Source organism: Euprymna scolopes, chromosome 23, assembly GCF_053919585.1.
Source record: "Euprymna scolopes isolate OS-2025 chromosome 23, ASM5391958v1, whole genome shotgun sequence".
Classification (NCBI taxonomy): Eukaryota; Metazoa; Mollusca; class Cephalopoda; order Sepiida; family Sepiolidae; genus Euprymna; species Euprymna scolopes.
The window spans coordinates 56238405-56526762 of NC_136504.1; the positions used below are offsets into that span (position 1 = coordinate 56238405).

At 33.5% G+C, this 288358-nt stretch overlaps 1 protein-coding gene and 1 long non-coding RNA gene across 2 annotated transcripts; both read left to right on the forward strand.

The window, feature by feature from the left end:
* The first annotated feature begins 18739 nt into the window (after positions 1 to 18739).
* Positions 18740 to 144292, forward strand: LOC145245616 (uncharacterized). The gene is made up of 18 exons (XM_080107184.1): positions 18740 to 18881; positions 23606 to 23713; positions 29783 to 29890; positions 40529 to 40648; positions 44798 to 44905; positions 47205 to 47297; positions 50828 to 50857; positions 60222 to 60329; positions 75262 to 75798; positions 91369 to 91497; positions 95591 to 95704; positions 102984 to 103028; positions 105034 to 105084; positions 123902 to 123958; positions 125858 to 125893; positions 135053 to 135100; positions 140494 to 140546; positions 144263 to 144292. The coding sequence occupies exons 1-18, from the start codon at positions 18740 to 18742 to the stop codon at positions 144290 to 144292; spliced, it is 1917 nt and encodes a 638-aa protein (XP_079963310.1).
* A 1191-nt stretch (positions 144293 to 145483) lies between these two features.
* Positions 145484 to 151060, forward strand: LOC145245702 (uncharacterized). Its single transcript, XR_013863015.1, has 3 exons — positions 145484 to 145546; positions 147193 to 147256; positions 150439 to 151060. It is a non-coding gene; the product is annotated as an uncharacterized LOC145245702 (long non-coding RNA).
* Positions 151061 to 288358: the final 137298 nt, after the last annotated feature.

A 288358-nucleotide genomic window follows, 5' to 3' on the forward strand; every position in this document is an offset into this window, starting at 1 on the left:
GTGGGGGCACAAGTGATTGCAGTTCGTCAGAGCATTCACCACTAAAATACTTGTAGAAAAGGCAGAGGGATGCAACATTTCGTCGATGGGACAGAGGCTGAAGCTTAGATGCCAGTTCAGGGCCTATCAGGTTTGCGACTCTCTTTTGAACCTTGTCAAGGAGCGAGAGACTAGTAGCAGATGCACCAGCCCAGATGTGGCAGCAATACTTCATACATGGGCGAATGGTGGCCTTATAGAGGTACAGGATACTTTCGGGTGTTAGTAGTTGTCTACACGGTAGAGAGAGCCCACCTTTCTTGCAGCGGCCCTGGCAATGCCTTCAATGTAATTGTTCCAACTCATGTTTCCTGTGAACGTTAGGCCAAGGAGTTTGAAAGATGGACTCTCAGATAAAGAGTCGTTGGCTATTGCTATGGGTGGTAGAGAGGGTTTATTGTAATTATTGAATGAAACTAGTTTAGTCTTGGCAGCATTGAACGCGACCAACCACTTTTGTCCCCATTCCACTACAGATTGGAGGTCTTCCTCTAGTGTTTCTGCCATTTCTTTAGAAATGTGTTCATTCGTCTTCCTGTCGTGCCTGCCATAGAGTGTAGTGTCATCAGCATATATACCCATCTCAGAGGCAATGTTGTCGGGGAGGTCATTTATGAATATCAGGAACAATAGAGGTCCAAGGATAGAACCCTGGGGCACCCCCGCATTTATATCATATTGTTTAGATGTACGACCGTCGAGGACAACCTGGATTTTTCTCTTATCTAAGAAGGATTTAATTATGTTAAGTATTTTACCAGTGATATCGTATGATCTGATTTTACTGAGGAGACCCTCATGCCATACCCTGTCAAAAGCCTTAGATATATCTAGAGCGGTAGCTCTGCCCTACACCGCTTTGTCCAGTGAATGGTATATACGTTCAGAGATTACAGTTAGGATGTCTGCTGTGGAACCGGCTTGTCTAAATCCATATTGTCAGTCAGTAGTTTAGCATCTGTAAGATGATGGACTAGAGCATGGTTAATTATGGTCTCAAATATTTTGGCAAAAAGTGGGAGGAGGCTAATGGGGCGATAATTTGATGGGTCTGTCCTTTCGCCAGAATTCTTGAATACTGGTACAACAGAAGCAGTTTTCCAACAGCCCGGAAAACAAGCTTCATTAAGGCCTTTGTTGTAGAGTTTGGAGAGAACTGGAGCTACTTCGGCTGAGCACTTTTTTAATAGCACAGCTGGGATAAGATCGGGTCCACATGCTTTTGAGGTGTCAAGGTTTTTTATGATAGCATGCACCTGAGCAGCGGTGATTTTCAGATCGTCTAGTGTGGCGTCTGTCCGCATAGGAAAGTCAGGTAGGGGGTGGTTGGAAGGGTCCAGTGGGGAGTTTGAGGCAAACTGACTGGCAAGTATGTTAGCCTTGTCGGTTGTTAAGGAGACAACCTCGTGATTGTTGGTTAGTGGGGGAATTGATTATTGCCCATTATTTACTACACTGTTGTAGATTTTCCAGAAGTCTCGAGTTCCTAGTTTTTGTGCTTCGATGCGCTTTTTAGTGGTTTCCGTAAATTCTCTCTTAGCTGTCGCTATTTCTTTCTTAACGTTATTTCTAGCTTCTATATACTTCAGTCTGTTTGAACTGGACTGATGTCGGTTAAACCTACGGTATGCATGTTGCTTTTGAGCAATGGCAGTTGCACAAGTTGACGTAAACCATTGGGGAGAGTGGGGCTTACTATAAAATTTCCGCATGGGAACATGCGCTTCGATTGCAGTTTTGAACCAGTCAGTGGTCTCGTTTGCACATTGTTCAGCAGGAAGAGAGAAAATATTTTTCCATGGAGCATCTCTAATTAGTTCCGTGATGGCTTCCCAGTCAGCCTTATTATAATATCTCGTTGTTTTGAGCACTGGCTCTTCAGTTTTGGGTCTAGAGTTTAGGGCGATTTCAACCATTATCACTGCATGATCAGCGTTCCCGAGTGGGCTGTGGGCCTTCGTTATGCAGTCATCGGGAACTGTGGTCAAAAACAGATCTAGAAGTGATGCGTGTTGTTCTTCCTGGTCAGGGAAACGGGTTGGAAACGTAACAATTTGTGATAGGGAGTGAGATATAGCGAAGCTATGGGTTGTGCTGCCCGCTGCATCTGTGTGAGTAGAGAATCCAAGCCAGTTTTTGTGGTGGACATTAAAGTCACCAAATACATGTATTTGTGCGCTAGTGTCGAGGGGCAGTGCCGTGTCTATGCTGTCAGATACTTTGTTTATTATGGAGCAGTCCTGAGTCGAGGGAGAGCGGTAGAGAAAATAATAGTAGCTAATATAGAAAAACATATTTATTGTCTATAGGAAAACATGTTTATTGGTTATAGAAAGACATTTTTATTGTTCATAGGAAAACATGTTTATTGTTTAAAGGAAAACACATTGTCTGCAGGAAAATATGTTTATTGTTTATAGGCAAAATGTTTATTGTCTGTGGGAAAACATATTTATTGTTTACAGGAAAACATGTTTATTTTCTATAGGAAAACATTTTTATTGTTTATAGGAAGACATATTTATTGACTATAGGAAAACATGTTTATTGTTTATAGGAGAATATATGCATTGTCTATAGAACAACATGTTACTTGTTTATAGGAAAACAGATTCATTGTCTATAGGAAAACATGTTTATTATTTATGGGAAAACATTTTATTGTCTGAAGGAATATGTTTATTGTTTCGAGGACAAAATTTTATTGTCTATAGGAAAACATGTTTATTGTTTATAAGAAAACATGTTTATTGTTTCTAGGAAAACATGTTTTATTGTCTATAGGAAAACATATTATTTATAGGAAAGCATATTTATTGCTAATTGGAAAACATGTTTATTGTTTATAGGAAAACATTTTATTGTTTATAGGAAAACATTTTATTGCTTATAGGAAAACATGTTTATTGTATATAGAAGCACATTTTTTATATTTCATAAGAAAACATGTTTATTATTTATAGGAAAACATGTTCATTTGCTATAGGAAAATACGTTTATTGTTAAGCGGAAAACATATTGTCTATATAGAAAACAGTTTATTGTTTATAATAAAATATTATGTCTATAGGAAAACACAGTTTATTATTTAAAGGAAAAAATTATTTTCTATAGGAAAACATGGTTATTGTTTATAGAAAAATATTTTATTTTTCTATAGATAAACCTATTTATTGTTCATAGAAAAACGTATTTATTGTCTATAAGAGAATGTTTATTCTTTATAGGAAAACATATTTATTTTTTATAGAAAAATATTGTATTGTCTTTAGGAAAATATGTTTATTGTCTTTAGGAAAAATTTTTATTGTTTAAAAGGAAACATGTTTATTGTTTAAAGAAATACATTTTTATTGAGAAACATGTTTATTGTTTATGAGAATTTGTTTATTGTTTAAAGGGAAAATTTTTATTGAGTACAGGAAAACATATTTATAGGAAAACATGTTTATATGAAAACATGTTCATAGTTTATTGGAATCCATTTTATTGTCTATAGGAAAATATATTTATAGTTTTTAGGAAAACATTTTATTGTCTGATGGAAAACATGTTTCTTGTTTATAGGAACGCATGTTTATTGTTTATAGGAAAACATGTTTATTGTCCGTAGGAAAATATGTTCATTTTTTATGAGTCAATATTTAATGTCTTTAGAAAAACATGTTTATTGTTTAAAGAAAAACATTTTATTTTCCATAGGTAAACATTTTTATTGTTTATAGATAAATATTTTATTGTCTTTATGAAAACCCTGTTTATAGTTTATAGGAAATATATTTATTGTCTATAGGAAAACATTTTTAATTTTTTTAGGAAACCATGTTTATTGGTTAAAGGAAGCCATTTAAAAAAAAAACAACATTTTAATGTCTATAGAAAAACATGTTTGTTGTTTATAGGAAAACATTTTATTGTCTATAGGAAAACATATTTATTGAATATAGGGAAACCTGTTTATTGTGTATAGGAGAACATGTTTATCTATTGTCTATGGGAAAACATATATTATCTATAGGAAAACATTCTCATTGTTTATAGATAAACATGTTCATTGTTTATAGGAAAATATATTTATTGTTTATAGGAAAACACGTTTATTGTTCACAGGAAAACATGTTTATTGTTTATAGGATAACATGGTTATTGTTTATTAGAAATATATTTATTGTCTATAAGAAAACATGGTTATTGTTTATAGAAAAACATGTTTTTAAAGGAAAACATGTTTATTGTCTATACTAAAATACGTTTATTGTTCATAGGAAAACATGTTTATTATTTATAGGAAAACATGGTTTTTATTCAGAGAAAAACATGTTTATTGTTTATAGGATAACATGTTTTTTTTTCCTAGGAAAACATGTTTACTGTATATAGGATAACATGTTTATTGTTTATAGGAAAATATGTTTATATTTCATAGGAAAACATGTTTATATTTCATAGGAAACGTATTTATTCATTATAGGAAAACATGTTTATTGTTTATAGGAAAGCATTTTATTGTCTATAGGAAAACAAACACTTGAACTTATAAATGTGTAAATAACTTCATGAAAATCATTGAAAACTGATAAATTCGCCATTTTTGCGAATAGTTTCTCCAGGGTAACATCGGGTTTATTTGTTTAATACATTTAAGAAAACGTGCTTATTATCCGTGTTCATTTTTTAAAAAGTAATCCACATCTGTGCTTATTTCAAATGTCAAATGTTTGAATTAAAATTTTTAACCTTTTCCACCAATAATTAAAAAAAAAAATTCTGCTCTTTCTAACTTTGCGAAAGGGTCACGCATCTAATAATTAAAACGATGTATACAGAATCGTGTGAAAAGAATATCCACTGGCGAGTTGAGCGACTATGAAATTGTTACCAATCCACTGAATTATGCAAAGAATGTATGAGTTTGATCTTTGAAGAACTTTCAATTGAAAAAAGCATAAAAAATAATTATTCTGCTAACGCACAAATCAATCCGAGGATCAGTGTAAACGATCTCTTAAAAATAGATCAAAGCATCAACACGAAATGTCAAAATGATCAGCAATTGCTATATAAATGAACGCACATTGTAGACGAATCTGTGTAAGGGTCTCCTCTTTCAAGCAACAAAGATGAAGATCATATGGCCTGTTGTGTTGCTCCTGTGCGCATTTTCTACATCAGCAAATCATCGTAAGTAAATTCCAAATCCTTAAACCGACTTACCAGAAGCACGAAAAGAATGGTGTTCTTATTTCTAAACGAGACATTTTTATTGAATGTTCAAATAGAATCTAAGTGCATTGTTATGACATAACTATGCTTTTTTTCCATTTGTTGTGTCACTTCTTTATTTTATTTATCAGTTTTTAATCTTTTTTTTCTAGTTGGGGATTAGGCATCCTATCGAATGCCAGATATTCACTCGCTATCTCATACATGTCAACCGAGAAGCCTAAAAAAAAAAAGAAAAAAAAAAGACTATAACCGTCTCTTTTAGTACAATTGTTTGTATCTGTCTTACTTTGGTTCTACCGGATATATTTGCCTGGTAGTTTATGTAACTTCTTGCAGTTGCTCCTATAATCTACTGAAATGAAAGAAATCTTAATAAGATTCCAGTTTTTTTCCATGTAATACATAAGACCCAGACATTTCGTTTTTTTTTTGTTTTTTTTTTACATCTCAGCTCTGTTTAAGCCAGCATCATCATTTCCACTATATAATTATATTTGACATTTAGATGCAAAATTCATCGAAAATGAAACTTACGAATCACAAAAACGGACCAAATAGTGTGCGTGTTATTGGACCAGACGTGGGTGATCTTTTCACGTTATATTTATACCGAAAGTTACCCCTCACACTAAAAAGTTGCTCTTCTTCAACTTTCTCTTACTGTTGTCTACATGTAAGCTTCTAAAAAAGTAAAATATAATTTCTTTTTTTTTTTGGCCATTAACAATGTTGTACACAAATATTTATACTTTTCCAAAAATATATATAATAGAGAAATTAAACGGAGCAAAAAAAATCGTTCGGAAAATCAAATACAGTTACTTTTGTACCAGTTTCACGAATACCTCAGTGATTTCTTTGAGAATTGAAAGAGAAATAACGATCCTTCGTTATAGTCGGTTAACCTGGTACGTCGGCAGGTCACGTGACTTTTAGTGACACAACCTACTATTACGAAGTTAATGCTCTATTTCAATAAAAAATATGTAAAAGTATCATCTATCAGTCGTAAAATAATCTCTTTTGACATACAATTTTAGTGAGACAATCTACTATTACGTTTAATTGGGAGCATTGTTTGCAACCTATTTTCCTCTTGTTATCAAGATTGTTGTGTCGTGTGGGGGAGCAAATAAACACCATCAAGATTGTTGTGTCGTGGCACAATAATAAAAAGAAGAAAATCAGGTCGAGGTTGGTTTAAGGAACAAGTGTATTCAACCTCGCAGGTACAAAGGTAGGAAACGGGTATAACTGGCTTGCACACAGCTAGTCAGTGGTAGTACTATCGCTTCTTACATCTGTATAGGTATTACTGGCACTATATATAATGAGAACCGGTGTAATTCCCCCTGTGTTAGAATGGCCGGTGTAACAAAGATATAAGCATATGAGACCAAATGTCTAGTAAGCTTATCCCAATTTTGCATCAAAATACATTACACGATTTTGGTTCTATAAGATTTTTAATAATTTAAAGCTTAAGATTAAGGAGACCTAGGAAAAAAAACCCGAAATTCATAAAATATTGTTAATCGTTATCTAATAATTATGGATCAAATTCGATACAGAAATGATATTTATGAATTTTCAAATAGGAGCTTGTGTTCATATTTTAACTTATTTAAAATAAATTAAAAAATTCAAAGAAATTGAACTTGCAGGAATATTTATTAATTGATCTTTAATACTTATTCTTAAAAATTCACATAAAGGTCTAAAAAACCTCAGAATATTTTAATTTTCATGAACTGCTTCCAACTTTTCCCCTTTCCACGAAACCAAATTAACCCATATTTGAAATCTTATTCTCAGCAGCTCTGTCCAAAATTCATAATGATCGATTAATTAGTTTATGAGTTAATCTTATATATATATATATATATAGAGAGAGAGAGAGACAGACAGAGGGAGAGAGAGAGGCCTAACATTATATGAGGAGAGATTTTTTACAACTGATAAGTGTCACTTTTACTTTTCTTTTTATTGCAATAGTAATTTTTTTCTTTTAAATCTATTAAATTCACCGAAAAACTTTCTATAAAATAAAATAAAAGTAGGATGTGTCAGTAGAAGTCACGTGTGTGATTGGTTATATAGTTATTATTATTAGTATTAGACGATACCACTTCTGCGCGTATGTTACGTGAGTTCTTATTAGTAAAGATATGAGTCTTAGTGAGAGTTCTTGTCTTATTACATATGATGTTGTATCTTAGAGAGAGAGATGTGTATATAATGACATTTTATAACACAGACATATAATAACAATACAATTTACCTTTTTGTAGAAATCACAAACACAAAGATGAGCTTTATCCAAAACACATGATGAATTTATTTAATACGACCGGTCGGGATTTCCTCATTAAGAACTCAAAGTTTCACATCTTAGTTTCTGAAGTGACGTCTCGCTTCAGACGTCCGCCTGTCTCTGTCTCCCCTGACTGTCTCTCTGACTGTCTCTCTGACTCTCTCTGACTCTCTCTATGACTGTCTCTCTGACCAACTAACTCCCACCTCCTAAATTGAGAAATCCATGCATCCTGGCCACGTGAGCAAAATTCACGTGTTTCAACATGCGCGACTTTGCACGTTTTCGACATTGATTTCCCAATAACCTATTTTTCTTGTGTTGTTTCCACAAAGGAATTTAACCTACATATCTAATTTATTTAACTCATATTTTGTTATCCACATTCTTTTAACAATTGAATAGTTTATTTATTATTTATTTCATCCGAATTAACAATTTACTGGACATTCCATTTAAACCTATTGTTCTTTAAAACTTATGTCCAGGGTTCGATTTCTGCTTTATCTTATTTTCATTTTAACTAATCTCTCTATTTTTATACTTACATCAACAGGGGACAGCCCTTATCATGTAACACGTGATCTGCCGACGTCACAGGTTTAGTTTCACGATCACTGAACACTGAACACACAACTGATTATTACGAATGGTCGTTATTTTTGTTTTCAATTCTCAAAAAAAATTACTGAGAGATTCATGGAACTGATCTAAAGGTGACTGTATTTTATTTTCAGAAGGATAAAACAGTCTACATTTGAACTGGTGCAACTAAAAGGGAAAATACTGTGAAGTTTTATATTTGTTGAAACTGTATTTAATTACTCATTCACACACGGCTTTATCTTCTCTTCTTCTATATAAATAAAATGAACTCATTTTTCCCGTATGATTTTGACATTAATAGGATTAAAAATCAAGATATTTCATGCAAATATAATATGCACAAACGGCAGAACAATATCTGAGGTGTGTTATAGGCTTATTATTTCTCAAATTCCTCGATAATCTTAGATTTCTATACTTTTTCTGCTGAGAAGTCACGGCCAAAATCGGTTAAGATCAATGGAAGTGTTAAAATATTTTCTCTCTAATAAATTCCTCCTCCCCCTGCCACCACTTAACACCGTTTGGGGATCGTTCACAAGGAACAGTTGAGAAGAGAACACCGGTTTGGCTTCGTAGTTCTTTCATGTGAAGTTATTTAAAATCACTAAACTAAGCTGCAGTGCTCTGTGGCGTAGTGGTTAGCGTGCTGGACAATTCACATTATATTTTCACGTTCGCGCCGACCTACCGTAGTCGTTTTTTTTGTCTTTTTTTCCTAAATTTTTTTTTTCCTAAACAACTGGCATGGACTTTTCTTAGTGGCTGAACTGTTAACGTTGCAGATGTTTTTTTTATTTTTTATTTTTTCACACTTTATTTTCCTACTAACGGGTTTGATCCTTCCTACTTACCTACCATAACATTTTTTAAAACTCCCCCCCCCGTCCCGGAAACAAACACTCGGGCAACGCCGGGTACCCCCGCTAGTTTTAAGATAAAATGCACCAGTTTTCAAATAATTTTTAACTGGTCAGAAAGTTGAAAATTATTGTTTCGTAAGCTTTTAAATCTGTTAAACAAATAATCTTGCAGGATATGTTTTTGCAATTTGTTTTTTGAATGATCACACAGTGTTATTCATATATTTTAGAGAGATTATTAGTTTTCGATATCGGGAGTCAAACGTTTAGTCTCGATCGTAAGTGCTTTAACATAGTCATTTTTTTCTTTTTAATCTATTAAATTCACCGAAAAACTTTCTATAAAATAATGTTTAAAGTTTATCATTTCTACGAGGAAATTTTTTTTGTATAATGATCTCTACAATTACATAAATGCAATATTGCCTGTGTGAGTTCCTTCCTTATAGACTCCGAAACGGCTGAACAGATTTTCTTTAAAATTTACAGAACTTTAGTGTATAAGTCTGGGAGTAATCTTAGTTAAGTTTGGTCTCAGAATACCCCCGATAATTACCGATAATCGATAATCGAAACCGTTATTTTAATTAATCTATCATCGGTAAAGCCATTTTTAAATGTTGTTGCTTAGCAACAATAACAGAACAACAGACCGTGAAAATTCTACTGCGAGTAAGTTGATAGCATTTTTTTTTTTTTTGCATGACGTGGTCTGTAGGTTCAAACCCCGCACGTGAATTTCTTAATGTTTTTTCTCATTAACTGGAAAAAAAATTATATAAAATAATTTTATAAAAAAACAAAAAAAAACAGTAGGTTCTCTAGAATGCAATGTAGAATAACGTATATTTTGGACTAAGTTACTGCATGGAGGCATGTGAAGTTTCCTCCCGGAAGATTTCACAGATTTCGATGACAATAAAAATATAGGAGTATTTGTTGATCATCATTCAATGCTGAGCAACGTCGGATCTCCCTGCTAGTAGTTTGAAAAAGTAATGTTCATTCCCGTTCAAAGATATAAGTCAAACAAACATTTTCAAAAAAACAAAAACAAAAAAAAACATGTAAACGAAAACTGTTTATATATTTATTCCCAAAGGGTTTAAAATTTTGGGCATCGACAAGTTTTATAACAGTTTTAATTAAGAATTTTACTTCATTTAAAAAAAAAAAAGCAAAAATACAGAAAAATCTTTAAGATTGATGCACTCGTCGCAGAATGAAGATGTCATATTCCCAAAATCACGTAAATTGACTAAGTAGTTTTTTAACTTAAAAAAATCACAATTTACGATTTTTAGCTAAACAAAATGCTGTAATTATTTCGAATACAAACAAGGTCTCGGTAGTCGAATTGACTTGCCACATTAACTTCGTAATAAGCATATTTACGACAGTCACGTTATGCATAATGTTATTTTGTTCACTGCATTTCGTTAGTGAAGATTTTTCTTCCCATCTCAGTCTGAAACTAATTTTAATGATTCTAAGAGGCGAATCATTCTTATGTTAACTATATTGGAAAATTATGGAACCAAAATGTAAAAATCTATCAGTATATATCTACAATTTAAAGGAATGAAATAAACTCATTTAAAGCATTATTTTTTTTAACTCAACATATTTTCATCGGTAAAAAAAACTTGATCGACGTTAATTGTACGTTATATGTAAAGAAATTGCTGACATCAGATACCGGTGTCTTGACATACTGACTTCTCGACTCCAACTGCGCCAAACATCAATCTTCTTTCAAGCTAAATATACGAGTAACTCGAGATATTCTTTCGTTAAAAACACTCGATCTAAACACTATAAATAACTATTTGTGGATATAAATAAATTCAAATCAAACCTTTTTTTCTAACATTTATTAACTACAAAGATAGAAATATATATACAGGGTGGTCGCTAGAAAAGCGGGAAATTTGTCAAATAATGATTTATTTTTACAAAGAATAATTTTTACAAAGTTTTTCAAAGACAAATGTTATATTATACTCATAGATACTCGAAATGTCGTCCGAGCACTTCACATAACGTCCGAACGTCAAATAACGATTTATTCTTACAACACTCACACGGCACCAATAAAAAATAGCAATCATGCATTTTATTCCTGATCTAAGCTGATCTTCAAATTTCCGGCTTTTCCAGCGACCACCCTGTATTAGTATATATCTTTGCATTCTTATTGCTGACGTAAGTACACGCATTTCCGTTGTTGCTTCACAAGAATTGTTTTACCTCCTATTAAGCATATGCAAATTACAATAGAAAAATGCGAACATGAAAATTAATATGGTTAAGCGTAAACATGGAAAAGTAAAGGACTAGTTGTTAAAACTGGAAAAGAAAAAGAAAAGATATTTTAGTAAAACGTATAATAAAATTATAACTTAAAATATTGCAGCATTAAGAATCTGTATATATAAATTCGTATTCCTGTCTGCTTGCTTTGTTCACAGTTTGATTGATATATACAAAACGTGTCTTATTTTAATCTTTCATTTATTTCTATATATAGTATTATACTTGCAAAAATATACAATTAAGAGATCACCTTATTTGCATATGACATTAAGACAAATCGAGTTTACTAAATAGCGATATCTTAGTTAATGTTTTTAGCGAGAGAATTATTTTAAGTATTCTATTTAAAATTGTTATTTAATAAATTTTAAACAACAATTATATTGATAATATATTTAATTTAATTTATTTTGGAATTAATATTTCCAACATAGCGACCTTTTTTTAAAACTAATTTTAGAGTTATTTGCCTCTAGATGCTATCCATAAAAACAAACGTTCACCAAATATCATCTGGTAATTTCATTAAGTTTCTATCTGGAAAAATAATTCCGTGTAAATAGAAAATGTTTGGCTTTTATTGTTTTGTTTTTTAAATATAAACAAAAACACTTACGAAAGAAACTTAAAAGATTTCAGTTGTTTGTTTCATTTTTTTCCTTAAACGGAGCGTCGTTTAATACCTAAAAAAAAATGAAGATCTACTGCCCCCCCCCTGTAAATTCCACAATTTACATTTTTTTCTTTTTTCGCGTTAATTTCATCAATTACAAACTTAATTTTCTAATTAAAAAGGTAACTTTATACGACGTGACCCAGAGGCGTTTAACCCCTAAAAAAATGGAGATCTACTTTTTTTCAGCCTAATACATTTAAACAGCCTTTATAAATATGATGAGAAGAAATTTTGAAAAAAAAATAACATGTTAGAGTAAGGGATCACTTTTCTACATAAATTTAACGTAAGATGAGCACCCACTTTTTGGCCATCAAGCGCTCAACGAGACATGTTACCTCCAGCATTTTTTCAAGTTTGGTGATTGAGAGGGAGGACAAAATATGACAAATACAATTTGTTTTTTTCAAGTAGGGGGGCTGGAATTATATTGGAATTATAAAGTAACGATAAATTTAATTATTTTTATGAGACCAGTCTCTACTTTCACCTAACAATTTAATAAACAAAACACCCCCAAAATATGACAAATTCAATTTTTTTGGGGGGGGGTACATTAGAAACATAAAACGACAAATAAAAAGCAAATCGAAAAGCCCTCCCTAAAAATGTAAATCGAAAATTTCCTTTATTTACAAAAAAAAAGCCAGTAAAAAAAAGTGACCTTATAAAAATTAAGGTAAAGTGTAGTTTATCAGCGTAAATTGTTTGACAGACAAAAAAATTATAAAAACTATTTATTTTTATATAAAACATTATTAGACCCAAAGGATGAAATAAAAAAAATCATTTTTATATTTTTATCATTTTTTATTAGACTTAATGTGCACGTCTTACACGTTTAAATGTGACCCCTTTTAGGTTTGAAAGATTGTCTTTTTTAAGGCTAAATTTGGCCTTTTTTACGCTCTTTCATTACAAAAAAATATGGCGGCAAAAAATATAGTTCATGAAAGACCTTAAAAAGGCCAATCTGACAAACCTTAGAAAGGCCAAATTTTAAAAGCGATATAGCGGCCTCGAATAATAAATATAAATGATAAAAAAATAATAAAAATGATTTTTTTATGGTTTTATTTTAGCCTTTGGGTTTAACAATGTGTTTTGTATAAAAAAATAAATAGTTTTTATTTTTTTTTCTCGCAAATAATTTACGCCGCTAAACTACACATTTACCAAAATAAAAAATAAACATACGCATTAATGTTTATAAACGTTATGTTTTTAGGTTAAAAAAATCGTGATATTTCTTAGGACAGTGATCCCTTCTACCGAAATAGCTGGTGAAGAGGGTATCAGATACTTCTTTTGGAGGGCGATTACATTGACATGTTTTTATCCGTTCTTTTATTTTTGAAATTGTTGTGGGGGTATCCGCGTTACCCATGATGAAAATGATTAGTATAACAGACGCGTTTCAAACGGAACCTCATATCAACCCAGGCAACGCCGGGTACCCATGCTAGTTGATCATATAATGTTAAATTGAATTTAAAAACAAAATTCTTAATGCTGCAATATTTTAAGTTACAAATGACTGTAAAAATGATCGAGTACTCATATCATGCAGTAACTCCAGCTGCATTGCTCGGATACTGATACAAGTAAATAATAAGATATACATTTTGGTTTCTTCTCCATTAAGCTTTTTTATCCAATAATGACCAGTAAAATCTACCCCACACTTACAAGAAGGGCCGAACAAAATAAAGTGTGTGCAGGCCACCGAGAGCCTTTTGGCGCTTCAAAAGGTAAAGAATTTATCATTTTACATGCAGGATAATGTTGGATTGCAGTTTTTCCTTAATGGGGTGGTGAACCCCATTAACCTTAATTTGACTAATGTTGAGTTCGTTCCTATGTGGCAACAGTTCAGATGTGCTTCATTAATTATTAATTTCGTCAGGTGATGACGTTTTCCCAATAGAGAATGATAAAGATGGATGTCCGAACTCCGAATAGGACCCGAAGATCGAATCAAACCTTCGTTATTCAAAAACAAGCCGAGACTAGCTACTACTTAGCGACACAGATTTTGCAGAATTTTTATTTAAATGTTGAAGCTCCTCTGAGAACCCTTCTATTTGTATATTTGCCAATAGAACAATTTCGCTCTTTTGGAGGTGTTCGATTATCGGCGCTTTAATTTGTCCATGAATTCCAAAACTTTTTTTTAACACATTAAGCACCTTAGTTAATGACGAAAACTTAGAAATCTGTAAAGTCAGGACTATTTCAGTAGAGGTATCATCTGTATTCAAGCATGAGATACTTTTCTTATTAGTGTCGTTAAGAGACGGAAGGGGAAAAGTAGGCCATTTAATATCGGCCTGCCTTACCAATCAGGGCCATGGACCGTGGCCTTCGTTATAAAGATGGCCGGCCAGCTGAAAAAATGACGTCATCGCCGAGGTCCCAACAAGCAAGATGTGTGGAACTCTTAGACTGTCAATAATGAACAGTAATTTTTACAGACAGCGTTACAAAACTTCAAAATTGGATTGAAATAAAGAAAGAAGACGATGATTTATACTGAAACTCATCTAATATTAATAATAATAAAAAAAAAAATAAAACACAAGTTGTTTGTTTAATTATTATAAGCAATTGAATATTTCGTTGTATTATAGATTTTAAAGATTAGAATGCGTTCTTTAATTACTGATAAATTACATTTTAAAAAGTGAAGGAACACGATTTGATTTGTAGTAAACTTGAAGTTTATTTAATATAATTAAATGAAAATTATGCATGTAAGATTATGAATATTTGAAGCAGAACACAAGCAAAACATTTGAAATATTAAAATTAAACTATTTTTTTAATCAAATGAACAATATTTTTTAAATCAAAATGAACAATATTTTTTAAATCAAAATGAATTTTTTAAAATCAAAATGAATTTTTTTTAAATCAAAATGAATATTTTTTAATCAAAATGAACAATATTTTTTTAAATCAAAATGAATATTTTTTAATCAAAATGAACAATATTTTTTTAAAAATCAAAATGAATATTTTTTAATCAAAATGAACCACAGTATTTTTAAATGCAAATGAACCACAATATTTTTTCAAAATCAAAAACAATATTTTTAATAAATTCATGAAATATTGCACAGTAAAAAAATAATTAACCTAAAGAAAAAATCATGTTTCTTATTTAAGATTATTTCACCACGTAACAAAAATAACATCCAAAATCATTTTTTTATATCCATATTTTCAGTTTGTTAAAATACGTGGGTTTGTATTACTGTACACTTCGAAAAAGTTGTCAAAAAACAAATATATAACAAATAAATGTTATCAAAGGCAAGATAAGTTACTTTTCTACCAAACTGGATATATTTTTCGTATTTTTATTCAATGTAACATGTTTATTCAGCTCGAAAACCATATAGTGTTTACCGATGTATTGGAAAATTCAAGATGGCGTCTGAATCCCTCTTTAACACGGTAAGTTTGGGAAAAGGTGTTATAAATAAAAAACTGGTTAAAATACTGTTAAAAACTCGCTCATTATATGTTACCGCGACATAGCTTGACATATATTCGGCGGGTTTTTAATAGTATTTTTTCTAGTTTTTTTTTTATTTATAACACCTTGTTTTTCGAGCTGAATAAATATGTTACATTGAATAAAAACACGAAAAATATATCCAGTTTGGTAGAAAAGTAACTTATCTTGCCTTTGATAACATTTATTTGTCATATATTTGTTTTTTGACAACTTTTTCGAATCTATGTGTACAGTAATACAAACCCGAAATGAATAGTAAGACCACGAGTGAACGCGCGTTCTTTTTTTTTAGTTTAGTTTCATATATATATATATATATATATATATATATATATATATATATATATATATATATATATATATATATATATATATATATATATATATATATATATATATATATATATATATATATATATATATATATATATATATATATATATATATATATATATATATATAAAAATAAGTATTTTTAAATTTTATCTTTCTAGCTTTAACAAAAAGTTTTAAAATTTTATCAGCCGGCATAATTTATTTTTAAATATTGAAAAATGTCAGGAAAATAAATTTTTGCTAGATTTTTAAAACATGTGTGTCAACAGCTTAAAAAAATCATCTCTTCAAAAGAACGTGTTTTAAAGAGTCGATGTTGTGTCGCATTTTCATTAGTTTTGTATGCTGAAAATTTTAAATTAGCCATTTATTTGAAGCTTCTTCTTTTGAATGGTAAAAAACTTAGGATGATAATATTGAATTAAATTATAGTTACATCGTGTTTAATACAGGGAGGAGCACGTTAAAACTTACTTTGCTGAATGGAGATATCCACGAGTGACTACCAGTGATTACCGGTGTCAAGCAACTAATGGACTATCCGTGATGACGTCAGCAGATTAAATTATTTTTGCCCACCGGCCATCTTGTCTTTTAAGACGGTCTTGCATGGACCCATAAATCATGAGGCTGGCAGAACCTAGAAGAGGATACATCTAAAGTAAATAGGTCTGCAGGATTCTCCGATGTATGAACATATTTGTAAAGGATTGGCGTGTTGAATTCATTCTTCAACTCCTCAACCATTTTTCTAAAGTCCTTAATGCGGCTTTTCGAAAAATAAATTGTCCTTAAATGATTTTCTGTTTACGGCCAAAGATAAAATAACCGGTATCAGTAATTAGATGAGTGACTAAATAACGATTGAACTCATAGATTTCAAATTATTGGAAAGTATCTTACAGGCCAAGAATATAGCTAAAATTCCAGAGTTATTAAGGATTTTGTCTTGAGAGAAACCCCCTTAATCTTCGCAAACATCAATAGACATTCATTTCCTTCTTTCACATTCAAAGAAAAGCCAAAGGCTCCTGTCGAGAGATCGCAGAAGCACAAGAACTGAGAAGGGATACTTTCCCTTTAGCATTTTCTATGGAACTTCACTTCTTTTTTCGAAAGCCGCATTAAGAACTTCACTTCGTTAAATCGACTTAACTCTCCAGCAAATGACCTCCAATCATGATGGAGTTCCCCAGGAACTTTCCAGTCCCAAGATAATTTCATTTTCTAGATATTATTGATTAGAATTTTCCCCGAATAGTCCGGGGGAGACACAAGGACAATAGTCATAGAATTTGGAAAACTGCGGTAAAATATTGCCCAGTAATATTGTCAGCATCAGGATCAATCATTGTGGGTACAAGATCAACCGAATCTTGCTGAGGAAAATACACATATTCGAGCACCTTTTTGGAAGCACTCACGTCCTTAATAGGTTCTTCCTGCAAACTCTCAGTATTGGAGTTACAAGACTGCAATTTAAATCCAGCTTCTTTCAGTCGGTCACAAACAGAACTATAATAAAACCTGAGCAAATCAAAATCACCATTAGGCTTGACCAGGTTATCAACATAAAAATTGCTGGAAAGAACAGCAAACGAGTCATCACAAAGGAACTGTTCCGCATGATGCTTGAGTATAAAACTCCAAATGAATGGACTGATATTAAAGCCAAAGAAAATAGATTTGTACCTTATGGCACTCAGACGATGACCATCCTTTAGAAAAACGCAAAATACATTTTTCTCCTATTCAGCACTTAACCGAATTTGTAAAAAGGCTCTCTCAGGTGCACATAATCGTTTTTCCTAAATGCTACTAACAGGTTCAATAGTCTGGCTGTATAATTGACATATGCAGCATCATTCGGAGAAACAACCTCACAATATTTTAAGCGAACAATTAGAAAATTGGGCGAATTATTGTGGTGACTTCTGCACCTTGCTTAATGACAGGACGATGGGAGACCCAACAATAATTTTCACAGTTTTCCCGGGATACAAGTATGGGTTCAATAATATACATCTTTTCATGCTCCCTGAAGACATCGACCCTGTCGGTGGGGCATTAGAATACGCCGACTACCCCCCTGCAGTAAAAGTCCCTCAATGGGGGTCCTGGATATGACCTTAAACTATATCCAGTGGTGAGGCCCCGACTTGTGGGCTTTGGGGAGTGTAGAGCCACCCTTTAATTACCATTGCTCCCAGGTCCACTCTGACCCGGAGTGGTAGTACCTGTTAGGGTCCCAACTATGGGTTAAATAGAAATCGACGTGAAAACAACAAATATATTCTATTAAAACAATTTTTTCTTCAAAATCTTTGGATTCGGCATTAAATAACCCGAAAAGGGTTGATATGCCGTAAAACAAAAACAACCAACCAAGCCTGAAGACATATATATCGTCTTAATAACGTCATTTTTTTCTAGAAAGTCCGCTACTCTCTCCATAATCCTCAAGGAAGTAACATAATTCGATTCTACCTGATTCTACGTCATATGGTCGTTTTTTCCGACATTTTCTAAGATACCTGTTTTATTCGGCAGAGATGAATGAGTTATATTCTTATTTACAATAGGAAAATGGACTTATCAGAGGTGAAAGAGCGATAGGGAAGGGGCGAGTGAAAAAGTGAGAATGATAGAAAGTCGATCTGAAAGAGAGAAATTTTAATATAACGATGTTACACGCACTTTTCACCCTCTCGTATTTTTGTTTTTTATCGTGCCGGGCAACGCTGGTTAGCATTTCTACCTATAAATATAAAATAGAGATTAATGCGTAAAATAATAATGAAAACAATGGTGTGGTAAGTGTTGACTTACTATATCTACAAATGACCGAACCCGTGCGCGGTGACATCACAGCGGAGAAAGAGAAAGAAAAGAAAAGCAGTGGAAAAGGGGCACACGTGGACAGCAAGCGACGGCAATTACACATGGACGACAAGCGCGTGGACGGCGGAAAACCAGCAAGGCGTGAAGGGGTAAGATAGACATGTGGCCATGTGGTGGCGTGAGACACCTTTAAAGCACGTGTTCGACACGCTAAAGTTTGATTAAGCACATGTCGGGGCAAGAGGAACTGTAAAAAACAATATGTAGGCGTTGTTTGAAAGTAATAGTAATAAATGCCTTTTGTTATACCTGGAAGAAAGACAAACAAAAAGCCGAGTCGAATCCTTTTGTTTGTTTCCTTGCGACTGTCTCAGACACAACGTGTTGGGTCCGAGTGTTAAAATGTAACAAAACCGTTGACGAAGAATAATGACCACGTTACTCTACTACCTGCATAACGCGATTCGTATACACTTTACCGTGGAAAGAAAAGCGTGGCGCCAACAAAGGTGAATGTTTCTTGAAGAAATGGCCAATAGGCGAGACCGCGTAAATTTAAAGGTGAATAAAAATGGTCGATTAGCGGATCAATTATATGTGACGTCAGCTAACGTCACAAATAGTCAACGAGGTCTTTAGTCGATTTAGACATCTTCAAAAGACCGTAGCGCTTTCCCCGTTCGTTCCAAGATTGAAACATTTTCTTATTTTCTTATTCGTTGAAATATTGATTAAGGGATCTTTTAATAATATTACAGCAACACTTGTGTTTATTTATTTTATTCATATTGCCAATATGAATGTGTAAATGGCGGAATTTGTGGAAGAATTGGAAACGGATACGCATGCCGTTGTCCGTGGGCTTACACCGGAACATATTGCGAAAGTAAGTATTGTTTCAAAGATATGAACTCTTAATTAAGCGTTCGTAGTGTTAAAACTCTTGTCTTTTTTTTTTACAAGGTAGTTACCACTTATCAAGGCCCGAAAGCCACTCGGGGATAAGGGTTATTGCGTGTACAGAACGTTAGTATTGAAGAGTTGATAAATTGTCTTACTTAAGGGGGCGGTTCACCAGGAATTTGTTTATGTTGGATTTGAAGACATCCAGGTTGTAGTCAGCTGGGAATCAGACAAACGGAACAGAGTTCCACAGGCGTGCACTTCTAAGAAAGAAGCAGTATTTCACTAATATCTATTTAATCCATTGGAAAGTTGAATGATACAAATATACATTGTTTTATTGTCTAATGTTGCATTGTAATATTGGGTGCTTGTGCTGAATTTGAACCATACGTAATTCACCGTCTGCTCAGCTTTGCTCGGAACATGGCGTCATGAAGGTTTCCTCGTCACGGTCCCAAATAGGAATGCTGAAACCCTCTTTCCTATTTTGCCGGGGACCACGGTTGTGTCAGACTGCTGGAAATCTTATAGCAGAGTGAGAGAAGAAGGGTTTCACCATTTAACGGTGAACCACAGTTTTTACTCCGTCGACTCTGACACCAAGGTGATCACAAATCATGTGGAGCAGATGTGGAAGGAAGCTAAACAAGGGATTAAAAAAGAATGCAGGACTAGCTGGGAGCTTTTCGACAATTATCTTTTCGAGTTTATGTGAAGACATAAATTTGTTAATGATCCGTTTGTATCCATCTTAAACCATTTATCGAAAAGTTACTCGGTTGATGAAGTTTCTTCCGCATCCGCTGTCTCTTCTTACCCCACTTTGATATCGTCTGATGCGACCGTAGAGAAGCCTATCTAAGCCTAAGGAGATATGCCGGCAAAAAAAAAAAAAAAAAAAAAAAATAGGTTTCCCAGTTCCACTCTACATGAAAAAACTTGTTCATTAAAAGAAAAAGATGTTTACTTTACATAAATATAAAAAAGAACAAAGAAAATAATGGAAAAGAAATAACACATGAAAAACACACAAAAAGTACTTATTTTATAACTTTCGTTGAAAAACATGGAAAACAAAAGAAAATTGCTTATCTTTTTTTACTTTGTTATATTTTGTTGGGACAGAAAATGTTTTAAAAAATACAACCTACTTGTTTGTTTTTATTGTTGTTGTTTTTGTGTTTTTTACTTAAAAAAATTCTTACAATAATAAAACGGTAGGTCGTTGTTTCTTTTTTTATTTTCATGATTTTTTTCTGGTGATTTTGTTATATTCAAAGGTTTTTAGTATTTTCCTTGAATAGCGTTTATTACGCTTTGATAATCGACGATGCTTGGCAAAAGCCAGTAATTGACGCCATGTTCCGAGCAAAGTCAATTCTGCACAAGTACCTAATATTGTTTTATTATAAAATTATTCTATTGTAGTAGCGTTTTATTGTAGTGTTGGTTTATTATAATAGTGTTTTATTGTAGTGTTGGTTTATTATAATAGTGTTTTATTGCTGCACTGTGTAATTATAGTACTAGAAAGACCCGTGCAAATTCCAGGGGATTAGAAATGTATTTAATCAACAAATATAGTTTGATAAAACTGATATTTTTCGGGGTAGCGCAAAGAATAGGTTTTAGATAGATAAACCAATAACACCCAGAAAATATGAGTTAATTAACATTTTATGAAAATAGTGTCCATCGTATTTCAAATATAGAACTGACCCCAAATGAGATAAATTGATAAGTGTTAATGAATACTCAGAAAGTAATATTGTGCTACATAGTTCAATACACAATAAAATCACACTGTAAGAAATAATATTTTATTCCTTCAGTTCAGCAGGTATAACGTTATTTTTCGAATGTTCCCTTCTATCAAGAAACAGAAAACCTAACATTGATCTAATTGTTTGTGTCTTTCTTTTTACAAAACTCAGTCATGTTCTGTAAAGTAAAAAAAACAAACAAACAAAACAAACAAAACAGAACAAACAGTTTTCTTCTACCGAGTAACCAAACCAATCTCCATGGATAAATATTTGACAAAAAACGTGAAGTATAAATTTTCTTACCAAAAATTACTAACTAAACTCTGGTGCTACCAGATCAGGCTGTCTGAAGATATTGCATTCTTGAGACGAAATGCGCACAACATTGACACTTCTTGTTTTTCTACTTCCTTTTGCAAAACTTAATTATGTTCTGCACCTAACCCCCCCCAACAACAACAACAACAACAACAACAACAACAACAACAACCCACCTTTCCCTCCTTTTTTCTTCTTTCCATTTCCTCTTTCTCTTTTTATTCCCCCACCTCACTTCCTGACTGGTTTCCCAACTTAAAATGCACCAAACATTATTACTGTAACCCTTTTCTCTCTCCCATTGCAAAATTCCTTCATGCTCTGGAGGGCATGGAAAAAAAACCTTCTACAAAATAATCAGATGCAACATGAATGCTATTCCCAGAATAACAAGGTTCGGCATTAAAAAACCTAAGAAGGGTTGTTATGCCGTAAAGCAAAACAACCAAACCAAACATTATAAGAAAATATTTGAATATATAAATAACTTTAAACCTTTATAAAAATTAATAGATTCGGTATTAAATAAGCAGAAAACGATTGATATGCCGTAAACCAAAATAACTAACAACCAAATCCCTACCGATTCTTATGCAATTTGGAGCGAAGCATTTTTTTTTTTTTTTATATAGTTAAAAAAATAGAGTATTTCCTTTTATATAGTTAAAAAAATAGAGTATTTCCTAAATAAATATCCAGTCGTTGGTACCGCGAAAAATCAAACATAAGATTAAAAGTGGCGTTTAATGCCTTATTAATAGATTATATATGTGATTTTGCTGACGTTACCTATAATAAATAAAGTGTTTTGCAAGTCTAAACGGCATCCCATGAATGCCGGTCTTTTTTCCACCCATGTTCGTATCAATATTTAGATATCATGTGTACATTAAATAATGTATTAAATAATGTACTAAATAATGTATTAAATAATGTATTAAATAATGTATTAAATAATGTATTAAATAATGTACTAAATAATGTATTAAATAATGTATTAAATAATGCATTAAATAATGCATTAAATAATGTATTAAATAATGTATTTAATAATATATTAAATAATGTATTTAATAATGCATTAAATAATGGATTAAATAATGGATTAAATAATGGATTAAATAATATGCTAAATAACGTATGATTAATGAATTAAATAATGTATTAAATAAGGTATAAAATAATGTATAAAATAATGTATTAAATAATGTACTAAATAATGTATTAATAATGTATTAATAATGTATTTAATAATGTATTAAAATGTATTAAATAATGTACTAAATAATGTACTAAATAATGTATTAAATAATGTATTAAATAATGTACTTAATAATGTACTAAATAATTTATCAAAAAATGTATTAAATAATATATTAAATAATGTATTACATAATGTGTTAAATAATGTACTAAATAATGTACTAAATAATGTATTAAATAATGTATTAACTTATTTACAAAATAATGTATTAAATAATGTATTAAATAATATATAAAATAATGTGTTAAATAATGTGCTAAATAATGTATTAAATAATGTATTAAATAATGTATTAAATAATATAATAAATAATGTATTAAATAATGTACTAAATAATATATTAAATAATGTACTAAATAATGTACTAAATAATGTATTAAATAATGCATTAAATAATGTACTAAATAATGTATTTAATAATGTATTAAATAATGTACTGAATAATGTATTAAATAATGTATTAAATAATGCAATGAATAATGTATTAAATAATGTATTAAATAATGTATTAGATACTGTACTAAATCATGTATTAAATAATGTATTAAATAATGTATGAAATAACCTTTTTTTTCGATATTAATGTAACGCTTTTGTTTATTTTTCTTCAGTAAGCTCTTGCTGGATTGGCGCCTGTTTCAATGGCGGCATTTGTATAACGAATGGACCTACATTCACATGCGAGTGTAGAGAAGGTTACTTTGGACAAAGATGTCAACGTAAGTTTTGTTTAAACTTCAACTCTATAATTTTCATAACATTTATTATAACTAGGGGTCCTGGATATGACCTTAAACTATATCCGATGGTGAAGCGCCAGCTTGCGGAATTTGGAGAGCGTGGAGCCACCTTTTAATTGCCATTGCTCCCAGGTCCACTTTGACCCAGTATGGTAGTACCTGTTTGAGTCCCAACTATGGGTTAAATAGAAATCAACTTTAAAAAAAAAACATGTTCTATAAAAGAAATTTTCTTCAAAATCACTGAACTCGGCATTAAATAACCTGAAAAGGGTTGATATGCCGTAAAACAATCAACCAACCTTCTAACTAGGACTATGACACAGCATATTCTTTTCATTGTTTTGACTCTCGAGTATATAACCGACACAGTTAGACACAGTTTATCAGCTGAGAATCACATCACTCTTTATAAAAGCATATAAGATATTAACGGATAATACACACTCGAGAGTCAAAACAATGAAAATAATATACTGTTGTCCTAGCCCTAATTATAGCACATTTAACTGTTTAATTACAAAATATAAACGTAGGTTTTGTTTACACCACAACTGTATTGATGATAATGATGACAACCTTCTGTCTTAGGAGACAATGGCATTCAGCATCTGATGCACTACAGCATCTGCTATGGATATACATTGGAAGCTAGAGTTGCCTCGCCAGATACAGGTCTAAGCGGGTGATAAGGAGACCTGGGTTAACCCAGATACCAGACTCCCACCGTCTTTCTGTAGGCGTAGCAGAAAAATCCGACGAAAGGGCAAGCCATTGCGGTCGGAGCCAGCACAGCTGCAGGAGTTGCCGGAAAAGTATTGTAGTGGTTCGTAATCCGCCTGTCGAGATTCCAAACCGGATTTTTGTCAGGGTTTATTCCCGTACCAAGCTATTTGAAGCTATTTTTCCATAGCTGGGATATATATATATATATATATATATATATATATATATATATATATATATATATATATAGTGTATACGATCCTATAATTTCATCAGACTTACAGAAATAAATATTTATGATCGGCTAAAATAAATATTTATTTCTGTGAAATCTGATGAAATTATAGGATCGTTAACAAGACTCGGTAATCGAAACATGTGTAACCAACCAGATTAAACAAGGGAATAAAAGCATATTTTGCTCTACAGCAGTATTGAGCACTTTCTCCATCTTTTTACCATTTGCCACTTACTCATTATCGATCCATATATATATATATATACATATATATGTGTGTATGTATATATATATGTGTGTGTGTGTGTGTATATATATATATATATATGTGTGTGTGTGTGTGTGTGTGTGTGTGTGTGTGTGATTATATATATGTGATTATCCGATCAGTTTATTCCATTAGGTCCTCTTAATATTTTATTTTGAAAACTGATAAGATACTACATAATAGTACTGCTAACTGGATAATTATTCTGACGAAAAGATAAAATTTCTCTATATTTATCAACTTCTCTCCAAGAGTTGTTAGAACCCTCTTAAAAATTATTGTGAAATTTGCTGAAATTCTATTTGTTTGATGATGTATGAACTTATGTAAATATAAATGAGACTTGCAATAGAGCTTATTTACAATAGAATCACTAACTTATCGCCGGAAGTGCATTATAACTTTTTGTCTGAACTGTTTTGCTTTTTACCATAATGTGTAAATTTTATCTTGAATGTATTGATGTTTCTTTCCTTTTTTATTCGTTTGTTCCTTAACTGTGGTGCCAGACAGCGTTTGGGTCGAGACGTTTGAATTGTAACGATACATTAACAGTAACGGCCACGTTGCATATAAATTTATCTAAGCCTTTCAATAGTAAGCCATTAACTTACTGCCAAGAGTGTAATTGTGTGCATTGAATTTGTTCCTTACCATTATGCGCAAATTTTATCTTGAATGCGCAGCCTCTTGATTTCTGATTCTTTGTTTATTCGTATTCACCCAAAACAAGGAATATTGCCATTTGGACGTAAGGGGCTACTGCTGGGACTAAATTTACAACTATGTAGGAAGTTGCACAGCGAGATGTCCGTCCATAGTAAATTTAAATTTCTGCAGCCATGGAAGCAGGATACCGGAAGTAATTCAAATGTTTAGCAGCTCGTGGAAAGAAACTATTAAAATAGAATCTCTAGGTATCTCTATATTGAAGGGGCAAGGTTTTGTTTCTTGTTGGGTTAGCCGGGGGTATTTACGCCGAGGCAGCGCAAGTGCTACGAGTTCGTCAGAGCACATTCGATTAAAGTACTTAGACAACTAGCACAGGGATGCAGTATTGAGTACTTTGCTAACACGGCAGAAAGAAACAGAATCGACCTCTTTTGCATTTGTATTTTTTGAAATTGATGTTGCCTGTGAATTTTAAGCTGAGGAGTTTGAACGAAGAGATTCCATGTAGGGCACTATTATCTAAAATATATCATACTAAAGGGAGACCCGACGTTGCCCTGGAATGAATGAAGATCAACGAATATTACAACCTACTATATTTTATTTTCCTCGAAATAGGTAAAATCCCAAAATTTTCAATCCTTCCCGTAGTTCACAATGCACTGAAGTCTACATTGCACAGTAGAGAACCTACTGTTGATTTTATTAAATTCTTTTTATACAATGGCTTGAAATAAAGTTTAAAATGTAAATATCAGGTCCCAGGGTTCAATTGTGCTCTAAATAGAAACATTCATTTCGAACGCGCCCCTGTCATAACAAAGAGTCTAGTGTTGATTTTATATGCTTTCTGCTTATGCGGTAATAAAACTTTTCATATGCACTTGTGATGTTAGGCTGTATGAGGCGTTAACTTTAGTCCAAATCGCCTTTTTTCGATTATCGATTTTCAAAGACATTCCGATACAAAACCTATCTAAAAAACATTGCACATGAAGTACATTTGTGTGAAATTTCGCAAAAAAATCGGCCCAGCTTTTTAGGAATCCTTAGGAAAAGAACTCAGAGAGAGAGAGAGAGAGAGAGAGAGAGAGAGAGAGAGAGAGAGAGAGAGAGAGAGAGAGAGAGGGGGGGGACATATATAATAGTTAACATCTAACCAAGGTCATATTTATTGTAAAGTCAATATTTAGCTTTTATAAATAAAATAAATAACTTTGTTCTGTTCAGTTGCGTATTCATCAGACAACGTTTAAACTCAACAGTAAACAATTAGATAATTTTAGATTTAATAGTTTAATTACTAATTTAGTTTATATTAGTGTAAACATTAGACGCAGTTCTACCATGAGATAAATATCTAAAAAAAATAACTGTAATCTCTTCACTAAATCCGACAAATGGCCAATTACAATGTATAATTTTCATTAAACTAAAGAAGTATTTATACATAATAGACATTATTGTACATCATATAAAGTTTATTTAATAAACAGTTTATTACATTTTATTTTTGTTCAACAATATAATAAATCTTTTTTAACGAACAAAAATCGAAAAAATAAATTGAAACAATGTTAGGGTTTTTTTTTTTTTACAATCCACAAAGGTACGAAAAAAGTGGTAAAAAATTAAAATATGTAACAAGTAAATATTAGAAAAGGCAAGATAAGTTATATGTTACAGTGACACTTTTTGGATTTCTAACACAATTTTGTATAATTGTTTTATTTTATGCCATTATCAAACCTTCACATATTTAGGTGTCAGTTTCGCGGCCATTTTTCTTGTTTGCACCTATCGCTCGACACACATTTTTTCGAACGAATTAAACGCTTTAAAATGAGGATAACCACTAAAAAATTCCAGACAGGTAGAAGCATAACTTATCTTGCTTTTGCTAACATTTATTTGCTATATATTTGAAATTTTGACCACTGTTTCGTACTTCTGTGGATTGTAAAACAAACCCCAATGTTAATAAAAATAATATTGATAACCTTTTACAACGAAATAATGCCGATTAACAAATAACTTAAAAAAAACAAACATTAACAACAGAAAGATTATTAATTAACGAACAAAAAACAAAAATAAAATGACGTTGTGTTTCTGAAGTTTTGAGATGAGGATTAATTATTCATTATTATTTGGATTCGTTGAACTACTATTCTCATCTCCAGTGTTATTTGCACAGCATTTGTACGATGTAACTCTCGTAATTTTTTCAGGTGCATGCTTTCGAACTCGGGGATCTTTTTTGTCAGACTAGGAAATCTGCACAAAATCTCAAACAAGACCCTTTATTTTCCACAGGGGTAGTAGAGACATGCAGGGCAGGTGCTAGAGGTGCCCAAGCACCTGTCCATTTTATTCCTATTTTAAAAGTGCCCTTTTCAGAGGAATGTCTTATGGGTTTGTGCCCCACTAAGGCACCGTTTTTTTTTCACTTGAGCACTTGCCCCTAAAAAGTTCTCTGCACGTCACGGATTAGCATGCTTTGCTTCCGTCGGCGGCCGATACTGAGAATACAATACGGATTACATAAGACTCTTACACGGTTATGGCCGAGGGAGCGAGAAAACGCTACTCTCGTGGGTTAAATAAAGACTTCCATTCGAAATTCTGTACATATTCCCCAGTACACCTGAGAACGAGGGTGGATGGCCTTAACGCATGATGCGGTTAACACCACTGAAGCCGGTTCAACGCACCCCGATTGAATGCCATACAAGTAAGTACAGTCATTCATATTTCATTAAACCCTTAGGAAGGATTCTGTTTTACCGATCTGGGGTATCATGCATTCGTACTCGAAACATTATGATGAGAAGAAGTTCGAATAATACGTAAACCTACACTGTTCTCTGGTAGACATTATCCGAGCGAATACTTGTCCCTTTTGTCTCCGCCCCAACATGAAAGCGATTAAATGGTGAGACATCCTAAACAACGTTTCACAGTAGAACGAAGAAGGTTAATCATTTTTTCGGACAAAGCCAGCACACATATTCAACAAAAGCACCCAATCGTTTCAACACTACACCTGTAGCCAATGAACTTGTGTCAACCTATGCAATTAGTTCGTGTCCGGATACATGCCACTCGCCCTGAATAGAGTCGTTCCTACATACTCTAGTCAACGTTTCGGTCATCATTTGCTGGAGAAAATCGCCATCCAGTATGTCGTCCTATCCTTTTGTAGCAACATGCATTTTAGTAGTCCTGTTCGTTACCACGTACTCCTATTGTTAGTACTCCTAACATACTCCTGTTGTTAGTACTCCTGTTTGTTACCACAATCATTTTTGGTGCTCCTGTTGTCCCATCCTTTTGTAACCACAGTCACTAGTCATTTTAGTACTCCTGTTGCCTATCGGAGCCATCCACAGGCAAATATCCTACCAATTTACCGCAAATAGAAAACGTGATTCGTCTCGTGAACACACAAGGTAACTCTGGCATTGGAGTCCCTCGCTTCCACCCAAAAGTAAACTTACACTGTTCTCTGGCAAATATTATTATCCATGCCAGTACTTTCCTTTTTCCTTAGCCCCCACATAAAAGCGATTAAATAGTGACACATCCCAAACAAAGTTTCACAGTAGATCGGGAAAAGTTAATAAATCGTAAATTTAAAAGCAATCCTCACTTTCAAACTTTTTTAGCAACAAATTATATTAAAAATGAAAACTCGTTCTATAAAAATAACAAGCAAACTTGTTTATTAGGAAGGATTCTAAAGAAAATATTAATAGAAATTCATCCAATCATGCAGAAAATGTACTTTTCTACCAGCATTTTGTTTAATTTTCGATTTTTAGCGATTATCGAGGGTACAAGTGACTATACCGGAAGCATCAGTTTTTTCCCGCGTTCTAACTCCACAGACTTGGCGCTGTTTTAATTTTAAAATAAATAATCACTTTAAAATAAGTTAAAACTAAAAAAAGCAAATTATCCAGGTAGGTAGAAGAGTAACTTATTTTGCTTTTGGTGACATTTATTTGTTGGATATTTATTTTTACACCTCTCATTTGTTTTCTTGTCTATGGAAAATCCTCATATTGTCTTTATTCATTGAAATACTGATTAAATGAATTTCTTTAAAATATCGAATGCATGATTCATTCTTTTTGTTCAGATTCTAATTGCGAGGTGTTCCCCTGTCTGAACAATGGCGTGTGTAAAGGATTTCCCGACATGTACCTATGCATTTGTCCACTTGGTTACAATGGACCAAGATGTCAATGTGAGTATTGCTTCAAGCAAATATGTTACATTTTCATCCATGAGAATCAATAAACTAGATTTAAGTCGTTATTTCTCTTCAGTTTTGCTGCGTTTTTTTTTTGTTTAACCGTGATCGTCTTGTCTAACAGTTCTTCGTCATCTGTTTAACTTAAACGAATAAAACGTCTCATGCAGGAAAGTCTCAGGGAAGACGTTCGTTGAGTTTATTCAAGGTTATATTGGAGAGAATCTACTCATATAGAGAGAAAGAGAGAGAGAGAGAGAGAGAGAGAGAGAGAGAGAGAACGACTAATAACTATAAAAATCATTTACTCCTTAAACTTACTAACTAACTAATGTAAGAAATGAGTGACGCACCCGGCAACGCTATTTGATTAACATTCGCTGAGATTACCAGTTTCTACATCATTTGGCCTTGTCTCGTTCACATATTCCCAGAGACAACTGATCTGAACATTAGTTTTTTCTTGTTCAAAAACATGACGTCATTCATCTTATCCTCATCGTTCGACTGTTTTATCTTGGATGTTTGACACGAATCTGATTTATCACCCATCACCGACGCTGGAATCGTGAATGGCTAGTTCATGCCGTTGACTCTGCTCCCTACCGATCGACGAGGATGAATGGCCTTAACGCACGATGCCGTTAATACCATTGAAGCTGGCTCAACCCACTCCGGGTGAATGCCACTACAAGTAAGTACAGTCACCTGTCTTTCATTCAACCTTAGGAAGGATTCTGTTTTACCGATCTGGGTTATCATGCATTCAATGTGAACTTTGGCTATGTATTATGCATATGGCTTTCCGAAAAAGACTGATTTTAACAGTCTTTTTCCTCTTGCTTGAAAAGATAATGTCAAGTCATGTCCTCATATTCTCTTGACTGTTTTGTCTACAGTATGATCTGTTGCGCCCGCTTCAACTCATGTCACCAGTGTCTGGGTGCAATTCTATTTGCAGCTAAGTTGTACTAAGTAAAACTAGCTAAAACGTACTAACGAGTTTAATCGTTGGTAGTAACGTAGGATTCCCAATCAATAATATAACGACCTGAAAAAGAAACGAACAATAAATGGCCTTAATCATTGACCAAACAACTTTATTGTCTACATGTTTTTATCACAGTCATTTCTGTTAATTACACCATGCACAATTTGACTCGAGGATTGGAGGTAATTCTACTCATTTAGTTCATAATATAGCTGGAAAACCAATCTCCTTCGAATCAAATCTGCGCCAGTTTAGGATAAAAAAAAAGAATAGTACTTTTTTCAATTTTAGATATCATTCATCCGCGACACATCGATCAATAAGATACCAACGCTGTAGGTATTTATTTTGTCGTTTTTTACATTTGTACGAACATATATACATACATATACGTAGACCCTTAATACAATAAATTAATTTTTTAATCAGTGATAATATTAAAAAATTCAGTATTTTAAAGTATATTTTGCTACATGGTAAAGCCGCCATGCTACTATTCAACAACGTAGGTTATAACGTCTCAGCTTATTGCCATTAAATGAATAATAATAATAATAATAATAATAATAATAATAACAACGACAACAACAACAACAACATAATAATAATAATAGTAATAATAACAACAACAACAATAATAATAATAATAATAATAATAATAATAATAATAATAATAATAATAATAATAATAATGATAATAATCTGATACCAAAATGCGCTATGGTTATACTAACAATTTCTTGGGTAAATTCGACACACTGCTGTCAAAAGTTTCAACTTCCAAACTTGACACTCTTTCAAGTTAACTTGCATAAAACTACGTACGGTATCAGACCTTCTAACTCATCCCTTGTTCGCTTCACGCCCGTTTTTATTCACCTGTCTTATTTGCATATAACGGCGAGAAACAGCGTCGCTCATGTGATTTTCAACCATGTAACCAATTGGGTGGCGCGATTTTAGCCTTTCATTCTTTCTTCCCCATTTTTTTTATTACACGATCGACCCTTTGAAGCAGATTATGTTTGCAGGACAAATTCTTGTCGAAAATGATGAGTGTTAATAAATACGTATTATCGGAGGACACTGCATTGTTAATTTAGTGTGAATATATGTGCTTACAATGGTGTCATCGCTTATCAAGGTCCAGAAGCCACTCAAGGATAACAGATAATGAGTTGTTTTGGTGTATCCACCCTACAAATAAAACTGGAGTCTTCTATTTACTATAAAGACCGAATGAGATGTCTCTTAGCACATGTATAATTCACGAATCTTGCACGTGTGGCAGTCGTAGTGACGTATACCCACACTCTGTATTTGTTGTATTTAGTTTTCTGTTCAATATATTTGTTTCAACAAAATACCGAATTGTGTCTTTTTCTTCCGGATGCTTACAGGGTCACAGCATGAGTGAACACGGTGATAGACGGTATTATTGTAAATTAAGTAGAAATTGATTGTTACCAAGAATTTGTTTACGTTGGATTTGAAAACTATCATGTTACAGTCAGTTGATAAGCAGCCTGGTTTTATTGTGTTCCACGTATTATGCATTCGCTGCAGCCGATTGTTCAAAATATATAATTGTTAACATCAGCTTGTGTCACTGCTCCAAAATATATACACACTGACAGCAAATAAAACACAACACAGCTGATCTATAAAAAAGTATATTGTTTTTATTGCACATCTAAAATCAGCTTTCGATTATAAGTTATTACTGGTGTTTTGCCATTTCTGAAAGCGCGTAAGGTGATGTTAGCGATGAAGAAATTTGACATTTTCGCTTCTCTCTGACCGACTGCCCACTTTCTTTGGCGTCCATTTATTTATATAAACATTTCTTTCCTATTGGAATGTTTTATATTTCCCATTGTCTATTGTTTCAATCCTTTGACCGATATTCTCTGAAATACCTCTTGGTCAAATTATGCATTCCATTAGACAATGTTGGAAAGTCTCGCATTTCTCAAATGGAATCCATCTGTGTGTGTGTGTGTGTGTGTGTGCAAGCCATCAAATTTTTCTCTTTCCAGTGTCACCTGATAATATCCAACACATAGACGCGTAGCTCTAGGAAGAAGCTCTGCTCATGCAATGTTTGTTTCATTTTAGGGTAAAGATTAAGAGTGAGATAAATTGTTAGCAATGGTTATAGCTAAACGAGTGTTTGCTATGAATATTTTACAGGGGGATTGACACAGATTTAAATCTCAGCCGAGCACATGGCATGAAAAAAAACATAACAGCAGAGAAAGACTCTCTATGTTTGCTTGTGTGAGGAAGATATCGCAAGGAGGAAAAAAGGAGACCTTCCACCAGATTTTGAAACCGGTTTTGTACTCTGTAAAGGCAGGAAGGATTGCTTTGAGCAGCTCCTATCCAGATGTAGCAATAGTACTCCACATTAAGGCGTATTTAGCTCTTATACAGGTAAAGTATTGAGTCAGGAGTTAGATACTTTCTGGAGCGGGAGAATGATCCAAACTTATTTTCAGCTACCTTCTAAACGGATTTGCTGTAAGTCTTTTATTTCAGATCTGGAGTGCAAGTCAGACCCAGAAGTTTGCTATGATTTATAAGTCATGTAATTAATTAGAATATTAAGTTTTGTTTATATATTTACCAGTAAAAATAGATAAATACTTAGTTCGCAACATTTTCTTAGCTATGTAATGGTTCGCACGCTTTCTTGTTCACTTGTGGGGTTGCTGGCAGTAAGCGATCAAGAAACGAATCAAATAATAAAAGTCATTTTTACATACGTGCGCGGTCGCTGGTCTTCTCTTTTTCTCATTACTCTTTTATGTGTGGTCGTTAATCCCCGAGTGTTTATGATCTACTAATTCACAGCGAATCCACTCATGCATGAAAACAAAGGAGATTTGTGAGCGTTAGAAGGTTTTATTCAAAAAGATGTTTCTTTGGGGGGAGAGACCAGGTAAATTACGTTTCACAGTCTTCTTACTAATCCTTAAAATGGTCGACGAATGGATAGAGGAAAGTTTCACTTAGATCTCTACATTGTCGGCCACGTCTTGTCTGCCCACTTTCCTGACTCGAACTATTTCGAAACTCTGTTCCACCCACCCCGAACACGTGATTATTTCTTATGTAATATCATCGACACCTGCATTTCTGGCGAGTTTTGTCTAAGGAAATAACACTTGACTTTCCCCATTGCCCCACTCACACTATGTATGAGTCTATATCCATTTACTTCAAACAAGCATGTACTTGTTCACTTGTGAGGCTATTTTGAAATATACTCTATAACTCACGCCGAAATTCATACTAGTTGACATAATCTCTAATTACTGACGTAGGGTCCCAATATATAACACAATAAATGTTAATGTTTCTTGTATGAGTAGAACATTTGTAACATTTTTCAATAAATGGATGTTTTTATACATGTGCGCCTTTAATTGTCCTCGTCTTCTTTGCCGCCATTCCCCTTTTTCGTTGCAGTTCGTCTAATGCTTGTTTTAGTTTCCTCGTCTACTCTGCTATACTCTGGCCGTGATCCCTCATCAATGGCGCTAGACATATAAAACTTCTTTTCATGCAGAAAAGAATACAGAGACGTTTGCTGAAAGTTTCTCACGTTTTATTTCTAAAGAGAATTGACTCACACTAACAAGAGAGAGAGAGAAAGAGAGAGAGAGAGAGAGAGAGAGAGAGAGTAAAGGTTTCTCGACAATTATTTTAGTTAAGATAGGTGACATGCTAAAAGAAATCTTTGCGAAGTTATTTCGTTCTTTGCAATATGCAGTGTTTCATTGCTACAGTATCGTGTTACCTGGCAGACTCGCATTATTCAGTTCCTTAGTTTTAAACTTTCGTTCCTTTTCCAGCTTTTTTTTTACATAGGCGTCACCACTTATCAAGGCCGATAGGCCACTCAAGGATAAGGGTTAAAGAGTGTACAGTAGTCAAAAGGACAATATAGTAATCGATAGTAATGGAAGTTCGGTAAATTTGTTAACTTAAGTGGAACGGCTCATCAGAAACTTGTTCACGTTGGACTTGAAGACAACCATATTATAGACAGCTGGAAAGCAGGAAAACGGAAGACAATTCCACAGGCGTGCAGTTCTAAGAAAGAAGCTTTGATCATGGAATCTATGTTTAGGTTTAGGCACTGATAAAGAGTGGGGAAAATTATTGATAATGTTTTCAGCTAGTCGAGTGTTTCTTGTGAAAGCTATTCTGCTGACATCATCTCTCGACTCATAGCTCATATATTTCGTCTACCACACTTAGCATGTTGCTTTCTGTTTTAATCTTAGATGTCATCTATATTTGATTCACCTCTGGGTATGATTCTGTTTTGCGGATTTGGATCATTTAGATATGCACTAAATGCGCCTATGTCAAACTTTATATTAGCTAGCCCATTCGCTCTTGATATAAAGTACCTAATATATAATACTAAAAAAACAATAATCTTACGGTACTAAGCGCTATTTGACAAAAAAGTCAGAAACCGACGTCAAAGTTTCGCCAAATTGTAATCCGCGTATCTCAAGAACTAATAGAGATATCTAATTCGGGTTTATTTGAAAATCAATTGTAACCCATCACATCATGCCACGTTTATTTCCACAATGATGATAATTGTGATTATTATTGTGAGAACGGTGACAACGAAATGTGTTATTATTACCTGTGAACATAGTGATAAAGTTTAATAAAGCTAAATCATTAGGACAAACAAAGTTTTACTGCACTTACCTTGTTCCTTTATAATTATGTATCGATGTTGGTATCAACGTAATCCATCAATGCATTTATTTAGTTTAGCTAGTTTGGGATGTAGAGACAAAAGTCGCCTTTATAAACATTGGATTTTGACCATTTTGTCAGATGTATTCTGTACCTCAGAACCCCCGACGTTCGATATATTTTCTATATAATATTCTATATGTGCTCTGTTCTATATATGTTCTATACAGTGTTCTCTCCCCCATAATCTCTCTCTCTCTCTTTATATACTAGCAGTTCAGCCGGGCTTTGCTCGGGCCCTATGTATTGTTCATAACTTTATGTGCATATGTAAACATTAAAAAGTGTGACTATGTACGATAATGCCTTTTTATATAATAGGCTTCCTTTACTACTATAGAGAAAAGTTGGTAGAGACCGCAGACGTAAAATTTTTTAAAACTTTGACTCCAATTTTGACCCCTTAAAATTTATTGTTTTTGGTTTAAATTATATTAAAACGTTTGATCCATGTCCAAGTAACCTACATCTATAATTTCAAGTATTTAGACCCAAAATCGGCGGAGGAGTTTGCTAGAGTCTGTAAAGGTCAATTTTGACCTCTTGGCACCCAAATTTTAGCACCAAAACTGATTAAAAAGCTTGCTGCATGTCTGAATGCCTTTTATTTAAAATTTGAAATGTTTAGAGCCAAAATTGGCTTAATAGTTTGCTAGAGATCGCAAAGGTCAAATCTTTTGAACTTTGACACCTTGGCAGCCAAATTTTCAGCAAAAAATAAAATAAAAAAACGATTAAAAAGTTTGCCCTATGTCTGAATACACTTTATGTAAAATTTCAAATGTTTAAACCAAAAATTGGCTGAGTAATTTGGTAGAGACCACAGAGGTAAATTTTCAAAACTTTGACCCCAATTATGACCACTTAATATTTATTGTTTTGGGCTCAAATCAAATTATAAAATAGCTCCATGTCCAAGGAACCTATATTTAAAATTTCAAGTGTTTAGACCCAAAATTTGCGGATAAGTTTGGTATGGTTCTTAAAGGTCAAATCATTGAACTTTGACCCCTTAACAGCCAAATTTCTGACCGAAAACCGATTAAAAGATTTTTCCAAATTCCAATACCCCTTATGTCAAATCTCGAGTCTCTAGACTGAAAATTGACAGAGTATTTGGTAGGGAAATGTACACACACAGACAGACACACACACACACACACAGGCATTTTCACTTTTATAGATATACTAGCATTTCAGTCCGGCGTTGCCCGGGTGTTTAGATGTGTGTGTTGAGCAAAAAAAAAAGTGATAGTAGAAAGGCAGGCTCGAACCCGTACCGCGAAGGACGAAAAGAACGGGGCGGGAATACCTGACGTCTTTGTCGTTACGACCACCGTCAAACCGGAAGTAACGTACGTTTTAATTAAGGCTAGACAATAGAAAGGAGAGGATGACTTTCAAAAATATCGGCGAAAAAACGACAAGTGCCCAGTTGAAGGTGAAGATATTAATGTTTTTAGCCAATTTTTCGATATTTGTCATCTGAAAGGTTCAAAACGATACTGATCTTTCTGTCGAAAGTTTTAGGCAGACATGCAAACATACATACATAAATTTATATATTTGTAACTAAAAATTTTCGACCCAAACCGATAAAAAGCTTGCCCTCTGAATACACGTTATGTAAAATTTCAAATGTTTAGACCAGAAAGTGTCTGAGTAATTTGGTAGAAACCGCAGAGGTAAATTTTTTAAAACTTTGACCCATATTATTACCCTTAACATTTATTGTTTGGGGCTCAAATCAAGTTAAGTTAGATCCATGTCCAAGGAAGCTATATGTAAAATTTCAAGTGTTTAGACCCAAAATTGTCGGAGGAGCTTGGTAGAGTTTTAAAATGTTAAATCGTTGAACTTTGACCCCTTACTAGCCAAATCTCTGTCCGAAAACGAATTACACAGATTATCCCAAATCTCAGTACCCTGTATATCAAATTTCGAGTCTGTAGACTGAAAATTGACAAAGTTATTGCGTAGGGAAATGTACACACACAGACGCACACACAGACATACGCAGACACGTTCACTTTTATAGATAGATAGATAGATAGATAGATAGATAGATAGATAGATAGATAGATAGATTAAACAAAATATATACGTATACATAAATATATATGGAAACAATTTTGTGTTTACTATAATGTTTTTACGCAAATATTATGCAAGTATAAATCATGTAGAATATCTGCATGAATATAATTACACGTAATAGTTAACTAAAGATTATCATCCCATAAGAAAACCGAAAAAACTAATAGGGAATGAATGTTTAAAAGAATATGCAAATTAGCTAGATCTTTTGCTAGTTAATGCAATCCCACAACCCATATATAAGAAAATTGTATTTTCTTTTTAAATAAATAGAAAAGAGGGTTTTTAATATAAATATCAATACACACAAAAGAAAAACGATTTCGTAGGAGTATGGATAGATATATATTCTGTACTATATATTTCATTTTATAAAGTCCTACACGTGTTCTGTTCTATATAAGTTCTATATAAGGTTCTATATACGTTCTATATATGTTCTATATAGATTCCGTTCTATATAATGTGCTATATAATGTTATATATAAAGTTAATAAAGTTATGTTCTATATAAATCTATATAATTATAAAACTCAAATGACCTTGTAACGGGTGTTGTAACCACATATCTGGTTTACAACTTCCGGTTGCGTATGCGTACATATTACATACAATTTATAATACATTCTGCTTTTTTTTACATCGTTTATTTCCGTATTACGTTTAAGTTATTACAACACAATTTTCTTACAAATGAATTTACTTTAACCTGTTGAAAACTATAAGCGCATTCTACAACGGCGATTTACTCACCGCGTTCCTTTTGTTACATTTTCTTCTCTGTTCCTTTTATGCACTTAGAACTTTTTTTTTTACACTCTTAACATAAATAAATCCGAAAACATTTTTTAAAAGAAAAAGTTACATTTTATTTTCTATTCAACAGGCCATTCTTAACATGGGGAGAGTATTTTTAACTATTCTGTACTTTCAACTAACAATTTCATTTAAAAAAGATATATCAAAATTTGAATTTAACTTTAAGTATTATGGTATCTGTTCAGTGCACATTTACCTATAAGTATGGCAAACCATTTATAATTCAATGGCAGTGGTCCTATGTAACGCAATAATTAAGATCGCCTTAAATCAGACACGAATAAACATTATCATTCATTGACAGATGTATAAAAGTTTTGTCTTGTTCGCATAATTTCTCGGAGACAACTGATCTGAACTTTAGTTGTTTTTTTTTTCTTGCTCAAAAACGTGACATCATTCATCATATCCTCATATCGTTCGACTCTTCTGTCTTTGACGTTTGACACGGGTCTGCCTTTTCACCCATCACTGACGCTGGAATCGCGAATGGCTAGTTCATGCCGTTGACTCTGCTTTTGACCGATCGACAAGGGTGGATGGCCTTAACGCACGATTTTTACATAGGCATCACCACTTATTAAGGCCAATAGACCACTCGAGGATAAGGGTTAAAGAGTGTACAGTAGAAATTGGACAATATAGTAATCGTTAGTAATGGAAATTCGGTAAATTTGTTAACAAGTGGGATGGCTCATCAAGAACGTGTTTACGTTAGACTTGAAGACAACCAGTCAGCTAGAAAGCAGGAAAACGAAAGACAATTCTACTGGCGTGCAGTTCTAAAAAAGAAGCTTTGTTCATGGAATCTACATTTAGGTTTAGGCACAGATAACGAGTGGGGGAATTATTGATAGTGTTTTCAGCTAGAGGAGTGTTTCTTGTAAAAGTTTAGCGAGGGAGGACCATAGATTGAAGCTCAGTCGAATACTTTCCATGAAAATAACGATAAAGCAGAGACAAACTCGCAACATCTCTTCTGTGAGATAGAGGTTGCAGGGAAGAGAAAAATATATCTCCTACGAGGCTACAAAGTCTATTTTGAACTCTATCACGGCAGGACAAGTCCTTTCTAGCAGTTCCTGTCCAGATGTGGCGACAGTATTCCATCCTCGAACGTACCTGGCTTTTATATAGATAGAGAATTGCATCAGCAGTGAGATATCTACCGGATCGATAGAAGGATCCCACCATTTTTCCAGCCGCCTTGATTTGATGTACCTGTTCCATTTAAGTTCAGGGGTAAAGGTCAAGCCCAGAAGCTTGTCAAAACTTGAGACCTCCTCAAGACGAGAGCCATTCATTTCAACTGATGCCAGTTTTCTTAATATCAAGCTTTTTCATACATCTCTCGCACGTGACGTCAGAAAACGTTAATATTCAAGCTGGCCTTTCGTAAATTTAGATGGCATCTTAAAAATACTTGTTGTAAATTCCCAGTTCATTTCAGTATGATTATGCTTACGTAGATTGGTGATCTTTTAACCCAATGCATTTCAGGTGAAAATACTATTACTTACAAATTATTATTAAGTCGAAATTAGTATAACTTTAAAAAATTACGAAAAATTATGTTGTAGAAATATAATTACAAACAAAAGTAGGATTGATCGAATTATCGATTTTTATCGTATGTTTTAATCTGGAAGAGTTGCGCGATCAATTCAATATGACAAACTGGTTTATCTCCCCTGACTCAAATTATCTTCTACTTTTAAACATGAAATCTCAGAACGTAATTGTAATTTTTTTATTGTTTAAAATATATCTAGCACACCTACTGGAACATTTTTCGCAATTTTGGGAATTCATACTAATTTCGATATGAGACGTAAGTACGTAATAATGTTTTCAGCTGTTGGTTAAAATATTTTTAAAAAATGAATCGATTTTACATATTAAAGCAACACGTGTGTTTATTTCGTTTTATACAGATAGTGATCAGCTTGGTGTTTGTAAGGAAAACGTCTGTCGAAATGCTGGCATATGTATACCTAAAGGTTCCGTAGCCGAGTGCAGCTGTCAAGAAGGTTACGCTGGGGAAACATGCCAATGTGAGTATTGTTTAAACATGAACACAATTATTTAATCAATTAATCTGAATCGATTGGACATTTAAGTAATACAAGGGTTGTTGCAAAAGTAAAGCGTCTTATTTTTTAACTACAAACTATAAGGTTCGTGCAAAAATAATGTCGTTTTTGACGTTCAACTTATATAAAAACGACATTATTTTTGCACCAACCTTATATGAAGAATCGAATATTGCCATTAAAACGAGCGACCTTTTGTGCCCCAGATATCACTTAGTCATTACCACACTCAATGAACTTTTGCCAGGAAACCAATGATGTATCTCTGCTTCTGACGCACGCCCATGACAGGAGTTGCCTTCTTAAAGTTTTACACAGTTAATATCTGCTACAGAGATATAAAGCTTTCACGTAGTTGATTCTTTAGTTCAGTCATCATAACAATGCAATTTGATTTCCCCTTTGATCCAATAATAATAAAATAATAATAAAAATAGAAGGCATCAATTTTGGAACGTACCTCGTGCAACGAAAAGTTGCTGTTTTATTATAATGTGCTTTCGTTAATCCAAATTCCAAGACACAGAGACACTCTATTTCCAAACGTAATTGAACATGTGTCGATAACAGGAGTCTCAAAACTACAGCCAGTTAGTCAGATACGGCCCGCCAAATTCTTATGGGAAATATCAAAATAATCAGGATTTATTTTTATAGAAATGTGTAAAAATAGTGTGGTCGTTTTTATTTTGATGTAGAAAATGATTAAAATAATTACATTTGGGGAACCAGTTTTACTAAAAAGCAAAGTTAATTATCAAAAAAGTATAAACACGTTCAGCTCCTTTTTTGTCTTATTTTTTTGGGGGAAAGGGGGGTGCGAAGACTAAAAAATTCAGGAGGAGAACGCGTGTAATTTTGTCCGATCCTATTGAAAAGCAAGACAGTGTGATAACAAGGATAATCTATTGTGATTATTTCATTTAGGATACAACATGGCAAATATCATATTCACTGCTAAACACGTAGAGACGGTAAATCATGCTGTTTTATCCGGTTTAAAACTAAACATTTTAAAATCTTGTAAATATCGTAATTCAAAAATATTACAAAGCTACAAGTTTCATTAATATTAAGCTTGGTTATTTTTTTAAACTATGCTAAAATAATGTGAGGTCAACCCAACAAACATTAAAGTATCTTCGTAAACATTAGTTCTAACAGTAGAGAATATCGCTTTTACAATTGATTTTTCCAAGTACTCTAACCACTGCGGCACGCATCCAAGCAAGAAGATCGGATGTTATAATGGTTATCTAGAAGGAAAAATCCAGCCAGATCGATTTCGTCGTTCCAGCAGACCAATCAGGAAAATCGCAAGGAAACGGAGAAGCGAGGCTAACACACGGAACTGGCCAGAGATCCGAAAGGGATATAGAAGATGAAGAAAGTAAGTGCAATAATAGTAGGAGCCTTAGGAACGATCTCGAAAAAATCTTGAAAATAGAATGTGAGAAATTGGAACAAGAGGAATGCCTGAGAAGATACAACGGATAACAATTGTTGCAATATTTTTTATATTTAATGGGGTATGCTCTTTCACTGTTGGGAGATTCTATTTATAAACGCTGCTGATAGTTGTTCTCAAAGAGAAATCTTTGATGATGACTTGTGTGTCCACTTCTACTGAATAAAATAATAATAATAATAATAATAATAATAAGCTAAAGAAATTAATATACTATAGAAATGCCAAGACGCATATAAGTTGATTAATACAGATGAAAAAAATGAACCATCTAATGTATATGGACGACCCGAAATTTTTCGCAAGAAACAAAAAACAAAAAGGATCTAGAGATGCTAATAAAAACCGGAATGGTCAACCAGGTTATCCAAATGGAATTCGGCATGAAAAAGTGCGCATTGCTAGTTAAAAGAAATGGAACACTGGTGACAACAGATGGCAGGAAACTACTCAAAGAAGCGAAGATAAGGAAATAAGTCAAACATTGCACCTAAAAAGCATTTGTGAATTTTGGAAGTAGATACCACCAAAACTACAAGGATGAAGGAGTAAATTAGAAAATAATACTTGACATCAATAAAAAAAAACTCCTAGAAACTAAACTATACAGTAGGAACCTAATAAAAACGATAAACATAGGCAGTATCACTAGTAAGATTCCCTGGACTTCAAGGGTAAATAATAATAATAATAATAATAATAATAATAATAATAATAATAATAATAATAATAATTATAACAACAATAATAATAATAATAATGTAGGCTCCAAAAACTGAACTGGGACCTTGGGGAGACTTATTGCCACTCACATTTCAGTGAGGACCAATGGCAGTGAGGACAAGGAGAAATCAATGGTAAACAGTTGTTTTGGTAACACAAATTAATTTTCAAATGGTGTCGAAAAGAGGGGGAGAGTACTAGAAATCTGGTAAGACTTGTTATCACTCAGACTCCAGGGAACACCACAAGTTGTTCTCAAAGAGTATTCTTTGATGATAGCCTATGTGAAAACTCCTAGTGAGTGAATAATAATAATAATAATAATAATAATAATAATAATAATAATAATAATAATATGCAATTAGTAAAAAAAAAAAATGTCAGTTTTAATCACGCTACATTTTACTCTTATCATTTTCACATTTTATAATTTTATTTTTATTTTTTATTTATTTCATTTCCAGCAACTAGCAGCAATATATATATATATATATATATATATATATATATATATATATAGTAATTTATAAAATATATATGGCGATTAAGCTACACTGAATATTCTGCGTTTCATCCAACTATAGGATTCGTCAGGCTTATGTTGGATGAAACGCAGAATATTCAGTGTAGCTTAATCGCCATATATATTTTATAAATTACTAACTAGCTCTACCTACGTATTGAGCACTTTTGAAGTAAATACTTAAAGTTTACGCATAAATCTATACTTTCGTATATTAAATTTATGCGAATAAATGAAGTAGTTATATATATATATATATATATATATATATATATATATATATATATATTGTCATAACTTGGATCGGTAGAGAGCATAAGTTTACAGCGGCGCATCGCCGATCTCACTCGTTAAACATTGTGTCACTTTCAGACATGATAGAAGGCTCCTATCACTGTTGGGATTTGTACACAACTATTCATTAAGTAATGATGAACCCTTCGTGGACTAGTGAGTTGCATGGTATTGAATATCGTTTGCTATTTATCTAGCAAAATACCCACATTCACTGAGTTTTATGGACATTCACAAGTATAATTAATTTCAATGAAATCTCTTTATCTCATTTCTATTTTGTTTTGGTTCAATTCTAAAATGTTATATTTTTTCCAAAGAGTGCTCATCGAATTTCATTGACGTGTAAGTTTGTTTGTATCCAAGAGTGTGGTTAAATACGCAAGAGTTAACTATTCTATACTTTCCAAATAACAATTTCCGGAGTTAAAATTGAAACGCTTCTGTGAAAACTCACTACTCTAAATATGTCACACTGCTGTCAAACCTTGCTACTCGAAAACTCGACACTCTGTTGTCACAACTCCTTACTCCAAAACTCGTCACACCAGCATCCAAATCCAAATTATCCCAGTCTCTGAAAAATCAGTCTTTTTATTCAAAACCGGAAGCATTTCATGTGCATGTCAGGTTACAAGAGCGTAAACATATGAAGAGATAGAGCAGCCATTCTTTTCTTTTCCTTTCTTTTTGCCAACGAACACTACAGACTGTATGAGACAGGTTTATACTAATCTTCTTTTAAAGCGTTTAATCACTAAGAGAAACAAAATCAATAACATGCATGTTTTTTTTTTAAATATTTAGTTGTGTTTAATTGAGTAACAATGTAATTTTTTTTTCAAATAAACGCGCTTTAGAATATTTGTTTTATTTCTTACGCAAATATAAGAAAAAAATTTACAACATATACAAAAACAGTATAGGTTTCGTCGTAAAGGCCTGAAACATGCGCATATTAAATTTGACAATTCTGTATTGTGTATTCATTTGAATTGTATGAACAACATTTGTTTTCTATATATTTTTGAACACCCAGTTCCACAAACAGTTAAAGAATCGATTTTACATATAATATATATCTTTTGTTCTTTTTCTTCAGATATTGATTGCGTTCATCGCCGCTGTCAAAATGGTGGCAGCTGTATAAAGGGCGAATATGGATCGGTATGCCGTTGTCCTCCGGCTTATACAGGACCGGCATGCACAAGTGAGTATTGATTAAACATTGCCTACATTATTTAATTCATATTTATTCTAATATATTAGAAAGTTTATAATACACATGCATATCGTTGGATTGCTTCTTGTGTTGTAGTATCGTTTTATCGATTGTACTATCGTTTTACTGTTGTTTAGTCCCATACGTTTGAAATAAATCCTTCTTAGATAAGAGAAAAATCCAGGTTGTCCTCGACGGTCGCACATCTAAACAATATGATATAAATGCGGGAGTGCCCCAGGGTTCTATTCTTGGACCTCTATTGTTCCTGATATTCATAAATGACCTCCCCGACAACATTGCCTCTGAGATGGGTATATATGCTGATGACACTACACTCTATGGCAGACACGACAGGAAGACGAATGAACACATTTCTAAAGAAATGGCAGAAACACTAGAGGAAGACCTCCAATCTGTAGTGGAATGGGGACAAAAGTGGTTGGTCGCGTTCAATGCTGCCAAGACTAAACTAGTTTCATTCAATAATTACAAGAAACCCTCTCTACCACCCATAGCAATGGCCAACGACTCTTTATCTGAGAGTCCATCTTTCAAACTCCTTGGCCTAACGTTCACAGGAAACATGAGTTGGAACAATTACATTGAAGGCATTGCCAGGGCCGCTGCAAGAAAGGTAGGCTCTCTCTACCGTGTTAGAAAACTACTAACACCCGAAAGTATCCTGTACCTCTATAAGGCCACCATTCGCCCATGTATGGAGTATTGCTGCCACATCTGGGCTGGTGCATCTGCTACTAGTCTCTCGCTCCTTGACAAGGTTCAAAAGAGAGTCGCAAACCTGATAGGCCCTGAACTGGCATCTAAGCTTCAGCCTCTGTCCCATCGACGAAATGTTGCATCCCTCTGCCTGTTCTACAAGTATTTTAGTGGTGAATGCTCTGACGAACTGCAATCACTTATGCCCCCACGACGCGAGCACCCTCGACAAACCCGACAGGCTGCTAGATCCCACCCCCACACTGTAGAGGTCCCTAGATGTAAAAGATCTTTTTACTCCAATAGTTTCTTCCCCAGAACCGCAAGACTCTGGAATTCCATTCCAGGTCCCTGCTTCCCCAACAGTACTGACGTGCAGAAGTTCAAGTGTAACGTGAACCGACACCTTGCTTCCCAAATCCCTACATAGTACCCCAGTAGTTGTTGCCCCTGATAGTAGCCCCCTACACCAAAGTGGCAATTTGCCTTGTTTGGGGTGAAAATGTAATTAAAAAAAAAAAAAAAAAATGTCATTAAAATGTTTTGTATTTTTTTTCTTTTCTCATTGAAGAAAATAAAACAAAAATAAAGACAAACGAAAAATTATATTATTAAGGTTGCTTTCGGACTGATCTCATCTTCAGTGTTATTTGTCCAACGTTAAATTTGATATAACCTCCAACCTTGTTCAGGTGTATCTTGTCCAATTCTGGAATCGACACGAAATTTCGAGCTTTACTTTATTAATGGAAGTAGCATGCGCTCGTTTCCTTAGCCGTGGCATATTGGATAAAGTTCTTGGTAAAATCTTGTTGTAAGGTTACACTGTTCTGGAAGTTGAAATTTCAATGTTTAATGCGGACGACACTCAAAAATACAACTACGAATTGATTAAGACCGCTATCTAGTCACAGCTGTTGGGACAAGAACATACTAACCTCCGTGGATTAAATAAAGTGCTATGTTCGAAATTCCGTGTAGATTCCTGATTTTGACAAAATAGAGCTGAATAAGGTCAGAGGTTACATCAAGTGAAAATAATATTCAAAACAAACATAATCGATCCTGTTCTCAAAAATTCAGAAACGTACTTTTTTATGATTTGAAGAATATCCATTCTATACAAATGTTACAGAATAAATATACATTGATAATATGAATATTTTATTAGTTTTAGTTATATTTTAAATAGATAATCTCCGATATGAAAAATATACAGTTTTCCACCGCTTGAGGGATAATAATAAAAATAATAGAAAATGAACGCTTGCCTCATAAATTTAGACCAAGCATTGACCCTTTTTTGGCAAAAATTAACGTTACCGATTTAATGCATTTTAATATTTAATCCTGGTCATTATTTTTTCCGTTTTAAACAAATTTTAATTTTACGTGAGAAAACGTTAAGTGTAATCCATCAGGTTTTTAATAAATATAGATGGCATATTAATAATATATTTTCTTTTTCAGTTAAGTATTTAAACTTTTCTTATTCAATAAAACATTGATCAAAGAGTTTGTTTTGATATTAAAGCTACACTTTCATTCCGTTTTTTTTTTTATTCAGTAAAGCGTTGCCACTGTCTAAATGGTGGATTATGTTCACAAAACAATTACGAATGCCAATGTCCGAAAGGTTATATTGGACGTCGTTGCGAACGTGAGTATTATCTAACCCTCTAATACCTTATTTAAAATATCTGCATTCGAATTTAGAATAATAAACATTCTTGTTTTGGTTCTTTTATTGTTTTAGTTTTATGGGCTTTGTTTATATATATTTAAAGAGCAGTTGCTTGTATTTAGAACTAAAATAAGAAAAATATGAAACGAACCCCCACAAAGTTGAGATTGTCTTAACCGGCGATGCCTTGAAGGTATATCCGAAATTTAGAAAAAGATATCTATTCTTTGAGGTTCAACTGAGCAAGTTTTTGTTAGGATGAGGGGGAGCTAAGTTTTTTTTTCTGAAATTTTAATATTATTATGTAATAATTTAAAAAAAAACTAAGTTTTGTTATGTGAGAAAACTGCAGAGTATTCCTTGAAATTATTCTAATTATGACAATTTCCCATCAAATTACAGTGTGGTGGACAGGGAAAGAAACACGGTAATGATAGAAGTGCTCTGGAGGTCTCTTGGATTTTACTTAAGTGTTTCCACTTGTCTTGGTATAGTAGCATCCTTCAGTCTTGACAGACTATGGATACCCACTGTAAGGGTGCAATGCGGATGGATTTTTTATGTGGTAAGAGTTTCGCAATCTCCAACCACACCGCACTCGAATCTGCGTTGTTAAATACCAATGGCAAGTAAAGGTTCAGGACGACTGAAATCATTGCGGAGATAAGCGGAGAGCACGTACAGCGTCAAGAATTCTCATATGGTCACCCATTTGGTACTAGCCATGCTCAACATAGCTTAACTTCGGTAATCTGACGAGAACCGGTGTGTCAACGTGATTATGCCGTATAAGTCTTGATATAAAATGAAAAAGACGAGATTCTTTTGTAGCATAAACGAACATCTACATCGATAACTTAATGTATGGTTCAAGGGCGAGTCATACAATATTTACTGATAAAACATAGTGAATAGCAATTCTTTATATCAGTTGAAAAATTACCATTTTAAAAACCGTTCACATCGTGCTTCATGAAATTTCTATACTATATTTCTCTTTTTCTGTCCGTCTGTCTCAGTCTTTTATCATATTTTTCTCCGAAACTACTAACCCGGTTTGGCTGAGCTGCTGTATGGAGCTTTGCTACGATACGAGGAGGGTTCAATAAGTTTTCAGACTTTTTCGTACAGGTATTTAAAATTGTCGCAGGTTCTTGAAAATTCAGTATGTTATTTCTAAAAATATTATGATAAGACTGACTAAATTTTATGATTTAGCGTTCAAATAAACAGCTACAACAGGAATTGGAATACCCCCTTCTAAATCCTGATTGTCACAGATGGTGAATTTCAAAAATGCAATCTGGACGTGAGGACACTTTAGAAGAACGATATGCAATAAATTTCTGTTTTAAACTTGGAAAAATGTCATAGAAAAGTATTGAATGATTCAAATAGATTTTGGACCATCTTGCCTGAATCAAGCATAAGTTTTTGAGTGGCATAAGAGATTAAAGGAAGACAGGGAATCTGTGAGGGATGATGAGAGGTGTCGGAGGAGTAAGGAAGTCAGAATACCAGAGTTGATTGGCGAAATAAAGAAATTCATTGATAAGAACCGTGATGTGTCTCTAGAGACAATAAGTGCACAGTTTGATGTCAGTGCGGGAACTGTACACACAATTATTCGCGATCAACTGAAGATGTGGAAGATTTGCACGAATGCACCAGTCCACAACTCCATATTTGTCACAGATTTTTGTAATAAGATAAAATTCAAGACAGTTCTTCGCCCTATTGTTCTCCTATATAAGCTCCAATGATACTTGTTGAGCTTTATATTGTCCCGATAAGTCTCCTCTTATAGAATTGATCTCACACTTTAAGTGAAAGTGTCTTCTGTCTGTATATCTGTGTATCTGTGTGTCTGTGTGTGTACATTTCCCTACGAAATAACTCTGTCAATTTTTAGTCTGCAGACTCCAAGTTTGATATACATGGTACTCAGACGTGGGAAAATCTATGTGATTGGTTTTTGGCCAGAAATTTGGCTGTTAAGGGGTCAAAGTTAAACGATTTGACCTTTGAGAACTCTACCAAATTCCTCCGACAATTTTGGGTCTAAACACTTGAAATTTTAGATGTAAGTTACTTGGACATGGATCTAACTTAATAACTTGATTTGAGCCCAAATCAATGAATTTTAAGAGGTCATAATAGGAGTCAAAGTTAAAAAAATTGACCGCTTTTTTTTTTTTTTGCTCAACATACACCTCCAAATACTCGGGAAACGCCGGGTACCCATGCTAGTATATCTATAAAAGTGAACGTGTCTGTGTGTCTGTCTGATTTTCTCTCTGTGTGTCCGTGTATATTTCCCTACGCGATAACTTTAGTCCGCAGACTCGAAATTTGATATACAGGGTACTGAGATTTGGAAAAATCTATGTGATCCGTTTTCGGCTAGAAATTTGACTGTTAAGGGGTCAAAGTTCAAGGATTTGACTTTTGAGAACTCTACCAAACTCCTCCGACAATTTGGGGTCCAAACACTTGGAATTTTACATATAGGTTCCTTGGATAGGGATCTAACTTAATAACATGATTTGAGTCCAAAACAATAAATATTAAGGGTCATAATAGGGTCAAATTAAAAAAATTACCTTTTTTTGTTCAGCAAAAGGTACACTTCCAGATACCCGGGCAACACCGGAAACCCATGCTAGTATTTATATATACGTATATATTTTTGTTGCATCTATAAAAGTGAAAGTGTCTGTTTGTCTGTGTACATTTCCCTACGTATAAAATCTGTCTTAATAAGAGATGACACCTTTGTAAAAAAAAAAATCCTGTTAATGTATGAAGTAAATTGTTCGTCATCAATCGAGCATATTTTGTTTTATTTAAAATTTAACTTTTTATTATGAGACTTTATTAATGAGACATCGCGCCGTTATTTTACTGTGGATGTATTCTGTGATTTATGAGTTACAAAATCAGTTCGGAGCTTACGTTTTGAATGAATTGCCTGTCCTTTTAAAATAAATAGTTAATTTGCTATGAATTTGCTTGGATAATATCACCTTTTGATTTCCGGCTTCTCGTAATCATAATAACCTTGACACCGGTTCTCGTCATATCACCGAATTTAAGCGACGTTGAGCCAGGTCAGTAGGAAGAGTTACAAAAACCTAACACCGTCATCTGTGGTTGATATACTGTTATCGCTTGTGAATTTCATACACCCATATAACTTCTTACAGCTTAGAACGAAGCATTTTTTTTTTAAATTGACATGTTTGCAAGAAACGTTTAAATGTTTTTGGATAATTATCAACAGGTCATATCAGAGGTGACTAAAAATGGCGATTGGTTGATCTATTTTACGTGACGCCAACAAATGTTACGAACAGTCGACCAGGCATTTAGTAAAATATAGACGGCATCTGAAGAATACGCTTTCTTGTTGCCTGTTCGTTCTAGTATTTGATTTTTATTTTACTTATTAAAATATTGATTAGAGAATTTCCTTTAAATACGATGTATATGCTTATTTTTTTCAGGTAAGATCTGCGTTGGATCAAGCTGCCCAAGTAAGTATTGTTTAAATAATAGTCACCTTAATTAAATCATATTTTGGTACTTACACAGTATAAGTACCTTTATGGGAAACGCCAGAATGTGTGAAACAAATGTTTCGTTTCTTGTTTTTTTTTTTTTTTTTTTTAGGGGGGGGGGGGTTCGCACAAACACTGACCATTTTTTTTTTTCAAATGTAAAAAAATATTATTCCTGTTAGTATGAAGCTAATTCAATGAAAAATTACTTGAAAAATGAAAACAATATCCTCGAATAATTATTGGACAAACTTTACAGAACCTTTTTTAAAAAATCGAATTCAAATCTAGAACATAAAAACATTCATTGTAAGGTAAATTTCATGAATAAATATTAATTTTGTAAATAAAAAACAACAAAAGTGAACAAATACTTTTTATATGATTTTTTTTCTTCTTTTCATGCGTTTTTATGATTTATTTTTTTCAAATCAAAATAAATATTAAGATTTATTGAAAACTAGCGGCTGCGCCGCGTCGGCATACAACACCGAGTCAAACACAAAACATCAAGTACACTCAACATCAAGTACACTCAACATCGTCTTACCATCAACGCTTAACCTGTGAACTTAGAGTATGGGAAATTTCCATATGCACAAAACAAAATCGCTGCCTGCATGCTGAAAGATTTTACCGCGACTGTATACAGACAGTGCTAAATTCCGTTGACATGGGCAGGTAACTTTTTCAACAAAAACGAAACGGCCCCAAAACCCTTATTTCAGGTTTTTTGTGTGACTCGGTGTTGTTCGTTACGAACCATGTATTGGTAAGGACAATCTAGGGACTCACACCTTTCAGGAAAAAAAAGAAGAATTTTTCAATTCGGTGCAACCGTTCGAAAGTGTTATTGGTATATATACACACATAAATAAATAAACATTTAGAATTTTATTAATAGATAATTAACTAACGATAGCAAACATTTTAGGGTTAAAGCGCTCAGCATTTCGACACATTCCAGCGTTTTGCATAAACTGTCTGAACCATAGCACGATCCTCACACTGCATAAGTACCAATATATCTGTTAATTCCATGACTTTCTATTAGGTTGGCGCAAAAATAATGTAATTTTTTGACGGTCGACTTTAAGTAAAAAAAAAACATTATTTTTGCACTAACCTAATATTTAAGAAAGTTTTCCAAAATGATAAACTGTATTTAAATACGTGATTAAAATGTTCCAAGAAATTAAGGTAATGTAGTCCCAATGGAATTCTTCGTATATCACATGACTACACGGTTATATAATTGTTGCCAGCTCTAAAACCTCACACTCTTTTTAAAACCCCACTTACGTAATTAATTACTCATATGTATTCTAGTTCAGTTTAACGTTGAATGATACAAACGTGCCTCTTGGTCTGGCCTCTTATTTTACTGTAGTATTAGTTTATTGTTGTTTTTTTTTTCAGATATATTTGAAAGAGCCAATACACAGTATTTGATTGCAGTGATTAAAATGTTTTAGATGTTTTTAGTTTTGTACTTTTATTATTAAAAGAAACTAGTGTAAAAAATGGAAAACACGCTTCGGTCCTTTTTATTTATGATCCAACGGCGAAACATGCCATATTTATCGATAAAATCTTAGAAAAATTAAGTATTGCCATGTACTATTATTAAAAATGTAACATTAAAATTAAAAGCAGGTCTGACGTTCGGAAAAAAAATTTATGTTTATGTTTAATTTAAAAAACTTGATTTGGGAATCTTTAGTAGGACGATCCCTGAAGTGAATATATAGAGTGGAAAGATAAAGTTGTCGCCCTAAAAGAAAACAACAATACAGCTTTATTTTAAAACTTTTATTGAAAAAATCAATTCAGGTAACTTGATTATGTAGTAGAGTTTACATCTATTCAATGTAGCCGCCTTCAGCTTCAATCCCTGCCTCGATACATTAAGGAACTCGGAACATGCCTTTTCCACAAGTGCCGGCGGGAGCTCGGCGAATACTTGGCGGATAGCAGCGATAAGGCTGACTTTGGTGTTGTGGGATATCATGTTTGTGATGTTCTCGACGTATTACCAAACGAAGTATTCCAGCGGGTTTTAGTCGGGAGAGGAGGGGGACAGTGAAAAAAGGGGTAAAAGTCGTAGCACTCCTTCTGAAGCCAAGCCTAGATCTATTTGAACTTGTGTGCCGGCGCCGAGTCCTGCTGCCACGCCAAGGGTCTGTCAGCAGCCACCTAGTTGCACCAGGGGATCACCACACTCTTCAACACATCTAGTGTTGACTTTGGTGTTGACTTTTAAGCCGACTTCGAAGATGTGAGGTGGCATGATGTGGCCCTCACTTTAAACTACACCAAACACAATAACCGTGACCGAGCACTTGGATTTCATCACTCTGGTCACGTTCCTGTTATTCGTAGCAATGCCGCGATGCATTTAAGGGTGCTGGCAATGGTCCTGTTGTCATAACTTTGATCGGTAGAGAGCATGAGTTGTACAGCCGCGCATATCGATGTCGCTCGTTGAACATTTTGTCACTTTCAGACATGATAGAAGACTTTTATCACTCTTGGGATTGGTACACAACTGGCCAACTAGTAGATGGTTCATAATAAAAAAAAGAAAACCAGATTTTCATCAAACGGAAATTGAACCATGACGTCTTTTCTAGGGCGACAATTTTATCGTTCAAAGTTGTATTACCATGTACTATTATTGAAAACTTAACATTAAAATACACGTAGAAAAAGTACATCTTGCCTTCGGATCAATTTATTTATGTTCATATTTAATGAAGAAAATGATTAAGAAATCATGAATAGGACGATTACTGGAGTTGATGTAGTATTATGGTGATTGAAGTATGCTAGGAAAATGATAGACATATACAAGGTACAATTACAAGGATGACTATAGACCCTCTCCTCAACACTTTGGAATGGCATAGTGCAATGTTTTCATAACAAGTTAGCATAATCGTTGTATATGACTAAGTCCCCGCCCGGACAACGTCGGGTATAGAAAGCTAGCATACCTATAAAGTTGATTTTTTCTCGCTCTGACATTGATATTAAAAGCCTACCTTTTGACAGAGAAGTTTGGTAGGCAAATCTTTTTTATACAAATATATATATACACATACATAAATATATTTAGAAAAAGGTTTGTGTTTACTATAAGCTTTTTACGCAAATATTACGCAAGTATAAATCATGTAGGATATTTGCATGAATATAATTACACGTAATCGTTAGCTAAAGATAATCATCCCATAAGAAAAGCGAAAAAACTATTAGGGAATTAATTAAAATGAATGTTTAAAAGAATATGCAAATTAGATGGATCTTTTGCAGATGAATGCAATTCCACGGCCATATATAACAGAGTTGGCATTCCTTTTTAATGAATAAAAAATGGTTTTAATATGAATGTCAATACATAAAACAAAAACAAATTTATAAGAGTATAAAAGATACATATATTAGGTACAATATAGGTTGTTTGTTTTTTGTTTTTCGGCATCTCAACTCTTTTCGGGTTATTTAATGCCGAATTCAGTTATTTTGAAGAAAAAGTTTTTAATAGAATATATATTTTTTTCAAGTCGGTTTCTATTTAACCCATAGTTGAGACCCTAACAGGTACTACCACTTCGGGTCAGAGTGGACTTGGAAGCAATGGCAATTAAAGGGTGGATCCACACTTCCCAAAGCCCGCAAGCTGTGACCTCACCATCGGATATAGTTTAAGGTCATATCCAGGACCGGGTACAATTTAATATTCAATAAAGAATTCGGTCTGTAATAATAAATACGGAATTTGCATGAATTAAAATATATTTAACTGTATTTTACGACCCGACTAGGCCCCGAGAGTAATAGAATTAATTTATGATTATGGCGATAGTATTTTCTGTACGTTAACAAAGTAAGACATCGTTCTACTTTACGTTTTTCCTTTTCATTTTACTTTGACTTTATCTTACAACAATATTAAATTTAAAAAAGGAAATAGCTTGCTATATTTGCTTGTACTATATTCTCTTTCGATTGTCTGGCAAAGCTCCTCATATTTAAAAGTCTTCCACCCGTATGTCCTTGTCCTCTTGGGCGGGAGGAAACACGTAAAATCAAGTCGGATTTGTTTTCGTTTAAAAATGTCAGCGCACATAAACAGGCCATTTTGTCCATGCAATCGAGATTGACGAATGGAAAGGCCAGACGAATGCAGCTGACATCGCTTTGCTAAATAGATTTAAATTCGGAACAATCTATTTGATGTAGAGCCAAGGTTGGGAGCACGGAAGGAAAACACGGAACACGGATCAGGTGTAAGGAGTGATATATTAACCAAATGCTTACAAGGATAGGATAAAGGGTAAGCGGTGGTGTCCGATATGGGTAGTTGTACGCGCTGCGTATTACTAGTACTCCAGTTTATTCTAAAGTATTGCTATATTGTCCCCTGATAATAGCACAACGGCAATTGGTTCAAAACGGCAATTGAGGCACATGTTCCCACGCGCAAATTTTATAGCAAGTCCCACTCTCCCCAATGGTTTACTTCTACTTGTGCAGCTGCCATAGCGTAAAGGCAGCATGCGTACCGCAGATTTAACCTACATAAGTCCAGTTTAAAAAGACAGAAGTACATAGAAGCCAGAAGGAACTGTAAGAAAGAAATAGCGATAGCTAAGAGAGAATTTACTGAAACCACCACAAAACGCATCGAAGCACAGAAAGTAGGAACCCGTGACTTCTGGAAAATCTACAACATTGTAGTAAATAAGGGACACTCAACAATTCCCCCACTATCCAATAGTCATAAGGTTGTTTGCTCTGCAACTGAGAAGGCTAACATGCTTGCCAGTCGGTTTGCCTCCAACTCCACACTGGGACCTGCAAACCACCCCCTCCCTGACTTTTCTTTGCGGACAGACGCCACACTAGACGACCTGAAAATCTCACATCGTAATATAGTACTGGAAGCGTCCATGATGCAGGTAGGTTTCGGTCTTACAGCAATATTAAAATTTAATGAGCAAAATATATATTCATGCCTCGCGCTCTCTTTCTTTCTCTCTCTCTCTCTCTCTCTCTCTCTCTCTCTCTCATTTCTTTTTGTCACAAAAAATTGGATAATCAGTTGGAAGTTGGATTCCATTCGCGTAGGGGACAGGGGTCGATTTTCAACTCAGCCAATTCTTTCTTGAATGTTGAAATACATTTCTATTTTTATGCAAATAATGTTTGTTGTATGCTTAGTGTGCACTTCTAAGTTGTAAACTCTGCCAGTAATGACGCCGACGACTCGAAGCGAAAACCCGACAAAACCAGATGTAACCGACGTTATATCAACCCCTTGATAAAAAGGGGATATGTCCATCGTTTTATCGTGATTACCACCCGGAGAGCGTGTATCCGTGCCTAAGACGTAACAACCGTTCAGGAGACGTCTGTAAGGCGCAGACAAACGAAGACACTTTCCCCGGTAAACGACCGGTTCATAGTAGTAATATTAATTTCTCCAATGATTTTCGTTTTTCGGATAGGAAGATACTTTCATCCATTCTTAAAATTGTCTGTACGTGCAAAAAAAAAAAAAATAGCGATTTGTTGATTGATTATACTTGCCATCAACAAACATCGCCATTTTATCGCCATTTTAAGATGGCTCGGTTTTGTACGTTCTCCATTGCAGCATTCAAACTTTTATTATTCACATGAATATTGATTTAAGGAATCGTTTTTTCGATATTAAAGCAACGTTTATGTTTAATTCGTTTCATCTAGGTTATGTTTGCAAGTATAACCGATGTAAGCTTGGCTGAAGATGTTTCGCATATGGGTACTCGTACAAATGTATTACATTTATGCTAATCAATTGCAAGATCTAATAATGCAAACATGCCTTGTTTTCCGTGTTGTTGAAAAACCAGTACAAATAACTTCACATGCCATTACCCGTTGCATTATGTTTAACCTGTACGTCAGCTTCAGTTGGTTGGTTGTTTTTGTTTTACGGCAAATCAACCCTTTTCGGCTTATTTAATGCTGAATCCAGTGATTTTGAAGAAAAAAGTTTTAAATAGAATATTTTTTTTCAAGTCAGTTTCTATTTAACCCATAGTTGGCCCCTAACAGGCACTACCACTCCGGGTCAGAGTGAACCTGGGAGTAATGGTAATAAAAGTGTGGATCCACACTCTCCAAAGCCCGCAAGCTGTGACCTCACCATCGGATATAGTTTTAGGTCATATCCAGGACCTGTCAACGTCGGTGTTTTAAAACTTCATCATATTATCAAATACATATTTATTTTAACCCTTTGTAAAGTACGATAATATAAAACAGAGCGTTGATTTGTGGCTTGTTTTAGTATAGTAATTTATTATTTCATAATTTTTTGTAATGTACAAAATTTCTCTCTCTCTCTCTCTCTCTCTCTCTCTCTCTCTCTCTCTCTCGGTTCAAAATGTTGACATCCAGCAACAAGCAAGAGTAAGATAGCCAGAAACAAGTCAAACTGCAGACCAGCTTAATGCGGGTACTGGTCTCCCGCTTTGTGGTTTTTATAAATCAGAGATTTGCTTCTCATAGAGGGGTTGCCTTCACCACGCCTTACAGGATCCCTCTCCACCCCACACACACATGGAAATAAACACATGCATACATACAGATGTATGCCAACATACATATGCATGTGCACACACAAGCAAACATACACACATAGTAGCACACAAATACGCATATACGTACACATGCATATACATACGTACACATAATGCACATGAAGGAACATTCAAAAAGTTTTAAATACTCAATGATCAGGACAATGATGATGATGGTGATGGACACGAGTAAAGGAGATTGACAAAAAAAAAAAGGCACGGATTTACATTTTGTTTTTATTTTTACAAAAATGTTTCGCTATAAGACTATCACATTTGAAGTAGAAAATGATGATGATGTGGACAATTTCACACATTATTTCACAAATAAAATCGACGACGAATCAAACATAAACACAATCCAACCGTCATGTATTAAAGACGCTTTCACTTTTTTTACATACATACATACATACATACATACATACGTACGTACGTACGTACGTACATACATGCATGCATACATTTTAACCAGCAGGTGAGATTTATATTATGGATGATAAAATTTCTTAAAGCCTAATCACGTTCACATTTTTCTTAAGTCATGAATATCAATACATGATTCTCCCTCATAATTGCAATACATAATTTATTATTGTTTTAATTTTGACGAAACCGCATATTAACTTTTCGGGGCAATTTCTTGGTTTTCACGCTAATATTACACGTCATAAGAAGTGAACGGAGTCAATTAAGTTGGCCACCTCACCAGATTATGTTTCACGCGCTTTTGAATGTTTCATTTTATTTTTGCACAATTTTCGACAAAAAAAATGTTGTTTTTAAATATAATTCAATAAGGATATTCTTCGGAAATTGATTTCTTTTCGAGCAGTGTTTTATATAATAAAATACGATTAAGTGAAGAACACGTAATATTAGCGAAGTTATCGGATAGAGAATGCTGATTAAGTTGGTTAAGTAAATGACACGTGATTTCAACAGGGTTTTCGGATTGTGTAAGATAATAATAAACGATCAAGCAATGTACACGTAATATAAGCGTTCCTTTGTTATTTAGTATAATACGCACAAAAGGTTAAACAAATGGCACGTATCCCCTAATAAGAATAAAAGTATACTACGATCATGTAATTTGCGACCCAACGGACAAAATGTAAAACATTAATTGCTTAAACAGAGTAAAAGATATCACTGTATGCTTCATCGTTATTTTATTAAGAGTATATGTTGCGAACTTAAGAAATTAATTCAGTAATGAAATTTTAGTTAATTACCTACTCTTAAAAAATACTTGCCGTATCATATTTGTATTCTAAACTAATTAATTCCGCGCTAATAATATCCAAACCCCGTCTCATCGCCTCAATGCTATTACGTTTAAATTGCATGGTTCCAGTTTTTCAAGTATATGCGTCATTAAAATTTGAAATTAATATTTAAATTCATACATTATTCAATACGTCATTAAAATTTGAAACAAGTATTAACTTCATACACTATTGAATGGGTTATTAAAATTTGAAACAAATATTGAAATTCCTACATTATTGAATGAGTCATTAAAATTTGATATAGATATTAAATGGAGACATTCTTGAATGCGTCATTAACATTCAAAATAACTATTTAAATAAATATATTATTGTATGCGTCATTGAAATCTGAAATGAATATTTAAATTAATACATTATTAAATACTTCATTAAAATTTCAAATAAATATTTAATTCATACATTATTGAATGCATCATTACGATTTGAAATAAATATTTAAATTCATACAATATTAAATGCGATGACAAAATTTGAAGTAAATATGTAATTTTCAAGTAATCTGTAATTTTCGGAACATAAAATGAATGGGTTTTTTAAATCAATTCTAATAAATGTCTTTTCAAATTGAAAGGAGCATTTTACGTTAAAAAAACATATATTAGTTTTAAACACAGATTCCATGAACAAAGCTTCTTTCCCAGAACTTCCCGCATTTGGAACACTTCCGCTTGCCTGCTTCCCGGTTTAATACCACATGCTAGCCTACAAATTCATTGTAAACAATTTCTTGTACAGCCGTCCCCATAAATAATCAAATTATACCCAACCTACATCATTAAGGATTATCACACTAGCATAATACAACCATTAACCTTTATGCTTGAGTGGTCTTCGGGCCTTGGTAAGTGATGACACTTAAGTAAAGAAAACGATGTTCAGGAGGGTCTCTAAATTCTGTTCAAATAAGATATAAAAAACAAAATGGCGACGAGTGAATCTGTTGTGCATGAGATCAATAAGCTTCATGCATAGTCGACCAGTCTTTCATTAATCTAAGCGCTATTTTATAAATACCGTTTTTGTATCTTGTTAATTCCAGTATTTAGAGTTTTATTGCTCTCATCCACGCCAGACGAGGTACAGTGCAACTCGAACGTAATGAGATACTATTTCAGGCCTTTTCTAGAGGGACACTATGTACAGGAGTTGAGAAGCGAGATGTTTGTTCACATTACACTTTGATGTCTGTATGTCATTACCACCAGGGAAGCAGGAGACCCGGGGAAGGAAATTCCAATGTCTAGCAATTCAAAAAAAGGAACTATACAAGTAGAAGGCTTTCTGGTATCTAGGAATATCTGCTGTAAAACAGTGCGATTTTACCTTTTCTTAAGTATTTTTAACTAAAATATTAATTAAAGATAACAGTTTAAATATTAAAGAAACATTTGTTTTGTTCGTTTTATTCAGATCATAGTTGCTGGCCAAATCCCTGTCAAAATGGCGGCATTTGTACAACAGAAAATAGAACATTCCTATGCACATGCCCAGCTGGTTACACTGGAAAACTATGCGAACGTGAGTGTTATTCAAACAGTAACTCCATTATCAAACATTTATTTATTCTGATCCATAGGAACGTTTACTAATTCGAATATACTTTGGTCTTAGAGTATTATACCGTTATAGTATAAATTTATTGATTAACTATTTTATATTCATTATAACGGAGAAATGGATACAAATTATTTGACCTCGTCATTCATAATTTTCAATAAATATTCACATTCATACATTATTAAATGCGTAATTAAAATTTGAAATAAATATTAATATTCATAAATTATTGACTGTGTCATTAAAATTAAAAATAATTATTTAAATTAATACATTATTTAATGCGTCATTAATATTTGAAATAAAAATTTAAATTCATACATTATTGAATGCGTCATAAAATTGGGAAATAAATATTAAAATTCTTACGTCGTTGAATGCGCATTAAAATTTGAAACAAATATTAAAACTCATACATTATTGAATGCGTCATTAAAAGCAGCAATAAATATTTAAATTCATACATTATTGAATGCGTCATAAAAATTTGAAATAAATGTTTAAATTCATACATTATTAAACACGTCATTAAAATTTGAAATAAATATTTAAATTCATACATTATTGAATGTGTAACTAACTTTCGAAAAAATATTGAAATTAATACATTATTAAATGCGTCATTAAAATTTGAAATAAATATTTAAATTAATACATAATTCGATTCGTCATGACCATTCAAAACATCTATGTAAATTCATAAATAATTAAATGGGTAATTAAAATTTGAAATAAATATTTAATTCATACATAATTTAAGTACGTCATTAAAAATTGAAATAAATATTTAAAGTAATACATTATTGAATACGTCATCAACATTCAAAATAAATATTAAAATTAATATAGTATTGATTACGTCATCCACATTCAAAATAAATATTTAAATAAATACATTATTGAATACGTCATAAATATTCAAAATAAATATTTAACTTAATACATTATTGAATACGTCATCAATATTCAAAAATATTAAATGCGATGATAAAATTTGAAGTAAATATGTAATTTATACATTATAATGTGTCATTCAAATTTTATATAAATAGCTAATTTCATACATTATCGAATGCGTCATCAAAATTTGATATAGATATTTAATTTTTACATTGTTGAATGCGTCATTAAAATTTGAAATGAATATTTTAGTCATACATTGTTGAATCCGTCATTAACATGCAAAATAAATATTTAAATTAATAAATTATTAGATGCGTCATTAAAATTTGAAATAAATATTTAAATTAATACATTATTGAATACGTCATCAACATTCAAAATAAATATTTAATTAATAATTATTGAAATCGTGCAAATAACTCGTGTAGGAATCCTATTGAGTTGTTTATTGTTGGATTCCTGCAACGCATTACCGCAGGCCATTTTGTATAACTATCTACTACAATCAAGTAGTAATTTTCTCCTACTGGACCAGCGAAGTCCATGTGGATTCTCGACCAAGGTTTATGTACTATAGGCGGGGATTTTGCCGCTAACTGGCATCCTTTACATCTATTTATTGTTGTAGCTATGTCGATGTCTATGTTACGCCAGTATACGTAGCTTCTCATTAGAGGCTTCATCCGATTTATTCCCGGATGCCGTGCGTGGAAGTCTCTCAAAATCCTCTTCTGCAACGTTTTAGGTATTACTACTCTCTCACTGTATAATAACACATCGTTACATATGGAAAAAAATTCCTGAACCTTTTTGTCATTCATAATTTTTTCTTTTATATCATTTATGTATTCATCTTTATCGGCTTCTCTTTTAATGTCCGACATTGTTACCGGTAGTTCTTTAATGATGTTTGCTACCATATTTTTCACTTCAACATTTGTTCGAATTGCTGCAGTCACTGATTCTTCCAAATTATGTTTCTGTGGTATCAGTCTTGAAAGTCCATCCGCATGGCAAACCTCCTTTTTTTGATCCGTAGATTGTGACTAATGGTTTATGGTCAGTTTCAAGTATAAAACGTCTACCATATAAATATCGGTGGAACTTAGGCACTGTAAAGATTATACTCAACGCTTCTTTTTCAATCTGTGAATACGCCTTCTCTGCTGGAAGCAGCGTTCTCGAAGCGTGAGCTATCGGCTTTCTAGATCCATTAGGCATGATATGTTGAATGCATGCTCCTATACCGTATGGACTAGCGTTACTAACGACGACTATATTTAATTTTGTGTCATAGTGAGTTAGAAATAATTCAGATGTTAGTGCGCTCTTTATTTTGTGAAAAGCAGTTTGACATTCTTGCGTCCAGTTCCAAGGTGTGTCCTTTTTTAGCAGCTCATTTAAGGGAGCTCGCAAATTATGCATCCCTTCAATAATAGATTGGTAATAATTTCCGAGTCCTAAGAAACTCTGCAAGGTTGTTACGTTATTAGGTGCTGGCATGTTTTTTATTGCCGCAGATCTTTCTGGGTCTGGACGTCGCCCATGTTTATTCATTATATGTCCAAGATACTTAATTTCGCTCATACAAAAGTCGCATTTATTTTGCTTTACTTTAAACCCGAATTCTTGTATTCGAGTGAATACTTGTTTTAAATGCTCCTTATGTTCTTCTAGGGATTTGCTCCTGATAACAATGTCGTCCAGGTATGCACATGCGCACTCAATACCACTTAGCATGGTGTCCATCGCTTGCTGAAAGATGGCAGGCGCTACTTTGGAGAAGATATTACAACCATTCAACTTTGTGAATATTTCCTCTGGGCTTGGTAGAGGGTAATGGTAATCTTGTAATATGGAGTTTAAACCTGTCGAAAAGTCTGCGCACACTCTGATTTCATCATTCTTTTTCTTTACATATACGGTGGGGGCTGCCCAGTTGCTGTGTTCTATTTTTGATAGTATGCCTGTCTGCTCCAATCTGTCTAATTCTTTATTAATCTTTTCCAACCCAGCGAACGGAACGTTTCGCTTTTTTCTAAAAATTGGGCTGGTGTTTTCTTTAAGTTCAAACGAGACCTTAAATTTATTGCAACGACCTAATTTAGTCATGAATACGTCAGGGAATAATTTTTTTAAGTCCTCTTTTATATTTCCTGTTTTTGGAGTAGTATATTCTATATTTTTACAGAATGTATCGATTGGCTGATCCCACAGTCCAAATTTCTCAATCAAATTTTTTTTACATGGGGGTCACCACTTATCAAGGCCTGAAGGCCACTCAGGGATAAGGGTTATTGGTAATCAATGAGATAGTATTGTAGTAATCATTAGTATTGGGGGTTTTGATAGAGTGTCTTACTTAAGGGGGTGGTTTGTCAGGAGTTTGTTTATGTTGGACTGGAAAACAGGCAAGCGGCAGAGAGTTCCACTGGCGTGCAGTTCTAAGAAAGAAACTTTGCTCATGAAATCTACGTTTGGATTTAGGCACAAATAAAGAGTGGGAAAATTATTAACAGTAGTTTCAGCCAGACGGGTGTTTCTCGTGAAAGATTGGCGAGAGGGGGACAATGGATTGGAGCTCAGACGAGCACCTACCATGGAAATAACGATAAAACAAAGACAGACTCGCAACGTCTCTTCTGTGGGAAAGAGGTTACAGGGACGAGAAAAGGGCATCCCCCACTAAGACAAGAAGTCTATTTTGTACTCTGTCAAGGCAGGATAGGCTGTTTTTAGCAGCTGCTGCCCAGATGTAGCAACAGTACGCATTCCCTTGGACGTACTTGGCTTTTATAAAGATAGAGAATTGCATCAGTAGTGAGATATCTTCTGGAGCGATAGAAGGATTCCACCATTTTCGCAGCGTCTCTGGTAACAGATTTGATGTACGTGTTCCATTTCAGATCAGGAGTAAAGGTCAAACCCAGAAGCTTGTCAAAACATGGAGCCTCCCCAAGACGAGCGCCATCCATTTCAGTTGATGCCAGATGGGGATCAGAGCGTTGATGATGTAAGGATAGGAGTTTGGTTTTAGATGCATTAAAAGTGACCAGTCACTTCTTCCCTCAATTCTACCACGCACTCAAGATCAGAGGAGAGAGAATTAGAGAGAGAACTTGGTCATTTACGACCTTTGATGTGTTTCCATAGATGGTCGTGTCATCAGCATAAATGTCAACGAATGATTTAAGTATGTGTTTTGGGAGATCATTGATATAGATCAGGAAGAGAGTTGGGCCCAAGATGGACCCCTGGTGGACTCCAGCATTAATACTCTGGGCCTCTGATTTTTGTCCATCAACCACTACTCTTATGAACCTATCAGAGAGAAATGATTTAATGATTGAGAAAACATTTCCAGTAATACCGTAGCTGGAAATCTTGTGAAGCAGGCCCTTATGTCATACATTATCGAAGGCCTTCGATATGTCAAGAGCAATTGACCTGGAAAGGAAACTTTGTCAAGAGATTCACTAACCCTATGTGATATAATAATTAGCACATCTGCTGTAGACCTTGCAGAGCGGAAACTATATTGCATGTCAGTAAGAAAGTTGTTTCTGTTGAGGTGGTTGACTACTTCTTTATTTAATATGGATTCCAATAACTTACTCATGACACACAGGAGACTTATTGATCTGTACTGAGAGGGAGATGACTTTTCACCTGAATTCTTAAATATAAGGCATACTGATGAGGTTTTCCAGGGTGTTGGAAAGCACTTCTCCTTAAGGCAACGCTTAAAAAGTTTTGTAAGTATGGGGGCAAGTTCTGGTTGGTGCTTTTTCAGCACTATAACTGGAATGCCATCAGGGCCAGTTGCTTTGCTGGAATCAAGGTTCTTGATTAGCTTGATGACATCATGCACAGATATTTGTATGTTGCATAGCGTGTTGTCTGTTATAGGGTAGAATTAGCTGCAAAGTTCTTGGCAAATAATCTGGCCTTGTCTGATACTGACGAGATGACCTCAAGTCCATTGATCATAGTTGGAATAGACCACACGCTTCTGTTCAAGATCGTGTTTGCTATTTGCCAAAACTGGTGGGAACCAAGCCGCTGCTCAGCTATTTTGGATTTAACAGACTGAGCATATAGCTCTCTTGCATGTTTTATTACTCTTTTACAGTGGTTGCTGGCAGTCCTGAAAGCAGCTTTAGTCTCAGTACATCTATTACGTTGGTAGCTATGGAAAAAGTGATTTCTGTGCGCGATGGCGGCAGCACATTCAGGGGAGAACCATGGCTGGCTGTTGGGTTTTTATTGGAATTTTTTGGATGGTATGAATCGGTCTATGCCTACTATTAACCATTCGGTCAGGTCTGATACTATAGAGGACACATCCTTTTTAAACATGGAATGCAGAGGTAGGTCAGATATGAATGTACGGAAGCTATCCCAGTCAGCCATAGAGTATTGATATACAGTACGGTGGAGAGGTGCATCTGAAGATTTATTACATTTCATTTTTATCTTAACTGCTACAACAGAGTGGTCAGAGGATTCCAGAAGAGATAGAACGGAACATGAACACAGCTCAGAGGAAGTTATGAGGAAAAGGTCTAGAAGGTCTATTCCAAACAGATTTTCGCTATTTTTCAATACGAACATTTTTAATTTCTTCGTAATCCCTTTTAATTTGATCGAAAGGATAACTTCTTCAAATTTTATCAGTTACCGTCCGAGCTGATTTACTTGTTTTCATCATGGTTGGTTTACCCAACTTTTTCCATGTATTCAAGTTTATTATAGAAATATCGGATCCTGAATCCAGTTGTAATTTTATTGGCGTTTTAAATATTTCCACTTTTATGTATTTTCGCCGATTTTTGTCTAATTTTTCATTTGATTTTGTTTGTTGTACTATCTTTCTGGTCAAATCTTTATATCTGCAACAATCGCTTTTGTGTCCGACTTTCTTGCAAATGTAGCATTTTTTCTTCTGATGAGGGCAATCTGATTCCCAATGTCTTTCTGCGCATCTCTTACAGTTATATCTAGGAAGAGACTTGTTATATTATTTACTATAATTATAAATATTATATTTGGAATATCTCGTTTCAATTTGATGCTTTTATTTGTATAGTTCTTGGTTGGTGTGTATAGTTTTCTAACCTTTCTTACATATGCCACTCCGGATTCTTCTTTCTTTTTTTAATCCTTTTTTAGTGTAATGGCCCTTCACAATCCTTTGCTAATTTCTGAAGTGTTAAATCTTGCTCAGATTCCAGCTTAGACAACACTCGTCTGCGTATTTCTGCATTTTTCGTGGAGACTAACCCTTGTGCGAAGATTAGGCATTTGAAATCTTCTACTGTTAGTTCTGCTAGTTTAAAATTATCACAGTTTTTATTGACAACTGACGCGTATGTCAAATAATCTTGGTTGTCCATCTTCCTTAGATTCATACACAACCATCTCTTATGAAAAAGAGATATATTCGGATTAAATAATTCTTTTAGTAATTTTACAGCTTCCATGAAATTTAATTCCGTAGTTTTTTTTTAGGTAATATGTAATCTACGAATTTACTGTGTTCTGCTACAACCAACTTTCTGAGTAAGAGGCCCACTTTCTGGCTATTTGGTCAACTTTTGCAGTCCAGTTGAAAGGCATCCTCGTATCTTGTATAGTATGCTTCAAAATTCTTCTCTTCCTCCGGCACGTAATTAAATGTACCAATACTATTAAAAATAGTTGTATGGGAAAAATCAGCACTGTCGACATTTTCTCGATTATTCTTTAGTAGTTCCAGTGTTTTAGGAAACCGTTCATTTTTCCTTTCTTCATGTTCCAGTTGCCATTTCAATAATTTCTCATCTCTTCGTTCATCTTGCTCGGCTTCTGCCTGTTGTTGTGTATGCAAAAATTGCATTAACATTCTAGATAAACCTTTCATTTTTTTAGTGTATTCTAAATATATAAAATGGCTTGTGTTACAACAAAAATTGTTCAGAGTTCCTGTTTTCAATAAATAATAATATCGCTGCTCGAATAATATTTTCTCGCTTCGCTAGCGAGTCAAGCTCATCCAACCACAAAATAAAAAAAAAACTGAGGCTTTTACTGAAACCACCAATACGATTGACTTTTCCATTTTAGGCACTTCCTAATAAGTAACAGCAGAACTTTTCAACTCTTTCCACAAAAAAAAAAATTCAACTCGAGTCACAATTGAAAAAAATAAAATGTATGGACTACATTTAATTCTTTTTGTTGTTGTTTTTTTCCTCTTACGTGATGTTTTACTGTCTTATATCCGTTATCCAGGGACAACTTCAGTTTAAAAAATTCTTTCCTTGATTTTAGTTTAACTGTGATATTTTTTTAATACCGCAGAGAAAAAAAATTGTTTTACTAAAAAGTCTTTAGCTGATGTTTTGCTAACGGAGAACAGCAATTAGGAAATCCACTTTTTTTTCGTATGTTACTTTCTTGTACGTTTGCTCTTCGTAATTTAGTAATACGAATCTGTTTGTCGTTTTACAGTTTGTTGTTTTTTTTTCAAAATGGATTCCAAGAGAAACGGCGTAAATTGCCGCTTTTGCCACGTTCGAGTTTTTTTTTTTTTTTGAGACTGCAATTAGAGGTTTTGGTTTGTCTTTTTTCTTTTCGACTAGTATTTTAGTAAATAAAATACTACTAATCGAGGTTACTTTTTTTTAACCTGAATGCAGGTTTTGTTCTTGGAACTTGGGAAACAACTGTTTCTTTCTTTTAGTGTTGTACTTCCGCGAGGAAAATATTTTACCGCTTTCCAATGTTTGCTGAATTACTAATTTTTTCCGCTTGAGTCGACTTCTCTTTAGCGTGAAATTCGTTTTATGACTATTTCGTTCATCAAAACTTGTATTCCTTAGAAAGGTCAACCGTTGCGTTGAACTCTTTTTTTTTCAGTGAAGTCTTTCCATTTCTTCGTCAAACTGCTATATCTGACGTTCATCCTCGTCGCCAACTGTTATGTTTGACGTTCATCTTCATCGCCAACTGTTATGTTTGAAGGTTGAACCAAATAACGTAAAGGCAATACAAATGAAAACTCAACAAACAAAGGTAGATCAATAAGAAGTGTATTAGGAAAAGTATATTTACAGTATATTTACATAATGGTTGTCAAGTAAGAGAGTCTTGGCTGGAGAACATATCTGCTCTCGGCTCGGCCTTCGGTGGCTTCTGGTTAACACACACTCAGACTAACCGAGTCTTGCTATTTATGTGTAATATTATCCACATATGTAAATGAGTGGGTGCCACCACAACAGAAATAAAGATTTAAATTCATATATTATTAAATTCGTCATTTTTATTTGAAATAAATATTTTAATTAATATATTATTGAATGCGTCATTAACATTTTGAAAGAAATATTTAAATTAATACATTATTTAATGCGTCATAAAACTTTTTAATAAATACTTAAATAAATACATTATTGAATGCGTCAATAAATTTTTTAATCAATATTTAAATTCATACATTACTGAATGCATCATTAAATTTGAAAATAAATATTGAAATTAATACATTATTGAATGCTGCATTAGCATTCAAAATAAACATTGAATGCGTAATGAAGATTTTAAATAAATATTTAATTCATATATTTTATTAACGTGATTAACATTCAAAATATATATTTAAATTAATAAATTATTGAATGCGCAGTAAAATTTAAAACATTAAGTTGAATCCATACATTATTAAATACTTCAATAATATTTGAAATAAATATTAAAATTCATACATAATTGAATGCGTCATTAGCATTTAAAATGCATATTAAAATTAATACAATATGGAATGCGTCATTAAAATTTTTAAGAAATATTTACAGTCATACATTATTGAATGCGTCATTAATATTAAAACATAATTAAATTTATACATTATTGAATACGTCATTAACATTAAAAATATTTTTTTAAATTAATACACTATTGAATGCGCAGTAAAATTTAAAACAAATATTACAATTCATACATTATTGAATACTTCAATTAAATTAGAAATAAATATCTAAATCTATACGTTAATAAGTGCGTCCTTAAAATGTGAATAAATATTTAAATTCATATATTATTGAATGCGTCATTAAAATTTGAAAAAATATTTAAATTTATACATTATCGAATGCGTCAGTAAAATTTAAAAAATCTGACATTTATTTATTCTGACCCATCGGAACGTTTACTCATACAAACATACTTTGTTCTAAGTGTCTTATACTATTATAGTATTAATTTATTTATTCACCATTTTATATTCATTATAACAGGATGAATGACATACAAACTATTTGAGAACGTCATTCATAATTGTCATTAAATATTTAAATTCATACATTATTAATTGCGTCGTTAAAATTTAGAACAAATATTAAAATTCATACATTATTGAAATCGTCATTAAAATTTGAAATAAAGATTAAAATTCATATATTATTGCATGCGTCATTAAAATTTGAAATTAATATTTAAATTCATACATTATTGAATACGTCATTAAAATTTGAAACAAATATTGAAATTCCAACATTATTGAATGCGTCATTAAAATTCGATATAGATATTAAATGGATACATTGTTGAATTTGTCATTAACATTCAAAATAACTATTTAAATAAATATATTATTGAATGCGTCATTGAAATCTGAAATAAATATTTGAATTAATACATTATTAAATACTTCATTAAAATTTGAAATAAATATTTAAATTAATGAATTATTAAATGCGTCATTAAAATGTGAAATATATATTTAATTTATACATTATTGAATGCGTCATTACAATTTAAAAAAATTTAAAATCATACATTATTGAATGCGTTAATAAAATTTGAAATAAATATTTAATTCATACATTATTAAATGCGTCATTACAATTTGAAATAAATATTTAAATTCATACAATATTGAATGCGGTAATAAAATTTGAAGTAGATATGTAATTTATACATTATGTAATGTGTCATTAAAATTTTACATAAATAGCTAATTTCATACATTATTGAATGCGTCATTAAAATTTAAATAAATTTTTAATTCAGGCATTATTGAATGCGTCATTAAAATTTGATATAGATATTTAATTTATACATTGTTGAATGCGTCATTAAAATTTGAAATGAATATTTTAGTCATACATTGTTGAATCTGTCATTAACATGCAAAATAAATATTTAAATTAATACATTATTGAATGCGTAATTAAAATCTTAAATAAATATTTACATAAACTCATTGAATGCGCCATTAATATCCGAAATACATATTGTATACATACAGTGTTTAATGCGTCATTAACATTCAAAATAATTATTTAAACTTGTACATTATTGAATGCGTTATTATTATTTGAAATAAATATTTAAATCCATACATTTTTAATACGTCAATAGAATTTGCAATAAATATTTAATTTATACATTATTGAAAGCGTCATTAAAATGTAAAATAAATATTTAATTCATACATTATTGAATTGATCATTAAAATTTAAAAACACTATTAAAATTTATACATTATTATATACGTAATTAAAATTAAAAAAAAAATTATTTATAAATATTTTATTAATACATTATTGAATGCTTCAATAAATTTTGAACAACATTTTAATTCATACATTAACAAATGAGTCATTAACATTCGAAATAATGCGACATTTTAATTTGTAATAAATATTTAAATTACTACATTATTGAATGCGTCATTTAAATTCGAAATAAATATTTAAATTCATACATTAGTTAATGCGTCATAAATATTTGAAATAAAAAATTAATTCATACATTATTGAATCCCTGATTAAAATTTGAAATAAATATTTTATTCATACATTGTTGAATTCGTCATTTACATATAAAATAAATATTTTAATTAATACATTATTTAATGCGTCATTGCATTTGAAATAAATACTTAAATTAATACATTTTTGAATGCGTAATTAAAGTCTGAAATACATATATAACTTCATACATTATTGACTTCGTCATTATTATTAAAAATAAATATTTAAATTTATAGATCATTCAATATGTCAATACAATTTTAAATAAACAGTTACATTAACACATTATTGAATGCGTCATTAAAATTTGAGATAAACATTTAATGCACACGCAATCGAATGCGTCATTAAATTTGAAATAAATATTTTATTCATACATTATCGAATGCGTCAATAAAATTTGAAGTATATATTTAAATTAATACATTTTTGAATGCGTCATTAACATCCAAAAAATATTTAAATTCACGCATTATAAAATGCGTCATTGAAATCTTAAATAAATATTTTATTAATACATTATTGAATGGGTCATAAAAATTTGAAATTAATATTAAAAATTCATACACTGTTGAATGCGTCAATAAAAATGTGAAATTAATGTATTAATTAATAAATTATTGAATGCTTTAATAAAATTTGAACAACTATTTATTTCATACATTATTGAATGCGTCATTAACATTCGAAATAAATATTTAAATTAATACATTATTGAATGCGTCATTCAAATTTGGAATGAATATTTAATTCAGATTTATTGAATGCGGATATAAAGTGTGTAATAAATATTTAATTAAGACATTATTCAATACGTCATTAAATTTGAAATTCATACATTATTGAATGCGTCAATGAAATTTGAAATAAATATTTAAATTCATAAATTATTGAATGTGTCATTCAAATTTGAAATAAATTGTTAAATTCATACATTATTCATGCATCATTAAAATTTGAAATTATATTCAACTCATACATTGTTGAATGCGTTATTAAAATTTGAAAAAAATATTTAAATTCATATATTATTGAATTCGTCATTAAAATTTTAAACAAATATTTGTTTGATACATTATTAAATGCGTCATTATAATTTTAAATATTTAATTCATGCATTACTGAATGCGTCATTTATATTTGTAGAAAAAAAACTATTTAATTCATACATTATTAAATGCGTCATTAAAATTGGAATAAATATATAATTCATACATTATTGAATCCCTCATTCAAATGTAAACAAATGTTTAATTCATACATTATTGAATGAGTCATTATAATTTAAACAAATATTTAATTTCATACATTATTGAATGTGTCATTCAAATTTGAAATAAATAGTAAAGTTCATACATTATTTAATACATCATGAAAATTTGTAATAAATATTTAAATTCATACATTATTGGATGTGTCACTAAAATTGGAAATAAATATTTAATTCATAATTCGTGAATGCGTCATTAAAATTAAAATAAATATATTAAAATTCATACATTATTGAATGCGTTAATAAATTTGGAAATCAATATTTAATTAATACATTATTGAATGCGTCATTGAAAGTACTACATTATGGAATTAATTAAAATTTGAAATCAATATTTTAATTAATACATTATATAATGCCTCAATAAAATGTGAAAGAAACATTTAAATTCATACATTATTGAATGCGTCATTAAAATTTGGAATAAAAAAATTTCAAATAATTATTTAAATTCATACATTATTGAATGTGTCAATAAAATTTTAAATAAATATTTAAATTAATATATTATTGAATACCTCATTTAAATTTGAAATAAATGTTTAATTCATACATTATTGAATGCGTCATTGAAAGTACTACATTATGGAATTAATTAAAATTTGAAATCAATATTTTAATTAATACATTATATAATGCCTCAATAAAATGTGAAAGAAACATTTAAATTCATACATTATTGGATGCGTCAATAAAATTTGAAAAAAAAATCTGAACTAATACATTGTTGAACGCTTAATTCAAATGCAAATAAATATTTAAATTCATACATAATTGAATGCGTCATTAACATTCGAAATAAATATTTAAATTCATACGTTATTGAATGCGTCATTCAAATTTGAAATAAATAATAAAATTCATATATTAATAAATGCGTCAATAAAATTTGAAATAAAATATTTAAATTCATACATGATTTAATGTGTCATTCAATTTTTATACAACTAGTAAACTTCATACATTATTGAATGTGTCATTAAAATTTGAAATAAATATTCAACCCATACATTGTTGAATGCGTCATTAAAATTTGAAATAAATATTTGATTCATACATTGTTGAAAGCGTCATCAAAAATATTTAAATTCATACATTATTAGATGCGTCATTAAAATTTTAAATAAATATTTAATTGATACATTGTTGAATTCGTCATTAACATTCAAAATAATTATTTAAATTTACACATTATTAAATGCGTCATTCACATTCAAAATAAATATTTAACTTCATACATTATTGAATGCGTTATTATTATTTGAAATAAATATTTAAATCCATACATTTTTAATACGTCAATAGAATTTGCAATAAATATTTAATTCATACATTATTGTAAGCATCATTAAAATTTGAAATAGATATGTAATTTATACATTATTGAATGCGTCACTTAAGTTCGAAAGAAATATTTAAATTCATACATTATTAAATGCGTCATAAACAAATAAAATAAATATTAAATTCAGACATTATCGAATGCGTCATTTAAATATTAAATAATTACTTTAAGTCATATATTATTGAATGCGTCTTTACAATTAGAAATAAATATATGAATTCATACATTCTTGAAAACGTCATGAAAATTTATAATAAATATTTAGTTCATACATAATTTAATGCGCCATACAAAATTTGGAAAAATATGTAAATTCATACATTATTGAATACGTCATTAAAAGTTGAAGTAAATAATTAAATTCATACATTATTGAATGCGTCATTAAAATTTGGAATAAAAAAATTTCAAATAATTATTTAAATTCATACATTATTGAATGTGTCAATAAAATTTTAAATAAATATTTAAATTAATATATTATTGAATACCTCATTTAAATTTGAAATAAATATTTAATTCATATATTATTGAATTCGTCAATAAAATTTTAAATAAATATTTAAATTAATATATTATTGAATACCTCATTTAAATTTGAAATAAATCTTTAATTAATGCATTATTGAATGCGTCAATGAAATGTTAAATAAATACTTAAATTAATATATTATTGAATACTTCATTTAAATTGAAATAAATCTTTAATTCATACATTATTGAATGCGTCAATAAAATTCTAAATAAATATATAATTCATACATTGTTGAGTTCATCATTTACATTCAAAATAATTATTTAAATTTATACATTATTGAATGCGTCATCAAAATTTGATATAGATGGTTTAATTGATACATTGTTGAATGCGTCATTAACATTCAACATAATTATTCATATTAATACATTATTGAATGGGTCATTAAAATTTGAAATAAATATATAATTACTACATTGTTGAATGCGTCATTAAATAGTGAAATAAATATTTAAATTGTACATAATTTAATGCGTCATTACGAGGAGTGTGCAATAATAATGCCCCTGGCCCACTTACTATAGCAGTAGAGCAACGAAACTTGGCACAGTTATTTGTCTTTCTCTACATGGGAAGCACCAAGAGTTGTGCATTTCTCCCATAGTTTGATGCAGCTCTGGAGACCGTTCTTTAAATGTAATTCGATAACCCGCAATAGGCATATTAGGAGATCTTGTATAGAGTATATACAATGGAGGGGGAGAGAGAGTTATCTAGATGGATTAACTAGGGAATTATTAAATAATTATGGTATTTTATATATGTTAGAAGGGGACTTTAGTACTATTGGGCGATAGCGGATATAAAACTCTTTAGGGAGTAGTTCTATATGCGTATTGTGTTCAGCGTTAAGTACCTTGACGCATCTAGCTTAAATTGTTTTTTTTTTTAGAAATGTGTCTGAAGATTTAACTCATTATCTTTATGTTCATTAAGGGTGACTCTAGGAAGAAACGCTTTAATCCATTGAGACATTCACCCATTTAAATATCTTGAATGCTAATTTCTGTTAATTATTTTTTTTTCTATTTCAGTGCGCGTACTTTACCTCATATTCCTGGTAGATGAATCGTCAGCGGTCGGCTCTAAATACTTTATTTCCCTACTATTGTTCATCACAAAGATCATCTGTAGATTAAACCTCTCGAGCGGCAGCATCAGTATAGGAGTGTACACGTACAGTAACATCATAAATCATCAAATTTCATTTAAGATATACAAAAGCAAACGGGAATTGTTATTACTAATTTGGGCACTACTCAAAAACTACACAGGAGGCCAAACTAATACCGCAGCCGGCTTATCGTACGTACACCAAAGATTGAGAGAGATTAAATATAAGGCGACGGTAATTCTGGTGACAGGTGGGGAATCTATTAATTGTCATGCAACAGCATTTCAAGCATCACAAGTGAAGCGTATAGCAAAGAAAGTGATCGTCGTTGGTGTTGGTCCAGGTGTCAATAGAGCGGAACTGATACTGATCGCCAGTTCAATATCTTACGTATACCAAACGATATACACTAATCTAATGAATATTGCAACCATCTTGGCCTTTCAGCTATGCAACGGTACGTATATACATATATCCATATCGAAACCGGAAAATCGTGACCCGTCGAGTCAGTCTCTGAACTTGGGGTGAATCTTTTTAATCAGTTAAATACGAATGAATAGAAAGATAAAATCGTAAATTAGTTTCTTTCTGTTCGATATATCCCCACTTTATTCGTTCTCTTTTTTGCCTTTCTTTCTTTTCCCTGTTTACGCTCCAGATACGGGTAAAATAGAATTTCTACTTGTGCTGTTCTAATAAAACTAATAAAGATAGGATAAAATAATTGAGAAGAAACTCAATCATTTTATCCTAGCTTTATTAGCTTTCATTTTTTATAAAGATAAAAGAGAGAGAGAGAGAGAGGGAGAGGGATAGAGAGAGAGAGAAAGAGAGAGAGAAAGAGAAAGAGAAAGAGAGAGATACAAAGACGTAGGATGGAAGAAAAAGTGATAAATAATGTCTATTTAATAAATCTCAAACGTCTGTGTTTGTGTTCGTATGTCTGCTAAAATCTTTCCTCGTTCGCATTGTACAGGCACCAAAGCGGCATCGATAGAAAGAGCGGTCTCTCGAAAAAAATATCGAAAAGTTGGAAAAATCATCTTTCATTTCGTGTAGAATGTCGTTTTTTTAAAGGGGTCAGATAAAAGCTTTCCTTTCGATGCGCATTGCAAACCGCGTATGCGCTAACCATCGTTACGTTCTTTCGTTTTAAATAGCTAACTTTGTCACGTTATGACATCTGTGGATCCATTGATAAAAGGGTTGGTTTACTAACTAAAGTCATGCCAGTTTTCGCCCGGCACGTGTCATCTTTTATTTTTCTCTTACGACCAGGCAACGCCCCCCCACCGTTCTTAATGTAATAACTTTTTTTATGACCGGGCAACGTCGGTCCCAATCGCTAATAAAAGTGAGGAAGTCAAAGAAAATACAATGAGAGGTGAGCGTGATGCGCAGAAACTTAGTAACAAAGAAATAATTTGGTGATATGATTGCTAATTACGGTTAATTACAACAATTAAAATTGATTTTCAACAAAAAATTTTACGAACCTCTCATGATTGTAGAGGGAGACCATATATTTTCTGCAACTATATTACTGAACGTACTTAGATGATATGGTACATATGGAAAAGCGGTAAAAAATGATTATGGCCCCTTCGCTTGCGCTTAAAATCCATATATTTAATTTATAACTAAGTTGATTACAACAACAGCTTGTTTTCGACATAACACAATAAAAAACTGAATATATAAGCAAGTATTTTGTTTTATTAAAATACATAGAGAAAATTCTTTATAGAAGAACCGTTTAGCAAGATTATATATATATATATATATATATATATATATATATATATATATATATATATATATATATATATATAAATAAAATGAACTCATTTTTCCCCTCCGACTTTGACGTTTATAGGACTGCACCTGTATACATTTGGTGAAGCCGTATCATTCACAAACTGAATCACGACATCTGCCGTATGTTATAGGGTTATTGCATATCCAGTACTCGCTGATCAGAGTTTCCTATATTCTGTCTGGTGAGAGTCCACTGTAAAAATCTGTTACATTTAATGGAAGTAGTAAAGTAAACTCTCTCTAACAAATTCATCCTACCACCGCCACTCACTTACACCGTTCCAGACCGTTCACAGGAGACATTTAAAACCGACCACCGGTTAGAATTTATCTAAAAACTGGACTGGACTTACGCTGAAACGAACCACGCTTACTTTGCCATTGGTTAGCATAAAACATAAACACAATTTCTAAAGCATTTATTATAATAAAATTAGATTCAAACAGAACACAATCCGTTACCTGGAATTGAATTCAGGAGACATTTAAAACCGACCACCGGTTAGAATTTATCTAAAAACTGGACTGGACTTACGCTGAAACGAACCACGCTTACTTTGCCATTTGTTAGGATAAAACATAAACACAATTTATAAAGCATTTATTATAATAAAATTAGATTCAAACAGAACACAATCCGTTACCTGGAATTGAATTCACAATTACATTACTTCGATTTCGTTATAACCCGCGTGGTTAGAGTTTAATGAAAACCTGAATTGACATTTACGTGAAACGCACCAAACTTACTTACTTACACAAACACAACTTCCGTTTCGCTCTTTCCTTACGTGCTTTTTTTCTTCCTTTCTTTCTTTCTTTCTTACCTTTCGTTGTCTTTTTGTAAAGCTATTTCTTACAAAACTTCCTTCATAATCTTTCCTTTCGGTCTTTCCTTCTTTCTTTCTTTTCTCTCCATTTTCTGCTCTTTCCATTGTTAAAACGAAACGAAACAACCTGATATTCCAGGTTTTACTTACACTCTATCACTAGACGACTATTACTTGTGTATCCCACTCTATTTGTGCCACGTTCCTTTACTTTTTCACCGTACCACTTACCAGACGACATTCACGTACATGGACTTCCCTTTTTGTTCTTTTTCTTGGGGGCCGGTTTAAGTTACTACACGTTACCCATGGATCGGGCGATCGCTGTCAGACGTCACGATAATACGACTTCTTTTTTTTTATTTTTTACTTTTATTAAAAAAGAATAAAAACCGATTGAAAATACTTTCAAACATAAAGTAAACTGATTCATGTAATTAAAAAAAAGTAGCATTTATTGCCTTTGGTAATAATTATTTATTGCTTATTTGTTTTGTTTTTCACCTTTTTTTCGACTAACCATTCTTAAATCTCACTATAAAATCGATTTTAGTACATTTGAGGTGCGGAGGGGGCCATTCCAACCTCCGAAGGGGGTTTGTATTACTGTACACATACATTCGAAAAAGTTGTCAAAAAACAAAAACAAATATATAACAAATAAATGTTATCAAAGGCAAGATAAGTTACTTTTCTGCCAAACTGGATATATATTTTTTTCGTGTTTTTATTCGATGTAACATATTTATTCAGCTCGAAAACCATACAGTGTTTACCGATGTATTCGAAAATTCAAGATGGCGTCTGACACCCTCTTTAACACCGTAAGTATAGAAAAAGGTGTTATAAATAAAAAACTATACAAAATACTATTAAAAACACGCCGAATATATGTCAACTTGTGTCACATTAACATGTATTGAGCGAGTTTTTAACAGTATTTTATTAGGTTTTTTTATTTATAACATCTTTTCCCAAACTTACCGTGTTAAAGAGAGAATCAGACTAGATCTTGAATGTTCCAATACATCGGTAAACACTATATAGTTTTCGAGCTGAATAAACATGTTACATTGAATAAAAACACGAAAAATATATCAAGTTAGGTAGAAGAGTAACTTATCTTGCCTTTGTTGTTTTTTGACAACTTTTTCGAATCTATGTGTACAGTAATACAACGGAGTTTTTCTGGGGGGAGAATTAGCGATTTTGGAAAATTTCAGACGATTACTTACAAATCTAGCGATTATTTCCCTTTCGTTATAAACTTTTTTTTCTTTAATTTCTTTGTTTAATAAATATTTTGTGGGGTTTGTATTACTCTACACATAGATTCGAAAAAGTTGTCCAAAAAGAAATATATAACAAATAAATGTTATCAAAGGCAAGATAAGTTACTTTTCTACTAAACTGGATATATGTTTCGTGTTTTTATTCAATGTAACATGTTTATTCAGCTCGAAAACCATACAGTGTTTACCGATGTATTGGAACATTCAAGATGGCGTCTGATTCTCTCTTTAATACGGTAAGTGTGGGAAAAGATGTTATAAATTTTGTCTAGTTTTTTATTTATAACACCTTTTTCCATACTTACGGTGTTAAAGAGGGTGTCAGACGCCATCTTGAATTTTCGAATACATCGGATAACACTGTATGGTTTTCGAGCTGAATAAATATGTTACATTGAATAACATTTATTTGTTATATATTTGTTTTTTTTGACAACTTTTTCGAATGTATGTGTACAGTAATACAAACACCCATTTTGTGTTTTATATACATAAAGTACAATTGTTGAATATTACTGTTTTGATTATATTCGTTGGGGGGGGGACAATTTAAAAATTAAGAAAGATTAAAATGAAGCGAAATTTAAGTTTCCGTTCCATTTTTACAACAACCGTAAAACAGTGCATACTCAGCAAGTTTTATCGTAATTTATAAGCATATTGAAACACTAAATCAACATTTTATTTATTTTTTTGCATAATTAATGATGGAAGTATTTTTCTGTTTATTTTCTTAACATCTGTTAAAAAAAATAAATAATTTGTACATTCTCTTGAAAAAAAGAATCAAACTTTTCTCTACTTTCACATGTGTTCCATTTTAACAAACTGAGCCACAGCAACGCGTGGCCGGGTACAGCTAGTATATATATATATATATATATATATATATATATATATATATATATATATATATATATATATATATATATATATATACTAGCATGGGTGCCCGGTGTTGCCGGGGTATTGGAGGTGTGTGCTGAGCAAAAAAAAAAAAAAAAAAGCCGTCAATTTTTTTAACTTTGACCCCTATTATAACCCCTTAACATCTATTGTTTTGGGCTCAAATCGAGTTATTAAGTTAGATCCATGTCCAAGGACCCTATGTTTCAAATTTTAAGTGTTTAAGACCCCATAATGTCGGAGGAGTTTGGTAGAGTTCTCAAAGGTCAAATCCTTGAATTTGACCCCTTAATCGGGCCGAAACTCTATCACGTCGATTTTCCCAAATCTCAGTACTCTGTATATCAAACTTCAAGTCTGTAGACTTAAAATTGACAGAGTTATTGCGTATGGAAATGTACACACACAGACACACAGACAGATACACAGACGCGTCAAATTTAATATATATACTAGCAAGAGTGTCCGGCGTTGCCGTTCGTCAATGAGAAAAACTGTCTTTAATTCACTGAAGATGGTCGGTTTTCGACTGAAATAATGATTTATATTTCATTTATTTAACAAATTCTTTGCGCACTGAAATTGGTTTTATAATTTTTCCTATTGTTTTCAAATCTCAGGTATTTTTAAGTGTAGAAATAGCGATATATATATATATATATATATATATATATATATATATGTATATATATTAAACAGTGTCTCATGGTAAACAACTGATGATCCTTGAAAACTTAAGAGTAATGTTATTAGTTTCACAAAAGCAAGTTTCTTCAGTGAACAAAAGATTAAATGACTTACGACATAATTTGTAACGAAGGATTAAAAATAATTTTTATATTTAAAAATATGTTTATAGTTTTTAAGGTTAAAAAGCTTTCAAGATTATATATATATATATATATATATATATATATATATATATATATATATATATATATATATATATATATATATATAGTAGCAGATACAACCAACGTTGCCCGGGGTTGAATAAGACTCAACAAATGTTTCATTCTCCCATACTTTTATTCTCATTAAAATTCGCCCGTTGTTCAATCAAATCGATTGATTGCCTGCTGTAGTTGAAAACCCATCGCGGTATACAAGGAGAAAGATTCACATGCCTCCCTGTACTGACTTAGTCCACAATACATTGAAGTCTACATTGCACTGTAGAAAATTCGCATGGTTCAATTGTGCTCTAAAAAGAAACATTTCGAACGCGATTTTTTTAAAAAGAATCTACTGTTGATTATATACGTTGGGCTTTTCTGCTTCTGAAGCGATACAATTTCTCGAATGCAATTGCAATCTTAGCTCGTATTATATGTTAACTTTGATCTTAATTGGACTTCATTTTGTCAGATTTTTGTTGATCGATTTTCGATACATCGAATAAATTCCGATACAAAACCTATCTAAGAACACTTTCACACACATAAAGTACATTAGTATGAAATTTAAAACAATTAGGCACAACCGTTTTGTAGTGTGAGGGAACGACCTCGCACATACACTCGTGCACAATGTTCCTTATATATATATATATATATATATATATATATATATATATATATATATATATATATATATATATATACTAGCATTTCAGCCCGGCGTTGCCAGGGTGTCTAGAGGTGTATGCTGAGCAAAAAAAAAAATAAATAAAAATAATAATAAATAAACAAATAAAAAACGGTCAATTTTTAAAAACTTTTACCCCTATTATGACCCCTTAACATTTATTGTTTTCGGTTCAAATCGAGTTATTAAGTTAGATCAATGTCCAAGGAACCTATATCTAAAATGTCAAGTGTTTAGACCCAAAATTGTAGGAGGAGTTTGGTAGAGTTCTCAAATGTCAATTTATTTTTAATTTTGACCTCTTAACAGCCAAATTTCTGACCGAAAACCGATCACATAGATGTTCCCAAATCTCAGTACCATATATATCAAATTTCGAGTCTGTAGACTAAAATTGGCAGTTATTGCGTACGGAAATGTACACAGATACACAGACAAACAGACAGACAGACACACAGACACGTTCACTTTTATAGATATACCAGCATTTTATCCCGACGTTGGCCGGGTGTTTGGATGTGTATGCTGAGCAAAAAAAAAAAAAATAATAATAAATAAACAAATAAAAAACAGACAATTTTAAAAAATTTTACCCTTATTATGACCCCTTAACATTTATTGTTTTCGGTTCAAATTGAGTTATTATGTTAGATCCATGCCCATGGAACCTATATCTAAAATTCCAAGTGTTTAGACCCAAAATAGTCGGAGGAGTTTGGTAGAGTTCTCAAAGGTCAAACCGTTGAATTTTGACCCACTTAACAGTCAAATTTCTGGCCGAACACGGATCACATAGATTTTCCCAAATCTTACTAACCTATATATCAAATTTCGAGTCTGTAGACTGAAAATTGACAGAGTTATTGCGAAGGAAAATGTACACAGACACACAGACAGACACATTCACTTTTATAGACATACTAGCATGGGTGCCCGGCATTGCCCGGGTATTTGGAGATGTACGTTGAGCAAAAAAAAAAAAAAAGCGGTCAATGTTTTTTAACTTTGACCCCTATTATGACCCCTTAAAATTTATTGTTTTGGGCTCAAATCAAGTTAAGTTATATCCATGCCCAATGAACCTATATCTAAAATTTAATGTGTGTAGACTCAAAATTATCGGAGGAGTTTGGTAGAGTTCTCAAAGGTCAAATCGTTGAACTTTAACCCCTTAAAAGCAAAATTTCTGGTTGCAACCAATCATACAGATTTTCCCAAATCTCAGCGCCATGTATATCAAATTTCGAGTCTGTAGACTAAAAATTGACAGAGTTATTGCGTAGGGAAATGTACAGACACACACAGACGCACACACACACACAAACACACATACAAACACGTTCACTTTTATAGATATAAAGATAGACTAGCAATTGGTGGCCGACGTTGTCCGGGTATTTGGAGGTGTATGCTGAGCAAAATTAAAAAAAAAAACCGGAATTTTTTAAAACTTTCACCCCTATTATGACCTCTTAAAATTTATTGTTTTTGGGCTCAAACAAAGTTATTAATTTAGATCCATGCCCAAAGAACCAATATCTAAAATGTAAAGTGTCGGAGGAGTTTGGTAGAGTTCTCAAAGGTCAAATCCTTGAACTTTGACCCCCTAACAGCTAAATTTCTGGCCGAAACTCGATCACATCGATTTTGTCTAATCTCAGTACCCTGTATATCAAATTTCGAGTCTGTTGACTAAAAATTGACAGAGTTATTGCGTAGGGAAACGTACACACACAGACAGACACTTTCACTTTTATAGATATATAGATATATGTATGTACTAGCATGGCTTCCCAGTATATGCTGAGCAAAAAAAAAAAAAAAAAAAAACGGTCAATTTTTTTAAACTTTGATCCCTATTATGACCCTTTAACATCTATTGTTTTGTGCTCAAATCAAGTTATTAAGTTAGATCCATGTCCAAGGAACCTATATCTAAGATTTCAAGTGTTTAGACCCAAAATTGTTGGAGGAGTTTCAAAGGTCAAATCGTTGAACTTTGACCCCTTAATCGCCAAGTTTCTGGCCAAAAACCGATCACATAGATTTTCCCAAATCTCAGTACCCTGTATATCACATTTCGAGTCTGTAGACTAAAAATTGACAGAGTTATTGCGTAGGGAAATGTACACAGAAACACACACACACACACATAGACACGTTCAATTTTATAGATATACTAGCATTTCAGCCCGGCGTTGCCCGGGTGTTTGGATGTGTATGTTTAACAAAAAAAAAAGTGGAAGTAGAAAGGCAGGCTCGAACCCGTACCGCAAAGGAGGAAAAGAACGGGGTAAAACCCAACGTTTATTCTGTTACGACCACCGCAAAACCAGAAGAGACATTTTTTTAAATTAAGCTGGACAATCTAAAGGAGAGGATAACTTAAAAAAATATCGGCGAAAAAAGTGACGCCCCCTGTAGAAAAGTGCGTAGCTGAAGGGGAAGATATTAAAGCTTGCCCTATCTCTGAATTCCCTTTTATGTAAAATTTCAAATATTTAGACAAGAAATTGTCTGAGTAATTTGGAAGAGACCGCAGAGGTCATTTTTTTAAAACTTTGACACCTATTATGACCCCTTAAAATGTATTGTTTTGGGCTCAAATCAAGTAAGATCCATATCCAAGGAACCTATATCTAAAATTTCAAGTGCATAGACCCAAAATTGTCTGAGTAGTTTGGTAGAGTTCTCAAAGGTCAAATCGTTGAATTTTGACCCCTGAATCGCCAAATTTCTGGCCAAAAACCGATCCCATTGATGTTCCCAAATCTTAGAACCCTGTATATCAAATTTCGAGTCTGTAGACTAAAAATTGACAGAGTTAATGCGTAGGGAAATGCACACAGACACACGCACAGAGACACGTTCACTTATATATATATATATGCATACATACATACGTATATATATATATATATATATATGTATATATATATATATATATATATATATATATGAAGAATAAAACATATAAATACATTTGAAGCCAAAGCAGCAACGCGAAATTTTTTATAAAATACTTTTAACAAATAAACACCCGTTTATTTTATAAAAAAGTTCGCGCTGCAGTTTTGGCTTCAAATGTATTTATACATGGTTTATTCTTCAAATTTCACCCAACGCTTCTAACGGATATACACAAAAAAACTACCAAGATTATATATATATATATATATATATATATATATATATATATATATATATATATATATATATATATATATATATATATATATATATATACAAGGTGCGTCTGGTGTTTGAGAAAGTAATCAAAAAGACAAACAAAAACATCGGTATTACAAAAAGTCACTTTACTGTACATAAACTAAAATATTATTTTTTAACTTTATTCCAAAAAAAAAAATCGCCCTCAGCATCAATTACAGCTTCTATTCGAGACCTAAACCGTTGGCAGGCATGTTTAAGATGGTCCTCATCGATGTCCTGCATTACTCTGACTATTGATGCTTTCAAAGAAGCTTTAGTGTTATGAGGATGTTTATTAACATCTGTCTCAACAACATAATAATCCAACGGATTTGGGTCTGGAGAGCTTGGAGGCCACAAATTGGGGGTAATGTGATCATGGAAATTCTCTGCTAACCATTCTTGTGTCTTCTGAGCCTTATGTGCCGGTGCAGAGTCTTGTTAAAAGATGTAGGGCCTTCCGTTTCTTACTCTATCAATCCAAGGCTTCACACCAGTACTCAGGACTTCAATGTAAGCAGCAGAATTGATTTTTAGTCCTTGTGGAAAGAAATGTGGTGGCATCACATTTCCCTCATTGCTAACCACCCCCAAAACCATAACAGTTGCTGCAAATTTTGTGTGCATGACGTTTGGAACTTCAGAAGGGTCAGCACATAGCCATCTGTCATTTCTTCGGTTATCTTTTCGTCTTGGTCAAAATTTCTTTCATCTGAAAAAAAAAAAAAAAAGAATGTGTTGCTCAGCAGGATGTTTCAGTTTGCTTAAAAGCCTTTTGGATCTTACCAACTGATTTTCTTTGGTGGTCTCAGAGAAAAACTGGCCTCTCTTCATCACATTGAACTTGTATGGAAGATTTGGATGACAATTCCTACGAATTGTGGCTTCTGAGACATTAAGGTCTTTTGCAATTGACCTCATTGACTTTGAAGGCTCTCATCAATGATGTTTTGAACTCTCTGAACAAATTCAGGTGTTCTTATGCTGTCAGAGCGTTGTTGATGCTTCTTGTGTTTAGCAACTGGAGAAATTGGGCCATTTTTGTCCTCTAATTCTTTGCGAACTTTAAAGACAAACGATTTGGCAACTTTTAGAAATTGTGCAATTTGCAAATCACTGTGTTCTGCCATTATTGCAACTATTACAGCCTGTCTTTTCATTTCCTGAGTTATATTAATATCCGCCATAATTAATTTTCTGAAAGAAACAAATTAAAAGATTAAATAATAGATAAAAGAGATGAAATAAGTGATGTTCTCAAATACCAGACGCATATATATATATATATATATATATATATATATATATATATATATATATATATATATATATGTATATATATATATATGTATATATATATATATATATATATATATATATATATATATATATATATATATATATATGAGGTTAGAAAGAACGACCGCGTGCATATCTGTATTTTTTTTTAAATAAACAAAATTTATTTATTTAAAGTTTCAAATTTTCGGCTTATAAAGCATTCATCAGGAATTTTCTTTTTAAACAATACAATATATTTTTATCTTTTTTTCTTACGTGCCATGATGTCGTTCGGCAGAGTTTGTTGGTTGAAGGTAGAGATTGTTTATTGTCTTTCTAACCTCATATTTTGAATTCCGTTTTCTCCGTGCTTCTAAAAAATAGATTACTACTAAATTACCCATTTGCGCATGGACAGCACTTTCCACTGGACTGACAATACACACAATACACAATATCTACCTTCAACCAACAAACTCTGCCGAACGACATCATGGCACGTAAGAAAAAATATATATTGTATTGTTTAAAAAGAAAATTCCTGATGAAGGCTTTGTAAGCCGAAAATATGAAACTTTAAATAAATAAATTTTGTGTATTTTAAAAAAATACAGATACGCACGTGGTCGTTTTTCTAGCCTCATATTTTAAATTCAGTTTTCTCCGTGCTTCTTAAAATTGGATTACTACTATATATATATATATATATATATATATATATATATATATATATATATATAATAAAATAAAACAACCAGCGATGGTTGACGTAATGTTGTTTTGAAAAAAGAAAAACCGAATGAATTTATGAAATGATCAACGTTTCGTCCCTATTGCAGAGGACATCTTCAGGATATTAAAAGGAAAAATGCAAAAAACGAAAACGATCATAGACCATACGAAAATGAAAATGAAAATGAAACAGTGTTAGAATTCTACCCATATCGGGAAGGAAACTATGTGTGTGTATGGGAAGGTTGAGTTGTTCAATATCTATATATATACACTTTTAAAGATACGTTGAATAAATATGTACACTTTTTTCTCTCTAAATTTATTCATTTCGTTTAAATTATTTAAGGATTAAGGAAAAACGGTTAAACAGGATCTGTTTTTATACCTTGTTCTTTGATTATTATTTCCCCTATACTAGGGGCTAAATGATAGAAGCCCTTCCTTTGCGTAATAGTATTAGTGTTTAATATTAGTGTTGACTCTAAAAGTCTTCTTTTAGATCTATCTATCACGTATTGGAAAATTTTCGCATGATCTAAATTAAATGAATGATCGTGTTCCGCACAGTGGCAAAAGAGTGCATTTAGGGCGTTACCATTCTTTATATCTCTTCTGTGTTCGTAAAGTCTTAGTTTACATTTACGCTGTGTCTCACCTATGTATGCTTGTTGACAATTGTTACATGGGATGGAATATATACCAGCGTCGGCTATGAGGGTTTTGGTAGTTTTTAATGTTAAAATTAGCACGAGCTATTACCCAGATTTTAACTCCATTAATGTGCACTATCAGCACTTCGCATCTTAAAAACTCCGGCGACCTATTAAATAAAATACAAAAATATGGATATACGAAATAAAACCATGCGTAGTTTAGACATAATTTCCCTATACACCAATATTCCTACCAAAAAATGGCTTAATCTACTCCACAAGCACCTAAACAAAATTAAAGCCGATCTACCTTTTTCCTCGGATACATTAATACAAATAATAAAACGTATCACCGATATAACTTATTTTCAGTTCAATAATTCTTACTACAGACAAAAATTTAGACGCTCTATGGGTAACCTTAGTGGTGTACTAGCTTGTTTATTTCTAGAATTCCTAGAGACCAACTCTTTCAAATTTAGTCAATTTAAAAGAGATTACTAAATAATAACGCGTGTACGTTTACGTTTGCCGCCCACGATATTTTTTAACTTTAAAATTATAGATATTAAAATAAGACTCAAAATGTTAATTAGACGTTCATGAAAGAAAATACATAGGTATGTATTTATGAATGAATATTTATGAATAAATATTTAAATAATTATGAATTACTAATCGTGTATGTATTTATGAACGAAATGAACATTTATACATGGATTAATACGCATGTATGTATTTATGAACGAAATGAATACTTATGTATTTGAAAATTAATGTATTCATGAATGAAATTAATGCATATATGTATTTATGAATTAATGCACATATATATTGTATTTATAAGCGAAAGGAATATTTATGTGTTTATGAATTAATATAAATGTACGTATCTATGATTAAAGGAACATTTTTGCATTTGAATTAATAATTGCGTATGATTTATAAATGAAATTGTATATTTATATAGTATACAATTGATGCATATGCACATATTTATATATGAAATAGAATATTTATATATTTATGTATTAATTCATATGTATATATTTATGAATGAAATCGAATATTTATGTATTATGTATTAATTCATATGTATATATTTATGAATGATATTGAATATTTACGTATTATGTATTAATTCATAAGTATATATATTTTGAATGAAATTGAATATTTATGCATTATGTATTAATTCATATGCATATATTTATGAATGAAATGAAATATTTATGTATTATGCATTAATTCATATGTATATATTTATGAATGAAATTGAATATTTATGCATTATGTATTAATTCATATGTATATATTTATGAATGAAATTGAATATTTATGTATTAATTAATATGGTTATATTTATGAATGAAATTGAATATTTATGTATTAATTCATATGCACATATTTATGAATAAAATTGAATATTTATGTATTAATTCATATACACATATTTATGAATGAAATTGAATATTTATGTATCAATTCATATGGTTATATTTATAAATGAAATTGAATATTTATGTATTTATTTATGAATTGGTGCATATGTATTTATTAACTTCTAGTCGCTCGGCGTTGTCCGGTCGTACATTACGCTTAAACGTTATATTTTAATTCATGCGCATGTATTATTATACAACCAATCCTCTATTGAATATATGCTACAAGAAATAATGTTCGCGGTTGACTAATTTGAAAAAAAAAAAGAATATCGTTCATCACATTTTGCCTGTGTTTATTTGCAGTATCACGTCAACTAATATTTGAATGATTGCCCTGGAAAAGTCATTCCTGATTAATGTTTAGTTTTAAAATATGCAAACGAATAAATGATTTACGGCGATTTTAAATGGTAGTCCTCTTTTATCGTAAATTTAACAAATTAATAAAAAAATTGCAACAAAATGAAGTACACCTGCCCTTGGACAGGAAATCATTAGATCGATAGTCGAATGCTCCATCATTGAGCTATATCTTTGGATTACAATAAATCTGTTTCTTAAAAAGAAATTATTTGTTGAGATTTTATTATTTTCCTTGGCTGATGTAACGTAAAATATTCCCCTGTAAAGATGCTTCTTTTTTTTTTATCTATAAGAGAGAAACCGCTAATTCGAAACAAAAAATGAAAAAAAAAAAACACTATATTTTAACTTCTTACCCAACATAAAATATTATTAATATACAAAATATTCCGTGTTTTTTTTTTTCGCTATATAATTTTGAAATTATATTGACGCGGTTGGGTTCGCAGAAGACGTTTAAATTTTATCAGCTAGTTTTATTATGATATATTACAAATCAAACACCACAATAATGGCGTACCTTAATATTTAATATTGGCGAATAAATTCTCCTCAAGTATCAGAAAAAAATATTTGCAACATAATTAAAAACGAAATCCGCAAAACGCAGGCACCACATTTATACGTGAATTAATGGCTAGATTTTAGAACCATTCTGAAGGGGAGATGAGAGAAACTAGGGAAATGTGGCATAAATGTATGAATGGAAAAATAGCACAAAATAAAGATCTTTGAGAATATATATAAAGGGAAAACATTAAGTTTGTCAATTTAAAAATAAAATTATATCTATATTTAAAAGCAGATAGAGTCCCTTAACTATCCCCTTCAAAACATGAGATTCCGCTTTTCAGGCGACTACGTGTGAATATTCGAAAAATTATTTTAAAAATTTAAAGTAGGGGATCATTTTTAATATAAATATTTATGCAATGATTGTTAATATAAATATTAATACAATGATCCCTTATTTTTAGGACTTTCTAACGTTTTAGGACAGATAACTTATCTTATCTGTACAGACCGGGATTCTAAATCTAACCTAATATTACGTACCTATCTCAACGTAAAGACCAGGACCCTAAATTTAACCCAATCGTACGTACCTGCCTCAACATAGAGACCTGAACCCTAAATTTAAGCTAACCTTGCGCATCTATCTCAACAAAGAAACCTGGACCCTAAATTAAACAAAACTAACGCATCTTTCCCAATGTACATACCTGGGCCCTAAATCTAACCTTATCTTGCACATCTATCTCAACGTAGACACCTGGACCCTAAATCTAACCTTATCTTGCACATTTATCTCAACGTAAACACCTGGACTCTCAATTTAGCTGAACCTTACGCATTTATTTAAAAGTAGATACGTGTATCCTAAATTTAATTTAATCATACGTATGTCATACGTCAAGACCTAGGCTCTAAATTTAACCTAGCCATACGCATCTATCTCAATGTAGAGACCTGGACCCTAAATCTAGCTTAATCTCGATCCCTCACCTAACCTAACGATCTCAACGTTGAAACCTGGACCCATACGTTTTAGCTCATCCTACGTATATAAAGGCAGGCATTACAAATTTACAAACTCAGTATTTGTGCGTACAGTGTGGAGAGCTTAACCCTAAAACCTTTTTTTATATTTTTTAACAGTGTTTCGCTAGGTTCATTTTTTTCAATTTTTTCTACAAAAGACGTGAAATGTTTATTTATATAAAATTAGTTAGTTGTTTGTGAACGCCGTTGTTAGACACGTCCTCACACCTGTAAAGAGGCTCTTTCTCTCGGTCGATTACGTATCAGTGTTAAATAAAATTATCATCGTTAAATGTCCATATTGAATGGAAGCAACTTTTTTCAATATTAAACGATGTTTCTTTTTTCTTTTGATTAAGTTTATTTACACTCTTCTTGCTACCCTGGTACATGTCTAAATGGCGGTACGTGCAAGCCGTATGGAAGCTTATTCATATGCGTTTGCCCGTGGGGTTACACTGGACCAAGATGCGAACGGTATATTATACGTGAGTATTGTTGTTTCAAGTCCAATTATATTATTAAACTCAAATTTTTCTAATCTCTTGTAATGTTGAATAATACAAACATGCCTCGTTATATTTGGGTTCTCATGTACTTTTTGTCTTCCTGTTTCTATTCTCGATTTTTCTCACTCACCCGCTCCTATACTGAATTTGTTATAGTGAGCCGACATCAGCCGCCATTTTATCTACTAAAACGGTCATTCACAATATGTCTTTTACTGTTTAAAATATTTCAAATTGATATAAATTATTGCACTGTAAAATTAAATAAGTTAAAAGAAAAATAATTTTTTTATTTCGAATTATTTAATCAAACATAAATTCCATTTTTTTTTACTATTCTAGCAAATTACCTAACAATTTATTAGGTTGGTGTATCTACATAAAAACGCGATATATTCTGTAGTCGAGCGAGATGGTCCCGTGGCAGAGGTTTAGGCTTCTTATCATGGGGTCCTGATTTCGAATCTCGCTACATTCAGCCACTCTGATGAGTCGTAGACGACGAAACACGCGTCAGTGGATAATTATATTTTAAATATATATATATATATATATAGTTGAACGTAAAAAAACGGCATTATTTCTGCACCAACTTAATACTAAACAAAAATATCGTAAAAACTGAATTTAACTTGAAAATACCATGAAAAATTTAGTAATCAAGTCAAAAATGGAATTCTTACTTTATTAAACTAAATTAATTTAACTAAATATAACGAGGATTCTAATGAAATATTGTATTTTATTAATCTCGCAAAATGTTTATGAAATTAAAAAAAATTATTTTTCAAGCGAACTGCTTGAAAAATAATTTTAAAACGAATAAACATTTCAGTTGTTTAAAAAAAAAAATCTGGCATAATTCGAACGAAAAGTGATGTCTATATTATTTTATTGGATTAATAAATTATCTGAACATTTAGATTGTGAAGTCCTTTCTTTCGCGTAGACAATATCTCGTGAAAAAAATTAGACAGATTCTGTTTTAGGTTAGACATTTCTAATCTATGAAACCCACGTGCTATCCCACCCAATGAAGAACGCCGACCGCCAACGTTGTTTGCCATGGATTTCTTTTCTTTCATTCTCTCTTCTCACGTCCGTGTCGTCGTCTCTCACTTGGCGACTGTCGAAGGGGTGTGCACTGGCTCACAAGTATAAAAGAAAAATACTACAACAATAAAAATAAATATTAGTTGCACTCTGGGCGCTTGTGTAGCACCATCGTAGGAACTTATCCTCTAAATTCTAAATGCTAACGTCCATATCTTAGTTTTTCCTGTCAGGTCGTTAGTTTATTGGTCAGGCTCGTTAGTTGATGTCAAAACCCCAAGCTACGATTTGCTGTACACTTTGTCTAACTGGAAAATGTCGTCAAGTGTGTCTTACTAGTAGTGGGTCAATTAATCGGAATCGAGAACTGAAAAAAATCGAAACTTTTCGGAGTATCGGAATCTGGAAAAATCCGATACAAAAAACGATTCTTTTAATTGTGTTTTTTTTTTTTTTGATTTTGTTTAAAAAAAATCTTCCGCTGTTGATAGTAATGATAAAATAATAAATATTTATTGATTTTTTTTTAAACTACGAGAAAAAATAAAAGCTATAAATAATTCCTTCCCCCACAAGTGGAGTTTGACGTTTAGGAAAATATCTGAGATTTAACATGTGTTTTATAGGATTCAAGAAAAATAACAACTCTATAGTAAACTATTTATAAAGAATCGGAACCAGAATCGGTAATTCTATTGGAATTGTGAATTTATTACGAACTCGGTAATCATATCGGAATCGGAAAAATATTGGAATCGTTCCATCATCCACCACCACATGCCACACTTCTCAACCGTCGTCAATCGTCGCAAAACCTATTGATTTGTCGTCGGCAGTCGCAAAATCTATTGACTTGTCGTAAGCAGTGGCAAAACCTATTGATTTGTCGTCAGCAGTCGCAAAACATATTGGCTTGTCGTCAGCAGTCGCAAAACCTATTGACTTGTCGTCAGCAGTCGCAAAACCTATTGACTTGTCGTCAGCAGTCGCAAAACCTATTGATTTGTCGTCAGCAGTCGCAAAACCTATTGATTTGTCGTCAGCAGTCGCAAAACCTATTGACTTGTCGTCAGCAGCCGCAAAACCTATTGACTTGTCCTCAGCAGTCGCAAAACCTATTGATTTGTCGTCAGCAGTTGCAAAACCTATTGATTTGTCGTCAGCAGTCGCAAAACCTGTTGACTTGTCGTCAGCAGTCGCAAAACCTATTGATTTGTCGTCAGCAGTCGCAAAATCTATTGACTTGTCGTCAGCAGTTGCAAAACCTATTGATTTGTCGTCAGCAGTCGCAAAACCTATTGATTTGTCGTCAGCAGTCGCAAAACCTATTGATTTGTCGTCAGCAGTCGCAGAACCTATTGATTTGTCGTCAGCAGTCGCAAAACCTATTGACTTGTCGTCAGCAGTTGCAGAACCTATGGATTTGTCGTCAGCAGTCGCAAAACCTATTGACTTGTCGTCAGCAGTCGCAAAACCTATTGACTTGTCGTCAGCAGTCGCAAAACCTATTGATTTGTCGTCAGCAGTCGCAAAACCTATTGACTTGTCGTCAGCAGTCGCAGAACCTATTGATTTGTCGTCAGCAGTCGCAAAACCTATTGACTTGTCGTCAGCAGTCGCAAAACCTATTGACTTGTCGTCAGCTGTCGCAGAACCTATTGATTTGTCGTCAGCAGTCGCAAAACCTATTGACTTGTCGTCAGCAGTCGCAAAACCTATTGACTTGTCGTCAGCAGTCGCAGAACCTATTGATTTGTCGTCAGCAGTCGCAAAACCTATTGACTTGTCGTCAGCAGTCGCAAAACCTATTGACTTGTCGTCAGCAGTCGCAGAACCTATTGATTTGTCGTCAGCAGTCGCAAAACCTATTGACTTGTCGTCAGCAGTCGCAAAACCTATTGATTTGTCGTCAGCAGTCGCAAAACCTATTGACTTGTCGTCAGCAGTTGCAAAACCTATTGATTTGTCGTCAGCAGTCGCAAAACCTATTGATTTGTCGTCAGCAGTCGCAAAACCTATTGACTTGTCGTCAGCAGTCGCAGAACCTATTGATTTGTCGTCAGCAGTCGCAAAACCTATTGATTTGTCGTCAGCAGTCGCAAAACCTATTGATTTGTCGTCAGCAGTCGCAGAACCTATTGACTTGTCGTCAGCAGTCGCAGAACCTATTGATTTGTCGTCAGCAGTCGCAAAACCTATTGACTTGTCGTCAGCAGTCGCAAAACCTATTGACTTGTCGTCAGCAGTCGCAAAACCTATTGATTTGTCGTCAGCAGTCGCAAAACCTATTGACTTGTCGTCAGCAGTCGCAAAACCTATTGATTTGTCGTCAGCAGTCGCAGAACCTATTGACTGTCTGAAAATCCTTTCCAAACGTCATAAAGCTGGTGTAAAATTCATGACCAATCTTAAAACTAAGTCTAAAAATATATCCACTTTTTTGTTCTTCTTATCTGCCACACGTTGATTACAACCCCATCTTAGTGTTACTTGAAAGGGTTGTCCCTTTCTCATGTAAGTAAGAAGGCTTACTAGATAAGTGAAAATGATATAAGGAAAAGGCTAGAATCGAACCCTGTAGGCAAGTGTTAAAAATAATGGAAATTGGAATGTTAGAAATTACGTCCATTGTTAATTTTATTAGAAATAGCTAAATATTATTCATGTCGGGAAAAGAGTCGATTGTCTATTATTTTAGTAATCTGGATATTAAATATGTCAGTTAAATGAACGCAAATGCGAGTTAAAATATATTGTTTAAAAATAGATTAGAATTAGAATTGAGGATTCTTTTGTTGCCAAAAGTGTGTTTGAACAAACATATGTAAAGCCACGTGAAAATTAGTCACGTTTGAAAACCACACTTGTGACGTCATAAAACAAGGTGATTTTCATACATAGGAATCTAAGGGTTCAAAGTTAGAAGTTCGTTGAAAATCAAGAGTGTACGAACAATTTTAATATATGTAGACTAACTATAAAATAAAATACAAGTAACCCATCAATATTTTTCTTGCAGCTGCATACTGTACTCCAAACTTCTGCAAAAACGGAGGTATATGCCTGATTTTATCAAATGGCGACAAAATCTGCAGGTGTCGGCCAGGGTTCTACGGAACTTATTGTAAATATGGTGAGTTCTTTCTGCTTTTTCATTAAACTTTTAGCTTAAATACGTGTCTGCGTCAGATTTCTCAGAACGTCTTTTTCTTCTACACGTTATCTCGATTGGACTTAATATGCTTCTGCAATAAAAATAATCAATATAAATTTTGTTAGATTAAAAGAAAATTATATATTACATTTAAAAAAGATATCTTTCTCTCTGCATTGTATTTTATTTATTATCAACACACCCACTAGATCTGGTTATTTTTTTTTTATTTACCTATCTCAATACATGTAAAGTTACGTATGCGTATGCGTTTATATTTTGGCATAAACAAGGTTCACTCCGAACTAATAAAGCGGTCATTGTGAATTTTCGAACTCAAAATCTAAACGAACTACACAACCACACAAAAACGAAACACATACACTCATACATACGAGTAAAATAGTTGCAAACATAAATACGTACGTACACATGCGGTAACGCCCACATATTTGTGAGGTATGAAATAGAAAGCCGACAGAGACATTGTTCCTTTAAAGTTGCCCCAAACTAATATTTGTTGTAGTCGGTCGGTCAAATGAGCTCTCCGTTTGTGTTTTATGTTAATTTTTTTTAATATTTTACGCAAAAATAAATATGAATGGGTTTTCAGCGTGTTTTGCGATCACAATATTCACATTATAAAGGGTGGATTATAGAACGAAAACAGCAGCACTTTCGTTGAATTCAAAAGCCTCGTCGCTCATGTTAAAAATAGAGTAATTGGTAATCAAACTCACGGGTAAATCAAAATGCCTTCGCGGGCCAGATACGGCCCGCGGGCGATAGGTCGCCGACCGTTGATCTACGTCATATAATTGATGTTGCTGTAGATTGGCATGGGGTTTCTATACATAAAATTAAGTAGCAGTATATATATATATATATATATATATATATATATATATATATATATTTATATATATATATATATATATGTGTGTGCTTGTTTTAATTTTAATTATATATATATATATATATATATATATATATATATATATATATATATATATATATATATATATATGCATGCTTATTTTAATTTTTGTAGTGGAAATTAATTTTACTTTGCCTGGTACAGATATTATTTTATTTCCACTTTTGGTGAGGAATTTACAATTAATAATAAATGTATAAATGTAAAAACGAAAAATTAATTCATTTTTAAAAAACAATGCGAACAAATGTTTTTTTCAGCATATAACTTAAATGTTTCCGAGACCATAAGCTCAGTTTTAAATTAATAATCGATCAATGCACTTATATATTGTTGAGCTCATCTAAATTTTGTAGTTTCAGTACTATAAAAAAACTCTGTTTCTTTTACACTCGCATTTTATTTTACTATTGATTTGCTTTTAATTAATCCACGTGCTCTTCAGTTTACCCTTTCTTTTTTTTAATATATATTAGCATGGGTGCCCGGCGTTGCCATGGTGTTTGGAGGTGTATGTTGAGCAAAAAAAAAGTCGTTGTAGGAAGGCAGGCTCGAACCTGTACCGCGAAGGAGGAAAAGAGCGGGGAAAAAGTGATGTCTTTGCTGTTACGACGACTGCACAACCGAAAGTGACTTAAGTTTAAATTAAGGCTAGACAATCGAAAAGAGGCAATGACTTTCGAAAATATCGGCGGAAAAGCGACAAAAGTGCCCAGTTGAGGGTGAAGAAGTTAATGTTTTTAGCCAATTTTTCGGTATTTGTCGTCTAAAGTGTCGAGCTTCAAAACGATACTGATCTTGTGAAAATCCGTCCCTCTGTCGAAAGATAGGCAGGCATGTCAACATACATACATACATTTATATATTGGTAGTTAAATTTTAGACCCAACCCGATTAAAATGCTTGCCCTATCTCTGAATACCCTTTATGTAAAATTTCAAATATTTAGACGAGAAATTGTCTGAGTAATTTGGTAGATGCTGCAGAGGTCAATTTTTTTAAAAACTTTTACCCCTACTTAGACCCCTTTAAAAAAAATTGACCTCTGCGGTTATCGCAAAGATTTTCCCAAATCTCAGTACTCTGTATATCAAATTTCGAGTCTGTAGACTTAAAATTGACAGAGTTATTGCGTAGGGAACTGTACACACACACACACACAGATATACATGTTAAGGAACAGTCGCCTGTAAGATAAGTAAGTGAGAGAGGATAGCCGAGAATTCGAACCTGGGAAGCTAGGTTTGGAATTGAGAATTCCGATCATAAGTTAAAATAAATAATACAGATATGTTATTGGAAAAGAATGCGTTGTAAGTAATGTTATTGAAAAAGGAATTGTGTTAATGAAATGAAATTAAAATTGAGGTTATCTAGATCCGAACAATAGAAAATGTTAAACATATTTGTAAAGTGGGTTAAGTGAAAATTAGGTTAAACATGTGAGGAACAATGCATGCTTAGACACGTGAGGCATATCAGGCCACGGGATTGTTGGCCATGCAATGACGTCATGAGTTCTCAATATAGTTAAGCTTGGCAGAGAGAAAAGAGTCAGTCAGGGGAGAGAGACAAGTCAGAGGTCGGACAGGGTTGGACAAACAGAGCTGACATCCGCCTTGGAAGCGAAGGTAGAAGTTGATATAATGTAGAAACTTTGAATTCCTTGATGCGAAGCCATTGACCAGCAACTGTCTTGTGTTATGTCAATCAACAACAAAGGTATTGTGAATTTGTATTATAAGACTTGTGTTCCACTCATCTGTATTTATAAGAACTTGTGTATAAACTCATCTAAGAATGTGTCTCTATCATCTTAGGAATGTGCCTCCCTCTCAGTATCAAGAAATAATGTATGTTCCTTCATGATGATAAAAGACGTAAAATCCTCATCTAAAAAAATATAGGTGTTAAAAAAAGATAATGTTCATACAAACACTCCCAGAACTGTCATACTGTATAAATGTCTATCCCTCAATCTATATATCTATCCCTCTCCCCTCTCTCCTTGTGTATTACATGTACTCGTCTCTTCTTTATATATACCCTGTCTATGTCTCCAATATGAACACACAAACAATGATATATCTGCCGCTCACTAACAGGAACACGCTACAACGAATATATATATAATTCATCCCTTCTAATATAACCCCTATACAACACACAGATACGTTCCCTTTTATATCTTGGTAAAAATCCGTCGCCTCTGTCGAACGTTTTAGGCAGACATGCAAACATACATACACACATACTTAAATTTATATATTGGTAACTAAAAATTTTCGACCGAAACCGATTAAAACGCTTGTCCTATCTCTGAATACCCTTTATGTAAACTTTAAAATGTTTAGACCAGAAATTGTCTAAGTAATTCGGTAGAGACCGCAGAGGTCAAATTTCTTTTAACTTTGACCCCTATTATGACCCCTTAAAATTTATTGTTTTGGGCTCAAATCAAGTTATTAAGTTAGATGCATGTCCAAGGAACTTATACCTAAAATTTCAAGTGTTTAGACCCCAAATTGTCTGAGGAGTGTGGTAGAGTTCTCAAAGGTCAAATCGTTGAACTTCGACCCCTTAATCGCTAAATTTCTGGCCAAAAACCGATCACATTGATTTTCCCAAATCTCAGTAACCCGTATATCAAATTTCGATTATGTAGACTAAAAATTGACAGAGTTATTGCGTAGGGAAATGTACACCGACAGAAAGATACACAGATACACAGACACGTTCATTTTATAGATATACTAGCATTTCAGCGCGGCGTAGCCCGGGAGTTTGGATGTGTATGTTGAGCAAAAAAAAAAAGTGGTAGTAGGAAAGCAGTCTCGAACCCGTACCGCAAAGGAGGAAAAGAACGGGGTAAAACCTAACGTTTATGCTGTTACGACGACCGCCAAACCGAAAGCGACAATTTCAAAATTAAGGCTAGACAATCTAAAGGAGAGGATAACTTTCAAAAATATCGGCGAAAAAAGTGACCCTCCCCCTGTAGAAAAGTGCTTAGCTGAAGGGGAAGATATTAATGTTTTTAGCAAATTTTTCGATATTTGTCGTATGAAAGATCAAACTTTAAAACGATACTGATCTTGGTAAAATCCGTCGCCTCTATAGAAAATTTAAGGCAGACATACAAACATACATGCATACATTTATATATTGGTAACTAAAAATTTTCGACACAAACTGATGAAAAAGCTTGCCAAATCTCTGAATACCCTTTATGTAAAATTTCAAATATTTAGACCAGAAATTGTCTGAGTAATTTGGAAGAGACTGCAGAGGTCAATTTTTTTTAACTTTTACACCTATTATGACCCCTTAAAATTCATTGTTTTGGGCTCAAATCAAGTTATTAAGTTAGATCCATGCCCAAGGAATCTATATCTAAAATTTCAAGTGCGTAGACCCAAAATTGTCGGAGGAGTGTGGTAGAGTTCTCAAAGGTCAAATCGTTGAACTTTGACCACTTAATCGCCAAATCACAGGCCAAAAGCCGATCACATCGATTTTCCCAAATCTCAGTACCCTGTATATCAAATTTCGAGTCTGTAGACTAAACATTGGCAGAGTTATTGCGCAGGGAAATGTACACAGACACACAGATACACAGATACGTTCACTTATATATATATATATATATATATATATATATATATATATATATATATATATATATATGTTGTAATATTTTTTATATAAAACGAGGGTATGATCACTAACTAAAAGTTGGAAGGTTCTACTTATAGACACTGGAAAGAAGAACTGGCCAAGCGAATGGAGCCACGTTCTGCTAGCAACCAAACAGAAACCAGAATTGCCACGTAACAATATTGAATCTTTTCGCATTCAGCACATAGTTTATTTTGTGAAAGTTTGGCAAGGGGGAGGCGTAGATTGAAGCTCAGGCAAGCACTTGCCATGAAAAATAACGATACAGTAGAGACCGGCTAGCAACAACGCCTCTTCTGTGATAAAGAGATGGCAGCGAAGATAAAAAACATCCCATACTAGGCTGCGAAGTCGGTTTTGAACCGTCATGATAGGGTGCTCCGAGCAGCTCCTGTGGCAACACTACTCCAGCGTAGGACGTACTCGGTTCTTATACAGATAGAGAATTGCAGTGAGATATCTACTGGATCAGTAGAACAATCCAAACATTATTCCAGCAACTCTCGCAACAGATTTGCTGTACGTGTTCCATTTCAGATCAGGAGTAAAGGTCAAGCCCAGAATCTTGTCAAACCATGGAACCTTACTAAAATCAGAGCCATTCATTTCAGTTGATGGCGGACGGAGATCAGAGCGTTGATGATGGAAAGATACAAGCTTAGTTTTAGATGAATTAAGATTAACTAGCCACCCTTTCCCCATTGCATGACGTGCTCAAGATCAGAAGAGAGAGAATTAGAGAGTTCTTGGTCATTTACGGCTTTGAAGGGTTGCCTTAGATAGTAGTGTTGTCAGTATAAATGTCTACGAATGATCTAAGAATGTGATTTGGGAAATCATTGATGAAGATCAGGAAGAGAGTTGGGTCCAGAATTGATCCGTGAAGGAAGCCGGCGTTAATACTGTGAGATTCAGATTTCTGTTCATCATCCACTACTCTAATAAACTTATCTTATAAACCTTTTTTCTTGAATACTGGTTGCGTAATATCTGACTTACATTATTGTGTCTTTTCCCAGACTGCCTAAAAAAGCTTGAGAAAAACTTTCTTTTAATTCTGACTTGACACTTTCTATATCTGTTGTGAAAGTTTCCTACTATTTGACAAAGCCACACGAATTCCACAAATGGACTTATTACATCTAATAAAAAAATTGATTGCCTGTATTTCTTGATGCGAACACTTCATTTCTTTGTCGTAACATTAGTGATTAATTCAGCTTCAAAATTTATTTTCGATGCAGTCACTGTTCTGGTTGTTTTGCTTGGTGGGTTAATTTAATTTACTATATGTTAATCTCTTGCAATCACTGCATTAGTCTGCTACTTAGAATTCACATCTGTCCTAATATTGTTTTAAGGATCATCAGTTGTTTACCATGAAACACTGTTTTGAGGATTAAAAACAATACATATATACATTTATATAATGATATTTAAGATAAAATAAATAAATAAACTTATTTTCGATGAAGTCATTTTTCTGGTCGTTTTGCATAGTTGGTTTATTATATTTACTCTATATATGTAAATTTATGATCGATAGTCTGATCCTGAATCTCTAGGTTCAAACCTCGCACGTAAATTTCGTAATGTTTTTATTTTCGGTAGCTGGAAAGAAGTTTATATAAAATGATTCTATAAAAAAAAAAACAGTAGGTTCTCTCTTTTTTAAAAAAAATTCTTCATCTTTTTCTTCTAGGGGATGGGACATCCAACTAGATGTCTAACATTTACCCCTATTTTAGTGAGTCCAACCAAGAGATCTTTTTAGGATTCTAGCTGTCCCTTTCAGTGCAACTGTTTGTTGCACTTGCACTTGGTTTACCGGGTATACTTGCTAAGTACTTTTTAAAGTAATTTTTCATAAGCCCAGTTGCTCCTATGATGATTGGTATAATTGAAACCTCTGTTAATTTCCAATTTCGTTTCATATCATACATAAGTCCTTGATGCTTTTTTTTATATTTTCCTTCTCAGCTCTGTTAAGCATTGTATCATTGGGAACACTGACGTCTGTGATGGTCGCTTTTTTTATTCGCTCTGTAGTGCAATGTAGAATGACAGGTATTTTGTACTAAGTTACTGCATGGAGGCATGTGAAGCTTCCTCCCGGGCGATTTCACGGATTTGGATGACAATAAAAATATAAGTGTGTGAAATATTCGTTGATCATCATTCAATCCCGGGCAACGTCGGGTCTCCCTGTTAGTGTAAAATAAATATGACTTACATAGATACAGTGAACTATTCTGGTAAGAATTCTGTTACTGGAATTCTGAAAGGTTAGCTGTCTCGAGTCAACTCTCCAAAATGATGACAAGGCTTATTTTTTTCGAATAACATGTATGCGTATAACATGGCGTTTTTATTGCATTAATGAATTTTTCATGTTCTCACTGTTTAGTATAACTACGAGTAGAATACTTGAATATGGTGTAAATGGAAATTACTCGGTAATTTCCCAACCGACAAGATTATGGTTTTCTTTTAATTAAATATCAACAAACATAGAAGAGTAAAAAAAAAACATCAAAACCAGTACATTTTTGTATGTTAAGGCACTATGAAGTAAAAATATGAGGGAGGACGAATATACTAAGTTTTTTTTACCTTTGTAATGAGTAATATTTTCCATTTCAGGAAAACCAAAGTATGATAGATGTACTAATGATTGGGATTGTCCAGGTTAGTAAAACTTTGGCATTGTATATGTTTTTTTTTAAATAAAGATTAGAAATGGATATTAGCTCAAGTTTAAATTTACGTCAACTTTCTTGGATGGGCTAGAATGGGGGAATCCGAAGTCGACTGCACACATAATTAATGTTAGGCATGAACAACTTTTAAACTGCCATGACAGCTCCGATTGCCTTGGCGTCCAAGTGAGGAAAGCGATGTATCTCGTTCTCGATTTTCTGCCTAAGGTGGAAACAATCTTTTCTATTTCCAGACAATAAAGTGCGTCCTCCGTTTGCTAGTAAAGTTTAAGAGCAGATTACTTGAGTAGAACCTTACGGCATTCAATCCTAATAATTATGAGTCAATACATCTATTTCATTTGCTGAAATAAATGGATCTCATTCCGCGTTCAAATACCGGCCAGATCTCGCATTGAAGAGTGCTCTTAGTGCAACGTTAAAAATGTAACAAAAATCTGAAAATTGTTAAAGACAAAAGCAGTTCTAAAAAATATCAATTATGTAAGTAGAAAAAATAACAGTCCAAAAATGTCAATTATGTAATTAACAATAATAACAGTTTAAAAATGTCAATTATGCAAGAAGCAATAACAGTTCAAAAAATGGCATTCATACAATTAAGATTTAATAACAGTTAAAAAATGTCAATTATGTAAGTAGCAATAGTGACAGTTCAAAAAATGTCAATTATGCAAGTAGCAATAATAACGGTTCAAAATTGTAAATCATAGAAGTAGCAATATTAGCGGTTCAAAACATGTCTATTATGTAAATAGCAACAACGACAGTTAATAAATGTGAATTATGTTAGCAGAGATGATTAGTTTTAAAAAATGTCAATTATGTAAGTAGCAATAATAACACTACAAAAATGTCAATTATGTAAGTAGTAACAATTACAATCTAAAAAAATGTCAATATGTAAATAGCAATAATAACAGTTCAAAAATGTCAATTATGTAAGTAGCAACAATTACAATCTAAAAAATGTCAATATGTAAATAGCAATAATAACAGTTCAAAAATGTCAATTATGTAAGTAGCAATAATTACAATGTAAAAAGATTCAATTATGTAAATAGCAATAATAACAGTTCAAAAATGTCAATTATGTAAATAGCAACAATTACAATCTAAAACATGTCAATATGTAAATAGCAATAATAACAGTTCAAAAATGTCAATTATGTAAGTAGCAATAATTACAATGTAAAAAGATTCAATTATGTAAATAGCAATAATAACAGTTCAAAAATGTCAATTATGTACGTAGCAACAATTACAATCTAAAACATGTCAATATGTAAATAGCAATAATAACAGTTCAAAAATGTCAATCATGTAAATACGACAATTACAAGCCAAAAAAATTCAATTATGTAAATAAATAACAACAATAGCAGTTCGAAAATGTCAATTATGTAAAAATTCAAAATATATCAAACATATTTTAAACATTTCAAGAAATGTCAATTATGTAAATAACAACAATAACAAGTTTCAAACTAACCAATTATTTTCGAACTGTTGTTGCTGCATATTATATGCAGCAACAACATTTCGAAAACTATTAATTATATAAATTGAAATAACACTAGTCAAAAACATCCATTATATAAATAACTACAACGGGTAAAACATGTAAAATATATTAATAACATCAACACCAGTCTGAAACACGTGAATAATATACATCGCAGCTACAACAGTCCGAAACATTCCAATATTGTAAATAGAGAAAGCAGAAGTCTGAAATCCAAGAGTCAAATAAAAACAGAACTTAATAAATAGACACCCGAATTAATTTGCAATTGAGATAATGTATATATTTTTTTAAGCCAATCATGTCTCTCTCCTCCTGATCTCATTTTAAAAAAATGTGAAAAAATCTACAAAAGCAGGTTTCCTCTTTTACACATTTTTCCGCCTGTCTGAACAGACACAATTTGATACGTCATCGACTCATGCTAAATATTTTTCCTTTCAATTAGACGGAATGCATTGCTGTAAAAGACGCTGTAAAAATTCAGTTACCATATTATGTAAGGTATGTATCGAACGTTTGACCGCTCTATAGCAATATGTCTTGTGATAGAAGGTAAGAAGCGAGGCAAGAGAGATTGGTTGGTTGATCAAGATCACTTGTTAGGAGAGATCATATATTGCAAATATTTCGAGTTTAAATCTTTAATAATTACTTGTTTGGTCTACAGCATTTCAACATGATTATGTGATGCTGAATTCAGTCATTTCAACAAAAGGTTTTATACTATAAATTGTTATTAATAATGTTGGAATTAATTAATCATTCCTGATATACGTATAATAATGGATGTAGTTTAATGTCATAGCTATAACTCACTCTAGTTATCCCAAAGATGGGACCCTAACAGGTACTACACTCTGATCAAGATGGACATTAGAGTAATGGCAGCTAAGAGGTTACATCACGCTCCCTAAATTTTCTAAGCTCTGGTCTTACTATCGAATGCAAAAAAGTAGGAACCCTATACCCTACCAGAAAATTATTCATACCAGGAAGCATACATATCTTTAGAAAAACATATTCCTCCCAGGCATGAAGTATAGTTGCCATCTACTACTTGTATTTCAGTCTTAGACAGGGTCCAAAAATAATGGCAAATCTAATAAGTCTTGCACTAACCACCAAGATCCAAGCTCTGTCCTATTACCGAAATGTTGCATTCCTATGTATGTTTTGCAAGTACTTTAAGAAGAACTCGTTGCACTTATTCCCCCTCGGCGTAAATACGCCCGACTAACCCGACAAACAGAAAAAATCTATCCCTTGCCTGATAAGGTCTCTAGATGCTGAAAAACCTTCTACTCTAATAGTTACTTCTCTCGGAATGCTTTGGAATTTTCCCTGTTAGCTGCTCTCGTGGTTGTACTAAACTGCAAAAGATTAAATACTATGCGAAGAGACATCTCACTTCTCAACTCTCTACAGTCCCCTGTGAGACACGATCTGAAACAGTAGCCCCTTACATTTCAAGCGGCAATATGCCTTGTTTGGGATGAAAAGAATTTTTAAAAGTTTCATAACATACTCAGAAATTATCCCATTTTCACCGTAGATGAAACCATGATATGTGTCAGGTTGTTGCAAAAGTTTTTGCCAGTTTGTATAAGTGATATTTTAAACCATCGTAATTTCACCTATGCATATTGTTATTACGTTACCATATCACTGTTATTAATTTCATCTTTTTCTTTCAGATTATTATTGTATCGTTCATATTGTTTTACAATATTCTCAACTATATTGGATTTTCTTTAGTAAACAGAAAGGGAGTCATCTTCCATCATGATAATGCTCATCATCACACAGCACTATTGACCGAAGATCTAATAGGAGCATTTGGTTGAGTAGTCTTGCTCCATTCTGCATATACCCCTGAACTAGATCCCTCGGCATAATCACGTTGACACACCGGTTCCCGCTGGATTACCAAAGTTAAGCAACGTGTAACCTGGTCAGAACTAAATGGGTGACTATTTAGAACTTCCAGGTGCTGTATGTGCTCTCCGCTTATCTCGGCATTGTTTCCTGTCGTTCTGGACTTTTTCTTGCCATTGGACTCAGACAGAGCCGATTCAGGAGAGGTGTGGTTGTGATTGCGCAACCCTTGCCTCACAATTACACATGCATCTGCCCCTACAAGGGGTATCCTGTGTCTTTCGAGACTGAACGGAGGCATCGATAGATCCCTCAGAGGATCGCTTATTTTGTGTCAAATGTTGAACAAAGATGGCGGTAGTAAATCAAATCTGCAAAGAATCAATGCATTCACGATCTCAAGTGTTAAGTAATTCTTTAGAAAAAAAGATGGTGGCATTAGATCTACGAAGGATCAATGCAGTCACGATCAGCAGTGGTTCAATCGTTCGAGATGGAGGTTGACAACGAACTGACTTGAATCCAAAATTCGATATTTTTATAATGAGGTCAGAGGCTTCTCATTGGTTGATTATCATAACCATAGTTATAAATAAGATCGTCCATAGCATTGGGGCTATACTCTCATTAGTAGTCAAAAACATTTTAACATTTTGAGGATTACAAAACCATTTAGATGGCTTTAGGTGAAAATCACGAGACAGAGAATGAACGAATTAGATTAATATTTCGCATCATTTTACAAGTAAGACATTTATAAGCTCGTTGACAGATGGAATGGAGTTATAGAGAGCAAAGGTCGTTATTTTTATGGCAAGGATTTTCAAAAACTCAGTTTTTAATTTTACAAAATTAATTTTTCAATCGGCAAAAATCTTTTGCACCAAGCTGTTATACATCACAGCATATGCTAACAATAAAATAAACAACGTTGCTAGATTTTTGCTAATTTATTTTAAAAAAAACATTAAAAATTCCATTAGTAAATAAAACGAAATTAGTTGTGAATTGCGTAATATTGAAAGAGCTGCATTAAAAACATAAAGTTTTTGTTTTAAATATTTTTCGCTTTTTATTAGTCTATAAAATTATAGTGAAAATGAAAAACGAAAATGTCTGATTTAAAAATAACACTAGACTTTTTTCCTTTGTTTTCGTCCAGAAAAAATATATGAGAATATTTTTCATCATTACAAAATGACAATCATTTTCTTCTACTGCGAAAACATGAATCTCTTCCTGTACAAAAGTCAAATAAGTCCTAAGATTCGGTTTCTTTTGTTTTTATCTCTGCTCTGTTGTTACTTTTATGTTAGGTACTCGACTGAGCTCCAATCTATGGTCCCTTCCTATAAAACGTTCGTAACAAATATTCGCCTAACTGTAACAAACGCCAAATACTTCCCCCATTTCTCTATATGCGTCTAAAACTAAACGAAAATTCCATAAACACAGTTTCTTTCCTAGAACTGTCCGTCTTTGGAACGCAATACCGTATGTCTGCTTCCCGACTAACTATACCATAGTCGTTTTAAAATCTAATTTGAATAAATTCCTACGGAGTCGCCATCTTAGATACTCTAGCCCTAGCCAAGATCCACCATAACTTATTTTGTTGCTTCACCATCTACCTAACACTTTATCCTTATCCTTGAGTAGCCTCGTTGCGTTGATAAGTGTTGACCGGCCAAAACAAAATAAAAAAAAATACATAAAACAGCGACTGATTTATTATGTCAAAATTATTTAATTTAATACGTAGTTGTGATGGACATTAGAATTTACTTAAACCTCTCAAGTTAGTAACACAAAAAATGTACAAGTAATCCAAAATAAACAATCATAGCGACGAACCGAGCGGCTCCTGCACAAGTTTTATCAAGTCTTACGATTTTTATAATATTCTCAGGATTTTCTACTGCAGTTTAATTATGTACTCAGGAGTTAATCAGCAGTTAGTGGTGAGCGGTGCTGTCTTCTATCTAGATAACCAAACCAAGAAAATACAGGTTATTTGGTAATTTATTAGATGCTCCTAATCTATAACCTGGGAAAATTGAAATATTGCCATTGTAAATCTTTGGCGTGTTTATAGTTACCATTACACTCCAAATAATCTACCAAATAAGAAGAATTACGATTCTGATTTTTTTTATATGAAAGTTGATTATTCGTATTTTTTGGATTCACAGGAGTGCTGTTCTAATCTTCAGTGTTATTTGCACAATATTTCTGTCAATGTAACCTTCGGCCTTCTATATTGGTTTCTTGTGGAACTCAGGAATCTTTAAATTGGACACGGGTATCTTTCTATTGAACTCAGGAATCTGTCTATTGAACACGGGGATCTTTCTATTGAACACGGGGATCTTTCTATTGAACACGGGGATCTTTCTATTGAACTCAGGAATCTTTCTATTGAACACGGGGATCTTTCTATTGAACACGGGGATCTTTCTATTGAACCCAGGAATCTTTCTATTGAACCCAGGAATCTTTCTATTGAACACGGGGATCTTTCTATTGAACACGGGGATCTTTCTATTGAACACGGGGATCTTTCTATTGAACCCAGGAATCTTTCTATTGAACCCAGGAATCTTTCTATTGAACACGGGGATCTTTCTATTGAACACGGGGATCTTTCTATTGAACACGGGGATCTTTCTATTGAACCCAGGAATCTTTCTATTGAACCCAGGAATCTTTCTATTGAACACGGGGATCTTTCTATTGAACACGGGGATCTTTCTATTGAACACGGGGATCTTTCTATTGAACCCAGGAATCTTTCTATTGAACCCAGGAATCTTTCTATTGAACACGGGGATCTTTCTATTGAACACGGGGATCTTTCTATTGAACACGGGGATCTTTCTATTGAACCCAGGAATCTTTCTATTGAACACAGGGATCTTTCTATTGAACACGGGGATCTTTCTATTGAACACGGGGATCTTTCTATTGAACACGGGGATCTTTCTATTGAACCCAGGAATCTTTCTATTGAACACGGGGATCTTTCTATTGAACTCAGGAATCTTTCTATTGAACACGGGGATCTTTCTATTGGAGACGGGGATCTTTCTATTGAACCCAGGAATCTTTCTATTGAACCCAGGAATCTTTCTATTGAACACGGGGATCTTTCTATTGAACACGGGAATCTTTCTATTGAACACGGGGATCTTTCTATTGAACCCAGGAATCTTTCTATTGAACCCAGGAATCTTTCTATTGAACACGGAGATCTTTCTATTGAACACGGGGATCTTTCTATTGAACACGGGGATCTTTCTATTGAACCCAGGAATCTTTCTATTGAACCCAGGAATCTTTCTATTGAACACGGGGATCTTTCTATTGAACACGAGGATCTTTCTATTGTACACGGGGATCTTTCTATTGAACACGGGGATCTTTCTATTGAACACGGGGATCTTTCTATTGAACCCAGGAATCTTCCTATTGAACACGGGGATCTTTCTATTGAACACGGGGATCTTTCTATTGAACTCGGGAATCTTTCTATTGAACCCAGGAATCTTTCTATTGAACACGGGGATCTTTCTATTGAACACGGGGATCTTTCTATTGAACACGGGGATCTTTCTATTTAACTCAGGAATCTTTCCATTGAACACGGGGATCTTTCTATTGAACACGGAGATCTTTCTATTTAACTCAGGAATCTTTCTATTGAACTCAGGAATCCTTCTATTGAACATGGGGATCTTTCTATTGAACCCAGGAATCTTTCTATTGAACACGGGGATCTTTCTATTGAACACGGAGATCTTTATATTTAACTCAGGAATTTTTCTATTGAACTCAGGAATCTTTCTATTGAACACGGGGATCTTTCTATTGAACACGGGGATCTTTCTATTGAACACGGGGATCTTTCTATTGAACTCAGGAATCTTTCTATTGAACACGGGGATCTTTCTATTTAACTCAGGAATATTTCTATTGAACACGGGGATCTTTCTATTGAACACGGGGATCTTTCTATTGAACACGGGGATCTTTCTATTGAACTCAGAAATCTTTCTATTGAACACGGGGATCTTTCTATTGAACACGGGGATCTTTCTATTGAACTCAGAAATCTTTCTATTGAACACGGGGATCTTTCTATTGAACTCAGGAATATTTCTATTGAACACGGGGATCTTTCTATTGAACTCAGGAATCTTTCTATTGAACACGGGGATCTTTCTATTGAACTCGGGAATCTTTCTATTGAACACGGAAATATTTCTATTGAACACGGGGATCTTTCTATTGAACACGGGGATCTTTCTATTGAACACGGGGATCTTTCTATTGAACACGGGGATCTTTCTATTGAACTCAGGAATCTTTCTATTGAACACGGGGATCTTTCTATTGAACTCACGAATCTGTCTATTGAACACGGGGATCTTTCTATTGAACACGAGTATCTTTCTATTGAACACGGGGATCTTTCTATTTAACTCAGGAATCTTTCTATTGAACACGGGGATCTTTCTATTGAACACGGGGATCTTTCTATTGAACTCAGGAATCTTTCTATTGAACATGGGGATCTTTCTATTGAACTCGGGAATCTTTCTATTGAACACGGAGATCTTTATATTTAACTCAGGAATCTTTCTATTGAACTCAGGAATCTTTCTATTGAACACGGGGATCTTTCTATTGAACACGGGGATCTTTCTATTGAACACGGGGATCTTTCTATTGAACTCAGGAATCTTTCTATTGAACACGGGGATCTTTCTATTTAACTCAGGAATCTTTCTATTGAACACGGGGATCTTTCTATTGAACACGGGGATCTTTCTATTGAACACGGGGATCTTTCTATTGAACTCAGGAATCTTTCTATTGAACACGGGGATCTTTCTATTTAACTCAGGAATATTTCTATTGAACACGGGGATCTTTCTATTGAACACGGGGATCTTTCTATTGAACTCAGAAATCTTTCTATTGAACACGGGGATCTTTCTATTGAACACGGGGATCTTTCTATTGAACCCAGGAATCTTTCTATTGAACCCAGGAATCCTTCTATTGAACACGGGGATCTTTCTATTGAACACGGGGATCTTTCTATTGAACACGGGGATCTTTCTATTGAACCCAGGAATCTTTCTATTGAACCCAGGAATCTTTCTATTGAACACGGGGATCTTTCTATTGAACACGGGGATCTTTCTATTGAACACGGGGATCTTTCTATTGAACCCAGGAATCTTTCTATTGAACCCAGGAATCTTTCTATTGAACACGGGGATCTTTCTATTGAACACGGGGATCTTTCTATTGAACACGGGGATCTTTCTATTGAACTCAGGAATCTTTCTATTGAACACGGGGATCTTTCTATTGAACACGGGGATCTTTCTATTGAACACGGGGATCTTTCTATTGAACACGGGGATCTTTCTATTTAACTCAGGAATCTTTCTATTGAACACGGGGATCTTTCTATTGAACACGGGGATCTTTCTATTTAACTCAGGAATCTTTCTATTTAACTCAGAAATCTTTCTATTGAACACGGGGATCTTTCTATTGAACACGGCGATCTTTCTATTGAACTCAGGAATCTTTCTATTGAACATGGGGATCTTTCTATTGAACTCGGGAATCTTTCTATTGAACCCAGGAATCTTTCTACTTTACTCAGGAATCTTTCTATTGAACACAGGGATCTTTCTATTGAACACGGGGATCTTTCTATTGAACTCAGGAATCTGTCTATTGAACACGGGAATCTTTCTATTGAACACGGGGATCTTTCTAATGAACACGGGGATCTTTCTATTGAACACGGGGATCTTTCTATTGAACTCAGGAATCTTTCTATTGAACACGGTAATCTTTCTATTGAACTCAGGAATCTTTCTATTGAACACGGGGATCTTTCTATTGAACTCAGGAATCTTTCTATTGAACACGGGGATCTTTCTATTGAACTCAGAAATCTTTCTATTGAACACGGGGATCTTTCTCTTGAACACAGGAATCTTTCTATTGAACACGGGAATCTTTCTATTTAACTCAGGAATCTTTCTATTGAACACGGAGATCTTTCTATTGAACTTAGGAATCTTTCTATTGAACACGGGGATCTTTCTATTGAACTCAGTAATCTTTCTATTGAACACGGGGATCTTTCTATTGAACACAGGGATCTTTCTATTGAACACGGGGATCTTTCTTTTTAACTCAGGAATCTTTCTATTGAACACGGGGATCTTTCTATTGAACTCAGGAATCTTTCTATTGAACACGGGGATCTTTCTATTTAACTCAGGAATCTTTCTATTGAACACGGGGATCTTTCTATTTAACTCAGGAATCTTTCTATTGAACACGGGGATCTTTCTATTGAACACGGGGATCTTTCTATTGAACACGGGGATCTTTCTATTGAACTCAGGAATCTTTCTATTGAACACGGGGATCTTTCTATTGAACTCAGGAATCTTTCTATTGAACCCAGGAATCTTTCTATTGAACCCAGGAATCTTTCTATTGAACACGGGGATCTTTCTATTGAACACGGGGATCTTTCTATTGAACACGGGGATCTTTCTATTGAACCCAGGAATCTTTCTATTGAACACGGGGATCTTTCTATTGAACACGGGGATCTTTCTATTGAACACGGGGATCTTTCTATTGAACACGGGGATCTTTCTATTGAACCCAGGAATCTTTCTATTGAACACGGGGATCTTTCTATTGAACACGGGGATCTTTCTATTGAACACGGGGATCTTTCTATTGAACCCAGGAATCTTTCTATTGAACACGGGGATCTTTCTATTGAACACGGGGATCTTTCTATTGAACACGGGGATCTTTCTATTGAACACGGGGATCTTTCTATTGAACCCAGGAATCTTTCTATTGAACACGGGGATCTTTCTATTGAACACGGGGATCTTTCTATTGAACACGGGGATCTTTCTATTGAACGCAGGAATCTTTCTATTGAACCCAGGAATCTGTCTATTGAACACGGGGATCTTTCTATTGAACCCAGGAATCTTTCTATTGAACCCAGGAATCTTTCTATTGAACACGGGGATCTTTCTATTGAACACGGGGATCTTTCTATTGAACACGGGGATCTTTCTATTGAACCCAGGAATCTTTCTATTGAACACGGGGATCTTTCTATTGAACACGGGGATCTTTCTATTGAACACGGGGATCTTTCTATTGAACACGGGGATCTTTCTATTGAACCCAGGAATCTTTCTATTGAACACGGGGATCTTTCTATTGAACTCAGGAATCTTTCTATTGAACACGGGGATCTTTCTATTGGAGACGGGGATCTTTCTATTGAACCCAGGAATCTTTCTATTGAACCCAGGAATCTTTCTATTGAACACGGGGATCTTTCTATTGAACACGGGAATCTTTCTATTGAACACGGGGATCTTTCTATTGAACCCAGGAATCTTTCTATTGAACCCAGGAATCTTTCTATTGAACACGGAGATCTTTCTATTGAACACGGGGATCTTTCTATTGAACCCAGGAATCTTTCTATTGAACACGGAGATCTTTCTATTGAACACGGGGATCTTTCTATTGAACCCAGGAATCTTTCTATTGAACCCAGGAATCTTTCTATTGAACACGGAGATCTTTCTATTGAACCCAGGAATCTTTCTATTGAACCCAGGAATCTTTCTATTGAACACGGGGATCTTTCTATTGAACACGGGGATCTTTCTATTGAACCCAGGAATCTTTCTATTGAACCCAGGAATCTTTCTATTGAACACGGGGATCTTTCTATTGAACACGGGGATCTTTCTATTGAACACGGGGATCTTTCTATTGAACGCAGGAATCTTTCTATTGAACACGGGGATCTTTCTATTGAACACGGGGATCTTTCTATTGAACACGGGGATCTTTCTATTGAACACGGGGATCTTTCTATTGAACCCAGGAATCTTTCTATTGAACACGGGGATCTTTCTATTGAACACGGGGATCTTTCTATTGAACACGGGGATCTTTCTATTGAACACGGGGATCTTTCTATTGAACCCAGGAATCTTTCTATTGAACACGGGGATCTTTCTATTGAACTCAGGAATCTTTCTATTGAACACGGGGATCTTTCTATTGGAGACGGGGATCTTTCTATTGAACCCAGGAATCTTTCTATTGAACCCAGGAATCTTTCTATTGAACACGGGGATCTTTCTATTGAACACGGGAATCTTTCTATTGAACACGGGGATCTTTCTATTGAACCCAGGAATCTTTCTATTGAACCCAGGAATCTTTCTATTGAACACGGAGATCTTTCTATTGAACACGGGGATCTTTCTATTGAACCCAGGAATCTTTCTATTGAACACGGAGATCTTTCTATTGAACACGGGGATCTTTCTATTGAACCCAGGAATCTTTCTATTGAACCCAGGAATCTTTCTATTGAACACGGAGATCTTTCTATTGAACCCAGGAATCTTTCTATTGAACCCAGGAATCTTTCTATTGAACACGGGGATCTTTCTATTGAACACGGGGATCTTTCTATTGAACCCAGGAATCTTTCTATTGAACCCAGGAATCTTTCTATTGAACACGGGGATCTTTCTATTGAACACGGGGATCTTTCTATTGAACACGGGGATCTTTCTATTGAACGCAGGAATCTTTCTATTGAACCCAGGAATCTTTCTATTGAACACGGGGATCTTTCTATTGAACACGGGGATCTTTCTATTGAACACGGGGATCTTTCTATTGAACCCAGGAATCTTTCTATTGAACCCAGCAATCTTTCTATTGAACACGAGGATCTTTCTATTGAACACGGGGATCTTTCTATTGAACACGGGGATCTTTCTATTGAACACGGGGATCTTTCTATTGAACCCAGGAATCTTTCTATTGAACACGGGGATCTTTCTATTGAACACGGGGATCTTTCTATTGAACACGGGGATCTTTCTATTGAACTCGGGAATCTTTCTATTGAACCCAGGAATCTTTCTATTGAACACGGGGATCTTTCTATTGAACACGGGGATCTTTCTATTGAACACGGGGATCTTTCTATTTAACTCAGGAATCTTTCCATTGAACACGGGGATCTTTCTATTGAACACGGAGATCTTTCTATTGAACTCAGGAATCTTTCTATTGAACACGGGAATCTTTCTATTGAACTCAGGAATCTTTCTATTGAACACGGGGATCTTTCTATTGAACTCAGGAATCTGTCTATTGAACACGGGGATCTTTCTATTGAACACGGGGATCTTTCTATTGAACACGGGGATCTTTCTATTGAACTCAGGAATCTTTCTTTTGAACACGGGGATCTTTCTATTGAACACGGGGATATTTCTATTGAACTCAGGAATCTTTCTATTGAACACGGGAATCTTTCTATTGAACTCAGGAATCTTTCTATTGAACACGGGGATCTTTCTATTGAACACGGGAATCTTTCTATTTAACACGGGGATCTTTCTATTGAACACGGGGATCTTTCTATTGAACTCAGGAATCTTTCTATTGAACACAGGAATCTTTCTATTGAACTCAGGAATCTTTCTATTGAACACGGGGATCTTTCTATTGAACACGGTAATCTTTCTATTGAACTCAGGAATCTTTCTTTTGAACACGAAGATCTTTCTATTGAACACGGGGATCTTTCTATTGAACTCAGGAATCTTTCTATTGAACACGGGAATCTTTCTATTGAACTCAGGAATCTTTCTATTGAACACGGGGATCTTTCTATTGTACTCAGGTATCTTTCTATTGAACACGGGGATCTTTCTATTGAACTCAGGAATCTTTCTATTGAACACGGGGATCTGTCTATTGAACTCAGGAATCTGTCTATTGAACACGGGGATCTTTCTATGTAACTCAGGAATCTTTCTATTGAACACGGGGATCTTTCTATTGAACTCAGGAATCTTTCTATTGAACACGGGAATTTTTCTATTGAACTCAGGAATCTTTCTATTGAACACGGGGATCTTTCTATTGAACTCAGGAATCTTTCTATTGAACACGGGGATCTTTCTATTGAACGCAGGAATCTTTCTGTTGAACACGGGGATCTTTCTATTGAACTCAGGAATCTTTCTATTGAACACGGGGATCTTTCTATTGAACACGGGAATCTTTCTATTGAACTCAGGAATCTTTCTATTGAACACGGGGATCTTTCTATTGAACTCAGGACTCTTTCTATTGAACACGGGAATCTTTCTATTGAACTCAGGAATCTGTCTATTGAACCCGGGGATCTTTCTATTGAACTCAGGAATCTTTCTATTGAACACGGGGATCTTTCTATTGAACTCAGGAATCTGTCTATTGAACACGGGGATCTTTCTATTGAACACGGGTATCTTTCTATTGAACACGGGGATCTTTCTATTGAACTCAGGAATCTTTCTATTGAACACGGGGATCTTTCTATTGAGCCCAGGAATCTTTCTATTGAACACGGGGATCTTTCTATTGAACACGGGGATCTTTCTATTGAACACGGGGATCTTTCTATTGAACCCAGGAATCTTTCTATTGAACACGGGGATCTTTCTATTGAACACGGGGATCTTTCTATTGAACACGGGGATCTTTCTATTGAACTCGGGAATCTTTCTATTGAACCCAGGAATCTTTCTATTGAACACGGGGATCTTTCTATTGAACACGGGGATCTTTCTATTGAACACGGGGATCTTTCTATTTAACTCAGGAATCTTTCCATTGAACACGGGGATCTTTCTATTGAACACGGAGATCTTTCTATTGAACTCAGGAATCTTTCTACTGAACACGGGAATCTTTCTATTGAACTCAGGAATCTTTCTATTGAACACGGGGATCTTTCTATTGAACTCAGGAATCTGTCTATTGAACACGGGGATCTTTCTATTGAACACGGGGATCTTTCTATTGAACACGGGGATCTTTCTATTGAACTCAGGAATCTTTCTTTTGAACACGGGGATCTTTCTATTGAACACGGGGATATTTCTATTGAACTCAGGAATCTTTCTATTGAACACGGGAATCTTTCTATTGAACTCAGGAATCTTTCTATTGAACACGGGGATCTTTCTATTGAACACGGGAATCTTTCTATTTAACACGGGGATCTTTCTATTGAACACGGGGATCTTTCTATTGAACTCAGGAATCTTTCTATTGAACACAGGAATCTTTCTATTGAACTCAGGAATCTTTCTATTGAACACGGGGATCTTTCTATTGAACACGGTAATCTTTCTATTGAACTCAGGAATCTTTCTTTTGAACACGGGGATCTTTCTATTGAACACGGGGATCTTTCTATTGAACTCAGGAATCTTTCTATTGAACACGGGAATCTTTCTATTGAACTCAGGAATCTTTCTATTGAACACGGGGATCTTTCTATTGTACTCAGGTATCTTTCTATTGAACACGGGGATCTTTCTATTGAACTCAGGAATCTTTCTATTGAACACGGGGATCTGTCTATTGAACTCAGGAATCTGTCTATTGAACACGGGGATCTTTCTATGTAACTCAGGAATCTTTCTATTGAACACGGGGATCTTTCTATTGAACTCAGGAATCTTTCTATTGAACACGGGAATTTTTCTATTGAACTCAGGAATCTTTCTATTGAACACGGGGATCTTTCTATTGAACTCAGGAATCTTTCTGTTGAACACGGGGATCTTTCTATTGAACTCAGGAATCTTTCTATTGAACACGGGGATCTTTCTATTGAACACGGGAATCTTTCTATTGAACTCAGGAATCTTTCTATTGAACACGGGGATCTTTCTATTGAACTCAGGACTCTTTCTATTGAACACGGGAATCTTTCTATTGAACTCAGGAATCTGTCTATTGAACCCGGGGATCTTTCTATTGAACTCAGGAATCTTTCTATTGAACACGGGGATCTTTCTATTGAACTCAGGAATCTGTCTATTGAACACGGGGATCTTTCTATTGAACACGGGTATCTTTCTATTGAACACGGGGATCTTTCTATTGAACTCAGGAATCTTTCTATTGAACACGGGGATCTTTCTATTGAGCCCAGGAATCTTTCTATTGAACATGGGGATCTTTCTATTGAACTCGGGAATCTTTCTATTGAACACGGAGATCTGTCTATTTAACTCAGGAATCTTTCTATTGAACTCAGGAATCTTTCTATTGAACTCGGGGGTCTTTGTATTGAACTCAGGAATCTTTCTATTGAACACGGGGATCTTTCTATTTAACTCAGGAATCTTTCTATTGAACACGGGGATCTGCACGGATTTTCGAACGGAACCCTTTATTTAGTAACACGCTGGCACTTCGCCAGCCATGACTGGATAGAAGTCCTAAGTAATTATAATTTGGTATTATACTGCGAGCGACGCCCAAAATATAATTGCGAATTACATAGGATTTCTACAGACTCATGGGTAACGGGACGTAAAACATATTGCATTAAATAAAGGGTCTCATTTAGATTCCCGTGCAGATTCTCGAGTTCGACAAGATACATTTGAAGAAAATCGGAAGTTACATCGACCGAAACGTTGTACCAATAATACCTAAGATGAGAATAGTAGTCCGAAGAATTCAAATAATACGAATAGAAAAAATTAATTGCAAGATAGTTGTGTAGGTAAGATCATCAAAGTATGATTCGCAGATTCAACTATCACAAAATACAAAGGAACCAAATCTGATTTGTTAGTATTAATCACGTGCCATTGAAGGAATTCGAAGTTAGATTTCAGTTCCGGTTTAAAAGTCTCGCTAGCCCCTGATTTTCAAAAACATGCTAGGAATAAAATTCAAGCTAACCGTGCAAGCAAGATCGACAAAATATGATCGACATGTTCTACTATAACTCGATATGAAGGGGACAGATATGATTAGCTATTTTTAATCACGTGACATTGAGGAGATTCGAAATTAGATTTTAGTCCCGGTTTAGAATTTCCGCTATATAGAGGTCCGATAACAATACAATCTAGATGTTCATAAATTATCATCTGACACTTATTGAAGTAAATGCCTACCCTTTAAGAGTTGATACTAAACTAATATATAGTCTATAGATGCATCTCACGCTTATTTCCACGCCAGGCATAGGTTCCATCAATAATCGTGCTAAATAGAAGATTTTAAAAGTGAAAATACTGTTGTCTTTTCTTTTATTTTTACAAGTGAGTTACCGCTTATTAAGGTCGGAAGGCCACTCGAGGATAAGGGTTAATAGGTGTCAGGTGATCGATGAGAAAACATTGAAAAGGTCGGTATTGGTGGAAGTGGGGGAGTATTTGATTATTTAAGAGGGCGGCTCAACAAGAATGTATTTACATTAGACTTGGAAACGATCATGTTCTAATTAGATGGAAAGACGCTCCGCCGTATATAATTTAATAGCAGATCTAGGAAGGAAACTTTTTTCGTGGAATTTGCGTTTAGTTTAAGACGCATATAGTAGAGAAAATTGTTGACAGCTATTGTAGCTAGACCAGTATTTGTTTTGCAGGTGGGCATAGATTGAAGCTCAGTCGAGTATTTGCCGTGAAAATAACGATAAAGAAGAAACAGACTTGCAGCTTCTCTTCTACAAGGCCACCATTCGCCCATGCATGGAGTATTGTTGCCACACCTGGGCTAGTGCATCTATCACTAGGGTCGGAAAAAGAGTTTGCAATCTAATAGGTCCCACTTTGTAAACTAAGCCCCAACCCTGTCCCATCGCCGCAATGTTGTATATCTGTGCTTGTTTTACAATGCTCTGATAAACTCGTTTCACTTGTGCCCCCTCGACATATATATTCCCGACAAATCCGCTTAGCAATAAAATCTTACCCCTTCACTGTTGAGTTCCCTACATACCAGAAAGCTTTCTACTCTAATAGTTTCTTCCCTCGAACAGATAGACTTTGGAATTCCCTTCCTGCTACCTGCTTCCTTGACTGTACTAATATGCAGAATGTAAACCAACATCTTGCTAATCGTTTCTAAGCATGGTCCCGAATAGGAGCCCCTTACGTCCAATTGCCGATATGCTTTGTTAGGTGTGAACGCGAGTTAAAAAAAAAGAGAAAAGGACATCGTCTGCTAGATTTCGAAGCCAGTTTGGAACCTTGTCCCGAAAAAAACGGGTTGTCTGAGAAGCTCCTCCCTAGAGGTTAGAGCAGTACTCCATCTTTGGGCGTAATTTGGCTTATTTATGCGTGAACCCACGGACGAGAAATGTATATAGATAACAGCTTGAACGTGAAGATACACTGACCCCTTCATCTGTGTCCATAAAAATTCATTCGTCAATTGATATATCTCATCACATATTTCTCTTTGGAAAATAATACATTTTTCTTTTCTTTTTTTTCTTTCAGTTTTCTACCGGGTTTGTCCAAATGAAAGCGGAAATGATGTTGGTGATATGAAAATAATTCATTTTAAATATCTTTAATGTTAACCTTGTCTACTTTCTTCTATACTTCTTTTTAATAATAAAAATAGAAAACAATTAGAAATAAAGCTTATTAGGTTACTTCATCTTCAATGTTTTAGCATCTAAATCGTTTGGCTGTTTCGTCAAGATGGAATTTGTGAAGCATTTGTGTTTTTGTTCTGTTTATATATATATATATATATATATATATATATATATATATATATATATATATATATATATATATATATACTTCGGAATAGTTTTTTTATTAAACAATCAGTGGTTATGTAAACGTGAGATTGTAGGTTTACAAAATATTACTGGCAGTAATATTCTATAAGTTATCCCATCTAAACAAGAATTGCTCGATATGCAAGATAGAGCAAATAAATTAAATTGTAATTCAATGAATTTCAAAAAACTCTCATTGAAATGAAATGAATTGGTTGAGTTTCATATCAAAGAATTTTTATTATTCTAAGCAAAACAAAGAATGTTTTAGAAAATTAATCTCCTTAACCTATAGGGTTTCGATGTCTACCATCTCATCAGAGGAGAGAAAATATTAGCAAATAGTTATAAAGGTATGCACCCTATTTGCTAAAGTCAGTGAGACATACCTTTATAATTATTTGCTAATATTTTCTCTCCTCTGATGAGATGGTAGACATCGAAACCCTATAGGTTAAGGAGATTAATTTTCTAAAACATTCTTTGTCTTGCTTAGAATAATAAACATTCTTTGATATGAAACTCAACCACTTCATTTCATTTCAATGAGAGTTTTTTGAAATTCATTGAATTACAATTTAATATATATATATATATATATATATATATATATATATGATATATGTATATATATATATGAGCAAACAGTTAATAAAATATGTTAAAAAACATTTGGAAATGAGTTAAAAACATATTTAATCTGAAAAGGAAACACTAGATAAATGGATAGTCCTTACTCCGCGGAGTTTCGAAGAAATACTTTCCTTCTCATCAGAGGGTAGGAATTGGCAAAATGCGGGATCGGATTTTGCATGCAGAAGTATTTGATGAAACAACAAGTAAGTCAAAGATCTTACTTGAAAACAAAAAAAGTGAAGCAGAGGGAATATGGTGAAGAAAAAGGTGATTACACATGAATGGATAGTCTGGTGGAAGATAAAAAATCCAGTGACGGTAAAATCCAAATGTATAACTTCAATAAAGTTAAAAGAATTTCCATTTGTACAAGTAAAATTCAAGGAAATCCCGTAATTCGAAGAAGATTTATTATATATATATATATATATATATATATATATATATATATATATATATATATATATATGTATGTATACATATATATATGAGGACTGATTACTTATATTGTTTGAGATTCTTCGGACTACTTTTCTTATCTTGACTGTTATTTATACAACGTTTCGACCGAAAGATTCCCGAGTTCGACAAGACACACCTGTAAACAGCCAGAGGAGACATTGATCGAAACGTTGTGTAAATAACACTCAAGACGAGAACATTAGACCGCAGAATCCAAATAACACGAACTTGTGTTTCTTCCTGACGAGTTTCAGCAGTAAAAATCATGGTTTTTCGAACGTCAGACTGTGTAAGTTTATCAGACGAAATGGTAGTATCATCGTACCAGGTTATCCTGACACAACCCTGCGCAGAAAGCCCTTAGACCCTCGAGGATAGTGTCTTGTGTGCATTCAAATATATATATATATATATATATATATATATATATATATATATATATATATATATATATATATATATATATATATATATATATATATATCATAATTTTATGCGGGGTACAAAATTTAATTATTACAATCATGACAGGAAGAACCGTTTTGATGTTCATAATTAAAAGTGGGAAATGAGAGAACCCCCCCCAAAAAAAAAACATCAATTTAATGGAGGAGGTCAGCTGACTGGTTTCGGCCTCACTTTTCATAAGCTGGATCGAAGGATTTACTCCCCCCTTTTTTCCTTTTTTTAATTTTATTAATAAAACTAAATGAAATGGGAGACAATACGTTTAAAATAAAATGGGAGGCGATACATTAAAAAATATATAGCGATATATTGCATTAGAAAAAAAATGAAAAGGGATACACTATATATCTCAAATATCGAAACGTATTTATTTTAACCGTATCGTCTCCCATTTCACTCGACTCTATTAATAACATTTAAAAAGGAAAACAAAAAGAAAAAAAAGTAAATCCCTTGATCCAGCTTATGAAAAGTGAGGACGAAAGCGGTCAGCTGGCTTTCCCCATTAAATTTGTGTTGTTTTCTCTCTCATTTCTCACTTTTAATCATGAACATCAAAATTGACCTTCCTGTTATGATTGCAATATATATATATATATATATATATATATATATATATATATATATATATATATATATAATGCATATATATACGCATATATACATATATATATACATACATACATATATATATGCATGAGGTATTTATTTTTTATATGAGTGTAGACTTAGATCAGATTGTAACAAAACATGCTGTAGAGCTATATGTCTTGATTTCGATTTTATTTGTTGTTGTTTTTTTACTTTTCACATAATTACTATATATTGGGTACAATATCATCATCATATAGTATGAATCAGATAATTCTGTTATTATAGAACTCTATATCTTAATAATTAGAACATTCAAATAAGTTTCATCCATTCAAATGGTTCTTTGTGCAGATCCGAAAGCTTGCAAATCGATGGCAGAGAGTCTTTGAAAATGGTCGTCTTTATTTTGAGGATTTTTTTTTGTTATTCCGTGACGAGTGAAGTTTCAATTGTTGCAAGTATTTACTTTTTAGACAACCTAATAACATAGACTTTCATTTGACTGTCATGATACATGTAAATGTCACCTGTAATTCTCCAAAGAATTATCAACTCAATTTTTCAGCATGTGGCTTGTGCGAATGGAGACTCAGTTGTGGACCCAAGAAAACATGTCCTCCTGGTATGTTTACTATCTGTTTATCACTCTTCTTCAAGCGAATAACTCCAGGCAACTGTAAATTTCAGAAACCATGCCGAAGTTTAATTGTCACTATTGAATGTAATATTGAAATGCATACATTTTAATAGCTACATTATTAAACCTTATTCGCATCGAGACTGTCTTTTTTTATCGTTATTTCCATGGCAAGTGCTCGTCTGAGCTCAAATCTTTGGTCCCCCTTGCCAATCTATCACGAAAAACACTCATCTATCTGAAACCACTGTCATTAATTTCCCTCTCTCTTTATCTGTGCCTTAATCCAAGCGTCGATTCCATGACTAGACCTTCTTTCTTAGAAGTGCATGACTGTGGAACTCTCTTCCGATTGCCTGTTTCCCACCTGACTACAACTTGGATGTCTTCAAGTCCAACATAATCAAATTCCTGACAAACCGCCTCCTCAGTTTATAGACAGTTTATCAACTCTCCAAAACTAACGATTACTACGATACTATCCCATTGATTACAGTACACGCAATAATCCTTATCCCCGAGTGGCTTCCGGGCCTTGATAAATGGTGACCTCCATGTAAAAAAAAAGTTCCATGTTGAAAAAGAAATGTTTGTCTTAACTTTTTATGGTCCGACCATTTTGAAAAAGAAAAGGCCATTTTAGATGCTCAATTGGCTAAATGATTTTACTTTGTCCTTGAAATAATTCTGAAAATGTTTGTTGCTGAATGTTCCACTCGTACCTCGACATGAACGAGCTATTAAAATATTTCAAGGATTCTATTATGTATTTTTAACGTAATTTAATCAAAAGTTTAGTACTTACAAGGCCATCAAAAAAAAAATTATGTCCGTTTTTGTAAGGAAAAAAGAAAAAACTTCACATTATGTGTAACTTATATTTAGCCTTCGGAGTAATCACCATCAGCATCTAGCATTTTCTGTCAACTAATCTCCAAGTGTTCAATCCCATTGCGGTAAAACTCGAGGGTTTCGAACACCAAGAAGTCTGTGAGGGATCGGTGCAAGTCTGTCTCATTGGTGAAGGACTTTTTACGAAGATAACTATCCAGGAAGTTTAAAAAAAAAAAAAAAGGTGGTAATCGAATGGTACAAGGTCAGCTGAATAAAGTGAATAACACAAAGACTTCTACTCAAGTTTTTATATGGTATCTTTGACCACTCGCACGACATACGGTCTAGCGTTATTATAAAGGAAAACTACACCTTTGCGATTCACCAGTGCTGCCCATTGATAGGAGTTCATAATAAAACATTTGACGACCTGTTCATCAGACACGGAGAATAATCTTGCGTGGATGTATAGGTGGTCTTGCCGTGTGAGGGTCAACATCCTGAGGAGACAACCAATGTCTAAAACGCTTGGAAGTTTCCTATAGACAACAGTTTTAATTACTGATAAGCACTAGACTGAATAATGATGCGTTACGATGGCGATAAAAAAACAGCTATTTGGACTTTAGATCTCTAACACAGCCATTTTTCTCACAGCTGCCCGGCTTATAACTCATAGTCACACACGGAGCACGTGTTTTATATATATATATATATATATATATATATATATATATATATATATATATATATATATATATATTTGAGTAAGATGATTGATAATTTAAATTTAAAATTTAAAATTAAAAATCAGTTTCATAAGGAAAAACAAACACGATCAATAAATTGTACGATCGTTTGTTTCATTGTGATAGACAATAAATCTTGGACAATAATTTTGTCATATAGTTTTTTTGAAATATATAAATATATAAAAATTCGAGGCAACTTTTCAACAAATTAAATAATTAATTCTGATGCATTTATCTGTGTATTCTCTTTTGCTTTAATGCAGTTCTAATCAATTAATTCAACCATGTTTTTTCTTAGGTCTTGCATGCGTAAATGGATGCTGCATCTCAATTGGTAAGGTAAGTCTATGAAACAATTTACGTAATACAATTATGCGTATCTTACCAAACAAACAAGCTATCATATATTTGTGAATTGTGAATGTTTATTCCTCATAATATATATATATATATATATATATATATATATATATATATATATATACATATATATACATATATATATGCGTGTATGTGTGTGTGTTTGTGTACAATCTATCACAAAAGTACACCCCTCACATTTCTTCAAATATTTAAGTATATCTCTTCATGGGATAACACTGAAAAAAGATTTTTTCGACACAATGAAAAGTAGTCTGTCTGCAGCATATATAACAGAGTTAATTTATTTTCCCCTCAAAATAACTCAAAAAGCTAAATCTCTGGCAACAAAAGTGAGTACACCCCTTACGAAAAGTTGCCGATATTAACAAACAACATGTCAACTCTCAATATTTTGTGTGGCCACCATCATGATCCAAAACTGCCTTTACTCTCAGGCATGGAGTTTATCAGAGCTTCACATATAGCCACTGGAATGCTCTTCCACTCTTCAATTACGACGTCGTGGAAATGGTGGATATTTGAGACTTTGCGCACCTACACCTTCTGCTTGAGGATGCTCCAAAGATATTCTATTGGGTTCGGCTTGGCCAGTCTATCACCTTTATACGCAGCCTCTTCGGTAAGGCAGTGGTTTTGTGTCATTGTCATGCTGAAACACTGCTCTGTTTCAGTATTTGACAGTACATGTTAAAGTTCATATTTCCCTAAAGGAAATGTAACTCTCAAATACATGCAGCACTCATGCAGCCCCAAACCACGACATACCCACCACCATACTTGACTGTAAGCATGACACACTCATCTTTGTACTCTTCAAATTGGTGTGCATTCTCATCCCAGGAGGAAGCCTCTTCTGAAGGCAATACACAAGAAAGCCCGCAAATAGTGAGCTGAAGACATGTCAACTGAGCCCATAGATTACTGGAACCATGTTCTATGGTCTGATGAGACGAAATTTAATTTGTTTGGTTCTGATGGCCTTAAGCATGTGTGGCGGCGACCATCTATCGAGACGTTTTTCGTGATGTTAAGGCTTCATCGAATGCTGGATATTTCTGTTCCTATGACATATCTAGTTTGTTCACCAATGTGCCTTTAGATGAAACTATCGGGATTTGTGTCGATAGTCTTTATTGTAGTCCTTAACTAAACCCTCATTTCCTGAGCATATATTTCTTGAGTTCTACTAAGTCAGGTGAATTCAGTTTTGACGGGAACATGTATCGTCAAGTTCATGGAATAGCAATGGGATGTCCTTTGGGTCCCATATTGGCCAATACTTTTGTTGGATATCAGGAGAAACTGTTTTTTTATCATGTTCCGAAACCGATGTGTATTTTCAAATGGGCTGCCAGGGAAAGAAACATAAAAAAAATTATTATATATCTAATGTATTTAGATGTGTTTTCCTCTTGTAACCAAATTTTTTTCCAAGGGCAAAACAAAAGAAAACAACCGTCTCCAACTGGTTGTTTTAATGAACACGTATCTGATGAGTTGTTTGGTGGAAATCTACTATTCAACGAAAAAAGTGTAAGACAATACAATATAGTGGTTTATCGTTTTAACGGTCAGTGCGAGGCTGACTATGTGGAGCATACAATTCAGCGTTCGGTGGTTAGAATTTTCCATGTTCCCACTTCGATACGTAGGCACAAACAATGGCCAACATCCGGACGTTTACATGCTCATAAGTCGGCCATCGGAGAATATTTATTGCAGTACCAGATCTGCGCTGGAGGATACACTGACGGAATTCGCTTGATTTCACACAGAGCACGCTCGAGAGTTCGCTTAAAAATTCTCGAGTCGGTATCTACTAATTTGCGGTAACCGTTTCTGTGTAAACCAAGAAAACATACTCATAATTTGGAACTCATGGGTATTCGTTTCCTTTTCTCCTCCCCCCCCCCATACAATTTTTGTCTACACTCGCTGATAATTTATGGTCTTTTGACCACATTTGTAAACGATGTTTCTTCCCATCGTCGCCGATGTTCATTTTGAAAAATATCGGCCGAAAGACATCTCGATAGAGTTTTTTTCTACCCTCATCCCTTATTTACTCCCTTTTGTCGAATATATGTTTTTAAACATGCAATTAGAACTAAGGAGAAGTTATTTTGGAATTGTTTTTGTTTGTTTCTTAAATTTTTCTTTTTTTTATATGGTTAAACTATTGAGAAAAAAAAAGCAAACCCCCAACAATTAATAATGACAATGCGCCCGATGTTATTCAAATGGTTTATAAAATTATGTAACCATAAAAAACTGCTAAATAAAATTGCTCAATATACCAAATAGAGCAAATAAATCATAATTTAGGAATTTAAATTTTATGATTTTAAACGATTAAATTTCAAATATAGAATTTTTATTGTATGCAAAACAGTTTAATAAACAGATTTCCTTAACCCATGAGTTTTCGATGTTTATTCATCTCCTCAGAGGAAAAATATTAGCATATATTATAAATGGTTTGCACCTTATTTGCTAAAGGTAATAAACATAGAATATTAAGAGTTTTTAAAGTTTTGAAATCATTTTAGCTACATAGAAAAAGGGAAATTAGATATTGACGCAGAATAAAAAAAGGATATTGATCCCAAATGTATGGTAAATTCCGAAGCGAAAGTTTATGGTGGCAGGGAAGTAAGAAGATCCAACGCATATTATAATTCTTCCAAGGCACAAGGTAACAATCCGATGTAGACATAATTCCTTAATTTCTCCCTTGGTTGGATGAGATATCCGGTAAATATTGGATTATATTAACCCGGTTAAGATATTTATATATATATATATTTTAATATATAAGTTTCATAATCCAATCCAAGTGTTGAATCAATTTGTAAATAAAACCTAGACATCAGAAAACAGACAAAACAAAATAAAAAAAATAAAAGAATTGCTTATCAAAGCAAAGCAAAATAAAAAAATCAGATGCAGCTTTAGTGATTAAAATTATATTTATAAATCAGCACACGTGAAAATGATTTAAACTTACTAAGACTAAAAGGTATCAAATTTAAAATCCTTTTTTCTAATAATTCAAACAGGGAACAGATGGCAGTGGAGGTGTAAATTTAAAGAAAAGAAGACAAAAGAAAAAAGAGAGAGGTAGCAACGAACTTAAAGTTGGAATACAGAAATGTCCAGACAGGACAAGACAGGATTCAAATCTAGGTCAAGGTCCCTAGACGGCGACAGGAAAAATAAAGACAGGGAAAATAAAAGTTTTAGCGCTTTATGCTTTCCCGATTGTATGCTAGTAAACTTGAAATTTATATGCCTAAAGTAAACTTCCAACATATATAAGTAGTAATAATAGCAATTTAATGATAATAATAATTTAATGATATTTAATGATTTAATTTAGTAATAAGTTGTTATAATAGTAATTTAATGATGATATTTAATCGAAAATTTGGAGTTCGATAAATCTGTGGGAATCTGAGGAGATGAATAAACATTGAAAACTCGTGGGTTAAGGAAATATATTTATTAAACTGTACTCCTTGTTTTACACATGATAAAAATTCTACATTTGAAAGTTAACCGTTTCAAATCACAAAATTTAGATTCCTAAATTATATATATATATATATATATATATATATGTGTGTGTGTGTGTGTGTGTGTGTGTGTGTGTGTGTGTGTATGTGTGTGTGTGTGTGTGTGTTAGCCTGTTCATTCTACTTTTTCTCTGAAACTACTGGGTCAGTTTGGTGGGAATTTTGTATAGACTTTTTCATGATGAGGTGCAAAGAATTAAGTATTACGATTTTCGTTTAATGCACAGTTAAGGATCATTAGGGGTTTATAGGGATTCTTATTTCAATTCTACTTTTCGGATATTTTGCATTAACCTTTTGTGTGATAAGCTGCATCGAACTAAGTGTTCGATGCACACTCTGGGATTAATAGAGACTAATAAGTATTCGTATTAATTGCAAAAATGAGCACAATTTAACCATACACAACCATTAATTTGGCATAAATCACTCATTCTAAGCAAATATTTGGTATACATCCTTCAAACTTAATATATAGAGTACTTAAACCTCGACATCAGTTCCAATTCCGTTTTTAACCTGTAAAATATCTGCTAAGCTGTCAAAATAGAAAAGAAAACAGTTGACCTTGGAGTAAATCGACTAACTTCTGAGCATGCGCACATATACTTTTTTTAGCTTAAAGTCGCTTAATGTTTTCAACCGTGTTTTGTCCATCTAGCGATAGCTCAGGCGGAAATACCGAAGGCTAAAGCGATGAATATGTTTTGGGTTCGATTACCGCTGATGGCACCGAATTATTTTTTTAACTTTTGAAATTATTACTGTATATATTGGGTACAATATAATAACCAAGGGTAAACCAATTATTCTATTTTTCTTGTCAGTATCTTAGTATTAGTTTTGCCCCGTTTTTCTTCATCTTGGATTTGTCTACTTTCTTTTGTATCTCTATTTCTAATATAACATCAATTATAATCATTTTAATACCTTGAGATCAAAGAAAAAGTCATAACTGTATCGATTTATTTAAAAAGTAAACAAACAAAACAAATTAAAAATACATAAAGGAATTAAAGTTAATAAAAGTCTGTATTCTGTTTATTATTTAAGGTTGGCTTACAGTTTAAAGTGCCAAGATCACAGTGTAGTATCTGTTCTGGTTCTACACTTAACCTTTTCTGTCCCCGGGGAAATCTTTTATGGCTGATATAATTTTTATTTTTGTTCCTATCCAGAGTACATCTTTTTTTTTGGGGGGGGGGCTGGATTTTCCCCACATTAAAAATGTACCTTGTGTCTATCTCTGCCCTCGTGGGGAGGCAAGTAAATAGGTATATTTTAAAGGTTTATTAAAACGTATTTTCTTTAATCCACAATGTCATTTTATTTCTTTTTTTTCAGTATACTTTCCTGACCGTTTTGGAACAGTTTTAGCGAATTGATGTGATACATGTTATGCAGTATTCAAAATTACGTCTTGATACTGGTACTGTCACCTTATAAGGAAGGATGAGGTAATGTGATGCTTCGAGACTTTAACGAGAACACGTGTGACTGACGCCACGCGAGTATTAGAGGCTCCTTTTTAAACCTTAGTATATTGTAAGCGAAAAGACTGAAATATTCCTACAAAAGAGATAGAGTTATCTAAGTTTTCTGTTGATGTTTTAACCTTAAAGATATGAATTCCAGATGTGAAAATTTAGTAAAATCCACACAAGGAAGAGAGGGAGTAACGTAACACTCCGAGATTTTAACAAGAACACGTGTGACTGACTTATAAATAAAGACATATGAATAAATCAAATTGTGGGGGAAAACATGGCTCTATGAAGTGCCGTTTTCTTTGTACTGTTCTGGGTGACCAGTGCCGGCGCTATTCGTTTATGAAAACCACTTGATCTCTGATGGCTTCTAATGGTTGCAATCTGGCAACCCTGGATATGAACATGAGAGTGACCTTCCTTGGATGTAGCCTCGTTTTTTAATATCATTATAATACTTTATGACCATTGTTGTAATGGTGTGGGCAAGGGAATTCGTAGTAATTTCGACGTGCAGCAGTTTTTCACCGAAGAAAGAAATCAGAGAAAAGGGAGCATTCGAAAGAAACAAGGCAAAAAGAATAGAAACTTGTCTGCTTAGAGGTGCTTAATTTCAATTGAGTAAATTAAAGATTGCCTCTTATAATGTAATTTTATTATTTGTATTGAACTATGTAGCACAATATTACGTTCTTAGTATTTACTAATACGTATTAATTTATCTCATTTGAGTCAGTTCTATATTTAAAATACAACAGCCACTATTTTCATAGAAATGTTAACAAGCTCATGTTGTTACATGATAAGGGCTGTCCCCTTTTCATGTAAGTATAAAAATAGAGAGATTTAGTTAAATGTAAACATGAAATAGAATAGACGAAATTCGAACCTCGTAATTTAGGTTGAGAAATAGATTACGAGAGAGAATTAGAAAATGGAATGTAAAAACAAACCATTTTTTAGCTTAGATATAAAATAGTTTTAAGAAAAGGAATGTGCATTTGTCAATTCTGTTATGAAATTGAAGTGAAGAATGCAACTATAGGATAATGTAATAAACATGTTTTTAACATATTGGAAATATAGGTTACTGGAAATATAGGTTAAAATTCCTTTTGTAAACAAAGGAAAAAGTTTTGGACACGCATTTCCAGAACACGTGAAAGAAGACACATGTTTTAATATGTGTATAACGTCATGGAAAATGGGAAGTTCTCGATATAGTTAGAAACTTGAGAGTTAAGCAGAGAGAGTCTGAGGACGACAGACGACAGTCTGGAGTCCAGAGATGGACAGTCGAACGTCTGGAAGCGAGACGGTCACCTTTGAAACATAGAATGTAAAACTTTGAATTCCTGACTAAGAAAACCACCGACCAGTCCATGGAAATAAACGCGTCATGTGTTTTTATAAACATCGTCTTTGTGTTGTAATTCTACCAAAAGGTAAAGTGAAATTGTCATTATATGTCTTATATATCCTGTGTTTTAAAATGTCTTCACATACACAATGTCTTTACATCTCATATCTACAATGTGAACACTAAGACTGTCTCAACACTGTCTCCTCACAAGAGCTTCTATTACACTTCTAAGTATGAACATTTTATATATATGTGAATCTCTTCATAACACGAACACAGAACGCAACATCTCTCTTAATAAGACTCTCTAAGACTCACTTTTAATAAGACTTCCTAACAACGAATAATAATAACAACAACAACAACAATAATAATAATAATAACAATAATGAAACAACTATATAACAATGTTTGTTGTGCGTTATTGGCTTTTCTGTATACAAAAAATAAACAATTTTTTTACGCTAATCCAGAAAAATATCAGCTTTATTAATATATTTGTTGATTAAATATATCTTTCAATCCGTGGAATTTCCACGTGTCCTGCAGGGTGTAATTCAATTAGCATTTGCTGATAAACGTTACTATTGGCAACATAAATTATTTTCACGGTTATACAATGGGTAAATCAGACAAAAACTTACTTTTAATTTATTGCTTCTGTAAACCTATAAGCCGGTCACTGGCGTATGGCCGACCCACGTGTTACATTAAATGTCTTGGAAATGGTCCGCGTATGAAGATCTGTCGATTAGACGTCTTTCTGTCTAGGTGAAGAGAAAATGAATACCTGAGATGTTGGGTGTAGCTGGCTCGTTCTACTCCCAGAATGACGTCTTGTTCTTTGAGGGCTTGATATGGTTGGAATCTTCGTCTTCAGGGCCGTTTCCTTTGCCCTAGGGTAGATATTCAATACAGGCACAAACAACACACGACACAATGGTAATATATAAGATCCTAGCTATTTTATTTTATTTTAAAAAATATCACAATATATTACAAAACAAATTACAGATCATAATTAATTTTCACAATTACCACTTTAAAACTAACTAACTTTAACTAGCGTTGCGGAAGAGGGGATGCCCCCCTCTCGTTTACAGAAAGGGAAAATAAGACATGCTCACTCCATGGTGTCCGGACGAAAAAGAGATCGAGAAAAGAAAGGGAATCGTGGGATTGCATTCTGGTTGCTTATTTCGGTGTATCCCTCCGCCTATGGCCAAATCACCGTGCTAAGTGGAGGTGGGGATAACAACCACCACAACCGGGGCACTAAGATATAGTACCAAACTTCTAGTTATTTCCGGTATCTTTCATGAATCAACAAGATGTGTAAGCGCTTATTATTTTACACACAGCTAATATTTACAATAACGTAACATTTTTAAAAGGCGGATAAATCACACATTACAAGGCAAATCTATATATCTATATACCGTAGTACCTTTAACGTTCGTACGTATGTAACAGTTTCCAGATTATAAATTATTCGATTGGGAGATTGAAGGTGATAATATACGACGAATGTTAAATTAGTAGTATACAGATACACCGATTTAATGTTTGTAGTATGTAATCACCTTCTATCTTCCTTTTTAATAAATAGGATCTCTCGATCACCGAAGACGCAATATATATATATATATTTTTGTTAATAATGTCACTTTTAGGTCGTACATGAAACTAAAATATAAATTCTTGGTCTTCTGGCTAGGATCTAAGGATAGTATCTATTCTGTCTAAAGATGGCATAATGATATCGTGGGGTTTCCGTTCGCGCCGGACGTCAACACAATGAAAATATGTCACAGACTACATAAGGATATTGGAGATAAACCGTAATAACCAGATATATTCTGACACTACATTAACCAGATTACTAAGATAAATATTTTTACAGTTTAAACAAAAATGTTACAATAATGTCGCTTAACGTCCACAGAATGCTCAGCAGTAATATATTACATATGAAAGATACCACTGTGGAATTTCCACAGGACCCGCTAGTCTAATATAAATGATTTGGGACTATTTTCTCAATTGTATTTTCATTGAAAATAATTTATATCATCAAAATTAACATTTACTTAATTATTAATTTGTGAAGTGTATAATTTATAAAGAATTGTTTGGGGCTATTTTCTCAATTGTATTTTCATTGAAAATAATTTATATCATCAAAATTAACATTTACTTAATTATTAATTTGTGAAGTGTATAATTTATAAAGAATTGTTTGGGGCTATTTTCTCAATTGTATTTTCATTGAAAATAATTTATATCATCAAAATTAACGTTTACTTAATTATTAATTTTTCAAGTGTATAATTTATAAAGAATAGAATTGGAATTTTGACAGAAGTCAAAATTTGGTCAGACATACGCACGTGCGCAGTAACATTTTTTTTGTTTGTTCTTTTTGTTTTCTTTTTTTGTTTGTTTGTTTTTAATATGATACTGTAATTGCGACTCAGTATAATTTTGTTCCCAGAAGGTTGAAAATGTTGTTCCAAGAAGGTTGAAAATCAAAATAAACTGCTAAAAGCATGATTATTCTCAACTCTGCAGCCGTTCAATATAAGATAAGTTGCGTCAGTTTTAGGAGTAATTACAAGCACAAACCGAAGCTCATTTATGATTGATTGACGGAGTTTTTTTTTTTTTTACATTATTTTATTAAGGAATTCATCGATGCATAAGTTGCTCGCTGCCTTTCCATTTATGGCATGGTAAGTGCTATTTGATATTGATATAAAATGTTCATATTAGTTTGGGTTTTTTTTATCCTAAAGCACATCAACTCGTTTGGGGGTTATCTAATGTTTCAATACCTTTTTACTTTTACCTACACGGGGATAGGCGAGCTTTTGGGGGATATGAGGCACCTTAAATAAGTTTCCAGATATTTTTCGTATGGGCATTTTATTGATGGTACAAACATAAAACTCTAATCCCTTTCGAAGTAATCTCCTCCGGCTGCAATGCACTTGTTGTATTGTTCCAACAACTTCTGGGAGACCCCATGGATATCCTCTGTATCAATGACCATCGACACACCCTCTTTCATCTCCTCAATTATCTCATAACGACAGCTTCTAAGGATTTTCCTTGAGCTTAGGGAATAACCAAAAGTTACATCGAGCAAGGTTTAGATTATAGGGAGGATGAGGTCTTGATTCCCATCTTAGTCAAATAGCCTGCGATCTTCTCTGAGCACTATTGCAATAAACTTCACGCAAATTTTCCGCATTTTCAGTTTCTTGCGAATAATTGTGTGTACAGTTTCCACACTGATATCAAACTGTGCACTTATTATCTCTATAGATACACCACTATCCTTATCCATAAAATTCTTTATTTAGTCAATTAAACCTCCTTGCTCCTCCCACACCTCTCATCATCCCTTACAGTCTCCCTACATTTCTTGAATCTCTTATGCTACTCAAGAACTGAAGCTAGATTCATGCAAGATAGTCCAAAAGCAGTCTGAAGCATTCCATACGTTTCTGTTTTCATGTTTAAAACAGGATTTTATTGAATATAGTTCTTCTAAAGCGTCCTCACGCCTGGATTGAATTTTTGAAAATTACTAGCTGTGATAATCAGGCTTTAGTACGGCGTATTCTAATTCCTGTTGTAGCTGTTCATTTGAACCTGAAATCATATAATACTGATCAGTCATCTTGTTAAATGTATAGCAATAACATACTGAATTTTCAAGAGTCTACGACAATTTTAAATGACTGTACATAAATGTCTGGAAACTTATTGACAACACCTCGTATATAATGTTGAAATACTTTTTACCTTTACGGGGAATGGATACGACGTTCATATTTTTTTTTTGGGGGGGGGGGTCTATGTTTCTTCTGCGCATATAAGTTTTTTTTTTTAAGTTTTTTTTTACTTTTGATACTTTTGTTGTTGGATATTTGGCAGGTGACCCTGAGAAGAGAGACATTCGATGAGTTACACACACGCAAATCGATTCCGTGTATATAAATTGATCAGAAATATCGGTCAAAGGATTAAAACAAAAGACAATTGGAAATATTAAACATTTCAGGATATAAGAATGTTTATATAAATCGACGCGACAGAAAGCGAGCAAACAATCGGTCACAAAGCGACACATTTTCTTTTAATGTCAGTCAGAGGGATCTAATCATTATATGATGATCTACGCATAAGAGCTAAATTGGCCGACATTTTAATTCAACTGAAAATGCTTAACGATAAAAACGAGTTTCTTAAAGGGGCTGACATAATTATTTATTATAATAATTAAATACCTACAGACACTAGTGTTTCATCCTTTCGGGAATCTTCAGTGCAGAGTGTCACGATTAATACCAGTCGATAGATTCGAAACCGGCGACATATATATATATATATATATATATATATATATATATATATATATATATATATATATATATATATATATATATACACTTGTGCCCGATATTATTCATACCCCCTCGGATCTTTGAGATTTCTATAAGAATATTGCTCAAACCAGAAGGTAGACAATATTAAAGGGATTTCAAACAATAAATCAAGCATAAGCATTTAATTTAAACTCAACAAATAAATAAATTATGCAAGTTTGAAACATTATACAAAGAAAAACAATAATGGCACTAGTTCAAAATTATTCATACCTCTCTTACTAATAGTCAATAGCATGCCCTTTATTCTTAATAACTGCCTGTAACCGTTTGGGATATTTATCAACAAGGTTTTTACAAGCATCAACACTGATTTTTGACCATTCTTCAATGCAGTAGTTCTCCAAATCCCTCAAATTTCTAGGTTTCCGCTTTTTAACCTCAGTTTTCAATATGTGCCAGAGGTTTTCGATAGGGTTCAGGCCGGGACTCTGGCTAGGCCATTTCAAAACATTAATTTGATTATCCTCAAACCATTTCTTGACTATTTTGGCAGTATGTTTTGGATCATTATCCTGTTGAAGGACCCAGTTTGGTCCTAAATGGAGCTTCTCCGCATCCTGTCTAATGTTTTTCTGGAGTATCTCCAAATATTGCTCCTTCTTCATGGTTCCATCTATCTTGACCAAACTACCTGGACCACTAGCCGAAAAGGAGCCCCAAAACATTAGGCTACCACCACCATGTTTCACCGTGGGTATGGTGTTCTTTGGGTTGTAAGCTTCTCCTTTCTTCCTTCAAACGTAAGAAGCATCCATATGGCCAAACAATTCAATTTTTGTTTCGTCAGTCCACAAAATACTTGAGAAAACGGACTCTGGAGAATTCACATGGGTCCTAGCAAACTTTAGACGTGCTGCAAGGTGTTTTCCGGTGTGCAATGGAGTCCTTCTTGGTCTTCTTCCTTTCAGACCATTTTCATGCAGAGTCCTTTGCAATGTTTGCCTTGATATTTTTATGCCAGAAGACTCCAGATTTTCTAAAATGTCCTTATTAGTGGTGGTTGGATTTGCATTAACACTTCTTACAATATTCCTGGTGGCTCTAGCAGACAGTTTCCTTCTCCTTCCTCTACCAATCAAGTTGTTTGTTGTGTGGTGGCTCTGGAATTTTTTGATGATGGTCTGTACTGTTCCTCTAGGGACCTCAAATTTCTTGGAAATTGACTTGTAACCTAAACCATCCTTATGTGAATTCACAATTTTAGTTCTAAGATCATTACTAAGCTCTTTTTTCTTCCCCATTCTAACAATTTTTATTCTTTTATTGGTTTTCAGTTGATATCATTTTAATTTCTGAAAAATGCAAAAAACGAAATGAAATTAATCAAAGGTTGTATAAAAGCATTCAAAATAAGAATCAAACAGAAAACAAACAGTCAGAAACTCGATTAATACTGAAAAAATAAGGGGGTATGATTATTTTTGAACATTGCAGATTTTATAAATAGCTGTATATTTCTTTTATTACAAGTATCCCGAGATTTTAAAATGACGAAAATGATCAGAAGAGGTTTATTAAGAATATGTATCAATATGGACGTAAACAATAAATTCTTACAAAAGTTACACCTAATAAACTCAATTTTCAAGGGGGGTATGAATAATATCGGGCACAAGTGTATATATTTGGTGTGTTTTTTTTTAAATAATTTTTAAACGTATTTCGAAATTTTTAAACGTGATTCGATATAATTAAAAATATTTTTTTTTTAAACTTTAAACGTATTTTTGGAAATTTTTAAACGTAATTCGATATAATTAAACGAATTTAAGTTTTTAACCGATACCAATACAGATTTTAAAGTTTTTTATACATAAGGAAAGAGATTTTAAAATTAATTTGGGTTCAAATTAAAATCGATTTATATAAAGAAAATTTTTTTTCGAAATTAGATCTTAAATTTAAATAATTCAAAGTTTAAAATTAGGTATTACATTATCCGATATATATATAAAAAAGGGGGGGTTAAACAAAACGAGATTTGAACGTGAATTCGCGAGGTATATATACTTCACACTTCCGGATATAAGATAGACGAATATTGGCTGAAGAGAGCTTGATAAGGATACCTTAAACGGGCCTTGTTATCGGGCTTGAAACCGACGGTACCAATGATCTGTCTCAACTAACAACTTTCTGTACACAAAATATAAATACGCTCTTAAAATTTGGATTTTCCTTTTAATTGAGCACTCTGCTGGAATTCTTTTTCCAAAAAACAAAACAAAAAAACAAACTTATCATATATATATATATATATATATATATATATATATATATATATATATATATATATATAGGTTGATCACTTTATAAATATATTTTCACCTGACGCGTATTTAAGCGATTAATGGAAGCCAACTATATGTTTGTAAACAAACTGATGGAAGTGTTTGGACAATTAATCAGAATCAGACTCGGAATTAGGAATCAAAAAATAGGAACCTTTCTGCATATCGGAATCGGAAAATACTGCGTCTACTTTCCGATGCTAAAAACAATTATTTTGATTATCATTTATTTTATTTATTTATTTATTTTTTGTTCTGATAAAATTAAAAAGAAAATTTTTGTTTTTATTAAAATTCTATTTTCTTATCGATGGTATTTAAGATAAGTACTACTTAGTGAATTTCAATTACAAGTAAAACTAAAATCTATACATAAAGCCTCGTAGGTGGGGTTGTACATTTGCGAAAATATATGCACATGGTGCTTTTACTTTTACGATTAAAAACAAAAGCGTCAACTTTATAACAAAATATTCAGATATTTTAGAAGTATCAGAATCTGAATCGGTAATTGCATTGGAATAAGGAATTCAGAACAGAATCGAAAATTACACCGGAACGGGAAAAGTATTTAAACCGTCACATCACTAACGTACATCACTAACGTATGTGTGCATAATTTAAATTCTTTTAAATTCATAAAAAAAAAAACAGTTTAATAGCCCAACAGTTATCACATTACTCGAGCTCGAAATGTTCTTAAATGTTCGAGATTACTTGTAAAACCATCTTTATTCATACAATTGTTTCCGCCCATTTCAAAACACACATTTTTTAAAATAATTAATTCAAGATGTTATGAAAAAAAAACTCCTCTCTGAATTTACTAAATTATTTTATATACTAACTGCTTATCCGGCGTTGCCCAGGAGAAAAACTTATCTCTTTCTATTCCTCCTCTATTGGTCTCTCCATCAGTTTCTTTTTTCTCTCTACCGTTCTCTCTCTCCTGTCTCCCCTCTCTCCCACCCCACCGTCTTTTTCTCCTTTGCTTAACTCATTTTCTTTGGAAATACACACATAGATAGACATAAACACAGACAACCCATCGTCATATTTCCAATTGGAATGAGCCAACATACGGATATTAATTCCTTGATAAAATAATCAAATTTACTTCATTTTAGTTAATGCATAAAAGGGCTGGAAAACAGACCCCTCCCCCTCCTAGACGAAATCTGTGCTAATTTTGGGTCAAAGAATAAATAATTATTTTCTTAGATATTATTCATCTAGGGCAACGCTGATGTGTCAACTTTCTGGGTCTTTGTTATGGAGTCTTTTTACTTTTAACCGGAAATAGACACACAAGCAACCCCCCTTTTTATAATAGATGTATAATAAACTTTATTAATACTAATATTCATCATATTCCAGGTAGGATATGCTGCAGTGGCTGCCTTGTGTATCCAACACAAATAGAAGGTGAGGTAAGTATATATAAAAGTTCATTTCATCAGTAAATCCTCCGTTCTGTTGAGTATATCGAATATAACTCTGTGTTTGTATTGCTAGTGCAAGAGAGTCACCACCTATATAGAGCTGAAAGCCACTCGAGTATATGGAGTTAATGAGTGTAAGGTGGTTAGTATGACTACAGTGCAACGATCGGTAGTGGAAGAAATTGGGTAGAATTTGATTATTTAAAAGAATGGCTCAACAAAAAATTGTTTATATTGGACTTGAACGTAATCATGTTGCATTCATCTGGAACGCAGACCGCGATACAGAGTATCACAGTTTAAAAAAAGAAGCTTTGCTTATGGAATTTATGTTTTCAGATTTGGGCACAGATAGACGGTAATGAAAATTACTGACAGTGGTTGTAGCTGGACGAGTGTTTGTTGTGAATGTTTTGCAGAAAAGAGTATAGATTGAGTCTCAGTCAAGTACTTACCATGAACATAACGATAGAGCAGAGATAGACTCTCATCATCTCTTCTGTGAGAAGGAGTTTGTAAGGAGGAGAAAAGTACATCACGTACTAGATTTTGAACGCTGTCTTATATCGTTTTCTGCTGATTCGATGCGACCATTCTCTAATCTACTCCCTAGCCACACTCTTTAAACAAATTATAAACTATTACTTTTCCTAAAATATAATACGCATCAAGTGCGCTTGAAACCAAATCACAACGTAATATTAGGAAAATAAACAAATATTTTACTTGTTTGAAATGTATAACAAATATATTTCGGAGGTAGACTCCATCTTCAGTGTGTTGTTTTGTTTCTTTTTTCTTTTACTTCTTCCTTGCCATGTGGTAAATTTGGAAAAAGAAGTCTGTATAGAGCCGCGCGTTGTATCTGGCGGTTGTATTTTGAAATGTTCGAACGGTGCGCAGGTAACGCGAGAATAACGTCAAGGATGTGAGTTCAATAGAAACGTTGTTTTAATTTGAATAAAATAAAATACACATCAAGTGCGTATTTTATTTTATTCAAATTAAAACTAATTATTTTATTCAAATTAAAACAACGTCTCTATTGAACTCTCATTCTAAATATTGCTTTTCATGTTTAATGCTCTCGGTAAAATCTGGAGTCGAATTTTCGCCAATTTTCGTTTCAATTAAGGAAAATAACGATCAACTCTGTCAGAAAAGCAGAATTCCCTCTTGATTGCAGGAATTTTTATTTTCACTTTCGTTCCAATCCAATTACCCTACGATTTATTTTTTTGTCAAGGGTGCTCCATCTTTGTCACAGACTATTTGACCAAGATGGGCATCAAGACAGTTCCTTACCCTCATTATACTGTAGACCTTGCCCCATTTAATCTGTGATTATTCCCTAAGCTCAATGAAAACCTTAGAGGCAAACGTTATGAGACAATTGAGGAGATGAAAGAGGGTGTGACAAGGGTTATTGACACGCTCCATGGTGCCTTGCAGAAGTTGTTGGAACAGTACAACAAGTGCATTGCAGCGGGAGGGGATTACTTTGAAGGGGACTACAGTTTCATATGTGTCGATGATGCCTCCGTTCAGTCTTAAAAGACAAAGGATACCCCCTGTGTGGGGTAGCTTCGTGTGTAGTTGTATAGCAAGGGTTGCGCAATCCCCAAGCACACTTCTCCTTATTCGGCATTGCTAGCATCCAGTGGCAAAATCAAGTCCAGGACGACTGGAAACAATTCCGAGATAAGCGGAGATAACATAGAGCACCTGGAAGTTCCAAATGGTCACACGTCTGGTACTGGTCAGAATCATCGTTGCTTAACCTCGGTGATCAGACGGGAACCGGTATGTCAACGTCATTATGCCGTTCATGCGTGTTCTGTCAATACAAGTGGCCACCATACAAAAAAAAAAAGTCTGGAAACTTATATAATATCTTTGCTCTCTCAGCGAGGAGCTAGCATCTCAGGTTAATACAATCAATATATAAAGAGAAAAACCATTAAGTTATCTATGAAGGAGTTATTTTTACAATGAAAGTATCAGAAAAAACTGATTTTAATGATTTAATAAAAATTATATAATTTAATAAAAATCATATAACATTATTCGGTTTTTAAATTTTCTAATTAAGCTCATAGAAGTTTTTAAAGTTTTTAAAGGCGTGATCAAATTGCTCTATTCAAAATGTTGTGTAGTAAAAAAAAAAACGAAAAACAAACATTGCAAGTTATTATTAGAGCTACGACAAGAGAATATACTTATCATTGTTTTGACTCTCGGGTATATATTCTACACAGTTAATCAATCGAGAACCACATCACTCTATCTAAAAACATATAAGAAATTGATTTATACTCGAGAGTCAAAACAGTGAAAATAATATTCTCTTGTCATAGCCCTAGTTATTACACTACCGAGCATTACCGAGTAGGGACAGTTAGTCTTTAATACCAGAATGCATAAGTAGTTCCTATTTACTATGCCTTCCCACGTTACAGAGTTAGACACCAGTTTGTTTTTTAAGGTAGAGAAAAGGAACAAAAATTAAAAATTGTCTCAGTTGTGAAGTATTTCTCCTCTGCTGAGAGAGAACAAGAAATTAAAGTGCAAGTAGTTGTTCAGTGTATAATGACTTTAATATTGTCAAGGTTATATATTATGTATACTTGTGCCTTCCAATGATTAGTTTGTATGAGAGTGTATATCCGTGTGTATATGCGCATCGTGTGTCAGGTCATGTCATATGTTACTGGTACCATGTAACCCAGTACTACCTGCCTCATGGTCGGGTCACCGGCGACTAAACTGGTTCCCCCACCAGACTTGTTTGGTGAGGAGGGCGGCTAGTCTCCCTGGAGGATTAAAAACAAGACCTTCCAAAGGGCGAATGAACTCTTTTTCTGGGTCAACGGCCAACTAGCACCGTGTATATTTGTGTGTGTGTATATGTGTATTGGGGTGGAGAGGGCTCCCGTAAGCCGTGGTGAAGGCAACCTTTCTAGGAGAAGCAAATCTCTGATTTAAAAAAAACATAAAGCGGGAGACCAGTACCCGCATTAAGCTGGTCTGCAGTTTAATTTCTTGCTGGCTATCTTGCTCTTGCTTGTTGCTGGATCTCAACATTTTGAACCGAGAGAGAGAGACTTAGTTGTCGTACAAAGCTAAGACTCTGTAACATCATCTTTGTATAGATACTTCCTCAGGCATTTGGGCTCATGAATTTTAAATGTCTGAGGGAGTGGCACTCGTCTGACAAGACGTTGCAATCATCATGTGCGCATCACAATCATCTATATGACGTGTGTGTGTATGCGTGCGCTCGTCTATGACCGTCTGGCGTTGTGGTCGTCTAATCTTGAGTTCTCCTAAGATCCCACGTCATCTTAAGTAACCTCTACATCAAACGACGTCATAGTCTAGAGGTGAGACCTATTTTTGAATTATTGTTTGTGTTCTGGCATTCTTTTCTATTAAAACATTTTAATACAATACTTTTATCTGAAAATAGTTATTTCGCTATGATAACATTTTTTTCTGACATTCTATTTTTACAAATAATAATAACTATTGCAATAACCGTTGACTAGCACATCTTTCGGCATTGGTCGGTCAATATTTAACAGTGATATCTCTGTTTGTTTTTGTTGGTTTTTTTTTTCATTGTAATATTAATCGGTTTTCTAAATTTTCTAATTAAAATGATTTTTGTTTATTTATTTGTTTTGTTTTTTACTTATTTTCAGATCCAACTTCATGAATTTTGGCATGTTTAAGACTGGTCTGAAAATAAAAATCAGCGACCACGTGTGTGAGAGGAAAAAGCAGTTGGAAAACACAAAGGAAAAAAAACAGGATATCGAAGTGTCGACTTTCTTTTTATCTAACTAAAAAAAAATGTCTTTTTCAATGACATATGTTTTGTGGGTATTTGGTAAGTTTGCGGTCGAGTTGGATAGAACCCGTGAGCGATTGATTAGAAGTGTACTGAAATTGGCTAATTGAACGTTGATTTGACGAACCTTGAAAAAAAAATCAACAGGATTTTTCTTTCCATCTATTTACCTACCTCAAATAATTTCCTTGCCTTTCTGGACAGCCCCAAGCCGTGCCAGCTTCGGAAATAGTTGGTCGTGCGTCATTTCTCTCGCAAAGATTTGGTGAACCGATTGTATATGGCTATAGGCTATTTTGCGAGGGTGTTGTGGGGCAAGATAGAACCAATGCCCGATTGATTTGAATCAATATGAAGAATATTAGATATTCTTATCGATCAAGATTAGCAACGCGTCGATAGAGAAATCAAACGAATATTAGAGAAGTTGTTCTTTTATTCTTTATTCTCTTTGTGGCTGGAAAATTAGAAATCCTTAGTAAAAATAGCAAGTAACTTCATTATTTGCTCTCGAATTTGATTTACTCGCTAACAGTAATTTGTAGCGATGTTTGCGCGTATATCTAACTGGATAAATGTGGACGTTAATTGATAAGCACGACAAAGTAAGATTGTTAGGGAATAACGACATGTCAACCGGTTTTTAGATTATTAAATGTCGCAAAACATGTATATCAGTTATTATCCATTGTAACAGAACATTTCAATCTCCACATTTTTTTTCGTCGACAAAATTGATGGTCGTCAACCTGAAGTAATTGGTGAAGCCTTGTTGTAAATATGGCTGCAGTGATGATGTGGCAGTCATAAATATATTGATCTTTATTTCTCTATGAATTGAATAATTGGAGGAATCCAAAAGAACAACAGAAAACTCCCTTATTTTCTCTGGTATTTATTTACTTCTTACGGTAATTTTCAAACAGTACATCAATATAAACTGCATTTTACCCTTTGCACATTCGTAAGGTTAAGTAGGAATCAAAACCCACTCTCTAGCCGTATACATTTTATTCGTATTTTTATGTTTACTTTTTCAATCTTTGCTAATTATTTTTAATCTAATGATTTTATTTATATTTTTCAGTTCGGTGCGGTCTTGTGGACGTTTGCAGTCAAACAAGTTGTCCTAAAGGTAAATAAAATATGAAATATTAAAAACTGAACCACGAAAAAAATACTCTTAATGCTTTAGAAAATTAACGTAATCTTCCTCTTAATTCTTTCTTTAATATATAAGAATAGGAGGAGAAAATTAGTTACATGTAATGTTAAAAACTAGATGTTGGTGTTATTTATATTATAAGATTTAATAAAATAAAAATAAAAAGGCGCCGCAGCTTTAAAAGTTTCATCCTTATTTATTAAAGAGTTTCATTCTTGGCAGTTTTTAAAGGTTAAAGACTAATTTCTTAATAACTGTTATGTTTGACGTTCATCTTGGTCGCCAACTGTTATGTTTGCAGGTTGAACCAAATAACGTATAATGCAATACAAATGAAGGCTCAACAAAACAAAGGTAGATCAATAAGAAGTGTATTAGAAAAAGTATATTTACATAATGGTTGTCAGGTAAGAGAGTCTTGGCTGGAGAACATATCTGCTCTCGGCTCGGCCTTCGGTGGCTTCTGGTTAACACACACGCAGACTAACCGGGTCTTGCTATTTATGTGTAATATTATCCACATATGTAAATTAGTGGGTGCCACCACAATAATAACCTTACCATAGCATTTACTATTTAATTAAGAAAAGGAAAAAGTTGGCGAACTTCTTTTTTAATATTTGCATCTAATGAAAATATCGTGGGTTCGTTGGTTTTCTATTAATAGTCGCGTAAAAACTACATTTTGTATGATTAACTTTGTTACATTAAAACAAATTCGGCGCAGCTTTCTTTTTTTAAACGTTTTGATTTTAAAAAATATCGCGTCCTAAATTAGAAGATGAAAAAAAATGAACAAATCTTTTAGTAAATGAGAGTTGTCTCCCTCTGCGCAGTGACAAATTGTAAAACAGTGCCGGAACTTTATTACATTATAAATTCAATAAGGGTTAAATAAACCTAGACAAAGTTCGTGGGAGAGAACTTCAGTAGAGTGCTCGCTTATAAAGAAAATATCAAAATAAGAGCATAACATATATTTATATTTGTGTCACAGAAAGTCAGAAAAAGTATCGTCGGATTCAAATTCAAAATCAAGGGAGAGCAATGTCTGCTCTCCCATGTCGGGCTCTCTTTAGTCTTTGTTTATATCGGTTTCATAGAAAATTAAGGTATCTAGAAAACGGTGATATTAAACCTGACATAAGTAATATTAAGTGATATCGGACACGAAGGAGATAGAAGCGATTTTAGTAGAAGCTAGCATCCCCAATGATGCTGAGTTAAAACGAAGCTGAGAGGGAAAAGATAACGAAATACTTAGGTCTTATGCATAGCATGAAAAGAAATTGGAATCTTAGGAAGATCACCATCATTTGAGTAATTGTAAGAGAAACCGAACCCGTGAAAAAGAATTTAAAAAAAAAACTACCTGACAAATATACTCCGTGAACTAAATGGAAGAGAGGTATAAACAATTGCACTTAAAGGGACAGTAAGATCTTGAAAAGAACTCGCGTTTGGAATGTATGAGATCACGCGTGAATTTCGGGCACCCGATAGGATGCCTCATTCCTAGCTAAAACAATATAAGAAAATAGAGAAAAAAAAGAGAAAGAGAGAACAGATTGAATAAATACATTTTACAAATATTCTTTTATCTTTTTATTTTGCAGTTAAGTATATACCTTAACTGCAACCAATGTGTTTCTTATCTTCAAGTAAATCCAGACATACAAGGTAAATATATTTTTTTTTCATTTGATAATTTGAAAATGCACATTCCGTCATCAATATCAGCGAGGAAGCACTTTTGCTGTTGCAACTTTTTATTATTCCGTTATTCCTTTTGTACGAGGGGTGTTCCAAAAGTAATACCTCCTATTCTTTTTTATTCCGCTCGAATAGATCACATGAGATTGCAAATTGCATTGTTATGTTGATTGAACTTCTGCATTCATAACCTGAAAGTTTCATCTCTCCATTGCTGTTATTAACGGTCTGATGATTGTCTTAATATTATAACTCCTGTCTTCGTAGGTCTTCAACTTTTAGAGTAAAAAAATAAGAGGCTTTATTTTTGGGACAACGCCATCGTTCATCAGTAGCAAAAATGCATGGAGAATGGTGGTGACTATATGGAAAAATAAATCTGGAGTAGAAATAGTCGCTTGTTTTAATGATACCACTCCCGTCTTCGAAGTTCTTCAACTTTTTGAGTAAAGAAAATAGGATGTTTTATTTTTGGGACGACCTCATTACGCCAATATTGTATTCCTTTAATATGCTAATTAAAAAGATTAACTTATCACGATTCAGAGAATTGAATAATATCCATCAAATTAGAAAAAAAAAATTATCGTTTTTCACAAATATCAAAACATTAGTAGGGAGACCCAACGTTACCCGGGATTAAATGTCGATCAACGAATGTTTCACACTCCCGTATTTTTATTGTCATCAAAATCGGTGAAATCGTCAGTTTTCAATCAAATTGATTGACTGCTCTAGTTCGAGACCTATTGCGGTGCACTGGAAGAAAGCTTTCCCGCAGTGACTTAGTCTACAACACATTGTTGTCTACATTGCACTGTAGAGAACTTATTATTGATTTTATAAAAGTATTTGTTATTTACAGGGTGGAACGATACAATTGTCACCCTAAATAAAACAACATTACAACTTTATTTTAAAACTTTTATTAAAAAAATCAATTCAGGTAACTTGATTATGGAGTAGAGCTGACATCTATTCAATGTAGCCGCTGTCAGCATCAATCACCGCTTCGATAAGCGTCCGGAACTTGAACCGTGCCTTTTCCACAAGCGCCAGTGGGACCTCGGTTAATACTCGATGGATGGCGGCGATTAGGCTGGCTTTGGTGCTGTGAGAGGTCATGATGGTGATGTTCTCGGAGTATGACCAAAGGAAGTAGTCTAACGGGTTTAGGTCGGAAGAGGAGAGGCCCAGTGAGAAAAGGGTACAAAGTCGTAACATTCCTTCTGAAGTCAAGTCTGGGTCTCCTTGGACTTGTGACCCGGCGCCGAGTCCTACTACCACACCCAATTGGTCTGTCAATAGTTACATGATTGCATTAGGACATCTCAACACTCTTCAGCACACCCAGATACACTTTTGTGTTGACTTTCAAGCCGACTTCGAACATGTCTGGTAGCATGATGTGGCCCTCACTTGAAACCACACCAAAGACCATAACTGTGACCGGAAACGTCGTTGAGTTGTTCCGTCAAGCGTTGAAACGTCCGAATTTGCATTTTGACGGTGTTGACAATGGTCCTGTTGTCATAATTTGGATCGGTACAGAGCATAAGCTCATTGAACATTGTGTCACTGACAGACATAATAGAAAGCTCCAATCGATCTTTGTCTTTGCACATAGCTGGCCAACTAGTATGCAACAGCAAAAAAAAAAAAAAGGAAAAAAAGAAAACCAAAACGGTTTTCATCAAATAGAAATGGAGTCATGTCATCTTTTCTAGGGTGAAAACATTCATTCCAAACGCGTCCTGTCATATCAAAGAACCTACTATTATTTTATATGTCGGGCCTTTCTACCTGTGCGGTTATAATGGCTTGAATTTAAATTTAAAATAAAAAGTCAAGTACCATGGTTCTATTGTGCTTTTAAACAGAAAAATTAATTTCGAACGCGCTTATGTCATATAAAAGAACCTACTCTTGATTTCATATGTCAGGCCTTTCTACTTGTGTAGTAATAACATTTCTCAAACGCACTTGTGATGTTAGGCTGTGTAAAGTGTAAACTTTGGTTAAAATCGCATGTTCCTTGTTTCAATGGAGTTTTTCGATTTTAGAAAACATTCCAATATAAAATCTATCGAAGAACACTGCCAGATAAATGAAGTACATTTGTGTGAAATTTCATAAAAATCGATCCAGCCGTTTCAAAGTTCATGGGTAACAAACTCACACACAGATACAAAGTTCCTTTTATATAAATTGAAGACAAATTGTCAATCCAAGTCCTGATATCATCGCAGTTCTTTCTCTGAATAATTGTTCATTGCCTCTGCCCCCACCATCATTTTATTTCTTCTTTTAAAACGGACGGTTTCCACGCATGCGATATACCGGAAGGTACATAAACACGAACGCTGAACATGTACCTTTGACGTCTTGTAAATAGTCACTGCACATACATTGCGTTGTAGTTGCCTTGAGGCCAGTGAGTGAAAATTTATACCGTCCGCTTCCCAGTCTTATAATAATAACAGTGACAATGTGTCGAATAAAGGTGGCCGTTATACTTCTTCCTCGCCTACTTATTAACCCCACACACTCATTAGTCCTTTGTTTCCCAAAATCTGATAAAACTTGTGATTATTGGAAGTTTAAATTATTACTTGTAGCAATGTTAACAAGGGGAGATAACTATTGCTTATTATTTTTGTCTGTACTAAGAATTTAGCTTTTTATACGATTCAATCCTTTGTATCTCGTCTTCCAAAACGGGTCGATATTCACGCGTGCGATTTACTGAAAACTACAAAAGCTCTGTAAAAAAAAAAGTGAGCATGCAATCTTTACGTCTTACAAATGGCTGTTTGACAATTAAGGCATTGCGAGCGATTTGGACCCGTAGGAGTAGGAGGAGGAGGAGGAGGAGGAGGAGGAGGAAGAGGAGGAGGAGGAGGAGGAGGAGTTATTTTACGCTGGAATATCTCAGCAGGATGGCGGTCACTTCCACTCTTCTTATCTTTCAGCACAGTAAACTCATTAGTTTTACAATTATTCTGACAAAAAGTTATGACTAATACTTTTTTACATAAGTCAAAAAGTAGTGATTGCAGGGGGAAATAACTCTTGCTTATCATTTTTATATGGCTTCAGTTTTTATATATGATTTAATACCTAAATATCTTTTTAAAATATAATTTCAGATGAAATCCTACCAAGAAAAAAAAAACGACGAGATTAAGGACAGAAGAAAACACATACAAAATTAATATATTTAAAAACACATTTCAAGTTGAGCGGATTCTACGTTAAGGAACTTTAGGAGTAAACACGACGGCAATCCATTTCACGTGGTCCATGGCTATGAACTATTAGCTAATTATTAACTAATTATTAACTATTATGAATTATTCTGTTTGCAGAATACGACGTCTCGTATCAATATGTCGTAACTGTTTGCAGAATACGCGCCCTTGGAACATCTTTAATTATATATTCGAGCGATGATTCTTCGGTGGATATAAACGATTAAAAGTGACTACATGAAAAATAATCCCAATTGATTTGGACTATTTTCATGGCGACATCTTTAAAGTATGTTCCGTAAATAGCGAATTATTAAGTGATTCATGCAAACTTGGAATAAATTTGAATTATTAAACTTTATTAAAAGTAATATGGCACATACTTACGTTGAGATAATAATTAAAAAAACAAAATTTTGGGTCGAGAAATATTTTTGATATACTCTACTTAGTAAAGTTTATTTCTTCTTAAGTGTATTCACTGTTAAATATTATTTTAAATAAACGCATGCAAACTTGATTCTGTACGTGTTGTTTTTTCTTTTTTGCACTTTGTTTATTTTGTTTGTTTCTTTTGCCATCAACAATTAGTAACAGCTAATAACTCGTTTTGAAGACGTCAAAGTAAAATAAATTAATAAATAAATAAGAACTCATCTGAGTTTTCATTAATATTTCCTGTGTAGAAGGAATGTGAGATGCACCTGCTTTGCAGTGTGAACAAATTACTCATAGTAATATCTTCAAGATGAGCAGCAGCTTCTTCCTGGCAATCATTTTAAGTATCAATCCATCCGGGTTCCCGATGCGGATGGACAATTTGCAAATCTTTAAGATAATTTTCTAACAACTTTCCCTGAACGGAATATGGTTTCCTTTCTGCGGGATCAGCACCTAATGTGCTGACGGTAATACCACACAGGATCAATGAATCTATTGACGGTAACCTCGTTTCTAGAACAATAGCTCTTGACATATCTAAGATATTTGATAGTGTTTGGCACAAGGATCTACGTCACCAGATTTTCAGCAACGGAATAGCTGCAAACGTCCTCTCAACTATCAAACGCATTTTCTCATAAAGGTTTATTAAAGGACGTCATTGATAGGCAGAAATCCGAAGCTCACAGTATTAACGTTGGCGTGTCTCAAGGAACTGACATGAGCTCAACTCTCTTCCTGATCTTCATTAATGATTTCCCTTATTATGTTATACAATCATTCGTCGACTAATACGTCGACGATACTACCATTTATGGCTACACTTTAAAGGCTGGCAATGACCAAAATCTTCAGATTATCTATCCTCCGACCCGGGGCGCGTGCTACAGGTAGGTAAAAAGAATGCTAGCTACATTTAATTTTCTTGGCCTTCGGGAAAGATCAAAGTGTAGTATCTGTTCTTCAGATGCTGCACTTCTATTTCTTGTTCTCTTTCGGTGGAGGAGAAATCCTTCACGACTGAGACAATTTTTATTTTTGTACCTTTTCTCCACGTTAAAAAAACGACCCTGGTGTCTAACTCTGTCCCGTGGGGAGGCATAGTAAATAGGTACATTTAATGCATTTAAAAGATTTTCGCCACCAATGCTCCAATATATATATATATATATATATATATCCCCAATCATGTTGTACAGTCATTCGTCGACATTAATGCCAACGATACTACTACCATCTGGCAATTACCAAAACCTTCAGGTTATCTGGAAATCGTTTTAAGTGGTCAACCACCATTGCTCTAGACGTTGGTGGACAATTCTACATCATTTTCTTACAACTTTCTATGAACCGTGCTTATCCTCCGTTCTATCTCCGCTGGGATATTCCGATCACTCGGTGGTTACAATTAAGATTGAAACAATGTGTAACAAAACCTTACATGCCCTTCTCCATGGCGCTGCGCATCGCTACTCGATGACCGACTGCGACAGTTTCTGAACATTCATATAAGAAATACACCTATGTTCTATGTTCGAAAAGAGCGTCTCCTCTGCTAATTGTCAACATGCAAACTTGATCATGAACGTGCTGTTTTGTTTTCTTTTTGTGTTTGTTTTGTTCGTTTTTGTATTATTGCTTTCTCTCTCTCTCTCTCTCTCTCTCTCTCTCTCTCTCTCTCTCTATCTCTATCTCTCTCTCTCTATCTCTATCTCTCTCTCTCTATCTCTCTCTCTCTCTCTCTTGAAATATAAATATATTTGGTTCCTAAATTTGCATGTTCGTGACATTTTGATAGTTTTTTTTTAATTTCTGCTCAATATTATGGATTTTTCTTTCTCTCTGAAATGACTTCAAAAAGTTGGACAAAAAGAACACCGATACTATTTGGTCAAGATCAAAGTGTAGTATCTGTTCTTCAGATGCTGCACTTCCATTTCTTGTTCTCTTTCGGTGGAGGAGAAATCCTTCACGACTGAGACAACTTTTATTTTTGTACCTTTTCTCCACGTTAAAAAACGACCCTGGTGTCTAACTCTGTCCCGTGGGGAGGCATAATAAATAGGTACTATTTCCACCCGTTATGTCTAAGACACCAGGTGTATTTAATCAATTGTGTACAATAAACCGTTGATATTAATTATTCGCTTTCCGTTGTAAATCCCCCCAAAAGGTTGATATACCGTAAAATCTACCAAAAAAGCGGAAAAATAAATGGATTAAATATTACTGAGTATGATTTATCTCGAAGTTAGGCGTGGATTTGGTTCACTAAGTGAAACGAGTTATTAGGTTTTATTGGCGGGGGATAGTTTTCGTCGACAGCTGATTGGTTATCTTGGTCACGTGACACAGAAATATTTGAAATAGATTCGAGTTGATAATAAAACTTTAGTAAAAATATATAATATGTTGACGTGGGCGTGTAAAATACGTATCTCCACTTAGCTGCAATTGAACTGAATGGTTCTCGCTTTAAGAAAGTACCCTGCTTTGACAAACTTCTGGGACTGATCTTGATCGCAAATGCAACACATACATCAAATTCTGTTGTCAAGGTCATCGGAAAATGGTTTGATTATTCTACCTCTCCAGAAGGTATCTCACTCCCGACTCAATCCTCTACATTTATAAGAGATAAATACGTCCTAAGGGTGAGTACTGCTGCCACATATGGGGAAGGGCTGCTCAGTGCATTCGTTCCTGTTTTGACAGAATACAAAACTGGCTTCGAAATCTGGTGAAGTTGTCCTCTTCTTTTCCTTGTTCCCTCTTTTTCACAGAAGAAGCGTAGCTTTATCGCTATTTTTGTGGCAGGTGCTCGACTGAGCTTCAATTTATTACCCTCCTATTTAAAACATTCACAGTAAACACTCGCCTAGCTATAACCATTGCCAACAATCTCTCTTACTATCTTAAAACATAAAACTAAACGAAAATTCTATGCGCCAAGCTCCTTACCTAGAACTGTCTTCTGTGGAGAATAATACCACGGGACTGCTTCCCAGCTGACTGTAACATGATCGTTTTCAAGTCCAACGTAAACAAATATTTGTTGAGCCGTCTTGGTAAATACTTTACACCAATACCGTTTACTACTTTGCTTATTAATTCTTATCCACGAGTTGCCTCTTGGCCTCGGTAAGCAGTAAATGTCTTGCTTATATATGCGTATCAAAATAAGAAATTGAAAGGGATATTATTTAATAGATAGTAAAGTTTATATACATGTGTAACCTAATTGACCTAAGGGAGCGTTTTGCTCCCCATTTAGGAGATCAAACCTCCCAGGGACCTATGGGAGACCGCATAACTATACTAAGCTTGCTTTCATAGATCTCGTGCGATAGCAGATATCCCAAGATTGGAATTGAAATATATAGAGATATTTTGCTTTATTGTTTGAAATCGGAGATATATTATTGTTTGGGAGGTAGACGACGGGAAATGTGAGAATGTTGGAATAATCGACTGTACTTGTCGACCTAGGAGATCCTTCAGACTATGGCTGTCTGAATGATGGGACGTGACCTTTTGGGGTCATGGGGATTGAATGTTTATTTTGGCTCCAGATTTCAAAAACTCTCGACTATAAGTCGAGCTGCGCACACGCAATCTGCAGCTGCGTGTCGTAATTTGATTGGTTTAGGAGATTTTCCACCTCGAACACACACCCGACTATATAAGGTTAACCCGCTCGAAGATTAAGTAGATTCCTGTTTTGATTCCAAGGGGCACAGACTCGCCGTTCCCTAAAGACGTAACGAACACGCCCCTCCTCCGACCCGTCTGAGTGCTATCTCCGAAGAGAAGAGAGATTTAAGACTTTTAAAAACTTACTAAGAACTGAACGATATATTTGTAAAAAAAAAATGTCTGTAATATATTCTGTGAAATAAGAATAGAATTCAAGCGTCTGTTGTCTGTCTTGCCTGCGAGAGTTTTGTTATTCGTTTTCAGCATACCAGATTCAATGTGACGGCCTCTAGAAGTACCAGACGACACGAGCCAAGTTTTCGAAGATCAGGGGTCCTTACGTAACTACACAAGAGAAGGTGTTACACGTGTACATTTATCTTCACATAGATAGCACGTAGAAGACGCGTGGAAGAGAGATACAAGAGTTAGTATTTCCTGTGACATGGCATACAAAATACAAAAAAAAAAAAAATGACATTATTTCCCGAGAAATCTATATATCTATAAAAGTGAAATTGTCTCTGCCTGTGTGTGTGTGTCTGTGTGTGTACATTTCCCTACCAAACTACTCTGTCAATTTTCAGTCTACATACTCGAGATTTGACATAAGGGGTATTGAGATTTGGGAAAATCTTTTTAATCGGTTTTCGGCCAGAACTTTGGCTGTCAAGGGGGCAAAGTTTAATGATTTGACCTTTGAAATCTTTACCAAATTCCTTCGCCAATTTTGGGTCTAAACACATGAAACAAAAATTTTTAGATATAGGTGACATAGACATAGACCAAACTTGTTAATTTGATTTAAGCCCAAAACAATAAATGTTAAAGGGTCAAAATCGGGATCAAAATTTTTAAAAAGTTGATCTCTGCGGTCTCTACCAAATTACTCAGCCAATTTTTATTCTAAGCATTTGAAATTTTATATAAAGTGTATTCAGATATAATGCAAGATTTTTAATCGGGTTTTAGCCTAAAATTTGAGCAGCCAAGGGATCATAGTTCAAAAGATTTAATTTTTGCAGTCTCTAATAAACTGTTCAATCAATATTTGATCTGAACATTTGAAATTTTACATAAAGAGTATTTAGACATGCTGCAAGCTTTTTAATCAGTTTTTGGGCGAAAATTTGGCTGCCAAGAGGTCAAAGTTGAAAGAGTTGATCTTTGCAGACTCTACCAAACTCATTGGCTAATTTGGGGTCTAAACACTTGAAATTTTAGATGTAGGTTACTTGGTCATGAGTCAAACTTTTTAATATATATATATATATATATATATATATTAAAAAGTTTGACTCATATATATATATACATATATATATATATATATATACATATGCACATAAAGTTATGAACAGTACATAGGACACGATCAAAGCTGGGCTGAACTGATAGTAATATATAAAAATGTCGCAATACAAAGAAAATATATGCATTGCCAGGGTCAATAAATAAAATGGGATATGCATGAACAATGCATTGGGATAAGAGATGCAAGAAAAGAGGTCGTAATGACTAGACTACAAATAGGTCACATTCATGCCACTTACTCAGATCTAATAAAAAGAGAAGACGTGCCTATTTGCATAACGTCTCAGGAGCACTACACAGTACATCATATACTGGAGGGCTGTGTTGACTTTAAACGGACACGAATAACGCATTATCACGAAAATAGTCTAAGGGAGATATTTAACAAAATTGACCCAGGAAAAGTATTGAATTCCTGAAAGAGATTAAAATATACAACAAATTATAACAAAAGATTCCCAAAGAAAAACCAGAAACAACAAACCAACATCTAACACATAACAATTAATGTCTTGTTATCAGACGACCACAAAGTGGTTGATATGCCGTAAAACAAAACAAAACAAATTTTCATGGCAATTGTGCTCGTCTGAGATCCAATCTATGATCCTCCCTCGCCAAACATTCACGAGAAACACTCGTTTGGCTGAAACCACTGTCAATAATTTCCCACACTCTTTATCTGTGCCTATACCTAAACGTAGATTCCATGAACAAAGCTTTTTTCTTAGAACTGCAACCTGTGGAACTGTCTTTCGTTTGCCTGCTTTCCAGCTGACTACAATATGGTCATCTTCAAGTCCAATGTAAACAAGTTCTTGATGAGCCGTTCCCCTTAATTAATCCAATTTACCAAATTTCCGCTTCTAACGGTTACTATGATATTGTCCTTTTGACCACTATACACTCTTTAACCATTATCCTCGAGCGGCCTCTGGGCCTTATTAAGTGGTGATTCCCTTGTAAAAAAAAACATTTTATTTGCATGTGTATGGGCTAATCTAGGAATCTCAGTGGCGGTGAACAACAAGGGAATGTATAGAACAGCGACCGCGAAAGATGTCTGACGGAAATGACGTCAGAGTTGTTAAGCGATGTGAAGGTGGTCAACCGCTCAGAGCACATCCGAAGAGTTTTAAAACTTGGAAAATCAAAACATATCTGGGTTCTAAATTCTCACGTGAATGAGATTTAGATATTTTTGAATTTCAGAAAGAGGAGAGCTTCTTCCCCATTGCTCACTATAATTGAATGAGGTAACTTGGATATGATAATTGGGAGGAAACAGACACTTGAATCACGTGTGCATGCGTGCGCGCGTGTGCGCGCGCGTGCGTGCGTGTATGTGTGTGTGTGTGTGTGTGTGTGTGTGTGTGTGTGTGTGTGTGTGTGTGTGTGTGTGTGTGTGTGTTAGGAAGGAATGTCTCAGTACATAGTTGAGCTAACAGAGAAAATACCATCTCAACAAGACAGAACTCCGAAACGAATATTTTAGATTAATTGTTCATGACTGTAATATTTGTTTTTCTTTTCTTTTTTTTTTTTTGTACTAAAAACACAATAGCAGTTGTTCTACTCGATGGATTTTCGTAATTTTTGGATGTATTACTATTTACTATATGACAATTAATTGCATAATATTGTCTTTGCTTAAAAATATCTTTTAAAAATATCTTAACATAAAAATATCTTTTAAAAATATCTTAACATAAAAATATCTTTTAAAAATATCTTAACAAACACCGAAAAAAGCATCAATTTCAGATTATCTTCCATTTTTGCTATTATCTCTCTTCTGAAGTGAAAAAAAAATTTTCCGGTGAGTTAAATTGCAACTTGGGCTGTAAAATAGATTGAGTTATGGATTCGTATTCCGTTACCTGTGTGACTACAAAGTATTTTTTTCAAAATAGTTATCTCCCTTCGACTCATTCGGAGCAATAATGTAAATAGAGTTATCTTCCTTGCACATTTTCCCTATCAACACAAGTTGTTTGTAAAAAAAAGTCATCAATTTCGTCAGAAACAAATGTATCTCAGAATAATCTTGCATGCTAAATATTATAATGTGTAGAATGTGTTTATCTTAATCAGGGCTGCACCAATATTGAAAACAAACGCAATATATATATATATATATATATATATATATATATATATATATATATATATATATATATAAGTCTCGTGGTTCAATTTTAAATCCTGAAAAAAAAAACATATAGAGGCATATATTCGATCGATTTAAGAGTTTATTGCTTGACAAAGGAATATATAGAAGGGGTTATTTTAATTTCCTTAATCCATGGATTTTCAACAATGGCTATATCATCAGAGGAAATGAAATGCAGTTAGCAAAATGTTCAGCTGCGAATGGACGCTATTTTGCTTTTCAACACAATTATTGAAAATGGTTTTTGAGTGGTTGTGGATAATTATATGGAGAAAATTATACGAAAAGAGAAGTTGATACAACCTGGGTAGTCCATTATCGGAAGGAGTCCAATGATCGCCTCCAAAAAGATATATACATATATATATATATATATATATATATATATATATATATATATATATATATATATATTAAATAAAATTTAAACAAACATTTGAACTAGATCAAACTACGAGAACAAACGTATTTAACTGACTTATCTCAACTAACCAAGTCACCTTTAAAGTATACACTCAAAATTAAAATAAGCCAACCTTAAACTCAAATTTAAGTAACCCTACAAACATTCCAGATTTTCACACCATGACGCGTCTCTATCTTACACTCATCAGCTCATCCATCACCACTGCAAGAACAGCACACCCACCTCCTATCACGCACACCCCACATTGAAAATCACAAGAATATCCATTTCCCACTTAAACTTATAAACAAGAGTTCAACCCTTTTAAAGAATACTAAAACGCAATTAGCCCTTCCCCCGCCGAAAATACTCGATTAAGAACCTGTAAGCTCGCCCAACTTCAACCCTCCCCCTCTCTCTTTACCGTCTCTACTTCACCCCACTTTCTCTTTCCCTCATCTAAAAAGCCTCCTTCATCAAATATAAACAAGATAACGAACTATCTTTCTATTAGACTCATACCTCAAGCAAGCCGTTCCAGCGTGTTCTTCCGAATATCTTTACCTGGATTATTTTGCCATCTTTGGTATTTTGGTAACTATACTATTGATTCCGAGGTCCATCGCACACTTAATTCAATGCTCAAATTCTATTACTCATGAGGATAATTACAATGGAATGGTATATCCACCCAATTTCAGATATACTTTGTCAACACCAAGAAAGCATTTGGACCAAAGCAAATAACACACAATCAACGCAACAACGAATGAGACAGCCTGGTATACTTTTCAAAATATCAAGATTGAGTAGTACGCTTTCGCTATATGGGAATATCACTTTCTCCCATGGGCCTATTTTCTGCCCACCCGGATTTGTAACCCCGAATGACATTGGACTCCTTCCGATAATGGACTACCCAGGTTGTATCAACTTCTCTTTCCGTATAATTTTCTCCATATAATTTATAAAATTTTATTTAATATATATATATATATATATATATATATATATATATATATATATATATATATATATATATCTGTGGAAGTATATTTTATTGCCTTGTAACATATACTAATCCTAATGTAAGAAGCTCAATGTAATTACAGAGCAATATAGTGAATAACCGACAAAAGTCTATATTGTAACGTTCATGATGTTGACCATCTTATAATTTTATTCCTTTAATATAATATATGTTTCCATTACGCCATAAGGTATTTACAGTTTCTCTTCCAATTCTCGGATTTTAATCATGTCAAAACGCACTTTATTGTCTTTTGACGGATTGATATTTCTTCTGATGAATTAAGGGCAAAATAGATTCACTAATTGATATAATAATGAAGTTAATGGTTTTGCGCTACGAGGCAAATAGTGTCAAGAAGTGTACATGTCAACTGAATTAAAGGAATAAATTATAAGATGGTCAACATCATGAACTTTGGAATATTAACTTTTGTTATTCATTCACTATATATATATATATATATATATGCATATATATATGTATATAATATATATATATATATATATATATATATATATATATATATTAGGTACGCGCAAAATAAATGCCGATGCTCAAAATGTATAAACATTTTGGCTCAGTCCTTTACTTAAACATCTACCAAAAATCAGAAAATTAACTAATTTTAATGAAATTTTCGGTATTTATCAAATAATAATCACGGAATATAATGAACCCATTATTTTTTATTTAAATCTTAGTCGAAATGTATTATTTTGTTTAACCAAAAAAATATATATATACCTTTACTAAAGTTTGGTTTTCAATAATAAAAATGCCTGAATTTGTTTTTCTTCTTTTTTTTGTCATGAAAATAACTTGACAAAAAAAAAAATTTTTTACAGGAACATTACGAAGAAAGTTCCTAAAGACTGTACTAATGAATTCGATAAAACTCGAAGAAAAAATAATTTCTCGAACTACCGATATAATCATTGAATTAAGCATTGTTTATTTAATATTTTCACACAAAAAATTATAATTGCAAAAAAGTATTTCTACTCTCTTTGTTTAGAGTACAGGTTTCGCATAATTTTTATATGTAAGATTTTAGTAGTTTCCTTGCTTGCATAAATGTGAAACTTTTGGCGTAACATAATTTTTAAATAATCTTGAATATATATATATATATATATATATATATATATGTATGTATATGTATATACATATACATATTTATGTATATATATATGTATATATATATATACTCTACCAACTTTCAGCTTAAGATAGTAATGTAAAGTTAAATAGGGAACCAAGACGTTGTAGCTTCAGTCGCAAAGTAGACAAGGGATAGGAAAGAACTTCAACTCGAGTTTTTCTCTTTGTAACAACGATATTTATTTGCTGATTGTTTACATGCTGTGACGTCACCCACGTGATGGTTCCTCTAACGAGATCTCGAACGTTATTTCCGTCTCTAACGTGACCTTTTTTAAAGTCTTTATTTTCTCCTACTGCTGACATCAATTCGCATGCGTTTGCATAAGCGCTACCGCGCTATGTTACATTGATATGCTCTGTTGATCCAGTCATGGTTCTATTATTTTCATGATTTCAAGAACAACATGGTTTTATATTAAATTCCGTAGTTAATTTAAGAGCAGAACATATAAAAATAATTAATTAATAATTGGTAATATGGACAGTGTAGTAAGCAGTACCATCATTCCGAATTCTGAAGAATCATGGTCGCCTACACAGCGATACTAATGTAAAGAGACTAAAAATACTGGAAGCATTATACATAAAAGCAAAATAGCACCAAATAAATAGTATAAATTATGAATGCAGTCAGAACATTTTAAAATGCTTAGGTTCGTAAATTCTAAATATGTATATTAAAAAATATAAATGTAATTTACGACGATGTAAATAAATATTAATATTAACCTCACCCTGTTAAAAATTGTCCACCCATTTAATTAACCACCCTAACACGTGACAAAATATATAAATTTTAACAGAACTAACAATAAACGTAATAATAAAAAAAAACGTAATTTTAAGAACATAAATGACATAATTTGCCTGAGTATGACAGGAATGTTCCAGTCGAAAGCGCTCGCTATTCAGAAACAAACCTATTGATCCAACTCATACAACTTTGATGAAAATAATAATAATAAAAAAAAAACCCTAATTCAGAGATTGGAAAAGGTGAAAAAGAAAATGGTCAGTGGTATTGTATTACATTTAAAAAATCTAAATGTAAACTATCGGTATTCAGATTTTTTATCATGTTGCAAAACTTTTGGTCAGAAATGTAAGCGCCATTACATAAGTAAATCCAGACAACATCTTAGAATCTATTTTGTTTGTTTGTTTATTGTTTATTTCACAAATAAATCTTTCCTTATTCGTTAAAATATTGATTAAAGAAAGAGTAGCACTTGTGCATTACTTGGACGGAATCACTTTTCTAGTTTTCAGTTGGGACATGGGGAGATTGCATCGGAGGGCAGGCATGTGTGATTTAAGAATTCCCTAAGTATTTCTCTGAAAATGACCGTAACTGTCAACCAGACAAAAGCAATAGACTTTTTCAGTGACTTTTTAAGGGCAGGTGCTTAAGTCAAAAAATATAAAAAACGGCAAAAATATAATAATGAACATCAAGTCTATTCCACTCGATATGGCACATTCCTCGGAAAAGGGCATTTTTAAAATAGAAGAAAAGGGGCAGGTGCTTCGACACTCTTAGCACCGCCCTTCTGCACGTCTCTGGACATTTTACAATCTGTTATTTTCCTCTGAAAAATGTGCATGCTGCGGAGAGAGCATATACTACGCAATAATTAAAACAGACGATGAATTCCAATGGAAGTGCTCGGGCAGAGGATGCAAAAAACGTCTAAAAAAAAAGTTTGGTCTTTATTACGAAAATTTAAAATTTAGAAAGAAAAAAATGTTTTTCTCCAAATTCGCACGCATTTAAATAATGAATGATCATGTTTTATTAAAACCTAGCGGAGGTACCTGGCGTTGCCCAGGTGTGTTGCGGTTGTGTAGTAAGAGTGGGAATAAAAAGCAGCTCGGTGTGGGAGGGGGAAACAACAGGGTAGAAAAAGTGCTAAAAAAGTGATAGTTAGCTGGAACCCGTAACGCGAAGGAGGAAAAGAAGGTGAGGTTAAAAAAAACGTTGTAGTAGGCATGCAGGCTTGAACCCGTAACCCAAAGGAGAGAAAGAAGGTGAAAAAAATGTAACGCGGTAGACGATGTCGCCATCGCGGAGGGGGAAGTTGTGTGCGTCGAATTTCAGCATAGTCAATCGAACGTACAATGATTTAACTGCTTTGCCGTTTTTTTTTTTCGATTTTTTTCGTTTTATACGAAAAATCCAAACAGCCGAGACGACAACACAATGGGATTTTTGTTTAACTCGATAAAAAAAAATGATAGAGATGGTGTCCGTTTGTGAATCGGAGATATTACGGTCTGGGAAGTATGCAAAGACTTCTTGCGGAATCGAACCGACGCGAGAACCTCGATTTGAAAAGCTTTTTGCGGACATACACAAACGCTTGCTCCCATTTTGTATTTAATATATTAGATTTTAAAAAAATGTCTACTTTGTTTAAAACCGCCCCAAAATTCTATTAGATTGGTGCAAAAATATTGTCGTTTTTTTTCATATGAAGTTGAACGTCAAACAACGGCATTATTTTTGCACCAACCTAATATTTTATGTTATAAGTTTCTTATATTTATTTTACTTCCATAAACATGTGACAAAAACTTTATGTTTTATTAAAATTTAAAAATGTCTCATTTGTTTTCTTTTTAAAACGCTCCATTTTGTGTTATGATAAGTTTCTTATATTTATTTAAAATGAAATTTTCTCAACAACAACAACAACTAAAATACACATTGATAAAAGAACATTTATTTTCGATTTGCATTTGTTGTCTGCCCCATGCTATGTACTCTCCTCATGTCCCAACTGAAAATCAAACAAGTGATTTCGTATTCCGACCTTGAAGTACACGAATGCCGAAAGAATAACTATTAAAAAAAAAACATTTACGTTACCTTCGTTTTATTCAGATCATAATTGCTGTCATAATGGCGGAATGTGTGTACCATTGGGAAATTCATTCAAATGCGCATGTAAGTCTGGTTATACTGGAAGAATATGCCAATGTAAGTAATGTTAAAATTTCAATTACACTATTTAACTCGTATATCTATTCTAATTAGTTCTTATAGTGAATAATACAGACACACCTCTTTATATCACTCCCTGTGTGTAGTATTATTGCCTTATTATAATATTGTCTTATAGTTGTTTTGTATACTCCCTATTTAATCACGGTGTGATCACGTGAACACACATTGGTTCTCTCTCTCTATTTCTCTCTCTCTCTCCCTCTCTTTCTGCCCCCTTCTCTCCCTCTCTGTTCTCTTTGTTTGTCGGACCTTTTGCTTTTATTGACACATTCTTTATTTGTTCCACCAGAGGTCAATATATGTGTACAAGTTTGACCTGGTATTTTCTTTGTTCTATCAGAGGTCAAAATGTATGTCAAAGTCCGACATGGTATTTTCTTTCTTCTCTGCTAAACTGGAATTTGTGTGTGCGTACGGCCTACAAGTTCCTTTATCCAACAAAATACCAAGCGCTGTATGTAAGAGGCCGTTGATACTTCCGTCAGATCCTGCATCTCATCTGGCCTCCAGACGTCTCGATCCAGTCTTGCCGCTGGTTAGGACGAGAGAGTGACTCTTCACAAACCAGCTTCACTTTAAACAAACTTTCAGTGCGTGTCGTCAATCATCCGTAGGATAATCAGGAAGTCTTTATTGTTCTTATGGCCAGCTATTCTTAAGATTTAGTTACGGAATTAAAATGTTTTAAAATGTGCAATTTGTTTTTTTTTTTTTATAATATAAAGATTATGGCAATTATTTAGTAGCTGTGTTCATATTCCATTATTTCATTTCTACGATATATTCTTGTTTTTTTTTTCTGAAAAAGAGATACGTTTCGAAATTATCAAAACATTTAACTATCCTGAGTACATTAAACAGTAAGCCTATATTTACTGATTTATATGTGAACAATTTTGAAAAACGAATAAATATACGAAGAGTTATCATCCAAATGCGACCTTCGCTTATTTGTTTATTTTTGTTTATACGCTACGCCACTTTAGCATCTCGACATTCTACATTGTTAAAAAGAAATGGCAGTCAACGTGCAGTTGGATGACACCTGTAAATTTTACAATACAATGTTTCAATACCACACAGCCAGAACATCTCCAGGAAACACAAAAGAGAACAAAAGAACGCAAAAATTAAAACCCGGCTATTCATTACAAACTTCACATGAGATATATAAAACGTTTTTTCAAATTCAAGGGTGAAACTGAGGAACATCAAACCAGATCCATAAATTTAAAAACTAATGAACTGCCACAACAGCAGTTTGAAGGATTTTGCCGGATGATTGGCTATACACATAAAATAGCATAAAGGCTTGAGAAGTTCACATAAGCTACTATCCAACCTCCTCGTTCTTATAAAATCTCTAGCGAATACCAAAATATCTCAGCTCCCTCGTAACCACAAGAACCCAGTTAGGTCAACACCAGTACTCTTAGAGGGACGAATCTAATCAATTCTAGTTTTAGGTAAATTCTCCAACTTGCAGGAATTAAACAAAACAAAGCCAAATTCTGCACAAGTTATGCAAGGAAAGAAAGAATTATTTCTATTTAAATTTCACACAAATGCTTCGTGTAACAAAAAAGTAAAAATGTTCTACAATAATTTAAGTTGTAAGTTGGTTGGTTGTTTTTGTATTACGGCATATCAACCCTTTTCGGGTTATTTAATGCCGAATCCAAATATTCTGTAGAAAATATTTTTTAATAGAGTATATTTGTTGTTCTCACGCCGGTTTCTATTTAACCCATAGTTGGGATCCTAACAGGTACTACTACTCCGGGTCAGAGTGGACCTGGGAGCAATGGTAATTAAAGGGTGGCTCCACACTCCCCAAAGCCCACGAGCTGGGGCCTCACCACTGGATATAGTTTAAGGTCATATCCAGAACTCCCATTGAGGGACTTTTACCCTCTGCAGGGGGGGAAGACGGCGTATTCTAATACCCCACCGACAGGGCCTTAAGTTGTAAGTAACGGCAAAACATGCAAATGAAATTGTCAATCATTACGTCTTTCCTGATTAAAGACTTAATATTTTAAAAACTTGTACATATCGTACTTCGAAGAGTCCATTCCGGAAGACTACAATTTTCTTAAATACTTAGCTTAATCATTATTTATTTAATTGCTAAAATAGTTTACATATTAAGGACACTACTTCAGTAACGATTAAGTTAGAATTTTGACAAAGATATCAAACAAGGAGGAATTAATTTTAGACTACCTTTTATAAAAGACAAGCATGGCGACCTGACATTGCCTGGGATTGAATGATCGTCAACAAATGTTTCATACTCCGATATTTTTTTTTGTCAACGAAATTAGTGAAATCGACTATTTTTCAATGAAATAAACTGATCGCGAGGTTCAGGGAGGAAGCTTCATATGCCTCTCTGCAATGACTTAGTTTACAATAGATTGCAGTCTATATTACATTGTAGTGAACCTACTGTTGGTTTTATGAAATTATTTTTTATGTATAATGACGTGAATTAAATTCATCCTAACAAATGTTTTTCATGTTACCTTGTTTAAACTTGTTTTTCTTGTTTTATTTATGTATATGTATTTATTTGTCTCTACTTTTCATGTCTTGACAAACTTTTAAGATGAGATTCGCCCCCCCCCTTCGCGACTACTATTGAAACAGGCAAAACACTGCTCACCCATGCTACAAAGTAAACTAGCGACAAAAAAAAAAAAATGCCGGGAATTATTTTCTCTATTAGTTAGGACTTTATTTAAGCAATATACTTAATATATACTATTGCTGTAAGCTTGCTTATATTGAAAATGCTTGCTTCCTGGCTAGCCAATCAAACTATCTAATATAGTTAGTCTTATTTTCAATTATATTAAATTAAAAGTTTAAATACAAACGTCAAGTATCCTTTGCTCTAAACAGAACAATTTATTTCGAACGCGCCCCTGTCCTATAAAAAAACTACTCTTGATTTTAAGGCCTGACGTTACTGCTTGTGCGATGATACTGCAAGAGCGAGAGATCTTCGCTTGGCAAAATGACAACAAAATTGAAGTCTCTAAAGATGGATTATGTGGAAGACCCAAATCTTAGGCAGTCGAAGGTGTCTGAAAACGACGTCAGGTAGTTAAACGGAGGTAGGAGGTGCTGAATTTTTTCAGCAGTGCATTCATACATCCCTATCGTGAACGTTTGTATGATTTTTACAATTTTTTAATTTAATTATTTTTCTACGTTCCTGTTTTTAAATTATTTTTTTTTAATTATTGGCCAATATTATATAAAAATTATGTTACGCCAAAAGATTAACATTCATGCAAGTAACGAAAATATAAGAATCTTATATTTGGAATTATAAATTTTTTGTGTAAAAATATTAAATAAACAATACATAATTCAATGATATCGATAGTTCAAGAAATTAACTTTTCCTCGAGTTATATCGAATTCATTAATATGTCCTTTAGGGGGTTTTCATAATGTTCCTGTAAAAATTAATTGATTCTTTTTTAATTGTTATAATTTTACAATGCCTTATTTTAATTAAAAAAGCAAAAATAAATTCATTCTCTTTTTTTATTACAGAAAACCATAACTTTAGTAAAGGTATTTTTTGTTTAAGCATTTCCACCGAGATTTAAATAAAAATAATGGATTCATTACATTTCGTGATCCTTATTTGATAGATACTGACAATTTCATTAAATTTGGTTAATTTCCTGATTTTATGTGAATATTTAAGTAAGGGGGGGTCAAAATGTTTATTCATTTTGTGCATTGCTATCCATATTGCACGTACCTAACAGTGTTAACACACACACACAAAAAAAAAAAAAAAAAACAGGTGGACTTGTAAAATGCACACTCACTCCTGGTATTTTTTTCTTTTCATCTTTTTTCTATTTTTTTCAAGGGATTACACCTCTCTTATATAAAGAATTTTTCATTTAGTCTAAGAACAATGATGTTAAGACCTTTATTATCCAATGTACTCAGTATTGTTTTTACTGGTCGCGATGTTTGTTTTCGCGCACGCGTGCATTCAATTTTTGGTCGTTTATACATTAATTCTGTATACTCACTTGCACTTTTATACATTAATTGTGTACTGTTCCATAGCTAGCTATAACACATACTGACCCAACGGGTCACGGGTAGTTTAGTTATTTATAAATACGGTAAAACATTAAGAATTGCAGATCTTGTTTCTTTCACCATTTAAGCTATCCTTCTTCATCAACATATTCATCTATCTATCTCTTTCAAGTATTGAAACAACGCCCGTTTCGTTATTTTCATTCAGTTATGGAGTGGACTGCAGACATTTTCCCTGTCTAAAAGGCGGTACGTGTGAGTTACATGGAAGCCTCTACGAACGCTATTGTCAGCCAAGTTACATTGGGCTAAAATGCGAAAGTGAGTATCCATTCGAACACCATAACCTTACTTATTGCATATTTATTTCAATTCATATTGCATATTTATTTCAATTTATTGGAAAATTGTATACTCTGCTACCAAATTGTTAGCCCAAAAACATGCTCGGTCACGTGATATATAGATAGACAATAAATTTTACTGCATGTCACATTTTATATATGTATAAACTCCCCCTTTAGAAATCACTTATTTAAGTTTTTTTTTTCTTTTAAGAAAGGGTCAGCACACTCAAGGGAGATAACCCTAGATAGTTCTTCTGTCTGATTTTCAGAGTTTCTCCCCTTTACTATGTTTGCTTTTTGTATTTTTCACATACTTCGATTTTTTCCTTCCTTCTCTTTCTTTTTCTTTTTTGTTTTGTGTCTTTTCCTTTTTCCTTACATTTTATTTCTTTTTTACTTTTTTCTTTCTTTTCACCGCCTTTCTATCATATCAGCTATAATAACATATCCCAAATCAAATAATCTACATCTCGTTAAAAAAAATGTGATGCTTGTTATGATATAGTCGACAAAATATTTTATACATACAACGTTTTAAGCAAAAACAATACTACATGCTAAATTGTCATGTCGAAAATAGTAATATATCCAAAAATTACAAAAAATCATCAAGTAGATTAATTGCAATTGTGTTTTAGTAAAAAAATGTCTATCGCTTTCTTTCTTAGAACTGCACGCCAGTGGAACTCTCTGCCGCTTGCCTGTTTCCCACCTGACTACAACTTGGACGTCTTCAAGTCCAACATAAACAAACTCCTGACAAACCACCCCCTTAAGTAAGACACTCTATCAAAAACCCCAATACTCATGATTACTACAATACTATCTCATTGATTAGTGTATACGCAATAACCCTTATCCCTGAGTGGCCTGCGGGCCTTGATAAGTGGTGACCCCCATGTAAAAAAAAGACAACAACTATTACCACCACTGACCAAGTAATCTATAATATTTGTTTCATAGATTTGTCCTTTGCGTTTAGACTCATACTGTCTACTTTATAATGTCTAAGAAAATGCAATTTTACCCAATTTTCTGTAAGATTACTTTTAACTATAAATAACTTTCTATCCAATGATTTTTCGTAATTTTTGGATATACTACTATTTTCGGAATGGCAGTTAAGTACGTAATATTGTTTTTGCTTAAAGCGATATATTTTTTTTTAATATCGATCTGTCGACTCTATCTTAATAAGCACTTTTATTATTAATTTGTTTTTTTTTTTTTTTTTTTTAAATAAAAACAGATAACAGGAGACACGCTACTAAACATATTGGAATCAATAATGTTTCTGTAAATGTTATGTTTCTTTGAACTTACAAGTGGTTGACAGATTTAATAAAAATTTTAATCATAAGTTAGAAATAATACCCCTAAGCGTTTCCTGATGATTTAATTGCTTTTGTATTTTGTGTAAACTTACTTCCAACTACACCAAAAAATACGAAACCTTAGAGTGCGGAACTAACACCTTTTTTCTTTTCCTGTCCGGCGACTTTTACACCTGAAGAAGGCTGGAGGTTACATCGACTGAAACGTTGTGCAGATAACACCGAAGATTATAATAGTTGTCCGATTAATCCAGACATTTATTTTAGTTAAATATGTATTAAATAACTAGCAGGACCTGTGGAAAATTCACAGCGGATTCTTTAATCTGTAAATAATTGACGTTGGCATTCTGTGGATGTTCAACGTAAATGGAGATGCCCTAATATTATTGTAGCTCTTTTGTTAAAACTGCGAAAGTATTTATCTAAGCGAGCTGGGGCGCCCGGCGTAGCCCGGTCGTAAAATACGCTTAAATATGGTATTTTAATTTATGCATATTTCGTATGTATTATTATAGAGTTAATTTGCTATCGATTCTTATATATTATAAAGTTGTGTCGAATCGAAACTGATAGATATGTATATATATGTGTGTGTGTGTGTGTGTGTGTGTGTGTGTGTGTGTGTGTGTGTGTGTGTGTGTGTGTGTGTGTAATTTGAGAGCCATCAGCTATAAACGAAACCGAAACTAGAACTTATCAAAAACTCTTAGTGAAATTATTTATCACAAGAAATGGAAGTTCATAACAATTAAACGACACCGAAATTGCTTTTGATGTAAGCGTGACACACAAAATAAATAACACACACGCTAATGTATTTATATATATGTTAAAAAAATAATGTAACATATTATGGTTCTGAGCCTTTCTAGTTTTCTCATTAGTTTTCTCATTTCGGACAAGAATTGGCTCATGTAACTGCATAGTTGCTAATCACCCTCATGTAACTGCCATAGTTGTTAATCACCCTCATGTAACTACTATAGTTGCTAATCACGCTCATTTAACTGCCATAGTTGCTACTCACGCTCATTTAACTGCCCTAGTTGCTAATCACGTTTATGTAACTGCCAAAGTTGCGAATCTAGCTCATGTAACTGCCATAGTTGCTAATCACGCCCATGTAACTACCAAAGTTGCTAATCACGTTTATGTAACTACCATAGTTGCTAATCTCGCTCATTTAACTGCCATAATTGCTAATCACGATCATATAACTGCCATTGTTGCTAATCACCGTAATGTAATTGCCATAGTTACTAATCACGATGATATAACTGCCATAGTGGTAATCACATTCATGTAACTTCCATAGTTGCTAATCACGTTCATGTAACTTCCATAGTTTCTAATCACGCTCATGTAACCGCCATAGTTGCTAATCACGCTAACGTAACTGCCATAGTTGCTAATCATACTCATGTAATTGCCATTGTTGCTAATCACGTGTACATTCTGATCAGTCATATCAATCTTCAGGGTTGCTTAACAGTAAAGATGTTAGAATATTTATAAAAGATTTTTACTAATAAATAAAAAAAAAATCAATAATAGCGACATTAGTTTGCGCCTTTAATAATATAGTTAACTAGCAGGCCGCCCGGCGTTGCCCAATCGCAAAATATGCATAAATATTATATTTTAATTATTGCAGATCTCTAATTTATTACAAACAGAATATAATAACTATTAAACTTAACGTTAAATTCCTTTAAAAAATGAAGTAATGAAAGAAAATGAAAGAAATACTGACATGTGTATACGAGTATAGTTTTTTCTAAACAGTTCACTTCTTGTTGTAAGTAAAAAAAAAAGTATACGTGAGGTGAGATCGAAACCAAAACCAAAAGACGGTGAGTCAAGTTTGATAATCATTAGGCCAGTTTACCACGACCTTTAAATGATGTTTTCAAACATAAGGAATCTGTCATATAGAACGTTCGTGGACGCGCTTTGTGAAACAGTTGATAAATAGAAAAAAAATCCGATGACCCCCCCCCAAGTAAAAATTTTTTTGAATTTTTACCTCTTAGCAGCCCCTTTTCCCGGAGAAAATCCGATTAAAAAATTTTCTACGTGTCTGAATACCCCATATTAAAAATTGAAATATGTAGATAAAAAATTCGTTCAATATATAGGTTGAGAAGTGTGCTCACACACACATTCTCAATTATATATATATGTATATGTATATATATATATATATATATATATATATATATATATATATATATATATATATAGTAGTAAGTTATTAAATATATATGGCGATTAAGCAGTTTATAACTTAGTAACTAGCTCTACCTACGTATTGAGCACTGTTGAAGTGAATACTTAAAGTTTACGCATAAATCTATACTTTCTTATTATTAATTTATGTGATTAAATGAAGTAGTCATATATATATATATATATATATATATATATATATATATATATATATATATATATAAAATGGGTTAAGAAATTCCAACGAAAGAAAGATGTATGTTTAAATAAGGGAGTAGTCACCAACAATGTGTATTTTTAAACATTATTTTATTATTCCGTGTCTTGGTTTTTCATTGAGAATTATGTTTAGATCATTGTAATAATGATTTTAAGTCATTGAAATCGTTTTTACGCGCGTTTCAGACGTTCTGTTAGGCGTCCTCGTCAGAAATTATTTTCAAATGTGTTGGAGATGTAAAAATGGCAATTGTCGTAGTTCATTTGAAGTGTTTCCAAGGGGTGGAGGCTTGTAAGTGTTTATTATTCATTGGCATGTTCAATTTTTATTACATAAGAGCAACATCAAAATTGCAGATAACAGACATCTCTATGTTTCAATACACGTACACACATGCAATGGAAACAACTTCAAAATAATGTCAATCTTCCAAACAGACAATTATTTTTATTTACTTACACAGGAAAAAAACTTCATCACCAGATTCACTCCTGAACTGAACAGAGCTTAATATCATCACGCAAAAACATGAAATGCAAGGTACACTCGCATGCACATCCATACATACATATATACACACCCACACATAAATCAGAACCAGCACATTGTGTACAAACATTGTGTACAAACTCCAAGAGGGATAGGAGGCTTCTATCATGTCTGAAAGTGACACAATGTTCAACGAGCGAGATCGAAGATGCGTCGCTGTACAATTCATGCTCTCTACCAATCCAAGTTATGACAATAGGACCATTGCCAGTACCCTCAAAATACATCGCTGGGTTGCCACGAATAACAGGGACGTACTCAGGGTGATGAAAACAAAGTTTCCGGCGTTTATACATTAATTATGTATACTCACTTGCACTTTTACACACACACACACACACACACACACACATATATATATACATATATATATATATATATATATATATATATATATATACTAGCTGTATCCTGCCACGCGTTGCTGTGGCTTAATTTCGTGTAATGGAAAATTTTAATGAAAAGAGAAAATGCATGTTTCTTATATTCTTAGTACAGCAATCCACTCCAAAAAGTAAAAAAAAGGCGAAAAAAAAATATGGTACTCTTGCAGAATTGTATGCGGATCCTCGGGAGTTACCATCAATCATGGCTTGGGCTCGACCAACATTCAGTGGATTAAGCCGAAAGTTGTTAAACCATTGAAACGCTAAATAGTTTTCTTTTTTATTGTATTCAAAAATGTGAGTTTTTAATTAATATAGTGTTGATTGCCCATTATTTACTGCACTGTTGTAGATTTTCCAGAACTCACGATTTCCTAATTTTTGTGCTTCGATGCGTTTTTAGTGGTTTCAGTAAATTCTCTCTTGGTTGTGGCTATTTCTTTCTTAACGTTATTTCTAGCTTCTATGTACTTCTGTTTGTTTGAACTGGACTTATGTCGGTTAAATCTGCGGTATGCATGCTGCCTTTGAGCAATGGCAGTTGCGCAAGTCGAAGTAAACCATTGGGGAGAGTGGGGCTTGCTATAAAATTTCCGCACGGGAACGTGTGCTTCCATTGCCGTTTTGAACCATTCAGTGGTCTCATTTGCGCACTGTTCGGCAGGAAGAAAAAAATATTTCCCCATGGGGCATCTCTGATAAGATCTCTGATGGCTTGCCAGTCAGCCTTTTTAAATATCTTGTTGTTTTGAGCAGTGGCTCTTCAGTTTTGGGTCTAGAATTTAGGGCGATTTCTACCATTATCACTGCATGGTCAGCGTTCCCGAGTGGGATGTCAGCATTTGTTGTACAATCCTCGGGAACTGTAGTCAGAAACAGATCTAGAAGTGATTCTTGTTGTTCTTGCTGGTCAGGGAAACGGGTTGGAAACGTAACCATTTGTGATAGGGAGTGAGACATAGCAAAACTATGTGTTGTGCTGCCCGCTGCATCCGTGTGAGTAGAGAATCCAAGCCAGTTTTTGTGGTGAACATTAAAGTCACCAAATACATGGACTTGGGCGCTAGTGTCAAGGGAGAGTGTTGTGTCTATACTGTCAGAGACTTTCTGCATAAGTACCATGTTTTGTTTATTAAATTGTTAGGTGAAAGTACAGTATTCATGCAGAGAGTGATCCGTGTTGTAATAATAACGTTAATATTTAAAAAGCCATTCTTAACATGGGGAGGGGATGGTGTATTTTAAACCTTACAATTGAATAAAAAACATATAATAAAACTTTAATTAAACCTGGAAATACGATTTAAAAAATAGCGCGGACCACTCTTTGCATTAGTACCAAATATTATTTAAGCAAGTTACCAATCCGTAAAAAAAAACTGTACTTTTACCAACCAATCTTATATCGAAAAACAAAAAAAAAACTCAAAAAGCAAGCGACAAACTTTTTTTGGCCTTATATAATAAAGAAAAAAATGTGTAAATTAAAAAATTTGGAAGATAAACAAATGAATTATGTTTGTTTTGTTTTTTTTACTTATCGAGTAAACAGAAAATTAAATCTACCTACTTTCGTCAATTCGTGGCTGTGAAATGAATCGAACAGGAAGTTCAGTTTTATCAACAAAGCAGGTTCACACTAACGGTTAAAAATATATATTTATTTTATTTAATATTTTAATAATTCGCGAGGTAAATTTATTTTAATAACATAAAAACATCCCTCGACTCTAAAGATGGGTTGTCTGAAAATTTCAAATAAATTGGTAACGTAGAAATATGGTTTTATTCACTTGTAACAAACCAAGAATTACATTTATATATATATATATATATATATATATATATATATATATATATATATATCAAGAAGTAAAAATTTAATTTATAAGCCCCATCCCCATGCTTCTGTTCAGTCTTGAAAGATAAAGGGTACCCCTTAGGGGCAGTAGCGCGTGTAGTTGTGAGGCAAAGGTTGCGCAATAACCAACCACACCTCTCCTGAATCGATACTGTTTGAGTCTAGTGGCAAGTAGAAGACCAGGACGACTGGAAAGAATGTCGAGATAAGCGGAGAGCACATACAGTACCTGAAAGTCCCAAATTGTCACCCACTTAGTACTGACCAGGTTTAACGTGGCTTACATTTATAAGCCAAAAGCTTCTGTAAACTTAAAACGATTATAAATATATATATATTTATATAGTAAACCCAACCAAATGCTGTAAATTATAATTTACAAGAATTATTAATATTTCTTTTGAGTGGTTTGTCAAACAATAAATCCTTATATATATATATATATATATATATATATATATATATATATATATATATATATATATATAATTATAAAACTCAAATGACCTTGTAACGAGTGATGTAATCCACTTTCCGGTTTATCGCTTCTTTTGCAGGTTTTGACCTGCGCGCTGAAATATTAACGTTATTATTTCGAAATTATTATTTAACATGGGTAGAGTGGGGGTGTTTGGCAACTATTTTTTATTACAACTATACTGTCGCTATTTTCTTAAAACTAAACAACTTTAACCGTTTGACAAACATAAGAACAATTGTAGTAAGGCCAAGGCTACTACTACTACACTCTATCGTTCCCTTTCCCTTCTTTCCTTTCTTCCTTCATTTTTATTTTTTGTTTACATTTCTAGATACAAAATAGTTGTTTGAGAACGGTGAATTCGTTGACACATTTACTAATCTGTTTCAATATTAGTTTTATTTTATTTCATTTATTTAGGTTTTATTTTTTGCTTAAGGTTTTATTAGTTATTTCTTTTTTAGATTTTAAGTTTCTATAACTTGGTTGAAGGATTCCAATATGGGGTTTTCATTCTTATATTTCTCATCGGTAGCTTCGTTCGCTTTTGCTGCTAAATGACTTTCGTCAGCGTTCGATTCGTAAGAAAATCATGTTTAATTTTCGATTTTTAAGCGATTATTCAAAAAAATAGGTAACTTTACACGAATAGGGAGGATTCTTTTTTCATGCTTGAGTGATCCGTTCGTGATTTTTCATCTTAATATACTTTCATAGAAATGTTTCTGTAATGTAAAAAAAAAAACTATTTTCTTTACGTCACAAGTATCACGCTCATACATGAATTCCATGGCTTATATAACATACTGACCCAACGGGTCACGAGTAGTCTAGTATATATATATATATATATATATATATATATATATATATATATATTAGTCATCTCGCAAGAATGGATGACTCAAGACTTATTTGATGAACAGGCCGCGAGCGGGAGCGAAGCGTTTCCACGAATAGTCACCACGGAGAGGGGCTCGTAAAGTCAAGTTAATTTACGATGGACTCCGATGTAGCGTTATTAATAAACCAAAGCTGTTGAGGAAATCGCGTGTTGCGTCTGTTGCGATCAGTTGAAGCACAAATCTGTTGAGAAGATTGTGGGGGTGTCTATGTTCTATGGAGTGGTATTTTTGAAAGGTGCAACCTAAACGGTAAAAGGCGACTATAAAATCGCTTGATTTGTAATATTGATTAGGTAATATGCGGCAATATTGCCGCATATTACCTAATCAATATTACAACCTTGCAGAACCGCCACCAAAATTATAAGCGATTTTTGCCGTTTAGGTTGCACCTGTCAAAAATTCCACTCCATAGAACATAGACACCCCACAATCCGTTAAAATAAATTACCACGCAGCAACAATACACCCCCAATATATTATATATATATATGTGTGTGTGTGTGTGTGTGTGTGTGTGTGTGTGTGTGTGTGTATTCTTCTTGTTCACTCATTTTTCTTAATTAAGCCTCGCACCGACAGTCGAGTTTTACTTATCTTCCATGTTTTTTTTTTATTACGCACATTTGATCATTCTTTTAATAATATTATTGGAACTCATTCTCGTTTCTTTGTGAATTATTCCACGGATTTCTACCTTTTGGATTGCTTTAGATCATCTTCCAATTACGCGATTCCCTTGGATTTTACTTGTGCGAATGGAAATTTTACTAACTTTCTAGATTCTGCATTTTTGCATTTTACTGTCATTGGATACTTTACCCTTCACCAGACTATCCATTCACATGAAATCATTTTTTTGTTCATCCTATTCCCTCTGCTTCACTATTTGTTACCAAGTAAGATATATGACTTACTTGTAGTTTCATCAAATACATTTGCAAGCAAAATCCGATCCCGCATTTTGCTAAATACTACCCTCTGATGAAGAGGAAAGTATTTCTTCGAAACTCCGCGGATTAAGGACTGTCCACTTATTTAGTGTTTCCTTTTTAAAATTGAATATGTTTTTAATTCTTTTTCAAAGTGTTTTTTAATATGTTTTATTAACTACTTGTTCTTATATATATATATATATATATATATATATGCATGTGTGCGTATGCATATATATCTATATATATATCTATATCTATATATATATATATATATATATATATATATATATATATATATATATATATATATGTCTGTATATATACATATATATTGCAATCATAGCAGGAAGACCCGGTTTGATGTTCATGGTTAAAAGTGAGAAATGAAAAAAAATAATGAGGGAGGCCAGCTGAGCGGTTTCGTCCTCACTTTTCGTAAGCTGGGTCGAGGGCTTTCCTTGTTTATTAATAAAATCGAGTGATTCATTACATATGTTTTGATGTTTTAGATTATATCACTAGTAAAATTCAATTTAAACCTTTTTGAAATGAACATTAAAATGTATGTCTTCTTGGTGATTTGTAGCTCTAGTATTGCACTATTCACCCATCTTAAAAATGTTGTTATTTTCATCTATACTAAATTGGACATTTATTCAACGATATATATATATATATATATATATATATATATATATATATATATATATATATATATATATATATATATATATATATATATATTTGTTTACTGTTTTGGGGGGAAAGAATTCCAACAAAGTGCTCAATTACAAAGAAAAAACGTTTTCGATATAAGAGCTTTATATATATTTATTTAATAGTACAGAATTCAGAAAAACATTGGTACCGTCGTTTTAGAAAATTCATATTAGAATAAAATAAAATATACAGAGATAGGAATAAGCTATAGTTAAATAAAAGTGAACATCATTATAAAAAAATAAATGCAGGCCTGAAATTTTTTCCTCAAACAGAAACAACATGGCTGACGAGAGCCTAACATCATTTACGTTTTTACCATTAACTGGTCCCCTTTATGTTGGGCTTGACACCGACGGTACCAATGTTTTTCTGAACTTCTGTACTATTAAATATATATATATTTATATATATATATATATATATATATATATATATATATATATATATATATAGTTATGTGTGTGAAAGGATAAAAGACACGATATATCATGGAATAAAATATTGTGGAGACGGAATATGTGAAAAAACACAAATAGAAAAAGATAAATACAGGAATAATTATCAAAAACGAGAGTTTTACCGACGTCTTTAGAAAGACGCCCTAATATTATTGTAGTTCTTTTGTTAAAACTGCAAAAGTATACACTTGTGCCCGATATTATTCATACCCCCCCTTGAAAATTGAGTTTATTAGGTGTAACTTTGTAAGAATTTATTGTTTACGTCCATATTGATACATATTCTTAATAAACCTCTTCTGATCATTTTCGTCATTTTAAAATCTCGGGATACTTGTAATAAAAGAAATATACAGCTATTTATAAAATCTGCAATGTTCAAAAATAATCATACCCCCTTATTTTTTCAGTATTAATCGAGTTTCTGACTGTTTGTTTCCTGTTTGATTCTTATTTTGAATGCTTTTATACAACCTTTGATTAATTTTATTTCGTTTTTTGCATTTTTCAGAAATTAAAATGATATCAACTGAAAACCAATAAAAGAATAAAAATTATTAGAATGGGGAAGAAAAAAGAGCTTAGTACTGATCTTAGGACTAAAATTGTGAATTCACATAAGGATGGTTTAGGTTACAAGTCAATTTCCAAGAAATTTGAGGTCCCTACAGCAACAGTACAGAGCATCATCAAAAAAATTCCAGAGCCACCACACAACAAACAACTTGATTGGTAGAGGAAGGAAAAGAAAACTGTCTGCTAGAGCCACCAGGAATATTGTAAGAAGTGTTAATGCAAATCCAACCACCACTACTAAGGACATTTTAGAAAATCTGGAGTCTTCTGGCATAAAAATATCAAGGCAAACATTGCAAAGGACTCTGCATGAAAATGGTCTGAAAGGAAGAAGACCAAGAAGGACTCCATTGCACACCGGAAAACACCTTGCAGCACGTCTAAAGTTTGCTAGGACCCATGTGAATTCTCCAGAGTCCGTTTTCTCAATTATTTTGTGGACTGACGAAACAAAAATTGAATTGTTTGGCCATATGGATGCCTCTTACGTCTGGAGGAAGAAAGGAGAAGCTTACAACCCAAAGAACACCATACCCACGGTGAAACATGGTGATGGAAGCCTAATGTTTTGGGGCTCCTTTTCGGCTAGTGGTCCAGATAGTTTGGTCAAGATAGATGGAACCATGAAGAAGGAGCAATATTTGGAGATACTCCAGAAAAACATTAGACAGGATGCGGAGAAGCTCCATTTAGGACCAAACTGGGTTCTTCAACAGGATAATGATCCAAAACATACTGCCAAAATAGTCAAGAAATGGTTTGAGGATAATCAAATTAATGTTTTGGAATGGCCTAGCCAGAGTCCCGACTTGAACCCTATCGAAAACCCTTGGCACATATTGAAAACTGAGGTTAAAAAGCGGAAACCTAGAAATTTGAGGGATTTGGAGAACTACTGCATTGAAGAATGGTCAAAAATCAGTGTTGATGCTTGTAAAAACCTTGTTGATAAATATCCAAAACGGTTACAGGCAGTTATTAAGAATAAAGGGCATGCTATTGACTATTAGTAAGAGAGGTATGAATAATTTTGAACTAGTGCCATTATTGTTTTTCTTTGTATAATGTTTCAAACTTGCATAATTTATTTATTTGTTGAGTTTAAATTAAATGCTTATGCTTGATTTATTGTTTGAAATCCCTTTAATATTGTCTACCTTCTCGTTTGAGCAATATTCTTATAGAAATCTCAAAGATCCGAGGGGTATGAATAATATCGGGCACAAGTGTATATCTAAGCTAGCAGGGACGCCAGGCATAGTCAGGTCGTAAAATATGCTTTAATATGATATTTTAATTCATACAGATTTCGTATATATTACTATAAGAGTCAATTTTCGATCCATCATTATATATTATAAACTTATGATTTCAAAAATAAAAATATATCCATATGGCTTGTGTGCATCAGCTTGAATCGAAACCAGAATCAAAACTTATGAAGAAAAAAGAATGTATGTATACATAACATGAGTTACTTCAGCTATAATCGAAACCGAAACCAAAACTTATAAAGAATTCTTGGTAAAATTATTCATTACAAGAAATGGAAAAGCATAACAATTAAACGACAAACACCTGGAAGAAAAGTAAATGTGACACAGAAAATAACACACACGCTATCGTATTAATATATACATTAAAATATTTTATGTACCAAACAAAGTTTTTCATTAAACTATTTTAGTTAAAACAATGTTGTAATAAAAATAATTTATTTAGAAAAAGGAACTGTCATTTAACATATATATATATATATATATATATATATATATATATATATATATATATATATATATATATTTAGATTTAATGTTTTTATAAAAGTATTTTATGTACAAACCAGTTTCGTTTCGCTAATAACCTGTCACTTTTTTCGTTAGTAACGTCAAGGCTTTTAATGAAGTTCGAGATTTCACAACAAATATGCATATTGGCTTTTGTTTACATGAAAATGTTATAGTAATAGCAATAATATTTTAATTAACGAAAACATCAGCGTCTCTCTCCCTCTCTCTCTCTCTCTATCTATCTATCTCTCTATCTCTCGCTCTCTCTCTCTCTCTCAATAAACAAATGTAAAAAAAATAAACAAGGAAAAAGTCAAATAACTGCTAAATTTTTATCCCCGCCGGCAGAGATTTGTGTTATACTACGGAATAGCTTAGAAGAAATTATTTCTTAACAGCTTTTGAAAGATAAAACCCTTAATTTTATAGTATTAAAAACAAATATAGCTGTGAGAACACGCTAATCGAATGCTGCCTATATTTTTATTGTCATGGGAATCGATGAAATAGCAACATTTTTCAATTAAATCGATTGATTGTCTGTTCTAATTGGGGATCATCGCGATGCATTTGGAGGAAGCTTCACGTACCTCTCACAGTGACTAAGTTCACAATATATTGTAGGCTACATTGAACTATAGAGAACCCACTGTTGATTTTATAAAATTATTTTTATATATAATGGCTGTCATTAAAGTTTAAAATGCAAAAGTCAATCATTATGCTTCAATTGTGCTCTAAACAGGAACATCCATTTCGAACGCACCCTTTTTATATAAAAGAAGCGACTGTTGATTTTATATATCTGGCATTACTGGTTATGCGATGATATTGGCTTGATTTTAGTTTAAAATTAAAAAGTCATGTATCATTAATAAACTGTGCTTAAAACAGAAACGTTCATTTTGAATTCATACAAAAGAACATACAGTTGATTTTGTATATTGAGCCTTTCGGCTTGTGCGTTAATAAAACTACTAAAATGCACTTGTGAAGTTAGGCTGTGTAAAATGTTAACTTTGGTTCCTTCTTTCATCGGATTATTTCGATTATTGCTTATTGATACTTATCGGGGACACACCGACACAAAACCTATCTAAGAACATAGCAAGGCATATAAAGTATCTACATGTGAAATTTCATAAAAATTGATCAAGCCATTTTCGAGTCCATAGAGAACGAACTCACAGGCACACAGGCATACAAATACACAGACAAAATTCCTTTTATATAATAGTAGAGATAGACATAAAGATAGAGGCTGATATATATATATATATATATATATATATATATATATATATATACGAGCAAACAGTTAAAACATGTTAAAAACACTTTTAAATGAGTTAAAACATATTTAATCTGAAAAGGAAACACTAGATAAGTTGATAGTCCTTAATCCGCGGAGTTTCGAAGAAATACTTTCCTTCTCATCAGAGAGTAGGAATTAGCAAAATGCGGGATAGGATTTTGCATGCAGAAGTATTTGATGAAACAACAAGTAAGTCAAAGATCTTACTTGAAAACAAAAAAAGTGAAGCAGAGGGAATATGGTGATAAAAAAAGGTGATTACACATGAATGGATAGTCTGGTGGAAGATAAAAAATCCAGTGTCGGTAAAATCCAAATGTATAACTTCAAGAAAGTTAAAAGAAATTTCATTTGCACAAGTAAAATCCAAGGAAATCCCCCAATTGGAAGAAGATGGTCCATAATAATCCAAAGGCAGAAATCCATGGAATAATTCACAAAAATGTGTACAAGGAAAAAAGGAAAAGATTCCAATAATATTAATAAAAGAAAAATAAGATATGCTTTTCACTCTACTTCCAAGACATAAATATAAATAAGAAAGATCAGGGAAGAAAAAGAGGGGAGAGAAAAAAGAATTTATTATATATATATATATATATATATATATATATATATATATATATATATATATATATATACTAGCAGTTCCGCCCGGCTTTGTTCAGGACATACAGTACTGTTCATGAGGTTATGTGCATATGTATATATGAAAAGTGTGAATATGTAAAGTAATGCCTTTCTGTATAATAGTCTTCCTTAACTACAATAGAGGAAAGACAGACAGCGATTTTCACTGTTATATATATATATATATATATATATATATATATATATATATAGAGAGAGAGAGAGAGAGAGAGAGAGAGAGAGAGAGAAAGAGATTGGCTGCTATATATAGTAATGATTTAAAAAGTATAAAAAAAGACTCAGGCGCCACCACCGAAAATCGAAACCGAAACGTTCAGCTCACGATTTATTTTGCCTCTGCGTCAATGACTGGGCTATGAAAACTTGTGTACTGTAAGGCTTAAAATTAAAACATGAACCAATAGCTACTACTTTATTAATTCCTAATGCCGGCGTCCGACCGTCACTTGGCAAATTTCATTTTTTTAATTTTCACATTTTGCACCAATTTTTTCAGGCTAAAACCTAAATATAAAGTTTTGCATGGATTCAAATACCTTATATATAAATTTTCATGTCTGTAGACCAAAAACTCTAGGAGGATTTTGGTAGGCAAAATTTGTCGAACAAAAATATATACGTATACATAAATATGTATGGAAACAATTTTGTGTTTGCTATAAACTTTTTACGCAAATAATATGCAAGTATAAATCATGTAGAATATCTGCATGAATATAATTAATAGTCAACTAAACATGATCATCCCATAAGAAAACCGAAAAAACTAATAGGGAATTAATTAAAATGAATGTTTAAAAGAATATGCAAATTAGCTAGATCTTTTGCTAATGAATGCGATTCCACAACCCATATATAAGAAAATTGTATTTTCTTTTTAAATAAATAGAAAAGACTGTTTTAATATGAATATCAATACAGACAAAAGGAAAACGAATATATATATATATATAAACATGTATATATATATATAGAGAGAGAAATAAGGCAGTACTGTTCATAAGGTTATGTGCATATGTATATATGAAAGGGACTATTTATCGTTAATTTTATCGACTTAAAATGTTTTACAGCTATGCAGTCGTTTCATCGTTTCCTTCCAGGCCAGGAAAAAAGTTACTTCAGATCCGGAAGAGAAGTGAGGTCGCTTCTGCTTCTTGTTTCGTATGGCCATTTTCTTCTGTCCGATTTTGCTTGAGGAGGAAGTGTTTCGACGTTGGTTTGTCGAGAGTAGGAAGGCTCTTCAGCTCCTTACACTTATAGCAGGATACTGTAAAAACCACCGTTCATTACTTCCTTTCCGTAAACATTAAAACCCGGTATTTGTTCTTTTTAAAAGCATTGCTCTATCTCAACACATTTGCGAAGTTATTGCACGAGAGCTTACTACAAACAAAAAAAAAACACAAGAAGATTTTCTTAATGGAAATCGCTCCAAACAAGACATAAAGCCACTTGATATAAGAGACTGGGAAAATACTACGTTTAAGTAAAAAAAAAAAAAAATAGTCAACAATAAATGTTAGATATATTGAAAACAGCAATTCTATCTACGTTGTCAGAAACATCACTCGTGGATTGTGAGGACTATAGGACAAAATATGGGAAGCGAGAGGTGCCAGTCTACTGAAAGTAAATTCAAGGTCCACTTTCTACAAATGCTTAACTTAATAAAAGACGGGTTAAACGGTTAAGCCAAATTACGCTAATCAATCTCAACCACCAACACTTCATGTCTTATTTTTTTTTCTATTGTTCTTATTGATGCCATAATATGCAAATAACAAAAAAGAAGCATTTTATCTCTTGGCTGAAGTTATAAGAACAATCCACCTCCGTGTATTAAATAAAGGATTCAGCCTTTAATTCAGTGCATTTAATTTTACTAAGGAGTCGTCACTTACCAAGGCGCTCGAGGACAAAGATTAGTTGAGTGTCAGGTGGACTGTTAGACAACACCGGTATAGTTGCTAATGCTGGTTGTGATTATTTAAGAGGACGACATAACGAAAATTTGTTTACATTATACTTGAAAACGACCATGTTGTAGTCAGCATTACCATTAGTTCTCTGATATTGTATATCACAAATGGACAGTTTTATGAAAGAAACTTTGTTCATGGAAGTTTAGTTTTAGGTAGATAGATAGAGATAGATAGAGAGAGAGAGAGAGGGAGAGAGAGAGGGAGAGGGAGTGGGGGTGAAGAAAAGGGAAGAAAAGGGAAACTATCAAGTTGGATATAAATACTCCCAAGTTGGAAAAGATGAACCTTAAAAAGAGTCGAAGATTACATCGGCCGAAATATTGTGACTATGATAACCCAGACGAAAATAGCTGTCTGAATAATCCAAATACCATGCTGCAAAAAGCAATTTATCTTTACCAATACTTTTCTATACAAATAAAACAGCAGCTGTGTATCTGTCTGTTTGTGTGAAAATATTTAACCGATAAACTTTAACTATTAGTCACATAACACTGAAATTAACAGGAAATAGTAATCATACACCAAAGAATAATTTATAACGAGTAAAAACTTTGTTTGGATGGATGAATAAACGCGTACAGACATATCGGCAAGTTGAAATGCAAAATGCCCATTTCAACTTGTCGACATATTTTACTTCTTTCTGCGCAAGCCCAAATTAAATCCATTTCTTCAAGTCGTTTAATATTAAATATTTTATACCTATCTATCGATAGTTACATCAGTACGAGACGCGGCTGCATGGTTAAATAATTTGGTTTCGATTCTGGCTGATGGCACTTAAGTCATTTTTTGAAATCAGTACTATATATTAGGCACAATATAATGTTCAATAGAAAATTGGCTCCATAATAAAAAAATACAAAATATGCATGAATTAAAATATATTTAAGCGTATTTTTCGATCCGACATTGGCCACAGCCTCCCACTAATTGATAATATAAGCTTTGAAGCACATATTATTTTACATGATTCTTGTTCTTTTTATGAGTTATAATTCGTTTATTATTATTTTTTTATATAGTTTTATAGTTCTTTTACCACTAGAGTCTTGCCACCATGAGTTTCGAACGTTTTAGCCAAGTGTGTGATTTCTTTTGGTATCTGTTTGAACTAAGACTTTAAATCGTATCTTTAAAGCGAATGCTCTTTTTTTTAAATACAAAGTAGATACTTAAGTCTGTTTCATTCGTCATGCATTGCAACTGTTATAAGGGACATAATTACGGATAGCACCGGATACGAAACGGTGTATAAAAGAGCGTCTTGCATTGTCTTGGAGTCAGTTCAGTGGTACGCACTAGCCCGACCGTCTCGCGTCTTACACTCTCCAAGTGTAGTCAGGATTAACCAAGCTCCCAGGACGAGCGTTCCGCACACACGTTAAGTTACCTTTTTCCTTTACCTTCATTTACGCGTATATCAACTTCAAGGCGAGCAGCCATTTTGTATTGTGTATTATTCGAAGTACGAATAAACCTTTTTGTTACGCATTCCACTCGGCGTATTTGTCATGTTATTATATACCGTCAAAACGGGATATAACAGTTGGCGACAAGGATGATTCTTATCTCTTAACAGAGATAAATTACCGTACTAATAGGACTCTGTACTATTCAAATTTACAAGGATTTCGTTACTGAACACGTACGGCAAAGAGCTATTCGAAATTGTCTTACATAAAGTACGGATTTCTCCGATATGAACTCACGGAAATGTAATAAAATTGTACTTGAAAGATATTGACAAGGTAAAGTGAACTTTATTTATATTTTTTGAAAAAAAAATATGTGAGGAACGCAGGCGGAATTCGAACCCGGCACCTTTGGATTACGTTTTTGGAAGAAAAAAAAGAAAGAACTTTTACGATTTTTTTTTCTCTAAATTAAACAGACTATTGTTATAATTTAATTTTTTTTCTTTCGTGCAACCGTATTTTTGTTGAAAAACAGTTTGCTCATTTTCGGGCATTATTCGTTGTGTAAATTTGAAAAGTATTATTGTGTAAAATTACGTTTAGGCAGAATTACTATTGCTAAATTGTATGAACTGTGTGGAATCATTTATTCTTGCAAGACTTGTTGCTAATTGGCGAAAAACGTATACTTACGAAATTTTGTGGAATCATTGTTGTAAATTTTAGAAAGACGTTTTTTTTTTTTAAATATGGAACAATTGGCTGAGTTGACAAACGTGCTAACTCTTAGCGTTCAGGAACAGTCAAAAATGACACAACAATTCTTAGTGCAACAACAACAGCTGCAACAACAACAGCAAGAAATGACACAAAAAACTTTAGAGGCACAACAAGAACAAACAAAAATACTTCAACGCCAAATGTCGACTCAACAAAAGAATTTGGAAAAATTAATTCAAACCTCGACAACTGAGAAAAAAACGAATTTTTCTGCAGAAGGTATTTCAAATTCTCTGTCGGAATTTCACTACTCTCCCGATACTGGCGTTACATTTCCAGCATACTATAGAAGGTATGAAACAGTTTTTACAAAGAGGTGTTCGGATTGGACCGACGAAGAAAAAGTCACGCTGTTGCTCCAAAAACTGGGTACTGACGAAAACACTAAGTACGCTAACTTAATTTTACCCAAAAAAGTGACCTTTGAAGAGACAATTAATACGTTGTCTAGAATATTTGATAAAAGAGATAGCCTTTTCCACTCTAGATATAAATGTTTGAATTTACAGAAATCGGAATCTGAAGACTATTTAGAGTATGCTTGTATTGTAAATTGCTTATGTGAATCATTTAAATTAAATGAAATTTTTGCGGATTTATTTAAATGTTTAATCTTTGTACAGGGACTCGCAGAACCAAGGGACAAAGATATCAGATCCCGGATCCTGACAATTATGGTGTCGGACCCAAATATAACTTTACAAAAAGTTACCGAGGAATGTCAACGTCTCATTAATATCAAGAGAGACAACACCCGCATTGAAGAAAAAAGCGTTTACAAGGTACAACATGTAAAAAGGCAAAGGACCCCTAGAACGTACAAGACCCAAGAACAAAGGACCCCTAAAATGCACAAGTACCAAAATTGTGAATGTTGCGGAAGTACGAGACACACCAAAAAGACCTGCTGGTTCAGGAATAAGATATGTTACGAATGTGGGTTCAAAGGCCACAAGGGAACGTACTGTGACCAGAATAAAAAACGAAAGACTGACAAAGTGAATGCGCTTCGCACAAGGAAAGAGAAAAGTTGCGAAAGGCGTAAGTATGTTAGTGTTCACATAAATGGACATCCTGTAACATTACTCCTGGATAGTGGTTCGGACATCAGCATTATAGATGAAGATATCTGGAGAAGGATCGGTCGACCCGAACTAATGGAAACCAGCAAGATGGCGAGGAGTGTGTGCGGCAAAAAGTTGGAATTTAAAGGAGAACTGAGGTGCAACGTGACATTTGATGGTCAGACACGCACGTCCAAAGTGTACGTGGTTCCAGGAAGGAACACAAGTCTGTTTGGAGTGGATTGGTTTGTCCTGTTTAACTTATGGGAGCGACCAGTTAATTCTTTTTGTAATAGGTTGAACACAGAGAAAGCAAACCAAGTGGAAGACTTTCTGGACGATGTAAAAACAGAATTTCCAAGGGTTTTTGCTGAAGGACTTGGACATTGTGTGAAAGTAGAAGCCAAATTTGAAGTGAAGAAAGATGCCACCCCAGTGTTCAAACCTAAAAGAAATGTACCGTTTTCATCGATGGACGCAATCGAGAAGGAGTTGGAAAGACTTCAACAGTTAGAGGTTATTGAAAAAGTTGACCATACGGATTGGGCCAGCCCGACGGTATATGTGAAGAAAAAAATAACAAAATCAGGGTCTGTGCGGACTTCTCAACAGGCCTTAATGACTGTTTAAAGGACCACAATTATCCCCTTCCATCGGCAGAAGATCTATTCTCAAAACTAAACGGAGGAAAAATTTTTTCCAAGATAGACCTCTCAGACGCGTACTTGCAAATCAAGGTCAATGATGAATGTTCAAAGTACCTGTGCATTAATACGCACAAGGGTATCTTCAAGCTAAAGAGGCTTCCTTTTGGCTTAAAGGTCGCCCCTGCTTTGTTTCAACAGATAATGGATACGATGCTCGCAGGGTTGGAATTTGCGATGGCATACCTTGACGATATCTTGATAAAGAGCAGTAATTTGCAAGAGCACAAGAAGCACGTGAGAGAAGTACTTAAGAGAATAGAGGGGTTTGGTTTCAGATTGAGTCCGGAGAAATGTGATTTCTTCATGAAAAGGATCAAATACCTGGGTCAAATAATTGACGAAGATGGACGAAGGCCAGATCCACAACGGACCGAAGCAATTGATAAGATGCCTGCCCCAGACTCAGTATTAAAACTACAGTCATTTCTGGGATTGATACAATACTATGCGATATACATCCCTAATGTACATAATTTGAGAGCTCCTCTTAACGAGCTACTAAAAAAAGGCAGTAGATGGAATTGGACAAAGGAATGTGAGTCTGCTTTCCAGAAAATTAAGAAATGTTTACTATCAGATCTGGCATTAGCACATGTCGATCCAGAGAAGGAGATTGTACTAGCAACGGACGCCAGTGATTACGGAGTTGGTGCTGCATTACTCCACAAGTATGAGGATGGAACAACAAAAGCAATCTCTCACGCGTCAAGAACTTTGATTGCAGCTGAGAAAAACTACAGCCAGATTGAAAAGGAGGCTCTCTCAATAATATTTGGAGTCAAAAAGTTTAACCGTTTTCTCCATGGACGAAACTTCATATTACAGACGGATCATAAACCACTAATTACGATATTTGGATCGAAGAAAGGCATCCCTACGCATACTGCAAATCGACTACAGCGATGGGCTGTAACTCTCTTAAACTATCAGTTTAAGATGGAGCATGTGTCATCAAAAAAGTTAGGACACGCGGATGCACTGTCAAGGTTGATTCCAAAAAGAAATGAAAGTTTCGAAGAGACGGTAATTGCAGCTCTTAAAGATGAAAGCGAATGCTCAAATTCAATATGCAATATGATCCGTGAACTCCCGGTAACTCTAGAAGAGATTAAAAGAGAAGCTGCAAAAGACGTTTTTATAAAGAAAATGAAAAATCAAGTAGGACGGACGGAAAGAAATAAGATGGCAAGAGAAATTACACCTTTTTCCATTTGCGAAGATGTGCTTATGTATGCCGATAGAATCGTAATTCCACAGGTATTACGAAAAAGAATGCTAAACGAATTTCACACAGGTCATCCTGGCATTTCAAGGATGAAATCCCTAATTAGAGGTTACGTGTATTGGCCTGGTATGGATAAAGAGGTGGAAAACTGTGTCAAAGCGTGCAAAGGATGTTAATTAGCAGCCCGAGATCCGCCTGTAAAAACGACCCCGTGGCCGAAGACGGACTTGCCCTGGTCACGACTGCATATTGATTATGCCGGACCCCTGAAAGGTTTTTTTACTTAATTGTAGTGGACTCTTTCTCCAAATGGCCGGAGATACTCAAGATTAGACATCCAACAGCAAGGAATACTGTTAGTGCACTTGACGAAATTTTCAGCCGGTTTGGTGTACCAAAGACCATAGTGAGTGACAATGGTACAGCATTCACAGGTTACGAATTTAGAGAATTCTGCAACTCACTGGATATACAGCACATCACGACGCCTATTTACCATCCTAGATCGAATGGGTTGGCAGAAAAATTTGTGGACACGTTTAAGCGGGCATTAAGGAAAAACATGAACATTGACACAGATGAGCGGACAATACAAACATTTCTAGCGATCTACAGAGTAACCCCAAATCCAAACAATGATGTAAATTCATCCCCTGCAGAACTTATGTTCGCCAGAAAAATTAGATCCATTTTCGATAGACTTCTACCGGATAAAATGAAAGTTACCAGAAAAGAAAACTTTAATGTAAAGTGCTATTCCCCAGGAGATAAAGTTTATTTTAAAAATTTTCAGAATGGAAAAAATCATTGGGTGGACGGTATTGTTAAGAAAAGAATTGGGAACATGGTCTATACTATTCAAGGTCCCAGTTTTGTCTGTAAAAGACATGTTAATCAAATCCGTTCCAGAATTTCGGAAAATACAGAGGAAATTCCAATGGAAACGTTGTGCGACACATTTGACATTCCAAAACCGGTGGGTATACATGGACCTATAAATGTATCTCCTGAACATACCGCACGGGCTGAACAGAATTCTTTACCAAAGGAAACTCTGACCAAAAGGAAGAGCACACGTAAAAGGAAAGTCGTCAGGCGTTTAAGTCCTGATCCTAAACGGAAGCGATATTAAAGCTAAAATCGGGAAGATTTCAGCTTCAGGGGGAGGTGTTATAAGGGACATAATTACGGATAGCACCGGATACGAAACGGTGTATAAAAGAGCGTCTTGCATTGTCTTGGAGTCAGTTCAGTGGTACGCACTAGCCCGACCGTCTCGCGTCTTACACTCTCCAAGTGTAGTCAGGATTAACCAAGCTCCCAGGACGAGCGTTCCGCACACACGTTAAGTTACCTTTTTCCTTTACCTTCATTTACGCGTATATCAACTTCAAGGCGAGCAGCCATTTTGTATTGTGTATTATTCGAAGTACGAATAAACCTTTTTGTTACGCATTCCACTCGGCGTATTTGTCATGTTATTATATACCGTCAAAACTGGATATAACAGCAACATTGGTTCGTGTTCTTAAAAATAAAAGTTTTATTATCGATCTACTTTAACAGATAAGGTTTTAATTCTGATTACTATTGTATATTAATTATTCATATTTAGTGTGAGTGGAGGCTTGCCATGTTTTCGTAGAACCATTATCAAAGAAGGTGTGGGGTGTTCTTCCTACTAAAAATTATGTTCTAATACTGTCACTTATGAAGGACTGAGAACACATTTAGTAAAAGACACAGGTTTTATAATTCATATTTCCAATTTTGTTTAAAGAATTTATTGTAATTTCAATCTTTTACGTTAATGAAATTCTTTGGTTATTTCCAGGTCGTTTACACTTAACTGTTTACACTCAATTGTTTATTCTGTTTAATTAACGGTCTTTAACGAATTGTTATACGCCAAAGCAGTGATACGAAACACTGCATGCCTCTTCTTAAAATAGCTCGAATACGTTGACATTCCACTTCCGCTAAAATAACATGGTCATTTTAGAGAGAACATGAGTGTATCCCTATACTACAAGCACAAATTTCGTTATTATTTATTGTGTGACTTCATTTTAAATTGCAATATATTAGATATAAAAAATCTTTCATCTGAAAAACATATTTAAAGGGAAGTAACTGTTTGCCTTTTTATTTTCCTTGCCTCAAGCATATTTGAAGAAGAGTTATACCCTTTGTCTATTAAAGGCAATAGACATCTTTGATTAATACATGCCACCCAGCTATTTCCAAGTAATAGTCTAAACTAAGTAGAATAGAAATTGGTTCTCTGATTTACTTTCTGTAGCCTCGTAACTTTCGCTTTCCGTATTTTGTCCTTTAGTTCTCACATTCCATGAGCGATATTTCTATCAAAAGTGGGAGAGGCATTGTTTTATGATCGGAATCTATTTATATACCATAGTTGTCTACTTTTTGACCTTGAATTAGTATTTCTTTTTTAAGCTTCTTAAATCAAGTACCTTCATACTTTGTATAGAGTGATTTTCATAAAACATGTTACTTTTCCAGTTGTAAATTTATATATATATATATATAAAAGCCAAACGTCTGTGTGTATGTATGTATGTTTGTTTGTAACGCTAAAACTTTTGACAGACGGGACCAAACTTGACAAATTTGGTATCATATCGAAGCCCCATCACCCGGATGACAAATATCGAAATTTCACGTCAAACGGACCACTAGAAGTTGGTCAACTGATCAGTTATCTTCGAGGGGGGGCCCCAAAAAAACCTGTCATTATCTATATATATAAAAGACAAATGTTTGTTTGTAACGCTAAAACTTGAGATGAAAGATTCCTCTCCCCTAAGAATAAAACATATGTTCAATATCTGCTTTTGTTTTTTCATTGTTTATACGGTCCCGAGCAACGCCGGGTAGCCCTGCTAGTCTATTATATAAAGGGCAGTGTTTGTATGATAAGCTAAAACTTAAAAAATACGCAACAAACTCCTACAAAATTGGTATTATTTTAAATCAATCTAATCCCGGAAATATAATATCTAAAATTAAAAACAAAAAAGATTCGTTCTATATTATCCATATAATCGCCATATAATCATTTGTATCATTGGATAGTATCAGAAATTAAACGTGATTTTTTTTTAATGTTACCATGTATTAATATAGCCCAGGAAATGAATTAGCATATTTTCAAATTGAAAGATGCTAACTCTGAATTTTATTTATCGTTTCTTAACTATTGCTATTTTTCTACAAAAAAAAAAAAAAAAAAAAAAGCGATGCGAGTAACTTAGTTTTATTATTGCTTTAATTTTATTTGGTATTTTCAGTAGCACTTTTTATTTTTCACTCCCCAATAAGGATTTCTCTTCTAGGAATGTTTAGAAACTGATCACTGTTTAACATCTATTCAGGGGTTTTTTTTTATAGTTCCGTGTAACACCGTGTAGCTCTGCTTGTCTGTCATATAAAAGGCAGTTGTCCGTGCGTGCATCTGTATATCGGTATGTTGTATGTTCGACTAAAAGTAAAAAAGCTAGAAAAAATAAGCACCCACAGACAAAAGTTTTCAATAATATAAACATTCGATGACTGACATGCTTCCCTTGACCACTGCACACTCATTAACCCTTATTCTCGAGTGGCCCTCGGGCCTTGATAGGTGGTGACTCCTTTGTAAAAAAAAAATATTCTTAGAAGAAATTAATTAAGTCAAACAAAACTAAATCGAAGCGCGTTAAAAAATTCCAAGGCAATACTAGAAAGGTACAGCTCATGGATAATTTTACATTCTTAATTTGGAGATAGGGATTTATAATTCATGTTAGTTATTCGAACTATTGTTCTTATCTTGAGTGGTATTTTCACAACATTTCGGCTCATGTAACCTCCGTTCTTCTTCGAGTATATCTTGTTGTACTGGGATACTCATTGCGTAACAGATAAAGTACTAGGTAAATCCAGTTACGAACCATAGTAAGAATACAATTGCTGATTACTTTAGACATCTACCCGGTCATATTGACGGCACGGGAGCATGCTAGCCATGTGGATTAAATAAAGTTTTCCACTTGAAATTTTGTACACATTATCGAATTCAACAAGATACATCCGAAAAAGGTCGGAGATTACATCGACCTAAACATAATAACACCAATGTGAGGACATTAGTCCGAATAATCCAAATAATACAGTTTTGCATTGATGATGGGAAGCTTCAGTCTCATCAGACATGACTTTCTGCATCTGATGCACTGCAGCGTCTGCTGTGGTTATACAATCGAAACTGGAGTTGCCTCTTCAGATGCGGACGTGGGATGGTGATAAGGAGACCCAAGTTTGCCCAGTCACCAGCCCCTCTCCATCTCAGTGTAGCAGAAGAGTCCGACTGAAAGGCAAGACAATACGGTCGGAGCCAGCATGATTGTAAGAGTTAAGAGTGTTGCGGTACTTCACGATACGCCTATCGAAACCCCAAACCAGCTTTTTGTCAGGGTTAACTCCCTTAGCTTTTGCTTTTACCAAGCCACTAAGAGGGCAGTGGAATTATTTGAACAACATAAGTAACAGAATAAACTTTTGGCTTTTTGACTAAGAACAAAATGTAGTATTTGTTTTGATGCAACACTTAGTCTTTTCTTCCTGATTGTTATTCCTGTTTCAAGTCAGAATACCATGTTTTTAAGAGCTAAGTTTTCCTCGGATTAAAAACTGACATTATACCTAACTTTACTCTCGTGAAGTGACCAACAGTCATTGACCTTTTCGTAAAAAAAAGGTGGAATAGTTAAAGCGGTTTGATATTAGATATTCTAAATGTCAACGGTGGCCATTCAAAGAATTCGAATCGTTGTTGTGGGTCAAATGCAAACACCTGTCTCTGCCATCCTTTGTTTTCATTTTGGAAATAATTTTATTTTTTTAATCGTGTGGAGAATTTGAAAAAGGGTTTATCATTTGCATTTAATCAATGCAGAGGATGGAGACCTTTTATAGGGAAAATGAAATCGGATTCAATTGAAAATTTGGTACTTGTGCATATTTTGGACCAAGACGTAACTCGACGCCCGATCGGAGTTGCTCGGAACATGACGTTAACTGCCGAGCTTTGCCGATTATGAAAACATAACAAACCCTGCTAAAAAAAAAATGAAGGAAACATCTAAACATAATAAATTTAACAGAAGAAATAAAAAAAGCAAAAAATAAACCAAGAAACAACGACCTACCGTAACAAGCTTTTGGTTTTATTTTTTTGTAATATAATAATTTTTTTTACTGTATATTTTTTTTTGTCCAACGAGAAAGTTTCAAACAAGGCAGATAAGCAATTTCTTTTAAAGTTTTTCTGTAACAATTAAAAACTTTTTTTTCAATCAAAAGATTAATAGATTATGTTTTTGTTTTTGGTAATGGTGGCTATGGAGGGGTGTCTATTAAGAAAGCCGTTCTTAACATGGGGAGGTAGGGGAAGGGTGTCTATTCCGAAAACCGTTTTTAACATGGGGAGATGGGGGTGTTTATTCCTAAAGTCGTTCTTAACATGAGTGGGTTGGGGGTGTTTATTTCGAAAGCCGTTCTTAACATGGGCATGTTGGTGATGCATTGTGTGCGCGTGCATCTCCATCCACCTCCATCCTTTACAGATCTTCTTTTGGCGATGATGCACTTCTCGCCACAGGAAACGCAGTTTTTTTTGTTTTTTTTTGTTTTTTTGTTTTTTCAGCAATTAATTTTTTTTTTTGACAATATTAAACCGTTGGTTCCGGCGTCATCAAATATTTTTTCCAAACTATATATATATATATATAAGTTGAATGTCTATGTGCGTGTGTGTGTGGTCACGAATAGGCTCCTATATGGTTGACTATTTTTAAAAAACTGATTACATATAATGATAGAAGATGTATCGAGACACAGGAATGGGTATGTTTGATCTGGCAGACCGGTGGTTCATTAAAATTGTGGCGTCTGCGTTCGCGCTTGGTCCACAAAGTATGGAGAAAAAAAAAACGTTTACAAGTGTTTTAGATATATAGTAACGGCCATAATATAAGGAACGGAAAAAAATTTACAATTATTCATGTATATTTAAAAAATAGTGCATGGATTTTTCTGAAATACTCAGAATAAACAAATAGAACCAATGTGTATAAACTAGTACCAAATAAAAAAAATTACGATTCAATATTGAGAAATATTTTAGTTTAAAATTATATCTGTGGATTTATCCTGGCCAAAAGTTAAGGAACGAAATAGAAAATTTATTTTTAAAAGACTAAACTTTACATAAAAATAGCTAGTTTTTAATATTGGAACTGCTAATAAGCACATCGAAGAAAAATGGCGTCAACGACTCGCAAAACTCTGTCTCTCCAAGAAAAAAATTAATTTTAGACAATTACAAAGAAAAGAAATCAATTTCAACAATTTTTAATATCGTTCGAAGATCAAAAAGTGTTGTTCATCGTGTGATAGCTCGATATAAGAATAAAAATACATTAGAAGCATCCCCTAAAACCGGTAGACCCCCTAAAACGTCTCAAAGAGAAGATAGGATTATGGTAAGGCAGGCTCTTAGTGACCGATTCAAATCCGCAACATCAATTTCTCGTGATTTTAATGAACAGACTGGGAAAAATATATCTAGAAACACTGTTTCTCGACGGTTAGCAGCTGCCGGATTCCATGCCAAGGTGCCAGTATCTAAACCCTTGATCTACAAGAAGAACAAAAATAGCCGTTTGAAGTTTGCCTATGGGCATGTCGTCTGGACTGCTGAATAATGGACTAAGGTTCACTTCAGCGATGAATCCAAGTTCAATTTGTTTGGATCTGATGGAAAGAAGCATGTACGGCATAAAGCAGGTGAACGATTATCCTCCAAATGTGTTAAAAAGACACTTAAATTCGGAGGGGGGAGTGTAATGGTGTGGGGTATGATATCCTCGGAAGGAGTTGGCCCTCTAGTTCGAATCTATGGTAGGGTTAATGCGGAGACTTATAAGCAGCTCTTTCAACAACATGTCATTGAGAGCTTACGCCTTTCACCTAATAAGCCAAGCATTTTTATGCAAGATAACGCCCCTTGCCATAAAGCTAAAAAAGTGATAAGTTACCTCGAGGAAGAAGAAATAAGAGTAATGGACTGGCCAGCGCCGAGTCCGGATCTGAATCCGATAGAAAATGTTTGGAAAATGATTGGAGAAAGAGCACAGACGAGGAATCCCCAAAATCAAAATCATTTGTGGGATTTATTGAAGGAAGAGTGGGAAAAGATAAATCCTGAATTTTGCAAGAAACTAATCCAGTCTTGTGGTCGAAGATGCAGTGAGGTCATAAAGAATAAAGGGATGTTCACTACATATTGAATGAATTTATTTTTTTTAAACATTTGCATTAAAAAAAACATAAAGTTTCTATTTCGTTCCTTAACTTTTGGTCAGGATAAATCCACGGATATAATTAAAAACTAAAATATTTCTTGATATTTAATCGTAATTTTATTTTATTTTTTTTTGGTACTAGTTTATACACATTGGTTCTATTTGTTTATTCTGAGTATTTCAGAAAAATCCATGCTCTAATTTTTGAAATATACATGAATAATTGTAATTTTTTTCCGTTCCTTATATTATGGCCGATACTGTAGATGTACATTAGAATACTTTAATAAGTATGTTTTAACTTAAATAGGGATGATATAATAAAATTGTGGGGTCTGCGTTCGCGCCGGGGCTCCATAGAATGGAAATAGGCACAAACTTTAATAAAGACTTTTATATCTATCTGCGTAAGTATACTTTTATAATTATGTTTCAGTTTGAAGAAATATGGTATAATAAAATTATGGAGTGTTCGTTCGCACCTGACCTCCATAAAATGGAAATATGTTTAACAAGGTTTTTTCATATAGATCCACAGAATATTGTGATAAGTGTTTCAGTGTGAACAGGTATGGTATAATAAATTATGGAGTTTATCTATTTTATTTTTACTTTCATCATATTTTGCTTTGATTGTGATACGCCTAAATTCGAAGCTATCTCTTTACGACCCTTTCTTTTCATAACCTATCATACTTTCATAAATCAGAGTCCATTTTCTGTAGGCTGTTTTTCGCACCCAGTCAACGACGGGTACTTTTGCTAGTATATATATATATATATATATATATATATATATATATATATATATATATGATTCAGGATAAACTGCTAAACTAATAAACCGAACATAATGAATTTTGGAACACAACTGGTAGGCATAAGAGAGGTTCACATTCAGTTTAATGTAGTTTCACGCAAACGGAAGGAAGCAGTTGTGTGTGAAATGTGAGCAATAGGTATAAGATATCGATTAATAAATATTTCTCAAATTCCAGTTTTTTAGAGTATTTTCAAGACGTTTAAGGGGCATAATATGGCATTACTTTGTTTGATATTCAATAAGTACCAATTATGCAAGTGCAAAAGTTTGAAATAACCTTTCAGTTTTTTTCCGTCATACTTCAAGTTGAAATAACATTTTCGTTTGTCACATTTTAGATATTATTTTTCTTACTTAAACGTACAAAAAAACTACCTTTCTTTTTTTTATTAACAATACACACGAAGAAGGCCGGTGGTCATATCGGCTGAAAACTTAGTTGAACTATAAATATCAGCGTTGATAGGGTTAATATACGAAGAAAACCAGTGCAAATAACGATAATAGACAATAACTTTTAGACAGAATAGGTATGGTGACATCTCAGCAAATTTACATTTATATGAAACATAAAAAAAAAACAATGTGGTAAACTATGGAAGAATCACGCAGTATCTATAAATCCACGTGGATTATTTTATGGTCAATGTTTCCATGTCTAGAATTAAAAACGAACGGAGAATCCGAAACTGATTTCGATATAAACACCAGCTGTTCAGTGTTGCTTAATGTCAAACGCCAATAACAGAAAGAAGAATATTCTGACATTACGTTGGTGAAAAGTGTACAGAACAAGTTTGCCATAGTAATTATTGCACATCTACGTAAGCCTTAAACAGTGACACATCATTTGGGCCACGGAGTTCTTTCTTTTATTTTTTTTTAATCAATCTGCACAATCAAGCACCACGTATTTCGGATTTTTACTTCTACGTATTTCTCCACGTAAACCACCTTAAGAAAGTTTTAACAAAAAACGAAACGTCGATGAACGAATAAACAACTACGCTTTACCGTGTCATTTTTATTATATATATATGTGTGTGTGTGTGTGTGTGTGTGTGTGCGTGCGTATGTGTGCGTGCGTGCGTGCGTGCGTGCGTGTGTGTGTGTGTGTGTGCGTGTGTCGTTAAGCCCCCTTACTTTGGTAAAGCGCTATTATTAAATCATGTTGCCTACTACTTACTTGTTGTTAACAAAAAGTGCAGGTCGATGTTTATATGGAGATATTAGAGACATCATTTACGAGCGTCTGTCCCATGGCCCAGTAAGTAGAACTGCTGACTATCAAATAGATTCTTGGAGGTTCGGTTCCTAACTTGGGATAGGTGTTAGTCTGAAGAGTTGCAACAGCAAAACATTGTCTGTGGCTGACTATCTAGATACCGCCCTTCAGTCTCGAAAGACAAAGAATACCCCCTTTAGGGGCAGCTGTGCGTGTAATTGTGAAGCAAGAGTTGCGCAATTACCACCAAAGCCTTCTCTGAATCGGTACTGCTGGAATCTAGTAGCAAGAAGTCGAGGACGACTAGAAACAATGCTAATATAATCGAAGAGCACATACAGCACCTGGAAGTTCCAAATGGTCACCCATTCTGGTACTGGCCAGGCTCATCGTTGCTTAACTCCGGATATATATATATCGTCGGTGAAATATGTATTTTCAATTATATTTCACTCTATGTGTATACCAATCCCTTTTAACTAAATGTATTTTAAATAAAACAACAGGTTATATATAAAAGAATAACCGCTTAGTTACATTTCAATATCCAAATATTTATTTTTCATGCAAAACAGCTATTCCAGTATGTTAAAATTGCGGTACATTTTTTACAGATTCGTTTCGTTATACAATAACAAAAGATAATTATTATTTCAATACCGTTTCCGTTCGTACATACACTCTTAAGAAAAGTTAGAAATTATTTTCTTAGAAAAAATGCAAGATAATGTTACGCTGCAATAAGAAAAAAGTTCATAGAAAACTCAACAGCGCGCGTTTGTTCTGGCAGCCATCTTTGTTCATATTCTTTCCTCTGAGCATATGCACGAAATGAAACGGTATTGACATAATAAAAACTGTTTGTTTCTACATAACGAAACGGATCTGTAAATAATGTACCGAAATTTTTTCATGCTATAGGAGTTGTTTTGCATGAAAAATAGTATTTCATCTTGGAAGGTAACTATATGATTATTCTTTCATATATATATATATATATATATATATATATATATATATATATATATATATATATATATACACTAGCAAAAGTACCCGTCGTTGACTGGGTGCGAAAAACAGCCTACAGAAAATGGACTCTGATTTATGAAAGTATGATAGGTTATGAAAAGGAAGGGTTGTAAAGAGATAGCTTCGAATTTGGGGGTATCAAAACCAAAGCAAAATAGGATGAAAGTAAAAATAAAATAGATAAACCCCATAATTTATTATACCATACCTGTTCACACTGAAACACTTATCACAATATTCTGTGGATCTATATATAAAAAAAACCTTGTTAAACTTTGTGACATATTTCCATTTTATGGAGGTCAGGTGAGAACGAACACGCCATAATTTTATTATACCATATTTCTTCAAACTGAAACATAATTATAAAGTATACTTACGCAGATAGATATAAAAGTCTTTATTAAAGTTTGTGCCTATTTCCATTCTATGGAGACCAGGCGCGAACGCAGACCCCACAATTTTATTATACCATCCCTATTTAAGTTAAAACATACTTATGGAAATGTACATCTATATCAAAAACATTGTAAACGTTTTTTTTTTTTATTTTTTAAATTTTTTATTTCCATACTTTTTTAGGACAGGCGCGAACGCAGACGCCACAATTTTAATGAACCACCGTTCTGCCTGATTAAACATACCCATTCCTGTGTCTCGATACATCTTCTATCATTATTTGTAATCAGATTTTTTTAAAATAGTCAACCATATAGGAGCCTATTCGTGACCAGACACACACAGATACACACACAGACATTTAGCTTTATATATATATATATATATATATATATATACAAATTATATATATATATACAAATTATATATATATATACAAATTATATATATATATACAAATTATATATATATATACAAATTATATATATTATATATATACAAATTATATATATTATATATATACAAATTATATATATTATATATATACAAATTATATATATTATATATATATACAAATTATATATATTATATATATATACAAATTATATATATTATATATATATACAAATGATATATAATATATATAACAATTATATATATATAACAATTATATATATATAACAATTATATACATTATGTATATATATATATATGTATATATATATATATATATATATATATATATATATATATATATTATTCAAGTTTGTGCATAGATTTATTATTTTAGAGATCCATCGTTGGTGCTACCAAATCAGGTTTTGTGAAGATACTAGTTCCCTGGACTAAAATGCATCAAACATTGATGTTATTGATTTTTTTACAAAACTCAGTCATGTTCTGCAAAGTACAAACCGAAAACAACCAATTTTCCTTGCATAACAACAAAATTTAACACAATGAATTAAATCTTTGAAGATATAAACCTACTTGAAGCATAAATTTTTTTTTTCAAAATTATTTGATTGCATTAAATAATCTGAACAGTGTTGATATGATGTAATACAAAAGAACCAATTAAATTTTTATCAAGAGATTTTAAAACTCATATCGGGACATTTCAAGTGTGCTTATCCTGAAAGCGAAACAGCTTGTATATTATAAAAAAAATCATTGACTTTTGTTATAATAAAAGTTTCAATTATCATTCCTTATTTCTTTGATGCTTATGTAAAACTTTTGCTCTATTCGTAAAATAATGCTATTGTACAAATTTATTGCCAGAAAATTTTATTTCCTTTTATAAAGGTTGTATACACAGAATGGAAATGATGAAGATTATTATGAGAGAATTGAAACTGGTGAATGTCATGAACAAATTGGATTACTTATGAAAACGGTTTATAACAAACATTTGTATATATTGGATTTGAAAACAATCATATTATAGTTACAGAGAAGAATCGTGTTGCCATGTGTTCCATCGATAGAAACTTCTTGTAAAGAAACCTTCTCCATGGAAATGCTATTTGATGAGACGAATTCTTCAGATGTTAGAGTTCAGTCGTTTACGTTTCGTGGAAATAACTTTTTTTTTTACATAGGCATCACCACATTATCAAAGCCAAGAGGCCACTCAAGGATAAGGGTTAAAGAGTGTACAGTAGAAATTGGACAATATAGTAATCATTAGTAATGAAAATTTTGTAAATTTGATAACTTATATGGAACGGCTCATCAAGAACTTATTTACGTTAGACTTGAACACAACCATATTGTAGTCAGCTGGAAAGCAGGAAAACGGAAGACAATTCCACAGGCGTGCAGTTCTAAGAAAGAAGCTTTGTTCATGGAATCTACGTTTAGGTTTAGGCACAGATAAAGAGTGGGGGAAATTATTGATAGTGTTTACAGCTAGACGAGTGTTTCTTGTGAAAGTTTGGCGAGGGGGGACCATAGATTGAAGCTCAGTCGAACACTTTCCATGAAAATAACGATACATCAGAGACAAACTCGCAACATCTCTTCTGTGAGATAGAGGTTGCAAGGAGGAGAAAAGGACATCTCCTACGAGGCTACGAAGTCTATTTTGAACTCTATCAAGGCAGGACAAGTCCTTTCTAGCAGCTCCTGCCCAGATGTGGCAACAGTATTCCATCCTTGGACGTACCTGGCTCTTATATAGATAGAAAATTGCATCAGCAGTGAGATATTTACCGGATCGATAGAAAGATCCCACCATTTTTCCAGCGGCCTTGGCAACAGATGTGATGTACGTGTTCCATTTAAGATCAGGAGTAATGGTCAAGCCCAGAAGCTTGTCAAAACTTGAGGCCTCCTGAAGACGAGATCCATTCATTTCAATTGATGCCAGATGTGGATCAGAATGTTAATGATGTAAAGAGAGAAGCTTGGTTTTAGATGCATTAAAAGTAACCAGCCACTCCTTTCCCCATTGTACTAGGTGCTCAAGATCAGAGGAGAGAGAATTGGAGAGAACTTGGTCGTTTACTGTCTTAGATGTGCTAAAGAAAGACGAGTAATATCCCTTCTCCTGTACTACGAATCCGATTTTGAACGTTTTCAAAGCAAGAAACCGTGCTCTAGCCGGTAGTACTCTATTTTACGACTCTCTGGATCTTGTATGTAAGGTTCGTTCCAAAAATAAAGAGTCCTATTTTTAATTCATGATTGCCTAAAACATTTCTCCGTAAACATTTATATTATTTACATTCCATTATGGGCAATAGAAACACATTTTATACGTTATTGCTTTTTATTAGTAAGGACTTCAATTCTAAACTGAAAGACAACTTCATGAAACAAAACAAAATAAAATTAAATTAACTTCTCTCTTATATTTTAATTTGTTTTATTAATGGATAGGATTCTTTGTTAAAAAGCTACAATAAACATCCATATGAATGCTTTGACCTTAATTGCTGATTTCAAAAGCCGAAGAATTAAAAGATACATCTGCCTATACTTTTAATGCTAGTTTTATTTATGGTGTCTTTTACATATATTAAAAACCCTTCACAATACTTTTGATGAGGAGGAAACTTTGTTTGTTAAAAATACTATATGTAAAAACTATTGTCCGTGGCTTAATGTCTATCACAATAAAAACATTGTTTTCCGAAACGATCGTACAAATTATTGATTTTGTTGTTGTTCCTTCTTGTGAAACGGATTTTTAATTTAATTCTAATTTGAATTTTAAATTATCAATCACATTACTGAATATATATATATATATATATATATATATATATATATATATATATATATATATATATATATAGCAGTATTACCCGGCCTTGCTCGGGGGCTGTTTGATGCTTTTTTATGCTTATTTTGATCGTTATCTTTGGTAATTCCAATATTTTCTTTTCTTCTTTTGTAATCCTAACATTATTTTAGTACATTTAGGTTATATTGACACCTTCCAGCATAACGGGTATTCAAACATGCGGCAAGCATTTTAATCAGTTTTGGTGCGAAAATTTGGCTGACAAAAGGTCAAAGTTGAAAGAGTTGACCTTTGCAGACTTTACCAGAGTTCTCCGCCCATTTTGGGTCTAAACACTTGAAATTTTAGATCTAGGTAACTTGGACATAGGTAAAACTTTGTATTTTGATTTGAGACCAAAAATATAAATATTAAGAGGTCAAATTAGGGTCAAAGTTTTAAAAGAATTACCTTTGCAGTCTCTACGAAATTACTCAGACAATTTTTTGTCTAAACATTTGAAACCTTACATAAAGTGTATTCACACGTAGGGCAAGTTATGAACAGTACATAGGGTTCGAGCAAAGCCGGGCAGAAATGCATGTAGTAAATAAGGTTGGTGTTGAGCGTAATAGTAAATTTAATGCCAAATAATTTTGGGTGTGAGATTAATAGTGAATTAACAGTAAATATCTTTGGAGTTGAGAAAATAGTAAATTTAATGCCAAATAATTTTGGGTTTGAGATTAATAGTGAATTAATAGTAAATATCTTTGGAGTTGAGAAAATAGTAAATTAATAGCAAATAAGTTTGGGTTTGAGATTAATAGTGAATTAATAGTAAATAACTTTGGAGTTGAGAATAATAGTAAATTAATAGCAAATAATTTTGAGTTTGAGATTAATAGTGAATTAATAGTAAATAACTTTGGAGTTGAGAATAATAGTAAATTAATAGCAAATAATTTTGAGTTTGAGATTAATAGTGAATTAATAGTAAAAAGGTTCGAGTTTAACGTAATTATGGGCGTCACTGCTAGTATAACATAAAATAAAAATCTCTGAATAGATTAAAAAAACTTATTATGTAATAAGCAAAGTATACAAAAATTTAATTATTCGACAAGCAATAAAAATAAAACAAGAAAAACCTTATTCCAGGGAGTTTCAAAGAATACGGTTCTTCTTATCAGAGGGAAGATGTTTGCAAAATATACAATAAATTTAGCAGATTAATGCATCACAGGAAACAAATAACTTGAACCTTATCATATTAGCATAAAAAGTCATTTCACAGTTTGAGATAGTTTGAAGGGATTCAAGGGGATTGAGAAAGCAAAAAAAAAAAAAACGAAAAAGGAAGAAAAAGAACACGATAAAAAATACAATGGAAAGCAGGGTAAAATCCAGAAGAGGAAAAGTCCAATATGGGTCTGTTGAAAATGCATTGGTAATCCACGAGAAAACAGAAATATGAATATAAATGCCCAAAGTAAAACGAAGTTCAAGAAAAATCATCAGGATGTGGAGAAGTCAAGATATGCAACGTTTATTTTTATTTTTAAAATAACGGATCAAGGAAAAGAGGGTGTTAAAATGAAGATACCAAATGAAATCAGGAAAAGGGGCAGTGAGAGGAGAAGAGAGAAAATGAAAAAGAGAGATAAGAGTAAAAGAGAGGAAGAAAGGATATAAAAAAGTCGAAAAGAAGAGGGGAGAAGGATAGAAAGAGAGGGAGAAGGCGAGAAAGAAAGGAGGAAATGGGACGGATAGAGAGTCATCTTTCTAAATTAATTTTTAGAACAGATAGATACAGGTCAGAATGGGTCAATTTGCCCCAGACAGGAATATAATTGATGTTGATTAAATCTAATGCAGAATTTTAAATTATAATTATAAATCCACGCATACGCATATGTACATATATAAATGTATAAATGCATATGCACATATATATATATATATAGAATAAAAAATGAATAAATAAAAAATAAAAATAAAAATAATGTAAAATAATATAGGAAAAATATAGGAAAAAAGTGAGACTAAAGAGAGAAATACTTCACACCCAATAGGGATAATGAAGATACTTTAGCCTCACAAAATGGGGGTAGAAGAAATCTTTTATACTGATTACATTTATAACCATACGTTTAAGAGGTGAGCTTGTAAATAATTTCTAATTGGTTATATTTTATTTTTTTTCTTATGTTCATATTGGGAAATGAGTTCGCTCTTGGAGTTAATTAAGTTGACACTTTGGAGGATGTAATTATACATACAGCTTTAGATATGCAAAGGTGACAAGACTTAGAACTTGGAGTGTAAGACTTAGACTTTTTAAGAATAGCCCAATTTATATAGAAAGGAACGTTTTTAGATTTAAGTTTTTTAATTAAAGTGGTTAGGAAAGTTCTCTAGTTATTATCAGTGATTTCATTGTTAAAGTAAGAATTGCGGTTAGATATTTTAACATTCATTAATGTTGAAGTAGCGCCGATATATTTGTATATTTTACCTGGCATTCGTCTGGTGTTAATGGTATCTGGATTTCTGTTAGAGTTCAGGGTTGGATTACGGTTTAATTCAGGGTTGTTATAATTGACAATAATAGATTCAATTTGTACTGGTTATATTTCGATCTATATTCAGAAGGGAGATTTGAGTATTATATGTATCTTGAGAAAATGAGGTTATCATTATTAATATTATTATTGCTATTATTATTGTTGCCATCCTTACTATATTCATCAATATTGATATTATTATTTGTGTTGTTGGTTGTGACATTGTTATTTGCGGGTGAGATGATCGGTGGGTCTGTCGAGTCAATACTTGGAGGCGTATTCTGTGTAGTAAGCGAATGGAGGTTTCTGTCATTGCAACTATTGTAGGTTTTTTCGAGGTAACTCAGTAACAGTACATGAATATATGATATCCCTGTCGATGCAATTGTTTTTGAGTGGCCATTCTTGCTTATTATTACAGTTGCAGTTAGTTTTTGGTATTAAGGGGAAAGGGTGGCCTGAGCTAATTTTTTTGTTGTTATTAGATGTTATTATCGTTTGTGCTAGGTTAGGCATCGTAGAGTAAGATATTTTAATAGGATTTTTATCAAATGTCGTACTATATATATCTATATATATATGTAGTTGCTTAAAAGAATTTTCTACAATATTAAAAATTTTTGGTGTATTTGTTTTGACATTTGAGCTGAAGGGGATTAAACCAAATATTTTCTTTTTTTTTCTAGAACGGTTACAGGGGTTTATTTAGTCAAGATTATTGCATTGGACTGAGTTATGTTGGTAAAGAGATTGGTTATTAGAGTTATTATTCAGCGGAATAGATTGATTTCTGGAATATGACTTATTTCTAGTAATATTATGGGTAATTTACGGATTTTTGACGGCTGAAAATGGGGTTATTATGGTTATATTTATTTTTTTCATTATAGCTTGAATTTTTAAGGCGTTATTGAAGAAGGTTGAATTTTTTTTATTTGCGGAGAGTGAACAAATCCTTCTAGAGACAGAAGGTACCATAGATTTTATAATAGAATTAGTGTGATTAGAAAACTTATGAAGAAAAGACTTAAATTGGGCTTATGGTAGGGACTGTAGGATTCTGAATTGAGGTTTAGCGTGGTGGTAAGAAAATTAGAAGTTTTTTTTTTGAGGTTCACTTGTTATAGATAGCCCCAAATTATAAATTGTAAATTTATAATTGTTTTATTGTATTCTCTTGGTCTAGCTCTAGTAGCGAATAGGGCGTCATCTCTATAAAAGCCCTCTTGGATGTGTTTAAAATGATGTTAAAGTTTTTTCAAAAGGTAAAGGCCAACTAAGTCTGTCACCTCTTCAGAATCTGAACTACCATTAGGATATCAAAGTTTTGTCTTTTCAAGTCCAAAATTTATTGTTGAAATGTATGAGAGATTTTCTAGCGAAGAAGATTAGTTTAATTTCAAAATCTGTAAAATCAGAGTTTTTCTTAGGGAAAATAAAGAGCCTTGTTCAAGAGGGTCGGAGAAAATGATCGGTAATAATTGTTGATGTCATATGTTATAAAATTGATCATATGTCTATGTTTTAGGGTAAGAAACCAGAGTCTGCGTTTTGCCAGAAAGGGAGGCTAACTAATTCTTTAATAGAGGGGATAATTCTATCTAAGATTTTCTTACTTACTGAACCCAACGTTGAACTAGATGGACAAATCAATCTAATAGATGGGTTGTCATAAAAGTTAAGTTTATGGTTCTTAAGGGTAAATCTAGGGGTGCCTGGTGACAAAATTTCAGATGCATTATGGATATTCATAGAGGTCAATAATGATTATACGATTCAGAGTGCTTTTGGCACTTTTTATAGTTAGGCTAGTCGAGTTTATATCGGCGGGAGCGAATAGATATTTATTTTTCTTTACTTTTACAGCAAAGTTTTCCTAGTAATTGGATTTGAATAGTATTTTTGTTTTTAAATTTTTTATTTTTATTTGAATAGTATTTTTGTTTTTAAAAATTTATTTTGTTTCTAAATTTAGCATAGAGTGTTCAAATTCAACTAGGTGAGAGGGGTTATGGTTAGGGTGGGAAATAATGTTAAGACCATAGAAGTTAGTTGCTTTTCTTTCAATCTTCTTTTGTTCCCAGTGAGAATTAACAGGAAGATTATTATTTAATGATTCCGCATGGGATGAGAAACAGAAGAATTAGATAACTATATATATATATATATATATATATATATATATATATATATATATATATATGACTACAAATATATAATAATTTATTATATATATATGACTACAAATATATATATATTTATATACATATATATTTGTAGTCATCGACATAGTCCTGTTTCGTTGTATCACAACTCATCAGTGCCGCTAGACTAGCACCTCTCCTAAGCCGAGGATTGAACCTAGAACTGTCGTGTTGACAGTCGGCAGTTCTACCACTCGACCACGGAAGAGATGCCCAAAAATAACTCGGCAAATGTCTATTTTAAACAAACATTCGTCCGCCACTTTTACAGTGCTCAAACCGCCTGTTTATAAACAAACGGCGAGCCTCGCATTTTTCAGCCAATTAAGCAGCGGGTGAGATTATTTACTACGGTGCTCTACCCAAAGAGGGAGGGGGGCTTAAAATATATTTGTAGTCATCGACATACAGTCCTGTCTCGTTGTATCACAACTCATCAGTGCCGCTAGACTAGCATCTCTCCCATATATATATATATCTATATATATATATAATTATTTCTACATTCAGACAACGTAGCAGCTCGCAAGAGCCATGACAGCCAACAAACAAGAAGTCCAAGACTCGAGTTTCGTCCAAATAACGGCGAAACTCGAGTCTTCCTGTTTGTTAGCTGTCATGGCTCTTGTGAGCTGCGACGTTGGCTGAATGTGGAAAAAATTATATATTCTCTCACATTCTCTCTCTCATATATATATATATATATATATATATATATATATATATATATATATATACAGCGATCGTATTGTCTTTTTTACTGGGAATGTATCAGACCTGCTTAATTGGCGGTTCGCTCTCTTTTTCTTTTCTGTTATCTAGATGTATCGTTGCTATTCCTTAATTCAAATGGATACGGTGGCGGATAACTGAAGTTATTGTGTTTAATTACACTGGTATGTCGCTGGAAAAAAGTATAAATCTGTTAATTAAAAAAAGAAAACTTTAAATTTAATTCGAATTTCTGACGAGAAAATTCATATTTTCTACTGTAACATTTTGATATTCAAAATGAACAATAAGGATGTGATTTTAATGTAGAAAAAAAGACTTATTCCTTTATTCGCTTTTGACATTTCCACAGATTTATTTTGTTACACGAAAAGAATGCGACGTGAAAATCGAATACGAGTCTTTCTGTTTTCCCATCGATCACGTAAGCAAATCGATATTTAACACTCGGCTATGCTGACAGTCAATATGTCATCACCGTGTGAAGAGAGCTAATGGTATATAAACTTGAAATTCTATACATCGAGCAATTGTTTACTCGACAAGATGAAGAACGTTCTATTCGCACTGCTGCTTTTAACGACCCTCGGCCTGACCGAAGGTAAGTCGTAAACATCCGCGGATTATTTACAATTACATCATTATGCTAAAAGACCTTATTTTGATCTTTTTAGAATGAATATGCCTACATTAATCCTCTCTTAGAAATTTTGGGAATTTTGCGAAGAAATAATTTAATTTGTTGTTCTGCATGATATATTTTTCTTTTAGATTAGCGGGAGGAGTAGGGGGGCTTTGCTTGGCTTTGCGCGGACGTAAAATATGCTTAAGTATGATATTTTCATTTGTCCCGATTTCGTATATATATAGAGTCATAACTTCAAAAGTAAAAAAAAAAAATTATTATTTAGGTATTTAGGTGTCATCAGCTGGAATCGAAACCGACAGACCGACAGACAAACACATAGCCATTTATATATTAGATTTTGAGAATAAAATGGCCAATTAAAAATTGACATTTTGATTCACAGTATCAAATAAAACACAAAAGTTTGGGGTCAATTAGATTTCAAAGACCCCATTAAAAAGGCTGAAGAAAAGAGACGACTTTGTGTCTACAGCGGCATCTGCAAGCAAATAGATAAAAAAAAAAAATGAAGTTTATTTTTCTTTTTGGCCACAAGGTCGATTTTTCACATAGGGAAAGATTTATTTTTGTGTGGACCTTGAAATCTAATAGATCCTAAGTTTTAATCAAAATATGCGCCCGGTGTATCTGTACATTTCACCATTCTGTGGAGAGCAAGCGGTGATAAAATTATTGTAGGATCGTTTTTGTTCGTTCTTTAACTGTAAAAGTGTTTTTCTTCTTTAAAAGTTGGTGCTATGTTTGGTGAGTAAAGTGAGTCAGCGAATTTAAGTTCCAATGCTGTATTTGAAGTAACATGTTTTGTGTAACATGCATTCGAGCGTTGTTGTGATCGGCTGACCCACATTCACCCATATTCACTAACCTTCGTTGTTTGTGTGCGAGTTTCCACATCATTTGATCCAATTGATTGGTGTAAACTTCAGCTGTTATTGCCGCACCAGGTCTCATGAACGGAAAACCATTAAATCGGGGCTTCAATTCTTTTGGGTGGAACTACGGTTTTAGAGTGTAATTTGAGATTTCATCTTTTATCAATCATCATGCTCAACGTTTACAATTGTTGAAAAGAATCAACTTTTTTTGTCACACGTAATGATACGAAATAAAAACAGTTCTGTGTTCTGTCATAACATAAAGGAAGGATTTGATTTTCAATACTGAAATCACCAGACCGAAGCCTCTCAAATCATTGGCGCTATTTATCAACAAACACTTCATTAATGTTTCTAGCTTCCTGAGAAGCATTTGTCCCACTAAGGAATTTGCATTTATAAACACAAATTTTTAATCAACCCATGGATTTTAAGATATCCATCTGAAATTTCTAAAATTAATTTTTTTTATTACATTTTCACCCCAAACAAGGCACATTGCCACTTTGCTGTAAGGGGCTACTATCAGGGACATAAGCTACTGGGGTACTATGTAGGGAGTTGGGCAGCACGATATCGGTTCACGTTACACTTGAACTTCTGCATGTCAGTACAGTTGGCGAAGCATGGACCTGGAAGGAATTCCAAAGTCTAGTGGTTCTGGGGAAGAAACTACTGGAGTAGAAAGCTCTCTTACATCCAGGGATCTCTACTGTGTATGGGGTGGGATTTAGCTGCTTGTTGGGTTTGTTGAGGGTGTTTACGTCGTGGGAGCACAAGTGTTTGCAGTTCGTTAGAGCATTCACCATTAAAATACTTGTAGAACAGGCAGAGGGTTCGTCGGTGGGACAGAGGTTGAAGCTTAGATGACATTTGAGGACCTATTAGGGTTGAGACTCTCTTTTGGACCTTGTCTAGGAGCGGGAGACTAGTAGCAGATGCACCAGCCAAAATATTACAACAATACTTCATACATAGGCGAATGGTGGCCTTATAGAGGTACAGGATACTTTCGGGCGTTAGTAGCTTTCTAGCATGGTAGAGAGAGCATACCTTCTTCGCAGTGGTCGAGGCAATGCTCTCAATGTCACGGAAGTTTATGTTCCTGTAGTCTGCATGTGTAATATTATAATTTTATATAAACAAGGGGGAAATTCCACAATGGCATATTTCACATATAATATATTGTCTGTAAACATTTCATATATAATATATTACTTGTAAACATTTCATACATAATATATTATCTGTAAACATTTCATATATAATATATTAGCTGTAAACATTCTGTGAACATTCATCATGAATAGATACCCGGTGATGTTATTGTAGCCTTTTTGTTAAAACTGTAAAAGTATTTATCTAAGTAATCTGATTAATGTAGTGTCAGAATATATTATAGTTATTACGGTTTATATTCGATATCCTTATAGGAGTATGTAGCATATTTCCATTGTATGGAAGCCTAGCGCGAATGGAAACCCCACGATATCATTAAACCATCTTTAGACAGAATAGATACTATCTATGATATTTTCATTTGTCCAGATTTCGTATATATATATATATATATATATATATATATATATATATATATATATATATATATATAGAGAGAGAGAGAGAGAGAGAGAGAGAGAGAGAGAGAGAGAGAGAGTCATAACTTCAAAAGTAAAAAAAAAATATATTATTTAGGTATTTAGGTGTCATCAGCTGGAATCGAAACCGACAGACCGACAGACAAACACATAGCCATTTATATATTAGATTTTGAGAATAAAATGGCCAATTAAAAATTGACATTTTGATTCACAGTATCAAATAAAACACAACAGTTTGGGATCAATTAGATTTCAAAGACCCTATTAAAAAGGCTGAAGAAAAGAGACGACTTTGTGTCCACAGCGGCATCTGCAAGCTAGCCAAGAATAAGAAGTATATTTTAGTTTCATGTACGGCCCAAAAACGACACCATTTTTAATTTAATTTAATTTTTATTTTTTTACATTGCGTCTTCGATGATCGGGAGATCCTATTTATTAAAAAGGATGACAGAAGGTGATAACATATTACGAACATAAAATTAGCGTCTTCATTTACTAATTGAATGTTCTTTGTATGTTATCGACTTCTATCTTTGTTTTTAATAAATTGGATCCCCTGATCGATTAATGTATAATATGGAAACTGTGACACATGTAGTACGTACGTAAAGGTACTTCGGTATTAATATAGAGATTATAAAGCGACAATAAAAGAAATTGCGGAAGTTATAATTCGATAGAAATTTGTTTAATGGAATAGGACATTTCATTCTTAATAACCTAATATAACCTAATATAACAAGTTCAATCATGCTATTTGAAATTGTAATGGGCTAGGATGACCCCCATTTATTCTCCTAGAAAGTTAGTTACGCGTTGTGAAATTGTGAACGGTGCGCTGCGGAATCCCCAACCAGATCTCACATTTCATGGCTATTTTCATTTCTAATTTTCTCTAATTGGGATACACATTTTGTATAATTCATGTGAGATTTTCTCATTTGTCTTTTTTTAATTTCTTCTATTAACATGCACCAGCATGTTAAGGTCCAGTTTTTTTAAAAACTGTTTGATTTTGTTGTTTGCATTGGTTTCCTCTTATCTATTTTCAGAATCAGGTATTTACAGAAGTGGCTTCATGAAGTGATGTTATAGGTGCGACATTATTCGAACACGACAAGTGCTTTACTGAGCTTCAATCTATGGTCCCCCCCTCGCCAAACGTTTACAACAAACACTCGTCTAGCTAAAAACACTATCAATAATTCCCCCCACTCTTTATCTGTGCCTAAATCTAAACGTAGATTCCATGAGAAAAGCTTCTTTCTTAGAAGTGCACGTCTGTGGAACTGTCTCCCGTTTTCCTACTTTCCAACAGACTACAATCTGATTGTCTTCAAGTCCAACGTAAACAAGTTCTTGATGAGCCGTTCAACTTAAGTTAACAAATTTACCAAATTTCCATTACTAAAGATTACTATAGTGTCCAATTTACTACTATAAACTCTTAATCCTTATCCTCGAGTGGTCTCTGAGCCTTGATAAGTGGTGATGCCTATGTAAAAAAATTGTGTATCACTAATGTTCAAATTTATGAAATCTTTCTCTCTCTCTCCCTCCTTCCATCTGTATATATATATATATATATATATATATATATATATATATATATATATATATATATACTGTATTAACAAAAACCAAGACTTTTAAAAAAGAAATGATAGCAACAAAAAGTGTATTTCATCGTTAGTTACAATTGTTTCAAGACTAGTTGGACAAATTCAAACATTATGGCGTTTTAAAAATTTCACATAAATAGTCTTTCTTCAGACTTATTTAATAAAAAACACTTTAACAATAAAAAATTACGTAAAGATATTTCTCTTAAGGGAAATAAAGCATGCGAAAACATTTATCCCGGACGCATCTTTGTCAGGAGCTTATTTAAATATTTGTATATCACCTAATTTTCGTATCACTATTTTAAAACCTGTCATAAGAAGTTACCATAAGAACCTGTACCAATTTAATATCTTTTAATAATACTGTTTGTTTATTTATTAAATTATATTTCTTTATTTCACATAATTTATTTTAAAAAAATTTTTTTAGAATTTTATTTTTATATTTATAATATGGCCAAATCAACTAGGCTAAAAACGTTACGATTATTTTAGTGTCGTATTCGACCTATGCTTGCTTCTTTATTTACAAAATATCCGCTATATATATACTCTGTATTTATTTTTACATAAGCAGTAATATGTTGCTACACAATCATGAGCATGTTTCGGTCAGTTAGCTACTAGTAACTAAAGACCACTCACGCAATACAGCTTATACGAAAGTTTGCCAATTGTATAAGCTGTATCGCCTAAAGAGCTCTCTGGTTACTAGTAGCTAGCTGACCGAAACATACTCATGATTGTGTAGGAACATATTATCGCTTATGTAAAAACAAATAAATATACTCTGCTCTGCTTTGTTATTGAGCACTCTCGTTACACTTCATTGGTTGGTTACCTAACCTCTGAAAAACAATAACCTCAGATTATATATACAGTGTATCACAAAAGTGAGTACACCCCTCACATTTCTTCAAATATTTAAGTATATATCTTCATGGGACAACACTGGAAAAATGATTTTTTGACACAATGAAAAGTATTCTGTGTACAGTATATATAACAGAGTTAATTTATTTCCCCCTAAAAATAACTCAAAATATAGCAATTAAAATCTAAATCCCTGGCAACAAAAGTGAGTACACCCCTTACGAAAAGTTGTCAGTATTAAAATACATGTCAACTCTCAATATATTTTTTATTTCTTTAGAATAACGACTTGCAATAAAAGTGTTTTAAACTTTGAACGAATGCCACAGAAACGCATGGAATGTTTCAGAATGCTTATGGACTATCTTACCTGAATCAGGCATGAATTTTTGAGTGGCATAAGAGATTCAAGGAATGCAGGGAGTATGTGGGGATGATGAGAGGTGTGGCAGGAGTGAGGAAGTCAGAACACCAGAGTTGATTTGCTAAATAAAGACAATAAGCGCACATTTTGATGTGAGTGTGGGGACTGTACACACAATTATTTGCGAGGAACTGAAGACTCGGAAGATTTGCATGAAGTTCATCCCAAGGGTGCGCAGAGAAAATCACTGACTATTTGAGTAAGATGGGCAGCAAGACAGTTCCCCCCCTCCCTATAGTCAGGGGCTTGCTTCCTGTGACTTTTGGTTAGTCTTTAAGTTCAAGGAAACCTTATTTTTCTACATAAATAAATAAGTAAATATATATATATATATATATATATATATGATGATTGCAACGTCTTGTCAGACAAGTGCCACTACCTCAGAAATTTAAAATCCATGAGCCCAAATGCCTGAGAGAGTATCTATACAAATATGATGTTACAGAGTCTTAGCTTTGTGCGACAGCTAAGTCTCTCTCTCGGTTCAAAATGTTGAGATCCAGCAACAAGCAAGAGCAAGATAGCCAGCAACAAATTAAACTGCAGACCAGCTTAATGCGGGTAATGGTCTTCCGCTTTATGGTTTTTTTAAATCAGAGATTTGCTTCTCCTAGAAAGGTTGCCTTCACCACGGCTTACGGGAGCCCTCTCCACCCCAAATCACTAATGTTCAAATTTACAAAATCTCTCTCTTCCTCCACACACACACACACACACACACACACACGTGCGCGCGCGCGCGCGTGTGTGTGTGTGTGTGTGTGTGTGTGTGTGTGTGTGTGTAGGAAGAGAGAGATTTTGTAAATTTGAACATTAGTGATACGCAATTAAACCTGTCGTGTTAGAATTATACCAAATCCATAGCACCACTTTATAGGTCTGTTCTGTGAATACCTGATTCTAAAAATAGATAAGAGGAAACCAATGCCAACCACAGAATAGGTTCAAAAATGAAACTTAACATACCGATACACATAAAAAAGAAGAAAGTTTTAAAAGGACAAATAAGAAAATTAAAGATGAATCGTACAAAACGTTTACTCCGATTAGAGAAAATTGGAAATCAAAATCGTAATAGAATTTTAACAACAACTAAAACGTAGCTGCATTTTGGTAACCTTTCTTTACCACGTTGTTACTTTCAATATTGGTACTCGACCGAACTTCAATATTTGGCTCATATTACATGATATCGAAATATTTCTAACAATATATATTTACCCTATATATATATATATATATATATATATATATATATATATATATATGTGTGTGTGTGTGTATATATATATATATATATATATATATATATATATATCCAAAGTGTGTATGATTGTATGAAGCAATGCATTTTTAAATTTTACGAATGAAAAACATTGCATTATATTGTTAGAAATTTCAAGATTATGAGGGGTTTTTTAAGCGTAAAAACGACGCTGTGTCTTTTTATACGTGGCTACGTTTTTTGTGATCAAGAGCGGAGGACCGCTTGAAATATAAAAAAAATAAAAATAAAATATTAAATATAAAAAAACAACAACGTCGTTTTTATGCGTGAAAACCTCCTCACAACCTTGAAATAATTTGTACAGAGTGATCCGAAAGAAACTAAAATAACTATAATATATTTTTGAAGCATGATTTCTCCAATTAATGAATATGAGAAGAATGTATGTTACATGGACTTTTATTTCAAATTCAAAATGGGCACAACATATCACCACCAGCTTTTCAAGTCGACCATGAACCGTATGAAGTGATTTCGCAAGAAATTCTTGCGGAATAGAACTAACAACTTCACGTATTCACCCTTCAAGATTCCAAACCAAATTCATATAACAGATGAGAAAAGAAATCAAAAGCATAGATTTAATTACCACACATTAACTAATATTTAGAAACATATTACAGCATTTGAATAAATTATAGTTATTTTAGAATAGGGAGTTACTTTCTGATCACACTGCATATATATAGTATGTGATTACGTAATAGTAAACCCGGTCGGGAGATTAAATGTATACGCATGCGGTCACATTTAAACATTCATTATTAAGTAAGTATATAATTATGTATACGAGTTTTTTATTTTGTTTCAAAGTTTTCGGAAAGCAAGCAACCCTTTTGGGGGACTAACACTCTCTATATATAAACACGTACATATTTGAATAATCCTTTAAAATTCTCCTTTACCCCTCAAGCGTTAATTTAGCAAAGGACTAAAGAACATTAATTTTCCTATTCCCAATAGACCAGTTAAATATTTCTTGCGGACTTTTTTTCTTACCAGATTCCATCACAAGAATAAATCTTGTGTGGTTTACTTGTATCCTCGTGGCAGGTTTTCCTGACAAATCCTTATACAAAGAGACCTTATACACCCGAGGACAGTGTCTCGTACACACACACACACATACACACACACACACACACACACACACACACACACACACACACACAGGGTGGAACGATAAAGGTGTCGCCCTGAAGAAACAACACCACAGTTTTATTTTAAAAAATGTTATTGAAAAAATGAATTCATGTAACTTGATTATGTAGTAGAGTTGACAACTATTCAATGTAGCCGCCTTTAGCCTCAGTCACAGACCCGGAAGTAGGAGCATGCCTTTTCCATGAGCGCCGGCGAGAGATCGGCAATTACTCGGCGGATGGCGATGATCAGGTTAGCTTAGGTGTTGTGGGATGTCATGTTTGTGATATTCTCGACGTATGACCAAACGAAGTAATCCAACGGGTTCAGGTCACGAAAGGAGAGGGGCCAGTGATATGAAGGTATATAGTCGTAGCACTCCTTCTGAAGCCAAGCCGAGTCCTGCTACCCACCCAGAGTCTGCTAACAGCCAACTGATTACATAACGGGATTACCACACTCTTCAGAACATTCAGATACACTATGGTGTTGACTTTCAAGCCGACTTGAAGATGTGAAGTGGCACGATGTCGCCCCCTCCCACTTAAAACCACACCAAAGATAATAACCATTGCCGAAAATGTCGTTGAGCTGTACCCGAAAGCGGTAAGCCGTCTGGATTTTCACTGTGACAGTGCTGGCAATGGTCCTGTTGTCATAAATTGGATCGGCAGAGAGCATGAGTTGTACAGCGGTGTATCTCCGATTTCGCTTGTTGATCGTTGTGTCAATTTCAAACATGATAGAAGTCTCCTATCGCTCTTTAAATTTGTACACAACTGGCAAACTAGTAGAAGGTCTACAATAAGAAAAAAACGCGGTTTTCATCAAAAGGAAATAAAATAAAGTTGTTTTTTTTCTACGGCGACAATTTTATCGTTCCTCCTTGTAATTGGCATTATGTAAACACAAATTTTAAGATAAACAGCAAGTACTTGTTTTGTATTTAAGATTTTGCTGTACAGATTTGGTTTTTTGTTCAACTGAGTTTGGATTTACCTTCGAACCACTATCAGGATTCAATCTTGAAAACAGCATAAACAAAACCATCAAACAAGATGTCCTCACCACCTTTCAAAACATTCAGAATTATAAAATGAACATCAAAAGTAAGAGAAGCAATCTTTAGAAAGGATTGGTACATCCATTCACACCACAGTATCATAATCACGAAAAAAGGGAGCTCTTGGGTCGCCCTTGACTAACGATCAATTACTTTGCTTTTTTACGTCTGAGTGATTTATTTTTTTGAAAATATAAATATTTTTACCGAGTTTGGTCCTGTTATTTAATGTTGTTTTAAAACTATTTTAGGTCTTAGCTTTGCCAACGGTACGAAGTTTTGCAATAACCTGAAGTGTGAAAATGATGGAGTCTGCATCATCGCTGCTGGGAACATCTCGAAATGTGTTTGTTTTCCTTTCTTCACTGGCCGTTTATGCCAACACCGTAAGTATTGTTTAAAAGTATTCCCGCCGACGAACGTTAAATATGGCGGATACGTTAGTTACCTGGTTCACGTTTTAAAAAGAACAAATTTAGAGAAATCATGCTTCCTAACCTTCCAACACTCTTGGCCTTTTTTTCGATAAGATTTTATGTTGCGCTATGACAACAGTCGTTTACCACTGAGTTATCGCTACGAATAGCTGGTGGTATTCTCTGTAATTTGAAAGCCTCCCTAAGGTTCCAGTAACCTTTGCACTTTATAGCTGCGGTCTGGTTAGTGCTTTCTCACATTGGTATTTCTTGCATCCTTAGCACTTCAGGCCCATTTTGTGTGATACTTGTAATAACATGAATATGTTTCTTTGACGGAGAGGTAATTCATGAAATTTATAGTTCTAGGTCTCGTTTCTCGTCTTATCCTTTTTATTTCTGTTTTCTGTTTTGTTGATTTTTTTCCGTGTCTCACGCTGTCATAATTATCCTGTCAGTATTTTGCATTATGGATTTTTCTAGTTCTTTTTTGTGTCATTCACACAGTCTTCTATACAAACCAGTTTTCTCTCGCTGTCTTTCTATTCCACAATCTGTCAACATTGTTCTACAATCGATCAACATTGTCCTTTGGGTGTAGTGCATGAGTTTCTTAGTCTTCTGATCGAGCTGTCTCACTTCTTCTTTAGTCCACCCTATGAATGATCCAGAGTATCTTACTAGTTATACTGCCCATGTACTTATGCCATTTATTTGGTTTCTGTTATATAATTTAGTTTATTATTATTATTATTATTATTATTATTATTATTTACTTACTTGCTTGCTTACTTACTTACTAGGAGTAGTCACACATGCCATCATCAAAAAATTAATTTTGATAACAACTTGTGCTGTTCTCTGGAGTCTGAGTGACAACAAGTCTCCCAAGATTTCCAGTACTCTCCATCTTTTTTGATAACCGTTGTAAAATAATTTGCGTTATCGCAACAGCCACTTAACATTGATTTCTCGTTGGGAACCATCGGTCTTTACTGGAATTTTGTTGCCAAAAATCTTCTCCAAGGTCGCAGGCCTCTTTGTACTCATCCAGCGGAGGTCTGACTAGTGCTGTCTCTCCTCGGTTATTCCATCCTGATTGACCCTCCTCATTTATTTGGTGTGGTGTCAGTTTATGGTAACATACATACATTCATACATACATACATACACACAAAAATAGGAGATTGACCGGAACGCAGGTGCGCATCGGAATACTTTACAATTATACCGTCTCAGTTTGCATGATTTAATGCGATCTTCCTTGTGCTTTACATCTGTAGCCGTTTCTATATGTTCAGTTTGTGTATGTAGTTCTGCATTCAAGGGTTTTCCTTAATATTTCTGCAGTTTTCATTATTGATACCCGCTGTATCTTTTCAGCCATCGCTCTGATTCCAATTTTCACTTTTTTCAAAGTTGTTCAGTATTGCACTTAGTGTTCCTACTATAAATGGTGTTGACTTTCTTCATTTTCCAGATCACTTTTGAGCTCTTTGGCATTTCTGTGTATTCGCTCTGCTTCTCTGTCTCTTTGATCTTCACTCTGTAATCTGCTGGACTGCAACATCTACAATCTGTCAGGACTTTTCCTTCCTTTTAACTATTATGACATCCGGTCTTCTTGCTTGGATGGGTTAATCTGTTTGTATATCCATGTCCCATAGAATCTTGTGACTTTCATTTTCAAATACTACTGTCGGTTTGTGCTTGTACCATTTGTTTGGGTGTTTAAGGTGCAATTATCTGCATAATTGCCAATGTACTGCCTTCCCCACTTGATCGTGTCTTTTTCTGCGGCTAGTTTCCTACATTCACTTACCATGTTGCTTAGTGTTCCGTGTCTCTCCACAGAGCCTGCATTTGCGGTTTTCTTGGGTCTTGTCGATCCTTCTTGTGTTATTTAAACAGTCTGCTACACAGACCAGCCCCTTTTCTCCGTCTTTTTTTATTCACATAGAGTCGGTCAGTATTATCTTTTTGGGTGTAGTCCACTGTGCATTATCATGAGTTTCTTGGTCTTTTGATCGAGATTTCTCAATTATTCTTTGTCAAATTTATAAACGGTCCAAAGTATCTTACTAGTGACACTGCCGACGTGTTTATTCCTTTAATTAGGTTTCTTCTATATAGTTTTGTTTCAAGGGGTTTCCTTGTTCTTCTGGGGTATTCCTTTACCATTTTCTCTTTATTTTTGTAAGTGGCTGATGAAAGATCATGGCAATGGCTTAGAGCTGGATATCTGACTAAGAGTACTGAAGCTTTTGTTTGTTCAAAAAAGTGGTTCTAGGAGAGGAAGTTGCTGCAGAATGCCGGATTTGTGGTAAGACCTCATAGTCAAGTGCACACCTTGCAGCAGGGTGTAGTGGACTGGCCCAGAGAGAATACCGCAAACGACACGATTGCATGGGACTCTGGATATATTGGGAGGTGTGTAAAAGGGCAGGGGTGAAGTGTGCTGGAAAATGGTTTGAGGAGGTGCCTAATGAAGTGATAACAAGTGAGGATGGCAAGGTAGAGGTATGGTGGGACTAAAGTAGCATAACGACCAAGCAATTGGAACATAATCGTCCGGATTTGGTCGTCATCAACATGGTCTAAAAAAAACTGGCAGATTGTAGACTTTCAGTACCCTGGGACAGGAATGTGAGAGAGAAGGAGAATGAGAAGTGGAGCAATTATGCTCCATTGGCCTTGGAGATAAGGCGTATACACGGGTTAAAACACAAATAATCCCAGTCGTAGTTGGTACACTAAGAGTAGTATCAAGTCGTCCGGAAGGACAATTGAAAAAACTACCAAACCCCGATGTTTTAGGCAGCCTTCAGACCTCTGCAATTATAGGTACCACCAACATCCTTAGGAAAACCCTTGATCTTTGAAGCTCCTGGTTTGAAGTCGGGATTAAGGGAAATCCTCTGGAAATGAATCCCATCCCTTTCCAGAGAGACGTTGATAAACGAAATCAGAATTATTATTATCATTATTATTATCATTATTATTATTATTATTATTATTATTATTATTATTATTATTATTATTATTATCTCATTTCAGACGCAAAAGCAAATATTTAGTAAAATGTATTATGATAAATGTTAGTAAACTAAACTGCATTATGCAATGAAAGATTATAAACGTCTTCCTGTATACATATATTTTTCAAAGATTCAGAAAAACACAATCAGAGCAATAGAGACGAACGTATGGACTTAAGACCTGAATCAAACCTATTTACTGTTTGATACCGGATATCAAATGTAAGGGAAATAACTGATCTGTTCGTTGCTTCTCCTTATTCAGAATCTACAAGACGGATTTTCTCTTTGATTATAATATAATGTCTTTAATTTCTTAGTTAATTTTATTTAGAAATGAACAAACGGGTCCCGGACCTGTGCAGTTATAGTACACACATTTTCTTTATGTTTTTTGTTTTTTTACTTGAATTTGTTTACGTCATCCGAGGTTAGCTCGTCTGCAAACGTCTCTGACACGATTCTGGATCGTAGATTACTTGAACAATATCAGTCTTTAAGATTTTGTGTTATATTTGTATATAGTTCCACAAACGCTTGATTTCCAAGTTATAGTCTATTGAATCTGATACTGGCCAACATGCTTCAGTGCCCGGTCGTACAACACGCTTTACATGATATTTTAATTTATGCAGATTGTGTATGCATTATTATAGAACCAATCCTCTAGCGATCATTATATATTACGAGGAATAATTTACTCGAAGGACTAAATTGCAACAACAAAGTAAATAAATAAATAAAAGATAATGATAATGTCGTTAAATTTTATCTGTGTTTGTTCACGTCAGCTGATATTTGGGATTGACGATGATTCCCTGGAAAAGTCACTTCAGATTAATGTTTAATTTTTAAATATGCTAACGAAGAAATGATTTGTGGCGATTTTAAATGGTACCTATTTTTTATCGTAAATTGAACTTATTAAAAAACAAGGCTGATAGCCATTAGTCGCGTGCTCTTGTGTAATGAATGAATGCGTGAATGTAGGATTGACATAAAATTCTTAAAGATAAACTAAAATGACCGAAAAATGGGCTGAAATGACTTAAATAAATAAAAAGTAAATGATTTAGAATGACTTTAATAAACTTAAGGATGAATTGAATGACCTTAAGAATGACTTCAATGCTTAAAAAATAACTGGAATCCTTCAAAAACAACTTGAATGATCTGGAGAATGACTTAAATGGCTTTGAGACTGACTGGTTGTAGAGTGGGTGATCATTTTACATTAAATTAATACAGAAAAGTGATCCCCCAATTTATATCATAAAAATTATTTGATTTAGGGAATTTGAAACGTTATTTTCGCATTCAGGAACCCCGAAAACCAATAAATAGTGGTATAATAAACATAAAAAGAAATAAAAAGTACATGTGTTACGGACCGACCGACCGACCGACTGAGTGACTTATAGAGTTGCTTGCACACGACTAAAAAAACTATTCTGTGGTATGAATTTTAAAAAAATACTATTCTCCGTCGGTCGGTCCGTCCGTCCCTAACACATTTACTTATTAATTACAAACAAGTGCAGCATCGGTTAATAACAGATACTACACTTTGATCTTAGCCATGTGGCCAAAGGAAAATTACATTTTGGACAAGTTTCAGAAAAGTCTAATGGATAGGTAAAAATTTATTGGGCAAAAAGTGTCATTATTTGCAATTTTGGTACATTTTTTTACCCCTTATGAGCCCCTTGGAATACTGAATACCAGTGACAATAGAGAAACTATACAGTTTTACACCATAACACATTGAATTCAGCACCAGTGGAGAGCACTATATAGATATACATATCAAGATTTTATTGAGAAATATAAAAAAGGGCATTTATAGCACTAAAATTCCCCAGGGGACGCAAAGCAGAATTTTTGTAGGGCCACCCATACTGAATTTATATTAAGAACAATGCCCTGCGCATTATGGACAAGTTTCAGAAAAATGTAATGGGTAGGGCAAAATTTGTGGGGCAAAAAGTGTCATTTTTTTCCATTTTGGTACATTTTTGACCCCTTATGAGCCACTTGGAATGCTGAATACCAGTGACAATGGAAAAGCAGTGCAGTTTCACACCTTAACACATGTATATTTACATTCAGCAACATGGGAAACCACTATATAGACATACATATCAAGTTTTTGTTGAGAAATATGAGAAACGCGCCAGAAGAAATGGCGTTTTCAGCACAAAAAATCCCCGGGGGATGCAAACCAGACTTTTGCCAGGGTCATCCATAGTGAATTTATATTAAGAACAATGCCCTCCACATTTTGGGGTAAGTTTCAGAAAAATCTAATGGATGGATCAAATGTTACGGGACAAAAAGGTTATTTTTTTGCCATTTTTGACCCCTTTTGAGCCCCTGCGGACAAAACAGGATTTTTCGCAAAAAAAAAAAAAATAATAATAATTTTTTTACTATGCACATTTATATATTAAAATATAATTAGTGACAAAATTTCAGGAAAAACTAATGGACGGTTATCCGTCAATCATCCGGACTAACGGACAGACGGACACATTGAAAACATAGGTTCCTCTCTGATAAATTGGGGGAAAAAATGTTACTCCATACCCCTAGCTTAAAAAAAATGTAAATGTGTTACAGACCGACCAATGGAGTGACTTGCATGCGACTAAAAAGGCCTTAGCATGGAAGGGTTTCCCCTTCCATTGCCAAGGAAAAGTTACAAATGTAAGTGCAGCATCTGTTAAGAACATATACTACACTTTGATCTTAGTCATGTGGCCAAGGAAAAGTTACAAACATAAGTACAGCATGTAGTAATAACATATACTACACATTGATCTTGGCCAAAAAGCCAAGAAAATGATATTTACTTGCTCCCCTATCGAGAAAATTAGGCACAAGACCGATTTTTAATGTGAGGAGTGAAGAACAAACTCCCCGGGGAGTAGGGGAGCTGGATAGTGACAGTTGGTATGGAGGGTTGCCTCTACATTGACCAAGGTCTTATATGTGGGGTTGCCCCCACATATGGTCTTTGCTTACAGTATCTGCCGGAACAAATACTACACTTTGAGGTATTTATTTGCTCCCTCACCGAGCAAATTAGGCACAAGGCCGATATTTAAAGTGAGGAGTGAAGGGGAAATGGGGACCAACTCCCCGGGGAGTAGGGGAGCTGGATAGTGACAATTGGTATGAAGGGTTGCCCCTACATTGACCAAGGTCTTATCTGTGGGGTCGCCCCCACATAGGGTCTTTGCTTGCAGTATGTGCTAGACAGACACTACACTTTTATCTTGGCCAAAAGGCCAAGAAAGCTTTAAAAGTTAAGAACAGCATCTATTAACAACAGACATTTGATCTTAACCAAAAAGGCGAAGCACAAAAGTGTTACGGACAGATCGACGGACCGACGGCTGACGGACCGACGGAGTGACTCATAGAATCGATTGCACGTGACTAATAAAAATTAAAATTAAATGGTGAGGTACCCCCGGGCTTAAAACAGGGGATCATTCGATCTGTAATCGAATGCTCTACCATTGAGTTATATCTTCAGATGACAATAAACCTGTTTTAAGAAGAAATAATTTGCTGAGATTTTATTATTTCCCTTGATCAGTGTAATGTAAAATATTCCCTTGTAAAACTTAATTTTTATATCTATGAGAGAGAAGTACTATTTTTAAGATCGGATTTTTTCGATTTTCGAAAATGATTTCTTTAACTATGAAAGGGAAAGATTTTTTCGATACTTATCGGATGAATTTCTGTACAAAACATATCTAAGAAGACTGCCAGACATATAAATCACCTTTGTGTAAAATTTGCAAAAGATCTGCTCAGCCGTTGTGGAACCTCACGCACACACACAAAAACAAAGTGATTTTTATATAATGAAACATACAATGTCTGTTATGATAGTGCACTGTTATTTCTACACAATGGAAAAAATTTTATCCCTGTGACAGGATTACAAGTAAAAATTAAACCGAGCCTGGTGTTGCCACCTACATCAGCAAACCATGATCAGCAGTAAATTATATGGTAACCAACATGGTTGGAGAACTGCAAATGCTGGTCTCTGGTAACAGCGTATAACAAATTAAATCAAATAAAATGTGCATCAAGTGCGCTTGAAAGTCAAATGATAACGTAATATTAGAAAAATAAAAAAAATATTTTACTTGTTTAAAATTTATAACAAATATATTTCAGAGATATACTCCATCTTCAGTGTGTTGTTTTTTTTTCTTTGTTTTTTCTTGCTTACCATGTTGTAAAGTTGGAGAAAGAAACGTCTGTTTGTAAAGATCCACGCGTTGTTTTCAACGGTTGTATTTTGAAATGTTTGAACTGTGCGTATGCAACGCGAGAATAACGTCATGGTTGAGTTATTTTCAAACAAATAGCAAGAATAGTTTTAAGGTTCCCCAAATCCATACTATAATTGTCCACACGTGGCGTAACGGATAAAGTACTAAGTGAAATAGAGTCATAAGTGACACTCGTCGAGCGGTTGAAAGTTCAATCCTTAGTACGGGCGATACTAAAAATACAATTCCGAATTAAGACACGGCTGACGGAAAGAGAGTATGCTTACCACCGTGGATTAAATAAACGGTTCCGTTTGAAATTCGGTACAGATTCTCGACATGTAGAATCAACATCAGGTGCTTTTATATGACAGGGGCGCGTTCGAAATGAATGTTTCTGTTTGGAGCAAAATTGAATCATGATATTTGACTTTTGCATTTTAAACCTTAATTCAAGCCATTATATATAAAAATACTTTTATAAAATCAGCAGTAGATTCCCTGCAGTGCAATGCAGACTGCAATATATTATGTACTATGCCAATGTGATGAGACATGTGAAGCTTCCTCCCGGTGCACCGCGATGAGCCCCTTCTCCCTGCTAGTAGAACATAATCCAGAAATGTTATCGATTTTGTTATCGATGTAATAATATTATGATGCCACACTAGAAAAATAGAGAAGTCTTTTAACGGATGAGTCGCATTGACAATATTTCAATATTAATATAATTAATGATTATCATCTTTTAACAAAGCTGTTTCTATCCAACCAGGTCTGTGTTATTCCAATCCTTGCCAAAATGGTGGAACGTGTATTGAATATAGCAATGGCACGTTTTGTCAATGTAGATCTCCATACGTTGGTACCGCTTGTCAAATAAGTAAGTATTGTTTTCCTTGTTGATAATGATAATATCGGAGCAAATTTCAGTATCTGTTCTTTAGTACGTGCAAAAGAAATGACCGATCCCCATAATGTATAAAGCTTTTCACCAGTCTCTTCATTTGAAAATTCGCCAAAATTCAGAAAATCAACCAATTTTAATTAAATTTGCAATATTTATTAAGTACCGACAACAAAATATGATGAACTCATTTTTTTTTAAACCTCAGTGAAAATGTATTATTTTGTGTCATCAAAACAATACCTTTGCTAAATGTATAGCATTAAGTATTAAATATTACAACAACGCATGGATTTATGTTTGTTTTGTTTGTTTGTTTTTGTGAAAATAAAGCATCATAGTTGTTAATGATTATTTTTTTTTAATATTTCAGGAACATTACAAAAAAAAGCTCTTAAAGTCTGTGTTAATGAAATCAATATAATTGAAGAAAAATAATTTCTCAAGCTAACAGTATTATCATTTAAGCATGGTTCATTTAAAAAAAATCCACTTGCAAAAAAATATTTTATGTAATTTAATAAGAATTCTCGCGAAAATTTCAAATGTAATATATTTTCATTGCATAAATGGACATGTAAACATCAGCGTAATAACTTTTTTATAATTTGGAAAATAAAAACCAAATTGAAAAAGAATCACTAGGAAAAATAATTTAAAAAATGGGAATATTTCTACAAACTGTTAATTTGGAGAAATACAGATGAGCAACATTGTAAAAAAAAAATAGACCCCTTTGCCACTCGCCATATTCTATTTAATTATTAATAAATAATTAAGTATGTCGTAGTTTGCTTGAAGCATTGTTTAACGGATAAAAAGTGTTTTTGAAGGCTTAACAGTGCAGGAATGTACAGTCGTTGTAAGCGTATAAATAAACAAATATTAAATAATTCAATAATATTTTTTTTACCTAATCATAGATGTTGCTTTTCACTTTTGTTTTTTTTTTTCAACTGTAGATGGCATTTATTCCAAAGATTCTTTCGGGGGCATCTCTCATCTTCAGTAGAGAAACGTATATCCACTCTCTAAGCTGTTAACTGACTGAAGATGAGAGATGCTGTCGAAAGAATCTTTGGAATTAATACCACCTACAGTATTAAAAAAGCAATGTCTCCAATCAGGTAAATAAAAAAGAATATTATTGAATTATTTAATATTTGGTATTTTTGAAGGCTTACAATGCAGGAATTTACAATCATTATAAGCAGATATGTAATAAAATAAATGGATGATAAACAATTCAATCATTTTTTATATATTATTTTATTTATATTTATTTATTTATCTACCTGAAATTTTATTTTCATTTTTTTCAGCTGTGGATGATACTTATTCCAAAGATCCTTTCGGGTAATAACCCATCATCAGTGGAAAAAGCAATCCTATCTCTTGGCTGTAAATTGTAAAGGGAGGTAATTCATATTCTGTTTAAATGCTTATAACTGGTCGTTGTTGTCTAAATGTTTTTGTTAGATTTTAATTCAAATGTCTATTTAATATGCTCATAACTGGCCGTTGTTTTTTTTTTAATGTTATTGTAAGCATATAGACGCTCTAGAGTTTCAATGATTATGTAAACGGTTAATAGAGGTGATTTTTTTTCATTTATCTATAGATATATGATCATGGAGAAAGTAATTCTAAATTATGTTTAAATATGGTTGGAAAGGGGAAAACCATTATATCTATTTATTCATTTGCTAAATTGTTAAGGTGAGTATATATATATATTTTTTGCTGTATGAATTTTGACTGAGACCGTATAAGGAAAATATTTTATCTTTATTAGAACAAACCATGCTCTTTATATTACTTCCCCCATAAAAACACAGGATTACGCGAACGCACATATTCAGTATACGAAATTCAATGCAAAATTTGTAATGAATCATATATCGGAAGTTCTATAAGACCATTACATATCCGAATTAAAGAAACACATTACCACCAAAACATCGTCATTCTTCAAACATGCGTCTATAGAACATAATCCAGACAAAAACATAAAAGTAAAAATTTTAGCAAATTATAGGAATCAGGAAAACCTCAGATTAAAAGAATCAATACTGATTGAAAAATTAAAACCAAAAATTAATAGTAAAACAGAAAAATCTAATAGATTTCTAATAAAGACACAAACAGACTAACTATTTTCGATATACGGTCTCAGTCAAAATTCATACAGCAAAAAAAAAATATATATACTCACCTTAACAACTACCTAATCTAAACAAATTAGTAAATGAATAAATAGGTATAATGGTTTTCCCCTTTCTAACCATATTAAAACATAACTTAGAATTACTTTCTCCGTGATCATATATCTATAGATAAGTGAAAAAAAAACACCTCCATTAACCGTTTACATAATCATTGAAGCTCTAGAGCGTCTATATGCTTACAAGAACTTAAAAAAAAACAACGGCCAGTTATAACTATATTAAATAGACATTTGAATTAAAATCTTGCAAAAACATTTAGACAACAACGACCAGTTATAAGCATTTAAACAGAATATGAACTACCTCCCTTTACAAGTTACAGCCAAGGGAGAAGATTATTTTTTCCACAGATGATGGGTTATTACCCGAAAAGACCTTTGGAATAAGTACCACCAACGGTTGAAAAAAAAAATCAGATAAATAAATAAATAAATGAAAATAAAAAATAATATATAGTATTTTTTTTATTGATATTTATTTATTAATCTACCTGATTTTTTTCAGCTGTGGATGGTACTTATTCCAAAGGCCCTTTAGGGTAATAACCCATCATCAGTGGAAACAAATCCTCTCTCTAGGTTGTAAATTGTTGAATTATTTATTTATTTATCTGCTCATAACGACTGTAAATTCCTGCATTGTAAGCCTTCAAAAATACCTTTTATTCTTTAACAACGTTTCAAGCAAATCACGCCATACTTCGTATTTAATATTTGTTTATTTGTCTGCTTACAACGACTGTACATTCCTGCATTGATATCCCTTCAAAAAACACCTTTTAATAAATAATTGTTTTTGGCTTATATTTTTCAATGAATAAATTACCAGTGTAATCAGTGATTTTAATTGACTATTTCACACTTAAAATGCCATTTTCCTTTATTTTAAAATAATTTAATTTAATTTACACCGCGTTTAAGGATAAACCCAGTAATGTAAAAGAAGTAATAAAAAAATAATTAAATATGTACTCCCTTTTTATTACAACAAAAATGAGATTTTCTAACTGATGGAATAGGTTTATAATCTTCAAAAATACATAGATAATCATGCTTCAATTTCTCTATATATTTAAAATGAAATTGAATTTCGGGACATTTTAAGCTTCCATAGAAAATATGCGCGTCGCCTTTTCATTTATTTTATTCAACAATCGCCAGTTTCTGTTACAAAACTCGCTTTTGGAAATAATTGAGCATTTATTTTTCTTAATTCAGTATATTAAGACTTTGTTTTACTGATTATCTTTAAAATAATTTAAAAAAAACTAATATTTATATTTCAAGGAATTTTTACAATGAATTTAATTAGGCTTTCAAATTTAGCTTAATTTCCGAGTTATCGGAGCAGCTGTGAAAACAAATTTTAAAATCAATATATATATATATATATATATATATCCGACACAGTTAGACACAATTAATCAACCGAGAACTACGTCACTCTACATAAAAACATCAGAAATCAATTGATATATATCTGAGAATCAAAACACGGAAAAGAATATGCTGTTGTCATAGCCCTATTTATCATCTACTGCGGTTATTTTTTTGCGCTCGCACGGATACTTCCTGTTATTTGTTTTTAAAGAGTTGGTTATTTTTTATTTTTATTATTTTTTAGGGCTCCGTTACTCAATACTCTTACCATAAAGCCTCTCCACACCCGGGCAACGCCGGGTACTCCCGCTAGTGTAGTAATAAAGGACAGGAAATAAGTTAGCAGTTTTATAAATTGAAATCTAAAAATTATTAGATGTCAATTCCTGATTTAATTTATCGTTTTTTAATCATTTTCATTATCACCTTGTTTCTATTAGCGTTTTGGGTGCCTCCTTGATTATATTGTGTGTTTCAATAGCGTTCTGAAGCCTCCTGAGTTTTATTTTTCCACTACCCACTTACAAAAAATAGGGAATTTTTCTTCTTTGATGAACTTGTTTTATAATAAAACTAGTTTATAAAAGAAGAAAAATTGCTCTGTAGATTTCCTTAATTTTATAAGTGATCAATATTAATGATCAAAATAGAGCAGGTGTGTTTAAATGCAGAGTCACCCGAGATAAATATCTCTATCCTTTTGTTGGTGTTACCTGCAAGACATAATCTGTAACGTATTTAGCAGCAGCAGCAGTATAGCACGTATACAAATGACCTTGCTGGTGTGCGAGTTGATTACCTAGAGAAGGAAGAGAACGAAACAGAAAAGCCGAGAGAAAAAGAACACACATGGACGGCAAACGACGAGTGGGCGACCAGAGTATTTGGAAACACGACTCGGTGCGAGAGGAACTTTTAAAACAAGATGAAATCAGAACTTTGTACAAAACAATGGTCGGACAACCGTATCTCGTTGCAGAATCTGCAAACATAACAATTGAAAGCAAATGAAAGTTAAAAACCTGCGTGGCGGGACAACCAAAAAAAAAACGGGCCAGTGTGATAAATTTGAAACCCGCGTGGCAACAAGACAAGAAGGCATGTTGACACACGAGAAGAAAAAGCACTTGTTCGACACGGCGGAGTTTTTTTCAACTACATGGCGAACAAAAACTTTTAAAACAAGATGCAATACATTGTGGAAAGTACCGTCCATAAAGGCCTGTTATTTCAACTGAAAATTTTTCATTTTTGTTTATTGCAATTGTCTCTGCATGTAATGTGTGGATATGTGTTAAAATGTGGCGACACTGATGAAGAAGATTAATGACCACGTTACAGATCAAAGTGCTCAATTTCCTGAATAGAGCAGGTAGTAATTTTTAAGCGCTAAATGTTTAGAAAAAGACATTACTCATCATCTTATCAAATTTAAATTTAAAAATTAATAGATGTTAACTCCGAACTTAATGTGTCGTTTCCTAACTATTGTCAATATCACCACCATTTCTATCCAAAGAAATTGAGCGAAAAGGAACTTGATTTTAGTAATTAATTAAATAATTAGAAGGCATCCTTACTTCGATTTGAGTGTTTCAGTGGCGCTCTAGAATTCGCTTTTTTTTATTACTCCTCACTTAAGAATAACTAATCTCTCTGCTATGGGAGGGATTTTTGTTATTACTGCTATAAAAGCCTCTTTTATTTTATAAGTGTTTTCCATCCTAGATAGACTAGGTGTGTTTAAACACACTGTCACTCGAGATATGCAACTCTTTCCTTTTGTTGGTGGCTGTTTAGTTCTCCCCCATTGCAAGAACTTAGACACCAGGCTCGGAAAGTGGGATTGAGAAGTCAGCGCCACCGAAGAAAGGCACTCTGATCTGCAAAAAGTGCCTGGACAGCCCCATCGGCATTCTGAAGTAAGGGCGCCTCAAGCGATTAGCAATAAACTAATCCCTTCTCAAAGAGAGAAGGTAAAGCCTCAGAGGGTGGATCTCCTAGAACTGCACAGAACTAAATTCCTACCGCAAAATCAACAGGGGACCGGATCATTACAGGTCTAATCTCTGATGATTTTAGAGTGCCCGGGATAAAAATCCATGTGCCAGGCAAGGAGCCATCATCAAAAGTGTTCAATATCCTGAATAGGGCACGTAACAATCCAAAATCTTAGATAGCAAAAGAGTGATTGTGACAGGAAATGACTCTGAATTTTATTTATAGTTTCTTAACGTTTTCTTCAGAAGGGACGGATGTGGCCAGACACTCAAAACGGGTGGTTTTAGTAATGTTCTGGAGGCCTCCTTTGTAAGGGATTTGAGGGCAAAACGTAAACATGACTTCAAATGTTACCATGTAGTAAATTCTGATAGAATTGTTTAGTTATTCTTCATTCATTTGCGGAAAGCTAATTGCCAGAATATTACCGTTTCTTACGGATCTTGTTATTTCTTACGGTGCTCAACAACTGACGCAATGTTACTATCATAATCATTAACCTACAGTATTACATACAAGTGCTATATAGTAAACAAAAAATTGCTCAATATCCAAAATAGATCAGATATGTTTAAATGCCGATGTTCCAGGAAAAAAATATATTTTGTTATACTATTCTATGCAAGAAAATCTACTCGACGTAACTCAGATGTCATAATAGTAATCTTCCAGTACAATTACATATGATAAGTGGTATGTAGTAATCAAAAAGTGCTCAATATCCTCGATAGAGCAGGTGTATTTAAAATCAGCGTTGTCCAAGAGAAAGAGCTGCTTTGTTCTTTTTGTTATTATGTGCACTAGACAAAGTACATAGTGTTACCCGAGATCCATAACAGTAATAATAGAGCATCATATCTTGTAAATATAGTATAAGTTAGTAATTCAATGTGCTCAGTATATTGGATAGAACAGGTCTATTTGTAGGCCAAGTTTCCCGGGGAAAAAACATCATTATTTTGTTACACTATGTAAACGACATAACTATTTTTTGCTATCCCTATATATATACGTTTTATTTTTATTACCGTATTTCTCTGCTAAGTTACATTATTGTTTCAGCTACCCGGCCGTTTTTTGGCCGTCTGTAGCTTCCTCAGACCTGTAAAAGTCTGAGGAAGCTACAGACGGCCAAAAAACGACCGGATAGCTGAAACAATAATGTAACTTAACAGAGAAATACGGTAATAAAAAATAAAACGCATATTTGCTCTACAACAGTATTGAGCACTTTCTTCAGGTTTTTATTAATTACCATTTCTACTAAATATATATATATATATATATATATATATATATATATGTGTGTGTGTGTATGTGTGTGTGTGTGTGTAAATTAACTCATTTTTACCCTCTGATTTTGACCTTAATAGGATTAAAAATCAAGACATTTCATGCAAATGTAATATACACAAACTGTAGAACAATATCTGTTATAGGCCTATTGCCTATCCACTACCTCGATAATCATAGATTCCTATATTCAGTCTGCTGAGAGTTCACGGCCAAAATCGGTTAAGATCAATGGAAGTGGAAAAATCTTTTCTCTCTAATAAATTCCTCCTTCGCTCGCCACCACTTAACACCATTGCGGGATCGTCCACAAGAACACCGGAGGAACACCGGATTGTTTTTGCTTAAAAAAACTGGAATGGAATTTTAATTCTACTGGGTGAAACGCACCATGGAATTAACCGAATCGAAGAGTTATTTATGCCATTTTTTCGCTTCATTTCGTCTTGCAGTTGATTAAAAAAAAACTGGAATGAACTGGGTGAAACGCACCATGGAGTTAACCGAATCGAAGGGTTATTTATCCCATTTTTACGCTTTTCGTTTTTCACTTTCGCTTTGCTTTGTTTTGTTTTTGTTTTTTCGAACATGTCCATCATTTTTTCCCTGATGTCTGCTTTCTGTTTTTATGATTTCTTTTTTAAAGAGGTTTTTTGTATGTTGGCTGTTTTTTTTTTGTTTTTTTTTCCGATATTTTAAAGAAGTTGAACATCGTTTTTTATTTTTATTTTCATATTTAAACAGGGTTATTCTGCACTTTACGCCCCTGCTCTTACACACAATCTAAAAAAACGGGCAACGCCGGGTACCGCTGGTAATATATAAAATATAAGGCAATTTACTCGATGTTGCCTAGAAGTCATAATTGTAATACTACAGTATTACATATGATAAGTGGTATAAGTCGGCAATTTTATGCATGCATGTTTCTCTTTAACAGTCAGAAACTACATAAGATACAGTTTCAGAACTATATGAGATATTACTAATATTTTTTTGTTATTCATTCGTCATTCATTTTGTATTCCTTTTCTTTTCATTATTCTCATTTTTACTTTAATTTTTCCCAGTTATATTTCCTTCGTTTCTTTAATCAATTTTTAATCATTTTTATTCATTTTTCATTCAATATTTATTCACTTTTTAAATTCTTTGTCTAAATATTTTTTAATTCTAAGTTCGTTCATTTTTTTAGTCAATTTGTTTTTTTTTGTTTTTTTTTTCATTCATTTTTTTCATTTCTTCATCCATTTTTAAATCTGATTTTTTTGTAGGTTTCATCGATTTTTATTCTTTGTATTTACTCATTGTTTATTCCCTTTTTCATTCACTTTTTCCTTCATTTCTTTTCATTCACTAATTCATCCATTTTTCATTTACTTATTCATTTATTTTTTCTTAAATTATATTCATGTTTTATTGCATGTTTTTCTTTAAATTTTTCATTTTTTCTTTTCAATCACGTTTTTTTGTACATCTTTCGATCTACTTTGATTCAGATTTGGTAAGTGAAGTTACAGAAGTTTTGTTCTACTCGACGTTGTCTAGGACCGATAAAATTGTTATTATCAACGCAGTTTTGAACATGGCGTTTATCGCGTTTTGCATTCGAAATTCCTTATTGTTAATTGTGCATAAGTATTTTAATTAACAGAAATACAATGGTGAAGTTATAAGGTTGGTGTAAAAGTTTGGCCGGTTTTAGAAGGAGCATTTTAAATCAATTGTAATTCATTTTAAGCATATTGCTATTACTTAAACAGATCACCATGATTAATTTATAACATTTTTACTTTCAGATTATGAAAGCATCATCCATATTTTTATGTAATATTCTAACCCATGTTGATCCGAAAACGACCTTCTTTAGTCAACAAAATGGAAGTCATCTTCCGTCATGATAATATTCGTCTTCACACAGCACTACTCACCAAAGATCTTCGAAGAGGATTTACGTCGATAATCCTGTCTCATCCTGCATATTCTTCTGATCTAGCTCCGTCTGATTATTACTTATTTCGTGGGTCAAAATATTAGATTAATATCACCAGAGCATATTACACATGAATTCAAAACCTTAAGAATTTTACAAGCGAGGCATGTATAAGTTGGTTCAGAGATGGAATCAAACTATAGAGAGCAAAGGTTGTTCACAGTTTTTATATTCATTTTGAAGATGACATTTTAAATCACCAAGTTTTTTTGTTTTTTTTGGGGTGTTTTTTGCACTGACTTTTTTTTCAGATAGATGATAAGTTTGGAATACACCATAATATAGATTGTGAAATAAATATAAATGGTTCTCTCTTTACAGAATGCGATATCGTAGCTGACATAATGATAGCGATTGATCAATCAGGCAGCATCAATATGTTTCGATTCAACAAAGTGATTGACTTCGCGATCAGCATCGCCCAATCGTTTGACATTAACAACGGCAAGACACGCATCGGCGTGATCACATTCGCGTACAACGTCGTGTTCCATTTCGATTTGAAGGCGTACAACAACAAATACGATCTCATCACGATGATTAACCTGCTGCGGTACACATACGTAGGCGGCACCACGCGAACAGAAAAGGCGTTCAGATACTTGAATTACGTCTCGTTTACACATCAACATGGCGACAGGCAAAACGCGCCGAACTACGTGTTTATGATAACAGACGGCGCATCACGCTATCCGAGGGAAACGGAACAAAGTGCTTTTGAACTAAAGACGAAAGGCACTGTCGTCTATACTTTTGGCTTCGGATATCGCGTCAATTTTGCGGAACTCTGTCGAATATCCACGTCACCTTCTTCGATGCACGTCGTACGTAGAGCTTATTATCACCTTTCCAATCTCATGAACGAATTTCTTCACTATAATTGCAAAGGTAAGTGCATACAATATGACCCATACGTATACACCTTGACCAATATTAAAAATCCCATAGTATTCGTTGTCCAAATAAGATCTCCTCGGTATGGTTAACTCACACTGGCTTTATCAAGGAATAGTGCACTTTCTTCGAGTAGTGTTACCTTAAGCAACAGAACGAAGCTTGATACTTCACCAGATTAGATGAATTCTTTATTTGTTACAAATGTATAAACTAATTTTATTTAAACTTAATAATGTTGATACTCAAAAGATGAAAAACCAATCAGGGATAAAACTTGCGGAGAACGCGCAGTTTTACGGTTGTTGTAAAAACGGAACAGAAAGTTAAACGTCGTTCCGTTTTATATTCGGTACATTTTTACATTACGTCTGACTCACCATTCACATTCGACATCTCAACTGTTATAAGTTTTCGAGTATGCTGACAAGGTTGGATGTGACTATTCCGAAAGCCATTCTTAACACGGGAGGGTTGGGTGTGTCTATTCCGGAAGCCGTTCTTAACATGGGGAGGTGGGAGTGTCTATTCGTTGTAAGCATACCTGGAAACCTATAAAAGTCGTCATTTGCAATGTGAACTCTTATGTAAAAAAAAAAATATATATCAAAAAGATATACCAAATTGACATTTTTTGTTTAAAAATTAAATTATTTCGTTATTGTTAATAAAATTTTATGTTTATAAAAATATTTCGTTTATATATATATATATATATATATATATATATATATATATATATATATATATATATAAAGTACGGTTGTTAAATGTTATTACTTTCGATGCACGAGTTGTAAAAAAAAAACAGATTACAACGGAACGAAATTTAAATCCCCGTTCCATTTTTTAAAGCAATCGTAAAACAGCGCGTTCTCCGCAAGTTTTGCCCAATGAAGAACATGTAAACCGATAACTAACTTTTTTCAAGCATCACACGTTGGATATCCATCATCCAACGACTTCTAGGCAGTTTTGTCGTACATAATTTCACTCGAATAATACGGATCGACAAGTGATTGATTTGCTAAAATATTCTGGGTAGGTTATGGCCTCTATTTCACCTTGAAAGGCAACAGATACCCACTGTAAGTGTTGCAGCACGTTTATGAATAAATAGATGTGCCAACCATTCCTCTCTTGAATCAGAAAATTCCAGGACGATAGGAAACAATGCCAAGATAAGCAAAGATTACATGCAGCATATGATGTTCCCAAATGGTCATCAATTTAATGCAAACCAGGATCAACATTACTAAACGACGGTGATCTAACGTGAACCGTTGGGTCAACGTGATTATGCCATATGTGATTAGTGTAAGTTTTCAGGCAGATAGTGTTCTGAAAAAAAAACTGAAGACATTGTAACTGTTAAAAATTGATGAGAGCACCACTTGCTCTTTAACTTCAACGGGGCCGCAAACAGGGGCTACAAAAGTAAAGAACGCCTAAAGATTTGAATAAAGCTCTTTCACAGTTTCATTAGAATATTGAAACGAAGAAAATCTCGACTAAAAAGCATCAAGTCTAGCAAAATAATAATCCCAAATGCTAAATTATTCTTATTTCAAATAAACTTAAAAAAAAAGACTTGATAAAATAACTTGAATTTCTATCAATTTGTATGTTTTCATTTTATACTATTACACATTTTTACACATTCGTTAGCATGTAGACTACAAGGACCCAATACGTTGTAGCAGAGTACGTTGCAAGGAAGATAGGACAAGTGATAACTCGACTACTTTTTTATAACAACGACACATATTTCCTTATTCTCCCGCTACGCATAACTTATGACTGTGACGTCACTCCATGTCTGTAACATGGCCGTCTTCTCTCGTGATCGTGTTCCTTCTCTCTAACCACTTTCCTTTCTACGTTATCCACGCCTCGAACGTGCTCTCGAACGTGCTCATCTGCCTGTTGCACACGTTCTTTTTAATAGTCTTTTTCTTTATCCTTACAGTGACGTCATTTCGTATTTCGTATGCATTTGCATACGCGCGTCCGCGCTCTGTTGCACTATTACAGATCATTCCCATTATTTGGACTCTTTGAACTATTGTTCTCATCTTGAGTGTTATTCTCACAACGTTTCAGACTGTAACTTTCAACGTTCTTCAGGTGTATTTTGTCGAACTTGGGCATCCTTCTGTTGACATCGGAAATTTGCGCATAATTTCGAACGGGCCCCGTTATTTTATCGAAGGGAGTAACATGCTCTCGTTCCGTCAATCATGACCGGATAGAAGCCCCAAGTAAATCGCAATTGTATTCTGAGTATCGCTCACACTGAGTGTCGAACCATCAACCTCCAGAGAGTGTCACTTAGAATTGAATTTTATGAAGTAATTTATTTGCTTCGCCATAGGTCCTTATGAGCGAATCTTAGAATAGTATTGGACAGAATGATTCCAGAGTTTGACAAGATACACCCGAAGAAGGTCGAAGGTTACTTGCCTTAATCAGAGTTGGTGTTCGTTATTAGTGGACCAGTGTTTGAATCATCTAAATTTGTTTGATGAATGTCAGAAATCACACGTGTTTGTTTATGAGGCCCTTCGCCTTTACATCTATTATAATTATGTAACAATGCGTGGTAAAATATCAGCAAGAGGCGTAGGATAGTTGGCTTGCGAAGATATTAGCACCAATAGCCAACAAAGCACATATGCAAATTAGGAATTGTGCGCGATCTTACGTGACTAGAAAAAGAAAAAAGACAGTACATGATCGGAAAAAAAGCCCGCGCCGGAAAATATAGACGTGTAAAGTCGAAGACGAGAAATGACTGGCAAATTCAAGCTTGAGGTCAGAGAAGAAAAGGGACCGGGCGGGATGTATGTGTGGTCCTGTGATGGTGGCGAGAGACTTTTAAGCTGGTTTCAAGACGGCAGACTTCTGTTAATCTCATGGCAGACGAAATGAACAGTTATAAAAAAAAAATAAGAAGCAATATTTAGAAAGTAATGGTAATGAATCCTCTTTGCTAAAACAAGTAGAAATGCCGAGTCGGATTTATTTATTTTGGTTTGTTTATTCCTTTTTGACGGTACCAGACGGCGTGGGGGTCCGAGAGAGGTTTGGACTGTAACGAACACGGTTGGAGTGTTACGGTCACGTTACAATTGCATAAGAAACTATTTTCATGTTAAAATCCTGCTTACCTTTCTTTTGAATTTCTTCCTACTTCGGAACATTGGTGGATAAGAAGCTAGACAAGTTTGATATTCAAGCAGTAGCGAATAAGTGCCGAAATGTAGCTCTGAACCCGTGATCGACTTATTAAAAAGCAAGCATTCTAATCGCTTGTTAATTACATAATCAATCTCCCCCCTCCGCCTCCTCTATCTCTCTATAGATAGATAGATAGATAGATAGATAGATAGATATGTAGTAAGTTATGAAAATATATATAGCAATTAAGCTACACAATATTCCGCGTTTCATTCTCGTGTGAATTCGTCAGACTTAGGCGAAAAGTTGTGGTTATCGCGCGTTTATATATACGCACATGCTATTGAATTTTCTAGTTAGCCAATCAGCTTCCTAGTTGTCACCGCATCCATCCTAATCAGCCAATGGGCGGGCACTTTCGAAATTATTAGGAGCAGTGAACGTTTTGCTTTAAACAAAATCAAATAAAAAAGTAATCAAAAGAATCGTTTGCCAATCGGAAAGTAGACACAATTTTTTTACGATTCCGATACCGATTCCGACACCTTCAAAAGTTTGTCCAATTCCCGATTCCGATTCCGATTAATCGTCCCAATATATATATAAAAAGAACTTTCTGTATGAAAGTTTGTTCCTTATAGACTCCGAAACGGCTGTGCAAAATTTTTATGAAATTTCAGACGAATGTTCTTAGATAAGTTTCGTATCGGAATATCTTCGATAAGTATTGTTAATCGATGCTCGAAAAAATCCGATTAAAGACGGAAGTCCGATTTTGACCAAAGTAAACATCTCGTACAGCCTGACATCACAAGTGCATCTGAGAAGTTTTATTGCCACACAAGCATAAAGGCCCGACATATAAAATCAACAGTAAGTTCTTTGATATGAGAGGAATGCGTTCGAAACGAAAGTTTCTGTTTAAAGCACAACTGAACCATGATACTTGACTTTTGCATTTTAAACTTTAATTCAAGCCGTTATATGAAAAATCATTTTATAAAATCAACAGTAGGTTCTCTACAGTGCAATGTACACTACAATGTATTGTGAAATAAGTCACCATGAGGAGGCATGTGAAGATTCTTCTCAGCGGGCAATCAATCGATTTGATTGAAAAATAAGCGATTTCACCGATTTAAATGACAATGAAAATATGGGAGAGTGAAACATTCGTTTATCATGAATGAATCTGGTGCAACGTCGCGTCCCCCTGCTAGTTATGAAAATAGTTATGAAATAGATTTGTCTTTGCGTTGTAAGTTGTTCATTGTTATTGTTTCTTAAAATGTGTTTTTGCCTTTCTTTTTTAATAAAGCGCTGAGTCGTGAAACCCTTTGCATACGATGTAATGAAGATTGCCAATGTGTTTCAGGTAAGTTGAATTATTACATCCTCATATTTTAGAAGAGGAAGACTATTTATTTATCTATTTTATTTTGTTTTATTTTAATTTTATTTATTTTTGGCAGTGACCCGCCATATGCTGATTTCTTTGTCTGTCGGTCTCTTACTTTTTGAATAGTATGAAGAATGGAACGTTGGTGGTGGGAACCTGTCCAAGCTTCATCTGTCTTAAAGTGATTCTACATTCTCATCCCTTTTTATTATGATGATTAGTTTCTTACGTCAAGTGGTTTTAGGCATTGTCTGAAGTGACTTCCGAAAAAAGATTATTTGTCCTATTTTTTACATCACTTCTATTGATAGGTACAGAGAGAAAATGGGCGTTTCTTTCTGGGGATCTCAAGGACAGAAAATCTCAGCACATTTCTAGTACGTCGACAAAACGTGGAAAATCGTCTCCTAACAGATGAGTTATATATGACAAATAAAAATCTTAACATGTCAATATGCCAATTATCGTAACTATTGGTGCCATGTCAGTGGATAATTACATTTAATATATATATATATATATATATATATATATATATATATATATATATATATATATATATATAATTAGTTTTGTGGAAAAAGAAATCCAGCAGAGTACTCGATTATAAGTAAAATCTTAAGATAAGGCCGTATTTATATTTTGTCTACAGAAGGTTTTTAGATGGGACAAGTCATTGGTACCGTCGGTTTCAAACCCGATAATATTAGGACCGTTTTAAACACCCATATCACTTATATCACATATACCCAGAGGTATTGGCTGAAGAGAGCTTGATATGGGTATCTACAACGGTCCTAATTATCAACTTGAAACCGACGGTACCAATGACCTGTCCCATCTAAAAACTTTCTGTATATATAAATATATATATATATATATATATATATATATATATATTTATATATATACAGGGTGTACACAAAGTCTGGCTACATAATGTAGCCAGACTTTGTGTACACCCTGTATATATATATATATATATATATATATATATATATATATATATATATATATATATAATACCTAAATGATTGATAATAAAGGCATGGCACTCAGTATTATTTAGATGCTTAATAAAAATATGTACTTATAAAATATTTTCATATATATATATATTCATATATATATATATATATATATATATATATATATATATATATATATATATATATATATATATATTGGGTTTTTAGATATGTATGGCTAGGTTTCTTTCCTCTTATCTATTTGCCTTTCTGGTACCTAAGGTACTTAAGCTTTTATGCATTTTATTCTCATAGCATTTATATGCTAGTTGACATGTCGCAGAATGGATCTGGTTATCCTAAACTTACTTATTAATAGTTTTTCTTTTTCTATTTTATTATTTAATTAATCTAATTATTTTCATATAAAATTTCTTTTTCATATATTAGTAAAAATAGTAACCGTATTATTTTACATTTTTATTGGGAAGTGGTATTATCCACTGGAGAGCCATGTCTTTAACAGCTGTCCTGTTTTTAAATCTCCGAAACAGTTTCATGGTAAGCAGCCGATGATCCCCGTTTTCTATTTACAAAATTTTAGTTAAGGTTTTCTATTTTCATCCTTATGTAGTTAAATTCTGTTTTAAAATTGAATACTTTTGCAAAATCGGCTTATGCAAGTGCTAAGTCTATTTCTATTTAACAATCTTAGTAAAGGCTTTTTTTTTCTTCATCCTTATATAAATGAATTCTCCTTGGTCATTATAAACATTTTAAAAGTCGGATTATGTAGGTGCTAGGTCTGTGATAGGTTAAAGTTAATATATATATATTTTTTTTTTCTTTCCGGGGATTTAAACTGCATTCTTTATTTTTGCATTTTTTTTATTCCAAGCTTCTTTAGACTATATATATATATATATATATATATATATATATATATATATATCACACACACACACACACACACACACACACACACACACACACACACACACACATATATATATATATATATATATATATATATATATATATATATATATATATATATAGTCCTGGTCAAAAGACTTAAGAAAGTCGTTTACACAAATTATCGGATTTTTAAACAGATTTTATTTTTTTCCATCATATTTTCCCTTTTGGCAATGGTTTCAACGTTTTGTGTGATTAAAAATTCGATAATATGCGTAAACGCTTACTTTCTTAAGTGGTCTTATTTTGACCAGGACTGTATATATCACTTTTCTTTGTTTAGCAGCATTCAATCTGAATGTAGATACGTAGACTTATTCATTTGTTTATGGAAAATAAGCTGTTTCTCATCTAATGTCTTTTATTTCTTTTTTTTTCAGGAATGAAATGTTGTAATGGATGTTGTAAAAACACGGTTATGGTCGAATGTTAGGTTGGTATTATTTTTTCTGTAAGCATTATAATATTTGGTAGAGTTTGTGCAATATATACTCCTATAAATTCGTTTTTCTTTTGTGTGTATTGATATTCATATTAAAAACCCTCTTTTCTATTAGTATTTAGTTGCTTTCCCACCAAAGCAAAATGTGACACGAGGTCGTTTGTAATGTGGGGTTAAATCAGTTCCCCGGAAAAAGGAAAAAGGGACACTCTGGTTGGGACCAAAAATAATAATTATCCCAGTAAAGAGGTTTCCCCTCCATTTACCGGGACAAATTACCTTAAGTGCACCATCTGCAGAACAGAATTACACTTTGATCCCGGTCTAAAGAACAAGAACAATAGACAAAAGGCAACCCTCTTTTCTATTTATGTATTTATTTGCTTCCCCACGAAAGCAAATTATACACAAGGTCGTTTTTAATGTGGGGTGAAACCAGCTCCCTTAAAACAAGGGTAAAAAGGGGGACCTCTAGCAGTATCCAAAAAAATTGTAATTGTCTCAATGTGAAGGGTTTCACCTACATTGACCAAGGACCAATTAATTTATGTGTAGCATCTGCAGAAAGATACTACACTTTGATCCCGGCCCGAAGGCCAAGATCAACAGGGTATTTATTTGCTTCCCCACTGAGAAAACTAGGCACAAGGCCGTTTTTAATGTGGAGAGTGAAGGCAAAAAGGAGACCAGCTCCCCGGGGAGTAAGGGAGCTGGATAATGGCAATTGGCATGAAGGGTTTCACCTACATTGACCAATAACTTATATGTGGGGTTGTCCCCACATATGGTCTTTGCTTGCAGTATCTGTCGGAATAGGTGCTACACTTTGATCTCGGCCCGAAGGCCAAGAACAACAGAAAAAATCCAACCCTCTTTTCTATTTATTTAAAAAGAAAATACAATTTTCTTATATATGGGTTGTGGAATTGCATTCACTAGCAAAATATCTAGCTAATTTGCATATTCTTTTAAACATTCATTTTAATTAATCCCATATTAGTTGCTTCGGTTTTCTAATTTGATAATCATCTTTAGTTAACTATTACATGTTATTAAATTCATGCAGATATTCTACATGATTTATACTTGCATAATATTTGCGTAAAAAGTTTATAGTAAACCCAAAATTTTTTCCATACATATTTATGTATACGTATATAGTTTTGTTCAACAAATTTTGTCTACCAAACTCCTCCTAGAGTTTTTGGTCTACAGACATGAAACTTCATATATAAGGTATTTGAATCCATGCAAAACTTTATATTTGAGTTTTAGCCCGGAAAAATCGGTGCAAAAGTGTGAAAATTAAACAAATGAAATTTGCCAGGTGAAGATCGCACGCCGGCATTACGAATGCATAACGTAGTAGCTATTAGTTCATGTTTTAATTTTTAGCCTTTCGGTAAACATGTTTTCATAGCCCAGTCATTGGCGGCAGAGGCAAAATAAATCGCGAGTTGAACGTTTTGGTGTCGATTCTCGGTGGTGGCGCATGAGTCTTTTTTTTATATACTTTTTAAATCATTAGTCTATATTGCATTCAATCTCTCCCCTCTCTCTCTCTCTCTCTCTCTCTCTCTATATATATATATATATATATATATATATATATATATATATAAGTGAAAATGTCTGTCTGTCTTTTTTCCGTGGTAGTTAAGGAAGACTATTATACAGAAAGGCATTACTTTACATATTCACACTTTTTAATAATATATTCATACGCACATAACCTTATGAATAGTACATAGGACCCGAGCAAAGCCGGGCGAAACTGCTAGTTTATATATATATATATATATATATATATATATATATATATATATATATATGAATATATATATATATATATATAGTTAACCCCTTTTTCGGGGTCAACGTCCAACTAGCACCATGTGTGTTTGTGTGTTGGGGTGGAGAGGGTTCTCATAAGACGTGGTGAAGGCAACCTTTCTAGGAGAAGCAAATCTATGATTTAAAAAAACATAAAGCGGGAGACCAGTACCCGCATTAAGCTGGTCTGCAGTTTAACTTGTTGCTGGCTATCTTTCTCTTGCTTGTTGCTGGATCTCAACATTTTGAACCGAGAGAGAGACTTAGCTGTCGTACAAAGCTAAGACTCTGTAACATCACCTGTGTATAGATACTCCCTCAGGCATTTGTCTATAAAAATAGTGTTGTGGCGATGGAAAAGTTATCACGCATGGAGGCTTGAAATGCTGGAAACATGTAATAATTGATCTCAATGCCCGTCTTCAGTATCATGCCTGCGTGAGCGTGTGAATTCACCAGTAGGACTAAGAAAAAAAAGAAGTCATTTCTGGGCTCATGGACATTAAGTGTCTGAGGGAGTGGCACTCGTCTGACAAGACGTTGCAATTATCATATATATATATATATATATATATATATATATATATATATATATATATATACACGCGGTGACTCATAAGTCACTTTATAGTTTGAAAATGAAATAATGTTTTCTTAAATGACTATTTAATTTTTTTTTATTACACAGTTTAGATTGTGAAAATTTGCTCTGACTGAAAGATAACATCTCTTAAGTAGCTCCCATTCTCCGCTTCGCAAAGTCGAGCCCTTTCTAAGCTATTCTTCATGACAGGTTTTTACATCGTATATTGTATGGGAAGTATTTCCTGTCGTATGCTTAAGTTTTTTTGATGGTTGCAGGCACATTTGCATACATTTTGTCTTTAAGACATCGCCCAAACTAAAAGTTTGGTGCTGTCAAATCAACTGAACATGAAGGCCATTCGAAATCGGAATTTAGGGATATATTACGAACTTTAAACATTACAGTTAACAACTGCATTGTGGCTCTAGCTGTATGTGCAGTTGCTCTATCATGTTCCCACCAATACCCCGATATGTTTGATAACTGATGTTTAACATAATTCACTAGCATATCTTTAATATATCTCTCGGCAGTTCATTCGCATCTTCAAAGAAAAATTACCTAATAACTCTTCTGAGGTTACTCCACACTATAATGTTACTTTAACTAGGTGCATTGGACTCGCATTAACTTGGCGTGAATTTTCGGTGACCCAGAGTCTGGTATTCTGCTTATTGACACACCCATTCAAATGGAAATGAACCTCATCTCCCATGATCCACTTGTGAATAAAATCGTTTTTCATTTCTTACAGTTTCCTGAAACTGACAGCGTAATTTAGTCGTTTCTAAAAGTCTGGTGGTTGCAAAGATTGCGCTAATTGAACCTTGTAAGGATACATGTGCAGATACGTGAGATGGCAAGTTCTTGCGAACGCCTTCGAGTAGATTTGGTTGGGTTGTCTTCAGTGCTACGCCTCACATCTTTAGTATGTTCAGGTGTACGTACTGAACGACTTCGTCCATATTTAGAACTTCTATTTACAGAGCTCAGATCTGGAAAAAAGCGTCACTAAGTTCATTACTGCGGGCCTACTAGGAGGATGTAAAACATTGAAATGGCGCATATAAGATCTTTGCGTTGCAATAATTGACCGTCCATTTTCAAAGTAAAATTCAATTAGCTTCACTCGTTGTTCTGTTGTAAACTTATCCATAGCAATAATTCTGAGAAGAGAAAGTAAAACATAATAATAGAAAAAAGTTATTTAATTTTTAAAATGTAAAGTGATTTATAGCCACCCAATATATATATATATATATATATATATATATATATATATATATATATATATATACATACATACAAGTTGTACCCTGCCACGCGTTGCTGTGACTCAAATTGGCGCAATGAAAATAGTTCCAAAATGAGAAAAAGCATGTTTCTTATAAGTTTAGTTTTCCATTTCGTATGGTTACACAGTTTTTGTTGTTCCATTTTCTTAGTTGATATAGAAATTATCTGGTTTGGTGACTCCTGAACACGTAACGTAAATTGTCCATGTGAAAAAATAGTCAGTGTGTAACTGTAAACCACACAATTGTAAATATTGTTCCCTGAGTTTTGTTGATGTTATTGCAAATGATAAAAAAATTGGAAAGTGCAATTTCCTAAAGTGTAATGATGTATCCGGCGGAATCATAGGAATGCATAGAATGAAGATATAGTCATCTGTGAAAAGTCCTGTTTATATTGTTGTTTCTATGATATTGTTTTTTAATTTTTTTACTGCAAATCATGTGCCATTGTAAATCTTGGATAAAGTGGTTAATTATCCAACAGCTATATTTGCCAGCGATGTCACCGCATGTACTGCAACTGAAAATTGGCGTACTAATTGAAATCCCTGACAAATATAGCTGTTGGATAATTAACTACTTTATCTGCTTCCACAACAGTGTCGATGGATATGTATTTGACTACCTCACTTGGAATTTTACGTTCAATAATAGCGTTAAGTTTATGGACGTCTTTGTATTGACCCGCAAGAATAGCTAGTTCACTCAGTCAAGTAGAATTCTTTTAATTAATTTGAATATCTGCAAAAACCTTTTAAACTAACTCTTCTTTTGATGTAATGAAATTACAGAAGTAAAAAGTCAAAGAATTTCGCCCTTAACTCGGATAAACTGGCACTTTTCCACACCAAATTTCCCACAAGTGATGCAAACATTTCTGTGCGGATCGAACAGTCTGCAACTGGATATGCATATTTTGAATTAAGTTTAATGTCTTCGCATGGCACCAAAAAGTAGAGTATTTTAGGCAAGCATTTATTTCATCTGCTGGTGTTGATTGAAGAATTACAGGTAACATTTGTGTGAAATCTCCTGCAAGCAATATTACTGTATTCCCAAATGGTCTGACATTGTCACGCAAATCTTGCAAGGATCGACCAAGAGCCTCAAGTGATTTTTTGCGTACCATTGTGCATTCATTCTAAACAATAAGTTTGCATTTCTGCAATATTTTTCCCATACTGGATGTTTTGGAGATGTCGAACATGAGATTTTTGAAAACTTGAATGTTTCGAAGTAGAATAAATAGTTCTTCTACTTGGTAGAAAGATCGCAGGTATTCCGCACACACCAAGGGCTAAGGCTATGTCATTTTGTCACAGAATGGCTGCCCAAATCAATTTAATTAGAAAGGTTTTACCAGTTACTTCTGGTGCTGTTCAAGGTAGCAGTAATTTCCAAATAACTTCTATTCTCACAGTCAGTAAATTAGGTGACTAAAATAGGATTTATCTATGTTTTGACAATGCCTTATTATTAATTAATTTCAGGCTACAAATGTAAAATACAAAGGAACATCACATGGAATCATGAAAACTGAAACGGTATAATTGTAAGGTACCTCATGCGTCCCTGAGTTGCGGCCACTCCCACTTTTTTCTTTTTCTTTTTTTTTTTTTTGTATGTTCCCTTAAACTGGCACCACACCAAATAAGTGAGGAGGGTCAAAGAGGATGGAAAAACCGAGAACAGAAAGCACTGGCCAGATTTCCGCAAAGAGTACCGAGACCTTGGAGAGACTTATGGCCACCCAAATCCTAGTGAAAATCAATGATGGCTGTCAACGAGAAATCAATAGTAAACGGTTTTTGCGACAATGCAAATTTTTTTTGCAAAGGTTATCGAAAGATGTAGAAAATACTGGAAATCTGGGGAGACTTGTTGTCACTCAGATTCCAGAGAACACCACAAGATGATGGCCTCCTAGTGAGTAAATAATTATAATGTTCATGTGATGGAGATAAAAATCATTATTTTCCTAACAACATACACATAAATGTATGTAAGTACTCCGATATTAACATGCATATGCATATACAAACTTAGGAAACCTCATCGAACAACATTATGCACCACAATCCCATCAAAAACAATCTAACACCAACACTATAAACAAAGCCCTTTATCGTCGACCATTCCCAATATACTCTCACCAAAGATGAAAAATATATAGTCTTATAGTATCGAGATTGGTGAAATCAAATCGATTTTTCAATCAAATCGATTGATCGCCTGCTCTATTTACTGTTGGTTATATAAAATTATTTTAATATAATGACATGTATCAAAGAATGCAAAGGTCATGTATTATGGTTCAATGCAGATCTAAGCGAAAACATTCATTTCGAACAAAGAACTTACTGTTACTTTAATATGGCGGGTCCTTCTAATTGTGGAGTAATAAAACTTTTTAAATGTGATATTAGTCTGTGTTAGGGTGTAAACTTTGGTAAAAATCGGGCTGTTAATTCTTTAATCGAATTGTTTCAATTATTTTTTATTGATATTTATCGGGTGCATTAAGAACACTTCAAAATATATGAAGTAAATTTGATTATAATATTAAAAAAATAAACCCAACTGTTTCGTAGTCAATAGGGAACAAACACACACATTAAGTGCCTTTTTATGTGTAAATAGTGATATACATGTGCAGTTGAGTAAATAATTGAAAAACAAAAATGTTATGAGATTCAAATTAAATTAGAAAATACAATGAAAAAAATATAAATAATAAATAATAATCAAATAAAAACTAAAATAATAAAATAATGGCAAAGTAGAATAGAGATATATATTAAAGATAACACGTGTATATATATGCATATATATATATATATGCATATATATATATAAGAGCAATATATATATATATATATATATATATATATATATATAAGAGCAATGTAAATATATATATATATATATATATTGGCAGCAGGTCATTATTAAGACACCTCTGATTGAACACGATACGATATATATTAATGATAACACGCGCGTGTATATATATATACATATACACACACACACACATATATATATATATATATATATATATATATATATATACTAGCATTTCAGCCCGGCGTTGCCTGGGTGTTTGGAGGTGTATGTTGAGCAAAAAAAAAACGATCAATTTTTTTAACTTCGACCCCTATTATGACCCCTTAATATTTATTGTCTTATTGTTTTGGGCTCAAATCAAGTTATATTAGATTCATGTCCAAGGAACCTATATCTAAAATTTCTAGTGTTTAGAATCAAAATTGGCGGAGGAGTTAAGTAGCATTCTCAAAGGTCAAATCGTTGAACTTTGACCCCTTAATAGCCAAATTTCTGGCTGAAAACTGATTACAAAGATTTTTCCAAATCTCAGTACCCTGTATATCAAATTTCGAGTCTGTAGACTGAAAATTGACAGTTATTGAGTGGAAAAATGTACACAAACACACACACAGACACGTTCACTTTTATATATATATATATATATATATATATATATATATATATATATATATATATATAATAAAAATTATAACACGGAAATTACATAATTGTCGATGCAATAATTTATTTCAACCTTATGGTATTTTCAAGCATCTAAATCAGACAATTACATTTTTGATACTGAAAAAGAAAAGAAAAGATCGGGCTTCGACCCTCAAAAAAACCAAAGGTGGTGGTAGTAGCAATCCACTTAATACATTTATAGAGAGGGTGGTAGGGATTTAAAAAATAAAAATTAAAATTAAAAATTAAAAATAACAAATAAAAATATTAGATTAGACACTTATAAGCGGCAGCTCGATGTAACCATAGATACACACACACACACACACACACACACACTCACACACACGCAACACATACACATACACCTACACCCACATACACACACACACGCCTCTAAGATGTACGTTCTGACATGTAAATGTCTTGACACGCGTTTACTAACCTAGGAAGAAGGGGCGAAAGTATACGGATATATAGTGAAAGAAATAGAACAGCGCGTAATGGAAAAAAGAAGAAAAAAAGAGGAAGAAAAGAAGAGGATACAGTGATCTAATGTTAACTGTCATATTAGTCTAGAAACTCTGAGAAACGTAAGGGAAATAAACTGGATGTTTGTACACGCGTCCTATAGTTAATTGAGTCATGGAAAGTAGGTCTATTAAAAGATAAATAAATCAATAAAAAAAATAAATAAAAAATAAATAAATAAAAATAAGAAAATAAAAATAAAAAGAATATTATATATAAAGTTTTAAAACTATCTGTATGTTATTATGTAAAAATTAGTTAGAAATAAATATTATCTTATAATTCATTTAAATATTGTATTTGTAATATAATACTATGAATTTAAAAATTGAGTCTTATGTATTTAATATTTTATATATTTTCATGTAAATAATTTTATTGGTGATTATAGCGGTCGTGGTAATTAATATTTCAATTCTTAATTGATTAAGAAGTGGGAAATTGTAATATTGATCGCCCCCAATTCGATAGGACGTATCTAGTTTCGGTTAATATATACTTTTATTCACTCCGTACAACAAAATTATTCTCATGCACGCATAAAGAAATAAGTAAAATAATTATATTTTTGTGTTGATTTGTATCAAATCTAATAATATCTAGTTTTAGTATTTGGTCTTTTTGACTTAACTCAGTTTAATAACTAATGTATTATCTGCAGAGAAAAATTATTATCTTAAGGCTATCTCATTTATTTATAAGTAATTTGGATAAACCAGGTACTTCGGAAAAAAAAAAAAAAAAAAAAAATTATATATATATATATATATATATATATATATATATATATATATATATATGCCTAGCTTAGATTTTGGACAACAAATCGTAAAGTAATTATTATCGAGTATATACCGGACAACACTATAATTGCCAGTGGGGTGGGGTAGGATGGTTTATCGTAATTAATCTAGTGGTGTTAGATTCGGTGTCTTTACCATTATAGAATTCTCTGTTCGTCGGATCTAGAGTTATTGGTTATTTTAAATTTACATTTATGTCTACATCTGGCCATCAGTTCATCTCGTTTGTTTAGGAGATTACTGTGTTGGTACTTCAGGATTCTTATTTTTTCCTCGAGGCATAAACTGCATCTCTGCCTAAAGCCGTTTGGAACGTCCGAATGACATAGGATTGACCATGAAATCACTGGGGATCGATTCTCATTTTTTAATAACCACCATTGTTTAGCTAACTCGGTTTTATTCTTAAGTTCTGGGTTATTGAAAGAATGTTTGTGGTCATAAAAACGTTGTTTCCAGCTTCCGGCGGAGATACCGAAGTAAACTTTTTTGTCCCTGTTATTATCTTCTGGGTGGATCGTGGCCTTATAAACCACGCACTCAACTTTACAATTATTTTATCTTATTGCTCTGTTTACCACATTGAGCTCTCATACCCGGATTTCCTCTGGATTTATTCCATTATAACACTATATATATATATATATATATATATATATATATATATATATATATATATATATATATATATATATATGTCATTATTAAGACACCTCTGATTGAACACGACAGAGTTATTCCTTTTTCCGATCTTTCTGGATAGCTTTTCTATTTGCCGAGCGTTTTTTTTTTTAAATTTAGACAGTCATATTATATAGTATGACGCCCACAAGTTGTTGTTCGGCCATATTTTTCTGAAACGCTTTCTATCGGTGCATCCGATTATCGTCAAGGGTATAGGTGAGCAGGAGCGAAAAAAATGGAAAATTAAAAAATGAAGAGTAAAATATACAATAAATTGTATTGAATGATGGAAGGTTAAAAGTTTATATAAAAAAAAACAGTCGATTAAATGTCAATTACAATCTAAGTCGCTTAAAAATCTGAATATTAAAATCAACGAGTCCGTGGGCCAATATTGGTAAAGGATGTTGTTTACGCCGCTACGCTAGACATTTTGGCACATGGTTGCTCTTCTCGAATGTAATGGCGATGAGTTCTAATGTCGGGTGTTTTTAGAAGTTTTAACTTTTTTAAAATTGTTTCCGTATTGTACACTTTTTGTATTATCAATCAGGATTTCTTTAAGATTAGATGGAGGGGACAGTTATGTTCTTTTATTAAATTAGATTAGATGTAGGGGACAGTTATGTTCTTTTATTAAATTAGATTAGATGTAGGGGACAGTTATGTTCTTTTATTAAATGCTGGTATATGGCGCTGGTGTTGTTTAAATGCACAGTAAGTCGACGGGACAACGTTGTCGTTGTATGTCCAATGTATGAGTCTTACGCTTATTTTGGGAGTTACATTCTCCTAGAGGGCATTTGAACGGATGCACAACATTGGTTCCCTCTAATGTATTTTTATAGCCGGGGAGGAGTTGTTTTTAACCACCAAGTTTTGGGCTCTAAACTTCTTATAGTAAATGATAGATTTAATTCTACTGTTGCTATCAACAGGAGTTAAGTATTTATGGACGATACGTTTAATTGCCTTTTCTTCAATCTAAAATTTGTTTATGTTTGGGTTTGGTAAAATATATTAATAGAGTTGGCATTATGTCACTGGTTAATATTATTGTTTAGGGTTTTGTAGGGATTGTAGCGCTAGTTTTATTTGTTCTATCAATAATATAGTTGGCAAAGTGATTATTGATTAGTACCTGCTTTATATTTTTTTTATTTCGATAAGTAATTCTTTTCTAGTGGATGAGATCAGTTTTACGCGATTTAATAGATTTTTTTAATTATAGCTATCTTGTACGGTTGTGGACACTCACTTTTAAAATTCAAGAGGCTGGAATTTATGCTGGTTGTTTTATTTTATATACATATATTTATCACAGTATAATTGAATAATACAAAAGATTCCATTTCTTGACATCTTTATAGATACTTCCAATAATACTTTTACGCATGGTATAAAGAGATAATTGCACATTCCCTAGAACAGGAAATTTACAGCACATATATGGAAAAAAATTCCCTTGCCTAGGACGAGTAATTTACAATACATATTTGAAATAATTTACATAATTTTCTGTTGTGCAAACTTTTCTGTATGTCAAAGGTAAGAGTTTTTGTTTTTACATCGGAGTGCTATCGTGAAGAAGAACCTTATTTCTCATTTTAATGTCATACTACCTGAATATATTACATGCTTATTGGTTTTAATAACTTTTATGCACGACACAGGTAGGATTTTATTTGTTTTTTTCAGATGAGTACTATACTGCACAAGTAAGTTATTTCTTGTGTAAGATATGTACAGGTACCTTTTTCTAATTTATAAATGAAAGAACTCAATACTTTTATGAAATTTTCTGTTGTGCTAAATGTTTTGTACATCAAGGGGTAAGAATTTGTTTTTGTTTTTTATCTGGGTGCTATAATGAAGGAGTACATTATTTTTTACATGTAACTTATACTACTCGAATATTTAACGGGATTTACAGTTTAATAACTTATGTACGCCACAGGTAAGATATTCTTTGTTTTTTCATGTGTGTACAATACTGCACAAGTACCTTATTTCTTGGGTAGGATACGTTGCAAGTATGTTATGTAAGTTTTCATATGAGTACTATACTGTCAAATTCATTATTACTTAGATAGGATTCCTTGTACGCATAAATATATTAACAAAGTAAGTGAACATTATATGTGATTTTTGGAATATGACATCTATAGACATATACAAACATATACATTACATACAATTCATAATGATCAGATAATTAGTTTTGGAGTTGATCCAAGACACAAAAAGATATAATAATATACACATGATTAAAATTAATAATGATCGGTTAATTAGTTTAGGGTTGAATCCAATACATACCTATATATAAACATATACACATCTTTAAAATTCATAATGATCATTTAATTAGTTTAGGAGTGAATCTAATACATAGAACTATATGAACATACACACATAATTAAAATTCATAATGATCGGTTAATTAGTTTTGGAGTAAACCCAATATTAGAAATAGATAATCATATACACACCCTTAAAATTAATAATGATCTGTTCATTAGTTTAGGAGTGAATCCAATACATACAAATATACATACATATATACATAAATATAATTAATAATGATCGGTTAATTAGTTTAGGAGTGAATCCAATGCACAGAAATATATAATCATATACACATCATTAACATTAATAATGATCGGTTAATTAATTTAGGAGCGAATCAAATACATACAAATATAAAGACCTATACACATAATTCAAATTCATAATAATCGGTTAAATAGTTTCAGAATGAATTCAATGCAAAATTCCATTACTGGATCTATTTACGTGATTATTGGAATGTAACAAATAAATATCCTATATATTTGGAATATGACATTTTCGTTTATACAGCAAAAGCATTTTTTTGTATTTTTTTTATATAAAAGTGTTCTTTTATAATTATTACGTAACATTTAAAAGTCCCGAATATCGGAATGTAACAAAAAAAAAAGAAGAAAGAAAGAAATGGTGAAGCTCAAATCCGCAACACTGGTGTTAGTAATCGATGATGTTCCTATTTACAATGCCTCTCCACGGGACAGAATTAGACATCAGGGTCGTTTTTTAACGTGGAGAAAAGGAACAAAAATAAAAATTGTCTCAGTCGTGAAGGATTTCTCCTCCACTGACAGAGAACAAGAAATTGAAGTGCAGCATCTGAAGAACAGGTATTTATTTGCTCCCCCACAGAGCAAATTAGGCACAAGTCCGATTTTTAATGTGAGGAGTGAAGGGGAAATGGGGACCAACTTCCCGGGGAGTAGGGGAGCTGGATAGTGACAATTGGTATGAAGGGTTGCCCTTACATTGACCATCTGTGGGGTCTATAGATACTACACTTTGATATTGGCCCGAAGGCCAAAACCGCAAACTGCTTTCACACACTTGTAAATCTACTAAATAAATAAACCTCTGTTACAGATCGTGCGCATGCGCAAATGACGCCATTATCGCTATGCTCGTTAAGTTCTAATTTCTTTCAAGTTTGAACCCCTTTTTTTTATCCCTTAGCAATTGTTTTAATCAATTAAACACCCCTAATAAAATTCTGCACCCTATATGCAATCTTTTGAGATACTGCACGCCGTCAAACGACCATCCGTTTAGGAGGAGATACAATTTAAAAACGGAGACAGACACACGCACACTCACACACACACATAGTGAGATTTATATATTAGATTTCTAAATAGCATACTTAAAACAATTAAGTTACTAATTTCCATTAAATATTTATGACAATTTATTAATGCAGACTTTCTTTAATGTAATATGCAAATGAGATAACCTCTTGAATCTTGATTTGTTTTGAAAAAGTAGTATATATGTAAATCATGCAAGAATAAAAGTATATAAGAGTCTGTTTTTAGTATTTAAGTCCATCTGTGGAACAGTATACCGTTTGTGTATATTAACCAAATTACGAACAAACAGATAGAAATACGACTTTATTATTGAACGGTATTGATATCTGTGACTTTGACTGCTTGCTATCTATATATTAATACGATAGCGTGTGTGTTATTTTGTGTCAAGCTTACATCTTTTTTCTTCCGAGTGGCTGTTATTTAATGGTTATAGCCTTCAATTTCGTGTAATAAATAATTTTACCAAGAATTTTTCATAAGTTTTAGTTTCAGTTTCAATTATAGCTGATAGTACTCAAGTTATCTATTTTTTTTACCAAGAATTCTTCATAAGTTTTGGTTTTGATATAGATGAAGAAACTCCGGTTATATATATATATATATATATATATATATATATATATATATATATATGTATATATATATATATATATATATATATATGTATATATATATATATATCTTCTCTATACCTCATTCGCTATCATAGACGGTTACGTTTCCAACTTTTTTCCCTGACCAGCAAGAACAACACGCATCACTGTTAGACCTGTTTCTGACCATAGTCCCCGATGATTGCGTTACGAATGCCCACGGCTCACTTGGAAATGCTGATCATGTAGTGATAATAGTTGAAATCGCACTAAACTCTAGAGCTAAAACGGAAGAGCCATTACTCAAAACAACGAGATATTAAAAAAAGGGTGACTGGGAAGCCATCAGGGATCTCATCAGAGACGCCCCATGGCGAAATGTCTTCTCACTTTCTGCTGAACAATGCGCACATGAGACCACTGAATGGTTCAAAACATTAATTGATGCACATGTTTCCACGCGGAAGTTTTATAGCAAGCCCCACTCTCCCCAATAGTTTACTTCTACTTGTGAAGTTGCCATTGCGCAAAGGCAGCATGCGTACCGCAGATTTAACCGACATAAGTCCAGTTCAAACAGACAGAAGTATATAGAAGCCAGAAATAACTGTAAGAAAGCCACGCCCTCCCTGGCTTTCCTTTGCGGACAGACGCTACACTAGACGATCTGGAAATCACCCATCTCAGGTGCATACCATTGTCACTTCAAAAGCATGTGGACCTGATCTCATCCCTGCTGTGCTATTAAAAAAGTGCTTCGCCGAAGTAGCGCCGGTTCTCTCCAAACTTTACAACAAATACCTTAAGGAATCTTGCTTTCCTACCTGCTGGAAAACTGCTTCTGTGGTACCAGTTTTCAAGAATTCTGGTGAAAGAACTGACTCAGTAAATTACCGCCCCATTAACCTCCTCCCACTTTTCGCAAAAATATTTTACTCCATTATTAACCAAGCTCTAGTCCATCACATTACATATGCTAAACTTCTGACCGAACAACAATACGGATTTAGGCAAGCCCGTTCCACAGCAGACATCCTAACTGTAATCTCTGAACGTATATACCATTCATTAGACAAAGCAGGGAAGGGTAGAGCGGTAGCTCTAGATATATCTAAGGCTTTTGACAGGGTATGGCATGAAAGTCTTCTCAGATCATACGGTATCACTGGAAGAATCTTTAAGATAATTAAATCCTTATTAGATAAGAGAAAAATCTAGGTTGTCATCGATGGTCGTATATCCAAACAATATGATATAAATGCGGGAGTGCCTCAGGGGTTTATTCTTGGACCTCTATTATTTCTAATATTCATAAATGACCTCCCTGACAAAATTGTCTGTGAGATGGGTATATATGCTGATGACACCACTCTCTATAACAGATATGACAAGAAAACAAATGAACACATATCCAGAGAAATTGCAAAAACACTAGAGGATTACGTCCGATCTGTAGTTGGATGGGGACAAAAATGGATGGTCACATTCAATGCTGCTAAGACTAAACTTGTTTCCTTCAATAACTACAAGAAACCTTCTCTACCACAAATAGCAATGTCTGAAGACTGTTTATCTGAAAGCACATCCTTTAAACTCCTCGGCCTAACGCTCACAGGAAACATGAGTTGGAAAAATTACATTGAGAACATTGCCAGAAACACTGCGAAAAAGGTAGGTTCTCTCTACCGTGCTAGAAAGCTACTAACGCCAGAAAGTATACTGTACCTCTATAAGGCCACCATTCGCCCACGTATGAATATTGTTGTCATATTTGTGCTGGTGCATCTGCTACTAGTCTCTCACAATTTGGATTATTAGGTTATTTGGATTCTAGACCGGGTTCAAAAGAGAGTTGCCAACCTAATAGGTCCTGAACTGTCATCTAAGCTTCAGCCTCTGTCCCATTGATGTAATGTAGCATCCCTCTGCCTGTTCTACAAGTATTTCAATGGTGAATGCTCTGACGAACTGCAAGCACTTGTGCCCCCTGGACGTAAGTACCCCCGACAAACCCGACAAGCAGTAAAATCCCACCCCTTCATAGTTGAGATCCCTAGATGTAAGAGAGCCTTCTACTCCAGTAGTTTCTTCCTCAGAATCGCTGGACTTTGCAATTCCCTCCCAAGTTCATGCTTCCCCAACTGTACCGACATGCAGAAGTTCAAGTGTAACGTGAACCGACATCTTGCTGCCCAACTTCCCACATAGTACCCCTGTATCTTATATCCCTGGTAGTAGCCCCCCACAGCAAAGTGGCAATGTGCCTTGTTTGGGGTGAAATTGCAATAATATATATATATATATATATATATATATATATATATATATATATATATATATATATATATATATATAAGTTTTGGTTTCGGTACGGATTCAAGCTGATGCACCCAATTCATATGGATATATGTTTTTTTTTATTTTTGAAACCGCAACTTTATAATATATAAAAGTCTATAGAAAATTAACCCTGCTAGCTAAGATGAATACCTTTGCAGTTTTAACAAAAGAGCTACAATAATATCAGGGCGTATCCATTTACGCTGAACATCCACAGAATGCCAAAATAAATATATATATGAAAGGTCGCGATAGTGTCAATAAAGCAGCCTGCCAATGATCTCTTATGTCTTTCACACGATCTATGAACGTGTTAATGACACGCAGAAATATACATGTAAGCTAGCAAGCATGTTAGCAACCGAATTAGAACATTCTTCACTCACCGTTTTATTTTTGGTCTGACTCTTAGAAACCTTTTTTTGTCTTAAGTTATTTTTTTTTTGTTCGTGTAATGATTACTTTGCGTACAATTTTAGAACATTTTTATGAAAATAATATTTTTAATGAAGAACACATATTAGTATTTTTTTATGAGACATGTTTAAAAATGCGTTCACTTATGTATAGATGTTAATCATATTTGGAATATCAAAATAAAACTATATTTTTTTCTTTTCTCTTTTTCAGTGTCTTTCTTCGTCTTACTGGATTTAGCAGTTATGGTGATATACTTTTCGTTAATTTAAATGATATCCTTAAGAAACACGTGCATATATAACGTTGGTTCATAAATTTAAAAATAAATTACATACTATCTTTCTGAATTTTTTAGATGAGGATTGATTAGATTATTTGGATTCTTCGGATTTCTTTTTTCATTTAAAACAATTATCAACCAATTAATTAAAGGTATATATATATATATATATATATATATATATATATATATATATATATATATATATATTAGTCCTCGCGCGAAAGAGCAGGACACAAAATGTTTTAAATAATAATAATAATAATAATATAACAATAACAAAGACTTTCGCTGGCGAGGACTACTATTGACCGTAACCAGTTATTCAATCCTTTTGTAATTTTCTTCTCTATTTTTCTCGTTATGTACTGAATATTTGTTAATGAAACCTATATGAAATATGTAACTTATTTGTTAAAAAAATTCAGATTTTCTCATTGTTCAGACCTGTATTACAAAGAGGGGGTTGCAAAAAAAATGAGTTGTGGTGTGAGGAGAAATACAAACTGAAACAGAAAGAATATACAGACCTGTAATAATACAAAGAAGGGTTGCAAAAATGAGTTGTGGTGTGAGCAGAAGTACAAACTGCAATGGAGAGAATATTCAGACCTGTAATATAATACAAAGAGGGGTTGCAAAAATGAGTTGTGGTGTGAGGAGAAATGCAAACTGAAATAGAGAGAAGGAGAGTTTTAAAATATAATCTTAAAAAGATAAGATACAAGTTAGAAAAGCATTTCATCCAAGGAATGAAAAATGTTAAACAAAATCTTTTTACTATAGTCTTTAAAAATAAATGTACAAGATTCAGTTTGAAATTTATTTATCTTCAAAGTGCACTTTTATAAATTTTACAAAGTAAGGTATAAAAATTTAATTTAAATTGAATCAAAAATTTTCCTTGGATTTATTTTATGTAATGTATTATGTTGCACTTTAAAAACATTATCTTTCATCAAGCAATTAATGATATAGATATAAAATTTTCAATGATTTTTTTAAAGTGCAACAGACTGTACATTACATAAAATAAATCCAATGTAATTTTTTTATTCAATTTAAATTATATTTTTTTACCTTACTTAGTAAAATTTATAAAAATGCACTTTGAAGATAAATACATTTCAAATTGATACACTTATTGTACATTTATTTTTAAAGCCTATAGTAAAAACATTTTGTTTAACAATTTTCATGCCTTGGATGATTCTCTAATTTATATATATATATATATATATATATATATATATATATATATATATATATATATATATATATATATATATGATTGTTGACCTGGATTAAATCCGACGATATGAAATAAAATGGAGGTGGAAGACCTGGATACTCAACGTTTCGCCCGATTTATGCGGGCTTCTTCAATGACCATCCCTCTTGAAGAAGCCCGCATAAATCGGGCGAAACGTTGAGTATCCAGGTCCTTCCACCTCCATTTTATTTCATATATATATACATATATATATATATATATATTGATGAGCTGAGAGACAGGATCGAAACCCGACCGCACAAACGACTGCTGCTATGCGGGCAGTGAATTAACAATGTTTTGAGATTGTCCAAATACCCAAGTTCAATTTTTTTACGCAAAGAGCATATATATATGTGTGTGTGTGTGTGTGTGTGTGTTTGTGTGTGTGTGCGCGCGCCTGTGTGTGTGTGTGTGTGTGTGTGTGTGTGTGTGTGTGTGTGTGTGTGTGTGTGTGTGTGTGTGTGTGTGTGTGTGTGTGTGTGTAGTAATAATAACTAGTAATAAATAGTGATATTTACAACTGGAGAAAAAATAGGTTTAAGTCTCTCAAAATTTGTACTAAGACTCTCCACAAGGACACGTGACTCAGTGTTTCGAGTACTTGGAAAAACTCAATTGTAAAGTGATATTCTCCTGAAAGTTAAAGGTTCAGTTCTCTGTGTGGGCAACCGAAAAATGCAATTGCGAATTACTTAGGACCACTATCCAGTCCATACTAACAGAACGAGAGCATACTACTCCCTGAAGTAAGTTAAATGTTCTGTTCGAAATGTTATCCAAATTCCAGGTATATATACATATATATCGACGGAAACATTCCCGAGTGCGACAAAATACGACTGAAAATAACACTTAAGATGAAAAGAGTAGTCTGAAGAATCCAAATAATACAAATTACACACTACACTGTTTATATGATATACATACATAAAAAAATCAGTGCACAAAAATAGTCAACAATAATTATGCTTCAAAACGGGAACGCACATAAATGGTCAAAACCTCCGAAGAAAGCACTCATATACACACAAAGAGATATACATAAACACACACACTACAAACAAAAACAAAGTAACTGCCATTAACCTACTTGCGATACCAGAGATAATATTCAACCTTAGCATCATTGACATCCAGAAACACCTTCAGAACAAAGCAAATTTGTTATTTATGAAAGAAAAAAAATGATATTGGTTGATCTTACAATGACAGAACGGTTGTTAAACGCTAACAAAAGCAAACATTCTTTTCAGTCATAATATTTTTTGTACTTTTGATACGTATGTATAATGAAGCCTGTCATTTTTTATTAATGTATAATTGTTGTTTATTATCATTGCATGTTACAGTTTGTAAAAAGTGTCCCCGAAATCAACGATGCATCACCAATAAACACTGCAAATGGCGTAAGTAAATACAATTTTACAAAAGTCTTAAAAACCATTTATTTACCTCGAAACAAGACATATTGCTATTAAGACGTTTTAGTTTACTGACGAATTACCTGTTGTAACTTAAGTTTTATTGATAATTTCAGGAAGTAATTTAAAAGAGTGGCTAACTTGTTTTCCAAGAAATCGAAATGTATTATGGCGAATTTAATTTATCTGTAAAGCAATTTTTTAAAACAAATTATTGCTCTCAAATAGAATTTTAATTCCACAAAGTAATTTTTTTAATGGTGGGCCTGTTTTCTAAAAAATTGTGATACATTATATAAAAACAAACCTGATCGTTTGACTGAAGGCGGAAAAAGATATCACATTTTACTAAAACCATACAATGCGTGAATCAACAAAAGTAATTGACAATTTTATGTTTTCTATCAAGCTTTTTTATATTATCTAAAGGTTTCTGACGCATTCAAATAAAAATATAATCCTTAAAATATCATCCTTAATGACTAGCAGGGAGACTCGACGTTGGCCGGGATTGAAATATGATCAACGAATGTTTCACCTTCACATTTATTTTTATTGTCATCGAAATCGGCGGAATCGCTCATTTTTCAATCAAATCGATTGATTGCCTGCTCTAGTTGGGGACCCATTGCGGTGCACCGGGAGAAAGCTTCGTATGCCTCCCTGCAGTGAATTAGTCCACAATACATTGTAATCAATATATTGTTGATTTTATTAAATTATTTTTTATATATAATTACTTGAATTACAGTTTAAAATGAAATAGTCGGGTATCATGATTCAATTGTGCTCTAAACAGAAAAATTAATTTCGAACGCGCCCCTGTCATATTAAAGGACCTGCTGTTTGTTTTATATACCTGGAATTACTGTTTGTGTGGTTGAAACGGCTTTAATTTAAATTTAAAAGGAAAAAGTCAAGCACCATGGTGCAATTGTGCTTTAAAAAGAAACATTCTCTTCGAACGCGTCTTTGTCATATTAAAGAACCTACTGTTGATTTTATATGTTAGACCCTTCTGCTAGAGTGTTAATAAAAATGCCTATATACACTAGTGATGTTAGGCTGTGTATGGTCAAATTTGGTTAAAATCGTTTGTTCCTTCCTTCATCATCGGATTATTTCGATTATCGATTATCGACACTTATCGAGGACATTCCGATACAGATCATATTTAAGAACACTGCCAGACACATAAGGCATCTTCGTGTGAAATTCCATGAAAATAGGCCCAGCTGTTTTCGAGTCCATAGAGAACGAACTCACACCGTCACACGCGCAAACAAATTTCATTTTTTATAATAGTAGATTTTTTACTGTTTTTTTTCTTCTGTAAAACGGAAGTATAAATACGCAAGAATCCGTTCTATTTGGCAGCCAGAGTGAAACATAAAATAGCTGTTGTTGTCATAGCAATAATCCTTTGATGTCACTCGATATTTACTTGCGAAGATTAATTCGTTAAGCATATAATTATTAGAAATAAATAGTTTAATATTTATGTAAAAGAAAGGTAATTGATTATCTGAAAGTTGAAATAGATAAAAAAAAAACTTTAAACTGTTTATTAACGACGAAAGCAAACAACGCGGTGAACATGATTATTAAAAAACCAAATCCAGTTTAATAATGTTCCCAACCAGATTAAGTACTTTTTTTTTTAATAACAATCAATACTGGCTATTAGGACAAAAACATAAGTTACATTTATATATTCTATTACAATTAAATAGTAAGTAAAACCGTTTATTAAAAAAAAAACTGTTAGAAATTTACAAACGCATTTGGAAAATACCCTTTCTAAAATATAGATCCAAAGGGTGATGTTTGCTGAGTGTAATCTATGGAATAATTTCCGGAAAATTTTCGGACATTTAAAGCCACACTTTATATATATAAAGCCATACTTTATATATATATATATATATATATATATATATATATATATATATATATATATATATATATATATATATATATATATATATATATGGTTAGAAGCCTTGACTGTCGTACGGGTTTTGATCCTGGCTTGAGGTAGTTGTCTGTCTAACCGCGCTGATGAGCTGTGCTACAGCGAAACAGTATGGGCGATTTTTCCGGTGGTTTCGATGACAACAAAATATGACAATAAAATTATATGACAATAAGAAATACAGGAGTGTGAAATATTCGTTGATCATCATTCAATCCCTGCTAGTATATATATATATATATATATATATATATATATATATATATATATATATATAGAGAGAGAGAGAGAGAGAGAGAGAGAGAGAGAGAGAGAGAGAGAGGGAGAGAGAGAGAGACCGAGAGAGAGAGATGCCTCCGTTCAGCCTCGAAAGACAAAGGACACCCCCTATAGGGACAGCTACACGTGTAATTGTGAGGCAAGAGTTACGCAATCCCAACCACAACTCTCCTGAATCGGCACTGTTTTAGCCCAGTTGCAAGTAGAAATCCAGGATGACTGGAAACAGTGCCGAGACAAGCGGAGAGCACATACAGCACTTGAAATTCCCAAATTGTCACCCATTTATTACTGACTAGGTTTTATGTTGCTTTACTTCGGTGATCCAGCGAGAACCGGCGTGTCAACGTGATTATATATATATATATATATATATATATATATATATATATATATATATATATATATATATATAATTTAAAGGAGATTAGAACAATAGTCTAAAGAGCTGAGTGTATTTTAATGTAACAGTGAAATTACTAGTTTAATTAAATACAGGAAATAGAAGTGCTCGTTGTAATTTAGATATATAATAAGCTCGATAGTTAAATGTCCTAGAGCTAATTCAATATTAAGTAATGTGATTGATAATTTAAAATTTAAAAATCAAATTATAATTAAATTAAAAATCCATTTCATAAGAAGGAACAACAACAAAATCAATTATCTGCACGATCGTTTCGGAAAACAATGCTTTTTATTGTGGTATACATCAAGTTATGTACGGTAATTGCATATAGTTTTTTAATAAGCAAGGTCTCCTCGTCAGCAAATTTTGAAGGGTTTTTATTGAATTTAAAAGACACCATAAATAAACCTAGCATTAAAAGTAAGGCAGATGAATCTGAAAAAATTGAAATAAAAGGTCTGGATTTAAAATTTATAAGAAAATTAATATATTAATTAATGTATATTACAATAAAAAGCATTGTTTTCCGAAACGATCGTACAGATAATTGATTTTGTTGTTGTTCCTTCTTATGAAATGGATTTTTAATTTAATTATAATTTGATTTTTAAATTTTAAATCATCAATCACATTACTTTATATATATATATATATATATATATATATAAATATATATATAAATATATATACAAAAAGAAAAATTCGACAATACAAAATATATACTAGTGCATATAGATGTAATAATTAATTCAACAAGGGTATTGCATTAAGAGGGGGTCAGGGATATAAATGATCTTTATATGTAGGTATTTCGAAGCGTAATGATTCTCATCAGAAAAGGAGATGGTTTGCTAGGTAACAATAAATGCGACGTCTATCAACCTGTTTCTCTTTCTAATGATAAGCATTAAGCTTCGAAATAACTAACTATAAAGAGCATTTAAAGAATCTTCTAATTCTTGGATACCTTCTTATATATATATATATATATATATATATATATATATATATATATGTGTGTGTGTGTGTGTGTGTGTGTGTGTGTGTGTGTGTGTGCGCGTACGTGCATGCGTGTATGTGTGTGTACGTCTACACAATTTATATTCATTTTTTTTTCTTTATATTTAGCTAGAATGCAATGTTTTCATGGATGTTGCCAGAACCCGCGATGTAAGGTGAGTAGCTGCGTACGTTTAGTATATCATTAAGTATTTCATAAATCTATTTTCAATTTTATCATGAAGTGATTTCTAATACGATGAAAATATGCTCAAATTATGGGGAAAGGTAAGTGAGAAAGAAGTTATATAGATTACAAGTGTAATCATTATAATTTCAGATAACATAATAAAGCATAGTATACATCTAAAAATAAAGTCTTTTAAACCTAATGTTTTTTTTCAAAGAAACAATATCTTCTCATCAAAGCTGCGCTACAACTACAACAAAAACCTCTCTCTCTCTCTCTCTTTCTTTCTCTTTCTCTCTCTCTCTCTCTCTCTCTCTCTTTGCCCTTCCCCTTTACCCTCTTTGTATGAAGAACCAAACAAAACATTAATAAAAAAAATGTTTCCTTTCTAGAACATCTCTTCTGCGGACTTCAATCCGGCTACAATATTATCGTCTTCAAGTCTAATGTAAACAAATACTTGATGAGCCGCCAACTTAGATAATCAATTTCTTCCTGCCTATTTCGCAGTGAATTAGTCCAATCCTCTCATGGTGGGGTTTACCGTGACAATTTATTCTCGAGTGCCCCTCGGGCCTAGATAAATGGTGATCTATTAGTAAAAAAAAAAAAAAAAACTAGAAAGACAATGGATTTTTAAAATACAAATTTTATCTCCGTTTTTGTTTTTAATTACAGGAAAGAAAAAGAAAATCCTTCGTAGTATGTAGCATTTATATTTGGTCTTCGAACTAATCGCCATCGGCATCCAGCACCTTTTTGTTAGCGTGTCTTCAGCTGTTCAGTCCTCTTTCGGTAGAACTCGGTGGGGTTTAGGCACAGGGTTTTGGCGCAAGACTGCTTCATTGGTGAAGGATTTCCGAAGAGGATGAATATCTAAGGAATAAAAAAGTTGTAATCGGATGGCGCAAGGTTAGGTTTATAAGATGGATGTCACAAAGTCTCTCGTCCAAATTCCTATATGGTATTTCTGACCACTCGCAGCTTGACTGTCATGGGGGGAAATCTCACTATTGCGATTCACTAATGCTGGCTCCCTCTAGTGCAATGCCATATTTCAACTGCTTGGCTCTTTGATAGCAGTTCATATATGGTACTATCGTTTCCCGGGGAGAGTTACTTGGTTGGGGGACGCAATCAGCTCCCCGAGGGAATAAACGATATATCCAAGGATAGGCACATGGAAACATCAACAAAACGGATCGAGATGTCGTCGCTGGCATGGGTCGCTTCTTGTCTTCATTGCGTCGTACAAGCATCTTTCCATCGTCGGCATTAATGGCATGCCCGAATTTAACGCTTATACAAAAACAGCGAACAAATGTATTTTTATAAAAATATAATTTATTTAAGATTTAACAACGAGGAGCATATTTTTATAAAGACCAGTTGAAACCGGGCGCATGCTATGTTGAGTCCGTGGACGCTAGAATGCAAGCTTCAACTATTTTAAAACAATAGAATTATGTTTAATTCTTTTTTTCTTCATTGAAAGAGAGAGAAGGGGGAGTGAAAGAGAGAGAGACAGAGAGAGAGCGACATAAAAAGAGAGAAGTTATATTCATACAGTTTGAACATTCTTTTGTTTTCGAATGCCTCGTTGACAATTTCTCCGGGTTTGACCTTTCGGTTTCTAGGATCTCAAATCGTTTTGACTTGGTTGAATATTAAAAAACGACTGTCATTCAAACCCAGCCGACATGCTCTAACCTTCCCAAACCCACAAAGCACCTGCATGAAACGTTTTTAACTTCATCACAAAGTCATACACAAGGTTAGAAGCTAGATCTTGGGGGTATTAATGTAGAAACCCCCAGCTCCCCAAAAAAAGAAGCTACGTCATTGTGCCATACATAATAGACCGCTTGACAGACTATCCACCAGAAACACCATGCATAATCTTTCATAGGTGTATAGATTGTTTTGCGGGATGAGGGACAGCATCCCGAGGAGAAATCAATGTCTGAAACGTTTGGGAGTTTCGTACTAAATCAATTTTTTTATCACTGATAAGCACTTGGTTGAATAAGTATACGATGGCGAGAAAGCAAACAGTCCCGAACAAGATCTCTAAACACTTCTATCTTTCTCACAGATATCCGGTTTATAACTGATGACCGGGCACGGTGCGTGTAGTTTTATAGCGTCTGATGTTCCTACTTCTGGCTATCTGAATTTGAAAAAAAGTTGCTACACGCGTTTTGTATATAATCTAACGTTATTCAAGGACTAATTAAAAAGACGTAGACAGAACCTGTTGGTTATGAACTTTTAATCATGTTAATATAAAACATAAAAGCTTATGAATGTTACCAGAGTTGCAGTTTTAAAATAAAAATGATAATAATATATGTGGAACTCTTTAAGAAAAAAGATCATAATATATGTGGAACTCTTTAATAAAAAAAATAATAATATATGTGGAACTCTTTAAGAAAAAAAGATAATAATATATGTGGAACTCTTTAAGAAAAAAAATAATAATATATGTGGAACTCTTTAAGAAAAAAAGATAATAATATATGTGGAACTCTTTAAGAAAAAAAATAATAATATATGTGGAACTCTTTAAGAAAAAAAGATAATAATATATGTGGAACTCTTTAAGAAAAAAAGATAATAATATATGTGGAACTCTTTAAGAAAAAAAATAATAATATATGTGGAACTCTTTAAGAAAAAAAGATAATAATATATGTGGAACTCTTTAAGAAAAAAAGATAATAATATATGTGGAACTCTTTAAGAAAAAAGATCATAATATATGTGGAACTCTTTAAGAAAAAAAATAATAATATATGTGGAACTCTTTAAGAAAAAAGATCATAATATATGTGGAACTCTTTAATAAAAAAAATAATAATATATGTGGAACTCTTTAAGAAAAAAGATCATAATATATGTGGAACTCTTTAAGAAAAAAGATCATAATATATGTAGAACTCTTTAAGAAAAAATAATAATAATATATGTGGAACTCTTTAAGAAAAAAAATAATAATATATGTGGAACTCTTTAAGAAAAAAGATCATAATATATGTAGAACTCTTTAAGAAAAAAAATAATAATATATGTAGAACTCTTTAAGAAAAAAAATAATAATATATGTGGAACTCTTTAAGAAAAAAAATGATAATATGTGTGGAACTCTTTAAGAAAAATGATAATAATATATGTGGAACTCTTTAATAAAAAAAGATAATAATATGTGGAACTCTTTAATAAAAAAGATAATAATATATGTGGAACTCTTTAATAAAAATGATAATAATATATGTGGAACTCTTTAAGAAAAAAGATAATAATATATGTGGAACTCTTTAAGAAAAAAAGATAATAATATATGTGGAACTCTTTAAGAAAAAAAAGATAATTGTTTTTGCTTATAAAATTCTTTAGATTTTGATGTGAAATATCACCATTATTTAATTGGAATTCATTATTGAAACGAGTATTATTTATTAATTTCATTTATTGCGGACTATTATCCTCATCTTTCTTAGTTGTTGTGTCACGACATTTCGGCCAACTATTCTTTTGGCCTTCGCCAGGTGGGAACCGCGACAGGATAGAAACTCCGAATCTCCTAACTGCATTCTCAGCAATTACTGCCATCCATAGTTGTTGTCGTCTCACCACGTTTTTTTTTTTTTTTTTTTTTTTTTTTTTTTTTGCCAGAGCGATAGTTGGCCGAAACGTCATGAATTATCAACTAAGAAAGATGAGGATAATAATCCGCAATAAATAAATTAATGAATATCACACAGCTTCAATCTCCTCTGGTGCTGGTAACCCAATGCCATCAAAATGATTTTGTAATCCTCGCAAGAAGTGACTATCCGAAGGAGCTAGGCCAGGAGAATATACAGGATGGGGCTAAATTTTCTAACCTAATATATAATACTGAGTTTTAAAGTATAAAAATGACTTGGGTGCAATCAGCTAGAATGAAACCAAAACATTTAGCATTCAAACCATGTTCGCTACCGTTTGAGCAATCGACAGATATAGAAAAATATTTTTTAATTAAATCACTTTTAGCTATGGTGAGTGTTACTGCAAATATGTCAGTAAGTTGAAATGAACGTCGACTTTTGTACGCGTTATTCCTTCATCCAAACAAAACTTTTAATCGTTATAAACCATCCTTGGTGTATGCTTGCTATTTCTTATTAATGCCAGGGTTATATGATCAGTAGTTTAAGAGTTTATCGCTTGAATATTTACACACAGACCGACAACGCATACATCTAATGTTTTATTTATATAGATTTATGGAATTATTTCAAGGAATCATTTCTTTTAAATTTCTGTCTCCACATGATGCCAAACATATACATGCCCACTATTGCGCAATGCGTGCCACAATTGCGTCAATTATACATTTTATACAGTAGTTAAGAAACATTGACCCTGGTCGGTAATAAATGGGTGACCATTTGGGACTTCCAGGTGCTGTATGTGCTCTCGGCATTGTTCCCATTCATCCTGGACTTCCCCTTGCCACTGGACTCAAACAGTGTCGATTCAGAAGAGATGTGGTTGAAGATTGCGCAACACTTGTCTCACAATTACACGCGCAGCTGCCCCTACAGGGGGTATCCTTTGTCTTTTGAGACTGAACGGAGGCATCGACAGTAGTTGGTAGTTATTTTTGTAACACTTATATTATTTTTTTCTCCAAAACGTATTAAATTGTCTTTAAAAATGTTTTACTCATATTCTATTTATGCATATAACAGTTATTTTATTTTATTTTTTTTATAAAATTAAGTTAAATCAGTTTTACTTATTTGTTTTATGGTGATATTATTTTGTATCACGATTTCATGTTCTTTTTCTTTGTGTATTTTTTTCTGTCACAAAAAAATAACTAATTTTCAATTGAACTGACTTTTATTTTTCAGTAATTCTTACAAGACAATATTACTAAACATCGTTGGCGCAGCGAATAAGATCCGATGAACGTATGGTACTGTATTTGTAACACGTTAACAATGTACAGGTGGTCATGTTTAACTGAAATGATTCAATCATAGCAAGGGTGTTATCAAGATTCATTTCCTATGTGCAGTAGATGCATAGTTTTGCAATTCTAAACTGATGGATACGGTTCTAAATTGAATTTAATGTGGCTTGTTATACTCGTTCATTGTACCTCGTTAAAAGATGGAATTGAACGATACACTTATAGAATTATGTAGAAGAGCATTCGACATAACATACGAAGTGCCTTAAATAAGTTTCCAGACTAAGAAGTATGGCGTGGTTTGCTTGAAGCCTTGTTAAGGAATAAAAAGTATTTTTGAAGACTTACAATGCAGGCATGTACCGTCGGTATGAGCAGATAAATAAATAATTCAACAATTTACGGCCTAGAGAGAGGATTTGTTTCCACTGATGAAGGGCCTTTGGAATAAGTACCATCCACAGCTGAAAAAAAAATCAGGTAGATAAATAAATAAATATAAATAAAAAAAAAATACTAAAAATATTGGATTATTTATTATTCATTTATTCATTTATCTGCTTATAACGATTGTATATTCCTGCCTTCAAAAATACCTTCAAGTTTCCAGACTTTTTTGTACAGGCATTAAAATTGTCATAAACACTTGAAAATTCAGTACGTTATTTTTATGATCTCAGGTTTAAACGAACAGCTACAGCAGGAATTTGAATACACCCTTCTAAAGCCTGATTGTCACAGCTGGTGAATGTCACAAATGCAATCTGGACATAAGGACACTTTAGAAGAATGATATGCAATAAAATTCTGTTTTAAACTTTAAAAAAAAAAGAGTAGAGTTTCATGTGTGTACTGTCAATAAAAGTGCTTATACGAAAAACGTCTGGACGCTTATAGATGGCACCTCGTACAAACTCCAACGACTTTGTATGATTTGAATTATTCGGACTACTATTCTAATCTTGAGTGTTATTTTCACAACGTTTCAGCCGATGTAATTCCAACTTTCTTTTTGAACTCTTGAAAACACACACACACACACACACACACACATATATATATATATATATATATATATATATATATATATATATATATACTAGCTGTACATCCTCGGCGTTGTCTGGTCGAAATATATTTCCGGGCAGAGGAATTAGTCACATACTATTTAAGATACACCGAATGTCTATACTTGTTACGAAAAGTGATCATATGTTGGATTTAGGGAAGCATAAAAACATTTTAGTCTATGAAAATCAAATGCGAAGTAACTCTCATAGCTTAAACGGAGAATAACTTTCATAGCTTAAAAATAATCTTACTGCAGGTTTTAAACTGTTGTCAGCTATTAATAATTGAAAATAAATTGAATTAGATATAAATTAAATTAAAAATAAACTAAATAAACCATTTTAAAATAATATTTCTAAATAGATAAATTAGAACGATTCTATCGTATCAGCTAATTATTAAAGTAGCTTTTATTTAATGTAATATGCAAATGATGGTACTCATTTAATGAATGGTTCTTTGAAATGCATGGTATATTTGGAAACGCGATTATGTTGTGGTAATCGTTTAATGCAGTTTTCTTTTGAATACATGGTATCCATATATATATATATATATATATATATATATATATATATATATATATAGTTATTTGTGGTAATAATTAGTGATTTATAGTTATAGTAAATAATTATATATATATATATATAATTATTTACTATAAATAATTTTAATTACCTACAGACAATAGTGTTTCATCCTTTCAGGAACCATCAGTGCATTACTACTTATCACTATAAATCACTATATATAATTATCCACTAACACGTGTTTCGTCGCTAATATTGCTAACAAAAAAAAAACAAATAAAAACATATACATAAAAACGCGATACATTCAGTAGTTGTGCGAAGTAGCCGCGTGGTAGAGGTTTAGGCTTCTTATCATGGGGGCCCGATTTCGAATCTCACTAGATTTAGACACTCTGATGAGTCGTAGATGACGAAACACGTGTCAGTGCATAATTATATTTTTACAATAATATATATGCCACTCCCCATTTAGGGGGTACCAAATTGGTCCAAGGGAAAATTATTCCCAACTCGCATTAAGGTAAAAATGCACTTTCCTATAAATAAATGAATTCGTTCAAAATGGTCGCTAACAAAACAAGTAAAAACGTCTACGTAAAAACGCGATGCAGTCAGTAGTCGTGCGAGGTAGCCGCGTGGTAGAGGTTTAGGTTTATTATCATGGTGTCCCGATTTTGAATCTTGCTAAATTCAGCCACTCTGATGTGTCGTAGACGACGAAACACGTGTCAGTGCATAATTATGTTTTAAAAAATAATATATATGCCGCTCCTCATTTAGAGGGTACCAAATTGGTCAAAGTGAAAATTATTCCCAACTCACATTTAAGGTAAAAATCCACTTTCGTATAATAATTGAATCCATTACTATCGCTAACAAAAGATATATATATATATATATATATATATATATATATATATATATATATATATATATATATACATATACTAGCAGAAGTACCCGTCGTTGACTGGGTTCAAAAACAGCCTACAGAAAATTGACATGAAAGTATGATAGATTATGAAAAGGAAGGGTTTTGAATTTGGGGGTATCAAAACCAAAGCTAAATATGATGAAAGTAAAAATAAAATAGATAAACCCCATAATTCATTATACCATATCTGTCCACACGGAAACACTTATCACAATATTCTATGGATCTATATTAAAAAGCCTTGTTAAACTTTGTGACATATTTCCATTCTATGGAGGTCAGGTGCGAACGAACATCCAATAATTTTATTATGCCATATTTCTTTAAACTGAAACATAATTATCAAGGTATACTTACGCAGATAGATATGAAAAGTCTTTATTAAAGTTTGTGCCTATTTCCATTCTATGAAGGCCAGGCGCGAACGCAGACCCCACAATTTTATTATACCATCCGAAACTGGAATAGGGCCGACCACTTCCCTAGATGAGTTCATAATTAACGGATACTCTAACTTAACATCTAAATCTGACCCCCACGATCGCCATGGCCATGAAATATGTGCCTACATTAAAGATGGCTTCCCATGTGACAGGGATATCTCTAGACAAGATCCTAATTTACCTTATATCCGGGCTGCACTTGCTTACACCACTGCATTTATATTTGCCCTCTATCGGCCCCATAACAGCGGAGTTACTATCTTTAAGAGCATATCTGAGAAAATATATCACATCCTGCCTGCACACCCCACGGCTAACATCCACATCTGTGGTGACTGCAACGTCCATAACGTGGAATGGCTGACCCACTCAAATAAGACGGACGATGAGGGGAGGTTCTGTCATGATTTTGCCATTGCTTATGACCTCACTCAGATTGTTCGCGAGCCCACCCGTGTGCCCAATACTACAAGTCAATATGCAAACCTCCTAGACCTTTTTCTCTCCACTTCCCCTGAGCTATGTTCATGTTCCGTTCTTTCTCCTCTAGGATCCTCCGACCACTCCGTCGTATCAATTTAGATAAAAATGAAATGTAATAAGTCCCCAGACGTACCCCTCCATCGTACTGTATACCGATACTCCATGGCTGACTGGGACAGCTTCCGTACATTTATATCTGATCTACCTCTGCATTTCATGTTTAAAAATGATGTGTCCTCTATAGTATCAGACCTGACAGAATGGTTAATTGTAGGCATAGACCGATTCATACCATCTAAAAAATTCCAACAAAAACCTAATAGCCAGCCATGGTTCTCCCCAGAATGTGCTGCTGCCATCACGCACAGAAATCACTTTTTCCATAGCTACCAACGTAATAGATGCACTGAGACTAAAGCTGCTTTCAGGAACGCCAGCAACCACTGTAAAAGAGTAATAAAAAATGCAAGAGAGCTATATACCCGGTCTGTTAAATCCAAAGTAGCTGATCAGCGGCTTGGTTCCCACCAGTTTTGGCAAATAACAAATAGGATCCTGTGCGTTCAATCCCAACATTTATCAACGGACCAGAGGTCATCTCCTCAGTTTCATACAAGGCTAATCTTTTTGCCAAGAACTTTGCAGCTAATTCTACCCCATGCGACGAAGGCCATCAACTCTCCATATTTCCTCCTATAACACAGAACACGCTAGGTAACATACAAATATCAGTGCATGAGGTCGCCAAGACACTTTAAATATCCACACTAACGTATTGTACTTACAATAACCCTTATCCCTGAGTGGCTTCCGGGTCTTGATAAGTGGTGACCACCTTGTAAAAAAAAAAGAAATTTAAGTAAAAACATACTTATCAAAATATTCTTATGTACATCTATATCAGAAACACTTGTAAGCGTTTTTTTTTTAATTTTTAAATTTTTTATTTCCATACTTTGTGAACCAGGTGCGAACGCAGACCCCACAATTTAAATGAACCGTTCTGCCAGATCAAACATACCCATTCCTGTGTCTCGATACATCTTCTATCATTATATGTAATCAGTTTTTTTAAAATAGTCAACCATATAGGAGCCTATTCGTGACCAGACACACACACAGACATTCAGCTTTATATATATATATATATATATATATATATATATATATATATATATATATATATATAGTAATAATTGGTGATTTATAGTGATACGTAGTAAGATTGTACATCTAAGAAGATGGATAAGGCTCTTTAAATATACATTAGAGTTGTCCGCAAGAACACGTAACGTAACGGATAAAGTACGTTATATTTCAGTTGTAAGAAGAATAAACTTGCAAATTACTTAAGACTTACACTCGATCATTGTTGACAGGAAGAAAGTGCTATACTGTGGATTTAATAAAGAGTTCCGTTCAAAATTCTGAGACGAAACTCGAGTTCGATAGAAAGATTTCCGAAGTTTTACCAGCCGAAACGTGTTGAAAATAATATTCAAGATGAGAACAGAAGCTTTAGTAATCCAAATAATACATGTTGTCAATCTTCATCTCAAAATCACCATAAACATAATCCCGCGACCTTTCATACTCGCCTAGGATGCCCTTTTCAGTGCTTGGCATTCAGTCAACTGGGCCGAGACTGCGTGGGCAATAGCAGACCCTACTTTATTAGGTTGGAGTATCGCATTAGGTTTTTGTTTTGTAATGAATTCAATTGGTCTTAAAATTATAAGATGACTTGTTGCCAATTACTTGAGACTCCCTTACATGGAATGTCGACGAACCATTCTTGACCCGTTTTTGTACCCAGCCTGCTGACAATCTCCTACTTCCGGTCTTGCTCTACGTAATGTTTTGGCTTGAATTAAGTAAATTTTAATATACTTACAAACCTAGTACGCGTGTTGTAGAAAATAATTTCATATTTGAATGAGAAAGAAGACTTATTTCGTCATGGTATGTGATGGGCGATTATTTTACTTGTGTCTTATTTAGTTCATCAATATTTTTATGAGTCACTACATATAAAGGCCGAATGCTGCTCAAAGAAAAATCTAAGACAATCGGCGATTTTTCGCAGGGGGGAACGCTGGAATTTTAGTTCTGTTAAAGGATTAAGCAACTCGATGTTCTCTGTGTTAGCCGTGCATCCTACAAGTACTTTAGTGATATAAAAGTAGTTATATAGAAGGATGAAAAGAAGACATATTTACACACATGTATTAAGTAATGACTCACTTGTCAGATCGCGAAAGTTAAGCGGCGTTGAGCTTGATCATTACAAGATGTGTGGCTATTTAGGAATATCAGACGTTGTATGTAGTGATTTCTCCATTCAGAGAAGGTATGCCCTCATCGGCTTAGATACAAGCCGTTGGCTGACGCAGCTTACGTCGGGAGAATTTCCATCCAAAAATAGTGTGCAAATTTGAAAACTGAATTCATCTTAGTCATGGCGTCACCATCATGCACAGTATGAAATAGAGGTGTACGGCATAATCATGGTGACACAGCAGTTCTTGTAAAATTACGAATTTTAAGCGACGTTTGGTATAAACGAGAAAGATGTGTGACAATTTGGGAATATGAGGAAGCATTTAGAAAGAACGGCACAATCTCCCTGCAAAATAAAATTATTAACAATTCCAGCATTGAAAATAGCTTTTGCAAGTAGTTCAGTATAACCTGCTAAATCGCACATGTAATGACACAAAAAAAAACATCGCTCACAATGAAAATCTTGTTGTCAAGCGTGTGCTAAAGCTCTCTGGAGGAGCAGTCAAAACGAATAAAACACCGACGCACACATAAACACACAAACACACAAAAACACACACGCATACACACACACAAACACACACACACACACACATACACACACACATATATACATTTGTAACCAGCAACAATTCTAGGTTTTTGAGACTTTTATCATTTTTTAATATTTTTAAATATGTTCTTAACGCGTTTCGAGCCGGGTTTTATATCTCTTCAGATATTTTTAGTTAAATATTTTTTAGTTAAAAGTTTTTTAGTTAAAAGTTTATGGAATTTCCCTTTTGGAAGAAATTTTAGTTTCGCTAATACCAATGTGTTTTTAAAGAGAATGCCAATATGAGATTTTCTGCCTCCAGCGGGCTTGGATAAAGGTACAAGTGGTCAATGTTTAGTTCATTTGGTGGGTGTGAGGTATATTTGGTGAATATTTTTATGCGTTTTTCCTTTTTGATGCGTGTGCGTGTGTCCATTTTACTTATATATGTGCATGTATGTATATACGTATATGTATGTGTATATATGTATATATGTATATATATGTATGTGTATGTATGTTTATATTGGGGACAGACTTTGTACCTAATCAAGCCTTCTCTCTCTACCTTTGTCCTTACACACACACGCGCGCGCGTGCGCACGCACTGACACACGCACACGCATCAAAAAGGAAAAACCCATAAAAATATTCACCAAATAGACCTCACACCCACCAAATGAACATAACATTGACCACTTGAACCTTTAACTTGCCCCACTGGAGGCAGAAAAACTCATATTGCCATTTCTTTTAAAAACATTCGTACTAGTGAAACTAAAATTTCTTCCAAAGGGAAATTCAATAAACTTTTAACTACAAAACTTTTAACTAAAAAATATCTGAAGGGAGCTAAAACAAGGCTAAAAAACGCGTTATGTAAATATTTAAAAATAGAAAAAAATGATAAAAGTCTCAAAAACCTAGAATTGTTTTGGCTACACTCTTTTAAATATACATTTTACTCTTGTTGAAACCACACCACCTTTACATTATATACATAGCAATACTGAGTAATAAAATGTACTTAGCTTTAACATTTTACTGCAGTTTCACCGAACATCAAAAGTATAGTATCATGTGCATTTCAACATTATACAAGGTGAGTTGTCTACCTATCTTTCTTTCTTTCTTTCTTTTTTTTATTCCATTTTCATCCCAAACAAGGTTCAGTGTAACTTTGATGTAGGGAGTTGAGCAGCAAGATGTCTCTCCACATTACACTTGAACTTCTGCATGTCAGTACAGTTTGAAAAGCACTAACCCGGTAGGCAGTTCCAAAGTCTAGCAGTCCTGTGGAAGAAACTATTAGAGTAGAAGGCTTTCTTACATCTATGGATCTCTACTGTGTAGGGATGGGATTTTGCTTCTTGTCATGTTTGCCAGGGGTATTTACGTCTAGGGGTTACAAGGGATTGTAATTCCCCAGATCATCCGCCATTAAAATATTTGTAGAATAGGCAGAGGGATGCAACATTTCGTCGGTGGGACAGCGGTTGAAGCTTAGATGATAGTTCAGGACCTACGAGGTTGGCGACACTCTTTTGAACTCTGTTCAGGGGCGAGAGACTAGTAGCAGCTGCACCAGCCTAAATGTTACAACAATACTCCATACGTGGACAAATGGTAGCCTTGTAGAGGTACAGGATGCTTTTAGGCGTAAGTAACTTTCTTGCACGGTAGAGAGAGCCCATCTTCTTCACAGCGGCCCTGGCAATGCCCTCAATGTATCCGTTTCAACTCGTGTTCTCTCTGAACGTAAAACCGAGGAGATTAAAAAAATACTTTCAGATAATGTATCTTTAGCCGTAGCTGTTTGTGGTTGAAAAGGTTTCTTGTAATTATTAAAGCAAACAAGCGAAGTCTTCGCAGCATTGAATGTGGCCATCTATTTTTGTCCCCATTCAACGACAGATTGGAGGTCTTCCCCTAGTGTTTCTGCCATTTCCTTAGATATGTGTTCATTTGTTTCCCCCTCGTGTCGTGGCGTCGTCAGCAGATATAATCATTTCAGTGATAATTTTATCAGGGAGGTCATTTATGAATATTAGGAATAATAAAGATCCAAGGATAGAACCCTAAGGTACACCTACATTTATATCATCTTGTTTAGATGTAAGACCGCCGAGGACAACCTGGATTCTTTTCTTATTTAAGAAAGATTTAATTATGTTAAGTATTACTCCAGTGATACCGTATGATCTGATTTTCCTGAAAAGACCATCGTACCTAACCCTGTCAAAACCTTAGATATATCTAGGGCTACCGCTCTACCTTCCCTTGCTTTGTCCAGTGTATAGTATATACGTTTAGAGATTACAGTTAGAATATCTGCTGTAGAACCAGCTATATTAAATCCATATTGTTGGTCGGTCATAAGTTTAGCAGCTGTAAGGTGATGGACTAGAGCTTGGTTAATTATGGACTCAAATATTTTGACGAAAATGGGGTGATAATTTATTGGATTAGTTCTTTTGCCAGAATTCTTGAAAACTGGTACCATAGAAGCAGTTTTCCAGCAGCCAGGAAAGCAAGATTCGGTAAGGCATTTGTTTTAAAGTTTGCAGAAGACTAGAACAACCTCAGCGGAGTATTTTTATAATAGCACAGCCGGGATGAATTCGTGTACACATGCTTTTGAGCTGTCTAGTTTTTTTATATATATTATGCACCTTTTCTAGATCATCCAGTGTGGCATCAGTCTGCAAAGGAAAGTCAGGGAGGGAGTAGTTTGCTGGTTCCAATGTGGAGCTTGAGGCAAACCGACTTGCAAGCAAGTTAGCCTTCTCGGTTGCCGTGCAGACAACCTCATGATTGTTGGATTGTGGGGGAATTGTTGAGTGTCCATTATTTACTACACTGTTGTAAATCTTCCAGAAATCACGGGTTCCTAATTTCTGTGCCTCGACGCGTTTATTGGTGGTTTCGATATATTCTCTCTTAGATAACGCTATAGGTTTCTCACAATTACTTCTAGCTTCTATAAACTTTTATGTTTGTACTGGACTCATGTCGGTTATGCATGCTTCCTTTGAGCAATGGCAGCTGCACAAGTAGAAGTAAACCATTGGGCAGACTGCGGTGTGCTATAGAATTTCCACATGGGAACGTGCTTCAATTGCCGTTTTGAACCATTCAGTGATTTTATTTGCGCACTATTCAGAGGGAGAGAAAAGTTTACAAATTATACATATATATATATATATATATATATATATATATATATATATATATATATGGACTCTCTCATAGATTTTGCTAAGTGGTTCTGAAATCCACAGATTATTTTATTATAGTGTTGAAAGCATTGTGTATAAACCAACCACACTTACTGGTATTACTGGTAATCTTTGCCACAAGACAGAGCATACAGTAGACCACAGGTTTTACATCAGAGTTTACCTTCTCCTAGATGCATATCTTAACGAAAACTGGGGGTGCATCTCTCCAAGTTAATTAAGAAAACGTTAATTTTATTAGGTACGATAATCAATGAATAATTTCTTTTATCTTCAAGATGTCAAGAACTTCAGATGTCGTACGTTTGGTAAAGATAAAAAACCAGGCTGGTGTCCAATAGGTAAGACATAATGTATTTATAAGTATTTTTAATTTCATTAATTTTATTACATACATACATGCATAAATGATGGCAGCAAATTCGTTTCGAACATTGCCATTACTTGATATAGCACAAAAAAGTATACAGAAACACGAAAACATTCAGTGATGGGTCGCACAAAAGTGGCTTTTAAGCCCTGCCAAACTTGGCACACATTGTGCAGACATGTGCGTCACTAGCAGCGCGTTCTTGATGTTCTCTTTTATGTATAATCAAATGCCGTTTCAAACCACCTGCTGGTTTGTACGCCCGCCCGCAGTTGATACAGGTTAGCTCTGGCAACACAAGACTGCTTTGTGGTCCACTGCGCCGATGAGTAGTCTGGTGACTTATCAGCCCAGCTCTGCTCAGACATAATCTTCCGCACACCTCACGCTCCAGACCAATTTAGCGCCCCCCGCCCATCCACGAATCCTTTCACCCTCCCTTTCCGGATATCCCGTACATACATACATACATACATACATACATACGTACGTACGTACATACGGACATACATACATGTATTATGTATGTATTTATGTTATTTCTGTAGAGGCTGAGGGTAACGGTGATTGACTGGCCAAGCATGTCTCCAGACTTGAACCCAATTGAGCATCTTTGGGGCATCCTCAAGCAGAAGGTGAAGGTGAGCAAAGTCTCAAATATCCGCCAGCTCTGCGACATCGTAATTGAAGAGTGGAAGAGGATTCCAGTGGCTACATGTGAAGCTCTGGTAAACTCCATACATAGGAGAGTAAAGGCAGTTTTGGATAATGATAGGGGCCGCACAAAATATTGAGAATTGATATGCTGTATGTTAATATTGACGACTTTTTGTAAGAGGTGTACTCACTTTTGTTGTTTTGTAGGGATGTAGCTTTTAATAACAATATTTTGAGTTATTTTGAAGGGAAAATAAATTAACTCTATTATATATGCTGCAGACAGACTACTTTTTATTGTGTCAAAAAATCATTTTTTCAGTGTTGTCCCATGAAAAAATATACTTAAATATTTGAAGAAATGTGAGGGGTGTACTCACTTTTGTGATACACTGTATAATATATATATGATTAAACAAGCGTTGTTAAAGACAACAAAAGCCCTTTTATTTAGTTATACTTTTTTATTTTTGCAATTTTTCTGATGATGGTTTTTGTGCATATATAAAAACGTAGTAATAAATGTCCCATAGTTAGATTTATGTCTTCAAAGTATTTCGCAATTTTATTGCTTCTAGTCTTTCGTCAAGGCACCGTAAGGAATGTATAAGATTTGGTTATGCTGACAGGGCGAATGCTAGTAGAAGTAGTAGTCGGAAAACGTTTAATGCTTGCAAAGCCGTTTGTGCCCAGTGAGGAGGGAGGGAGTGTCTAGTTTTTAGGTGAGGGCAGGGTCAGAAAGGAAAATGGGGGTTACGATAGGCATTTTAAAACGTTTTGCCTGGTTTGAAAAGTAACCATATTTAGGACAGGTTTCTGAGTTCTTATATGTACCGCTTCTAAAATTTTAAAGCACGGTTTTAACGGCCAAGCAAGGCGATTTGAATTTTATTATATATATATATATATATATATATATATATATATATGTGTGTGTGTGTGTGTGTGTGTGTGTGTGTGTAGTAGAGATTTAGAAGGCTGTCACAATGCGAGGAATGAAATATAGTCGTTGTTGGTAAGAGAAGACGAGAACAAGTGGCGATTTACGAATCAATAATACATACATATATTTTATATATATACATATATTTATTCAGTTGTATTGGTAAAATGTCTTACTTGTTATGTCTGCGACAATATCCATTATTAATTTCGGAAAAAATTCCCTTTTCAAATGGTGGGCGTAACAGATCGATTCAAAGCATGCTAGATGATGGAGCGGAAGTTGGGTAGCTATGGGGGCCTCGGAGCAAATGTGAGTAGGGGATTTATGTATGGTCTGATTAGGTAATTAACATGTTTATAATTTTTATTTATTTCTATTTATTTATTTGTCTTTTGGGGGGGGTTATAACCTGTTGCTTTAGCTTTTTTAATTTTGTATGTTCTCCATTTTGTTGTTTTTATCATTATTACTATTATTTATTTTTTTCTGCTGATATGTGGGGTGTTTATGTTTATCTAGGTCACGTAAGTCGCTAGTAGGCTGTGTCTGGTCAGCTATTAAAGGATAGAGTAGGGGTGGGATTTGAGAGAGGAGGGGAGGTGGGGTGCGGGGTTGTGCGCTCCCAGTCGGCAGCTGGGTGTTTAGGTTAGTGTTGCCAGGAGTAGGAAAATAGTTGGGGAGGGGGGCATTGGGATGACATTCCTTGGGAGTTGTTAATTTATTTATTTCCATGAGATTATAAGTGGTAGTAGATGGGACATTTTCTTTTTTTTTTTACTTTATTTTTAATTGGTTTGTGTTACTTCAGTTAGCTATATTTTAATTTTTTTGTTGTTTTAAATATATACAGCTGTTTTTTATTTATTAAATTTCTTTATTATATTATTATTTATTTATTTTTGTATATATATATATATATACATATATATATATATATATATGTATATATATATATATATAATTTATATGGGAGGGGCTTGTAGTAATGTCCTATCTGGATTGTGAGTTGGGCTGTGAGCAGTGTGCAGTGGTGTATCTGTTCTAATGGGTTATGGTTGTAATGGTAAGTCTTAGGTGGGAGCCGTATGTAAAGTTATATAATGAATGAAGATCCGTGCTCCAGTCTGTTGTTGAGTTCTGGCTGTAATTTGGATATTAGTAATGATTCTTTTATGCGAAGATTCCCAATATTGCGTTCTGTGGTTAAAATATCGACTTTAATAGATGTATTAGTGTTTCTGCAGGTGTTGAGGTGTTTGCAGAATGATGATGCTGGTGTTTGTGTGTGTTCCTTGACTTTTATGTGTAGGGGTCTCATGGTGCTGCCCACATAGAATTTTCCGCAGGTAGAGCATTCTAGTCTGATTGTTGCGGGGTATACGAGACAATTTGCTCATGTGCATGGTTGTGGATCCTCGTTGTGCCTGCGTTTAGCGAGTTTCTGTCCAAGGGATGCCCCAGAGTGGGCTAGTTGCATATTGAGACACTCTCTTCTAATAGCCTTGCGGATAGCCGTTGTGATCTTGTCGCTGAGATGGGGTATTTTAAGGAAGCAAGTATTGGTGGGGAAGCTTCTGACACGTTTTCTCGTGTTCCAGAGGTGTTTAATGACAGTACTGGGGTATCTGTTTGTCTCTAGGATCTGGTGGAATCGTTTTGTGCATTCTGTCTTGTCTTTTGGCTTGCTGCATTTGTTTTGGATTCGGGTGATCTCATTCCTAGCATATCCGATGATGGCCTTAGTAGGGAGGGCCGACTTGTAGTGTACAAATATACTTCGGCTGGTTGGTTTTCGGTAGAATTTAGTAATGACGGTCCCTTTATCTGATATTTTTAGGTTGAAGTCTAGGAGTGATAGGGATCCGTCATCGCTGGGGTGTTCGATGGTGAATTCTATGTGTGGGTCGGAATCGGAGAAAATAGCGTAGATGTTCTCAGCATCGGTGCGTGATGATGTGAGGATCAGGACATCATCGACATATCTCGAGACGAATATGACCGAGTTGCACGTGTTGAGGGCTCGGCGTTCGAGTCTGTCCATGAGAAGCTGGAACCCATGGGCAGTCCTGTAATTTGTCTGTATGTTTGGCGTTGGTAGGTGAAGTATGTGTTGTCTACTATTATAAGTAGGAGTTAGTGGATATCTGAGGTAGTGAGGCCGAAGCAGTGTAAGTTGCAGGAGGAGATGTGGTCGGTGATTAGATCTACTGCTGGGTGTGCAGGTACTGTGGTGTAGAGGGCAACTACATCGAGGCTGAAGGCGTATTTACCTCGTTTTAGTTGTTGTGGTTGGAGGGTGTTTAGACAGTGGAGTACTTCATCGGAACTGCTGACGTGTCCGGGGAAGGAGGAGAGTAATGGTTTAAGTAGTTGAGAGAGTTGGTCTAATTTGTGGGGTTGCTGATTTTTTGTGTGTTTTGATGAAATGGTAAAAAGTGGGGAGTCTGCTGTTTTTAATAGTGAAGTTCTGTTTGTATTTGTTGGGGAGTTTTCTACTTCTACATATGTCGGTCCATGCGATGTTGATGTTTTCGATTTGCGTGGATGTAATGTCAGTAGCTGGGGTGTATAAGGTGTCGTTGCCTAGGTGTGTGAGTGCAAGGTGGTCGTATATGTGTCGAGGTATGACGCAGAACTCCTTTCCCTTATCAGAAGGTAGGTAAACAAAGTCTTTGCGCTTGAGGCTCTTAAGTGAGCAACGTTGTTAATATGAGATGTTTTGTGTAACGCTTCCTTGTTCGTGTTTTATGATGTCGAATATCTTTCGTTTTAATCTTGCAAGCTTAGTGTCTAGTTCCTGGTCTTTTGGTGGAGGATGTAATGGGCGGTCTAGCTAATATCCGGGGAAGTCATCGGTGGTGCGCTGTATTTTAGTGTTGTTGTTTGTTATCCATTTAATCCAGGAACGACGGAAGGTGTAAGTTCTTGAAAAATAAATTCACAAAATAACGACAGCCATAGATAAATGCTATCACTACTTCCTACAGACCGAAAAAAAAAAGACTGAAAAATAAATTCACGTGGCTACGACGTAAACACAAACCCGCACACACTCCCAGACAGGAAGACACCAGCATCAGTACCCACACAACACAAGAAACGCACACCCAAGTCACAGACCTCACGAACTCCCTCACACACGAAGAAAAAGACCTTCTTAGCCTTGGACCCAAATTCATCATTACTCAAACAGTAAACAACAACACCCTGTTCAACATAGAAACACTTCTGCAGAGCGGCTTACCACCTAAAATGGATGAAATGGATAACAAACAACAACACTAAAACACAGCGCACCACCGATGACTTACCCGTATATCAGCTAGACCACCCATTACATCCTCCACCAAAAGACCAGGAACTAGACACTAGAATTTTATTTTGGCAAATATGCGAGGGAGATAATAATTCATATATATCTATTTTCAGGATGGAAATGTTGTCGTGGGGTGTGCCAGAGACCGTTACTTGTTGAAGGTGAGGTAAGTGCGAGGTTTTAACGTTATCTTCTTTGATACGACGATGTGTTTTCATTTGCTTCCAAAGTGCAAGCCATACGATGTTTCATTCCATAAGGTTAGCTTTATTCATTTTTGCCTGAACTTTTTAATTCATCGTGAAAAGAAAGAAACACAATTTAACTGACTATTGTCGTGAGCGACCCGAAGTTTCCGTTTTCGCTGGCTACTACACCGTTTCTATATTGAAGAACTCCACTCCTTAACCTGGATTATTCAAGTTACCATTAGTTTTCAGCTTATATTGGTGAGTCTTTTAGAAAGAGAGCATCAAGTTCGTTTTCTTATTAGTCTTTGGTATGACGTGACCAATTAGCGAACACCTTATGTATTATATCCTATAAAATGGATCGCTAATCAAGCATATTATACGAATTTATAAGTAACGATTCGGGAGCGCACTCTTGTGATGTTACAATATTTTCTAGTGCCTAGTGCGTTACATTTCCCTCGAAAAACTTCAAGTGCATAGTGTGTTACATTTCCATCGAAAAACTTAAAGTGCATAGTGTTACATTTCCATCGAAAAACTTCAAGTGCATAGTGTTACATTTCCATCGAAAAACTTCAAGTGCATAGTGCGTTACATTTCCCTCGAAAAACTTCAAGTGCATAGTGCGTTACATTTCCATCGAAAAACTTCAAGTGCATAGTGTTACATTTCCATCGAAAAACCTGAAGTGCATAGTGCGTTACATTTCCATCGAAAAACTTCAAGTGCATAGTGTTACATTTCCATCGAAAAACTTCAAGTGCATAGTGTTACATTTCCATCGAAAAACTTGAAGTGCATAGTGCGTTACATTTCCCTCGAAAAACTTCAAGTGCATAGTGTTACATTTCCATCGAAAAACTTGAAGTGCATAGTGCGTTACATTTCCCTCGAAAAACTTCAAGTGCATAGTGTTACATTTCCATCGAAATCTTCAAGTGCATAGTGT

Coding starts and splice junctions, on each gene's coding strand:
- LOC145245616 (XM_080107184.1), top strand. CDS start 18,740: ATGACCGAACCCGTGCGCGGTGACATCACAGCGGAGAAAGAGAAAGAA. Junction 50,858..60,221: donor CGTTGGATCAAGCTGCCCAA/GTAAGTATTGTT, acceptor CGTTTTATTCAG/ATCATAGTTGCTGGCCAAAT. Junction 123,959..125,857: donor CAAGAAAACATGTCCTCCTG/GTATGTTTACTA, acceptor GTTTTTTCTTAG/GTCTTGCATGCGTAAATGGA.